Source organism: Chanos chanos, chromosome 10, assembly GCF_902362185.1.
Source record: "Chanos chanos chromosome 10, fChaCha1.1, whole genome shotgun sequence".
Lineage (NCBI taxonomy): Eukaryota > Metazoa > Chordata > Actinopteri > Gonorynchiformes > Chanidae > Chanos > Chanos chanos.
In genome coordinates, this window is record NC_044504.1 from 8,203,424 (window position 1) to 8,440,840 (window position 237,417).

At 41.6% G+C, this 237,417-nt stretch overlaps 21 protein-coding genes across 25 annotated transcripts; 12 read left to right on the forward strand and 9 right to left on the reverse strand.

Moving 5' to 3' along the window:
• The first annotated feature begins 5,939 nt into the window (after window positions 1-5,939).
• col28a2a (collagen, type XXVIII, alpha 2a) lies at window positions 5,940-23,929 on the forward strand. Its single transcript, XM_030786654.1, has 35 exons — window positions 5,940-6,084; window positions 6,931-7,505; window positions 8,750-8,770; window positions 8,905-8,964; window positions 10,183-10,236; window positions 10,559-10,603; window positions 10,786-10,812; window positions 11,037-11,081; window positions 11,219-11,263; window positions 11,680-11,733; window positions 13,618-13,686; window positions 14,104-14,172; window positions 14,482-14,550; window positions 15,577-15,645; window positions 16,484-16,552; window positions 16,769-16,837; window positions 17,238-17,306; window positions 17,432-17,503; window positions 17,596-17,664; window positions 17,936-18,007; window positions 18,330-18,398; window positions 18,583-18,651; window positions 18,770-18,838; window positions 18,949-19,017; window positions 19,299-19,367; window positions 19,697-19,765; window positions 20,042-20,110; window positions 20,349-20,429; window positions 20,549-20,584; window positions 20,681-20,717; window positions 20,825-21,382; window positions 21,650-21,921; window positions 22,931-23,219; window positions 23,632-23,823; window positions 23,922-23,929. The coding sequence occupies exons 1-35, from the start codon at window positions 5,940-5,942 to the stop codon at window positions 23,927-23,929; spliced, it is 3,723 nt and encodes a 1,240-aa protein (XP_030642514.1).
• Window positions 23,930-25,422: 1,493 nt separating this feature from the next.
• Window positions 25,423-28,788, forward strand: bbs5 (Bardet-Biedl syndrome 5). Its single transcript, XM_030787197.1, has 12 exons — window positions 25,423-25,484; window positions 25,757-25,839; window positions 25,984-26,049; window positions 26,231-26,280; window positions 26,423-26,550; window positions 26,770-26,905; window positions 27,077-27,172; window positions 27,299-27,361; window positions 27,606-27,740; window positions 28,221-28,304; window positions 28,557-28,580; window positions 28,687-28,788. Exons 1-12 carry the CDS (start codon window positions 25,423-25,425, stop codon window positions 28,786-28,788), a joined length of 1,029 nt encoding a protein of 342 aa, XP_030643057.1.
• A 1,350-nt stretch (window positions 28,789-30,138) lies between these two features.
• klhl41a (kelch-like family member 41a) lies at window positions 30,139-32,913 on the forward strand. Its single transcript, XM_030787040.1, has 6 exons — window positions 30,139-31,224; window positions 31,358-31,515; window positions 31,617-31,724; window positions 31,834-32,019; window positions 32,403-32,549; window positions 32,802-32,913. The coding sequence occupies exons 1-6, from the start codon at window positions 30,139-30,141 to the stop codon at window positions 32,911-32,913; spliced, it is 1,797 nt and encodes a 598-aa protein (XP_030642900.1).
• A 683-nt stretch (window positions 32,914-33,596) lies between these two features.
• On the reverse strand, window positions 33,597-38,724 carry fastkd1 (FAST kinase domains 1). The gene is made up of 14 exons (XM_030787000.1): window positions 38,384-38,724; window positions 38,028-38,096; window positions 37,795-37,920; window positions 37,273-37,671; window positions 36,965-37,075; window positions 36,747-36,878; window positions 36,043-36,529; window positions 35,737-35,851; window positions 35,523-35,651; window positions 35,202-35,333; window positions 34,765-34,878; window positions 34,384-34,531; window positions 33,964-34,078; window positions 33,597-33,820 (listed from the first exon to the last, which is right to left on the reverse strand). Exons 1-14 carry the CDS (start codon window positions 38,722-38,724, stop codon window positions 33,728-33,730), a joined length of 2,511 nt encoding a protein of 836 aa, XP_030642860.1. The 3' UTR covers window positions 33,597-33,727.
• A 1,586-nt stretch (window positions 38,725-40,310) lies between these two features.
• On the reverse strand, window positions 40,311-43,767 carry cfap210 (cilia and flagella associated protein 210). The gene is made up of 9 exons (XM_030786655.1): window positions 43,707-43,767; window positions 43,362-43,573; window positions 43,055-43,228; window positions 42,556-42,761; window positions 42,161-42,317; window positions 41,732-41,871; window positions 41,258-41,450; window positions 40,838-41,002; window positions 40,311-40,685 (listed from the first exon to the last, which is right to left on the reverse strand). Exons 1-9 carry the CDS (start codon window positions 43,765-43,767, stop codon window positions 40,311-40,313), a joined length of 1,683 nt encoding a protein of 560 aa, XP_030642515.1.
• An 867-nt stretch (window positions 43,768-44,634) lies between these two features.
• Window positions 44,635-49,743, forward strand: phgdh (phosphoglycerate dehydrogenase). Its single transcript, XM_030787279.1, has 12 exons — window positions 44,635-44,775; window positions 45,400-45,551; window positions 45,642-45,707; window positions 45,912-45,966; window positions 46,160-46,258; window positions 46,422-46,554; window positions 46,645-46,793; window positions 47,057-47,209; window positions 47,598-47,736; window positions 48,081-48,208; window positions 49,067-49,292; window positions 49,589-49,743. The coding sequence occupies exons 1-12, from the start codon at window positions 44,638-44,640 to the stop codon at window positions 49,741-49,743; spliced, it is 1,593 nt and encodes a 530-aa protein (XP_030643139.1). The 5' UTR covers window positions 44,635-44,637.
• Window positions 49,744-51,073: 1,330 nt separating this feature from the next.
• On the forward strand, window positions 51,074-53,924 carry klhl23 (kelch-like family member 23). The gene is made up of 3 exons (XM_030787262.1): window positions 51,074-52,298; window positions 52,707-52,859; window positions 53,614-53,924. The coding sequence occupies exons 1-3, from the start codon at window positions 51,074-51,076 to the stop codon at window positions 53,922-53,924; spliced, it is 1,689 nt and encodes a 562-aa protein (XP_030643122.1).
• A 2,766-nt stretch (window positions 53,925-56,690) lies between these two features.
• Window positions 56,691-58,722, reverse strand: mettl5 (methyltransferase 5, N6-adenosine). Its single transcript, XM_030787161.1, has 8 exons — window positions 58,659-58,722; window positions 58,124-58,258; window positions 57,907-58,021; window positions 57,631-57,815; window positions 57,432-57,514; window positions 57,289-57,340; window positions 57,155-57,204; window positions 56,691-56,797 (listed from the first exon to the last, which is right to left on the reverse strand). Exons 2-8 carry the CDS (start codon window positions 58,221-58,223, stop codon window positions 56,756-56,758), a joined length of 627 nt encoding a protein of 208 aa, XP_030643021.1. The 5' UTR covers window positions 58,224-58,258; window positions 58,659-58,722; the 3' UTR covers window positions 56,691-56,755.
• Window positions 58,723-82,099: 23,377 nt separating this feature from the next.
• On the forward strand, window positions 82,100-88,584 carry ihha (Indian hedgehog signaling molecule a). The gene is made up of 3 exons (XM_030786131.1): window positions 82,100-82,399; window positions 84,635-84,896; window positions 87,826-88,584. The coding sequence occupies exons 1-3, from the start codon at window positions 82,100-82,102 to the stop codon at window positions 88,503-88,505; spliced, it is 1,242 nt and encodes a 413-aa protein (XP_030641991.1). The 3' UTR covers window positions 88,506-88,584.
• A 1,835-nt stretch (window positions 88,585-90,419) lies between these two features.
• Window positions 90,420-95,369, reverse strand: slc23a3 (solute carrier family 23 member 3). The gene is made up of 12 exons (XM_030786658.1): window positions 95,256-95,369; window positions 94,846-94,985; window positions 94,401-94,471; window positions 94,237-94,310; window positions 93,763-93,944; window positions 93,114-93,213; window positions 92,761-92,944; window positions 91,943-92,193; window positions 91,534-91,639; window positions 91,238-91,405; window positions 90,749-90,844; window positions 90,420-90,658 (listed from the first exon to the last, which is right to left on the reverse strand). Exons 1-12 carry the CDS (start codon window positions 95,367-95,369, stop codon window positions 90,420-90,422), a joined length of 1,725 nt encoding a protein of 574 aa, XP_030642518.1.
• A 3,161-nt stretch (window positions 95,370-98,530) lies between these two features.
• On the reverse strand, window positions 98,531-109,457 carry bin1a (bridging integrator 1a). Its single transcript, XM_030786662.1, has 18 exons — window positions 109,377-109,457; window positions 105,667-105,747; window positions 105,472-105,526; window positions 104,960-105,054; window positions 104,292-104,387; window positions 104,111-104,203; window positions 103,899-103,991; window positions 103,644-103,729; window positions 102,578-102,653; window positions 102,325-102,380; window positions 101,367-101,439; window positions 100,901-101,026; window positions 100,516-100,611; window positions 100,231-100,254; window positions 99,477-99,638; window positions 98,965-99,027; window positions 98,741-98,842; window positions 98,531-98,632 (listed from the first exon to the last, which is right to left on the reverse strand). The coding sequence occupies exons 1-18, from the start codon at window positions 109,455-109,457 to the stop codon at window positions 98,531-98,533; spliced, it is 1,560 nt and encodes a 519-aa protein (XP_030642522.1).
• Window positions 109,458-125,298: 15,841 nt separating this feature from the next.
• tmem198aa (transmembrane protein 198aa) lies at window positions 125,299-129,091 on the forward strand. Its single transcript, XM_030787159.1, has 4 exons — window positions 125,299-125,458; window positions 126,129-126,704; window positions 128,457-128,698; window positions 128,939-129,091. The coding sequence occupies exons 1-4, from the start codon at window positions 125,299-125,301 to the stop codon at window positions 129,089-129,091; spliced, it is 1,131 nt and encodes a 376-aa protein (XP_030643019.1).
• Window positions 129,092-132,492: 3,401 nt separating this feature from the next.
• On the reverse strand, window positions 132,493-139,692 carry desma (desmin a). 2 transcript variants are annotated; one of them, XM_030785934.1, is made up of 11 exons: window positions 139,127-139,692; window positions 136,833-136,893; window positions 136,588-136,683; window positions 135,197-135,358; window positions 134,815-134,940; window positions 134,362-134,582; window positions 134,016-134,059; window positions 133,639-133,730; window positions 133,283-133,318; window positions 132,972-132,980; window positions 132,493-132,534 (listed from the first exon to the last, which is right to left on the reverse strand). In XM_030785934.1, exons 1-11 carry the CDS (start codon window positions 139,690-139,692, stop codon window positions 132,493-132,495), a joined length of 1,455 nt encoding a protein of 484 aa, XP_030641794.1. The 2 variants fall into 2 exon arrangements, with proteins under 2 accessions (XP_030641794.1, XP_030641795.1); XM_030785935.1 differs by lacking the exons at window positions 132,972-132,980; window positions 133,283-133,318.
• A 6,006-nt stretch (window positions 139,693-145,698) lies between these two features.
• ptprna (protein tyrosine phosphatase receptor type Na) lies at window positions 145,699-170,048 on the forward strand. Its single transcript, XM_030786663.1, has 23 exons — window positions 145,699-145,774; window positions 150,314-150,364; window positions 152,842-152,952; window positions 153,480-153,573; window positions 154,566-154,716; window positions 154,890-155,211; window positions 155,400-155,531; window positions 155,708-155,733; window positions 156,189-156,481; window positions 156,638-156,724; window positions 157,179-157,258; window positions 157,697-157,761; window positions 165,493-165,702; window positions 166,111-166,323; window positions 166,650-166,797; window positions 167,251-167,324; window positions 167,605-167,682; window positions 168,100-168,219; window positions 168,344-168,510; window positions 169,428-169,481; window positions 169,583-169,647; window positions 169,774-169,847; window positions 169,977-170,048. Exons 1-23 carry the CDS (start codon window positions 145,699-145,701, stop codon window positions 170,046-170,048), a joined length of 2,763 nt encoding a protein of 920 aa, XP_030642523.1.
• Window positions 170,049-170,661: 613 nt separating this feature from the next.
• On the reverse strand, window positions 170,662-178,978 carry dnajb2 (DnaJ heat shock protein family (Hsp40) member B2). Of its 3 annotated transcripts, XM_030785718.1 has the most exons (11): window positions 178,700-178,890; window positions 177,753-177,838; window positions 176,861-176,970; window positions 176,688-176,735; window positions 176,426-176,542; window positions 176,074-176,166; window positions 175,806-175,923; window positions 175,263-175,333; window positions 174,867-175,136; window positions 171,944-172,003; window positions 170,662-171,033 (listed from the first exon to the last, which is right to left on the reverse strand). In XM_030785718.1, the coding sequence occupies exons 2-10, from the start codon at window positions 177,815-177,817 to the stop codon at window positions 171,975-171,977; spliced, it is 921 nt and encodes a 306-aa protein (XP_030641578.1). In that variant the 5' UTR covers window positions 177,818-177,838; window positions 178,700-178,890; the 3' UTR covers window positions 170,662-171,033; window positions 171,944-171,974. The 3 variants fall into 3 exon arrangements, with proteins under 3 accessions (XP_030641578.1, XP_030641577.1, XP_030641576.1); XM_030785717.1 differs by lacking the exons at window positions 170,662-171,033; window positions 171,944-172,003 and adding an exon at window positions 178,899-178,978 and having other exon boundaries at window positions 172,856-175,136; window positions 178,700-178,755; XM_030785716.1 differs by lacking the exons at window positions 170,662-171,033; window positions 171,944-172,003 and having other exon boundaries at window positions 172,856-175,136.
• Window positions 178,979-179,926: 948 nt separating this feature from the next.
• LOC115822066 (tubulin alpha chain-like) lies at window positions 179,927-183,397 on the reverse strand. The gene is made up of 4 exons (XM_030785715.1): window positions 183,363-183,397; window positions 181,758-181,980; window positions 181,330-181,478; window positions 179,927-180,951 (listed from the first exon to the last, which is right to left on the reverse strand). Exons 1-4 carry the CDS (start codon window positions 183,363-183,365, stop codon window positions 179,974-179,976), a joined length of 1,353 nt encoding a protein of 450 aa, XP_030641575.1. The 5' UTR covers window positions 183,366-183,397; the 3' UTR covers window positions 179,927-179,973.
• A 1,044-nt stretch (window positions 183,398-184,441) lies between these two features.
• Window positions 184,442-185,996, reverse strand: LOC115822069 (tubulin alpha chain-like). Its single transcript, XM_030785720.1, has 3 exons — window positions 185,861-185,996; window positions 185,552-185,700; window positions 184,442-185,410 (listed from the first exon to the last, which is right to left on the reverse strand). The coding sequence occupies exons 1-3, from the start codon at window positions 185,979-185,981 to the stop codon at window positions 184,442-184,444; spliced, it is 1,239 nt and encodes a 412-aa protein (XP_030641580.1). The 5' UTR covers window positions 185,982-185,996.
• Window positions 185,997-191,760: 5,764 nt separating this feature from the next.
• Window positions 191,761-193,408, forward strand: LOC115822068 (tubulin alpha chain-like). The gene is made up of 3 exons (XM_030785719.1): window positions 191,761-191,956; window positions 192,144-192,292; window positions 192,434-193,408. Exons 1-3 carry the CDS (start codon window positions 191,776-191,778, stop codon window positions 193,406-193,408), a joined length of 1,305 nt encoding a protein of 434 aa, XP_030641579.1. The 5' UTR covers window positions 191,761-191,775.
• A 14,596-nt stretch (window positions 193,409-208,004) lies between these two features.
• On the forward strand, window positions 208,005-210,689 carry mnx2a (motor neuron and pancreas homeobox 2a). Of its 2 annotated transcripts, XM_030787275.1 has the most exons (4): window positions 208,005-208,444; window positions 209,766-209,785; window positions 209,888-210,048; window positions 210,330-210,689. In XM_030787275.1, the coding sequence occupies exons 1-4, from the start codon at window positions 208,005-208,007 to the stop codon at window positions 210,687-210,689; spliced, it is 981 nt and encodes a 326-aa protein (XP_030643135.1). The 2 variants fall into 2 exon arrangements, with proteins under 2 accessions (XP_030643135.1, XP_030643136.1); XM_030787276.1 differs by lacking the exon at window positions 209,766-209,785 and having other exon boundaries at window positions 208,005-208,440.
• Window positions 210,690-211,812: 1,123 nt separating this feature from the next.
• cfap65 (cilia and flagella associated protein 65) lies at window positions 211,813-231,119 on the forward strand. The gene is made up of 31 exons (XM_030786665.1): window positions 211,813-211,839; window positions 213,883-214,061; window positions 214,446-214,548; window positions 214,844-215,010; window positions 215,339-215,538; window positions 215,722-215,846; window positions 215,978-216,200; window positions 216,467-216,735; window positions 217,053-217,250; window positions 217,404-217,775; window positions 218,043-218,180; window positions 218,369-218,608; window positions 218,869-219,093; window positions 219,506-219,652; window positions 220,067-220,232; window positions 220,612-220,740; window positions 221,100-221,313; window positions 221,559-221,687; window positions 222,035-222,211; window positions 222,334-222,400; window positions 222,585-222,695; window positions 225,713-225,904; window positions 226,167-226,325; window positions 226,890-227,033; window positions 227,288-227,404; window positions 227,678-227,821; window positions 228,942-229,168; window positions 229,539-229,664; window positions 229,754-230,059; window positions 230,529-230,663; window positions 230,975-231,119. Exons 1-31 carry the CDS (start codon window positions 211,813-211,815, stop codon window positions 231,117-231,119), a joined length of 5,301 nt encoding a protein of 1,766 aa, XP_030642525.1.
• Window positions 231,120-232,631: 1,512 nt separating this feature from the next.
• On the forward strand, window positions 232,632-237,246 carry LOC115822747 (melanoregulin). The gene is made up of 5 exons (XM_030786666.1): window positions 232,632-232,636; window positions 232,986-233,157; window positions 235,962-236,052; window positions 236,603-236,766; window positions 237,169-237,246. The coding sequence occupies exons 1-5, from the start codon at window positions 232,632-232,634 to the stop codon at window positions 237,244-237,246; spliced, it is 510 nt and encodes a 169-aa protein (XP_030642526.1).
• The last annotated feature ends 171 nt before the right edge of the window (window positions 237,247-237,417 follow it).

The following is a 237,417-nucleotide window of genomic DNA, read 5'->3' on the forward strand; positions in this document are numbered from 1 at the left end:
TTGAATCAGGGGATAGGACAGTTTGACTACAAGGATGTTTCTAAATCATAGACGTAATTTCTTAGTACTCCACTTGGGGGCACTACAGCCAATTTCAGCTCATCAATTCAATCAGCCCAGAGTATTTGAATGAAAGAGACTCAGCAACTATGGTGAGCTTCAGAATCACCAATGCCTTTGAAAATGAGCAAAAAGAGTTTAGAAAACAAACAATGTTATTAGCGACAATGTCTCAATCTAAGTCTATTTCTATAATGTTTAGTAAGGTTGGAGACTACATTTTGGACCATTTCTCCATGCCGAACCTTTCAAAACCCTTTATAAAATTAAGTTTGTGCTTGTAGACTACCTTTTTTAATTCAGACCACAGGTTTTCAGTAAGAAACTTAGATAACATGCATTCCTCTTTTGATTGCAAACATGCTAATTATGCACTTGGCCAAAAAAGTTTAATTTGGTCTCAACGGATGATAGCACACAATTCTACTCAGAATTCTATTTATGTGTGCTCAGATTCAGATGCTTGATTCTGTTGGTTTTTCTCAGTCGGGGCTTTCTTGAGTGACGACTTACATTTGACTGTAGTATATTCAAAGATGTAACTGTAGTCTTCCTCACTGTGCATGGGTGTCATTGTACACTTGCTTCCTCCTGCAGTCACATTGGGCAGCTGTTCTAGATGTTTGAAACTTTTTCGTTATTGCCCTAACAGAGATTATCGGTATGCTTAACTATTTATGTATTGTTTGGACCCATCACCTGAATTATGTAGGTCAAGCACCATCTGTTTCTTTTGATTACACAGTCATTTGATTGTCCTGGCGGTGATGGATGGCAGTGGGATTTTACATGTGGAACTTTGCTCATATTTAACCTCTCTGCAGAATCAGGGCGTGAAGGAAGGTTTACGATACAGTTTAATAAGACTGATGAACTTAAATAAGTAAAACTGCTTCAGAGTTAACTTTGGTTTGTATTTAGTTTAAGAAGCTTTAATGGAGCCAGTAATTTTAACATCTGTATTTTTGTCATACTACATAGAAAGAGCAGAAGTTAAAGTAAAAGGCTCACCTCTTTCTACATATTTGAACATAAAATATAGCCCATTCAGTCGGTTGTTTATGTTACATTTTGGAGAATTTTCTTGCTCTTTTTTCATCAAGGGTGCCAATAATTCTAGGCATGTTTGTTTGAATTACTAAAACAACAACCACATCCTTTGACATTTACCATTTCATTTCATTTCTTATAATTCTGCTAAGAAGTGTGTAGTGTCACGTTTTCCTGGTTATTTGGGGAACTGTTTTTAGTGCTAACAAGTGTTTAAACAAATGATATGTTTCCACAGTTAATAAATTATAGCACTTCTCTGACACTGTGCTGATGTGCAAAAAGGCTGTCGATTAGCTCCGTAATTTTGTGGTCAGTCTCTGGGTAATATATGGGTAGGCCGCCAAAATGACATGGCATTTTCTTGTACAGTGGTTTTCCTGTAGCATAGGCCTCACTTCACGTCTGTATGCGTTCAGCTTATTTTAAGAGCTGATCTAACAGTCACTCAAACAATGTATTTACCTGAAGAAAGTACTTCTGACTTTGCCTGCTCTGTGATTACATTTGTATTTAATCCATTTTTCTGATGGATTTTATTTGAAAAAAATGTAGATTTTGTGAATTTTACATGTCAGTTTGTTGTCTGGGATTTTTGAGAGAACACGTTCTATGTTCACATGAAAAGTTTCTTTTGGTAGCAGCGGAGCAAGCACCCAGTCAACGCTGTTCATCACTGAACTGAAGCCAAGTCAGACTCATATGTATGACAATGTGCAAAATCATTTTTTATCAAATATCTAGAAGTCTTTGGCCTGGATCTTGTATCATTAGCAGTAACTTTCGTTATAACTACGTTGTTGATAATTAAATTTAAAAAACTAAATGTAGCTACATTTATCAATAAATTAAGACAAATTTGTCTTACCAGCATCACTGTTCACTCTAGGCCGCACTGAAACTGGATCAGTGTTGTTTGGCTATAGTGGTTTTATGGGGAGTGTATCATCTAGTACTGTCAGTGGACAGTAGGGTGTTTAGAGCATTTACATACCTTATATGGGCATCTTTAGAACCACTGAGAATTCTTTCAATAATTGAACCTTGAGCTGTAAAGTTGCTTTTGCCAGTTTTATCTTTACATGTCTTGCATAATTTCATTTTGAATAAAGAGGAAATTGTCATTTCTTATACTGTGCAAGTAAAAGAAAGAGAGAGAGAGAATTTTTGTTGGTTTGACATACTCACAGACCTATGACATTAACCACAAATCCATCAGATAGTTCTGCAGACAAGATTGTTCATTTCATTGGTTCTAGTAGAAAAATACATATGCATAAATCACATACATAGGAATCACAGTCGGAGTAACAAATAAAGCACAAACTGTATTATTAGTCTTATTATAAAATATATTAAGTTTACTTTCAAATCATGCTAGCAACAGTACACCACACAGACCACCTAACGTCAAACTGAACAAAACTGAGAACAAACGAATTCTGAATTAAAACCAAATTGAGACGCTCCTTAGATGAAGGATTTTGTCAGACCCTTAGCTAACATGCCAAATTTACTGGCTGTTCTAGAGATTTTAAGATTTTCAACACTTTGATGTGTTTTGATCTCACACAAAAAATATATTTATGTGTCAGTGCTTCGCAATTTATGACCCAGAACTGGCTGTCTTTTGAAATAATACCAAGATCATTCAGTAAAGTGATGAGGGAATGATTACATTGTTTCTTCGCTCTCAGTGAAGCTGCAAAAGCCTTGCTTTAGGAAGACACACGTCAAATGAAAATGACCAAAAAAAAAAAAAAAAACCCTGGAGGAAAAGTGTACGTAAATTGCTTTTTCCTCAGTGATTATCATGTCTTCATAAACAGATTTGTCATTAAGCACAGACCCTTGAGTTCTTTTTATCTTCCTTTTTTTCTCTTTTTTTTGTTCCTTTAACTTCACAGGAATTTTAAACAATTGAAAGTGTATTGTTGTCATGACACATTCCTGATACGTGTCTGTACGTGACTTCAGAGGAAAAGGTATGATCCCGATAGGTTTGGCTTTACTATAGAGACCATACACACTCTTCCTCAAGCACTGAAACACACAAACAACATTTACAAACTGCGTCATGCACCAACACAGTGTGCATCACCCACTGCTAAAAAAAAAAACTACATTGCTAAAAAAAAACCTACTCAAATCTTTCAAACTGCTCAAAGATTTCACTTGTTTTCCATTCTTTATGACTTATCCGTGTGGTCTTCCTCTTGCCTTCTGTGGATAAATGTGAAAGAGGGTTTTTTTTTTTGTATAGATGTTAGTCAGCATGGCATTCCAGAGTGTCAGCAGTGTGGTGATTGGTTTTAGCCTGCAGGTTTGGAGCTTAGAGACACATCACGCAGAGCACAGCTGGAACGGAGCTCACCTGCCCCCCAACCAGTCTGCACAGGACTCAGACCCCTTACACCGTATCAGCACGCAGGGCATGGGTCAGAGATCACCGCCACTTACCGTCAGGAGAAATGAAGAGTCATCTTGGGTCAGTGTGAGTGAATGCTGGACGTGCTGAAGAATTATGGAATGTGATACTGAATATTATGTGTTTTTGGAATTATTATCAGAATGAAAATGTTTTTGTGTGCTTCAGGAGTGAGGAATTTGTATGTACGTGCATATATATACACACGTACACACACACACACACACACACACACATTGTCAGTTCAGAAACGATATTATTTATGACAGACACTTAACCCCCACAACAAGATTCTTGAAAGATTTTGTACATTGAGACACAAATGTTAACACACAAAAACGACTATTTAAATCATAGACTTTAAGATGGCAAGCTCAGTGAAATCATCAAATCATCCACATATTCTGTATCCTGATATGTCTTTACATTTACCAGTAAATTCTCAGTCTCCTGAGTTGGTCCAACTATACTATAGTTAAAGTAAATTTCACAGAACTGTCAAGCTGCTTGTTGCTCTTCACATATTTCTTTGACTCATTACAATAAAATTTAATGTAATGCTTCATAATAAACCAAGGCATCGTATAGTGCATATCATGTGTGCCATATATATTACATTACTGTATTATAGGCTGCAGTAATGAGCAGTATAGTATATATGACGTAGTGGTGTGCATTTGTGTGAAAAATAGCAGTTGTCTGCATTGAGTCAAGTCAAATTTATGACAAAAACTGGTCTTCTTCTATACAGTCTCTGGACAGCTGATGTTGCAGCTGTTTCAAATCCAATAAAGATAAGAATCCAAAAGCCTTGACTATCTGGGTCATGCATATGTAGTGTACGTAGTGTTAAGCCATTCCTTGTGGAGATATTTATTAAATCCAAAGATTGTCTAACACGAGGCTAGTTTTCTACACTAACAGTAATCACATTAAGACTCTCTCTTTTTTTTTTTTTTTTTTAGTCAGAAATCCTAGGTTCACTTAAGTTTCACTGACCTCTGCAGGCTGTGAAACAATGTGTTTCTGCCACAAAAGAGCAGGGCACAAGAGGTCAGTGCCCTAACCTCTGATCTCATGACAACCACTGTAGCGTCCTCTGGTATGTTCTGGAGTTAGACTTTATGACGCTGTAAAGTGCCCGCCCCTTTTCCCTCCTTTTGTTTGATTCGTCTTACACCCAAAGAAAATTTATTATTACATAATAATAACACCCACAGGCGCCTCGCCAGTCAGTTTCTCCATTAAATATTTGACCTCAGAGACACATACGATCATGCTGATGTCAGTGAAGCCTCACTGGAAAGGGAAACGCTGGCATGTAGCAGCACCATGCATTGCTTTGATCAGGGTCACACCCCCATCTCCAGGCCAGCCGATCCGCTGGTTCCTCCCCTGTTTATAAAAGGGGGGAGATGGGCTTTACCTATATGCCCACACAGAGTATGTCTACTGCAGCAGCACACTCAGGGACATAACGGTAGCTCACCTCCACACTTCTCCTTCTCTCACACACAAACACACACGCACAAACACACACGCACATACACACACGGACACACACGGACACCTCGCGGCACAGAGCGGACTGAGAGAGATTATCCGGAGGTTCAACTCACGCAAAAGGCTTCGGAGCCGTAAGTAAGTCTTTGAATTATATGCAATAATCTGAGCTTTTATCAGGAAATATGCATTGGTCGTTTCAGCTGTTGTATTTGCATTGTGACTGTTTATGAGGTTATTAGAAAAATGCAATCCTTCAAAATCTTTAGATCTTTTAGATGTGCTTTAATTACTAGACTCTTAATCACTGCATGTGGTAATTATGACGTTTTAAGTTGGTTGTGTAGACAGTTTATAAAGAAAATGTTTTTCAAAAATCATTGATTTTTTTTTAGCTTTTAGCATGCCACCACACAATGTGGGTGACTGATAATTTACACAAAAGAATAAATATTTTTATATGGTGAAATTAGGCATAACAAACATACCAGAGATCATACTCAATACCATTCTTAAACTTCACAAATTATGTGGGTGAGTGGTTAATTTTAGGTGATAAATCACTACTGTGACTGGTGAATCAATTGACAGTGTATTTCAAGACTTTAAAGATGAAAAATATATAGAAATACATAGATTTTTTATTGGTGTGTTTTTGTTTCGTTGTGTAGAGTGTGATATGCTTTGTGAATACATTGATTAAAAGTGTGTTTGTAGGACGCATCACAAGAGCATTTGGTGATTGTATTCCTTGAAACGAACGTGATATTTGTCAGTTTATTGGTTTCATAGTATGTTTGATGAATCAGTTCATGGAGGCTGAGTTTGGTGAATGAATTAATTGGAGTCACTTCTGATAACTGACTATGAACTGTTCTCCACAGTAAAGGCAGCAGCCATGTCCCTCAGTGTGAGCTGGCTGCTGCTGGCCAGCGTCTTACTGGGTGTCTGGTCTCAGGAGTACTATCAAGAGAGGCCAGGGGGCAAGAGAGCCAGAACCAGAGCCCTCCTTGCCAATAGCGTTCAGAACCATAATAGAAAAGGTAACTGACCTCATCTCTGGCTTTATTCTGTCCTGCAGTGCACAGTAGAACATTTTAGGAGGACTTGCATGGTTTCTGTTGTTCAGTATATGAAATTATACAAATGCTCCTCTCATGGGAGACTATATTCTGTCAGACTACAGCATGTAAAAAAAATGGAAAGTGAAATAAAATTCCAAAAACATGTTGTAAAATGATGTTAGCGGACCTCTAATCATTTGGTCTATGAATCCTTCGAATATGTCCAGATTTTTTCTTGGTGGTGAAGTCCTGAGGCACTTTTTGTCAGCATGACGCTTCACACACAATTAACATGATTTATCTTGATCTCTCTCATTTCTCCCCAAAGCTGATGTGTGGAGTGAAGTTTCTTAAACAGCAAAGGGTTTGCCTATTAGTGATGATAGATATGACATATACCCTTTGAGGCAAATCATATGTAGTCACATGGCGCTTTCGCAAGACACCATTTCTGCTGAAAAGGTTTTCTGAGTCCTTAATACCTACCTGTTTATGTAATTACAGTTCCAGGACATTGTAATCACATCTAATCAAATATAGACATGCAGGAGTATTACAGGAGCTGAAGGAGTTTAAGTCATTGCAACATGTAGTTTCACCAAAATTATTCCATATCTTACTCTATGTGTTTTTTATGAAAAGAAACACATTAAGAAAAAACACTGCAAAGCCAACTATTGTAAAACGTCTGAAGAATTCTTTTGCCTAACATAATGAAATTGCTAGGAGCCTTAAAATCTCTTCAGGGTATGATTTTAAATGAATGAAAAAGGAGAAAAATTTGATTCAGTGACTTTAACTCTTTCTGATCTTATCTAACGGCAGCCATTCTGGATGAGGATTGTGGTCTGGAGCTGGCTTTTCTGCTGGACAGCTCTGAGAGCGCTAAGGACAACCACCAGCAAGAGAAGCAGTTTGTTATGGATGTAGTGGATGGTCTGCAGAACATCCGTCTGGTGTCGGGCAGAAAGCTGAGCTGGAGGGTGGCTCTTCTTCAGTACAGCAGTCACGTGATCATCGAGCAGACCTTTAAAGAGTGGAGGGGCACAGAGAACTTCAAGAGCCGCGTCACGCCCATGGTCTACATCGGTCATGGGACCTACACCACCTACGCCATCACCAACATGACCAAGATCTACATGGAGGAGTCGAATTCAGACAGCCTCAAGATCGCCCTGCTCCTTACCGATGGCGTGTCCCATCCCAGGAACCCAGACGTCTTCTCAGCAACTGCCGATGCCAAGAACCAGGGAGTGAAGTTCTTCACATTGGGCATCACCCGCGCCGCCAATGAACCAGCCAACGTGGCGAAGCTGCGACTGCTGGCCAGTTCACCAGCCTCCCGGTTCCTCCACAACCTCCAGGACATTGATATAGTGGAGAAAATCCTCAGTGAAATAGTGAGTAGTAGCCTCATTGCTCATGCCAAAATGCTTAAGTTGGATACAGTTTAATATCCATTTATGATGTCACCCTTGATGAGGAAGCACCAGGTGTGAGGGGTTAGAGGTGTCTGGTATTTGAGTACATCAGTCCTCTCCCCGCATTCTTACATAGATCTCTTTCCTTTTCTCTTATTATCCACTACAAGTATACAGTTAAATGTGTCAAATCAAAATCAAGAAGATCTCTCCTCAGTAGAATATGGGGGCATTCAGTCCTTTATGACAAATGTTCATGTGGGAAACAAAGAATGTTCGATGAATTTTGATGATGTAGTTAATCATTCAAACAATTCAAATATTTGTTTCACCTTGTTTTCATTACTTTTTTTTAGCTTTTTAACGCCTTACAGAAGATCTGAGATCAGTTTCCCCAGTCTGCTCCTAATCTCATGGGCTATGGTATATGCCCACTCTTTCTCTTAGAATCCCCTGGCTCTTGAAATGATTGATTGCCTGTCCATCAAACTGTCTGTTTTGCAAACAGAAAAAAAAACTCTGCTCTTTTGTGCAGATGTAAAAATGGCTTTTAAGGGGTTTTCTTTTGACTTCTTCTGTCACTATCTAGTAAATGGTATTCTTATGTAATTACAGACAAAAATGCCAACAATCTTCATGTCTAGATTGTATATGTTTCATGCTTTCTTTAGTGTCCTTCAGACTTCAGACTGTGTCTCTCAACACTTGGCCTGTAACGAAAGTAAACAAAACACATTGTGGTTTCTCCTAGAATTCCCTACAGAACAAATGCTTTCCTATACATACATTATACTTTTGTCTGGGGTTTGTGACAAGAGAATGTAAGCATTTCTTTCAGGTAGAAAAACAGAAAATAATTGATGTGAAAATCAGGACTTGGCACGCCGTAAGGAAGCGCATTATCTTGGATCACTGTCATTATTAATGGTGTCTTAAAATCCTCTGAAATGAACTGAACACATAAGCTTTGAACCAGCAATTTAAGGCCACATAAGATCAAAGGGTACAGATAATCTGACTTCCTCAAAGTTTTAGCATTTTTTATCAGAATCTTTTTTAAACAACGTAGTTATGATCTATGATTGAGAGTTGTCGTACTGCTGTGTTTGTCCCCAAACTCTTTCAAAGCAAAAGTCTACTGAAGGTCTTCAGAGTTCATATTTGTGAGATATACATTGTCATTTTCATCAATATCTGTCCATTCTGTCTTTACCTCTCTATAGGCACAGCTGGCTGAAGAGGGGGTATGTACAGTAGTTTGAACTCTTTTCTTTGAACCCGGCATACTGCCATTCAGTCTTTGATTAAGTTATGAGATAACTTCAAAGGAAGATGTTCATTTTGATTTTTTTTTTTCTTCTTCTCTGAATGTTTCAAGTGTCCGTTGGCTCAGAAATGCGCTTGTGAGAAGGGTGAGAGGGGGCCCAGCGGCCCGGCGGTAAGTATTTTCATTCCAAACAATCAACAGCACTTCACTGATTTTTCCAGTCCAGGGGGAGACACAATACTTTAAACAAACGGGCGAAAAAAAAAAAAAAACGTCAGAGCATAGAGAGGGTCTGGTGTCTATGAAGAATTTTTGACTGGAGGAACAGACGAGATTCTGACATTTCAGGTAATTACCTTCTTTGTGAGAGTGGGGATAATTGCTGTCTTTGTTAATATCCTTCAGCGGTCCCTCGGGGCAACGTAAGTTAAAAGGCACAGAGAGAATGCACCAGGAACATTTTTCATTCCACATGCGGAAAACCCACACAGGTTCTGAGTATAATCGCCTGCTAGCTCTCTCTGTTTAAACTTTGGATCTCTTATTGCAATTCTGTTGCCCTTGTGACTGTGTAAGTTACAAATTTCTACCACACAAGATCCCATGGAGACACCAGTGGAGTGTCTTTTCAAAAACCTCCAGTCCCTGTAAAATTGGCCTTTGTTCCCATCATAAATTACAACACCCGTGTCCCTGCCCCCTCTGCTCAGAGAGATGGAGACCTGGTGGGCTTTCAGTTTCAAACGAGGTGTCTCTGCATTCTTAACCAGAAGGCAGCCCCTCAGTGCCTGATTCTCAGTAGTGCGCTGACCTCAGACAGAGAGATAGTCAGTTAGACAAACAGAGTTCAGGTCTCTGCCCAGGTGCTTCCTCTGTCCATGGATTCTGTGCATTCTTAAGGCCATAACTTCAAGGCTCTCATAATTGCTCACATTAGTCTGATGGCCACAAACGAGTGCCACAGTTTAAGTGCCAAGAGCCACACTGTGTCCAGGTGCTGGCGAGTCTCCTGACCTTAGCTCACAGGTCGGACTCAGAGAGAGGGGAGTGACTCTGGTCTTCTGGAGAACAAGTCCATTCAGATCCTCCTCATTCAGGCACAGAGACATACACACACACACACACACACACACACACGCTTCATTGACCTCAGTTACGCCTACCTTCCTGTCGGGAACGCCCTTCTTCACTTTCACCTTTAGGACTTCACCATGTCATTGATCCTTGGGTGCCAGAATCTCTGCTCAAGCCTTTAGCAAGCATGAGGTCACTGAGTTTTACGCCAAACAAACAAGCTCAAGAAACAGAATATGTTAGATTTCACTATAGTACCCTCCCACAACCCTCCCTTTCATATGGGGTTCTTTGTGTCTCCTTTTACCTCTTTAGGGGAAGAAAGGTCGCCCAGGTGAGGATGGGGCCCCCGGCCCGAAAGGACAAAAGGTCTGTAGTCTGTCATTATTATTGTCCTGTAACCCTCCACCTGCCATGTTTGTGTGTTTATGTGTGTGTGTGTGTGTGTGTGTGTGTGTGTGTGTCTGCTTGTAAATGTTGAATTAACAGGTAAAGGCATTCTTTAAGCACTGAGAGTTCATATGGTGTTATTTTTAGTTTCTCTTTTTTGAAGTGCACAGACCCTGTGGATTAAATTAGAATTTAACAAAGGTTTACCTCCACAAGAGATTTAACACATCCAGTAGAACAATATATTTTATAAATCTTTTTCTGTAATTAATGACCGATTTTTTCCCCTCTCTCTCTGCAGGGTGAGAGCGGCCTGGCTGGACTTCCAGGTCGTGAAGGTGGAGAGGTCAGTGATTTTGAGGGAAAAAAAAACAAACGAACAAGATGAATTAAAAAATAACTCTGAAATCTTTCCAGGAAGATGAAATCCTAGTCGGAGCATTACGATATAAATTTCAAAGTGCTTCAGACATACACATACATGAATAACCAACAAGTACACTCATCTGTTTTTCCTATTCCATACAGGGAAAACCTGGCTATAAAGGAGAGAAGGTAATGTTCAAGTTTATTTAGAGCCCAGTATCACGATTTCAAGTCTCAAAGAGCTTTACATGGCCACAAAAAAAAACGAAACAGGATGTCTTTATTATGTATTTATCACACATTTATACAGAAGTCATTAAAAATCTGCATGTGTAAATCATACAGTTTTGAACTGAAATGTATTTAAGCCACATAACCACAGATTTTGGTCTTTTGTCTCTGTGTCACTGTAGGGTGAGAGGGGAGACTGTGGTACACCTGGAATTAAAGGAGACAGGGTAAGCCTGTTTTATCTCCTCGTGATGCTCTGTCTCTTAATGACCAAACATTAAATCAGATGGCTCAGGCAGGTCTTAAACTGGAAAACACAGTGTTCCTCCTTCTGTGACACTGCTATATCATTATCCGTTCGCAGGGACCAGAGGGGCCAGTCGGAACAAGAGGAGTCAGAGGTTTGCAGGTGAGTAAAACTCAAAGATATTTACAGTGTTGCAGTTGTAGCTCATTACCTCCGATATATCTTACCCTTCCAAACTTCACTTTGATGGAAAGCAGTTGTATGTGTTATTTGGCTAAAGTTTATGAACATTAGAACCAAATAAAGGTGTTGTGACCCTTAGTTTAGAGGCCAGAATTAAACCACAGAATGAATTAAACTACATTGAAACTAATTCATTTATAATTAACCCTAAGGTGATGAGCAGTGCTATGGCTCCCATCAACAGTTTTGGACTTTAGCGTACAGGGTTTGCCCCAATCGATCTTAGAAATAAACAGAATGAGCCTGCTCACTGAGTGTATGTAAACTGTGCAGTTTATATGCTGAGGTGTGTGTTTTCAGTGCATATCTGTTTTGTTTGTTGTCTTTCGTCACAGGGTCTGCCTGGGCCACATGGTGACGTGGGACCAGAGGGTCCTCAGGGAAAGAAGGCCAGTATAACGTCCACACTTTTACAGCATCTCCGTCTCGCACACCGAAACACGCGGGAAAAATGTTCACACTTTCTCGGTATTTAAGGGGATCCGTAGGACAGCCCTCACACGTGTGGATGAGGCATACAGGGTTACGTTTTAATAAATACCCGTAGAGAAGACTGGCTCCCTGCCAGATGCTCTCGCTCCATTATTTTAATAGCAGGAAGTATTCGTAGTAGATTTCACAGCCCGGCAGGCACAGATTCTTACGCCACACACACACACACACACACACACACACACACACACACACACACACACACAAACACACACACACACACACGCACAAACACACACACATACACTCTCTGCCCTCTGCCTACAGCACTATCCGTCTGTTTCACAGCCCTGCAAAAAGAACCGCTGCTACCCTTAAACACAGCAATAACCCGTTCCCCGAAACAAACCCCCACATTCTCGCTCTCATATAAAGAAACACAGGTGGCAGGAACAAAGAGATACTATACTGTCAAAATTAGCAGCATTTGAAAAAGTTATGGAATGAGTTAGAGGCAAAGAGTTGAAATGTCAAATTTGTAAGCGTTAAGCATGACCGAGTTAGACAAGCATGTAAGTGATAAATTATATTCTCACAACAGTTGATGTTGAAATTTGCTACTTATCCTCACACATTTTCTCCCGCAGGCTGTACAGTACAAAGCAAGCTAAAACTGGCTCACACAGTTGTCCTAAATTTACACAGGAAAAACCAGGGAAAGAGAACTGATATATTAGAGACAGCAAAAACAAAACAAAACAAAACAGAAGCGCAAAAAAACTAACAAAAAACCCACAGAAAATATCAGTACTAGAAGCTTAACTCACAGCACCACCACACTGACTGGATAGTGAAATAACTGACTGAATAACTCACTGACTGACCAACTAACCAACCAATTAACTGACTGACTGACCAACTGACTGAAGAGAGGTACCGGGACCGTTGCTGGCAAACACATAGCTTTTACATTTTAAGAACCTCTAGTATTCTGTGTTATTACTGAAATACTGGTTTAGAAATGTATGCAATTTATGCATCTTTTCGAGTCCTGTTTGTGTAAAGTCATGTAATTCATACTATCACTGTCTCTAAGGTATTTAATTCTGCCATCAAAGCAGCAGAACAGATTTTGATTGGTTTGAGGCACTGTTTTTGCTGTACATTATCTTGCTGGCGGACATGTCTAAACTTGTACAAAAATATCAAAATCAAATTCTTTGCCACCCTGCAGATAGCCCAAACAATAGCTGAATGATTTACAACGCAAATATGAATAATTACACACCTGAGAGTTCCTGTTCCTCATATGAGCAGAATTCCTCCAGTATCCCAAGGGGACATGAAATATTTAAAACATTTGAAAGTGGATATTTGCCTCTCGGAGATGAAGACTGAATTTTGACAACTGAGACGTTGATGTTAAAGCTTTTATTTATTGAAACTGGGTCAAAGCAAATGTGTGAAACAGAAGAGAACTTTGTGCAGTAGTGGTGGTTGTAATATTAACAACAACTACAACAACAACAACTACAACAACAACAAAATAAAAAATACTACTATTAATAATAATGATAACAACAAATGTCATCTTCATCTTCATCATCATCATGTATGCCATAATCAGTCACCAGATATTTCACTTAAAAATATTTTATAATTTGATTTGTTTTTGATTTGGTTATCTTCTAAATTTTTATTATTAGATCTCAGATGTTTTCTCATCCCAAACCCATCATACTTCAACAGATTGCTTGCATGCTTTATCAGGGCCTAGATAAACTGTTCTACAATGTGGTATTATAATCTTAATTTTGGTTTGGTTTATTGTTTTTCCACAGGGGGAGCGTGGCCCACCTGGCCCACCCGGAATTCAGGGCGAAAATGGAATTGGACTTCCTGGGCCAAAGGTCAGTTCTGTCCAGTCAGCTTTGTGACATTAACCCCTCCCACTCCTGGTTTGATATCAGATTTTTTTTTTGGCTCCGTGAATCTTTCCTGCTGTCTCTTGCTGACCCTTTCTTACAAGGCCCACCTTTCTTTCTCTCCTTCCCTTTTATTCTCTACATTATAGTAATCCACCCAATCTAATTCCCAGTGCTATATCTCTGGTCTATTGTCCTCTTTATCGCTGAGTGTGTCTTTGTCAATGTCTTCATTGGCTCCCTCACCTGTAGTCATAGGCCTATGTTGTCTATAAATCATCTTGGTAACAATAACACCTTTAATAAGAGCTGTACCTTAGACTGAACCAGATCAAATGTCAAAGACATATCACTGACGGGACGTCACATGTCCACTCTCTCTCTAATGTCGCCACGCTGCAGGGAGATATGGGATTTCAGGGCAGACCTGGCCCCCCTGGGCCTCAAGGCATTGGCGAACCAGGACCCCCTGTGAGTATACACATTACCAAATCTTGATTGACCCTTAACTGAACTCAGTACCAAGAAATGTATATATATTTTTATTAATTTTATTGTGAATCATTGAATTCATTTTATGGTGATTTAAATGTTATAGGATTTTTAGCTCTAGGTCAGTAGCCTGCTTACAGTGCCTGAAGCATAAAGCTTATGAATTATTACTTTCATTATTTCCACTGTAATAAGCTAACCTGATATTGAAAACAGTCTGAGATTGTGGTTGAAGCTGAATAAGTCATATGGTGTCACCCACTATCACTTAAAGTGTTCTTATTTCAGGGGCCTCAAGGGCCACAAGGTGTACAAGGAGAGAAAGGCCCGCAGGGGGAGGGCTTTCCTGGACCAAAGGTAAGAGAACCTGTCGCCAAAAAGTCACCATCAACATGCTGACGTAGAATTAGGTTGCTTTGCAGGTTTCAAATCTCCAGGTTTGTTCTTATCTGATATCTCATCTGATACTGTTTGTTTTCTACAAACAGATCTGGTGTAGGCTAGGTGTTGCCTTTGTCAATCTGGTGTTCTGTCGTTTTCATGGGCATTGTTTTTAGGGGAAAACACAGACGTATTCATGTATTTTTGATGGTCTGTTTTAGAAAATACATTTTACCGGGATATAAGACATTATTATAATGATGTGACACATTCTATTTTCCAAGTAGTTTATACCTCCAGGCATGTAGTGGAAACAGTTGTGTTCTCCATGTTGTAACAGGTCAGTTAAACATATACAGGAGAATCACAATCTACCCATTAGTCTCTCTGACAACTTATCTTTATCTTCAATACATCTTCCCCAAATTACCTCACACGAGCTCTTATCCTATTTAGTCAATACACTTTGGCAGCTTTACAGAAATGAAAAATCGTCATAACAGAAAACACCGTGTGTCCCTATGCCCCCTGAGCATCTGTGAGGGATCATCCCTCTGAGAAAACTCTCCATCATTCCCAGAAAAAAGGGGTCAGCTCAGTTCTATAGAGGGAGGTCAGCACCCCTAGGAAATGTATGCCCCCATGTGGAGCGTGTGTGTGTGTTTCATTATGAACAACTGTTGCCGGGGCAGCAAATATTCCTTTATGCAAATACTCTTGATGCTATAAATTAAAAAAACAGAAACGGTATGGATAAAAACATAGTAATTGCCTATGAGTTCCATAGAATGATTCTAGTCTGTCATTACATGTGCTTATCACAAAGACATGGAGAAACCAGGTGTTCCCCCTACCCTGTAATGAGTATGGATTCTCTTCAGTAATGAGGCAGAATAATAGCAGTGTCGTCGTGAACCGGTCTGAGTGCTCCACAGTAGCTGGAGGAGGAGAACATTTCAGTGGCAGGAGAAGGGGTGATGACTTTGCTCTTTGTTCGTGCAGGGGGACCGGGGTCTGGAGGGGCCGAGGGGACCCAGAGGACAGCCGGGTGCCGGAATTAAAGGAGAAAAGGTGGGCCGTAAATACGTCAGCCAATGAATGGCGCTCAAACGAACATGCCATCACCCACACACAAAGAGACTAACCAGGCACATAAAGATGCCTGAATGTGCTTTTCTAAGCAGTAATTACACCAAGGAGCCTCCTCAGGAAGGCAGCAGCACCGAGACTCAGGGTTGTGCTGTGAAGGTTACGGCAGCTCTGGTTACTGTGGGAAAATGTTACGGTTAGCTGGGAAAGGCCTCTTGCCCTTCACCTAATCATCATTCTGTCACAACCCTCTTTGATAAAGACCATTTTAGTTCTTCTGTCACCCCCTCTTCAGACAATCCTGTGTCTCAAACAGACTTGAAGTAATTTGTGTGCTACATGTGACAGTTGCTAGGGTGTAATGGCTAGAGGTTTGTAATTGTAAGAGGGTTTTGAAAATCTAATCAGGATGTATCAAGAGAGAATGTAAACAGGGTGTATAAAACAGGGACACATCATTTGTCTATGAAAATACTTGGAGTCCCTCAAAACTATTCACTTACATAAACGAAGCAGCATACACCCAAATGATACCTACTTAACATATTGCAGCACAGTTTAGTTTCTATGTCAGTGCTTAGCGTTACACTTCACATCCATGTTATGTATAATAACGAGTTGGTAATTACACATGCTAATATAGAAATGTGACATAGTAGCTACAACACACCACTGCAGTTAATGTAGTAATGAAGAGTTACTGTTGACTCGTATATTACATGTTAAATATATGGCTTGAATGGTTTGTGTGTGCTTTGGATTAGTGATGTTACTGCAGGAGGTCAGATTGAGTCTGATCCTGGGTGTGTGGTGTTTTTAGGGGGAGCTTGGGCCACCTGGTTTACCTGGGCCAATTGGACTGCCTGGAGTGGGCATTCAGGGTGAGAAGGTAAGGTCATGACTACTCATCCACAAACTCTCAGGTGCCAGAAAAAGCTAGTCTATCACGTACAAACAAAGATATTTCCAAAGCACTGAGAGGGGCTGAACATATGCCCAGGTTCACAAACGTGAACACACACAAATGCACACGCACTCACACGCACACACCAACAGTCACACCCAATATATCACAGAGGTGTAATTCTCCCATCCCTGATTACAGGGTGTAGAGGGTCCAAGAGGGCCTCCAGGAAGTAGAGGGGCACCAGGAGAGGGCTTACCGGGGCCCAAGGTTGGTACCTCTCACCTTACGCACGGAAAGACATTCTGTACCCTTATAAACCATAGTCACAGACAAATTTAGACATGATGATAGAGCTCTTCTCAGATTTTCTAACTGTAGCGACAGTCATTTCTCATCATCCTTCTTATTTACCAACATCATATTTTCACAGAGAGTGAAGACTAACATGGACAAAGACACTTGTGCTTGTTTAGGCAAACTGATCTTTTGTCAGAAGAACCAAGTTTAGCTTTCCTAATATTTTTGTGAAACACTCTGACGGAACTGAGGTGTCAGTGAAACTCTTCTCAAGAAACCAAAGTGTGGAAACAGCCTACTTCCTTACACTAGTGCACTACAAATACTACATTTCCTTGCATGTCATGTCATGGATGATTTATTGTTCCAGGGTGACCAAGGATTACCAGGAGAGATGGGCGGCCCGGGAGAAAGAGGCATTGGTGAACCTGGACCAAAGGTATACTCTTCATCAAAGCAGTCTATTTTCATTTTTATGAAGTTTAAATCAAATTCAGTTTGTTGTAAGGACATCGACTTTTTTTTTTTATTAAAATCTACCTCTGTGGTCCTCTTTATGTTTAGGGAGAGCCTGGTGCAGCTGGCCTGGGTGGTTTACCTGGCCTTCCTGGAGAAGATGGGGCTCCGGGACAAAAGGTACCTCCAACTTTTGGAGGATCAAGTTGAGAGCATGACAGGAGTGTCAGTGGAGAGAGTGTTTGTGTCTCATTCGTCTCTGTTTGTCAAAGGGTGAACCGGGTGTGCCTGGTTTTCGGGGTCCTGAAGGAGCAGCAGGCATTGGCACACAAGGAGAGAAGGTATCAGCACACACTTTTACGTCCAAATCTTCTCTCTGTCAAACTCTGATTACATTTACTTTACAGCCACGGCAGTAACTCAGCTTTACCTTCTGCATTGCTGCATCTCCCCACATTGTGTATACAGCTGTACACAGACAGCATAATGTTCCTGAAAAGTCTTTGCGTTTTCTGACTTTGCATTTTCATTCAGTAAACTGGTATAAGAGACACTGGGCAGTTCATGTGTTTGGAAGCAGACATGATGATTTTTTTTTTTAATTCCTGAAAGGGGGACCAGGGTCAGAGAGGTATTAGGGGACTACCTGGACCCCCTGGGATTACTGGGCCATCAGGAGCAAAGGTGAGAATCTCTTCAGAAACACTCTGTAATGTAAGAAGTTACATAACAGTTAAGAAACCAGCTGGCTGCATCATTAAACCTGGTTCAGTTTCACCACCATCAACACATACTTTGTGTATTAAAACAAAATAAATTCTTCACACTGACATAATGATGTGCTCTCTCAAGGTCACAGTCAAATCTATGATCCAACACAATTACTGATTAATCATTATTTATAACCATAAATACAAAACTGTCAAGATGTTTGGCTCTCCAACGCTGCGGTTTGGCTGATGGAGGCAGTGTTTATAGTGATTACTCTAATAGTGGTTTTTCGTAGGGAGAACCTGGCACTCCGGGTCGACTGGGCATGCCAGGAATGCCAGGACGTGCTATAGCAGGACCAAAGGTAACAAATGCATCTCAGTGCCTTTGTGATTCATAACACAGGTCCTGGCAAGCCATGATGTATAGTTGGCTTATCGCCAAGAAAAAAGGTTTTACAATCACCAAGGTCAGCACAATACTTACATATTTATATGCTGAAATGGTTGCAGGAGTTGTAGTTGCATTAACTCATTTCTCTCCCTCAGGGGGATTTAGGGCCTCCTGGCCCACCTGGACCAATAGGAGAGACAGGTTATGGACTACCAGGCCCAAAGGTGAGTACCGTGGTATTTAAACGACAAAAAATGAAAGAGAAAGAGAGAGAGACAGAAAGAGAGAGAGAGAGAGAGAGAGAGAGAGCTTTGTGTGACATGCTCTTATTTTTTGTGCCAGGGTGACCGTGGTAACCCAGGCCCTTCTGGTCTTCCAGGGGTCAAAGGTGAAGGTTTCCCTGGTCCTGTGGTGGGTAGCCATTGTCAAATTGATCATGACACCTATATCTTTGAATCAGCACACAGACAAACAACCTCGTTCACAACATCACCTATAAGTTTTTCATTTGTTTTCTCTAGGGTCCTCCTGGATTACCAGGTCTTCCTGGAGAACCAGGCCCTGAAGGTATTGGCTTTCCTGGACCAAAGGTATTGTGACAACCATAACCAAATGGGAAACTTTTTGTAGTCTCTCTATCTATTCTAGTGCTGCTGTTAGGTTCTGCTGATGTACCATTCTGCCTCATCATCAAGTGAAGTCTTCTGTACCATCTAATCCTCCTATGGAGTTAGCATCAGTGTAACAAGAAGGTTCTGGAGATAGACAATTCCCTGAAACTTTGTCATTTACAATGTCTGAAGTTCATGTAATAACAATGTTTGTGTGTGTGTGTGTGTGTGTGTGTGTGTGTGTGATTTGCCTCTTTAAGGGGGACATTGGCTTTAGGGGGTTACCAGGTTTACCAGGCCCACCAGGCGAAGGGCTACAAGGACCACCGGTAGGTCCAAAAAGCGTCCTTTATGGAAACTTTATTACAAATTTTTGAATATTTTTTTGTGGCTAGATATACAAACAAGCACTGTCATGACTGCCTTTCTGGGCTAGCTCACACAATCAGTGCAATTTTCATTCATTTGTACCAATATAACTTAGCAGCGGATTTGAACATTGCTTCGTGCATGCGGTGTGCAGGCACCTCCTGCCCTTTCAAGTCTCCCATCAGTGGGGGAATGCAAGATTCATTATGGCTCTCCTACCCATTGTCATGGCATCTGAGATCATGCTGTGAGTTTTCCCATCGTTAATATTGCTCTCACGCTGTTCTAGGGGAATGTGGGCAGACCAGGGCCTCCGGGACCCACTGGGCCTCCAGGGGAAGGTATACAGGGCCCCAAGGTTAGTAAATCAATATCTTCATAATGGGACTAGACCTGCCACAACCTGTGGATCCTTCACTGTTTATCAGCTCTCAGGTTATTAAGTGTGACTGTGTCAAGTGGGAATAGCACTGATTGGCTCTGAAGTGTCTAAATGCACTCAATAACAGACCATTTGTGTTAATGTCAAAGCCTATTGGCAGCATTACATGTTTGAATAAAACAATGAACGTTTTAAAACTACTGATGGATGGATGAAGAAGGCAAAGGTTGTTTTGTCCTCCGATCGATACAGGGTGACCAGGGAGCTCAAGGCATGACAGGACCAAGAGGCCCAGCAGGTGAAGGGTTACCTGGTGCCAAGGTAAGAAGATCAAATTTGTGTGCCAATGCGTTTCGTGATTAAAAAACGTGACTCACTGTTGTTAAACTGACAGACTGATGACCTGAGTGCTGCTAAAGTTATAAACCTGCCTCCAATTCTAGGGCTTATCATTTCAGTTTATTTAAATGATTTACTTATTATGGAAGACCCTCTCTGCTTAGATGGAAACATGACTGAAAGGTACATTGATACCCCTCTCTCTTTCTCTCTGTCACAGGGTGACCGTGGATTACAGGGCGAGAGAGGGATGAAGGGAGTAAAAGGTGACCTGGGCGACCCAGGGGTGCCTGGACAACCTGTGAGTTTATAAATGACTCTTAAAAAAACAGGCGATATTTTACAAACTTTAAACATTTACAATATTTGCATATTTTAAAACTAAGAGCAAGATCTAATAGGTTTTTTTTCATGCATTAGGGAAGACCAGGAACAAAGGGGGAAGCAGGGCTCACTGTAAGTTCTTGATCTGAGCATTTGGAATCTAGTACCCTTCAGTAAATCGAATGGTAAATGAATATAATATAATGTTTATGCTGTAATTGTTTTCAGAGGGAGGACATCATTAAGCTGATCAAGGAGATCTGTGGTGAGTTTCAGCATTTGACAGATGAGCTAAAAAAAAAAAAGTGAAAGTTGGAATAATGTCTTTGGCAAAATCACGCAACGCAATCACACATATTTAATGTGTTTCAGGATGTGGGATTAAGTGCAAGGAGAGGCCGATGGAACTGGTGTTTGTCATCGACAGTTCTGAGAGCGTCGGACCAGAGAACTTTGAGATCATTAAAGACTTTGTCACGGCGCTGGTGGACCGAGTCACCGTGGGCCGGAACGCCACCCGAATCGGACTGGTCCTGTACAGCCTGGATGTTTCCCTGGAGTTCAACCTGGCTCGTTACATGACCAAACAGGATGTCAAACAGGCTATCAGGAAGATGCCATACATGGGTGAGGGTACGTACACTGGCACTGCCATTCGCAAAGCCACCCAGGAGGCTTTCTACAGCTCCCGTAACGGCGTCAGGAAGGTGGCCATCGTCATCACGGATGGACAGGCAGATAAACGGGAACCGGTGAAGCTGGACATCGCTGTTCGGGAGGCTCATGCTGCCAACATTGAGATGTATGCCCTGGGCATCGTCAACACCTCTGATCCCACCCAGGCTGAGTTTCTGCGTGAACTCAACCTGATTGCCTCAGATCCTGACAGTGAACACATGTACCTCATCGACGACTTCAACACTCTACCAGGTCAGTTAAAAAAAAAAACACATAAATTTACAGTACAGATTTTAAAACAATAGTTTACGTCTTCAAAACAAGATCCGTGTAAATATTTAGGGCCTTGATCTTTGGCAACGAAGGTCCACGAACAATGAAAAGCATTGTTTAAAAGGAATGGAAATCTTGTAACTTATGTCATTTGGAAACAGAACAAAACCTTTAAGTATGTTTTCTCGAACACAGTTCAAGCCCTGCACAGGTAAAGATATAGAATATCTGTTTTTTTTCCCTCAGCTCTTGAGTCTCAACTTGTGAATCAGTTCTGTGAGGATGAGAATGGAGCCCTGATCTACAATCGGATCACCAATGGCTATGGAACCAACGGTTATGGCAACAACGGCTATGATAACAATGGCCATGGGGAAGTTCTCTATGGCAACAATGGCTATGGAAACAACTATCAGGAGGAAATTCTGGACAGGACGTCTACCAGCAGTCAGAGTCACATTCGCGGCCGCGGAGACAGCTTCCCTCTGCCTATTAACCCAGGACCTCTCCGCACTGAGGTCTGTACTGACACATTGTGTAATATGAGAGAGTGAGATCTCTCTCTCTCTCTCTCTCTCTCTCTCTCTCTCTCTCTCTCTCTCTCTCTCTCTATATATATATATATATATATATATATATATATATATACTGTATACAGTTTCTTACACCTCTTTATTGGAATCTTTGGTTATTCTTCACGTGCAAAAGCCTCTAGTTCATTGATGTTTAACAACTTCTGTGCTGCATCTGCCTTCTGTAAAATCCCACCAAATATTTCCAATGGGATTCAAATCCAGGGACTGAGAAGGACAGTCCAGGATCTATTTCTCAACCAAGTTTTGATTGACTTGGAGGTGTGCTTGGGATCACTGTCTTGCTGGAAAGTCCAATGATAACTCAGGTGCAATTTCCCAACAGAAGGCGTCACGTTCCTCTTTAAAATGGCCTGGTATCTTTGGAATTCATGATGCCAGTTACGCAGTCAAGATTGCCAGTTCCTGCAGCTGAAAAACATCCCCACATCACCAGTGATTCACCTCCATGCTTGACCATGGTGGTGATATTCTTCTGTTCATAAGCCTGGCCTTTCTCACCCAGACATACCACTCGTCCATGTGTCCAGACAGTTCCAGTTTAATTTCATCACTCCATAGAACTGTCTCCCAAAACTCTGCAGTCCTATCCAAATTCCACTTGGCATGTTCTAGTTGACCTATGATGGTCAAGAGTGGGCTGTGTCTAGGAGTCCGGCCATGACATCCTTGTTTAGTCAGTACTTGTCTTGTAGTTGCCACTGAAGCACTTGACATCAGGTCATCTTGTATGTGTATTGCAGTACTAAGGGTTTTTTATTAGTTGTCCTGATTAAGTTGCTAATGGCTCTTGGTGAAATGTTGGGCTTTCTCATTTTCTCGTTTGAGAAAACTTTAAATGGTAGATCCTTACAATCTTTGGGAGGGTTGAATATTTCCAGTTGCAACTGTACGTGTGTACATTTTTCATGATGACTCTTCTGATGTTTACTAGGTTGAAGAAGAGGAGGACTATGATGAAGGAGAGGATTTGGACATCAGGACTCATGTAAGGAATCCTAACACTGTGGTCGTAGTGAACAAGAGCAGTGTACTGCCACAGCCCATAAATCCATCTGGAGGAACCTCACACTCAAGCGGCTCCTCATTGTCTTCCCTGCTCACATCTTCATCATCATCATCATCATCATCATCATCAACAACAACATCATTGTCATCATCAGGATCAGCATCATCTTCCTCCGTGCACATTGATCCTGAACCAGATCCTGTTGTCACTGGAGGTATTCAAATATTTAAATTCAATTTTTCAAAGATTCTAGATTCAGCTCCATGCCACACATTGTGCTGAACCCCAGGCTTCCTTTTTTTTTGAGCAAAAGTGCACTGAAATGTGTAAATGGCACCGAATAGTTTTGAATTTCGGTATGTTTCACCTGTTTCAAGTGTCACATATAAAGGGAAACATAAGATATGGAAAAATAAGGAAAATACTGAGGTTTAATTACTTCGGGTGAGCATAAACCACAGAGTCATACCAGCTAAACTGTGGACAAGACTTGTTGCGCAATCTACTGTGTCTTTTAAACACTGCTTACGTCTTTTTACCCAATTATTCAGTTATTCTGACGTACAGAAGGCTCAGTTTAACATGCTTTTTAGGTCCCTGAATTTGCCTCTGTTCTGCTCTGTTAGAATCTCTGTTGCGTGATCCACGTTGTGCCTTGAGTCTGGATCAGGGCCCATGCAGAGAATACGTCATCCGTTGGTACTATGACAAACAGGCAAACGCCTGTGCACAGTTCTGGTACGGAGGCTGTAAGGGCAATGATAACCGCTTTGAGGATGAGGCTGAATGCAAGAAGACATGTGTCCTCTCCAGCACAGGTAAATAACTCATCACTCTGGCATCGTTCATTTGAAAGCTCTGTATGAGATGCTTTTGTTTGATTTTTTTACATGCCTCTTTTCTCTGTGTCCTGCAGTTATTTAAAGAATCGTGATTGCCTTCAGAAAAATCAAAGGACCAGCTAAAGTGGACTGTACAGATGAGCTGCACTGTTTGGATGTCAGGAGAAACTGTCTCAAGTACAAGAGTTAGAGGAAGAAGACCCCCCCCCCCCCATTATGACATCAAAATCTTTGACAGCATTTTTATTGGTGCCAGTATAAACATGTATTAGATGATGTGAAATCTCTTTCATTCCTTAAAATATACATCCACAAGTCCACAGGAGTAAAAGTCCTTGAAATTCATGGGGCTGAAGCCTGAAAATGTTCTAAGTGTGAAGTCAACATTGTTTTTCTCTAGAATTTAATGTAAAGGTTCTTGGTGCCATGGTGCTTATGTATAAAACATGGTTCAGTACTGAATCACATCTTTTGAGTTTTATCTTACCTTCGTATCGATGGACTGAATCTGTGTATCATTTTTACATGGTGCTGTGCTTGAAATCACTGACATTATTTGTATTTTAAGTTTTTCAGCGTGTTTTAATACTGTCTAAACCAACTCTGCAACACAATCTGATTTCACAGAGGCTGCCTGAGAGACAACAATAGGATTAGAATATTTCTTAGGATATTTTAGAGAATGTTAGTTTTTAACTGTTGATGTGAGATTCATTAATTCATTGCAGCTTAACAGTTAACTGTTGATGTGAGATTCATTAATTCATTGCAGCTTAACAGGTGTAGTGGTTAGTGCGTTTTGACGAACACTGCGAGTTCGTGAAAAACCTCTTTACGATTAATTACTTGATAAAAGCTGTTACAGTTCTCTTATGACTGCAGTCTGTCATATTGCATTGACTACTCGTAAAAATTATTTGCTTTGTTAGACCTTGAGCAAATCTGGCAACTATATTGCAAGTTTTTTTAACTTACGAATCACCCTCATACACTAATTATCTCTATTTAGATCTCATTTTTCAATCACCTTTTCAAGCAATCAGTTTAGCCGTTAAATGTGTCTTATGCAACAATTTGTGAACGACTCTTTTTGTACTTTTATAAATAAAATGTTTGGAGATAAAGATCTCTGTTGTCACATCGACGTTGTCATCTCCTTGTGGTTCAGCGACGCTCGACTTTACCCACTTGTTAATCATCTGCCGTTTGGACTCAATCCACCCGATCCAAGCCTGCTCTTGATTAGCTTTTGTCTGATAGAGGAATAATATCTCAGAGACTAGATATGAGCTAAGCGAGAAAATTGCTCCCAGCTCCGTCTACATCTCGGTCTACTGAAATTGTTGCTCTGATGATGAATGAATCTACGTCAGAGCTCGTGCAAGCATGAAGTTTGTCCCTTAATGCTTTCCATAGAACGTCGTGTTACCGAGGTGATGTAGAGACGCGATTTCAGTCGCTGAAATGAATAGCTATTTTAATCTTCTTATCTCGGTGGATGAGACCTGGTGGTGAAATAAGCAGTCAGTTAGTCAATTTGTTAAACATTGTTGAGTTTGAATAACATCGGCTAATATGGCGTCTGTACTGGACGCTCTTTGGGAGGACAGAGATGTTCGATTCGATATAACGCAGCAGTAAGTTGTTCACATCCAAGGCTCTGAACGTAACGTATCAGCAAGGCTAACTGGTGCCCTGTTGCTAACTTCACATATATAACTTATCAGTAGTAAGACAGAGCAACGTCTTTGTTGCTGTTACTTAAAATCAGTCCACACTCTACAAAAGAACACAAAAACCAAGCTAGCCAAATATTCGTATTAAGCGAATTAACACGGAACGTCACGTTTATGAATCCTTGCTGTTGGCTTGCTCCCTGACTAATTTGACTAATGTTATGGCTCTTTAGGCAGATGAAAACAAGACCTGGAGAGGTTCTTATCGATTGTCTTGATTCCATCGAAGACACGAAAGGGAACAACGGTGACAGAGGTGACTCTCTTTGTCTCTTTGTACTATCAGTTGTTAAATGCCATGGTTGTTTAGAATTCGTCTCTATAGTTAGCTACCTTTTTGTCAAACTCGGATAAGGATCAGTGATGATTTAGTTCAGTTTTACATGTGCACACTTTACAGGGAGACTTTTAGTGACCAATCTAAGGATCATCTGGCATTCCCTTGCTTTGCCCAGAGTCAACTTGTGTAAGTATGATCTTGTTATTTAATTAAAGCAAATCAAGGACTGCTTACAACGCTTAATTGGTGGTATATCGCCCTCTCTTGGATGAAATAAATAGGTTCACGTTGTAACTATCTCAGAATTTACTCGTTATGTTACGAGTAAATGTTACGTTATTTTACTCAATCTTGGTTCCATTTTCAGCCGTGGGATACAATACCATTATTAACATCACTACAAGGACCGCCAATTCTGTAAGTCACGCCCCCCCCCCCCCCCCTTTCTCTCTCTCCCTCCCTCCCCTTCATTTTTTCATTTCATAGGTTCTCATTTTATAACAATTGTTTCACCAGTCTTCAACATGGTCAATTCTTTTTCTTTTTCTTTCTCTTTCAGAAACTGAGAGGCCAAACTGAGGCTTTGTACATCTTGACCAAATCTAACAACACAAGATTTGAGTTCATTTTTACCAATGTGGTACCAGGCAGTCCACGACTCTTTACATCTGTTATTGCTGTTCACAGGTACTTTTCTCTTCAACACTGTCCAACTTATCATGGAATTTACTTTTTTTAAAATTTGTTTTATTGTCGTTATTGCAATCATTTCCGTTCTGATGACTGTTAGCTACATTACACAGTAATTACAGTAACAATCTCTCAGTAGTTTTGCTGTGTAGTTTCCACTGAGATGTAGTAACTGGATCTGCAGTAAAACTTGTCTGACAATACCTTTTCCTGCAGGGCATATGAAACCTCAAAAATGTATAGAGATCTAAAGTTGAGAGGAGCTTTGATTCAAAATAAGCAGTTAAGACTTCTGCCTCAGGAGCAAGTTTATGACAGAATCAATGGAGTTTGGAATTTATCCAGTGATCAGGTATTAAGGTTTGGTTCATTACATATGTCTGCGAGAAAATGTGTTGAGTGATGAAAATTGAATTTTGCCACAGTAACTGCATGCTGCTCATAGAGAGAATAATGGGGTTTTTTTGTTTTGTTTTTTTTAAACTCTGAGATATATTTTAATGGATGTGATCTTGTCTTTCAGGGCAACCTGGGTACCTTCTTTATCACTAACGTGAGAATTGTGTGGCATGCCAACATGAATGAGAGTTTTAATGTCAGCATTCCTTACCTACAGATTGTGAGTGATCTATACAAATTTGAAGTTCCTCTTAACACGCCAATACTGAACGTTTTTGTTTTGGGAAAAGCAACGTCTCTATATCTCCATATTCAATATGTGGTCTCTTTTCTCTCCTCTCCAAAGCGTTCCATCAGAATAAGAGACTCCAAGTTTGGACTTGCACTGGTGATAGAGAGTTCCCAACAAGTATGTCTAATCAAGACCCCCCCCCCCTTTCAATGTTTCTTTTTTTTTTCATAGTCTTTGAAATTTTTAAAAAAATGTGTTGTTGTGAGAATTTTACTTTTCCATCTTCCACTTTCCTTTTCCACACGTCAAGTACTCAGAGTTCTCTTTACACAGATGTGAAAGACAGACTCATATTCACACAATCATCTCATATTCACACAATCATGTGTCATACTGTTCTGCTGTGTTATTTGTACCTCAGACAGGGGGATATGTGCTTGGCTTTAAGATTGACCCCATGGAAAAACTACAGGATGCTGTGAAAGAGATTAATTCCCTGCACAAAGTTTACTCTGCCAATCCCATATTCGGAGTAGACTATGAGATGGAGGAAAAGGTAAGCCTCGCTACTTTAAATTAAACTTGTTTGTACAGGCTCGTCTTATAGACAATGACGTTTCAAACATCGTTCAGGTCTCCTGAGTTATTTTGTTTGCCAATGTCCCTTTTCTTTAAATTAACTCATTAACATATAGTGAGTTAAAATTCACAACCAGAGTGGCTTGAAGATGCGTCCAATCCATAGTATTAGAGGCGACATTTTTGTAAACATATAGGGTTTTGAAGAAGGTATAAAAATATACAGACAGTACCTCTATGGGCAGAATACTTGCTGACAAAATCTTGATGACTTTAATCATCAAACAGATTGATTTAAGGGAGGAAAAAAAAAACAAAACAAGCAGAATCGTCCCGATCAGCTTCTCCTGAAACCGCTATTTTATGGCTTCTTTATCTAAGATTAAATCTTTTAAACACCGTAGACAGCGGAGTGTGTGTTCTCTGAGGAACCTGTCGCTGTTTTATGTTATTCCAGCCTCAGCCTCTGGAGGAGCTGACGGTGGAACAGCCCCCTGATGACGTGGAGATCGAACCGGACGAACAGACCGACGCCTTCACCGTGAGTACACTCCCTAACTCTGCCCTCACTCTCCCGCTCCAGAGAACTGTCTGCAGCCTCTCAAAATAGCAGGCCGCCTAAGCTGTGTTCTTACCAACGGCAAACTGTGTTGCCTGGTTTCAAACATGTTTGTCTAAATGTGTTTTTTGTCATTTGACCGTAGCACATCAATTGTTTTACATAACAGGGCAAAAATGACATATGTTTGACCTTTGTGTTCTAATCTTTCTTTCTTTGTACTCTCCCATCAAGGCTTACTATGCAGATAGCAATAAGGTAAAGTGATTATTAGTTTATTGCATTTCTGAATACACTATAAAATCGTACCTTCAAATAAATGACATTCCCTAAAACTACTCGATTCTTCCATTTTCTTTTAAAGCAACAAGACCGGGAACCAGTGTTCTCTGATGAGCTGGGTTTGGCCATTGAGAAACTGAAGGATGGTTTTACGCTCCAGGGACTTTGGGAGGTTATGGGCTGAGTTCACCCTCAGAAAATGAGAATTTATCTGGAATTACACATCAGATATGTATTAGAACGCTGCTGAAAAAAATAGTAACTTTGAAAGTTTTAATGTTGGAAAGAATATCAGCATACATCATTGTCCTTCAAACCTTACTGTGGGTCATTTCAGTGTAAACGGGACCAGATAATAGTTCGTATTTATAAATAATGAGAATCCTTGTATTTATTTATACTGATATATAAAAGAGTAGTTTCAAATGTTTATACATAATCTTTGATTGTAATGTAATGAATGTACATTAGTGGCTTGTATCAGTTGGTAATGTTTACTTTATTGAAAGATGTATTTGTATATTCAGCAACTGCATGTTTGAATATTGTGTTCAGAACATCTCAGCCGGCAAGCAAATATTGCTATAAAGTGATAATTATTTGACACAAATATCAAGCACCTGCCTTTTTCTTTTTGAGTGTCAGTGTGTTTTAAAGCCGGTGGTTTACATAAGAGGGGGAATTTGAGTCATTTGTTTGGTTTAGGGACTTGCTGCCTCTGACAGAGATCATGAGGCTATTTACAACTGGGTGCACAGATCTGAAAGCTTTTGCAGATGGCTCTGGTGGACTCTTTGCCACCTGTTCTAGCAGCAACTGTTTGTTGACCCTGGAAGTTGGGAAGGTCAGTGTGTAAGAAGGTAACCCCCATTTAAATATAAAACTTCCAGGGAGATGAGTAGTATTTGAGTGTCTTAGATTTTGTAGTTAAGTGGGTCATTCATAGAAAAATTGATCTGTCTGTAGATGAATGATTACTTAGCAGGTTTTAGTCGCAAAACACTATTGAGAGGCATGACGTACAACTTCCCCGACATGTTATGTTCATTCTTCTTGTTCTCTCTGACACACACAAACAGATTTTCACCTTCTAAACTGATCTAACTCACTTTGATATTTTTGTGAAATTACTCAAGTAGCTTTATAAGGAAAATGCAGAGTCACGATCAGGAATACATTTAAATAAAATCAGATGAGTAATATCACTAAATCTACTGACGGAAGTGGATCATGTTATAGTCTATGGAAAAATGTGCGTAGGTTGTGATACAGCCCCCTTTGGCTGATCTCACACAATACCTCGCACAGTTGTGTCTTTCAGTCTGAGACAGCTGCACACCATGAGTCTGTATTCTCATTTAGCCAACCTGGATTCTTTCAGCCTGTGCCGGGGAGCTAAATTTAGAGGGATAAGGTTAAATTTCAGGGGTTTGTGTATGGGCTGTGTATGTAACTCAGGACTCATTCAACTGAGACAGAACGCAGAGAGGAACCAGAGAGGCAGTATCCTCGTCACAACAACACTTCCTCTAGGATGGAACCCACTGGTATGAAGGAAGACCTGCGGCTCTTCCAGAGCACCCTGTTACAGGACGGCCTGAAGGAACTTCTGAAGGAGAACAAGTTTGTGGACTGTACCCTGAAAGTCGGGGACAGGAGTTTGCCCTGCCATAGGCTCATAATGGCAGCGTGCAGCCCGTACTTCAGAGAGCTGTACTTCTCCGAAGATGGTACGGAAATCAACGTCAACAAGGAGGTGGTTCTGGAGAACGTGGATCCCGTTGTCATGGACATGATTGTGAATTACCTTTACTCGGCAGAGATCGACATCACAGACGAGAACGTGCAGGACATCCTAGCCGTGGCCAACCGTTTTCAGATACCATCCGTGTTCACCGTGTGTGTGAACTACCTGCAGAAGAAGCTCTCCATGGGGAACTGCCTAGCTGTCTTCAGAATGGGACTGGTGTTGAACTGCCCGAGACTGGCCATGGCGGCGCGAGACTTCATCGCAGAACGTTTCGAGACCCTGGTCAAGGACGAGGACTTCCTCGAACTTGCTCCCCATGAGTTCTTCGCCATCATCGGAGGTGACGCTCTAAACGTGGAGAAAGAGGAGACCGTGTTCGAGCTGCTGATGAAGTGGATCAGGAAGGACAAGGAGAACCGGGTTAAGATGTTAGGCGAGGCTTTCAACTTCATCCGTTTCCGTCTACTTCCAGAAAAGTACTTTAAGGAGAAAGTTGAAAAGGACGACATAATCAAATCCGACCCTGAAATCGTAAAGAAGATTAAGGTCATTAAGGAGGCTTTTGCGGGGAAATTGCCTGAGAATAAGGACAAAGGCGAGGGGGGTGAGGAGGACAAAGGGTTGCCTGGTTATCTGAATGACAACCGCAGACTGGGTATGTACGGCAGGGACCTGATCCTGATGATAAACGACGCGGCAGCCGTAGCCTACGACGCGAATGAAAATGAGTGCTTCTTGGCTGCGATGGCGGAACAGATACCGCGTAACCACGTCAGCATCGCATCCAAGAAAAATCAACTCTACGTCCTGGGTGGTCTGTTTATTGATGAGGAGGAGAAAGAAACACCGTTACAGTGTTACTTTTATCAGGTAAAGGAGCAAAACACCTAATGGCAGTTATTTTAAAATGGGAAAGAACAAGGTACATAGCTCTGAGACATTTACAAATACTTAACTGGTCTCAGTCTTTTATATACCCTAATGGAAGGCTCTTCTATTCCAGTTGGACAATCTTGGTGCTGATTGGTTAGCCCTGCCACCCATGCCGTCTCCTCGATGTCTGTTTGCCATGGGAGAGTTTGAAAATCTCCTGTTTGCTGTTGCTGGGAAAGATCTGCAGACCAATGAGTCTCTTGACTCAGTAATGTGTTATGATACTGAGTAGGTATTAGTGAGTAAAGAGACACAAAGTGCAACGTGACATATTTTGATCTCTATAATCATTGAAAGTAAATAACTTTTTTCTTTCTTTTAATCATCAGAAAGATGAAATGGAACGAGACCAAAAAGCTACCCCTGAGGATCCATGGTCATTGTGTGATCTCACAGAATGGTTTAGTGTACTGTATTGGAGGAAAAACAGATGAAAAGTAAGGTTGAATGCAAACGTCAAAGCAACCCATGTTATGTCAAACTCATGATCCATGATGCAGCTGTTGACTGTCTGTGGTGGAATGTTTTTGTCTGTCAATGTAACAGTAAAACCATCAACAAGATGTTTGCATACAACCATAAGAAGTCAGAGTGGAAGGAGCTGGCAGCCATGAAAACACCAAGGTCTATGTTTGGGGCAGTTGTTCACAAAGGAAAGATTATAGTGACTGGAGGCGTGAATGAGGGTGGTCTTTTAGCCAGCTGTGAGAGCTACGACTTTGGAACAAACAAGTATGTACTGTCTAGTTGTGTTCATGTTTGCCATGTAACATTCTGGAAAAAACTTGTTTGTATGTCTCAAAAAGTATCTGTTTTAGAAATTAATAGTATGTAGACCTGAGAAGCATGTCCCATTTCATGGTTGTATTACTGCACCTGAACATACAATACCCGGAAAATTCACATTTTTTGAGATTTTTGTGATTAGAGAAGGAAAGCATATAAGAGTATACATTTACGTGAATTAAGTATTAAATATTTTATTTTATTCCAAACAAGTGATCAGTATAAGAAAATGAGAGATTCAAGTTGGCTTTGCTACCATTTCAAACCTTACTGTTATTTAACACAATGAGGCAAAATGAGGGGTCTTATCTATTTTTGCTCTCCTCCAGGTGGGAACCTTTTCCCGAGTTTGCGCAGGAGAGGAGCTCAGTAAACCTGGTCAGCACTGGTGGAGTTCTGTATGCTGTAGGAGGCTTCACTATGGTTGAGAATGAAAACAAGGAGTGTGTACCCTCTGAGGTCACAGACGTCTGGCAGTAAGTCATCCTCCTTATCACTTGTCTTTTGTCTGTGAACTGTCATTTAAAGCCAGAATTAATGTTTTTTTTTCTTCTGAAAAATATCAAATCAGTTATCCAGTCAAGGGAAAGATGTGAATACAAATAATTTGGTCTTTCATTTGCCCTGTCCTTAATTTCTGTAGGAATCTAAGAGTTAGACTGAGCACTCATACTGTGGTTATTTGGGCGCTAATGGATATCTGATCTGTGTGTGTGTGTGTGTGGCAGGTATGAAGAGGATAAGAAACAGTGGTGCGGGATGTTAAGGGAGTTGCGCTACGCTGCCGGGGCCTCCTGCGTCTCCATGAGACTGAACGCTGCCAAAATGCCCAAACTCTAAACACAGAACTCCACAGTGCTTGGCCCACACACACACACTATTTCCACTTAGATCTATTTATTCTTTCCAATTAGCCTTCCTGCGCAAACGCTGCAATGACACCACCATGTGAGCGTAAAGACTGAACCCTCAGTAATACTGGTCCACTCTGTGAGAAGAGAACAAAAAAAAAAAAAACCCCTGCTCAATTCAAAACACACAAATTTGATTTCAGTCACCTATATGTTGACTTTTTCTGTTGTTTACTTGTTTTTTTTTTTTTACAAAATAAATGTGTGATCCGTACAAGCTTTTTTTAAAACTCACTCCCACTCACTATCTGAGCCACTTTCCCTAATTAGGGTTGCAGGGGGTGTTGGAGCCTATCCCAGCATTCATTGGGTGAAAGGCAGGGAAACACCCTGAAGAGGTCGCCAGTCCATCGAAGGGTTTTTTTTTTAAACTTTGATTGTATAAATAAGTTTTATTATTCTGTCTAGGAGAGCCTGAGAATACACAGGGAGCTTCTGCGACTCCCTGGATTCAAAGCATTCACTCATCTTTAATACAAACTTTCTATGTAACATTAAAAAGCTGCACAAGTATAAAAAATATGACATGATTCATTGAAATGTAGGCATTGTTGATGTGGATTAAACTCAGCATTCAATCTGTCACAGAGTCTCAAAGGAACACTTAGAATTATCAATCCGTCTTCAGTGAAAGTCCAGTTCTCTTCAAGTCCAAGTCTCCCTTTATACCGATAGATGTCTCTGTGAAATGCTTTTCAGTTTGTAGTCCTGAGTGTCTCCACTGAGAGTTTAAAACACAAGCTTCAAGGCAATTCTGTAAATATCTTCTTTCTTAAATATTCCTTCCAAGCATCAGGGGTGGAGAGCTCCATAGAATTCCATTCAAAATGGGGAATCTGTCGGATTAAAAACAGTAAAATTCAATTGCTCAACAGCAAACTGGTAATAATACACTTATGTGTTGTGTTTGTATGATGTATATTAATTCATATTGTATCGATGATGCTGATTCATATTTTCAGAGGAAAAGATATCTGACCTGAACAACATGATATCCCAACATTTCCAAATGCCTTTTTCTCATCATGGTTTCTCCTTTCATGTGTCTGGAATTCTTACAGAAGGATTTGGAATCAAGGAAGTCCAAGGCAATACTGCACAGAGTACAGAAAAGAGATTCAAATAGTTAAGAACTGGACAAACTCTGTGTTAACATTGGACAAATGGGTATGAAGCAAACAAAATTACCACACAGCGGCTTTTGAAGATTGGTTAACATTGTCATTTGTTGTTCTAATGCGTCACATTACGACTGAAGAACTGGAAGATTAATGTTTGAGTGTTGAGAGGTTGTTGACTTAGCTTAAGGCAAATGAGTTTAAGGTAGAGAACCACTGAATGTAATATGGACAAATGTGTATAGGTAGAGAGTAGTTGAATGTGATTTGTGCTGCGGTACCGTAGAGCTCCAGGGGCCAGTTTTGTCCCCTCTCTCCCAGAGGAACCAGAGGGACCAGACTCCCAGCGCACTTCTTCGCTGACCCCAAGCTGGTTCGTCTCACTGTATGGCACCGGCCGCCCGTGTCTGTCCAGGACACACTCAAAATCTGAGGGGAAAAAAAGGTCACACACATACTGTGAATCAGAAAACACACACACACACACACACACAAACTTGACAAAAATTTTTTTAAAATAAACACATAATCCAAATGGCTTTCATTAAAAGGTTAGCTCAAATTGTAAATAAATGAGGAAATAGGGTTATGTAGCTTAAAGTGAAACAATGCACACATATGTAACAATTCTCCACCAACAGAAATGTTGGCGCCAGACTCACCCACTGTGTAAAAATAAGGTGTAGTCACTGCCACTCGGGCACAGTTAATTCCTCCCAGAACCTCTCCGAGCATCCTGTGGATCTGCTGCTGGATTGGGCTCACTGAGGTGTTTCCTGGAAAGCAGCGACGGACGGACGAGAACGACAAACTTAGCATCTCCGGCCGTCTTTTTTACGCTAATGCTAATTCGCTATAAGTGAGATTTGCTCAGGCACATTTAAAAAAATTTTGAAGCACGTACCAAACAACAGGGCAAGGACTGATATAAAAGACATGGAGTAATGATACTTGAACGAAGCATTAAAAAATGACAACCGGAAAGTTATTGAAGATAACAAGTAGTCTATTATTGTCAATGCTAAATGTTAAAGGCAAATTAATTTAACTAAACAAGTACTATTTACTGAAAAAAATCACATGAATTCAGAGTGCTGACCTCTCTTCTGGAGCTGTTGACAGTAACGCTCATGAAACCAAGGCACCTGGAACTCAGGACATTCCAGACACACAGCCCGATTCAACTCCATCAGACGCAGGCGCACGCGCATGTTCAGTGCATCTGGTAGGGCTGAAGGTAAAAAATAAAATTAACAAAACAAATAAAGAAAAAAAAACCCAAAAAAACTTCAAAGTGCATAACACTTCCCATAAAAAATATTGGATAAGGCTTGTAGGTTCCATTTAAATGTAATGCATTTCTGGAAGAGAAGAATGGAAGACAAATTCTTGACAAGCTCGCTCTTTTACTCCAACATACTCTCCAACTGTGCATCCAGCTTGGCCAGGAAGTCTACGCTGAAAATCTCCCGAATCACTTCTTCGGGAAAGCAGTCAGCCACGGCTAAGGCGTAGGCCAGGAGGACCAGCAGATGAGGGTCAAATGAGCCTGAGGCCATAGAGAAGACACGTGTTACGGTCGATTCTGATTAAAGTTGACCGAAACGGTTAAATACCTGATAATCAGTACTTACTAACGAATGGTGTGAGATGTTGAACGCATACGTCAAACAACTCATCGACTCTCACCGTGTCGTAGTTTAATATAGCAAAAGGCAACAGGGTGGCATAAGTAGCAGAGTAATGAACCTATGAGAGACAAACACACAAATCAAACTGACACACTGTTTGACTAATGCCTGTATATGTCTGACAAAAGTCTATACAATAATCACGGGTAACAGGTGTTAACAGCGGACAGAATATTCATCTCAGAAAAAATATAGGCTGCGTAGCTTGTGTGAGAGGAGACACGATACGCCCAAAGAAATATATTTTACCTTGTCTATGTTTTCTATGGTCACATTAGCCATGTGGTCAAGCAGTGGTTTGCAGAGGTAGTTGGTCCTGGTAAGGAACAGCGCTAGTTCCGGAACATTGGTCCATGATACCTGATCTACAAGCCTCTGAAGCGTAACCATGGTTTCCTCCAAGAGAATCTCCTCAAACCACTCTCCCGAGATGTATTTCAGCTCCTCCAGAACCATGTCCAGGCGGTCGGCTTTGTGCAAGCGCTCCTGGGCGCAGTGGTTGAGGGTCTGGAGCAGGCGCACGTATTTGCTGGGAGTGTTGTGTCGGTAGGACGGGTCGCTGCGGATCCACTTGGCTATAGCTACGGTGAAGGTGCTGAGGTCGTTGAGGTTACACTGAGGCAAGACGGCGTTGACGCGTGAAAGCACGACCTCGTCCAGCCTCGGAGACGGCAGCATGGAGAGGACGCGGGTCAGCATGGTCACCTCGTATGGAAAAACACTGTCCTGTAGGTAACTAAGGGAGATGGGGGGTGGGCAATAAGTATTTGAAAAGAGGTAATGAGGGGCTCTGAACTGGTGGGAGGCTTGCAAAAAAAAAAAAAAAAAAATATTCAGGTGAATCGAGGTAAATTCCTAATTTTGCTTATGAATAATTTCCAGTTCATGTTATTTTAACCAATACTAAATAAAAAGCACCGAGATTTTGAGAACGGACAGGGCATTATACCCACCGTAACAGAATAATCCTTATTCTGGAGAAGATCTCTGAGTTCTGACAGTGAAGGAGAATTAAAGCCTGGGTGATCCTGGCAATCTCAACAGACCTGAAGACTTCCAGATTCTTGTACAGCACAGAGGAAATTCTGTTGAATGAGTACAATCAGATCACTTCACCCATATAGCTTTACATGTGTGCAAATGTACATATAGGAAAAATAACCATCAGTACTTATTGATCAGCTGAAGGTTCCGACACTGAATCTCCTCCAGGGTCTCTACCACTGCCAAGGCCTGCTGGGCATTCAGCTCATCAGCCAGTAGTAACGCTGTATTCTCTAACCTGAAAGACCAATCAGCTTTCAAAATGAATGTGTTGTTTCTGAAGCTGTGCAAACACTCACAGCAATGTGGTAGGGCTATTACAAATTACAGACGGTATATTATATTTCTAAGTCTTAGTCTCTTGCAAAGTACAAATGCTGATGATTGGTTGTTGTAACAAAACATAATTCCAGATTTAATCCATGACCACTGTACCCCTCTCTAGTAGCCTGCCCAGCCATAGGTCCAAGGGCAGCAAAGAGCTTAGTGAAGGACACTGGGTCAGTGCTGGTGTCCACCAGCTCCATCAGCCTCTGTTTGGCAGCCAAACGGAAATCACAGTTATTGAACTGGAGCGACTGGTACAATCCCAGGACGATGCTGATGTTCTCAGCGTCCATGTGGGGAACGTTCCGGAGAAGGACTTGGTTGCATTTCTCCAGCAAGGGCCGATGGTTGCATTTGATGTTGCGGAGGAACTGGACCACTCTTCTGGGATTGTTAAACTGGGAGGTATCCATAGAGTCCAAAAGAACATCTGCTTTTGCAATCAGTGCATCCCGTAAGTGAGGGGAGACCAAAGGAGAAACGCTGATCATCAGCGTAGACAGCACCCTGTTGGATTTAAATAAGTTATGAAGCACACTCATTAGGTCACAGGCACAGATGTAAATTTGTTGATATAAGCAGATGCATTGACAGAGCTTTATCATTAAAAAAAAAGCCAGTAGCTGTTACCTGATATCGTCGATGGAATCCAGGTTCTGATTTATTATCTCTGTGATGTGACCCATAATTGGACTGTACTGCAGGTACTGGTCACTCAGGCAGATAGCAAACTTCGATAAGGCTGTCATCTGAAATCTATTAATTATGAGAAGCATTGCTCCATATTAGGGGCACAATATCACTATGTACGTTAACACTACATTACCAAAAATAGAATCATGAAAAAAAAAATATACATTTACCTGTCTAGTCGGTTCCAAGCTTCTATCACCAACTGCTGGACTAGAGAATCATGGGGTTCCACATTAAGCCTTCAAAAGACAGAATGATTGCAAATGCGAAAGACAGAAGAGATTTACTTCAACCTACAGTTCTTTTGTAGAATCTACATTGCCAGTTTGTACCTCCTATAGGTCCATATAGCAGTTTGGAAACAAGTTGATATACTTAACTGATATTGCAATCATCATTAACATGATCAAGTAAAACAAAATTACCATCAAAATCCTGATACCTATCCAAGAATTTTAGATCTGTTAAAAAGACTAAGACAGAGGGATCAATTCAATGGTAGAGTCAAATATCTAGCCTTTGATACCTCAGTACATTGTACAGCGTGTCCACCACTGTAACATCATCCATGAGGCTAATCTTGTTCTCTGCCAGGACACGGAGCGTCAGGAACTGCGGGTGACCACGGACGTAGTCGATAGCCCTCAGCATCTGAGGTTTTTCCTTCTGAAACTGCCAGAGCAGACCCATGGCGCAGCCCACATGCTGTACAGCCAACTTGGCCTTGTTCTTCCCAACCACGTCGAAAATGTGCTCCTCAGTGCTGCAGACCTGGAGCTGCTGGAGAACCTGGTCCTGGAACACGAGGCTGCTACGATGGAACAGTCGGCCAGGACAGCAGCTTCTCAGGGTGCGCAGGTGGAGCATGGCTTAGTACAGGTAGAGTCACAAGATGGGTGCAGACCTCCACATGTCCGTATAACCAGATATAAGGAGCCAGTCAGAAGTAGGAAATACAGGTAAGAGATGCTCCAGAACGCACAAGCTCTATGGCACTGTAGAGGAGGCACATCTGTTCGGAGAAATCATATTAGACTTAGTAAACACAGCTTGGAGTATGGGCGGTGGAGCCAGTTTTTTGTACGACTTCTTTGTGAGGAAACAAGCGTTGTGCTGTTGTGGATGCAATACAGACCATCTACTCTTGTGCTAATCAACAGCTAAAAAAGGCAGTGTTGTCAAACCTACTACGGCTACCTCTGGCTACTTTAAAAACTACTGTTAGCTTAATTCAATAAGCTAAGTCATATAATAAGACCTCATCTGGTTTTGTAGCTCAGCTCCCATTAAGATGAAACAAAATAGTGATACACATGTGAAGCAGCAGGATAGGGCAAGTCCATCTAGTCATTGTGTCCTAGGTGTCACGAGAACTAAAAGACTAATCGTAGGACGTCAAGCGAAAAGTGTTACAGTACCTCTGATATTATGTCATTAAGCACCAAATATAAACTCGAATACACCTGCTGTCAAGGTGCGGTGACATTCTAAAGCTCTGCTACAAAGACTATTACAAAAGCATGTTCGACCTACGTTGGCGCTGTGCTCACGTGGGAAAAATAGTTATAACCGAATGCACTTGTTTTGTACTCTTGCAGAGCGTTTAACTGAAAGACATGCTTTCTCCTTATTTGAGAATAAAATATGTAATTCAAATGCTCACTGACATTGTGACAAATTCAAAATTTTCAAAGAAGAATCATTGCTAACTTGACTTGTTTCGCTCCTTCTTCTGCTTTGCAACTACACATTTTTTCCGACCGTTGCACATTGTCGCCCCCTACTGAAGAGGAGTGTAATGGAGAACAAAGGTTCGGATTCCCACAACTGTAATTACTAGAACATCTCAAGGCAAGACGTCGGACACTATGCATTGACAGTGTACGTTTTCAAATGTCGAACATCAAAACCTGAAGGTGACTCTTGGTATGGAATGAGGAAAGTTAAATCATAAATCATACAATTTTATTAAGAGTGTTGTGTGATTGAATATTCTAAACAGTGTAGAACACATGAAGTTTAAGACAGCTTTGGTATCTGTATGCTGATGTATAATCAAACTCATGCTCTTCCTAATCAGAGGCTCTTAAACACTGCTTCCTATAAATGTCTTGTTGGTTGATTTCCCTACAACCTCAAAGTGAGAGTCAGAAGAGAAAGAATCGGGTCTCATTTAAACATCTCAAAAAATTTAAGGATTCTTAACTGCTGAGCAAAAAAATATTGTCTGTTTAGACATAATAATACAGCAATGTGTGATGATATGTAAATCTTTTGAATGAAACTGAATAAACATTTCCAACAGTACATGATAATATATTTAGACAAACACTTTAAAAGTCAAAGGGTACATAAAAGTGGGATACTCTTTGCCATAATACCAAAGCATGATCCAAACTGATGCAAATTTACTCTCTTAAATGTGACTTTTAATAGCATAGAGCATTATTCCTTTATTTTGCAGGAGATCCTGATGACCAGTTAAACCCTAGTCTTTTTTTAGACTTTTGAATGTCAGCAGTCTCATTCAGTTCCTTTATACTCTGAGTGGTACCACCAATGTAACTGGGCATTTGAACGCCAGATTCATCCTGAACCAGGTAACTTGGTCTCACGCCGCCAAAAACGGGGCCGAGACCCCCGCCTATTCCCATTCGGGCCGCCTTTCGTAAGGGGAAGGTGTTTCTTCCTGCCCGTGCGGCTGCGTCGATCAGATGTTTGGCGTATTCCTGGAACTGATTCATGTCTTCGATAACAAGCTGAGCGTTCTTCGCCTCAAACTCCTGATGTTCTTTATGGACACGTTGAGTACGGGCTTGTTTTTCAGCCTGGTTCCAAAAAGCATTTCAAAGGCAAGGATAACACTTCTTACCGTGTGAAAATGAAAATGTGATCATTACTATGAATGTGTAAACAGTATGAACTTGTTGAACTGGTGAGACATTTGGCAGGTAAAGTTACAGATCAAAACACATCTCACCATTTGATGAATGTACATGTCTTGCAGTACTTTCCCCATCTCTCTCATTTTTTGAGCTTTTTGCTGCTGTTTTTCCAGGAACACCCGATCAGCCTCTTTCTTGCTGAGAAGCATCTCCAGAGACTTCTGTTTCTCCTCTTGTTCCTTTTGCTTCCGTTGTTCATCCTAAAATCAGTTGAAAAAGATGGGCTGTTTTCTCAAAGCTGTTATTACATAAAGTAACAAAATACAAACAACAAACTTTCTCAATAAATGTTTGTAAAAAAAAACATAGGTCAGAGTGATACAATTCAGATCATGACTGATTAAGAAACACATAACAATACAGTAAACACTTTTAATCACTTTCAATCTTTGTGCTTTGGATGACACACAGAATAGACAGCTACAAAAATGCACATGGTATAACTATAACTATACCGTAGCTTTTCTGTGATCAGTAATGGACTTCAGCATTTCTGCTTGTTTCTTGTCTTCCTGCTGTTGTTTTCGCGCTAGTCTGGCGTCACGTTCAGCCACTGCGCGGGCGATGAGCTCCTCCTCGTTGGAGGCCTGCTCCTGTTGCTGCCCAGCCAGCTTATCAGTGATGGCCTCCCTGTGCTTTTGCACCTCCCTTACAGAGAGAGACAGAGACAGAAACTTAAAGTACCCAGTAATGCTGGGGACTATGACCAAAGTGTCGAGGCAAAAGGGACAGATAACAACTTCGAAAACACTAGACACTCCCATGTACTTTACCTACATCTTAACACTCCAAAGAATCCTGAGGTGCAGTTGAACGGGCAGTTTAGGAGATGTAATTTGTGTCTCTTTACTTACGGATGAGTATCGTTTCATTCAGGTGTGTTGCATATTTAAAAATGTGCCGTGTGACAGACTGAAGATCAGAGTCACCTGAAGATTTCTGCCTCTTTTTCCTTCCTAAGCTTCATCATTTTATCTTTCGCTTGCACAAAGAGCCTCCGCCTCTCTTCCTCCACCTCTTGCTTTTGGGCCTCGATCGCTCTAATTATGTCTCTGTTGGCAAGATGTTCCTTCAAAACAAAATTCACAAATGTGGTTTGATTATTCTTCAGCAAAAAATGTTAGCAGACAACCGTAGACTACTTAAAAACTGAGCCTCTAACAGACACAGAAAATATAGTAGCATTGAATTTATTGCATTCTCCGTACACTTTTGGCCAACTTTGTGCAATCTCATGTCTGCTTAAAGAAAATGGACCTTGGTTTTTCCTTTTTAATGATGCAGTTCTCGGATGCATTCCTCACAGATACAATCATATGAAGATGGACCAGTGGTTTTACTCCGTGCTGTTGTCTTACACTGTGAGCCCTCATCATGTTCCTCTTCTCCTCCTGCCTCCTCTGCTCCCGCATGGATTGCTCCAACAGGTGAAGCTCCCTGAGTCGCTTCAGTTCCTCTGCCTCTTTCGCCTCTTCCATCTTCTCCCGCTCTGTTGCCAGCTGGTGTTCTTTAATCCTACAAAAAAGACAGAAATTAATCACACCTTTACATCACCAAAGGGTTCCTCAAAATACTGTCATTTTAGCATTTAATAAAGCTCATTCAGGAATGAATTTAAGAAATGTTATGGAATAGGAGGAACCTTAGGAGGTCATGCTAGATCAGTAAAATTTCAATTCAGTCTAAGGAAATGTCTAATTAACAGACTGATAAACTGACAGACTAAGCTTATGGTGATTTCGTTGATTCTCACTGTTGTTTTAGACTTTCACTGAGAGCCTCACGCTCCTTTCTCCTCTGCAGAGCCTTCTCCTGCTCCTGCTTCAGGCTTTCCTCCTCCTTATGTGCAAGTGTTTCCATTATTTCTTTATCCACATCTTTACTGGCTTTTTTAATCTTCTGTTTGAGCTCAATTTGAGCCTCCCTTTCCTTCAGAACCTCTGTCAACAGCAAAGCACTCTGGGAATAGAAAAAGAAAGAACATATATGCCAGTTTCAGTACTAAATTGCATATAAAGTTAGGCAATTTCATTTGTTCAAATTGTCCTTTTATCTAAAAAGATTTGCTAAAAGATGGGTTAGGCGTGAGTTAATGTTTAGAGTAAGGCTTAGAATTAAGCTTTGCTTTTGATCAATCCGCTTTCAAAGCAGCTTTATAGTTTTGCATTTAGTAAACCACCACACTCCTGGACAGAGTAATTTTCCATAAAGTACTGTGTTTTTGCCAGAAGAAAAAAAAAAAAAACACACACATTGAATCCTTTCACTATATCAGTCTGGTAGTACAGTTGAGCCCTGGCTTTCTCAATGGCTTTTTTTCTCCTCTGCTCCTGGTATTCGGCCTCTTCAATGTCAATTTGTTTCCTCTGCTCCTCCTCAATCTCCTCCCGAATTTTCTTGGCCTTCAGCTTTCTTTGTCTTTGTCCCTATGACGTGAGAGAGGAACAGAATAACTAAAATATAAGACATTACGTATTCGAGTATTTTGTAACGAGGCGAAACTAAGGGGAAAACATTAGGGCTCACCCATTAAAAACGCAAAAGTCAGTCTTAACTTACAGCTATAGTATTGGACCAGTTTTTCACCACTTCTTTGGAGCGCAAGTGTAAGGCTTCTCGTCGCTTTGACGCCTCAATGAGACTCTCGTTGTACTGATTTACTTTTTTCAAGTTATCTTGAATACGAAGCCATTCTGCTCTTGGTAAAACCGTCACTTGTCGAAGGTCTGGCAGCTGAATTGGCTGAGATGATTCTTCTACTGTTTTCATCACTAAACGCCCATGCATTTGGGTTACGGAAATTTATTTTCTTAGTTAATATTAGACACAGAGATGTCACGGGACTATGTAAAATATATTTGCTTGAGACAAACATGCACTATGTCGTGTCTTCTACCAACTTACCTTCTTTGCTGGAGCCTTTCCGACGACCATACTGCACAACAGATAGCGAAGCAGTCGACATGGTTAATCTTCACACTCTACTGATTATATTAATTGTCTTAACATATTTATTCAAGTCGGCCCCAAACCAAACGTCGGTGAAATTCAAAGCGTTACACAGATCCTCAATGCGCTGTGTTGCGTCGCTTAGCGACGACTACTTTTTTTTTTTTTTTTTTTTGGTAACCCCAGGCAACGTCTCACAGGGTGAATGAGAGGAATACTTGTTGGGCATTACTGAAGGGCAATGCTTAGCTGCATAGCCTGTTGTGGCACTTCAAAATACATTGTGCTCTGTGAGACGGACGAACTTAGCACTATTAATACATACATTAATAGTAATATGTTCAGTGTTTTAGTACACTTTGTCAAAAAAAGTTTGCATTTATTTTCAGATTCTTTGATAAGACTACCACAAAGAATTTAGAAAAATTTAAGGGGGCGGTGTGTGAAGGTACTCAAAGTCACGTATAATTGTAGAATGGTTGTTGCATGGCCTTTCATTATTGAAAAGAGGTCGTGTCATGTGATTTCTTATTTGTGTCAGGTGCTTTGAGTGCCAAAAATTACGTCTGCAAAATAATTGTCTTCACGTTCATTCCACTTGCTTGCCGTGACACTGTACGGAAGATTAATCAGCTATACCCAAGAAAATATTCTAAATAAAATGAAAACATCTTAGAACTTATCCTCTGCAGTTTTTCTGGTTTGTCGGGTTTCAAGTCTCTGCAACCCAAAAAGCTGGCCAAGGCCAAGGAGGGAGGAGCTCTCCGTGTTCCAATGGACCTCCCATTTTATTGGTTGAACTGAGATGTTCATTCAAAGCTAGCAACATAGAATCGTTTCACAAACCAGTCAGATAAGGCAAGTTGCTTGAGGAAAGATTAGTAAAATGGCCCCAATAGAGATCAGACACATTTTAATCAGTGAGAATGTGGACCCATGTTGTAAGAAGATTTTGCAAGAAAATGGCATTAAAGTCACGGAAAAACAGAATATGAGTAAAGATGAGTTAACCGCTGAAATTAAGGTAAGTTTCAGTTAACTTTCTGTTGTCATATAAAAGTTTGCCCCTAAAATTTGTTACTGTTGCTTAGTATTTTTTTAGTCTCTAAAGTGTCACTGAAACGGTGCAGTTGTCTCACCTAATATAAAGTATCACAGGTAAGATGTAAAGTCAGTCTGATTAATTTGATCACCACAAGTTTTCTTATTAAATCTTTTTAAAACATCACGCTATATTACGCTGTCGTCCGATAAACGTATAACAATGCATGAAAGCACGATTTGTAGATTGTGCAAAACGGCTGTTCTGTGGATTGCATCGACTTGCCAGCACTCGCATCAGTCTGATGCAATATCACACTATTTTACCGGGCAGAGCGACTTATGGCGCACGTTGCCAAAAGAAGACTTATCACACGTAGCGAACTTTTATCACTTTCTGTGCAATTTCGTGGGTAAGCAGTGTTGCAGAAGATGGAATAACTGCTCGGTTAACATTAATGCATCAATTGATAAATAGTTTTAACTGAACGCCTTTTTGTCTTCCTTGATTGCTAACGTTGTGCGGTCTTAGATTTGATTAGCCAAACAGGACAACTGAAATGACAGACCACATTACCGCTAACGTAATCATATCACTTATTTTAAGGAGTATGACGGTTTGGTGGTTCGTTCGGCAACGAAAGTGACTGCTGACGTAATCAATGCAGCGAGTAACCTGAAGATCATCGGACGGGCCGGCACTGGGGTCGACAATGTGAACGTGGACGCGGCGACAAAGAGGGGCATTATTGTCATGAAGTAAAACAAAGTCTCTCCTCTTGTTCTCATTTCTCACACAACTTATGCCAACCACTTTCTCTTACCCTGTCACTTCGTTTCATTCAACAGCACTCCAAGCGGCAACACCATCAGCGCAGCTGAGTTGACCTGCACTCTGATCATGAGTTTATCGAGGTAAGCAGGTCACGCTGCATCAGGGTGAATAGTCATGACATGTCACTAGGTCATCTGTGTATCACTCTAGTCTGTGTATTTGTGTAGAGTCTGTCAGCCCACAGAATCTGTTTGTTTTCAGTTTGTTTGTTTCTTTATTTTTTTTTTTTAGTAGTAGTCATGCTTAAAAAAAAGAAAGAAATATTCAAACCTGTCTGTTCACAGACATGTGCCACAAGCTGTTATGTCAATGAAAGCAGGAAACTGGGATCGTAAAAAGGTATGTACATGGGCTTTTTTGCATGTGTGTGAGAAACAGAGCATAGGGGGGTGGGGGGTTGGTATGACAAGCAGTCACTGCTGCTTTGTGTCCTCTGCTCAGTCAGCTATGGATAATCATGTCTGATGACTGAATGTGTTATGTCACCGCCCCTTGAGAGGACCAGCTAAGTGTTTTGTCAATGATTTTACAGTTCATGGGTGCAGAGCTGTATGGAAAAACTCTCGGTATTGTTGGGCTTGGAAGAATAGGAAAAGAAGTGGCCACAAGAATGCAGTCTTTTGGCATGAGAGTAAGATTGTCTGATCCATTGGATTTACTGATATAGACTGTGTTCGTAATGTATGGGATGTTTGAAATCAATATAATGTTAAAAAAAATACAAGGTTAATACAAGGTTTGATATTGATATTCTAAGGAAGTATGTCTGTATTTTTCACAAAATTGTCAAACAGACCATTGGCTATGACCCCATCACACCACCGGAGGTTTCTGCCTCCTGGGGGGTGGAGCAGATGTCTCTGGAGGACCTCTGGCCTCAGTGTGATTACATCACAGTCCATACCCCACTAATGCCCTCAACGACAGGTCAGTCGCATGTCATAGTTTTTAACAGTGACACGGTTTTAGATTGATTGAGTGCCTCTAGCTGTGAAATGACGGTGTTGTCCCGTTCAGGACTGCTGAATGATGCGTCTTTTGCCAAGTGTAAGAGAGGAGTGAAGGTGATAAACTGTGCTCGCGGAGGGATCATTGATGAAGCAGCTCTGCTGAGGGCCCTGGAGACTGGTCAGTGTGGAGGTGCTGGTCTGGATGTATTTGTGGAGGTGAGAACCATTAATAATCTAACCTTCCAAACAGTGGGTTTCCAGCGCCCTCTACTATCACAAGCGTCATAGATCCCTTATAAGATCTTGTAAGATCTTATAAATCATTGTAGCTGCCGTGCTGCAGCACCCAACGTGTTCACTCTTTCAATGATAGTAGATCATTTCTTCATATGATTGTATTCTTCTCATGTCCCGAGAGACACTGACTGACTGACTGACTGACTGTCTGTGTGTATCCTGTACATGTGTTGTGAATTTAGGAACCTCCAAAAGATCGCGCTCTGGTCAACCACCCAAACGTGATCAGCTGCCCCCATCTTGGGGCCAGCACTAAGGAGGCTCAGGCTCGCTGTGGGCAGGACATCGCCCAGCAGATTGTGGACATGGTGAAGGGCAAGGCCCTGGTGGGAGCTGTGAGTATCAGATCTGTGCTTCTCTGTACTGTGTACATCTCATGTAATTGAAAGTTGTGAAAATGTCTGCAACCGATAAGTAAGCGTGTGTGTGTGTGTGTGTGTATATATATATATATATATATATATATTGTCTCTTGTGACTAGAGTGTCTGAAATCCTTTTCTTCAGAGTTGCCCTCAAACAATTTTGATTTTTGTTTTAGCGCCTGCCAGTCTGGTCTCTATCATCTTAATTCCCTGTTCTCTGTTTGTTTGTTTTGTATGAATAGTGAAGTTTGTCACTGTCAATAGATATTCCAAGCATGCTTCTCTGGAAAACAGATTCAGTCACAGTTCTCCATTAAAACGATCTGTAGTGTTTACCATCTCTCTTTGTCTGTAAACAGGTAAATGCCCAGGTTTTGGCCAGCACATTCTCACCAGAGTCACACCAGTGGATCAAACTGGGAGAATCCCTTGGAAGTGTCTTAAAGGCCTGCACCTCCTCTAAAGAACCTTACAGTGGAGTCCAGATTACTACCCTTGGTAGGAATGTCAAACTTGAAATTAACTATGATTTTTCTTTTAAAGACCACTCATGATTTAACATTTATAGATCAGAAGAGTTTATCATTGTTTTCTGGGCTAAACCGTTCAACAAATCAGAACAGTGTACACCTGCGGTGATGGAACTGCATATTGTCATGTGTATATAGATGTACCACTATCTAATTGTTTTGTGTGTTGTTAATCTCAGGGCAGTGGTTCTTAAGTCCTGTCACCCATAACCCAAGTTTGTCTCATTTTTTTATGACTGGAAATAAATACCATCAAGTTGCACTTTGTTAAGATGAAATGTTAAAACCAGACCGGTTTTGTTTTATTTCAAGGAGAGTGTCTGAAGAAATCAACAGGATTCCTGAGTTCAGCAGTGCTGGTTGGGCTCCTGACAGATGGTGCTAAGACTGGCCCTAACCTGGTGAACGCTCTGACCTTGGCACAAGAAACTGGCATCTCTGTAAGTCCCATACCAGCCTTAGGTGTTTGCGTGTGCGCGCGTGTGTGTATGTATGCGCCAGGGTTTCTGTTAGGATTTTTTATTGCCGGTCCAGTGTCCGGAAAGAATTTATTTTACCGGACAAATTTGAAACTCACTGGTCACGTTTCAATAACAGTCTATGTTACAAATGCAAACATAATGTACACCCAGGTTGACAAAAGAATGACAATAACCTCAAATCAGTTTGACTATTTAATGAACCGTAACGATTAAGCAAAACGAACAGTAACGATTGAGCAAAACATCAACATTAGCCACTTAAATGTAGGCTATTATGAAACATCTGTAGCCTGTTTAAAAAGAAAATGGTATCAAATGTAGCCTGTAGACTACGAGGTGACATTTTATTTTCTCCTTTTTTTCATTGCGGCAAAGTCCTCTGCGGCTGACTTGAAATCAAATGTGTCCAGTTTGTTTCTGCACCTTGCAATGCGCACAAGCTGTGTCACTCTCTCCTCCTCCAGATCACATTGCAGCGCCATCATAATTTAATTTTTGTCAATACACAAATGTCCTGTTTAGAGAGAGCTTTTGTTATAGCTATGTTTTGTATGAGCATCATTACCAGACATTTTGACTGGCAAGTTTTTTAATTAATTGTAATTTATTACATTTTTCCAGGCAAAAAAACGGTAATTACCGGCTAACAGAAACCCAGGTGTGCACGTATTTGGTGTACGTGCATGCGTGTTATCAATGTCAGAACAATGAATACAACTACGAGCTGTTTTGGTCATGGGTCAGAATGGAAGTAAATGAAGAGATTAATGTGAAACACTGACAGTTACAGTGTTTACTTGTGCCTTTTACAACCAGGTAACCAGAAACCACAGTGATGGGGGTGAGGGGCTGAACCATGCAGCTTGTGTGGTGGAAATCTCTGTGAACGGGAGTCGATACAAGGCTGCTGGTGCGGTGCAGGCAGACGCGCCTGTCCTGATGGAGCTGAACGGCAGTGTGTTCAGACAGCCTGTTTCTCTTTCTGGGAATCTTCTGTTCTTCAAAGCCAGTGCCAACCCTCAGCTTCTGCCCTCTGTCACCGGTCAGTTCTTAAAATGTGTTGAATTATGTTGTTGCTTGTAAGTCTGAATTAAGACGCCATTAAAGAGCGAAGGTATATGTAAAGGTAACAGTCATAGGAGGTTTTTCAAGTCAGTTGTTTGGAAAGATGGATAAACTGTTTTTAACAAGGAGACTTATCAGTTGCTCCCAATACATGTTTAATTCTTGTCTATGGTATATCAAAAATATAGCTATTCCAAGACTGGCAGTATCAAAAAGAAGAAGTCAACTTGTGTTGAGTTAACCATTAATCGCTTTGCCTGATTTCTTCCTCAGGTGTTCTGGCAGCAGCTGGTGTGGAAATGGAGTCATTCAGTGCCTCTGCTGCTCGCGGTGGTGACCAGTGGTACTGCGTGGGAATGTCCTCTCTACTAAGCGACCTTGGCTCTTTGAAGTCTGTAGTGAAGGAGGCAGCGCAGATCTCTGTTTAAATATTAGTGGTGTTGTCGTGCTCCAGAAGCAGTGAAGTAGCATTCCAAAATCTAAAAGTTTAACTTTGACTGGAAACAATCATAACTGATCTGTTCAGTAATGTCTTGTAACTGCTAACATTTAGCCTAAACTCACTCTCAGAGACGTTAGTACGTGTATAGTGGAAATGACATTAATTCAGTAATGAAGTTTTGAACTAAAACACTGATTTATGTTGTGAAAGTTTGTATGTGTTGAATTAAACAGTTTTGACAATCAGGATCGTGCTTTTTGGCCCTGAATTGACTACTTCTCTGTTTATTTTTTTGAAGTGTACTCTCTGTCTCTATGGAAACCATTAGTTATTTCTGTGCCTTAATGTACCCAGAGCATCTGGGAATGATACTGTGCCAAACTTTTATTACTGTTTAGAATACAGTCCTCTGAGACGTTAGATTTAAATGGTAGTTGGGAGTGGATTAATTCTTGGTGTGTGTGTGTCCCTGGTACAGTCTCACGTTGGATAGAATATTATGCAACGGGTTTAATCCTTATTAAGATTAGACCTAAACTAGGCGAGGTAACTGGGGAAACTACCAATAGGAAAATACACTTAACGTGATCTTGTGCTATTTTTGCCACTTGTTCGTTTTCGTTCATTTTCAGACTAACTTTGGGATGCTTTGGTTAGTGGTCCGTTCATTAGTGCTGTTGTCTACGAGCCTGTGTTGAATCAACAGCGCCGAGTGACAGGCGAGCGCCTCTCTCAGTATACACAGATACCAAAATAGGACCTCGGCACTCTCGTGCTCTTGGCTAAATCGGGGGGGACCATATGTTGAAGTCCGAAGTGTTGCAAGCGGGACCGTTTTCTTACAGATCAAATATTTCAAGTGGTGACCCTAGAAATTAAAGTTGGCTCGAACGGCCAGTTTATAGACCAGGTAAGTGTGCTGACAGTTTCTTCAGATATTCTTTTTTGTATAGGTCAAAGACACGTCAAAAGTCTCGGAGAATTCCACTGATATTTTGTGGACCCCAGTAAGTGTGTTGTGTAGCCGCTGTTCGACATTTACAACATGTTCATGACGCTCACTTGGTGCTACTGAACATATAATGTCAATCTTTTACAACAGTTATTTGTTTTGCTCTACGACCCTAATTACATGAAACTAAGAATAACGTGTTATAAACGATGAGTGAGTCGTTCTCTCCACAGAATCTCACTTAATGCATTTTATGAATATTCAATCATAGTGTGCAGTATGATGATTTTTTTTTTTTTTTTTTTTTTTTGCAGTTTAAAGTGCTGAAGGCTTAGGATTAATTAAGTTTGTATCTGGAGCCAAAATGTCATCTAAAGGTCATGAGAGTTATACCTACGAGTTCTGTGACACCACCCATCCATCTGAAGTCATAGGTGCTCTTCATGACTTCTATACCAGTGGTCTTTTCACTGACATTACTCTGCAGTGCTCCACAGGGCAGGTCTTCCACTGTCACAAAGCTGTACTGTCAGCCCGCAGTTCATACTTCAAAATCATGTTCACTCTGGATATGAGGGAGCGTTCTAATGACCTCATAAACCTGGCCGGTATAGAGGAAGATATCTTAAATGCTTTGGTAAACTACGTATACACCTCCAGGTTGACAGTTACCCAGACCAACGTGGAAAGCTTGCTGGAGGCCGCAGACTTGCTCCAATTTTGCTCTGTCAAAAAGGCTTGCGAGAAATTTCTGATCCGGCTCTTAGATATCGATAACTGCCTAGGTATGCACGCTTTTGCCGAACTGCACACCTGCCCAGAGCTGGAACGCGACGCACGGAGAATGATCCTCAGCAGGTTTGAGGAACTCATCCCACATGACGAGTTTCTAGCGCTCGACCTCAAAACTCTCACTTCCATCCTGTCTGCTCACAACCTCAATACGTGGAGAGACGACGTGCTGCTGGAGGCTGTGGTCAGGTGGGTTACCGATGACATAGCTGTTCGGCTAGACCACGTTCAGGATCTGCTCCGTTGCATCCAGCTGGAGGTGGACGAAATGTATCTGGGAACCACTTTACAGGTGTACAGAGAGAGCTCACGGTGCAGTGAAAACAAACTGCGTTCTCTTATAATACATTCTTTAAAATCCGACAACAAGGAGCTCTCCCTTAGCTGCAAAAGGTCCACTTCCAGCATGTATGTCATTGGTGGGTATTATTGGCACCCATTGTCTGAAGTTCACATATGGGACCCTGTCTCTGACACGTGGACTCAAGGGAAAGACATGCCTGATTATGCCAGAGAGAGCTACAGTGTCTCTCTGCTTGGACCTAATGTCTATGTAACTGGAGGTTACAAATCACAGACCGTGGAAGCCTTAGACACAGTGTGGATTTATAATACTGACCAGGATGAGTGGACAGAAGGTTGCCCCATGCTCACTGCCAGGTACTACCACTGTTCAGTGGCCTTAAATGGGTGCATATATGTCATAGGCGGGTACAGAGGGGGTGCCCCAGCTCGTGAAACAGAATTCTACGACCCTCTAAAAGAGGAATGGTTTCCTATCGCTGATTTGATACAAGGTATGAAAAATTCAGCCAGTAGCAATTTCTATACCACTTATAAACAATATTTAGTTATAATATTTATATAATAATTAATTATTTTATCCACTGTGAATCTCAAGCAAGAAATCCGGTTTTGTCAGTATCTCTGTGTTGTTATACTGTATAGAGGTGCTGCTGAGATAAACCCATGTTGTGTTGCTGACAGAAAAATGATTGGTTTTGGGAAAAGTGTCTAAAGCTGTTCCCAAACTGTTAACCTAAGACAGTACAAATCCTGCATCGGCAGTGTTAAGCTGGACTTAACCTCATGCCGTAAATGGCTGTGTGAAAGCATGCATGCAATCCGTCCACCAAGACTGCACTATGGCACCATTTATTTACTGTTTTATTCGATTTATGACTTCAGTTTCCTCTCCGTCAAAGGTGTGGGGAATGCAACTGCGTGTGTCTTAAATGATAAAATCTATCTGATCGGAGGGCATTATGGCTACAGAGGGACCTGCACCTATGAGAAAATCCAGACCTACAGGGCAGATCTGAATGAGTGGAGCATCACAACAGTGAGTCCTCATCCGGGTAGGACACTTCAGCTTTTCATTAAATCAGAGCTTATTTATATTGCAATATAATACTTATGTTGAAATCTTGCTTTTCTACACAGGAATGTGATATAAATGTAGTGAAGGGGCAGAGACCCGTTATTTTGGCGATCGTGGTTAAAGGAAGACATCTCACTGACTCTGAATGACAGTTGATTTTCGTGATATTTAGTATGAGGGGGATGTTTGGTATGAGCTTCAGTGACAAAGGCTGTTGAATTTGCTGATGTTTTGTGAGGAGCAGTGGTGTGATGTTGCTAGGGGAGTCTATGCAGAAGACATCTTCAACTGGAGTTTAATGAGATTAAAAAAACGCACACCTCTTGACCATAATAACTGTGTAAAGGTTCAGTTCTGAATCCTTTAACTGCAAATATCAATCAATGGTGTGAGCTTACAGTTTCATCAAGTACAGTCAAAAACGTCACAGAGGGATAGGTTGGAGTGCACAAGCTCCTTATAATGCCTAAAAATGCACATGAATGAATAAATGAAGGCAGCTGTCTACTGAGCAGTGCAAAAGTCATTCAGCCTTAAAGTGGTGTGATCCATCTACCATAGCTGTTTCAGTTCAGACTAAAACTGCTCAGTCCCAAATGGTTTTTTTGGCACCTACTCATGTGTGCATGTATGTATGTATTTATATTTGTCATTTCTTCACATAAATTCACAACACAGACTAATAACTAATATAAAATGTCTGACTGTGTTGAAATGTTATGTTTTCTTAGAGTACGGCCTTTGTTCTGTTGCACTGAACAACAAACTATACCTGGTGGGAGGACAGACGACCATCACAGACTGCTACGACCCCGAGAGGGATGAATGGACGCAGATGAGCGTGATGAAGGAGAGAAGAATGGAGTGCAGTGCCGTGGTAATACACGGCTGCATCTACGTGGCTGGAGGTTACTCTTATTCCAAGGGAACGTATCTGCAGAGCGTTGAGCGGTATGACCCCGAGTCGGACTCGTGGGAGATCGCGGGGAATCTTCCCACTGCGACTAGATCCCACGGATGCGTTTGTGTCCAGAGTGTGTAGGCAAGCCTGAACCCGAAGAGCCGCACACCTGGAGCGTGGCGTTCCAGTTCTGTGCTCTGTTCCCGCTGCTGTTCCCTCAGGACTCTGATGAACTGAATCAGATGTGCTTGTGTTAAGACGGCCTGCATCTCTCCGGGCAGGGCTCTCCTGCACGGTCAGGCCCGTAGGAGATGCTGAGCCGCGGATAGAAATGAAGACCTGTGGAAAGTGGCTTCACTCTTTTCACCTGGGCTGTAGCGTACAGTCACTCTGCTGTGCTCCCGAATTAGACAGGGACTTTCCACATTCTCCTGTAGAGAGCAGGGTGCAAGCCATTTAATCCTATTTAAATACCATTCAAGAGTAGGATAATTAAAGAGATACTGTATCTAATTTGTGCAATATTAGCCACTCATTGCCTATGCCTTTGGTGTGTGTGTGTGTGTTGAACCTTGAGTCTTGTGTGAGAGAGTAAGGACATGACTGCCTGATGTTTGTTTCAGTTGAACTGTATGCCTCAGCTGACATCCTCGATGAGTCAGTTAGACGATTTTTTCCTATGCATTTTTTAAAAACAACTACTTTATATTGAAAAACAGAGATTATTATGTTTATTTTACCCTGCTTTGTTATTTAAATTATTTATAATAATTTTCAACATTTTAACATTTTTAAAAATATATATACCCAAAATCTCCTCTTGATCTAAAAGCTGATGGATGTCTAACATTTGAAGTGAACTGTGAAGAATGAGTGAAGTGGGCGTTTTTTTTGCACAAATAAAAAATGATAGAGAATGCAATGTGAGTTTCAGCTTCAGTTTCAGAACCATTGGATAGAAAAGTCTATGGGAATTTTATTCTCAATTTTCATGTGATATGTACTTTACCAAGAATAAGTCTTTACAGGTAAAGTTACTTCAACCAGAATTCATTATATGTTCAATACACTGTACAAAACTAAAGCAGCAATGTCAGAGATGACTCATCTCATTAACTTCAGTCATGGCCTGGTCTGAGATTTTATTATTCAGGGATCTTTATTTATCCAGGTAAAGTCTCTTTGAGAATAAAAATCTCTTTTGTAAGAAAGACCTGGCCAAGAGGGCAGCATGAAAGACAAACATCAAAGTTACATTCAATCACAGTAAAAGACAAAAGACTCATAAAAACTAAAGCTGTGCTTTAAATAAAAGTAAAACCACAGAGACATAAAACTAGAACCATAGAGTCATTGACTTAAAAAGGGACAAAACCTACATACGTAAAACAAAACTGAACCGTACATAAAAAGGTAAACTTATGAAACTAAAACCATAAGGTTACTGTAATAAAACAGTAAAGAAGCACTGACAAACAGTTCTATTACAGGCCCTTGATAAATGACGTGAATTCATCTACCGAGATTAACCGTCAGTTTTAAATCATTTTGTAATGTGTTCCATGTGGAAGGGGTACAGTACTGAAAAGCTTTTTTTTTGCCCAGCTTCATTAGCACTCGGGGATCTGACATCGGTAAAATATCCTGTGAACTGAAATCATAATGACCAAATTTCCTAAACAGATCAGTGCGAAGGTAAGAAGGAAGCAGCCCGAGAATGGATTTGTTATTGAAGCTGAGTCAGTAGGCACTGTGCCAACACATACTCTTAGAGGACCAATCAGCTCTGGCACACAGTGGACAATGGTGCATGAGCAATCTACAACAAGTAATAAAGCGTGAAGTGCAGTGATAGGGGGCCAAGCTTACTTGAGCGTTGGGCAGATATTCGTGTAAAGCGGATTGCCACAATCAAGAAGAGGCAAGAAGGCCGACAGCAAGTATTTTCGAGAATGAAAGGAAAAGCACAGTTTATTCCTAAAATAAAATCCTAGCTTAAACTAGCTTTATTTGAAACTGTTTCAGTTTGTTTGTTTTGCAAAGATACAACAGTAGGAAGACTTGAATGTTAACGTTACCGCCACTTTGGAGATGTTTAAGAAAAAAGCTTAAGACACCCACCCAACATGTAGAGATTATATTACTCTTCTTTGACCACTACTCACTGCATTTTACTGGCTTCTGGTGGCAGCCCGCAACCAGTTTAACACGCCTGTGCTGGCTTACCAGGCCACAAGAGGCTCTGTCCCATCCTATGTTCAGTGTCTGATCACTCCATACACTCCAACCAGATTTCTCTGCTCAACCTCCTCCGTGCAGCTGGTGGTCCCCTCACTTCGGGAACCTGGCCACGTCTTTTTTCTGCCCTTCTTTCCGCGGTGGTGGAATGACCTTCTTCACCCAATCAGAACTGCAGAATTACTTGCCATCTTCCGGGAGACTTCAAACCCACCTTTTCAGAATCCACCTGTCCTCTGATGTGTGACCCCTCTTTTATGTCATGTTTTTATATTTTATGTTATTCAATGTAAAAAAAAAAACAACCAAACAACAACAATAACAAAAACCTTCTGCACTAACCTTGTCTCTGTGCTGTAGGTTTCTGTTTGCAGATTTCTGTTTTATCCTTGCAGGATATACAGGAACATGACACTGAAAATAATTAATTTGCATTCCTACAGTGATCTTTGCAATATTTACTGTACAGGCTCAGGAAAACCTTGATAAAATGATCTGTCTAAACTGGGGAAAATTATTGCTCCTCTTTGCTGGATTTTGTTTTACCCTACAAGTCATCGTAAACTGATGAGGTCAGACACATCTGGGAGAAGCATGTTTAACAGTTGAGTGAGCATGAGTCAAACAGAAAACATTTAAAAAATAATAATAACAGAGAAAAAAATCCAGTCCCTCCTAAAAAATGTATTTTATAAGACACAAACACATCAATACAGAACATACAAATCTAGGTTTCACGTCGGGGAGAATCGAATGAAGTCCACTTGAATATCCACCTGTAGGAGAGGATAGATCCTTCATTACAGAGAAACAGAACAGATAATACACATGTACTTTATATATTTTTCAAAAACCAAATTGGAAATGTTACAGTGTTCAGTGCATGATACAGTGACACAGTTCTGAAATATCAGATGTATTCTGTGTTACTACATTAGTTATTGTATGTAATATTATAGGAATAGGGATCAAGGTCAGTTGATTGGATCATCATTCTCTATTTATTTTATGTGACTACATTAGGAATATGCAGCATAAATGTAAAATAAAGTTATGTAATAATAAATGTTAATAATGATTAAATAATTGAAATGTAGTCTCCATGGTGAATGAAACATGTCCTTTATTCTTACCGATTTCTTTTTATGGAACTTGTATGATGCTGGCAGATCATACCTTAACTCTGTAAGAGAAGGAGAAAGCAAGATGCAAGTCATGTACCACCTAAACAGGTACAATGTCACGCTCAAAGCTTCTGAATGGTTACCTGCAATTACTTCCATTTTCACCTTCCAGTCATTTGCTTTCTTCTGTATGTGCTGCAGAGAAAAAGAGTTTGGTCAGGAGCTTCATGAGTAAATTTTTACAGGAGACTAGACTAGTGAAAACGGCGGATGACGGACAACTTACTTCCCGGGTGGATGTTTTATGCAGAGAATAGACTGCGGTGGTTGCCATACTTAATGCTGTCTTCAGAAACTCCATGTCAATGCCTTCAAATACAAGACACGACAGTGAAAAAATGTTCGGGGAAATAGATACTTCGTTTGCTACTTAACTCTACATTATTTTTTTTTTTCTATATTCAAATTCTGTTACATGCCCTCACCTTGGTTGCGTTTGGTGCCAAAAGGGGGGTTCATGATGACCGTGTCGAATTTCTTTGCAAAGGCTGATTCCCTGAGAGAGCATACATCACACTGAACCACGTCAATATTTGTGAGTTCAAATTCTTCCTTGTTCCTTTGGAATATTTCCAATGCATCATCGTCAATGTCGAATCCAACACACAGTCTAGAGGGTTCAAAACTGGTATTAAAAACTTGGAGCAATACATACATTAATCATTATGAACATTACAAAAAAATCCTAAATCCACTCTCACCCTGCGTCAAGAACAGCTGCTCCGATGCTAAGAACCCCACAACCACAACCTAAGTCTGCAACCACTTTGTCTTTGATGTCATCAAAAGTATTGTGAATTGTGTACAGCATACAAGCTGAAAAAAGGCATACAACAGATGTCGTTATGTGATAGAGTCCACAGACACATAAAGATGCAGGGTTATCTTAATCAGTCGGAAATGTCAGTAGTTCCACACCTGCTATATGTGGGCTGGTGGGGTATTGCTCTAAGAGAACTTTGGGATCCTCAAACACGTCTACTTGTTGCAGACAGCTCTCAAGATCCTTCAGTTTCATCACTGGTCCTTGTTATTTAACAGGTCCTCATTTATCTGGAGTTTTAGATATTTAAGGGAGAAACATTTCATCAACGTCAGAAACAATGAGCAGTGACTGAGTTTTGGACGAAACAAAAACAAATACGGGTGTCGTTCTTGAATTTAGGGAGCGTGTTGCACAGAACACAAGAGTAATGTACAAAAGTAATTTGCCGTTTTGTCTGAACAGTAAAAAGAAACGATCTAGTAAAGGAAATGCGTGGTACTGCATTTGGAGCGATCAGGCGCGATTGCACGGCTCATTTTCGAGCCGGGAACATTTTTGACATTGTTAAAAGTCTTCTTCTAGGAGGCAAGCGGATTTCAAACATTTTCTCCGTGTGGGTGTGGATACTGGTTGTGTCTTCGGTAAGTAAATAACAGTGAACAAATAATTCTCCAACCCAATACTTACGTACAACAATGTGCAGACAACTGTACACACGATGGCAGTGGCATGTTGTTTCTCCCAACAGTCGGTCACTTCCGGGTTGCACTTTTGTGGAATACGTCAAAATACAAGTCCTTACATTTTAGCGCTTTCAGAAACCACATGACATTACGCATTTTTGAATGAACAGTTGTGCAAATCATTACAGATATGTCTACTGAGTTTTGATTAAGTCGTTTAATTATATTTTTCTTCAATTATATTGCTGTTCTTTATCTAAGATGTTTTATGTTAATCTAAATAATCTATATGTTAATCTAAATATATTTAGATTAACATAAAACATCCTGGATAAAGGATGATAGAATAATGAAAGAAAAAAAGAAAAATGTAACGTGTAAAATATCAGCGATATACATATTTCTACTCTTACACATATGTTTCTTTTCTGTGCCCTTCTTTCTGATGGCTAGTGGCATTATCACCTCAACCATTTCTTAAATGTCACTTGTGCAGCTGTAGAGAATCAGACACCATCTGAGGAATTCAGACTACACAAACAGATACCATACATACTTTTAGATTAAGTTTCTGTTATGGTCATTTGATCTGGTTTAAAAAACCATTTGATTTCGCAAAAACAAATTATTTTACAAGACCTTTCTGTTGTATGAACTGTGTCATTTTATTTTTTTTTATGTTTTCTGCACTTAAAGATTTATACACGATCTATCTCTACTCTTTAAAAAGGGCATTTCAAATTGCTAATTTTCTGGTTTCTCTATTAATTAGATGCAACGTTTTTTCTTTTTCTCTTTTGCTCTTTTTCTTTCTTTTTGTTTTTAAACTGCAGTGTGAGACCTTCGCCTCATGCTTTAATTGTTTTTTTGTTTTTTAATATTCTCCCTCGTTTATTTCTCTTTGCTAAATTGATCAGAGTTGGAATGAACTCCCCTACCCTCTTCGCCCCTTTCTTCTTTTTTTTTTTTTCCTCCCCGCTTGTTTCTGAGCGGGCGACGCTAACCGCAAACAACATCAGAACATGTGAATGTAAAGCTGAATGGTGTGTGTGCCAGCTGCCTTAATGGTTCAACAAGGCAGTTTTATTTCCCGTTATGTGGGCGTAGTAGGGGGTGCTCCTTTAATGTACATGGTTTAAGAGATGGGTGGAGCAGTATTCAGTAAGGAAGCGTTTTATAGCTTAAATGGTTATGGAGATTGAGTGAGAGAGATGGAGAGATGTGGTTTGGGTTGCTGTGGTCAGGAAACCTAAAGACTGTAGTCTGACCAGCGCCACAGAAACAACATAGTTCCCATTCTTCCTGGAAACCTCAGGCTGGTGATGCCAACCACACTCACTGCCTGGTTAAGGAGCCTTCCTCTCCAAGCCGACTGAAGGCCGCAGTTGGTTTGTGTGCTGTCGTAACTGTGGAATGTCATTCATTTCAGAATAGTGTGTTGCAATTTTTAATCCCATATTGTTTTCCCCCTATCAGACACAATCCTTTGTATGCACGTGTGACTATGCACCTTGCCTTTCTCTTTCTCACTCACTCTCTCTCTCTCTCTCCCTGTCTTTCTTATCCTCTCTTTCTCTCTCTCCCTCTTTAACTCTCTTCCCACCAACCCCTGTGGTGTATAATTATACACATTTATCTGGAGACCCATTCTTAGAGGTTTTCTCAATGAAGACTATTTTGTATTTGCAGTGCCATTCTTCACAAACAGAGGCCAGTACAACACAACACAACACCACGGCTCAGCTGCACACGCGTTATACTGTCCAGTATAGCACAACTGTCCTGTGTTTCCAAGTGAGCTGGCCCGGCCTGCGCTGCCTGGTGTTTTTCCTGGCGGTGTCTTCCAGCCTCATGGCAGCCATGATGAGAGAATGAGAATGGACAGTGGTCAGAACAACACTCACTGTCAAACTCGTTTAGTGAAATGTCATTCCCCCCCTTTTCTCTTCTTTAGTTTGCTCTCACAGCTCCCCAATTCAGATGTTTCTGTTGAAATCCTCTGATATTTTCTGCTTGCCTAGCATTCTGTGTTGTGTTTGCTTTGGTTTATCATCGAAGTGAGTTCAGTGTTCTGTTTTTATTTTTAATCTTCCTAAAAGGTGTTTTTGTCAGATGGGTAAACGAACGACAAATATCTAGCGAGTATACTGAATTTGAATTACTTATTCAAAGTGCAGAGCTCTAATTCATTTCTCTTTATTTTGCAACAAAATGTATAAAAAAGAAAAAAAAAAAACAACCTACGAGGAGCTTTTCTCAGGTTAGCATTATCAGTCAGACATCATCTCACTCTTTCTAAAAAGCCATCCGATAAGAGATCTGATTTTTGGAACTTTTGAGTTTTCTATCAGCAGACCAGAAAAGAAGAGAGAGAGAGAGAGAGAGAGAGAGAAAGAGAGCGAGAGAGAGAGAGAGAGAGAGATGTGTGAATGAAAGGCAGAGTCCGAGCGCCAGGGTGACGCAGTCAGCCGCAAGAGAGGACTTATAAAATGTGAATCATCTTGCACCCTGTTTTTAACCAAACCATGAAAATGCTGGAATGAGAGGGCACTTAATTTAGACTCCTCTTTTTTAACTTTCCTGTGGCTGGCAGTTCATGCATGGCAGCATAGTGGATTTCGGGGGTGAAGGCAATGGGAACGACTGGGCAAAGGCGTGGGGGTGCGGGGCGGGGTGGGGGGTGTATTTTACCCAGTTCACAGCTCTATGGAGCATGCGGACCATCAGCTTACACACATAACTCCCATCCTCGGTCATCTGGCACCAGCAACGATAGAGACAAGAATGAGAAAAGGTGAAGAACGCAGAAGGTACAGCAGGTATTGAGAAGAGAGGAATGAAAAGAGAATCAAGAGGAGAAGAATGGATGTAAAATAGACAGGACAAGAGGCAAGTGAACAAATGAGGAGAGTAGGGTTTGTTCATAGTGGTACACCCTGTCACGAGGTGCTAGATTTATGGTCAATGAATAGTTTCATTTGAACAAAACCACCGGAATCAGAAAAGAGACTCCCCTGTTTCCACGGACATAACCCTCCGTTACAGAATGACAGACTGTGAACTTAGCTGAACTTAAACACAGTGGCATTGGACACGAGTAGATTGTTATATAACTGTGAGATAAAAATTGTCTAGGTTCAGACTGGTTGTCTGTCTTCCCAGACTTAATGGTGAGACATTAGGGTCTCTGGTGTCTGGTGAATTTGGAGCTTAGTATTGCTTTGAAGAGGGGCAGCAGAGAGTGGAGCCATGTCCTCTTATATCTTATCGTACCTGGCATACATACACCACAGTATGGCTATCTGTCCTTTGCAGAAAAGATAGTGTATTCAGTTTCATTTGAATCAGTGTGATGAATCACCTGAAATCATGTTGATCAACTGAAAATGACCTGACACACTAAAGATTTTCTTCAAGTCATAAATGGAATACAAGTTCATTTCCTCACATCATCTTTTGAAAATGAACGTTTTAACGTTTTGTAGAGGAGAAACAGAATGAAAGAAGAGGTGTAGATAAGTGCTAAATTTATACATTCAGATAGATGAGCAGTGCTGTCTCTGCATTCTGATGCTGAAATATCTGAACAGCCAGGACATCCAGTGTATTAGTTAGTCGTTGCATTGTGTTTAATAGCATTAATGAGAATACAAGGGCACCAACACTGGGCCACTACCAGTGCAAAACTTGTCTGTTCTCTCACTGTCTTTCCCTGTCTTTCCGATGTCTTTCCAATGGGAGGTTGTTGACAAATTAAGACGTGTCATTTCAATTTAAAGTTTGCTCCATTCCATGTCCACATAGTAGTACACACACGCACGCACACACACACACATACACACGCACACAGAAACACAGAAACACACACACTCTCAATGTATAATAAGCAGTGTCCTGACTGTGTGGTTTGTGTTTCCCTCATGTGCAATCGTGGAGAAGCCACATAAAAGGGCCTCGGTATTAAAGGACAAGTCTTGGTTGGGAGGGATTCTGTCATGCAACAAGAGAGTGTTTTTCACTTGTTTCTCTCCTTTCTGGAAGAAAACAGCTTCAGCTGTATTAGGCAGGGCAACCGCACTCTGCTCCGTCTTCTACGGCTCCCACCACCGGAATGCCAAAGGGAAAGAGGGACAGAGACAGGCTTTGGACTGGGCAATACTTCCAATTATGGGCAAATTACAAGCGGACATCTTTTTCAAATTATTGTAAAACAAAAACACCTGTTAGACCCATGTAAGGTAATAAAATACCTAGAATATGTCATCTAACGTATACTACGTGAGTGTGCTCTGTCCAGAAAATTGGACTTGGAACAAACATTATTATTATAGATATATATATTTTTATTATTAAAATTTTATAGTTAAACAAATAAGATAAATAATTATGCCGATATGAAATCAGTGCAGTATTCATATGTTCACAGATTCTCTTATTTTCACATGCTCTTTTGATGAATGACAAACATACAGCTACAGGAAATTAGTGGAGCCACTTACACGCCTATTTGATGATATAAATAAATGAATAAAATGAGTGATAACTAAAGTGTTTTCATCAAATCATTGTCACATTATGTAAGTGTTCCCCATTCTCCTTTAACTGTCTTATTCAGCAAACTCTTTTCTGATCTCCTTACTTGATCCATCCACCCCTCCATCCATCCATCCATCCATCCATCCATCCACCCATCCATCCACCCATCCATCCGTCCATCCGTCCGTCTAATGGGCCATCCATCCAACCACCACCTGTCGCATATGTCGGTCAGACAGGAGAACAAGACAGAAGTGGATGTAGAGAAGAAGAGGCCATTATTACAGAGGATCCCAGAATAGACATCTGTTTATTACAAGCTGGTCCAGTGGTGGTGGTGAGTAAATTACAGAGAGCCTTTCTCACACATAAAAAAGGTCGCATTGCCCAAACCAACAACCTCAATAAAGGCTGGATTAGAAAATCTTTAGCTGCCCCCCTCCCCTCCCCGCTTTTTGAAAAATGTAACTTTTTTTTTTTTTTTCCCCCCTTCTCTGGAGTTTTGTTTTATGTCTTGTAGCAGCAGACTGTATGGTGGCTTCTCTCTCAAGCCTGTGGTTGGGAAATACGCTCACTTGTGGCTCTTTGGGATGCCACTCCTCAGGCTGACATCTGTGGAGAGAAAGATGTTGAAAGAGAGAGGGCTATACCATGAGCATAGCTGCTAATCCACAGTTCAGAGGCTCCTGCTCCTGTCATGTGTTGAGTTAAAAGACAAAAACAGGATGCTGATCCTCGCTGGCACGGCGTGCAGACAGATTCACCAGATCCTCAGATCTTTCAGATCTCAGCATGAGCCTGTGGTCTTGTTGAGGCCTAGCGCACGATATCAAATACGAGTAAGGAGATTACAATGGTTAGGGTGGTGTCACTTTGACTGGAAGAAGTAGCAAAAAAAAAGTCTTTGGACTCATTACCGAAGTGTGTACTCAGCTTTTGTTGTTGCGCACCAGAGCTTCGCTGAGTGATTAAAGTCGTTTATTTGTTTGAAAGTCCTCTCGTTTAAGACTCAAAGTCTTTTTAGTCAAAAGATTGATGGAGAGCGTGTTGTAAAACCTATGGCGTCACAAACAGGATTGATTTTAATACCGAATAGACGGATGATTTTAGATGTCTTTGATCTGACATTTTAAGGGGAAAAAAAACGTTTAAAATCACACTTTTGACTGTAATGCAGTAAGCTACATCCCTGCGTTACTACAGCCTTGATCACACACACTTTTTAAATATTGACTACAATAAGAACGCGTCTGACGATAAACCAACATGTTTATCATATTCTAATGAGTGGGCATACGCATGGCACGCATGTGGTGACATGAAGACATCTCTGACGTGACTTTGATCACATTTGTCAACATTTGCTTGGACATTTCTGAAAGCTGATCTCTCGCCTTGACCATGTACCTGGCAGCCTTTGTGACAACCTCTGTGTGGTTTCGTGTGTTTGGACAGACAGAGGGGAGGAACAGCAGCGGTGGTTCTGGGTGTTATGGACCACTCCCTACATGCTGCTAATTGATGTAATCACAGCAGTAATGAGCTCTGGCGGTTTCACCGGGTGTGATTACAGGTCGTCATCTCCCGGAGGAAATGAAGGGCTTGGGGAGGAGAGGAATTTTTTCTCTGATATGGGTGTTGCTGTACTTTTTACGGGATGTGTGTGTGAGGAGTGTGCCGTTGTTTTGACGCTGGCAGTTCTGACGGGTGTCAGACTGCGCTTGTTCGGAAGTAAACAACTCGCTCTGTCGTCTGAAGTCTGCCCTTGACTTTATTTTCTTTTCCCCCTTCCAGCTTTCATGTTTACTCCAATCTGGATTTTAGTCCTCACCGATTTCCAAGAAAATGTGTTTCTTGTGCCTTGTAACAGTTCTGTATATCCGTGCACTGGTGTCATGGCTAATGGCAGCGCCTCCTGTATATAACGCAACTTAGCAATGTAATGCTAACTTCTGGTGAACAAAACGTCTGCTAATTAAGACAGTTTCTAGACTGAAAGCTAACACTGTACTTAACAGGATCATAAAGATGTTGCTGTTGCCCAGGTATATGCAATGAGTAAATTATTCCTAAGAACCGGACAGTCACCAGACAAAAATATTACCTGGATTTCAGTTTGGCTCTGTCATGAGGTGTATCTTGTGTCATTTCACTGTCCTGCCTTTTTTGGGGGGGAAAAATAGGGAATCATTCCTGGGGTAATGATGACAGCCTCACCATCGTCTTTGCGGACCTTTGCGTAAACACCTTGCTACATTTAGCACTTCTTTTTGACCAATGTTTTTATTTATGGATGCTTAAATTAAATGAACCATTCACCATCAAAGTCAAGTGGGGGAGTGTTTCGGAGAATAATTTTCCCCAAACGAAAAACAGAAAAAAGAAGTCTTATATTCAAAGTGTTTGCCATGGTTAGCTTGTCCTCTGGTGAAACAGATACAGCTAAGTCCACTCTCTCCCCCACACCACCCTCCCAGTCTAAACCCCAAACCTCTCTCTGTTCCCCTCTTCCCTGCAGCTGGAGGACGTACTGACACGACATGCAGTTTTGGGTGAGAGGACAGGGGCATATTCAAGAGTGTGCTGAGCAGTAGCAGAAGGCTTCAGACTTTTAGACTCAAAGACACAGGGCAGATCTGTTTCCAACAATATGTCTCCCACACACATCCGCATCCATTCTGATAGTTCACAACATTTCAGACTCTTGAACGGATTGCAAGTTAAGAGAAGGAGAAGGAAGAATTAACCATATGATTGGAGCTGAGAGAGAGAGAGAGAGAGAGGCCAGGCTATAAGATATTGTATTATACTGATATAGAGCAGAGACTTAAAACAATGATGCAATATTCTAGTGTTCTAGCTTAAAAGCATAAATTTTGATCCCCAAGTTGCGCTGTGATACTTTTTATTATGTTGATTTTTGTGGGTTTTATTTTTGGAATATAAGAATAAATATATGAGTACAATGTTTTATATGCAGAATAAAGCTGAATTTGGGCGGTAACTAAACTGCCTTGTTCATATTTATCGTGCACATGAATAGATTCTGATGACACGGTATCCTGTTTTAATGTCCACTCTGACACCAGTAAACACCTCTGTCCCCAACTGTCAATATTGACCCATAAGTAATTATAACTTATTCAGTGCCACCAACCTCCAATGTGTTTACCATAAACAAGTGGACATTTTAACTTTTTGTTTTGCTACATGAGAAGGACATCCTCCTCTTTAATTCTTTAATTATTCTTAAAGTCTACTTTCACCAGCCAGTAATATTAACTCTAAAAACATCCCTGACCCCTGCTGTGTTTTCCTGCGCAGAATAAAAATGTTCAGCAATTTACATTTCAGTAGTGAAACATATAGCAATTACGTGTTTTCAGAAATTCCATTCACTTATTTTCTGTGGATATCTAAGCAGAGTAGAAATAAGCAAATAATTGTTTCCAGTATAATGACATGAAATGACTTGTCTTTGGTTCAGTGTCTGTGAGGATTACAGTGAAGTATTGAACTGTGTGCAGTGTGGTTAAAGCCTGTTCTCTATGCTGGACTGTCAATCAATGGAGAAAAAAGCAGTTAAATCTTTCTGTTAGCCATATATGTAATTACAGCTTGCCAAAATGTTACTAAATATGCCCTCGCTGGGTTTCTGGTTTTGTTTTTTCCTCCTCTTTCGCCTTTTGAAGGAGTTCTAATTGGTGGAGACAGTGTGTCAGGATTAGAGGCTGAGAGTCTTAAAACCCAACACCCCCCGTGACCACAGACACCCCCCCTCCCCCTCTGCATCGTGGAGCATTACTGGAGGCTTTGTGAGGGACATGCGAGATGTGTGCGCACTCTGTCTCTGCCCCCCCCCTCCCCCCCCTCCCCCCCCCTCCTTCTCAGCACCTATCGTCTGGGTCATAGCTACACCAAAACACCCCACCGACCCCAAAGCTTGGTCTAAATATACCGCTGAATACAGTGGAGTTTATGAGAGATGCTGCAGTTTCAGAAATCTATTTCGCCGGACTGCAGCGGGACAGAGCCTGACGCCAGCACCGCCAATTACCTCCAAGTTTACAGACATGGTCTCCCGTACGAAATAACGAGGGGAAATATTGAAATATCTTGGTTCAGCTCAATGTGTGTATTCAGGAGTGAATGCTGTAAGTACGAAGTGACATCTCTGAAGTAAACTTGTGTGAGATGTTGAGTACCAGATTCCCAAGTAAAGCAGGATGGTAAAGCTCACAGAAGGTAACGTGAGATTGTCTTCTGACTTAGTTTCATAACAGTGCTATGGATACAATTTTGTGTGTGTGTGTGTGTGTGTTCAAAAATGAATTGCTTATCTCAGTCTGAGCATGGGGAAAAATATCCTTAAGCGATACATAGTGTCCCTCCAGGAGATTAAGTTCCTTCCTGTGTCCTGTTTGGGATACAATGTAGAAAAAAAAAAAACCTAAATGAAAACTCGCTGCAAATATGTGTTCAACTACATCTTTTGACATTTTTTTTCATCGCGTAACAGGATTTTGGACAAAGCTCCTAGTTTGACATGATATTGAGAAGGTTTTGGGACAGGTGTATGGCTGCAATCAATCAGCCTCTTTCAGCACCTCCTCTCTGTACCCCTTTGGGCACACCAGCCGGCCCAGAGCAGGTCCAGACGCTCTGCTGGGTAGATTTTTCTGCCCTCCTCTGCTCTGCTGGTGGTGCCCGACAGGCCTCTTCACACTCAGGTCCAGCAACGCGGCTAAGCAAACAGAACGTAGTAAAAAAAACACACAGTACAGCTGGTAACCGGCCAAGATCAGGACAACACTTCGCCAGCCGTGCAAACGACGAATAGATCTTCTGAGCAGATATTGCAATGCAACATAGAAACTGAGCTGATGGTGATTTGTGGAAACCGAGGAATGCATCTGAGCGTGCAGTACTTACGGGAAACTCCTAAGTCGCAATAGCCCTGACATGGAAGCTGTTTATTAAGGTTTTGACTGTCACTGAGCAACACAAATCAAGTAAAAGATAAAGAGAGAGAAAGGAGGGGGGAAGTGAGAGAGGGAGAGAGAAAAGGAGAGATTTCCTGCCTTGTCCTTCACTGTCTTTCCTCAAAAAAAAAAAAAAAAGAAAGAAAACATTTTCTTGGAATGAGACAATGTGGCATTGAACTTTGCTCTCATTTCCTGTGTGACCAGCCTCACGTTTCCATGTGCCCTCTCCATTAGTAAACGTTCTTAACCTCTTACCATTTGTTTGGTTCTGTGTTCAGCGATATTCAATGAAACAATACGTGTAATCGGAATAATCTTTGGGAGTTTCGAGACTGCAATTGTTTTCTTGACTCGATAAACGTATGAACAATAAAGCATGTTCAATTCCAGACTGTAAATATCGCTGCGCCTGGGCCCAGGGTTAGACTCCATGGCTGACCCCCGCTGAGATGGTGGAGCCTCTGTTTTTTCTTGGTGTGGACTAACGAAACACCCACACTTGGTATTTAGAGAAATCGTAGCTTAGCACACGTTGGTATATTATGGAGTTTGAGATAACTCTGGGGGCATTTTAAGCAGTGTTCTAACTCTGAATATTACCACTTATTCACGTAAACCCGGTTGTCTCCTCAACACTAACCTAATCCTTCACCTAGTGTCAAATACTATCTTTCAGATTTGTGCAGCAGTGAAAAGTTTTCTTTTTGCTATTGTTTATGCGCCTACGCTTGGCTCGATGTTCCAGTATTAGCTGTGACAATGCTAACAGTCTATACAGTGATATAGATGACCTTATTGTGATCTGCTTTTCTAAAATAAGGACTTAAAGCAAAACATTAGCAAGGCTGTGGGTAGACTTCTACTGCTGATGAAATTGCAAAAGTACACTACATTCACATGTAAATCTCTCTCGTTGGCATGTTTAAATTAATGTCATAAATGATAAATGTGTTATATTTTCTGCATTACATAAGATAACAATATCAAATACACTTACATGATAGGATTTCTTTGTTTGAAATGAACAATGTATCCAAATACAGTTTGCAAGTGAAGCCGTCACCTGTTTTAACAGTGCAAGTTATTGTCAGCCTGTGAAATATTGAGAAGTGATAAGAAATCACGTTGTTCCACATTCTTCTGGAAGCATGGGCAAAGTATTTTTCCATAAAGAGAGACAATTCACATGGACTGAAAAGTTATCAAGGGCTGTAAAAAAAACACACACCTCAGAGAAAATCTCTGTGGTCCTAACAACGTTGAATAACTCTCTCTCTCTCTCTATCTGTGTGTATGTGTATGTGTGCGTGCGTGAGTATGTGCCTGTGCGTGTGTGTGTGTGTGCATTTATATGTGTGTAATGTGTGTGTGTGTGTGTGTGTGTGTGTGTGCGTGTGCAAGTGAGTATGTGCGTGTGTATTGTGTGTGAGTGTGTGTACACGCGTGCCTTTGTGAGAGCATTGAAATGAGGGCAGTGCCGGATTTCATTGTGTTGTGTCCTTTTTTTTTTTTTCATTGGCAGTGTTGCAACAGTGTCCAGTGAACCTAAGGCAGAGTAGAGATCAGAGACTGAACACAGAGAAAGGCCAGCAAGCCAACTCAACCACTCAATCTGTTTTCCTGTTTAACTGCTCTCTCTCTCACTCTCTCTCTCTCTCTCTCTCTCTCTCTCTCTCTCTCTCTCTCTCTCTCTCTCTCTCTCTCTCTCTCTCTCTCTCTCACTCTCTCTCTCTCTCTGTCTCTGTCTGTCTGTCTGTCTCTCTCAGGTGAAACATTGACAGACACTCTGGTAAATGAATGTTGGGCTGTTTTGTCATGCAGTCCTGAGAGGGTTATCAGCCTGCGTAGAGGCAGTGAACACTCTGAGATTTAGTTACAATGTCAATGACCTTCTTCCACCTCACTCTCTTATATACCTTTAGATCATTGACACTAGGCCTGTTTTTTTTCTTCACATGAGCTTATCAAAAAAAAAAAAAAATCTGTTTACAACTAGTGCTTTACGGAACTGGTTTTATTCTACGTAGACAACAATTTGTTTGCTCGGTTATCGCACTTCTGAAATGATCTTTCAAAACGTTGGTTCTAACTCTGATAACATATGTCTCTCTCGCCTGTATGGAGAATATAGGCTATGGGGTATAATAGAATATATGAATGTTAATAATGAGTTAATATGCCACGTGCCACTAGTACACACAGCTGACCCTGATTCTGTGTAGAGTTCTCCACAGCTGGGTAGCTGGGTTGCATGGCTGTCCAGATCTCTTTCTCCCAGCTGGGCCTAAAAAACCCGCAAAGACCCAGTCTTGGTCCAGCTCTCTCTGGGACCTGAACCTAAAAATATCATTAGTAGAAAAATACAAGGATTATATAAATGCCTCATGAATAAAAATATATAAAAGTAAGAGCATAATGAATTTATTGATATTTGCCTTTTTGGAGTCTGCTCCTTCAGGGAGTGGTAGCTCTTGCGCTTGTTTTAAGTGGTGTTCTGGGATGTGGGAATGTGCACTGCTGGTTTGAGCCCTGAGCCTTCTCTGGCAGAACTCTGGCATTCCCTCACATAACATCCCCAATCAGTCCCAGTCCCATTCACTCCTACCTTTCATTTCCAGAACTTTCCACAACACTGACTTAGGTTAAACATTCAATTTTTTCTATTTTCCAGCCTCTCTCTCTCTCTCTCTCTCTCTCTCTCATTCACACACTTCTCCCTGATGCTGATCTTTGCTTGCTCAATTCAGTTCAGTTCAGTTCAGTTCAACTGAATTCACTTCACTTTACTTCACTTCACTTCAATTCAATTCAATTCAATTCAGTTCAGTTCAGTTCAGTTCAGTTCAGTTTAGTTCAGTTCAATTCAATTCAATTCAATTCAATTCAATTCAGTTCAGTTCAGTTCAGTTCAGTTCAAATCAATTCAATTCAATTCAATTCAGTTCAGTTCAGCTTAACTGGCATGAATGCATGTTAAGCAATATTACCAAAGCATGTAATATAATAAATATAGATGAAAAAGGAGACATGTAAAAAAAAAACAGGGAAAAATCATAAAGAAACAACAAGCCCCCTGCTTCCTTTCAAAAAAACCCTGAAAGAATATAAAAACAACAAAAAAATGTAAAACAGACAAATCTCCCTCTCTTTTCACGATGTTAATTTTCTAAAAGGAAAGGGAGTGTAGTCTGAAAGACACAAGATATGCTGATTAAAGCTCAAAAGACAATAGAAGTGGTCAAAATTATTGCCACTGATTAGGAAATGAATCTCGTGTTATTACGATGAGAGTGTTATTGTTGGAATGACTGTCCGCTGATGATCATAAGACTCTTGTTTTGGTTTCAGTGCATCTGGACGTTTGACTCCTGATTGCACTTGTCTGCTTCAAATCGCCATTGATGACAAAATCCTGTGGAGGTGGAGCAGTTTGCATAAAATAACACAACAGCTGCACGGCATCTCAACGCCTGGGAGTTTCCAATTATTACTTCCTTGAGATGTTAATCTTTTTGAGAACATGAAGCCTGTTCAATGAGTCTCTTTCATTTTCCTTCCTACTCTTGAGTTTGAATTTGTATTGTGAGTCAGCACTGAGGCCTCCACCCTGTACCCTTCACAGTAGGGCAAATGATTAGCAATATTATTAGATTTGTTAAGATAAACTTTTTTTTTTTTTTTTCACAGGATTTTTTTCTTTTTATCTATTGATGGATAATGCGAGCCTACATTATATGTAACTTAACCAATCAATTTAATTTCTGTCGTTCCCTTTTTGGGGTTTCACACTCTATTCTGTTTGGTCTGTATTGTATTGTATTGTATTATACACCATGTGCAAAAGGTCAAGGCAACTGTGTGTGTACTGTACTGCATGGGGCGGGAAGAGTTGGAACATCTGGGTATTTCTTTCCCTTGTGAATTCATGTGTAGGCATGGATGCAAAAAAAAAAAAAAAAAAAGGGAAAAAAAATATATCCATTTAAATATTTGGAAAATTATGGGTTATTTGAAAGTACACTCAGCACTGGAGTGTTTCATTCTTCTAGAACGTGCACTCAGATTACATCATCCCTTTCAATTTTATCATTACTTTTCATTACATTACGTTTGAGCGAGTGATTTATTGAAAGAACTTGGGAAAAAAACCCCCCCAAAAAACACACATTCGAATGTGTTGGCTCACAGTGAATGAGTATCAGAGGCCGGCCGTTCTTTGAAGAAAATTGCTTTCTGTGTATAGCGTAGGTTCACTCTGTTTTAGGGCGAAAGGGTTTCCATCTGAGGGCTGGTGTGTGAGCCTGCATTCATTGCAGTGAGATATTTTTATCCACTATGGAGACAGATATGCTTGACTGTGGTACAGGTGAGTTTGCCAGAGTTTCGATGTAATATTCTCCAGCTCTGTGAATCTCTCTCTCTCTCTCTCTCTCTCTCTCTCTCTCTCTCTCTCTCTCTCAGGGGTGGTGATGTGTTCAGATATTATATTTGAGTTTAAGAAGTAACCATAAAGGAATGACTGCACTAGTAAAAGTGCAAGTCACCCATTATAAAAAAAAGTATCAGTAGAGCATCAGGCTTTTAATGTATGCAGGTTTTCAAAAGTACAATATGAAAAAACATAGACCTACTGGAATTAATAAACCATGAGAATTTGCATGTTTTTACTCATCAGCTTAATATTACTGCCAAACTGTTGTTTATTTTACCACTTAATATTTTAATTGTGAGTGATGGCAAAACAAGAGGAAGTGACTGATGAATGTACACGGCGTTGAAGGTCAACCACTAACTTCTAGCTCTCTCAGCGTATTTTAGACATACCTAGTTTATCTTTTGAAGATCTGCATTCATATTCCTGCTATACTGGTTCACAGCAATCTGGCTTTAGCTACACCATTTTGACGTTTGCCAACTTACTCGCACTTCTAACTATGAGTATATGCCAGGGAAAGTACTGTAGCTGGGCCTATGAGCTAGACCAGGGCTATTCCATTCAACTTGGCCCGATTTCAAAACCGGGCCTTGTTCACGAGCCAGACATTTTTGGTTTTCGTCTTCAAATTTTTCTTTTCAGTGTAGACAAAAACATATTTTCTTAGCTTCACTGCAGCTAATGGCTTGCTGACAGGTAAGTGACAACTTTATTTAGGTAGTAAGATGTTCTTGAGGCTGTAAAGCATCGATGCTTTAAATACACTGCAAATAGTGGTAAGAAGGAAAACCAAACAAAACAAAACCAAACCAAACAAAACAAAACAAAAAAAAAGAGTGGCACATGACTGACCATGCAAAATCGAAACAAGTATCGACAGATGTCAGTAACGGAGTAAAATATGTATAGTTTCTTTACAGATGTAGAAAGTGAAAGTTCCACAGGTTGCTGATACTCGGTATACAAATCCCCCCATACACTACAGTAATTTTTACCATACACTAAAGTACTTTTACCTCATCGCTTACCACGCCTGCATTCTCTCTCTGCATGCTGGTCAATGAGTGACTCTGTGAGCCTTATTTAAGATTAAAATACCCAAGGACAGGCGCTACATAGTCAAGATTGTGACACACACACACACACACATACACACACACACACAAAAAACACATGGCCATCATTACTGATTATGTATTGCATGCTACTTCTGTAAGTTTATTTCAAGCACACCAAGTACAGTGGCACTTACAGTTTTGTACTTTAGTAACACTTGATTGATCCCTTTTAGTGTGAGTCAAGTTAACTTGAGACATATATTTAATTTCAAGTAAGAAGACCTCAAAGTATCGTTGTAATGAACTTTCCTATACAAAACGCTTTGATACAACTGAAAGTGTTATCAGCATATCCTCAGCATTTGATGATATCATACGCAAACTTATTTGATGCATTTACATCTGTTCCTTTATTTATTGCTTTTATCTGAAACACAGACACACCTCTGGACCGTCTTTGGGGTAAAGCACCGTGTTCAGAGCCCACAGGCAGAACACCATCATGTCCAAAACTCAACCTAAAAACCCAGTGGTTACTGAACTGATTCCCTCTCCGCCACGCCACGACTTCCACTGAAAAGAGAGAAAGTGAGTACGATTAGGTGATATATACATTTACAATGCAATGCAAGTACATCAGATGTAGAATACATAGAATATGTACGCTAGATAAAAGAGCAGAAAGCCCTACCAGAATATTTTGAAGCACTTGGGTTGCAATTGAAACAGATTCAGCACAGGTGTTGCCAATTCACTTTCATGATTCTACCATCAGAAAGAAAAACAAACAACATTGTGTTATGTGAGAATCCAAAGAACCATAAGACCTTTAGCAGATATTTTAGAAAGGTCAGATAGTGCTTAAATTACCAATGCTTCTTCAGCCACAGAATCAGGAAAGTAAATCAATGTGTCAGGGTAAACAGTGTCATACAATAAACAAGGAAAAACTCATGGAAAGACAAACAGTGGTTTCGACCCATTAACAGTGGTGGACAGACACTTAACGAGATAGCTGTTAAAAGACACATGACACAAACAAGTGATGGCAGAATGCTAAAAAAAAAAAAAACAACACAAAATGATGTACAGCACAGGTCCATCTTCACCTCTGTGAGCCAGTCTCAATCAAAAACACCCTGTCCTGAGCTCCCCGGTTCTGATTTATCAGCACTTTCTTTGTACGGCGTAAATACATTATGACCATATTATTTTCATATTAAGAATTAGCTAATTAGCACGTGTACTCTTTAGGTATTACAATTTGCATTTCAGACGTTCAAATTCTTAGACTTGTTACAGCTTGAATCAGAGTCTACTAGGTGCAGCAACAGTTTTTATCAGTTCAGAGAGCTACTGCCTAAACACAACATTTTACACTGATCCACACTACCACTCTATCATGTAGACTACATGTAACAAGTTTGAGCATTGTTGTACCTGGTGGAAACGTTTAATACTTAGAAAATATTGAATATCTCCAAGTCCTAAAGAGCAATCCTTTAATCAAACACAAGTATTTTGTATTTAACTTTTTAATTTCTTGATATTAAGGCTTGTTAATAGGGAAGCACTAGTTCTGATTTTTAGGGTAGGCCCTCACTTTGGAAAGCGCTCATAACTAAGGCCATTGCACAACAGGACATGGCTTGTTGTACCAAGCACAGATTCTGGACTTCTGGGCAGTGGAGGAAAGTAATATAGTTTGATGAGACTCCTTTTCCTCTTTTTCCTACGTCTGGACGGGTTTATGTTTGGAGAAAGCCAAAGGAAGCGTTTAACCCAGACTGCCTGTTCCCTACTGTTAAAAATGACGGTGAATCCATAATGGTGTGGGTAGCCATCTCATGGGAGTCACTGGGTCTGATTATTGCCCTGTGTAGTAGAATTACTGCCAAGGGATACAAAACCATTTTAAGCATTTCAGGTGCACCCTACCGTGCAAATACTGTTTCCTAAGGATGTTCCCATATTTGAAGACGAGAACACCCCCCCTACACACTGCTCAAGAGTCATTCCATGAACAACAAGATGAAGCCAAACACTTTCCATGGTCACCCCAATCATTAGATCTAAACGGTGTTGAACTTTCATGGAAAGTTCTGGAACATAGATTGTGGAGTTGACCTTTATCTTCCAAAGAGGTTCAGGGTTTCCTTTTGAGAGGACATTCAAGATTCCACCAGCAACAGCTCAAAACCATACTCCAAAGATTAATGCCTCAAAGGGAGCGCAACTCCTTATTAGATAATGAATATTCACATGTCATATTGTGTTTCCATTACTTTGTCTGTCCTTTGTAATTAATGCTTAACGGAACCAAATCGAGAATTTTGCTTACCGCAAACAAGGCATTCTTTATTTAAACCATTAATACAAAAAGCTACACTCAAGCACACTTCAGTAAATTTCTTTGTCATAAAGACTCAATTATCAACCAATTTGCAGCAGTCTCTTTCTCTAATGACACTGTCATCAAAGCAGTGAGGGCATTCAGCAGACATGCTGTGGACTGCAGTCCATCCATCTTTAGCTGTCACCGCAACTGTCTATTCTGTTAATAACTGTCTTATGGTACGTGACCAAACCAGCGCCAGACTGACTGGAGGTAGGCAGAGAGCGACGGAGATGGAGACACAGAGAGAGAGAGAGAGACAGACAGAGAGAGAGAGAGAGAGAGAGAGAGAGAGAGAGAAAGAGAAAGAGAGAAAGCGGACCGATGAGAGCCTCCTCCCTCCATCTCTAGCTCATGTCAGTTCGGTGCCACTGAAGCGTGGGGTGCACTAGCGCACACTTTCCACTTGCTGGTCCCCAGTTCTGGGTGCAGGGCCTGTAATTAGGGCTGTGGGAAGGCCAGCTGCCTTTGAAGCCTGCAGCAGTACCACAGCAGCACCACAGCTCTTCACCACAGCCTGAGGGACTGCGGATTCCCGCAGAGCAGCACCAGACAGGCCAGAGAACAGCGACACGCACGACCCCATTCTCTCTCTCTCGCTCTCTCTCTCTCTCTCTCTCCCTCCCTCTTTCTTCATCTTCCTCTTTACCTCTCTCTGGAAGTCTTCTACATCCCAGAGCTTCCTCTTTGACCCTTTATTTCCTTCATTATCACTCAATCTAAACATCTCTCTCTCTCTCTCTCTCTCTCTCTCTCTTTTTTGCTCTTTCTTTATCGGTCTGGACGATTCACATCCGTTTTTACTGGATTTACAAACAAAATAACCCTTCTCCACCTCATCTGTTACTTCTCTATTGCTAGTTTTCAGGCTTGACAGACACATGTTGAAAGGGGATCCTTTTCATTCAGTTCAAGAAGAACTTAAAATGAGTTCTCCTCTCCACTTCATGATCTGCTACCTCCGCTGCTGCGGTGTTCTCCACTGCTAATACCTCGAAATGCTTCCCACATCTTCAGGGTTTTGCTGTAAATTAGAAGAGCAACAGGTGTCTTGTTCCTTTCCTGGCATAACTTTGCAAACAACCCGTTTAAAGCTGTGACAGATTTCTCACTGTGTCCTCAAAGTCTTAGTAGCAACTGTCAAACTTGTCAATACAAAACGTTCATTCTTCTCTCAGTCCTTTGCTCGTTCCCTCTCCACCCCTCTCTCCTCTCTGCAGAAAAGAAAAATCTCCTCTAAAACTGTTTGTTGTTTGTTTTGTGTCTTTATGTCAACACTGGGAACGTCCGTGTTGACGTTTATCTCGGTTTTTAGTAGTTTAATCACTTTGTCACAGCCTATTTAAAGGACTTGGGCTGTTTTCCAGCACCCAGCTGGCAGGGCCAGCGGTGGTGTAGTAAAATATAAATATAATAAGAACGTTTTGGAGCTGGTGAGTCCATTCTGAGCAGTGAAACATCACCACGGCAACCGCAGCTGTGGCATGCGTGCAAGAAAAAAAAAGAGAGAGAGAGAGACAGAGAGAGAGAGAGAGAGAGAGAGAAGAAGAAGAAAAGTCCATGATTCTGAAGGCTGAGTGCTACACAGTAGAAGCAATAAACAGCCCAGGCGCTGTACACTCTGTGCTCTGTCCTTTACCTTAAACACCATCATTTCCCAGAACATCTTCCATCCCTGGCTTTCTCACACACAAAAACGAGCTTCCTCATCATTGTCCTCATCTTCTGAGGTAATCCGGTCACTGTCTTGACCTTAAATAAAAGGGTGTAATTTGGAAGTACGTGGGAAGGCTTCAGTACTTGCTCATATGGTCCACCAATGGCTCGGCTAAAAATGCACTCTGGGAGAAAACAGGACTTTACCTGTACGTTCAGTGTTGAATGTATCTCTCAGACAACAGAAAAGGCCATTTCTCTATAACTCTTTTTGACATAATCGTATTTCTCGTGATGTCATCATAAATTTTAACGAAAACAAACACACGGTGCTCATGTAATGCTATTCATCTGTTAATCCTGAGTCTATATATAACAGGCAGAAAAGGTCAAGGAGGTGTGTGAGGTTTCTGAGGTGAGGAGGAGGAGGAGGAGGAGGAGGAGGAGGTGAGGTGGGGGGAGTGGGGGATGAGTAAGAGGAGAGGTAAAGGAGAGAGAGAGAGAGAGAGAGAGAGAGAGAGGGAAAAAAGAAAGAGAGGGGGCAGGTCATGAAGGCTGCCATTTATGCAATGGAGTTATTCAGAGCTCCAGCCTTTAGGCCTCAATTACAGCCGTTTGGCAGGAGGACGCGCGTGGAAAGACGCGGCTGCGGCAAGTGCGCTCCACGCAGTCCGACCCTACGTCTGTCCCCTGGGCAGCGCTTTGTTTTTTTAGCAGGCGGCTAGCTCGGGACGCTTTTAGCCTCTGCTTTTATACACTTTTGATATTATTTTTGCCTCTGCTCTCTCCAACAGGACTTGCCTAGATCGTTCTTTGCCAGGCTGCTCGCTGGAGGACCAGGAAAGTGGTCAGTTATTGACACTTCATCGCTCAGCGCATGTGAACGGAGCTTGGATGAGAACCTCTTGTCTCTGTTCCAAAGGAAATGTGAGAACTCCATTGGATCAGAAGATTTAGCATTGACCTGCATAGGAGCACAGAGCATAGAGTGAATTTAGGATGAACTGCGTTTCCAACCTGCCTTCAGTATGTGTTCAAAGCAGCAAGATACACACACATACACACACACACACACACACACACACACACACACACACGTAAAGTCGCACATAAACACCCGTACAAACACACTTAAGACTAGCCAAGTACAAATGTCTTGGGAAAACACATGCACTGTGCCTTTAGTTCATGTTAAAAGTAATAACAAACACACACACACACACACAAACAGACTGATAAACACACATGAGACAAGCCTAGTTGATAGGGTTCAGTAAAACAGTGGGACCTAGTGACAAAGTCTTGCTGGTCTTATCACTCAGTCTAGGGGCATAGCCTCTCTTCCCACAGGTTGTAATGGACAGCAGGAAGTGGTAAGACGCATGCTACTATTACCTTGAGCAATGTAAAGAGCAGCTCCATCACCAGTCCCACCACATCCCACAAGAACGCTGTTTCCCAGTATGAAAACAACTAAAAACAGAGTTGTTTACCACCTAATAGCAGAGAAACACCAAATCTACCATGTTCTCTTGCTCTCTGTTTCTCTCTCCCTCATTCTCTCTCTCTCTCTCTCTCTCTCTTTCCCTCTCTCTCTGTGGCCCTCCCTCCACTCCCCCCAGCACACTCTTTGTTGGTTAGTCCGTGGGTAGCCCTGGTGCCCATGTGAAGATCCGGCCAGGCCGACGCGCTCACCCCACTGTCAGCAGATGAAAGAGACTCTGGCTGGCATTATTTGAAAGGCACCCATCTCCTTCTGTTAAGGTCTGGTGTCCTCTTATTTCACAAGGCAAATTAATAACTCTGCTAGATCAATGGGCCTGGGCTGCCGTCTGAACACATGCCATAACTTGGGAGAGGAGAGGAGAAGAGAGGAGAGGAGCAGAGGAGAGGAGAGGAGAAGAGGAGAGGAGAAGAGGAGAGGAGCAGAGGAGAGGAGAGGAGAGGAGAGGAGAGGAGAGGAACCTACTGACCTGCTCTAAAGAATATGCTTCTATTTTTGCTAGTTGACAAGATGTGACCACTTCTGAGATATTGTTAACAAACAGGCTCAGTAGACCTCCTTGCATAGAGCTACACATCTGTGTCTCTGTGACATTTAAAGATGTTCAGGCAATGGAAATCAAGACCACCTTTACATCCCGTCCACATGCACAACAGACTTTTGCTAACCTGTGAACCCCCACTGAGTATGCAGTAAGAGGTTTTAATCTCATTGAACCAATCAGAGGAGATAAGGCAGGTGTAAACAGCCAATTAATAAGCTACATTAGATTTCCATATGTATTGCTGTTTTGTGGTCATCAGCAGAGAGAGAGAGAGAGAGAGAGAGAGAGAGAGGAAGAACAGAGTGATACATCAGAAGAGTTGTAGGAAATGACAAATATCTGTGAAATGAACTTGGGGACTACTTTTATCCCTTCACAAGTAAGTGAACAGCATTAACAGGAAAAGCAGTGAATGATAGTTTGTGCTATGTGTAACATGTTAAAGAGAGATGGAACCAGCTGCAAGGAAAATTTCATTGGGGGTTGAATCAGGGAGTGAACGAGAGAGCAAGTGAATGAGCAAAACAGCATGTGGAAGAGTGGCCAGGAAGACAGAGGCCTTCAGCTTTCTTGGTGAATTTCTCTTTCTTTACCGCTCTGTTCTAAATGTGGGAACGTAAAGCCGACCAGAACTAAAATACTTTATTATTTACATAAACAAATAATAAAAAAGTAAATCAACACGAACCCTCTATATGTCTTTAAAATTTGCTTTTGAAATGGACAAGAAACCACAAAGATTTTTCTTCCGGCAAATATTTGCAGAGCTAATTTGGAAAAGTTTGGCCATATAAAAAAAAAAAAAAGACAAATTAGGGGGAGGCAGAGGGTAGGGGCAAATGAACGGTGAATGTGTGTGTGTGTGTGTGTGTGTGTGACAGATATGCGTATTCTTCAGGGCCTCAGAAGCCGCTCTGTGAACCACAGAGAAACACACTCTACCATCTGTCTATACACGACATTCCCTCACACGAATGCAAAATATAGCAGCAGCAGCGGCAGTCTCCGTGGATCCCATTTCTAATTTTACTCTATCATTTTCTATACCTGTTCCATCCAGGATAGTCGCACAGACTCAGGAGAATTCCAGCCTGGTCTGCGAGAGCTCCACTTGAGCGTTTCAGTCCATAGCACGATGCATTTTCATGTGTCCTACATGCATATGTCCCCCATGGTCTAAAAGGTAAGTAGAGTGCATAGTGCAAGGACCCGTACTTTGGTCAGACCTGGATAAGACTCGTGCTTTGCGTCAATGTAAAACTCAAAATGTGAAGGTCCTCCCGAATCATTCTCCCTCAGCTTCCTTAGCACAATTATCAGACTGGCACGGCCAAACTGCACATTTCCTTTAAAGTGTGTGTAATTCAAGCACTGGTAATAAACCTGTCATTGAAAAAAATACATAAACATACATATAATACATAAAGCAATAGTTTATACATGAATCAAAAATATAGAGGAAAAAAATTAGCTTTCAGTTGATGATATAATACATGAGTGTTTAGTCAAGTAAGGATTTTCATGCGTTGTTTTGTTTCAGAACAATCTACAGGAGTGTGTGTGTGCGCGCGCGCGCCTGTGTTTGGTGAAGGAGGGGGGGGGGGGGGGGGGGGTGTTCGCGTAAGTTCGAGGCGAGTCCAGACTAGTCCTCTACGTGAAAGTCTATGAATGAAAGCTCCCTGAGTCCCTACTGCTCGCTTCAGAGATGAGTGTCCGTTCCGTCACAGGCGCACTGCGGCGGCGACAGGGGGAGAACCGGTGGGTGCACGACGCACCCAGTGTGACCCGCAGGGAGGAGTGGCAGGCAGGCAGGGCAGGACTGGCAGGGTGCGGTCTCCTTTCGGATCTCTTCAATTTCCCATTCAAGTGGAGAACTTGCGCCAAAGGGTCTCATTCAAAGAACAACCGCGGAAGCACAAACTGCCACGAGGATACTCTGTGACAGCCGGCTGTCATTCGGCGCCCGCTTTCCACACTGTCGTTCTGTAGAGCTGTTAGATAAATAAATGGACTTGCCCTTTCGCGCTCATTGCTGCGTCTTTCCACACAGACTGAAGTTTCGCGGTGCATGGGCACTGTACACTTGGTACCACTGGATTGTGGCGGTTTACCTTGCTTTAGATGTAAGACCTCGCGTTGACAGAGCTCGCATTTACGTATCAAGGATGACTCGGATAAAGGGGGTAAAATATTAAAGGTTTTGTCCTCCACCCCCCATCCAATACCCCGTGGGGGGATTAAGGAGCTACAGGGGGAGGGGGTAGCCTAAAACTGATCGGCGACTTGTGCCCCTTTACCACTCCGTATTGGAGTGCCCGCAGTTTGCGGTGTTATGCAGCTCTCCGTGGCTTTGGGGTTTCTGGTAGGCTGCGTCCTGATTTTCGCACCTGTTAACGAGGGCTGTGGACCGGGGAGGGGATATGGCAAAAGGCGGCCGCCAAAGAAACTGACACCACTCGCTTACAAGCAGTTTAGCCCAAATGTAGCCGAGAAAACTTTGGGAGCCAGCGGGAGACCAGAGGGCAAAATAACCAGGAATTCTGATCGATTTAAAGAACTGACACCGAACTACAACCCCGACATAATCTTCAAGGATGAGGAGAACACAGGTGCTGATCGACTCATGACACAGGTAAAACGCACTAGATTGAATAAACCAGCGCAAGAGAATTCAATTATCTGCCCATTAGGAAACATTCAGCGGTTGTGATTCGATTACAGACGCATTAGGTCTGTTACTCGTCAGCATTCATGCCATTATTCGCCCTTTGCTCACTGTTTAAACCTTTACGCAGCGTCGTTATCGACCACATGCTCTTAGCTCAGTAGCTGAAGAACTGATTGCTGACCATGCTTGTTTTATGAAGAATACTTGGTCATGTTACGTGTTTTTTTTAACACAAACTGTAATTGTTTAAGAAAAATGCAAAACTAGAACAGGTTATGTCAAACACACCACACAGACTCCCAAGTTTCGGTAGAACATATATCGAATCACTTGAAAATGTTTTGCATAAACTGGACTACCTCAACTGGTTACGCAATAAGGTAACCAGGTGTGCTTTAGTGATGCACGAATGGGGTGAAATTGTTTGTGTCATTCTGATTTTCACAAATGGAAAACAAGATGAAATGATTTATAGCCTGGTGTTTTTTGCTTTTGACAAGGTTCAACATTTTACCCTCGTATTTTAAACTCACATTTCTCTTAACTGTTGAACTGTTCGGGGTAGAGAAATCATTATTTGCTAAAAAAAAAAAAAAAATTACTTATGACTTGCAAACCGTTACGGTTATAAAATGCACGTGGCATCCATTAGCCATTCCATAAACATTCCAATTTACTATAACTTTTGTCTTTACCCATTCCTCTTTCATTTAACCGATGGGTTTTGGCTTAAGGCGAACGATGGTGTATTTGGAGAAGTTAGAAGTGTGTTAGGTTTGTCCTAATGTGAATTATTACGAGGCCTGTCCACTTTATAGAAACATAACATGGAAATCAACATATGTGAAATTTTAAATTTGACCATTGTTTAATTAAGTAATGAACTCAAAATTAATTAGTCATCCTCTCATATCAGTTATGATGCTTTCAAATCTTTATACAGTGTTCATAAACAGTTTACAAGGGTTTTATGACGGGGACATGCTGTTTTTCATTTTTTTTTTTCCTTTTTTTATTTTTAAAGACTGTCTTTTGGGAAGAAAGGTTTGAAAAGTTTAGCGTGTTTTGAGAAAGGCTATACTTTCTTGTCTCCTTGTGGGAAATCTAAAATTGGTCAAAGTGAGGTTTAGATGGAGGTTTAAGTTAATTACCCTGTGAGTGAAGGTGAATCACTCTTTAAAACTCAGACAAATTCTGTGACTCATCCACATGGAATACCTGTGGCAAAATGAAAAATAGAACAGTGTGTAGTTTTAAACCGACCAAAGCAACACGTTGGACCTTTTTGCCAGAATGCGTAGTTTGCAGTTCATCTAAAACTTCTGAGAGGAAGGACAAAATCACATTTTTAAAAAGAATGTAGAATGTTGAAAAAAAAAAACTTATTTCACTTCATATTGACAGAACATACATAATTTCAACATTTCAGAAGTCATAAAATATAATTAAAAACACAACTTCCTTAATATGACATAAAACTTTGTACATCTGTATTTACAGATGCAGCAGTTGACATATATCGATGAGGAAATATTACTAGATTTTAGGTTTATTGTGCTCAGTAGATTATATTGCATCTTCTACAGACTCAGAGAAAAGAGCTTTTAATTTTTTAAAGAGAATTTCTGTAAGGAAAAAAGAATAAAAAATTCCTTGATGTATTTTTGAAACACCTGTCATGAACTCCGATCATCCTTGACAATGAAGATTAGCCCTTAATGATCCTATACTGTTTGCACATGCTGTCTATTGTCTTCTTTTATAGTTCTGTTTTGGTCCTATTATATAAGTTCTTCAATTCTTTCTTTTCCTTTCACTTTAGTCTCCAGTATATCTCATAAATGTTACATACACCTCCTCCTATAACATCAGTATCCCTGCTTTAAATTAATCTTTTGACTGTTCTGTGTGGAGAAGGACACAGTTCCAGTGCAAAGAATATCTGTGATGAGTGTTCAGAATCTTAATATCTCAGGTCACATTCCACTGATGAAACATTATGTTGTTTCATGATGGTAGCAGGTGAATTACGCCCATAGGGTGGTTGTCGTTGCGTTTGAATGCTTTAAGCTCTCTCTCTCTTTGTGCTGTGAGTTGTTGTGTAGAGCATCATATTCATTCTTTCTTACATGTCACCATGTGTCTGCATCCTGACTCTTTGACCCTGGTCCTGTGCCATGCTCCGTGTTTCCATGGCAGCGCTGCAAGGACAAGCTGAACTCTCTGGCCATCTCGGTGATGAACATGTGGTCGGGGGTGAAGCTGCGCGTGACGGAGGGTTGGGACGAAGACGGGCACCACTCAGAGGACTCTCTGCACTATGAGGGGAGAGCGGTCGACATCACCACGTCCGACCGCGACCGTAACAAGTACGGCATGCTGGCCCGCCTGGCTGTGGAGGCCGGATTTGACTGGGTCTACTATGAGTCCAAGGCCCACGTCCACTGCAGTGTGAAGTCAGGTAGGTCTCGGCAGCAGGAGGAAGGGTGTCGTTGGAGTGCTGGTAGTCTAAACAAGGTGGCAGACGCGCGGTCCAGACGGCCCTCTGAACGTTTTGGCGTACCCTTTGAAGCAGTCCGCTCTGAGTTAGCTGTTACAGTAACATGGAGGAAAAAAAAAAAGTCTGTTTATTTTGGTTAGATCCAAAACGTCCAGTTAGTGTTCCCTTCAAAGCTGACTCAGACATCTGATCCTTGTATGGTGGTTGCCACTGTCTCTCTGTTTTTGCGCTGTAACAGTTCTCAGATCTTGTATTGGTTTTGCATTTTCAGTTCAACTTTGTCCCCAAAACTTCGTCCATAGTCTTCATGTAAATGCAATCGAAATGATACCAGCGCACGCTTAAACTGTACATTTTTGTGCCGTATGAGCACAGTTGAGCATTGGTAAGCCTTCTGATTTACACATCTGAACAGACCGGTGTAGACAGACTGCAAGGGTAATTTTAATCCAGGTGTTACATCATTGCCCAGCCCTTCATGTCTAAGTGTGTTTAAGCGTGTGTGTGAGTGTGTTTGTTTGTGTTTGTATGTGTGGGTGTGTGTTTGTTTGTGTGTGCATGTTTGTTTGTATTTGTTTGTGTGTCTGTGTGTGTATGTGTGTGTGTGTGTGTGTGTGTGTGTGTGTGTGTGGTCAGCGTTCATTAGCAGAGGTGATCTAAGTGCTAGACCCTGGCTACTGAATAATGAGGAGGTAACAGACCACATCATTACTCTGCAGACACCTGTCTCGTCTGCTGTCTACAGGGATCAAATTAAAGGCAAGACACTGAGGAGGGGAAAGTAGATTGAGTCTGGTCTGGGATTTTCTGTCGTCTCACTTGAATCAGACCTGAATTATCAGTAGGGACTTGTTGCTTCTAGTCAGTTTGAATTTACTTGATACATTTGTTTGACTGGAGAGGAAATTTTAGTGTATTATCATGGATATAAGAAACCTTACATTTTCGGTATTTGTTGAACGTTTGCAGAAATGCAGAAGTATTGTTGTTGCTTTAAAATGTCAATGTGGGTCACTGCTTTCAGCTGCAGATTTTTGGATTTAGGATAAAAAACAGATTTTTACATTACATAACAGACTTCTAATTTCTTTCAGTTCATGTTCACACACACACACACACAGACACACACACGCACACACACACACACACACACTCTCACACACAAATACACGCGCACGCGCTCGCGCATAAACACTCATGCACCACCACATACGACATGTTAGCGCCGCTTTAATGATTTTTTTTAGCGCAGTGCTTGACTTCCTCAGTCCTGCTGATCTGGGTCACTCACTCCTCTTGCATGGCAGGAATTGCGCCACCGCTTAGGAATGGGACTTCTGTGTGGACGTTTGTGAAGCACTTTTGTTATCAGCCTGATAGAGAATACAAACACAGTCAAGACCCGTTGTCTGAGGCTGCTCTGTCAAAGTCCTCTTTGGGTGTGTTCACAGCAGAATAAACTGCAGTGGGTTCATTGCAAGAGAGTGCTTTTTTCCATCACGTTTCCAGAAGTCAGAGAAACTACCGGAATCGTTATGAATATCCGACACTAACTACTTATTAACTTCAAATGAGATGTTTCACATAGTTTGTTTTGATTGAAGTTTTTTTTTTCTCTTTTATTGAAGTAAATGTTTCTCCAAGACATTTTTTAACCTGGTTGCATGTAATGCTCTGTCTGGCGTAGAGAGAGGCTTTGACTAGATGTGTATTTACTTCTCTGTCTTGCTCAGGTACTCACCCCCTTATCTTTTTGTTTTCTGTCTTATTCACTTGCCACAGCTATATTTTAGCCATATAATTAATGAACCTTTTAGTACAGAAGCACAGAAATATGATGGAAGAGCCATATTCCACACAGTATGAAAATATGGGCATGCGCATGTGCAACAAAAGCACAGTGCGGTAAAGTGCTATGGTAGAAACAGATCAAAACATTAAACATCTTCTAGAATTGACTTGACTACATTGTGTTGACATAGTACTAGAGAGAATGAAACCATGTGCCTTACTATGTGTACCTGATGGTAAGAGACTGTAGGTGTGTCCAAGGTACAAAGAGAGCAGAACAGTGAAGGGGAGAGAGAGAGAGAGAGAGAGGCAGAACAGAGTCTTTGAGAAGTAGAGCAGGTTTCTAAAGTACTCTGTGATGATTAACTTAGCTCTTTGTTTTCCAGATGGTAATTCCGTTGTTCTCTCTGTCAGATCTCTTATCAGAGGCTGTCTTATCACCTGGCCTTGGTACTTACCATTCCCAAATATTTGTGCTAACCTCACCCCTGGAGACTTGAGACTCATATTCCAGTCTCTTGGTGTGACCTCACTCACTTCTGTTGACAAGAGGATGGGGAGGAGAAAGATTTAATCATGTGGTTATTTATTAGCTTTTATTGCATTTTTACATGTTGACCAAAGTCGAGTGAAAAGAGAAAACTAATTAGCTTGAAGAATGGCATTTGAAATGTTTGCTTGCACAGACCTACCCATTTGGCCACTGTGTTTTTTTTTTTAGGCTGACGGGGTGTTTTATGTGTTTACTAAGCACGGGATTTTACTTGTTTGTTTGTGTGTGTGTGTGTGTGTGTGTGTGTGTGTGAGCTTGTGTGTGTGCATGTGTATTTATGTGTGTATGCGTGTGTGAGAGTGTGAATGTGTGTATGTGTACGTGTGTGTGTGTGTGTGTGTGTGAGCTAATGGAGTTTTAATGGACTGAGACGTTAACTGATCAAAAGCATCTATCAAAACTATGTGACCCATATGCGTTTAACTATTCTTTAACGGAGAAGAACTTGACTTGCCCACTGCCTCAACCATTCTATTAATGTCAGTGTCCACCCACTGGTCAGAGGACTAAACTCTCTCTCTCTCTCTTTCTCTCCCTCTCTCTCAGAGCACTCTGTTGCAGCAAAGACAGGCGGTTGCTTTCCTGGTGGAGCTCTGGTCACTCTGGAGGATGGGAGCAGGAAGGCCCTGCGAGACATCCAGCTGGGCAACAAAGTTCTGGCCTCTTCGGAGAGCGACGGAAGCGGCGAGCTCATCTACAGTGAGGTCATCGCCTTTCTGGACCGAGACCCCGTCACCCTGAAACAGTTTTACTCCATAGGAACAGAAGAGGGGTCGGTCCTTACCCTCACAGCCGCCCACCTTGTGTTTGTGACGGAGGGGAACTGCTCAGGGGGAGTGGAGGGTGGCAGGGTGAGGACAGTATTCGCCAGCGAGGTGCAACCGGGCCAGTGTGTGGTATCAGGGAAGGAACCGGGCCGAGAGGGGCGCCTGTCTCGTGTCTCCTGGGTCCAGATCCAGGAGGACAGGGGAGTTTTTGCCCCGCTGACCCTTCACGGCACCGTTGTGGTCAACGACGTTCTCACGTCCTGCTACGCGGTAGTGGATCAGCACTCCCTGGCCCACTGGGCCTTTGCCCCGCTCCGACTTTTGTACCGCTGGACTGGGCCCGACTCGGACCGCGCGGACGGACTACACTGGTACTCTTCGCTGCTGTACTGGATCGGAACACTTATACTGGACCCGACACACTTTCATCCCTGGGGCATGATGGGTAATGACAGATGAGAGTTAGAAACGGAGAGACCAAATTTTGGTCAAAAGCAAAAAAAGTGATTGCACATGAGTCAAAAGAAGAGAAGGAAATGGCAAGAGGAAAGAAATGAAGTGATGGATCAAACAGAGAGGAGAGCACACATGGGAAAAGAGAGAGAGAGAGAGAAAGAGAAAGAGAGAGAAGCAGAAAATGGTATGGAGAAACAAGACTTTGAGACAAAGAGACTAGTGGAGAATTCCTGAGATGAAAAAAAAAACAAACCAAAACTTCAGACTCTCAGACCTGAAATTCCCACATCAGACATCTGAAAACAGCACAGTTATTCTGAGAACCTGCTTCCAACCAAGGATTAAGTACCCTTGATAAATACCAAAACCTTTTTAGAAAAGAAAAACCTTTACAAAAAAAAAAAAAACTATTTTAAAAGGATTTTTGACTTCACAGGACTGAAGCAGTCCTCTGTTGCCTACACTGGAACTTGTACAGGAACACGCACATGTCATGTCCACACACAAGCTCTTACACACATGTGCACAAAAACTTGTTCTCATTGAGCTTATAGGATAATAATGAGTAAAGTACTGTCTATTTTACACATTCATTCACACTCAGGTAAGAGACGACAGACAAAACAAAGGATGAGTGTGTGCAAAGAGAGAGGAAGAGAGGAGGAGAGGAAAGAGAGAGAGAGAGAGAGAGAGAGGAAGAGAGACAGAGAGAAGAAAGAGAGAACATGACATAAAACATATACCAGAGCTAACAGGGAAAATAAGGTTAGGTTTCTAAAATCTAACCATAGTCCCTTAAAAGAATTTTTGCTTAACTCTTTATCATTTAGGCAATCAAAGAAATCTCTTTTTTTTTTCCGCGGAAGGCCAGGAGACAGTGGACCTTCCGCCGTTCAGGTTGTTCGCCCGTTCAGAGTTAGCGTCGTCCGACGCGGCGACGCGTTCGTGCCGTCAAATTTGCCGTTAGATAGATGGAAATGTTTTTTCATAACGTTGTCTTTAAGTATTTATTGGCTATATTGTACACTGTGTCCATGCGTAGTGGAATACCCGACTGGTGCATGACACAGTAAAGCATATGAAGGGTTTGTATGAAGTAACAAAAACACATTGATGCATAGTAAGCACATTTTTTTTACGTTTATTGATCCATCATTAAAGTGTACTCATGTAGATCATATGTTAAGACATATGTATGCTATATGTGTGCCTTATGCTGTTCTACTTCATATACACTTTGACTTATTTACCTATTTTGTGGCATTATTTACTTTTTACAAAAAAAAAAAGATGTTAAAAATTATATAATATTTGTAAAACTATTTAAAGATCTATTTTTCAAAATTAAACATGATAGAAAACCATGTCTGCCTTTATCTTATGTTGTGGACAAAACCCCTCCCCCCCCACACACACACACACACACCACACACAATCACACACACACACACACGCTGATTTTCTTTTTATATCCCTGTTATAAACAGACTGTTTTTCATTGGTAATGACAGCAATAAATTCTCAGCAGTGAAATATCCATTTCAATATTTGCAGCTGTTTGCAACAGATACAGTATAGATCATACTAACAGGCATTCCATAGTTGGCTATTAATAAATAGGAAATAAAATAGTAATGTAAGCTATTCACAGTCAAAACCATTGTGACTCATTATTCAGTTCAGTACCAAGTATCCATACTCTGTTTGTCGAGTTAAAACTTTGGAACTCTCTTCGACCGACAGTTTTTCTTAGGTAGATAGATTAGAGGTAGGAATGAGGCACAGGGCATCTTAAGGGTAGGATTAACTTCTGGATTATTGCTTGGACTTTTAAGGTTTCAGTGGAACTGCACTTAAACAAAAAAACAAAAAGTGCTACATACTAAAGTGATGATATCCTCACCAAAGGACGTCATTCTACACAGACAGTAAACTGGATATTTCCTGTGGTGTAGCTACCACTTCCTGTCCCTCTGGTTTCCTACAAGCGCAGAAAGGGATGACTCGGAGCCCAGGCAAGTTAAGGAACTTCTTAACGAGGTACGGGGGTTCATAAACCGCCTCCAGCGTATGACTCTGCCCCTGCTGCCTGTTAGCCAGTGACCATACCTCCTTTGTGTTTTCGTTTCTGTCCAGACCCCTCTCCATGAGAGACCCTGGGAGGGAGAGTACATTGGTTGGGATCAGTGTGGTAAAGGTGTTCTTCATCTGACATTGTTATGTGAAAGGCTGTGACTCTGTTTTACCTGAGACTGTGTGATCGAGAACAAACGCCAGCAGGCCCACCAAGAAAATGGGCAAAGTCATGAAAGACTGGAGAATGACATCAATGCTGGGTACACCTACACATGAAGCATAAACAACACACACACACACACACACACACGCACACACACACACGCACACACATACACACACACGCACACACACATGCATGCACACGTGAATGAGAATATGCATGCGCATGCGCGCACTCACACACACACACACACACACACACACACACACATACACACAGGTACGCACACACGCACACACACACACACACACACACACACACACACGTGAATGAGTATATGCATGCGCATGCGCACCCACAAACACACACACACACACACATACACACACACACACACACACACAAGTAAACAGTATGTATTATCAATAAAGACTTAATTTAACTGAATTATGTCTGACTGGGTGTTAGAATGATTGACACACTGATAATATCCTACCAGTGGAGATTAAACCAGCCTGCAACCTGCACCAGCGAGGCAGCACTAGAGCCATAAACACAGTGAAGCCAATGTTAAAAATGTTCCGTCCTGAATCCATGTGTGTGTACTGGAAATAAGTGATGCCCGTTCCCACGGCAACGGTATAAGTCACACTGAGCACAGCACCTGAGGGCACACACATTGCGCAGGTACGCTGAATCAAAACTCTGTAATATCTGACAGGTATCTTAAAAAAAGAAAACGGTTTCATTTAGACATTCAGTAGAAGACGTGGTAGTGTGACACAGGGGTACCGTGAATAGCCAGAGGGATGCAGGTCAGGAGATGAGCCAGTTTTGGGGACACACCCACAATCAATAACAGAGCACCAGCCACCTGCACGGTGCTTCGAGAGCCACACTGCGAGACACAGGATTGAGAGAGTCAGAACAATCTGTGTAAAGGGATGAGATGAACTGAGCTAAGAAGGGTGGATTAAAAACAGTGAGAGAGAAGGAGAGGACCTGTATACACTCTAGAGCAGGGGCCACTGTGTCTAGCTTATATATTGGTTCTTTACAGATAAACTCACTCAAGTGGGTTTTTGTTCCCTAATATAAATTTTGATGAAGGATTCAGACAGAAAGGCCAGCAGAAAAGAAGGCCCCATCAAAAGTCTGGGAGACTAAGCACAGTTTAGAAACAGCACAGCAAGCACAGTACCTGACTGAGTCCTAAAGAGCAGGCATTAGCTACACTGCTACAGACTCCCACTGGTGCCCCCATCAGGCCAGCTAGGACACTGCCCAGGCCCTCAGCACAAAGCCCCCGGTTAGTGGCAGCAGCAGGGGGTGGTGGTGAGTCCAGAAGTCGAGCAGTCAGCATATATACACACTGGGAGCTGATTGAGACAGAGAGAGCAGCAGCCACGCCGGCTGCAATAGCTGGACCAGACAGCAGGGGGAGCCCTGAACCTAAGCATACAGCACACAGACATAACATAAACATGCATAAATATACAGTACATAGAAATAACATAAACAAACATAAACCTACAGTATATAGACATGGCATAAATATACATAGACATAAACATAAAAATACATAAACATACAGTATATAGACATAACGTAAACATACATAAACATGAACATATATAAGCATACAGCACATAGACACAAAATAAACATACATAAGCATGAACACAAATAACCATACAGTAAATAGACATGACATAAACATATACAGTATAAACATAAACATATATAAACATACAGTACAAATAGCATAGCTCATTTCAGAATTACTCAAGAATGACCAACATTTCAGTTGATTTAAACAACAAACCGTCAGCACTTGGCCTTTCCTGCCAAGATGTACTGTAAAACACAAAACCAAGGCCCAACAAAGAAACAAAATCCAATTTGACAGAACCTAAATGTGTTTAATATCAAAACTAATCCCTTGTCGACAATTTAAAGACATTCCCATGTTCTTACTACGGTTTCATAAACGTGTATGCAGGGTCAGTCAGTCAGTACCTGAGAGAGGGAAGCTGAACCATGCAGATGGAGCGATAACATTTGTGTCGTTCAAGACAAGTGTAGGGGTGGTGTTAGAAACTTTCATCCCAGGATGCAGCTCATAGAGTGGGTAAAAATAAATGTGACCCCAGTGCTCCAGGCTAGCGCACAAACCCCACACAAGCGACACAGACAGCAAAACCTACAAACAAACACATACACACGAAGAGAGAGAGAGAGAGAGAGAGAGAGAGAGAGAGAGAGAGAGAGCAATTAGCCAAAAACATTCTGGAGCCAACAGCACCCTTAATGATGTGCTGGTAACAGTCAGCAGGCAGTGGTATGTCCTGTCCTGGACTTTCTTTACTCACAGAGAGCATCCTGCAGACTGGGTACACTGGGAGCCTCAGGCACGCTGGGATAACACAGGAACGCAGATGCTGAGAGAAGAATACCAAGAGAACCACAGTCCTGTCAAGAAGAACACAAAAACAGTGTGTGTGTGTATATGTGTGTGTGTTTGTGTGTGTGTGTGTGTGTGTGTGTGTGTGTGTGTATGTGTGTGTGTGTGTGTGTGTGTGTGTGTCCGTGCACATGTTTGTGTGTGAGTGTGTGTGTGCACGCGTTTGTGTTACACTTTCCATTAGATTGCCCATAGTATGCAGTGTAATGTCATAAACAACTAAGCCGTATGACTGTAGTTACTGAGTAATTGTCTCCTGTTTTCAATATAGTTACAGTACAACCAAGAAGGCCTACAGTACATGCAACTTATGCCTGTGTGCTACCACATGACAGTGCATAGTGCAAAAAGACAGACATGATCACTTTAATGAGAAACAAAAAAAAGAGAGACAGAGAGGTAGTTGAGGGGGAGGGAGTGTGAAAGAAAATGAAACAGAAACAGGTGAAAAGGTTCAGATCAGACCTTAGAGTTGAAAGAGAAAGCAGGAGAAGAAGGGGGGGGGGGTGTAGACAGGGTGAATAGAGAAAAAAAACACTGTATTCTGTCACACTCACAGCATAGCAAAGCCCCAGTGGTAGGAGCAGAGGATGGCTGCTTCTCTGTAGACGGAGAACCCCAGCATACAGAGCACAGGAGCAATCACCATAGGCCCAAAACCTCTCTGCACAGCACCACCTATGCCTGTCAGGCCCACAGCCAACTGCACCAGGCCTGCAACTACCACCATGCCCTGTAGCTACGCACACAAAGAGACAAAGAGTATGTGTGTGTGTGTGTGTGTGCGTGAGAGAGAGAGAGAGACAGACAGACAGAAAGACAGACAGACAGAGAGAGGAAGACTTTTAGTTACATTTTGTTTTTACCTGTGTGACACACTTACACTGATTAACCTGGGTTCCATAAACCACTATTTACTGTTTGAGATTAACAGTCAGAGCTATGCTTCAAAATAAAAATCATGGGGAGCACTGTGTGCTCAGTGAGAGGGGTGGTCTGGGTTCAGCACCACGGACAGCACTGCTGAGTACCTCTCTCAATGGGTAGCCGCGGATCACAGATTCCCGGGTTTCCTCACAGTGCCCCCTGCAGGTCACGTTATTCTCTGCAGGACATTACAAGCAGAATTGTAAGAACCCACAGTGTGGTACCAGTGGAAAAAATGGTATTGTGCTTTAGAGCTGGGAAAACTCACCTGTTCGGACAAAGAGTAGAGCCATTGCAGGGATCATAAACTCCACAGAAGGGGCCTGAATCAAGGGTAAACTGTGAAGACAAGGTGGTGTAACTTAAATACAGTATAAGCCTAGTCTGATTCATTAGAGTGGATCAGTGTGTGTGTGTGTGTGTGTGTGTGTGTGTGTGCGCGCGCACATTTTGAATGTATTGGAAAGAGGAAGGAAGGGAGAGAAAACACAGTGAATGTTTGTGAAAGAGAGGAAGAGCATAGTTGTGTATAAAAAATTGTAAATGAATAAATATAATTCATGTCAAAGAGTGCATGAAACTCCAACGTGCCCTGTCAGATTGTTTGGAGTGATACAGTTCACAATCACAAAGCCATAAACCAAGTTATATCACGTGATGTTTCCAGGAAAGACAGTTAAAGAGACATTGTGAAGTCTAACGCAGGATCTCACCGTGTGCCCAGGCAGCTCTGCAGGAGTGTGGATAACCCAGAGTAAAAGAAAACAGGCGTCAATACTTTCTCCATCTCCTCTCTCTCCTGTAACACACCACCTACCACCAAGACCTGCATCGAAGACTGCACCAGCACGTGCTGCCCATACAAACACACACACACACACACACACACACACAGACAAGCAGAGAGAGAAGGAGGATGGTGGAGAGGTTTGAAGAGCAGTTTTATTCTTATTTTACATAATGAACTGAAGGTGACTTTCCTAAGTCTAAATTGGATTCCTGCCACGCCGGCTTTCAGGAATTTTTAAGTCCTCCATAAAGTCACGCGGAGGAGAGAATGCCTCGTTCCAAAGCCTTTAAATCACCACATCAACTGACACAGTGTGAAACGTGTTGAGTTTACCTGGAAAGCCAGAGCCAAAACCATCAAGCAGGGAGGACTCCTGTTGACCCTGAAACCGGGAGACGTCACGGCCTCCCCGGGGTCCTCGGGATTAGACTGACCACACGCAAACATCCTTTTACATCCACCCATCTTTCCCTCTGTCTCCTTCTTCTTCGTTTCTCACCGTCCTCTTCTACCCGGTTGTTAGATGGAGCGGCGTGTGCTGACACGGCTGCAGCCATTCATTGAGCTGCACACACGTCTCCACACCACCTATCAGCCTTTGACCCCCAGGTTACGAAACGCTTTGGAGTTTGTCATTAGCTGTGTTTCTCTTTTAATCATTATCTTAACGATCACTCACAATAACAATGAAACATTGCGTAACCTCAGGGAGTTCAGAAGCCGACCTGAGACCTTACTGTAAGCTTTGCAGGTTGTCATTTCATGTCTACAGATATATTAAAGCGAAGCCTTAATATTTTTAACTTCTATATCGTCACAGTGTAGGTCTGACAGTTGACCTCCAAATCCCAGATTTCCTTTGGTGTGAGACAGATTTTCAGGTGTTTGAAAAGGTGTATACTTAAAGATAACAAAGTGTGCCCTTACCAACATCTTATTTTGGATCAATTTTTTTTTGACTGAAACAGAGACTTTTAAGATAGAGGAGAAACAGCATTAATAGTGAATAAAGGGACTCATCAACATCGAGATTAAGTCTATGTTTATTTCCATTGGCTTGGACAGCTGTGTACAAGGCATTACAACAGATACACTCATGGCTTATAGAGGATTAAAGTGGGGGAAACTCTTCTCAACTCACATCAACACAGAATGAAAGTTGAATCTACACAAACACACAGTATATGGATCTAAAGCATGCCTTTGTCACATTCACACACTTTCACTGATATAGATATGTCCACAGTGTATCAATGCATCTTCACTGACATTGTGATAATGAGGCGGTCACAACCACAAAAGCACCAGTACAACAACGGCGGCCAAATATACTACAATATGCCAAAGTACATATATTGGAGGGGGGCGGGGAGTTTCTGTCTTGTTACGTATATCTGTATGTGATCCAAACACAGCCCAGATGCCACAGACATGTTTGGGGGAGGGTGGGGTGGGATGGGGTGGGGGGGGCTTAGTTTAGTATTGACAGCTTAGGTAACTCAAATATGTACCTTAAACAGCACAAATTGATGTTGTTTTCAGCAAAGGATACAAGGTCAAGCATGCACACATACACACAAACACACACACACGCACACACACACACACACACACACACAAAGCTGGTGAAATCTAATACACATCTCATCATTCAAGAACAGACATAAACAGAGCCCAAAATCTGAGTGAGGAGATAAAATACACGTTTCATCTTTTTGGATCATACAGAACATGAATGGAGAAACTGTGCTAAACCTTATCTATTGTATATCTCTTGTAAGCATGTTAAAAGTGTACAGACCTGGCAAAGCTAGGCTAATACACGACAAAAGCCTTTCTTCTATCGTCAAGGGACTTACAGAAGTGACACAGAAGCGTTTGTGACGGTATAAGAACGAACTGCACTGGGTTAGCCCTCAGTCAAAGAGCCGTAACCACATGGCACACTGTTTTTGAGGAATTTTTAAATAGCCAGTTATACTGCTTTTTGTCACTGAATGTACAAAAATAAGCTATAAAAAACAGCAAATATCACTGACTTCATATGCATATTCTGGACTGTTGTTAAAAGTTGCACCGTAGGGTAACAGAGCTCACAGGTTTTTTTTTTTTCAAAGCATCAAAATGATTGAGGAGAAATACAGTGCAGGATGACACACAGTTTTGGAAAGACGTTATTGCATATTGCACCTCTCGGGAAAAAAAAAAAAAAAGACAACGTTAACTGCCTTTGCGACGTTATTTTGAAATCTCGCCACAGACACAATTGAGACCGTCTCCACTGGGTGCACGAACTCTGAGGAGGAACATTAAGAGAGAATCAGGCCAAACTGTGAGGTACGCAAACTAAAACCAGTTAAATCCACCGAAAACAGTTCGACATACTCCCAGCTACATCACGAGAGAAAACCACATTTTTCCTATCCACGCAGGACAGCTTGGCATTGTAACTCAAAAAGATGGTCATAAACTGGCCATTTTCTCACTACCCCTGAGCAGCAAGAATTCTGAAGTGAACTGAAGTGCGTAAAACGACCTATACGCTAAAACAAGGACGGTTTCGTTGGCTACGCGTATTACGGAAGGTGGAAACTAATTTCGCTTTATTTCTTCCCTGCAGAATTACACCCAGAGAACAACAACAACAAAAGAAAAACCACGCTCTGACGTCCGGTGAGCGGTTACAGGTTTGTGAGCAGTAGTCTCGACGGTACTATGCGTGTCTCTCTTCACTGCTGTGATGAACACACATGAGGAAAGATTTATAGAATTCAGTGAATATCAAACATCACTGAATGACAACCATGTTAAATTGCATTACACACTGATTGTAGCTCCGACAAAATATCAATTGTTAGTTGGCAGGTAATTATTCAACGCATGCAATTTTTTCTCATCTCTACTGTTCAAACATCAAATGAGGAGGATGCTCTATTTACTGTTATATCTCTGACTGTAATGATTGGCCTAATATTTTTCAGAAACTGAATGTGTAGATTCTCTTATCCCATAATGCAGAGAGACGTGTTATGAATATGTTTGATTAGAGGAATCTCAGTGAGGGGAAAAGTTACTGTAAGGTTCCTGTCCTGCTGTGTCTTAATGTCCAGTCTGAGAGAGACACTTCTCTCTTTCAAGTCCACAAAACGCGTTTACTGGTGCCGCACTTACACACAGACACGCTCCCCTCTTCACTCTGAGGACGACTCCAATACTGTAAACATACATCAGTTGATAACTGCAAAACACCACTGCCTAATTCCAGGTTTCATCATTTAACAGCACATACAGTGTGTGCAAGGCCTCAGGCCTGGGTCAGATACGTATTTAACACATTTCAACAAACAGGCTTGGCCTGTCGCCGTGACAACTTCTGTGTGACTTCAGAGCCGAGTCAAGTAATGCACTACCCGGGAAACCTAATTCAATGCCATTAGGGATTGTCATCTTTTGCTGCCTGCTTCATCCATTCTGAGTTTAGATTAAGTGAACAAGACGATCATACAGTGTTGGAGCCTGGTCATTTAAATACTTTAAATACTGATTTGACCCCGGTCTGTCGGGTCTGGCCGGTGGAGAGGGTGAGGAATTGGGCTCTGTGGTTCTGATCACATCTTCTGAGTGAAATTCTCGGGAAACACTCCTTTGGTTCCCAGCTCCTTGCTCTGGACCCAGTCCGCCTGCTTTATCCCCATCAGCCAGCCTTCGTCCTGCCACAAAACAATCACAAAACACGCAAAATGACTCTCTCTCCCGTCTCCGTTGGCAACCGTACACAGACGCTCGCAGGTAAACCGGGTCGAGTGTTTGGGGCTAACCTGCTCCTCAGGGTTATCGTAGGTCATAACTAGCACGACGTCTCCGGCTTTCATCTCCAGCTCGTCTGAATCGTTTGCAGTATAATCATGCATTGCCATCACCTGCAGAGAGTAAAATCAAGCACATTAAACAGACAAGAGCAGAGGTTTACACAATCAAAAACTGAAGGAAAGCTGTACAGAGCACAGAAATTTGCTTTGAAAAGGAATTACGTTATACTTACTTTGTAAAGGAAGCCTGGGGGCATCTCCACTGGCTCTGGACTCTCATTGGCCGGCTCAGCTGTCTGTTTTGACCATGGGGAGAGTCCAAGGTCAATAAATATAATAAGGAGACAAAACCAATCCTATGCAGTGGGCTTCAATTACATATAGTCTATAGTCTATGCAACTTGGCACAGATAAACAATCATACAGTAGTGGCGAATTGGGGGGTGTAAGTCACGGAGAAACACTCACAGTAGTAGGTCCTTCCACAGCAGAAGCTTTTTCTGTAGACTGAGAGACGAAAAGAGACAGACAGACAGAAAAGAAGGGGAGAGAAAAATGCAAGAGGCAGACACAGAGTCAATCTCTACGTCAAAAGAACCCATGCTCAATCCCCCACACCTCCTGAATTCTCCCACAATGCAATGCAAAGCCAAGCGCTTGAATGCTGCATTCACAGGATGGTGCCCCTGGGTTCAGAGGTCAGTCTCAACCTCTCACAGCCATTCAGGGCGTGAGAAAACTGTACCTGTGCCCCACCATCATCATCGCCCCAGCTCTGCTGGGTACCATCGTCGCCCCAGCCTCTTTGGGCACTCTTGATAGGATCATCGTCCCAGCCGGTTTGAGCCGATTGGCTACCATCGTCATCCCACTGCTGGGGCTCCTCTGGTGCAGGAGTTTCCTCTGGCTACGGGGTGCAGGGATCAGTAAGCAAGGGCAGGGAGGTGGACAGGGGGCAGCAAGGGGGTAATGCAAGGGGCATTCAGGAGACAGATTGGGTAGTATAACCAGGATCCGTTCAGAGGGGCCAGCAGAGAAGGAACGATAAACTGTGTAAGGTACATGTGTAAATCTATGTTTGCCAACAAGTTGCTGAGAGAAGAGCTTGGGGTTTTGAGCTTTGAAAGCTCTTGAACAGTTTATGACATCAAGCTAAAAACTAAGATGTTGCCAGCACAGGCTAATGTAAGGATATTACTAGTACACAGCTGGGGAAAATCTTATTTTTGTCCATAACGATCCAAAAAAAGGGGCAATGCAGAGGCGAGTTAGCTCAACACAGTTGTCTAGAGTCACAATCCGTCAGAATACAGTGACTCCACTGAAGTACTATCTTACGATCTTCCACAGGTAAGCAAACAGCTAGTGCACTTGGATTCTGATATCAAGAAAGAACCCTGGGTGTTTGAGTTACCCAGACGATGGGCTCATCCTTAACTACCACGTCTGATACTCGAAGTTAAATCCCATAAAAGCATAATGAACAGTATTTTCCTTACCTCCCACGAGTCCCAGGTGGCTGCCTGTAATGCAGAGAGAGAGAACAGATTAATAAAGGCACCACACGGCTGGTTCAGGGGTTTTTTACAACTGTCGCAGGATTTTCATCGTTCGAAAAATTTTTGATCATCCACTGTTTTCTTCTGTTGACAAATCCACCTATCTGACAGATGACTCGTCTGGGTATTAACAGTAGCATGTTCTCTATGTGTACAGTGGACTTAAACATAATGGACTAAACATTTTTTTTCAGTCGGTTTGTTATGGCCAGAACAGAGGCTGACCTGGGCGGCAGGGGTGGTGGCTGAGCCAGCTGGACTGGACACTGGCAGGGAGTCTATGTCCATGTCTAAGAGGTTTGCAGTAGCTGGAGCATCGTACTGTGGCAGGGACAAAGACATAGGCAATGATAAACAATCATCAATACGTCTGAGCGTCTGACACTGGAATCTAACTTCACCAGTTCACCTGACTTGTGTTGGAATGTTTTTTGATAATTCGACCACTGTGTCACATAATCCAGTGACAGCTGAGACTATGACTGAACTGGTACGGTTATTTTGTAAAATCCAGAGCACTTCACTGAGGGTCATGACTCGAGCAGCAGTGAGAAGGAGGAGCTGGTGTGAGAAGAGAGAAGTGCAACGTTGTCTGTGCATGGCGTCTGACCTGTGTTGGAGAGGTGACACTTATGCCCGGTGTAGCAGCAGCTTCATCAAACAGGTTAATGATATTTTCCTGCTTCAGGTCTTTGGATGGAGTGACCTTGGGTGGAGGAGGAACGGCTGGTTTTAACTGTACACACACACACACACACACACACACATCAGTAAGTTAGTACGTGGCCTGCATCAATACATGATAAAATATGATAAGATATTATCCTTCAAAAAGCTCCAAACTGTTCAATAACAGCACTGGAACATCAATAAATGCTGTTTTCAAATGCAAGTGTTTGTCCTGGATGCCCACAGTTCTACTGAGGAAAATAAGTGAAAGGATTTTATCTTTAAACCAAAAAAAAAAGTACCTTTACATATATAGAGAACAATATAACAGCATGGGGGTTTGAGCTGGTACTACACAATCTCAGTGACTGAATGAAAACCCAGAGTGTCTATGTCCATCACATTACCTTAGATGGGGATTTGGGGATTGCTGGAGGTCCCCCAGGACTGAGGGTGTGATTGGCTCTCTCCTGTGAGTCACTGGAACACACAAAGGACAAACACTGACCTTGGTCCTGACCTTTCACTAACCCAGACATGACCAGACACACTCATGCCGTCTGGGTCTGATCAAGCTCTGCAGGTCCCCCTTAGCAGGCAGGTCCGTATTATGTACCAGAGACTAGATTCAAATCATCACACATCAAACCCAGCAGGCCTTTGCAGGGAAGAATATCAGCAAACACGGCAGTCATCATGCCCAGAGACTTCAGACACAGTTCAGCGTATACTCAATCTGACATGCAAGTTATACAGCAAAACCGCAAGAAATGTGGACGTCTCAAACAAACATTTTTCTCTGCAGAGTAATAACACATTTAATATAGCGCAAACAGAGTGTAAAGACAAGGCTAAGAAACAGTGAAAGACAATGGATAGAACGGTGCCGTCTCAGACATGACATAGCACTGCATATTCTGCAGTGGTAGAAAGAGACAGACACAAGCTTCAGTCAGAGGGCTTAAACACACACACACACACACACACACACACTAACACACACGCACACACGCATGCACACACACGCACATGCACACACACACACAATCACACATACACACACACACTCTCTCTAACACTCCAACATACACACATAAACACACACACCAGAGCCATAGCACTGTTACCTCCTCAGGGGACCTGATGCAAGCCTCAATGCCCCGTTACCTGTTTTTCTGTGAGAGTGGTGATGGTTCATTTATTCTAGAATATTCTCTTACGTTACAGACCACAGAGAATACACAGACAGTTCTGTATGATGTCACTTCCTCGGCTATTTGCACAGTAGAGGCAACAGCACACTGTTATGGGTTAATAAAGACAAGGTTAAGGGAACACTGGCACAGAATGCTAACTACAACTCACCTGGACATATCTTGTCCCTCCAGTTTAACCAGAACATCGTACAGGTTTTGATTCAGCTATGAGACAGAGACAGAGACAGAGAGAGAGAGGGGGGGGCAGGGTATAAGATATTGAATTACACTGATATTGAACAGATCTCTACTTACTTAGATATTAAACATCAGACGTATTACACATTTTAATAATGTATTCATAATTAATCAGTGATAACAAAAGTTACACTTTTAATGAGTATTCAGAGAGGGAATGTCACCTTGCCCATCTCTCTGTGAAATTTCTCCTCCAGACCTGACACACTCTGGAACGTGTTGACATAGAAACCAACACGACTGGCATAGAGAAGAGAAGAGAAGAGAAGAGAAGAGAAGAGAAGAGAAGAGAAGAGAAGAGAAGAGAAGAGAAGAGTTATAGCGATGTGCTGTCACTTCTCCATCTGTTTATATGTGCAGGCTGAAGGTAAGTTGGGTGTTGTTTATATGTGCAGGCTAAAGGTAAGTTGGGTGCTGTTTATATGTGCAGGCTGAAGGTAAACTGGGTGCTGTTTATATGTGCAGGCTGAAGGTAAGTTGGGTGCTGTTTATATGTGCAGGCTGAAGGTAAGTTGGGTGTTGTTTATATGTGCAGGCTAAAGGTAAGTTGGGTGCTGTTTATATGTGCAGGCTGAAGGTAAGTTGGGTGTTGTTTATATGTGCAGGCTGAAGGTAAACTGGGTGCTGTTTATATGTGCAGGCTGAAGGTAAGTTGGGTGCTGTTTATATGTGCAGGCTGAAGGTAAACTGGGTGCTGTTTATATGTGCAGGCTGAAGGTAAACTGGGTGTTGTTTATATGTGCAGGCTGAAGGTAAGTCGGGTGCTGTTTATATGTGCAGGCTGAAGGTAAGTTGGGTGCTGTTCATATGTGCAGGCTAAAGGTAAGTTGGGTGCTGTTTATATGTGCAGGCTAAAGGTAAACTGGGTGCTGTTTATATGTGCAGGCTGAAGGTAAGTTGGGTGCTGTTTATATGTGCAGGCTAAAGGTAAACTGGGTGCTGTTTATATGTGCAGGCTGAAGGTAAGTTGGGTGCTGTTTATATGTGCAGGCTGAAGGTAAGTTGGGTGCTGTTCATATGTGCAGGCTAAAGGTAAGTTGGGTGCTGTTTATATGTGCAGGCTGAAGGTAAACTGGGTGCTGTTTATATGTGCAGGCTAAAGGTAAGTTGGGTGCTGTTTATATGTGCAGGCTAAAGGTAAGTTGGGTGCTGTTTATATGTGCAGGCTAAAGGTAAACTGGGTGCTGTTTATATGTGCAGGCTGAAGGTAAGTTGGGTGTGTTGACTCACCTGTTCCACAGTGAGGGCAGCTCCTCCTGAAGGTCAACATTTATCTCTTCAAAGACCTTCTGGGCTCTCTCCAGTTCCTCCTCTGCCTACGCACGCACACACACACACAAACACACACACAGATACAGAGAGAAAGAGAGAGAGAGAGAGAGAGAGAGTGAGAGGGGAGAGAGAGAGAGTTAGAAAAACAGCTGGTCGTAAAGACAGGGTTATGTAAATTTTTGTGGGGGTAGGAGAAACAGGAGATTTGGTCACCTGACTTCTAGAGAGGTTTGTCTGGGCGACATTATGTGCAGACAAAATCCCCTGAGCCCATCCCGGAGTGGCTCTCTCCAACAGCGACGCTGGCTGATGATACAACAAAGCCACCATAAAGACATTTGTACAGCACACACCTACTTTTCAAGGTTTAATAACATGCCTCTGGGCGTATATTGCGTGCTTAGTGATTGGTCAGAGATGATAACCCCCACCTTCTTCTTGCTTTTTTGTATGGATGCAAAGGTGTGTCTAGCACTGTCGAAGTCCACCAGCTTCCGATCTCGCTTCGCAATACGGGCCTGTACACAACATTATATTTCATATTGACTCAACCATCACTCTGTTATCACAAATACACTGCATATATATATGTAAAAAATCTGCTACCTTAATATCAGGAAACTGCCCCAGGTATGTGTCCATGGATATTAAAGCATGATCCACTAATTTCTGATGGAAGTCAGTCCACAGAAGATCACTGTCCTGCAACACACAAACACAAAAAAAATGACTAAAGTAGATGAAACACACGGAGAACACCGCTATCCACAAAAGCCTACTTATTCACTATGTTTCTCTCTAAAGCCACAAATTCAACCTCACTTAAGTCTAGAGTTTGATCTACAACATGTAATATCTGTAAAATTAAGTGAAAATGTTAAGCTTCAAATTTTTTAGCTACTCCTACAGCTATATGGTTTGGGTCTTTCCAAACAATCCAGGATTTACCTCACACTTGCTTCCCAAAGCCACTAATGCCTCTCTAACTTTGCCTTCAGAGAGAGAGGGAAGACAGAGAGGGAGAGGAAAAACGAACAGGCAAAAAAAGAACAATGGACGAATGAGACACACAGTGAATGCAGACCAGTGTGAACAAAAAGGACATGAACATCTCTTCAGCAAAGACACGCAAAACGGTAAAAGAAACAAGAGATGGAGAAACACTGGGGGAGGTGTGTTGCTGCAGCTATCCTACACAAGAACTACTCTGTTACTGATATCAGAACGGCGATGATGACGATGACGATGATGATGACGACAATGATGGTAATGACCTCTGTAACGGAGTCGACTTCATCCTTGCCGTACCACTCCGGCTCATACATGTCAACCAGGCAATCCTGCAAGCGTTTGGAGGACTCAGCCATCGCTGTGGGAAAAAGCCAGAGACTAGCGTCAACAATAGAGCCAGACAAAGCAGCCATTTATCACAGTGGTCTCCTCTAAACTGTCCACTTAGACTGTAGTCCGCTAAATCACGGTTCAATTACTCTAAAGAAAAATGTGTGTGTGTTTGTGTGTGTGTGTGTGCCAATCCATAACAAATACAGATATCCACTAAGTAATGCCTGATACACAGCTAGAATTTCAAAATCTGTGTGTGCCATTTGTTGCTTTGTCAAGGGTGGCCAGATTAGAAAGTCAGATCACAATGTGGGCTCATATATAAGTATCACTCATGCACACGAATGACAGAAGCTGTAATCAGTAATTGTCTTTAAAGTAAATACCATGACCAGAGATGCTGAAGACAGCAGGAGTTAGTTCAGCACTGAGTGTGTCTTACCTTTCACGGCAGCCAGATACGCGCGCAGATCCTTCTGCAGTTTAGTGCCCTCTGCCTGCCAGGCAAAAACACAACAAAGCAGAACAAAGTCTCAGATACGAGAGAGAAAAGAAAAAAAAACACAGAACGCTTAAAGAAACGTGTCAAGATTACAAGAGAGGAAGAGCAAAGTGTATACGAGGAAAGATTCCTTACCAGCTGTTTGTTGAAATTGATCACTCCTTCCTCAAACGCAAGATCCTTTGTCTCATCTGCTTTACCAAGCTTCTGCAAAACCTACATGACGCACACATAAATACAAATACTGCATGTTAGTATATACATCAAATAACATACAACATCACTTGTTATTTGTCTAGGCTTCTGTAACAACGCAATCTCCCTTTGGGATCAATAACGCTCTTGTCTTTCTATCTACCAAACTGCTAGAGGGAAAACTGTTTTAGATGACATGTTGTGAAAAAGGAAAAAATTCTTATTACTCACAAAAGTGGGACAAACAGCATTTTTTTCAAAGTTTACTCCAACACACATACTGTGAATTTCGAATTTTTTACTCAGCAAATTACATTTTTTTTCCGTGGATTACAGAGAACTGTTAGGGGTCAGCAAATACATTTGTAAACAGAGATGTTTTTCTAATATTCCTGAAGTAGAAAAAAAAATATCCAAGACCATAATGATGACAGCTTTTGCACAGAAACATCAAATGAATGGAGGTTGAGCTGTTTAGGTTCCCTGTTACTTCGCTGAGAACGAGAGTGACAATCATGTAGCCTATCTCTGCTGAAGAAGATCAAAGACTATTTGAACACAGGCAGATGACAATTTCTGAGAATGTTGTAAAATTTTCCAAGGGCAGCCCTCAGACAGTCACCGGCCCACCATAAATCTCACCGATTCAGAGAACCTTTCACTGTCTGACCTAACGTTCATAAACCATTTCATATCGTGACGTCTCTCCTCCCCCGGGCCCTGAGGACTCCCTCACTGCCGGACCATGAGGAGAGGATATATGTGTCTTACACGGGACGTAGGCACACTGCAGAGGGACCAATGCCAACTGTTCCATTACTACAAGGGTAAGGAAGCAAAAGTAATTTCACCGTTAAAAAAAAAAAAAAAAAAAAAAAAAAAGGATGGCCAGCCATTGTTAAACTTATCTTAGTCTACTGACCTTGGCTGACAAGATTTCTCCAGAACGAAACTCTGTGTCCATGCACTGAATAAACAAGGTTATGCAAAAAGACACTGTTCTATTTTTTCTTACAGCCACGCAGAACACTGAAAGGAATGTAATTTGCATAGTGATCTTGATGGAAGTTTATATAGCTCATCCCGAGATTTGACTTTTTCAAGTTTAGGCCTGAATCAACACTGTAAATGACACAGATGCTATTATGTCACAAGCACACAGACTTTTCTACCCTATGAGCTCATGATAAGCATGCAGAGAGAGATGCCAACAGCGTGTCCTGAGCCTGACTTCTGCAGAATACTGTGTGTCACGCCGGCTCCTTCCACTGCAATCTTAGCATGCCTGCTGAGTCAGTGACCGTGTGAGAAAAAAGGCAGCTATTACCTAGCACAAACTGCTTTTACCGAAAGATGACTTTTAAATCGATTGCTTAGGTCAATGTAAATCTGCGCCTATAGGAAACTGAATACACGGGGATGGCTATGAGGAGGGCTATTCATAACTTAATTAAAAAGCCACACGTCAAAGTGCCAATGCGGTACCCAGGTAAAAACATCTGACCAACTTCTTCAGTTGCTTAACCTGCATCACAAACTGTTCATGATGCATTCTAACATCTCACATCGATATAACTAGATTAAGAACTCTTACGTGATGCTAATGAATCAGTCTGACATGTCCAGTCCGGCAGTCTGGGCCATTCTTTACTCTAAGAGTGTCAGTTACCCCTGCGTCAATCTCAGCACTACCCATACTACACACTACCTCCTGAACCAATCAGTGATTTGAGACAATTGCTTTTAGTAATGAACAGTAAAATAAAAAGGAAAGAAAACTAACTATACACAAATACATGCATATTACATGACACTGAAGTCTTGTGGTTTATCAATAGCTAGCATTAGATATCCTGCAGTACAGTACAGGCTATGAAATGTCTTGTAGTTCACTGACCTGTTCAATATTTGATATACACTATGCTGTAATAAGCTATCTATAACCTCTGATAAAGCAGACATTAGTGGATGTGTCATTATGTCTTGGGAAAGTGTTGCCTTTGTGATCTATAGCCCAATCTGTGTCTTGAAGTGTAGTCTTGGTCATTTCTTGGTATGTTTCAGTTAAACAACTTTCTGTTTCACTTAGGTTGGGATTCTGAGCTGACCAGTGAAATCTCAATTCTAAGCGTAACTAAAACTTGCTATGTCACCAAATGTATCTCACACACGCCTCGTATAAAGGGCTCCTCAACGCATGGAAGGGTTGTGTGAAGTTAATGTAATAACATTCAGAACAGGAGTACACATCTACAAACAATAATGATCTGTCACCATGTCAGTCACACTCAGAGATAATGTATAAAAACATTGAGGTTACAGTGGGGTTACAGCTCCTTAAATTTGAAATCAATACTGTATCAAGATGACTTTTTTTTTTACATGAAGGCTACATACCAGTGTTGGAAGTGGAACTCAATGGTCATATTTTGATTAATAGGTTTATTTAATTTTTTTGTTGTTGTTGTTTTTTGTTTTCATGGTACTGCTACAGTGCTCCATTTGGACAGCTATGATTAAGTAGTTAGTGAAGCCAGCTATTTATGGTTAACTACTAGTGTATCTTTCATATTTTCGTCGTGTTGTTAATTTTACATGCTGTTACTGAATGCAAACACTACATTGTTTACCCAAATAACGTAGGAGATACTCTGAAGCAGCAGTTTACCCTTAATGCTGATACTTGAAGTTTAAGTGACACTGCTCTAATGCTTATTTGTTGACGTTCATACATATTTTTGCTGTTGTTTGTTTGTGTGGTTTTGTTTTGTCTTTTTGGGGTTTTCTTGATAAAAAAACATGCTAAATGGGATTCTGCTTTTGCCCTGGTACTGTATCAGGTATCCAGAATTTCACTGATATTGGCAGTAGTGGGATGAGGGGGGATGCCATCCCCCTTGTTAGCAAAATGACCAAAATGCATCCCCCTTGTTGACCTGCCATCCCCTGTATACTCTATAGAGTAGTGTCAGTGACCACTGGACCATCCCCCTATTAAAAAAATAACAAATTACCCACTGGATATTGGTATCGACTGCCAAAATTCCGGTATCGTGACATCCCTAGTGAGAAGCCGCTGTAGTAGCCTACATTAAGATGCTCATCTACTACAGTCAAATGAATGCTCGCGAAGAAACGCTTCCCTGTTGCTATTAAAACTGGACAGGTCTCAGTAAGAGACAGGGCAGGCTTATTTCTTATTCAGTAAGCACAGGCCGTGCTTATCACTGGGTCTCCAACGTACAGACGAAAGATTACAGTACCGTTCGGAGATAGCTGGTATTCAGGCATAAAATGCGTGACAAGGGAAAGGACCGTTACCACATTATGGTGCTTAAATTTTATTACAGCTTGTAATTCAGCGGTCCAATGTGCATTTTTTTTCTTGAATAGGCTACCATCATAACACCATCAATTCCAAAAGCACGTCTGTTTTCTTTTTTATTTAGTAGTGAGAAACATCGGCGAAGAATAAAATTCAACAGCAAAGGCTAGAGCATTGTGACAGCGTAATCCTTCGACCATCATGGTTCGCTTGATGACTAACGTCAATAACAATTTCATTCTCCAGTATTACGGAAACGCGCCGCCACAGTAACCAAACGGCTAGGCTTCTTTGAAAGGTCAAACATTAATATGGATTCTCTTACCTTTTCCTGCGCCCTGGTTAATTTTTTCTGCACATTGCTTGCGAGTTTCCCCGCAGTGACCCCTTTCCCTAACTCAGCCATTTTGTCCAGCTTTTCACTGTAAATGCCGAAACTGGAAAGCGACACTCATCTATTAAACACAATTACATACAAATTTACAGGGGACTCTAGGGTGGGGGCTTTGAATATTTTCTTTGCCTTATTCTTTTAAAGACACCCACGGAATAAGGCGCATCTGCCCCGACGCACGCAGAATTCCCCAATAGATGGATGCGCGTTCACAGCCTCAAAGACAGCGACGTCTTAAAGTGACCCTACACAAAAACAGCGTGTACCCGGACCCACGGTAAAAGCACGAGGCTATCAAACGTTTCACCAGGAATACAGTCGCATAATTTTGAGTTCTCCGGAAGACGTAAAATTTTCTAAACAGTTTTTATTGTGCTCTCATAATCAGAGAGGGTTTCTTTTGAGATTCACGGACCCCTGATCTGTCCTCTTTGCTGGACAAAGATGGAAATTTTCATATATCTCTCGTTTAAATTGGTTCAGGCATAATAAAATAGCAACGACAGTGACGTTGAGGTGACACTTCACCTCAATTGCGAATATTTCATCATTCACAGCACAAATAATTTAAGACCTAGACACAACAAAAATAACGTTTAAAAATATCTAGATTAAATATATTAAATATATTCACAACTATGTATATAAATGTACATAAAATATATTCTTTAAAACTGTATTTCTGTGCCACACATTGGTCATGATGACATACGTGGTGTTGGCATAAGCAGACCCCAATGTTCACCCATTCTGTACATCAAAGGGAGATCAGATGGTCATTGCCCAACACTCGTCCACCAATCTGACATTAATAAGGGGTGCAGGGTCCAGCAGGCCTTGGGGTTTGGCCTCAGTCTCAGCAGTTTGGGGTTCAGAGAAATTTGGAAAGAAAGAAAGAAAGAAAGAAAGAAAGAAAGAAAGAAAGAAAGAAAGAAAGAAAGAAAGAAAGAAAGAAAGAGCGAGAGAAAGCTGTATGGAAAACCATAGCTCCACTGATAGTAGAAGCACATGCACATGTAGAACAAACTCCTGGGGCATTTAGCGTTAGATCCAACCCATGTTTGAGACTCAGTGTCTCAGAATTAAGAGACCTGCAGCTCCAGTAAACTCAGAAATCAGGCAAATCGCACATATAGGCTATTTTTACTATTCATAGTCATGGTATTACACAAGGCTCAATTCTAATTTACTGTTTCTAGCATTAGACTACCATTCAGAGGCATTCTGAACTGAAGCCTTCTTTTTTAAAAACACATTTCACGAATGCTGCAAGTTCTGCTTTGGAGAATGGATTATAACCTGTACCTGTTTGGAATATTATGGCCTTTACACATTTGCACATATTTAAGTCAAACTTTAAGGGGTGGTAATTTGATAAAACATTCACGTATAGATTCCATATGTTCGTCTCATATTATGTCCAGTACCAGTTCTATCAATAGTCATCAATGGCTTAAGCATGAGTCAGAATGCATTTAGATGAGTCCTGTGTGTTCAGAGCTGTGCCATCTGTAGATGGTTTTACCGAGGGTATAATTAAACTAATGAGGCTCCAGAAATAGACTGATGATGCCATGAGAGAAATCCTTTGAATCAAGTGTTTGGAATTTCAGAAGAAGAGAGCAGAATTCAGTGAGATCAAAGCATCACAGGAATAAGATACAAAGATGCATTTTTGCATTATTATGAAGTCATCATAATGGAGAGTCTTTAGAACCGTGACGCTAAACTCAAACGTGAGCCGGAGACTATATTTTGATTGATTGTTCATGACATGAGTTTTAGGTTCAGAGATACACTATAAAACAGAACAAATATCGTTGATTATTTATTATAAATAGCACTTACATGTTCATACATGCTGGTGTTTGGGGATTTCTCATGAAATTTCACCATTCTTGTTCTTGTCTAAGATTGCTATAAAATTCTTGTGTTCACCATCTACTAATGAGTGTACTGTAATCTGTCCAGTGTATTCCTGCCGAACCATTATCATCTGTAAAATATTTTAGAAAGATCATTGATGAGCCTCTTGTATGTATATTATTCAAAATTTGTTTAAATTACTGAATCATTGGAGATGCTCCTCAATAACCCCATCACACTGAGCTAAAGTCTGAATGCACTTTGACAATGATCACTTTTAAGAAAAGTAAACATATTCAGAGGCATCCACAGAGTTTTGTTACAGTTCTCATTCGGTCATTCACGTATGCCACCTCTGATTTAACATTTGACTGGCAACGTTTCAACCATGCTTAAACAACAGCTAAAACAACAGAAACAAAACCAGCAACACTCAAATGACCCTCATTCAGAAAGCAAACCATAACAGTGATATATATATAGATTATTTCTACTATCATTACTGAAATAGGCAGCTGTTTCTATAGTGTTCACTCAAGCTGACAAGACCTCATAAGGAATCCCAGCAGACGTGTTAGACATAAAGAGAGCACTGTTAGGCTCACAGATAGGGTCAATGTGTTCTCTTAAGAAGCCTTTAGGAGATTTGCGAGAGCATAAATGATTGTTTTGAACAGCTCAGACCACTGTTTTTCACAGGAAAGTCAGAGATGCATAGGCTTTCTTCCTGGTTGATTAGACTTTGTTTTAACTTGGGTTTTGTTGGCTGCTTATAATGTCATTTGAATGAATGCCTTGTATCATCAAATAGTATGTTTGGTGCCTGCACACTGCCTGTGATTCAAAGAGGAAGAGAAGAACAAGCCATTTTGGTATAGAGTCTAACTCATATCACATCTCACTATTAGTAAATGTGTGTTTCCTCTGATTAAAATGTTCATATAGAGTGTGTACATAGTGTATGAGACAAAATAGTGTTATTGTATTTTAAGCCAAAGGAAGAATCATGCTATGATGAAGCAAAAAGTAACATTGACATAACATTAACATAAAGTGCATTCCAATCGTGTTTCATTTTTATAGTTGACCAGAGTATTTTCTGATTAATATGACTTATTAAGTTCAGTTGCACTCAGAGCATCTCACCACATGGGGGCAGTAGCATTCTTCATTGTACTTCTGCACCAGCAGCACAAACAAAACTTTGAGTTGTTATAGAGATAAATATTAACTACTCCTTGTTTTCCAAAAAATACAACAAAAATGTATATCTTCTGCTTTACACAAATAACAAAAGGAAAACAGAAACGTACTGTTTAGAGGCACAGAAGTTCAATTTTCTTTACTTGTAATATATGACTTAAGGTAAATCCATTGCTTTTGTTGTTGACTACACTTACTGTCTTGGTCACACTGGGATCACTTATTTCAGCTCTAATTTCACCAGTGTTTTATTGTCTTATTCTGTTTCTTCTTCTGTTCACATGGCTTAAGCGCATCTCACTTGCACGCTCTCTCTCTCTCTTTCTCTCTCTCTCTCTCTCTCTCTCTCTCTCTCTCCTTTATCTGACTCTCCCTCTTTCTGCATGGCTTGTCCCTTGTCTCCTGTATATAGCACATCTCAGTCTTGCTGGGTGAATGTATGAGTAACATGTGAGTCCCTCAGGGAGAATTGTCAGGGTCTAGTACTGATTTACCATTCTGTCAGAGGACAATTGACAAGTTTATTTATCTTTTCGATTGTTTTGCAGTGTCATGTGCCTTAATTCACAGATTGCCTGTCCAGCTACGTAGAGAAATCATAATAAATACGAGGATAATTACCATTAAATAATTATGTTTTTATATGCACAGATGTATCTTTATTAGAGTCTTTTGATTTCATTCTTGGTAAGTTTAAATCCCTTATCTTACCCATCTATCCTTGTGCCAAAAGTGATTTAATTCAGCTAATCAAACACTAATGAATTCAACTGCTGCCCATGGGTGCTACTCCACAGATGTTTGAGACATTCCGTTTTAATGAACACATTTAATCTTTTGATTTAGCAGTTCAGTTTTACAGAAACATAATGACTCTTGATCTTCATTAACAAACTATTCCTTCTTTGTCCTGGTAGTTTTTTGTTTTTTTTTAATTTTTAAACCAATGCCTTACAGGACTGGATGTTATGTGAGGAACCGTGATTCCCTTTATGGAGCCGTAAACGAACATGATGAAGGAAAGCACACGCTTTTAAAACAAGACGTTGTTTAAAAATGTGTAAAAGGAGAATACTGGAGCACCACAGCACAGTTCACACTGCACCATGTACCATACAGATTCTCAAAGCAGCTAGTCTCTGACAGATTTTTAAATATGTTCTGGCAAGGAACACAACGTAACAAGAGCTTTGTAACTGCTGACCTCTGAAGACTACAGGACACACACCAGAGGCATCAAGAGATACACTACACTAGATCCACGCGTGCAGCTCTTGATGTCTTTGTGCTTTTGTGTATTTCTTTCCACGGATGATTTTCGTTTTTGTATTTGCTTTGCTGCATTCATCAGATCCTCTCATGCAGAGCGACTCGCATAAATGTGCATACATCTAATTGGTATAATGTGAAAGAACATAAGTGCAAGATACCACAGGTACAGAGAATTTACACAAAACATGACAGTAACACATGCGACAGGATGAATGTAATGTGAGTGATATCTTTATAGTGTTATTTAGCAAGATGTAATGAGTCTATACAATCAAGCAGTCATACAATACTGATAAACAATGAGGGAAACACACAGTATGTGAGAGTGTGTGACAAGCATAAGCCTGGAAAAAGGTTCTGTATTATAAATGTGAGATATGATTGTCAGTCTGTCCTTGAGTTGAGTGCCTATCAACTGAATAACATTGTAAGTCCCTATCTGTCTCAGTTTCCACTACATGTGCAATGAAAATATAAATATGTTAAACAAATGATATATCTCCAGAAAAGAGATAATTTACTCTTGATATTAACACTCCTCTGTTTCAGTGCTACACAGCTCTGTAGGCATGTCTCTTACCCAATATTTTTCATACATTCATGACACCAAATTTTGAATTCACTCTAGCTATGTCGATAACAAGGGAAAGATCTGGTGCATATGTGTGTGTGTGTGTGTGTGCATGTGTGGTTGAGCTCTCGATCTATTATGTTGATTGGATGTCTGCAAGAGGACATGAACATTGGACAAGTAGGGTCATTTTATAGTAAAGGTCTCTTTTTTCTATTTTAAAGGGGGTTTTAGAGCTATTACTGTCATTGCTGGAACAAAATGTGTCTAAGTAGATTTTAGAGGGAGAGAGAGAGAGAGAGAGAGAGAGAGAGAGAAACTGAGACAGAGAGAGAGACAGAGACAGATAGTGTGCTGGGAAAACAGCTGGTTACAAAGAGGGGGTTATGTAAATATTTGTGGATGTAGAAGAAATAAAAGATTTAGTTACCTGATTTCTAGACAGGTTTGTCTAGTACAAAAAGTGTCAGAATAGAGAGATATTGGAGGGAGGGGTGTACATGGAGTTATACCTGTATATATTTTACCCCATGTTATCTTAATTAGCAATCTAAAACCAGCTGGATGCATAGTGTGAAACTTTGGATACAATGTGATACCGTCTCTACAAAAATGATAAGAACATAATACATAGGGTGGATATGGAAATCCAGAAAAGCAAAATCAAGACAAGCAGTGGCTGAGATTTTGAAATGTCGGTTTAAGTTTGTGCAGTTTTTTAAAATCAATTAATGCTTTCTGTTCACGTATGTAAAGCAATATTGACCTATACCTAATTTAATGTTGGACTAAAAATAATCACGTAGCAAATCATGAATGGAATACCCCGCCCCCCTCATAATGATGTGCAATTTGCTCTCCTGCCTTTCTGCGCCGCCCCGTTCTTCTGTCGCAAATGGTACACTCCAAACAAAGCCTCGCAGGCTGGAACTGGCGAGCGTCTCAGGATTCTCCAGGATTCTCCTGAAAATATGGGACTGTAGCCACCTCTACTAGGTTGTTATTTGGCAACGACTTACATTTCATCCTGTACTAACAACAGTTTTTGGTGGCAGAAGTGCTTGCTGGACAAATCATGGAGAAGGGCCAACTGATGTGTTCTCGGACGTATTTCTATAAGTGCTAAGTGTTGCGTGTTTGATAAGAGGGAAGAAAGCGAAAACACCACCTGCCACTACTCTCGTTTCCTTTTGTCAGCAACAAAAGAGCTTGGATTTAGTCGAGGTGTTTCAAGCAGCTGAGCAGAACTAACGACTGAGGATGTTTATCATAATTGCCATAATCGAAGAAGAGAGTTATCCTTCAATGGAAATAAAAACTCCTGAATGCTGATTGGTAAACAGGGTAAGTTACTGTAATGTCAAACATTATGTATTATGCTGACCAGAGGAATTCGTTGTTTTCAGTGTGTAAGAGCATTTGTGAGAAATTGTTGCAGGATTCAGTGATTCGCTCGGAATTTCGTTCTCAGCAGAGCGTTGTTGTGAATGGGTGTAATGGCTTTTCAGTTTACTGTCACTCTGCACTTGCATTGGTCAAAAGTATGAACGGTCCTGTAACAGTTACTGTTTTGATTTTCTTATCGTGGTTTCAATGGTCATCCATCAGTTACACGGCAGTTGCTCACGTTTTAGACGAGATATGCGCTGGAAACATAAAGCGCCTAGATCCTATTGTTCCTACCCATTGTGTACTCTCTGTTCTTTTGTTTCTGCACGCTGTAACCAGTGTTGGCTGCTTCAAATCAGTGGTGTCAGCATAGTACTACTGTGTTTTATCGCAATTACAGTAGTAGATAGTGAGTATGCGTAGATATCTAACAACCAGTGTGGTTAAATTTCTCATCAAATCACTGTGGTTGTAGGTTTGACAAACAAGTGTGCAGAACGAAACCCACGCGAGTCCCCAAAATGCGCTCCATAGCTGTTGAATACATCACGTGTTCAGAATAACAGCGTTCACCCATTGTCTGATAACATGGGGATCATCGTTTGAAGCTGTTCTGGTCAGCTCAAGTAAAAAAAAAAAAAGAAGGAACGAAACATACTTCGTTAGAATTCAAGTTGCTTTTGTTCAGCAAAACGCGTAACTAATCTCATTTCGTACCATTACGGTTTTCCACTTGAAAGACGACAGCAGCTCTTTGTTTTGGTGACATTTAAGTCCATAAGGTTCAAAGACTCCTCATAGAGGAAAGCGTTTGCGCGAAACTAAATCATGTTTAATCCCAAGAAAGAAAGAACACAGATCTCCAAAACGATTGTTTTCAATAGCTTTTTTTATTTGTGTGTGCTGGATGTTATCAGTTGTTGGGTGGGGAGGGAGTGTCTGTTGCCAATGATGATAATAGTGAAGGTTAACAAACAGGGTTTTCAGTAACTGAAAAATGACCTCATAGTCCAGAAACAACCAATTAACTCTCACTCGTCTTATTCTGGCTCCGAGAATTTGGATGATTCATCTTCCAAATTCATTTTTGACTCTGCACCTTGACAACGTATTACAGATAAAATGATGATAAACATTGAAATTACGAGCGACAGCAGAGGGTAGTCCTACCATCACAGACAGGGCTGCGCAGTTCTTACTGAAGGGTCTTGGTCACAGGACTGCATGCATACCAGTGCCCACCTGAGGAATGTTTACAGTACTCAGAAAGGGCAGAGAGCAGATATTGTCTTAAGAAAGGTGTGTGTGTGTGTGAAAAGACATTATTAAAACTAGTGCACCGTTACTAATGAATGTCAGTCATCTCACATCTACTCTCTAAGTGGCTGGAAAATATGGGACATGGAATGTGGAAAACTGTCCTAAGTAGAAGGTAGTTATATGTGGGCTGAATTTGATGTCACTGAAGCATGAAATGCTTTTGTTGCTATTTGTTTTGTTTGTTTGATCCAGTTTAGTACAGTTTGAACATGGAGTACTCGATGTTGAGAACAAGAGCAAAACCAGAGCTACTCCCATGTGCGGATCTGTGATTCATTAGTTTATTCCCAAAAGTTCACAGTCTCTGTAAATCTTCCTGAATGTCGTCACACTCATAACAGTATGATTTAATAATCAAGTCCTTGAAAAGCACACTATGTCCATCTATGTTATGGCAGAAAAAAAATTGTTTAAGATTCAGTGTTAGTGGTAACAAAACAGCTTTTAGAAAAATCAAAAGGCTTTTATCCTGACAGAATTTATTGACCATCACTAATGTGCTCCAGGAAATTATGTAGTGAAGAAGTGGCCAACATCCTTTCTGCAGTCGACAGGCGCCTGGTCTTACTGGCAGACAGAGCCATACATTAAAAAGCTTACATAGCCAATATGCTTTTATTCCACGGTTTCAACTGTAGTGAGAGGTCTTGTGAAGCAGACTATGTATGCATGGCATGTCTTATCCCATTTTATTTGTTTAAAATTGCTTTTATGCCATGATTTTTTTCCAGTTCTGTTACACAGGAACACCACCTGTGTGACCCGTTTTTTCTTTCAGGGTTACTCACGAACACCAGTTCAGTTAATCGGGGTCTTGATCATCTGTTCGCAAATTGACTCCCTATATAATTGTACACAGTCCTGATAACTATATGAAGTGCCCATGGAGAGCACTAAGAAACCGTCTCCTCCTACAATCCTTCCACAGTCTGCCATACACTAACCCAGCCATAAAAACCATTGTGCTTTAATTCAGAGCAGAGAGTGTATCACTGAGACAATGGGTCTGTGGAGTTGTGTGGATGGTGTACTGCTGAAAAATGATCATAAGAGCAAAATTGTGCACAATGCAGTTTCTGTGTTGTGTAACGATGAGGGTAGTTATGTTACGTAATAATGTGCACAGTGTGTCAGCAGCAGTATTCTAGGCTTGTCAAATTCAGTTATACAGTGGTGGACTAAACAGTTTAGTATTTAAATGTAGTGGGGGTGGGGGCTGAACATGCCAGATATTAGAGAGAAAGGTGAAGAGTGAGGAAGAGAGGAGCGGGGAGGTGGTCGGATGGAAAGAGAGAGAGAGAGAGAGAGAGAGAGAGAGACTGTGAGGAGACAGAGAGGTGTGGTGCGTAACGGAGTGTGAGAGGAAATGTATAGGGTTTGGAGGAGAGGAGGGAGTGGAGTAAAGATTGGGAAAGCATGAAAGTGGGAAATAGAACAGAGAAGTGAGAGAGATAAAAAGAGAAAGAGGCTGAAAGAGACAGAGGTAAAAAAGGCAGACAGAGAGAATGAATAAGAGTGTCTGTGTGTGTGTGTGAGAGAGAGAAAGAATGTGTGTATGTGTGTGTGTGTGAGAGAGAGAGAGAGAATGAATGTGTGTGTGTGTGTGAGAGAGAGAGAGAGAGAGAGAGAAAGAGAGAGAGAGAGATTGTGTGTGTGTGTGTAAGGGGGGGGGGGGGGGGAGAGAAAGTCGATGCTAAGCTCATTAATCTACTTCGCTGCCGTCCTTCCCCCTAACTATAGATAATAGATGCAGATGCTCTAACACCATGGAGACACAGAGACAAATAGAGACAGAAAAAGAGATTTAAATATTCTAATATAATAAATGTTCAATGAACACAAAATGGACCTTGGGTTTTTTCGGCAACTTTCATTTCCTGTAGCTGTGAACACACAGAATTGCAAAGCAACAGTGGGGAAAAAAAACCCCAGAACAGCCAGCAGCTGACACATAACCAATATATTGTTTTGTGCTAGAGCTAAAATCTTTACAGTTTTGTGAGGAAACTTAATCTCATTGAGTGTTTTCTTCAACAATGCTCTGTGTTATGTAACAGAGGCACACTCATTGGTCTAGAGGCCTCTATAAATGTGAGGGATTGGATGCCTGAGTATCTGACTCATGAGACATCCAGCGATCCTCAGAGTCATACATGTCCTTGGTGCCACATGTGAAGACTGACGGATGGATCTGGCTGAGTAACTATAATACAGTATGATGCTAAAGAAATTCAATGGCTTATGGAGGCCTGCAGGGTCACAGGAAGCTACAGTTATGATTTATTTCAAATGTTGTGAAAGCATTTAACACCTCTGGACGTCACAGATGAAGTGAAGTATAATAGATATGTGCTTTCGAGTTTGTAAAGTAACTTTCGAAATCAAAAAATTTTTTTTTGTTCAACTCAACTGAAATCCAGCGCCCAACGTTATTTGTTATCAAGTAATTTAGGGCATGTCTCAACACAGAGAGAGAATCCCGAGAAGTGTCTTTTAAACAAACAAACAAACAAACAAAACAACCAACCAAAAAAAACCCTTCAGTTTTGCTAAACTCTACACTGCCTGCAGACCGTAACGCTGGCTTGTATTCCTAGCGCTGTAACTCAGTTGAGGAGTATGTACCTAATCTGTGGAAAGCCTATTTGGGATCCTGTCAACCTGTCAGTACTGACCGGGCTTTCTTTGGAGCTCGATCAGCTCAAGGGCTGTCTCCAGCTGTTCCTCATTACGGTTTGGCAAACAGTGAATTAAGTGTGTTTGTACAGTGTTAGCGCTTAGCATCATCATTGGACGTCCGCAACCGCGGACATTAATACAATTGCACTGACCTACCGCTGGTAACTGACGAGACCACGTCCTGTAGTTGTGGTTTATGATCTGAGATTCTGAAGACGGAAATACACTGCATCCTTGAAATCCATTAAGAAGTCAGCATAACTGGTCCGTTAGTTTAACGTTAAAGCTTAAACACATTGTTTTGTTCTGTTATCGGTGAGCTGCGGAAACCCTGTGAAAGCCATGGTTTGAAACTGCAACACTGACTCCAAGGTGTTTTATTGGTGACGCTTGAAAGCCCTGATAAACAGTGTCAGAGATAGTGAATGCATGTCTGCCAGTCTGTTATTCATTTCTTCACCGTGTGGATCATGCAGATAGTGATGGGAATTTACTATAATAGTTGTTGTGATCTGTTGAAAAGTGGCACAAATTAGTAGGGGTGTGTGTGTGTGTGTGTGTGTGTGTGTGTGTGTGTGTGCGCGCGCACGTTTTCAGCTCTCAGACAATTTAAGCAAGGTTTGCAGACAGTGAAGAGCGTAAAAACTTATGCATTCAGGTTCAAGCATGTGTAAGGAGGGACTTCACACACAAGTGTTACTCATGAATTAAGAACATGGGCAATAGAAAACACTCGACATTGATATTGTTGTGCAGCAAACATCAGCTACTACAAAATATTTAGGATTTGAACACCCCCCCCTCTCCCCCCATCACGTTTCTTCTTTTCTTTCTCTGTGTCATTGGGTTGCCATTCTTGGCGTTCTGGGAGTTGTCTATGCTAGTTAGTCAGTGTAGGTTCCTCTGTCCAGTCTTCCCCATGTTACAGTCGTTTCTGCTTCAGTGAACGTCAGAGGTTCTGCTCAGAGTCAGGCCAAGAATAGCTCAATAGAGGCTCTGTATCCTCAGCCAAGGCAGGCTGAGAAATCGCCAAACCGTTTGATTTGGATTCACAGTTTATGACAGAGGTCAGTCTGCCCTTTAAATAATCTTCACTTGATGCTTGTGAAGAAAAATTGAGAGTTGAGGCCCCGCCACCCTCACCCCCCTCTCTCAAACACACACACACGCACAAAGAAAAAACCCTCCCACATTCCCCCGTCCTGACCAACAGTGTATGTATGTGATTATGAAACTAGGAGAAAGGATGGGGAGAAAAATGCTTGATTAAAGGGTTGACGGGTCATTCCTATATTATAGCTGTATTGTCACACAAAGAAATCACTTTGAATTTGTTGCTATTCACTGTTCACTGTGTGCTCCAATAATGCCTTCAGAGGAATTTTAGAAAGAATATAGTGATAATATCTTTTTAAGCTAAAATATGAGGCACTGCACCCTCCCACTAAACTGTGTTTTGACTTGAATGAAATCTTAAGTGAAACTGTCGAGCAGATGTCACCTCTCCATCATTACCTGCTTTCCCTCTCATCTTCACTTTAATCATCGTCTTCTCTCATCTCTTCCCACAGTTAATCTACCACTGCGCCTGTGAAAGTCTACAGGATTTAAATGAAAGTTTAAACCCAGATTCATTTGGGTAAATGCCAGAACTATCTATTAGAGCTATCTAGTGCCGCACACTTTCATTCTCTAATCTCATTTCCCTGACGGTGTAAGATGGTGAATTCAGATCTTGGGTAGCAATTAATAAGCAATTAATAAATGTTGTTATTCACACCCTGATAACATAGTGATAAGTCATTAATTTATGCCATGTTTGTCATAATGATCATTCATACTGTCGCATTTAATGTGTTCCAGGTGGTTGATGAGGTGAGAACACACACACACACACACATACAAACACTGAGCAGACTTTGGGGACGTTGCCCAGAAAGAGTGGGTGTAGTGTGTGAGCAGACTGTTGTAATAGAGACCAGATGATCTCCGTGGAGTGACAGATATCTGTGCTTCCTCACACCTTACATTTATATTTATCCATGCTAAGCGCTGAGTGCTGAATCTGAATATGTCAAACTCAAAACACCAAATGCCTCTTAAAACCCATTGCAATAGACCATTGATGTGCTGTCACACACACACACGTGCGCATGCGCGCACACACACACACACACACACACACACATACACACACACATGTTTTGCAGCACTGATCTCATCCAGGTCGAGAGGAGGAGAGTTTGTACAGGGCTAATGGACTTTAGAGCTGGAGCCCTCAACAAGATTATGGGGTTTACTGCAGCCTGGGCTTTCGCTTCCTGCACTGTGTTCTTTATCACCCTTCACTACTCAGGTCTCTCTGCTAGGCAAGCCAGTGCACCAAGGTTTCCTCTGTCCATCCATCCGTCCATCGCCTCCACATCCGTCCATCATTCCTCTCTTTCGTACCCTTGACATCCTGAACTTCACACCAAGAATGGTGGGATACAGAAACAGAGGCTTTTAAAAAAGGATATTTTTTGGTTTTTCTCTCAGCTAGCACCTGTGTGTTGGGCCATGCACCTGCTGTTCTAGATGGTTCTGCGTTCCATATCCCCGTACACCGCGGGTAGAATCACTGCAGTTCTGTAAATGAAGAACTGAGCGAATGAACAAAATGAAATTTCATGGTGTGACAGGTGTGAAAGGTAGATGAAAAGGTTATGAAACAGAGGAGTCTTTTTCTTTTTCAGCACAAAAAAATTTACCACCTCCAGAGGTTGGAGAAACAGTAGATGTCTCAGGGCAGAATATTACTGTGATGAAATAGACAATGAGCAGTTTAAGACAGTAGTAAACCTTTTATGCTGTACTGTTTTGTCTGTATCTGTCTCTGTCTGTCTGTGTTTGTGTATTTAAAGTGATGTGTGTGTGTGTGTGTGTGTGTGTGTGTGAGTGAGATCAACTCTGGCTCTGGCAGTAAATGTACCATGTTGCGCCCCTTGGTGTTCCTAATCTATATTTAGCAATGTACAATGTATACCATTAGTTACAATGCATTTTCCTCAGCTGGTCTGTTTAACCCAAATGGCTATCCATGCATTCAAACCTATATTATGTGAACCAGGAAGCTGACCTCTGTATATCAGAAAGAGCAGACAGAACACATACAACACACTCAGACCCCTGGGACTGCAACGTCTTCTGTCTTCTGTTTTAGGTAGACATGTGTTTTCGCTTGCACACACACACACACACACACACACACACACACTGGTCTGTGCCCTCATTTTGCTGACATTCTCTCTGTGGGCCTCCCAACGCTCTTGGTGAAATATTTATGTTTAGCTGCTCGCTCAATAGAGCCCGTTGTGCTGGATCATGACCGACATCTCCTACTGTAACAGATGAGGAGTGAACTGAACTCATAAGCACTATCAAGGGAGAGAAGAGACTGCCCAAGATCCCTTTGGAGAAGTAGAAGACATGATGAATTGCTTGTAATTCAAATAGATTCTTGTAGGAGTGTTTGTTGTAATAGGAACTGGATCTGGACATGATGTGGTAACATGACCTCACTCCACACATACAGCAGTATGACAATACAGATGAGGCCATCTTCCTCTCTCTCTCTCTCTCTCTCTCTCTCTCTCTCTCTCTCTCTCTCTCTCTCTCTCTCTCTCTCTCTCTCTCTCTCTTTCTCTTTCTCTCTTTCTCTCTCTCTCTCTCTCTCTCTCTCTCTATCTCCCTCTCTCTTTCTCTCTCTCTCTTTTTCTGTCAGTGTTATTAGTGAAGGGCTCCCGTGTGACAATAAACTGTGTGCAGTCCAGTCTTTTTTGATGACTTTTAAGTGTTGTCTTTAAGCCTTGAGTGGAAAGAATAGGTTGATGAGATGAGAAGAATTAGTTAAACTAATCAGAATTACTTATAAAAAGTCAGCCCCCCCCCCCCTCTCGCATGCTCTCTCTCTCTCTCTCTCTCTCTCTCTCTCTCTCTCTCTCTCACATGGTGTTGTGACTTATTGTTTACGTCTCGTATTCTGTAGGGGAGGGGCTCCTGGGGAAGGAGAGAAATACTGGGCAGACTGAAACCTTGATTGGTTCTCAGGCTGTTGCTATGGTGTTGAACCTTTTTCTTATTTGCCAAGTACTTAATGGCATGAAGTATTCCAAAATCTCTTAGTTGTTATGACAACAGACAGGAAACGAAAGATTATTGTGTACAAGGTGTTCATTTTTATTTAGTGATTTCTCAAAGGACATGCTCTTGTTCTGGTCAGCCTTTTCCAACAAAATAATAGCAGCTTTGTTCAAAATCGCGTTCACAATTTGATCCTCCTGACACAATTCCCAAACATCTCACTGCCTCTAAACAGACAAGTTCGTTTTCTATTCATATATTTTGTTATTTTTTTGTTTTGTTTTGTTTTTTGTGAATATCTGACTTGTTTAACATGATTAGCATTGTACTGGTTGCTAAATGAGCTCTACGCCAATTAGCGATGGTTATTAATGGTTAGACAGCAAAAAAAATGTAAGAGGCTTTTGTGCTGACTTTTGGATTAGACTGGAGTCAAAGGAACAGGTTAAAATGAGCTGTTGGCCCACTGCACCAGTCTGTTTGTTTTCGTCAAACAAGATCTCTGGAAATATAGCTTTTTTTTTCTCTCTCTCTCTTTTTTTTCTTTTTTTTTTGGTAACTGGCTCATAACTGGATGAGCTGTAATCGAGAGATTTCCGGAAAGGGATGCAGAGCGGTAGGGTTCGGTTTACTAAAGGACACTGACGTTTTATAATATCTCTCTCCTCCTTAGGCCCTAATTGTTTGGCTGTGTGTCAGGCTATGAGCTCATCAGAGCTAGTGTTATGGTTTACACTGTATACGTTCTCCTAAAAAAACCAAAATGTAATGCACTTCATTTAATGCACTCAAAAACCATTAGATCATGCTGATATCCTCGAGCCTTTTTCAGCATGCACTCCAACAACACCACAGCGTTTCCTCTGGCTCAGCGCTGAAGAATCCTTTGAACATTGGTTCCCTGGTCTATTGATGTTTGGTCGTGTGGATTGAACGACACATGTTTTTGAACCACGCGTGCATTACTGAGATTGAATTACGTTGAACAGGTCGTAATAGAAAAGCAGTGAGAAAAATGGCAGATTGGAGGTTGAAAAGGGTTTATTTTCACTTCATGTCAGTTCAGGGTGATGTGTGCTCATATTTATAACTGTAAGCTCAAATTTAGGTTCCTCTTTGTTTTACATGCCTCTGGTAACTGTTTTGAGTCCAGTCATTTGCCAGGCATAATTTATTACTATAATACAGTAACTAATTGTGCGCTGTTGGCCGTGTGTAACTGACTATTACAAAGCTGTGCCGTGATTATGTTTGGATATGCATTAGCATGCATATTTACATACATATTAAACACCATATTAATCTTTTCTTCTGCTTTCAGACGGATCTTTCTGGATGGGAAACTCACCCTAATTGGCTCGTGTCCCATCTCATCTTATCCCTCCCCCTAAAACCAGACCACACCCTCTTCCAGCCCGTTACGCTGTCGCCATGACAACGATCCTGGCATTTAGGCGGGGACTGCCCTCGGGGGAGGGGCTTCCAGAGCAGCCCCTCAGCTGTGAGAAGGAGATAGTGCGACGCTATGAGGTTGTTCACTCTGTCATCTGCTCAATGTGTTGCCTCTTCGGGATCATCTACTGCTTCTTTGGTAGGTCACAGAGGCAGGGAATCCTGGGATTTCAGGGGCTTCTTGAAAGCTAGGTTGTGGGTTGTAACGCTGCATTAAATCTTCCTGCAAAAGCAAATGCTGAGTCTTCTCTGAGGAGGAGTGAAAGTGATATTTACAGAGCAAACATAAGCCTGAGATAACGTGAACGATGAGTACTCCCAAGGGTTTCTGGGAATATTTTTGTCCTTGATTAGTCATGCTGAGCATATCCATACCAGTTTCAGTTCTGACAAATGGCAGTATGTCTATCTCTCTCTCTCTCTCACTCTCTCTCTCTCTCTCTCTCTCTCCCTCTCTGTTTTACCCACAAACACACTCACACACGTATATACACAAACTGCCTTTGTTTACTGCTGGGTGTCAGACATTACAGTTTAGCTGTCAGACACAGGTAGGTCAGACAGTGAGAGAGAATTATGTTTCTGGAGGTATTTTCCATAAACATTGTCCATTAGTTTTAGACAAAGAAATATTTCACACTCTCTCTAAACTGTCTCTTGTCTTTTTCACCCATCCTTCCTTTTCTTTATCAACTTTCTTTTAAAACACTGACTATCTTCCTTTGTTTTTCCATTTGACCTTTCATTTTTGCCCCCATTCCCTTCTGCCCCCCTGCCCCCTGGCCCCCCCCCCTTTTTTTTCTCTCCAGGTTATCGCTGCTTCAAGGCCGTGATGTTCCTGACGGGTCTGATGTTCGGCTCGGTCATCATCTTCATGTTGTGCCATAAAGAGCGTGTCCTGGACACCCAGCTGAGCGTGGAGGCCAGCGTCGGGATCGGCCTGGGCATCGGTACCCTCTGCGGACTCGTCACCATGCTAGTGCGCAGCGTGGGGCTCTTCATGGTGGGTCTTCTCTTGGGGCTGTTGGTGGCCCTGGCGTCCTTGGTGGTCCTGGAAGAGTTCTACCATCCGCGGACGGTCTGGCTGCCCCTGGGGGTTCTGCTGGGTTCTGGGATGCTGTTCGCGGTCCTCACCCTTCAGTGGCAGCGTTGTTTTACCACCATCTCCACCGCCGTCTTCGGCTCCGCCATCATAACCGTCACCGTGGACTACTTTGTGGAGCTGTTGGCGCTCGTGCACTACATTTCCGAACGTGTGACGGTGAAACCGCCGAGACCCGTGTGTTGGTTCACCTGGGCGGTCATGGGAGTTTGGCCCACGCTTGCCGTCCTGGGCGTGCTCATTCAATGGAAGGTGACATCTGAGGGTTATTCCCACACAGAGGGTGAGTTCAACTCAAATTGCATTTCTGTGTAACAGACAAGAGTTTTCAATGATTCTTAATGACTAGATGTGATGGGTGTTCCCGTCATATCTAATCATTAGCTGATTTGTCTAATCAACTCAGGACTTTAGCCAGACACGCTAAGTGATTATTTAGAAAGATTTATAACATGTTATGCTTAACTGACTGTTCTTAGTTTAATGCATCTCACAATGGACACAATGTCACAAAGCAGCTTAACCGAATAAGGGCCTGGAAACTCCCAGAGAACGAACACACCAGTGACAAGACAGATGTGGGGAAAAAAAACTGTGAATACGCAAAGCTCAGAAGTGCTCTTCATCTTTCTCTGACTCCATTAAAACATCACAAGTCTCCATTGAAACTGCACATCATATGAATCCTTCTGTAGCCCCTAACAAATCATCTAGTCACTACTTTTTAGAGGAGTCTGTGAGGATCAAACAAGCAAGTCAGACCGAACAGTTTGCAAAACAAACATCTTACAGAAAGAGATGTGTATAGCCTTTATGGGAGAGGGGTGTTTTGTGGCCAGGTTTGTCTTATACAAGTTCACACAAATTTAGTGCAAGTGGTTATTCTGAGAATTGTATGTTTGTTGTTTTTTTTGTTATTTAACATTTGCTTACGCAGCATCGTGTCTGTGTGCTTCATTTCCCTGATTGAATCAGCCTCAGGCTCATTAAAAGTTTCTCCCATTTGGCAAATGTTGTTTTGGTGGGGGGGGGGGGGGGGTGACGATCAGAGGTCAGAAGCACCATTCTATTTCTGTGTGTCCTATTTAATGGCTCCCTTTGAAGCTGGTCCAACATAGAGCCTACTGGCTAAGTCTGGCTAAGAAAATGTGCTGATGTATCCAGGGACGATTTTGTCGAAGATTTGAGCAGAGTCCTGGAGAGCCTCTTCAGTTGACGTCGGATTAGCACGCGAGAGTGATATATATATATAACACAGTGAAAAGGCTTCTATGTAGAGAATCAGGGCTACACTGATATGCACCTGCTCTGGCGGGAGCGGAGCGTCGCTAAAAATCTGTTGGGTGCGTTCAAGACGGCTTTTCTTATCGCGGCCAATCAAAACAAACCTCCCCATCCAAACCAAATCAAAGCATGTGCTTCGAAACAGAGGAAGGAAAATAAACAGGAGTCTTTGGCTGGACTGGTACTGGTTGGCATGGCGATGTTTAATGAGCAGGGGGCCCTGTTTTTGGGGGTGGGGTGAGGTTTTGGGGCCCTGATGGTGACGGGGTTGATGGAGGAGGAGGAGGAGGAGATGGAGGAATGGAAGTGAAAGATCATTATGTGAATTCCCTGACAGATGGAGCCTCTGTACTCTTTTGGCACAACAGAGTGCCATGAAGGACAGAAATAATCCCGCTGTAGCCACCAGAGACAAAGAACAGGATGAGGAATTAGTCATGAGGTGCAGGAAAATGTGTCAAAACATTCAACGGTTTGTTTGCCGTCGTAGCGCTGGAGCGGAATGATAAATCTGAAGCCCTTTCGACAGAAAGTTTTTTTGTCTTGTTTTCTCATGACTACGCAAAGAGCGCTGGAGATTGTATGAATGACTAAGTGTATTTTCATCCGTTTCTGAAATGTGACTTGAATAAATGCATGTGGTAATGAATATGTATCTTGTGTATAATAGTGTATGAATCTCTCTCTCTGTTTTTCACTCTTTCCCTCTCTCTCTCTCTCTCTACCTTCCTATCTCTCCCTGTAAATACAGTATTTATAAGTCACCAGCAGAGACGGGTGCAGCTGATGCGTATTCGTCAGAAGGAGGAGAGGAGAGAGTGCAGAAAAAAGAAGAAGAAAAAGACCAAGCAACCCCAGCAGCAGCAGCAGCAGCAGTACCACCATCCTCCTCCCCACCCCACTGACCCGCCCTCCAAACCCCTACACCCCGAGCCCACCTACCGCAGGAAACCCAACACCGTTCGCCGCTTTGACGGGGATGTGCTCTCTCCTGTAAGGCTCACTGTTTCAGAGTGCTGCTTGTCCCTTCGTTTTATCATTTATCATTACGATGTCTGTTACTGAGTCTCTTAAGTTCCCATTTTCTGCCTATTTGTCCTCTCTTCTGTGTTTCCAAAAAGAGGTTAATCAGTTTAACTCTCTGTCTGTCTGTCTCTCTCTCTCTTTCTCTCTTTGTCTCTCTCTCTCTCTCTCTCTCTCCTCCTTTGTCCTCTCTCTCGTTTTCTCCGTCAGAGCTACATCCAACATTTTCGGGACAGACAGGTGGATAGGCGGGGTTATTCCCACGGCAGGTTGATTAGTGGCTCTCACACGGTGGACCTGGACTATGACTGTGGCTCTCAGGTGCCCCTGACTGCTGCTGCAGGGCCAGCTGTGCGTGTTTGACTGCCCCCTACTGCCCTGGGACAGGACTACCTTCCCCAGTCGCTAAAACTTTCCTCTCTCAGTTGCGGTCTTGAGCCCAGGGTCCGTTTCCCGTCAGGATCTCTAGAGGAGATGGCTTCTTCTTGAAGGACTAAACCCTTTTTACTTTCTGCATGCTCTTACAGTCTGACTGTGCAATGGCAGGGCTCCGTTATGTCTTTGTACATTCTCAAAGGTAGTTTGGTTCTAAAAATGCACTTCAATACATGACGTGGAACAAGACCAACAGATTCAAATGATTGCTTTAGATGAAGATTATGTGTGTTTGTGTGGCCTGTTGAGAAAGTTTGGTGTAAAATTAGTGAACTTTTAATGACAGCATCCATTTGACATGGTGCATGTTATTCACTTGTTATGCATATTCACTGAATGAGCTGGGATGCAATGAGGTTTGACAATGTTTAGTTCAATCTATGTAAACCCTCCTGTCCTTCTGCCAAAAAGACACTCTGTTTAGCTAAGAGTTAGACATTTAAATCCTATTTCTGAAGAACTTTGGACAGGCTTTATGAAAGCATAACTTTGTTTACAGTGGGGGATGAGGAAGTTCGTGCTTTCTCCCAGTCCTCTAGACCTACAGCAAGCAGGTTTACTCTGTTCTCTCTTAGGTCAGGATCCTGGAAGAGACCGACTCCCTGAGAGCCGTACAAAAATCGATATTAAGAAGTTACGGAAACAAATATTTCCACGGTTGTTTTAATTCCCATGGCCTTAATCTGCTCTGGTTTCACAGTGGGTACATACTCTCACAAAAATCTTTGGGGCTGTAGGTGTAGTCCACTAAAGTTACAGATGTTGCGAAGATTAAAATTTTAGTATGACTATAAAAGTGTCCTTGTCTGTTGAGAGTGTGTTTGGAGGACTGGAGATTAATCAGAATTTTGAGAATCATACTCCAGTGTGTGTGTGTGTGTGTGTGTGTGTGTGTGTGCGCGTGTGTGTGTGTGCGTGCACGTGAGAGCGTGTGTGTGCACTGGGATAGAAGTATTCGGTTATTTTTCTGAAACAGCATGCGTGCGTGTATAATCTTGCCCAATCAAGGTTTACAGAAAAAATAACCAGGAAAGGAACTCCTCTTTTCTCCTCATAAGCTCGGGAACATTGTTGTACCTTCATATACTCCGGGTATACTGATAACAGAGGAGAATGCAGTCTGTGTTTGATAAAGCAGGGAAATGTTGTCCATGGCTCACACAAAAAAAAAACAAACAGGGGAATGCAGTGTCTTCTCCTGCTGAAAACCCCCCCCGAAAAGGGCTTAAGAGCTCACACTGAAGTTTATTGTTTACTATGTGTCTTTAATATGATCACCAATCCCCACTGTATATTCTGTAAATTTCTGAATGTTATACATTATGTCCTACATACTGAAATGTATTATTGCTAGTGTTTGTTTTGTTATGTTTTTTTTTATTGGTTTCCACTCCATTACAACATGTGAGACTGCAGATGAAATTTTATTTAGTGCCCTTGTGTGATTTAGGCCTATTTATTTCTAATTTATTTCAGGACAAATTAATTTGCACTTCTTTTAAAATGACTTTTTTTTTTCTTTTGTTTTTGTTTTCTTTGGCTTGGGTTCCCCTGCGACCTGCAATATGTTTGCACATGCAGGAGCCCAAAGTGATGAATAGAACATCTGAGCCACATGTATTATTATTATTATTATTATTATTATTATTATTATTATTATTATTATTATTATTATAGCTGTTGTTATTGTTATTATTACTGTAAACTATTGTTGTTATTGCTGATGTCGTCGTTGTTGTATGCTCATCATCATAAAGCATGTCTTTGTACAGTTCTGCATATGATAAACGTTGTGCTTTTAAAGCCTGTCTTTCTGCTGCCTCTGCTGTTGTCTTTGTGAGTGCATTTCATTCTAAAAATATGAAAGAGGCAGTAAATTACGTGTGGGTAGTGGGTATGAAATGCGAGGTAGTTGGCATACATGTCTGGAAACACACGCACGCGCACACCCACACACACCGGCACACGCATACACACACAAACACACACACACACACACACACACACTGATCAGTGTGAGACAGCTACCCCAGGGCAGACATCAGCTGGGAGAGAAAAACAGGTTTTAGATTTATTTTCCATAGCGCTGTGTGTCCTTTATAAATGTTTGCTCTCTCTGCAGGGCCACAATCATTTTTCCAGAGATGGAAAAAACTGAGCGCATTGCAATGCCAGAAAACAGCTTTGCTCAATTATTAAACTTCTAGGGTGGGTACTCATTAATAAGAAATTGGAATAAAAAATTGCGGAAATTTGCAACACTCACACAAACACACAATTTGCAGTCAGTTAGTGAGGTATGACATTTTGACCCCCTCTCCTGTATATGTAAGCTTGCTGTGTGTGTATGTAGCCCCTGTGGTCATTTAGATAATGAGTTTTATTAGAGGATGGTGTTTATACTCAGGTTAAGAATGCGTCCAGGTTCCCAATTACAGGCTTATGTTTGACACGTCGCCTCTAATCGGTCCAGACTCCCCAGGGAGGAGAGGCAGACTGCTGTTGCTCAGGGCATGATCAGGGGACCCGTTGACGAGGACAGTGAATGAGTGAGCTCAAGTCAAATATAGAAAACCCTGCAGGAAAGACACATGATAGGAGTGTATTCAGCAGCGGGCCTCCTTTGTGTGTGTGTGTGTGTGTGTGTGTGTGTGTGTGTGTGTAGAGGTTCTGAGAAGAGAAGGTCAGAGTGACGGAGGCACGATGCACATATGCTGCGGCAGTGGCCTGGGGGTCCGGCAGTTGGGTGCTAATCTAGGCCAGAATATGACTCTTTTCTCTGCCTTGTCTCTCACTGATATTACACAGACCTAACTGGATGAAACAAGACCCTCTGAGATCTCTGTGTGTATTGTGTTACTATTGATTTATCAGTAGAAGGGCATTATCAGTCATGTCTGTGGCACTTATCTTGCCTTGTATAGATTTCAGTGAGATAAAATTCACAACATTATGTATTTATGAGGACAGTTTTTAATTTTTTTTTATTTGTGGTCTTAATAATGGTTAATGCTACAAATGTAGAGAGACCCACCCACACACAAACATGTACACATTTCAGATATTCAACTGCAACATTCAGAAATTTCCCTCAACAGTGAGTGTCAAAAATCTTTTTGCATTTAAAATCTTTCTCTTTCCTTCTCTTTTCATCCATCTTGTGTTTGAGCTCTGTCCGGCTGCTTGTGTCGTTTCATCAGTGAACAAGTGCATATAAAAAAAAAACCCCGAAAGCCCAAAAAACCTGGACTGAATCATCCAGTTTTAGCTTTAATTATTGGCTTGTTTGTTTATTTGTTTGATTTTTGCTATGGTTTTACTTGTGTGTTTTACATGATGTCCTGCTGATGCTGTGTGGATTCACTGACAACCTATAGGAAAGAAAGAAAGAAAGAAAAGAATAAATGAGTGACCGAGGTTAGAGTATTACTCGGGTGTGGACAGAGTTTTTTCATAAAAGAGTATTTTATGAATGTGTAAGAGATGAAAAGTAAGTGGGCAGGCACAGCTGGCAGTGGATGGTGAACACTGTGTAGGGAACAGGCCTAAGGTAGGCTGTGTGTGTGTGTGAGTGTGTGTATGTCCAGCACAGTAATGTACTCTGTTCATCAGCTGGAGCCAAAATGCTCCTCTGACAAGGTTAAGGAAAAATAGTCCTATCCCTTAGGCTACATGCAATGAGGATCTGTCATACAATGTGTCATAAGATTCTCCCTCACAGAGTCAGAGTTCACTCCATAGAAAACGGATGTGTATTCTGCACAGTGAAAGATTCATTCTGACTCAGAAACTCCCCAAGGGCAAACACAAGTTGTGCCTAAACATTGCCCCTTGGGCAGTTCAGTATCTCCTAATGATTTAGACTCGGACTGTGACTGGGAGAGCAGGTGATAGATAAGAACTCAGAGCTGAGTGAACCTAACAGTGACAGCAGAGTTAGAGGAGTGGTCCTTGTTGTGACAGAAGAGCATAGAATCTGAGCCGTGATTGCCCAATAAATGAGGCGTGGATTGTGATTGGATGAGGAAAGCAGAGTGAGCTGTGATTGGCAGATGAGGGAAGCCTGATTTGTAATTGGTTATGTAAGAGTGCATGCTAATAGAACTTCATTGAACTTACACACTGGGCAGTAACACCCTCCCTAGTTGATCTAGTCTAGACCAGGATGAGGAGGTGAGGAAAGAATGTGATGATGACGATTGGATAAATGTTTTCAAGGTATTAAATGATTATTGAACGATGAAAGAGAGTCGAAGATATGTGTAGACAGATGTGACAGTTAATCAAATAATTAGGGAGTAAGATTTGATAATGGTGTGTGCGTGAGTGTGTGTGTGTGTGTGCGCGTAGCTGTGCGCGCCTGTGTGGCAGTTGTAAAAATGTATGTATCCTTGTGTGAGCATACAGTATGAATGCGAGTATGTGTTTATATGTCTGTGTGTTTATGTGTGTGTGTTTGTGTATGTATTCTCTACCTCTCCATCACGAGTCTCAATTGTCTTGATCAGGACTGTTTTCTTGGAGTGGACTTCAGATGCACGCTGATGCTGTTGCTCTGGGCTGGTCTCTGTGGAAACACACACATATAAATCACCATTTAACAAAGCAGACATGGCAAAGATCTCCCTGTACCCACGCCAACAAAGCTCACATGTAACAGAAACAGGTCTTATCTGAAAGACAATATCACTGCTCCCCCTAGTGGTAACACAGTAGAATGTCCTAACCAGAATTTCATGTTTCAGTTTTGTGAGTCTACATATCATGCAAACTTTGGCAGTGAACCTCACTGTATATCCCCTGTCTACAGTCTCACTAGCTGTTTTTTTTTGGTAAAAGTTGCTAGACTCACCTCTGAAACTCATGGAGGAGAATGCCTGAGCTGGTAGAGAAATCCTGCAAAAAGAGAGAGAGCATAAATTTACTTCACTTCTTATTCAAACTTCATTTTCAAAACCAGGCACCAAAATTCAGTTAACAACACATAACCGAATTTTCCCTTAACACTTCCTGGCCAGGCTTAGGTAAACGTTCCCACGAGCCAAATGCCACTTTTAATCTAAAAGACTTCATTCTTTTACGCAAAACCTTCCCGTCGCTTTGATGAACTGAATCAGATGTGTTTGGATCAAAGGGCTGCACAGGCTTCAGCCCCCAGCCGTAAGGTTGTTTACCCCCATCTCTGTTGCCTGTCTTACCTGCTCTCCTCTCCTTCCAAAAGTTTCCTGTAGGTGGCAATCTCCACGTCCAAAGCCATCTTGATATTAAGCAGTTCCTGGTACTCGCGCAGGTGTCTGGCCATCTCATCCTTCATTTTGGCAATTTCGTCTTCCAGACGAGAGATGGTGTCTTGGAATCCGCCCGCTTCACGACCCATCCTCTCCTCCATCTCTCTCATCTGCCTCATCAGAGACTCGTTCTGCAGATGGAAAAAGAGAGAGGGAGAGACAAAAAAAAAAATAAGATTGAAAGTAGCAGAGAGTTAAGAGAAGAGAGATCAGTTGGTAAAGAGGGAGGGAGAGAGAGAAAAATGTAGACAGAGGTGTGAGAGCAGACAACGCTGTGCCAAAGCAAAGAGGACGTAGAGAAAAATACAACAACAAGAACAACAACAAAACAAGTAGAAACCGAACGAGCGAATGATTACTCACAGTGCCCTTGAGCGAATCAATCTCGCAGGTGTAGGATTGGATCTGGTGACGGTACTCCATGCTCTCCTGTTTGGCTTGTCTCAAAGCGTCGTTATTCTTACTCACCGCCTGGTTCAGATCTGACACCTGGGGGGTGAGAAAAAAAGAAACGATTAATATCTTGTATAAACACGCCTCCCTCCAACACGATAATAAATATGCATAATATACATTCATCAAAACCACAGACGTCCACACCGCTGTCGGGGGATTTTTTTTGTTTCTTTCACTTTTTGAAAGCGTAACATTAAAAAGAAAGGGGTGGCGGGGCGGGTTGAATGCGTAGGCTGATTTACGGTCCCCTAAACAAATACTGATCCGTAAATCTGAAAAACACTCGTACCTTAGACTTGTACCATTCCTCAGCCTCTGCGATGTTTTTGGCAGCAATGGCCTCGTACTGCGTGCGGATGTCCCTCAGGGCGGAGGTCAGATCGGGTTTAGACATGTCCATCTGGACCTGCACCTGAGTCTCCTGCATCTGAGCCTGCAGCTCGCGGATCTCCTGCGGACAGCCGGAGGAGAGAGGGGGGGGGGGGGGGGGGGGGGGGGGATCGGCAGCATTAGTTTATCGGGTTGAAACTTTCTCTTTCTATTTGGTTTTGTTGTTGTTATGTGGTGCATAATCCCAGGCTGTAGGAAGTGACTCTGTAATCCCTATTAAATTAGTGTAACAACAGAAACAATGCATTAGGGCAAGACCGTTTTTTTTTGTTTGTTTTTTTTTTTTGAAAAACAAAGATCAGTCAAAGGCATCTTAATTTTGTGCAAAGAAATTTATGTTAAAAAAAACTGCTGGACCTGCTTAAACTCAATGCTAATCAATTATTTCGTGGTAAAATCATTATTCTCTATATTTTCTCTATACATGGTCTGAGGTTGATGTGCCACCCTGAGAATTTGTGTGACGTGTCCTTGAACAAACATGGCACTATCCTGCTTTGTTAAATGCCTGTCTGCTCTCAAAATCTACCGACTGAGAGTTCATCTTGTAAATTTATCTTGTAATTCTCATGTCTATAATATGCCAGGGTCCAAAAGTAGCACAATAGTGCAATAGCGGTACTGAACTGATCATTTCAGTTATTTGACTTGCGAGGGAGAGAGAGAGAGAGAGAGAGAGAGAGAGAGAGAGATGTACAAATAGCTGAGATTAAGTCTCAGCAGGTCGTAAAGTCCTATTTGTGTCTAATCATTCAGATCTTTCACAACAGAGCTTCATTGTATTTCCTTTTTGAAATGTGAGTCTTTGAGCTTGTGTAGGACTGCTCTCACAGCTGCAAGCCCGTCTCTCTCTCTCTCTCTCTCTCTCAGGGTATAATTATAGAGTTGCATCTGTTTGATAGCGTTACTCTGTCCCTTCCCTGTCAACCCCAGCTGACACACTGGAGTCATCACACCAGCATTTCAAACTCAAATGTCAGGAAGAGCAGAGAGAGAGAGAGAGAGAGAGAGAGAGAGAGAGTGAGATAGAGAGAGAGAGAGAGAGAGAGTAAAGAAAGAGAGCGAGCATGAAAGAAAATCACTTCATGACATTTGTGTATGGGTGTGTGAACTTGTGTTCCGAGGATTCTAAGGGAAATAACATACTGAGGTTTCTTTTTAAACCAGTCACGCCAAATCCACGTCAGTCAAGCTGAACATTCTACCAACTCCCATTTAAGGTTTCCCAGCTGCCTTTGTGACGTCACAATCCTCCCTCATTCCATTGACTTCTGATTGGTGAACACTCACCTCCTCATGGATCTTCTTGAGGAAGGCGATCTCCTCCTGAAGTCCCTCAATACGCCTCTCCAGATCCAGACGGGCCAGGGTGGCTGCATCTACATCCTAACGGACACACGCAAATATACACACCCACATATCAGGGACTCTCAATTATACATGGGTTGCATACATGCCTTTTAATATTTTTTTTTAGCAGAGTAGAAGATAAACAGTGCCATGAGGAAAAAATTTGAGTAGGTGATGGGACTCACAGCTCTGAAAGCAGAGAGGTTATTCTCAGCTTCCTCTTTCTGGTGGATCTCCTCTTGAAGTCTGGTGGGACAGAGAGAGAGAGAGAGAGAAAAGATAAACTTAGTTTGGCCTTTATGAAATGTAATAGACTACATTTTTGCACACTGAGTTTGTTTAAAAGCGCCAAAACGGATGTTTGGTACTGTATGGGAATCACCTTACGATTTTACAAACTTGTCTTTCTAGAAGCTTCTCTCGTAGACATAAAGTCTAGACAGAGCTAGTCAGCCTGTTACCTAACAGGTCATAGGAAAGAGAGGGTGGAAGATATGCAAGAGAAGATGAGATAAAGTGCCCAGCAGGCAGGAGAAGACTCAGTGAATATATGCCAGCTGCGTTCTTGCCATAGCTTTGATCATTAACTTTTGTTTAAATGTCCCTGATGCCACTGGGACAACTATCTAACCAACGACATGCACTTCAAGTTTCAAGTGTATGCCATTTACTTTGGCTGCCACAATGATATTTCTATCACAGACGCTGGACTCATGCCATGAATTGCTGGAGATAGATCCATTCATCCACTCTTACAGCCACTGAGTGGCTTTCTAACATCCTAACAGATGGAACACGGATACACAGATGTAGTGCCTTCCATTGATCTTGTGTGTCATGTTTGTTTAATTCTATTTTTACTGTGCGTAAGTCTTTCATTTCTCTCCAGGTAAAATGTTTGAAGGCCCCGTCTTTTGTTTAAACACCGTTTAGAAAATTCCGTTCATGACGTAATGCCTGTATATAGCAACATCTATGAGCAGTCTCATACTGCTTGCCATTTATCAGTTTTGTTAACGTTGGACAGTTACAGCCTAATGGGTTTAGTCTCCTAAGAGCCGTAGACACTCGCCCACACACACACTTACACACACACAGACTCACACACACACACACACACAGATAAGAGGTATTTTAGGACATGAGAATGCAGTCCAACACTGGGGGTTATATTTGGAGAGTTGTAAGAATAGCGCTCCGGTCTGGGAGCAGGGTAACATGACTCCAGATCCTCTCCCTCACAGCTGGGGGGTCTGTTCTCCAACCAAGTACCTTCTAGTCATCGTCTGATATATTTCAGTACTAACTCCACAACCACACCCAGCATGCAGTCAGTGCTAACCGAGTTTTAAAGTATCCTGTGTTACATTCAGTGACATAGTGTCCTGATTCCAGCGTGGTAAATGGCGCAGATCCAATGTAGAGACCATGTTTCTCATTATTACACTGTTAGCAAATCTATAGAGCATACACTATTGCCAAATCTTTTTAAGCGTTGCCTTCAAATCCAGTTGAGCTGAAACTAAAGCACCTCCAGACCTGTTTATTCATGAGTAATGAGTACCATTAAAGGTAACTATTAATGGTAATTAAAATAGTGGTTACGCAGTAGTTACGGAAGTATTCGTACCTTCACGGAACATTCTAGTGAGACACACAACCTTACCCTTCATTCATTCTTTCCTCGTTACGTCACAAATCAAACATCTTGACTACACGTATTACCATATATGCTAATAAATATGTCATGTCTCTATCTGCATATATCAAGTTTAAGCTTAACAGACTCAACAATGACTCATTATTTGCTTTGTAAAGAGAGCAACATAAAGAGACTGGTTGGAATGCTTCATTATTTTTCTGCTTTAATTTGATATGTTAGATCTTTTTCTGGGCCAGTAAGGTAATATGGCTTAGCTGTCAACAGTCACTCTCCTGTTCCACTGGAATCTGACCATGTGTGCTGCAGATATGTCAAAAATGCATCCAACCCATTATATAACACAGACAATCATTTTCCTTTCGTGGCTACACATCACACAGACAATTGACCTTGAGTTGACAAGGTAAAAATACCCTTGTGCATCGAGATGTCATGGTTAATAGATGCAAATTTGAAATGTTTGTTCAAGGCTAAAGTACGTGCAACGGAAAAAAAACACATGAGTTATAAAAGGATTGAAGGTGGTTTGTTCCCGTGCTTGTCTCTGTGTCATATTTAATAGAAGACAGGTTACGTAACCAATGTCATGACACTCTCACAAATGTAAATATAATTGTTTCGTGGAGAGACACATAAATGGAGTTATGAACACTGGGATGTGAATAAATGGCTCTGAAAAGCACTTCTTCTTTCTCCTTGTCCCAGATGGACCTCTAAACTTATGTTTGACGTGTGTCAGACACTCAGACATAGAAAGACTAGAGGTTTCTGCACCGCGCCCTTGCCCTTTGCTGCCCTTCTTATGTTCTTTCTCACCTGAGTTTGAGTTTCTGCAAATCGTCAGCCAAGTTGTCCCTCTCCACCTCCACCCGAGCCCTCTGATTGGTCAGCGCGTCCACCTGTCTGCGCAGCTCCCTCATCTCTTCCTCGTACATCTCGGCGATGCGGGTGGGCTCCCTGCCGCGCAGGCGTTCGATCTCCACCATCAGCGTCTGGTTCTGTTGCTCCAAGAAACGAACTTTCTCGATGTAGTTGGCGAATCGGTCGTTGAGGTGCTGCAGCTCGGCCTTCTCGTTGGTACGGGTGTTCAGGAAGTCCTGGTTCATGGCGTCGGCCAAGCTGAAGTCCAGTTTCTCACCCATGCCGGCATAGGAGCGCACCATGGGAGCGCCGAAGCTGGAAGAGGAACGAAATTTGGAGTAGTGGGGAGAGGAGGACGACTTCGACATCTCGTAGACCCGTGCGGACATACGGGAAGAGCCGGAGGAACCGGAGTGACCGGAGAACAGGGAATGGGCCATGGAGGAACCCAGCCCTGATCCAAATGTGCGACGGTAGGAGGAGGCCGTCTCGGCTGAAGAGGAGTAGGTCTTGGTGCTCATGGCGGGTGTCGGGGGGGTTTCGGTAGGCTAGGCTGACAAAGGTTGGAAGCCTTAGATGAAATGAGGGCTTGTCGTCCGAGACCGTTGCTATATGTAGATCGCCCGCCCCCGGACTCATGTCCCACCCCCCACTCATTAACTCACTGGGTCATTTCCCCACCCTCTCTCTCCTTTCACCCAGTCAGCTGTCATGGGGTCTAGTTTCCAGTATGTAGGGGCACTACATGCTGAAAACTGGGTGCTGGGGAGGGTTAGGGTACAGTGACGAGGGGCACTTATTGGAGACGAGTCTGGTCTGTCCTAGAAACAGGATATACACTGACAAAGAAACAGGGCCTTGATGCCTTGATGTTAAATCAACCATTAAATGCAACACCACATGAGCAGGTTTTATTAAGCTTTCAAAAACTGTATCAGCACTTCAAGTGCTGGTAAATATGTCTTTTGGGAAATCAAGGTTAGTATTGTGGAAGAAGACATTTTTCACTCTGACGCAATAAGACATTTTAATCGGCTGTGTCAGATGTGGGTCGGGGTGATGACAAGGTGCAGTTCGTATTCTCTCACACACACACACACACACTTCTGATCCAGTGAGTGTGTGACACGGCTAGGTCTTATCACTCTTTGCATTCAATGACTCAGACTGCTGTGTTTTTGACTGGTAGTCTGGCGTGTGTGTGTGTGTGTGTGTGTGTAGAGACAGGATAACACTGACATGGAACAGAAGCCACAGAGTGGTTAATCAGCACTTGGGTTTATCTCGGCCCCTGTGCCTGCTCTTAAAAACAAATCAGGGAGGAGAAGTCTGTTTTTTTTTTTTTTACAGAGACTGTGTTACAGCTGCTCCATAACATTCCATAATAATACACATGCAAAAACATTCTCTAATAAATATACAGATAGGTGTTCAGGTGTTTTCCCAAATACTTGAGTTAAGTAATCACTAAGTGTTTTTGATTTTTTTTTGTGCAGACACTTCCCTGAAATGTTAGTTTTGACAAGTTTTCACAATGTTCACCAAGACAAACTATGAAAATATGAAATGTAAAATATGAAAATATGACTGGCTTACGGCATGAAATTGACATAGGTCAAGAAAATCCCATTTAAAATATAAAGTGCCGTCTAAATTCGTTAACGGACGACGTATTGCGAAATGGTGTCAGAGAGATGGAAAGGTGAACCGTTATGACTGTCAGTCTGCTCATTAAACCCTCCGGTTCCCACTCAGAGATTGACGCGCATGTTGAAACACTTGAAGACGGTGCAGTGTAAACCGAAGCAGTTCTTCAGTGGCTGCTTTCTTAGATCTGTGTAATGTTAGACTTTTTAAGATTTCAAAGAGCTGTGTAATCACTCATTAACTCGCCCGTTCATGAATATCAGCTCTTGAATATTCATAAATTATCAGACACTCTATTCCGAGCCGGTTGAGTAATCAGGATGTCGGGAATCTGTATCATCGTTGTTAAAAAAAAAAAAGTATGAACCGAAATAAGAACTCGCTCACTCTCCAACCTCCGCTTTCCTAGTCTCAGCTATCTATATCCTCCAAACACACACAGACAAACACAAGCATGCATACACATGCACGCGCGCGCGCACACACACACACAAACGGCCTGAAGCCCTGTATCTCTTGTCTTATGCAGTGGCTGAGAGACCAGTCAAACTCCACAGCTGCTGGTGTCATTGTTATTTATAGAGTTCCAGTCTGAACTCTGTCACCAGCGCACTGGCCTAAGGCTTTCTCCGCAAGAGACCGAGCCTGACAGGCGCAAGAACTAAACAACTTCCAAACCTCAGTCCACCTCCATTGTACTATATAGCAAGGAACCGGCTCCCCTTCTGCTCCTTTCCTATTTCTGAAGGTTCATGAATAGCAGTGGGATTTTGTTGCGTCCCCGTAGACTAAGGTGGAACTCAAGCAATGCGATTTTTAGAATTCTATTTTCCTTCACAAGTTAACGCTGCCCGCCTTGGGACCCGTTAAAATGACACAGCGATGATAGATTAGTTTTTAGGACATGAGAACTCAGTGAACTGTTGCTGCATTGCCACCAAAATTCAATTTAACTTACTGAAAATTGGTACCTTTGTACGCTATGTAGTTACAACAGAGCAGCCTGTCATTTCAGTATCAACCAAGGTTGACTTTACAGGAAGATTTATGTTCAAGTGAGTCAGCAGCAAGTGAGAAAAAAAAAATGCCTGACTCAACAGTTTCTCTTACCAGGGTAAAATTACTCAGATCAAAAACGGTTGTGAGCAGATGCAATCATGCTCTTGGCTTAGTTCATTGTTTTAAGCCAGTAATGTAGAGCTCGGATCTGATACTTAGATTTCATAGGCTTTTGGCTTTGACTCTAACTTGGTCTCTACTGCTCCCTTATACAACAAAATATATGTGCAATATATTTTGTACCATGTCTGGACATTGTGGTTTAACTTGTGTCATCCTGGTTTCTCGTGCCTTTCTAGTTGGCTCTTCTGTTTTGTTTGTTTGTTTCTTTTTTCTTTTATTTTTTTGATCTGTAACCTCCCACATACATAAGATATATGTAAAAATGAGTGTGAGAGTGTGCCAACAGGACAGTTGACCATGTGTGGGTGCTGATTTGAGCTAATTGCTTCATCACAGTAATCTGAGACAGTGTGTTTCTGATTTAGAACAAAGATAGGATCATGATGCTATGACCGAACTCAACATCGAAGGCAACAGATTGTTCCGTTTCGGTGAAACAAACAGAAGCTTTGTCTCTCAGCGTAGTGGCTACATTGTCTTGTCTGACAACACTGTTCTCTCCTTCACTTATAATGTCTGTTTCCGTAGACTGAGAGACTGCAGTAGTCTATACAGGGATATCCAGTTTGCCCCCACAGTGAATGTGTATCTACCCAGAGTTGCTCAATGCGCAGAACCACAGGGTACTGTGCCATTGTTGTAGACTGTCTGACTGATGTGATTCTATGTCTAAGGAGGCTGTCCTGGGGCAGACCCTTCAAGTGTAGGAGAGAAAACTACCGTGTCAAATGTAAATGAACCTCTAATCGATTTACCGCTGTGTGTTTTCTTTAAATGAACCATTAAAGTTGATGCAGTGTTGATTTGAAGCAGGTGGAGACGCAGTCTTTAAAAGTAACTATTCTCATCATCTGGGAATGTTTTAAACAGAATCCCAAAATAGCTCAAAGCTCACTGTCACACACATGCTGCCACCTCACAAATGTAAAAATATAATTTGTTTAACACACATTAACAGATCAAATTTAGCTGTGAGGAAACCACCCCCATGACAACTGGACACAATGTAACCGATTAAAAATGAATTATTACATGGTCCAGTCACAGAGGGCCTGTGGTTGCCGGGTAACTCCAAACAGACCCTGCAGCAACAAGCTACGCTGATGCAAGTGTGTGTTAATGAGCATTGCCTCTGTGTATGCCTATCTACAGGCACTGAATGATCTAGAAGTATCCACAATGTTCTCTCCTGGACCGTTGAGTAACTTATGAGTCTCTTTCTTCTGAGAGTAAAAACTCTAGTCCCTCGTAAAAGGAGAGCTTTGCAGCAATGACATCACAGCTATTTCTCCTCACTCAATTCCACAGAGGGTAAAGTATAAGAAATTTTCAAAAATGTCACTGTGTCCTTTCTCCTCTCTCTCTCTCTCTCTCTCTCTCTCTCTCTCATTGTGACAACTGCTATAGGTCCTTAGACTGCAGGCCCAGTTGGGCAGTGCAATGTGGGAATGTGCAGCAGGTGGGAGTCGCAGGAACAGTAAAAATGACATGCTGGGAGGAGTTATGTTGACGAGATCTTGAATCTGTATGTGGAACAAGCAAGAGGTGCGACTTTCGGGATGCAATGCACAGTGTCAGTGTGTGGCAATGCCAGAGTGACTCCACGGCGCTATGGGGGAGGTGTAGTGTGAGAGTGCCAACAGCCTGTGCCCAAATGCCATGACATGTGACACGAAGTGCAAGAGAGGTTTATGGGAAATCGTGGGAGGTACCCCGGGGATCATTTTTCAAAAAACTCCCAGCGGCTGCCTGGGCAACGCACCAAACACACATACACAGATTCCATCGAGGTGAGAGCTCGACGTGAGCGTGACGAATGTGAGTGTTTGTGTGTGTCGGTCAGGGAAAGAGAGTGGAGCGTGTGAGACAGAGAGAGAGAGAGAGAGAGAGGGAGAGGGAGAGAGAGAGAGAGAGAGAGAGAGAGAGATAGAGAGAGAGAGGAAAAGGGAGAGAGAGAGAAACAGAGCAACAAGGGCTCATGCTCAAGAGTTCAGGCTCAGTGAAAATTTCTCTGTGTCATGTCACAGAATGGTGACATTTATAGCTTTGAGAGGGTTTGTATGGTAGCCACCCTTTATATTTACACTGTCTATGTATAGAGAGCTGAAAACTGATCATCTGAAAGGATAAAGGGTAAACCATCTTATGTGACTTCATCTGTTTACCTGTGGGTTTTAACCTCTTTTTGAGCTCTTATAAGAATGTGTCGTGTAATTTCATGTTTGGTCTGTTCGTTCAGATATTTTATGTAGAATGTAGTTATTATGCATGTCGAAAATATAACACTATAAAATGCAAATTTTAATTTTTTTTTTTTTACTCTATATCAAAGCGACGAGAATATTAAATGTGGTTTAAGGACCTTTCGGTCCTCCTTGTGTTGCGATGGGACCTGCATTGCCACTCTGGTTTCCATGGGAACCACACTGCTTGCACTGACCACATTTGGACTGTAGGTGTCTCAGTCGCCTATGTTTTTCAATAGGTCTGTCCGTCATCTTTGACAATCCTTACCTATTTACATGTCTGTCATGCTGTTTTCTTCACATCGCTCAATATGAAACTTATTCAGAAAGCTCTTGCAAGTTAGCCATTAATATCCCGTTTTTATTTCTATGTATTGACACGTGTACAAAATGCCCTTTTACGCTCTTTTTCACGTTGTGGAGTGATGACTGACAAACAGCCTGTTTTTGTATGATATGAAATAGAATTGTCGAATCACAGTACATGTCGTTCTCTTTTGCCTGAAGTGTAACCACTTGTTCTTGTTCCTTCAAAGACCGACGATATGGTTACCGTTTGCTGAACTGAATTTAAATGTAAATAGATATAGATACAGGTATAGGCATAGATATATAGATGTGTGTATGTATTTCAGAGGATAAAATTCACACTGCTACTGAAATAACCACGGGAACACAATTGCTCAGAGGTATGAAATAAGATGACATGTCTGAAGAGGGGTGAAAGGAACATATGACAGACAATGGTCACTTTGTCCTCCCGAAGAAAATGCCCTTATATTCAACCTGTCTGCTCCATTTTCGTTCCATTGTAGCCCCATGGAGAGGACAGTCTAAGCCGTCTTTTGATTTGTACTAGATAGACATTGCAGCATAATTATATAAAGACATGTGAGAATTTACTTTTAATGGTGATTCTATCAACAGCTCATGTTTGCTTTGATCTGAATTTCCTAATCCGAGATAGAAACCGCTAGAGGCCCCGCACACCAGCTGAATTTTCCCTTTAATGTAGATGCAGGTCATTTGCAGGCTCACAGCCGTTATGTGTTGATAGCATAAACACCATACAGGTATAACGATGTTTCTCACTCGCTTCTCTGACGTTGTATGCCGTCCTCCACCATGCAAACGTCTTGACAGATGTCTTGAGCATGCTATGACGTAACTGCGGGTCCCCGTCACGTTGGTGTGAAGACAGAGCGCAGTGAGTGATTCCCGGTCCTGATCCGCACCAGGAATTCCTTGCTTTCGTGAATATTTCCGTATGTTTTTGATTTGCTTTAAACGATCGCTCACAGTGAATCTACGTTCACCGAGGTGATCGCCACTTGTGCTAATACATTTTAGCACCGTTTAAACGGCACGTTCAATCAAAATGAGGATTTGAAGTGTAGTTAACGGGACGTGACCAAATTGATTTAGCTGAATTTTGTCTTCTGGATTGCAAATATGATGCATCCGAGACTATGGAGAGCCCTGTTTTTGATGAGCGTCTTGTACCAGCTGGGGATGGCAGGCAAATACGGTGAGTAGATATCGCGTGTTGGAGGGAGGTGGCTGCGGAAAGTAGTCTTAAGAAAAAAAAATCCTGATAAGAGAACGCGTAGTTCCATCGTTTTCTGATATAACTAATAATGTTACAGGCTGTTGAGTAAATCATAGTTCACTACATTACATGTTTTTCACAGGCCTGTATGGAATTAGTTGTGGTTTGTCTTTACTAAATCATATGGAGTACCTCCACCTTTCAGCGGGACGTGTTCTGTCCTCAGATAACGAATTTCTGTCGATATGAGTATTCATTGCAGTAGGATAAGCATAGTCTTAATCACATAGGCAGAGATCCGTGCTCAGATGAAAAAAGGGATAGGTTAGATGAAACGGTTTATTGAAAAGCAGCTATCCTGTACGATTTAGAGTCACACGACTGATCTAATTTTAATCGCTGTCCTGACCCAAAATCGGAGCTTTCTCAGAATAGATGCTACAACCTATTTGGCTGAACGTGACAAACACTTGCTCATAAGTATACTTTAGCTTCAAGTAACAGACATGCTACTGATCAAAGTGCAAAGTGTATTGTGTTACAGATTATTCAACTAGTGGTAATAGGTGGCTGCCTAAACGTACGCAGTAAGCGTGCAGTTAAGAACAGTACTTCAGAACCATGGAGAGCAACTCCAAAGTCGTGTTTTTTTTTCAGCTCAGTTTTTTAACCGTGTCTAATCATGTTTTTCGTCGTGTGTCAGTCCCTGGTGTTCATTCCTTTCTTCTCTTCCTTCCGCTGTGCTCTCCCCCTCTCCATCATTCGTTTAATCTTATTCAGTTAACAATGAGAATTCCATTTACGAGGACAGTGTTCTCTCCATAGTAACCGCACACAGCTCCTCAGCTCTTTAGTCTGGGTATTACGTTAGCGAATAATGACTTCAAATAATAATACATTCTCTCCTCTGGCTCCCAGTAAAATAGTGCAACTGTGTTTATGTGTCTTAGAGTCTTTGATCTCTCTCTCTCTCTCTCTCTCTCTCTTTCTCTGCCCCCCCCCCCCCCCCCCGCTACTGCTGTTAATATTTTGAAATGTGTACTTTAATGGAAGGGTGAGTCACTCTATCATCTTTGTACTCTTTATAAAGGGTTTGATAGTCGTGTATTGTGCTGTCTTTGTATTTGTGGCTGCTACCCTAATTCTCAATGATACACAATGTCTCATCTCAAGCCAGCATTGTAATTGTTCTCACTGTACTCTGTAATCACGGTGTACTCTGTCCTGAGAGAGATTTGTGATGCATCTAGACAAGAATACAATGTCTGCCAAACAAAGAATGCCAATGAGGATTTGCCCTTTGACCTCTTCCATGGTTTTTGTCTTCTTTTGAATCTGACTGACACCCTTACATCTCCATCTGCCAGTACACCTCTCTTTCTCTCTCTCTCTCTCTCCCTCTCTCTCTCCATTTGTGTTTTTTGACATGGTGCTCTCTTGATCTCGTGAAGAGTCCATGGTGACTCACTGCTTACATTACTGATGTCCATCACAGCAGTGCAGGTACATGAAAAGTGAGGCTGGTGTACAGGAGTCGTGCTCTGGCCAATGGAAGGAGGAGGGGTGCATGGCTTCTTTAGTGCTTACCGCTTAACTCAATCAAACTGCCATTTGACAGTTATTATTGCACGGAAATGTTTGATGGGCAGTTTGCCACTGTACCTAATTGGGGTTTAAGCACTTATGGCAAGCGCCATATCAGGTTGCTTACATGTTGGTTTGGAGCGTGATGGTTTTTGTCAGCTGGAAAAGAAACTTTCAACCCTTTTCCACTTCCCAGAAATTCCACATTATGTGGCCTATTCCACTATCAACAAACTTGGTTCAAATACACAACTATCCTAAAGGACCTTGATTGGGTAAATCAGGTGTGCTGGTAAGTGGGAGAGAACAAATATTAGCTATGAATGAGTCTATTGATTGTTTGCTTCAAGAATCACTGCACTGAGGATTTGAGTTTCTGCCTGGAGGGTGTACTGTTGGTTTGGATGAATGAGATATTTTGTCGTGGGATGCTAGTTTGAAGTGAGGTTGTGCCTACTGGACTAGATTGTAGAGTTTTTTTATGATTCATGAATGTTATCGTCTTCGATTGTAACAGGGAAATCAAAGATGTGTTTTTTCCATTATGGTTAAAATTTGACTCTAAGGCTGAATGTTAGTTACATTTGATCATGTTTTTCAAAGCTTTACATATGATGACAATTTTTACCAAAATCATTTGATTGACATCGCATTGATGCATGTGTGACCATTCTGGCCCCAGGCTGGTTTAAAACACCTCAGGTCTGGGAATCAAACAACCCAAACAGAGAGCTAAATATTCAAACCACCAGACTGACTCTTTTAAGGTGCATCAAGAGAGAAGTACTGTCTTTAACTGGCTTACCTCCTCTGTACACCACCCTCTAAACAGAATTCCTTACTCTAAACAGAATTCCTTACACCAGTGTAACCATTCTGCCTTGAACTGTCCTCAAACATAAGAACATGGGACTGAGAGTCAGGTATTCTGTCTGCCATCTCACTCAAAAAAAAACCCCCATATATATATATTTGTTTGTGTGAATAAAATTTGTGGGGAAAAAAAACATTTATTGTTTCACATTTGAAGCTTTAGCAGAGCTAAATTCCTGAGTACCAAGCTGAGTATCATAATTCCTGTCTAATAGTTTCTGCCACTCAAGTGTAATAAATGTTTTAAGAACCACAAAATATCGTTACACCATTAAAAGCCCTTGTGGAATGCCAGTTTTACCTCAGACTCAAACTCAAGCTTGATTCGGTGAGATAAGGAACGGAGGAGAAATGCTATAAGTGACAGTTCATAAGAGAAGAACTGAAAGAGTTGTTCTGTAGTAGGAGAATGCGCTGAAGTGAAGAAGTGAAGGGTGAAGTGCTGATAACTTCTCTAAATGAGTAGCTGCACTGTCAAATGTAAGTAGTTCTACATAGTGTTATAACTGAGAGTTCCACAGTATTAGTGTGCAGTCATGCGGCAATGGAGGCAAGACTGGGATAGAATTCTGGAGAATGTGGTTCCTTGGTTTTTTATGTTGCAGAAGCTCAGAAAACATTCACATTTATCGGATGTCACGATGTTAACAGAAAGCTGTCGGAGCTGCTGTATTTGGAGACACGAATACACCCCCTCACTCACACACACAACACACACACATGCACACACACACACACACACACATCAAACACATCACCTCTTTTTTGCTTTTGCTTGGCGCCCTCCCCTGTGTTTCCTCAAATCCGCGGTACCACCTGTTTGCAGAGGTTGGCGTGTGATTGACAGCTCTCTTTGCATCCTATTTATATTTGCTCTAAATAATTCTGTTGAGAGCTCTCGCCAGGGGTTTAGTGAGATCACCCCTTCATCTGCCTACTCCACTGCTGGGGAAGAGCTGTGACAAATTGCACATCCAAATAACTGTCTTTGTAACAGAACGGTGCATGCCCTTGTACCAAAGGGGGAAAGAGAGATTCGACAAGGACGTTTAACTATAATGGATCGCTGTGCATTGCGCAATTTTGGTCGGGTGCCATTTTCACTTGGCAAAGTTGCACTGAAGAGAGATCTTTAAAGGAATTTCATTTTATCCTTTTCCTATGGCGTTCATAAGAGGATGGCCTGTGTCTCCAGTGTGATTTACAATCAAACTGATGAGTCATACCAGTCAAAGATGTATGTATCGATTTAAAGTTCTGGAATTCTGAGAATTTGTGTTATAGCGGTTTGTAATGTGCAGATGTGTGTTCTCTCTTTGACTCCTTCTTGTTTGATTTGGGTTTTTTTTTTTCTTTTTTTGGGGCCAGTTCAGGTTTTAGTCTCTCCCCGGCGTTATCTCTCTGGCCAGACTCTTTATCAGTGTTTGCCGTGCTGTGGTCCAATAGCTGCTGGGGTGACCAGCCCAGAATTTCCCACACTGTCATCGGCTCAGTGGTCTCTCTGTCCAGCCCACTGCCCTGGTGTTTAACCAGCTGTTTCAAAGACACACACCCACGCAAAGACACACACAGGAGCATGCGGTGTTCACACACACGCTTGCCCACCTATACCCCCCCGCCCCCGCCCCTCCACCCAACCACCCCCTCTACACACACACACACACACACATAAACACACACACACACACACACACACACACACACACACACACACACGCACAGGTACACACACACGTACACATGTGCTCACTATTCAAAGCATACTGTGCTGGATGTTTCTGATGTGAACCGGTGTGTGAAATGTGTTGAGAAATTGAGGAGACGGATTTGAGCAGAGTATGTGTTTACCGCTTGCTCACTGATGCGGCGACGAATATGTTTGTTTGTATAGGAGAGGTCACTCAAACATCCTCTTCCAACCAGCCAAGTTACTAATACTGTATATATACACATTACTCATGCTTCTTTCTCTATATACACATCATGAATCATTCCCAGGATGACTGCTGAAGGTCTATTATAACATACCTTTCTCTCTCTCTCTCTCTCTCTCTCTTTCAGGTTGTCTCTTTGAGAAGAGGCTATGTTCCAGAGAACAGGTCTGCATGGATGGTGAGTGTCTTGAAAGTTACAAATGGGAGAAGGTTATGAACTCTTTATTATATAAACGTTATGTGATTCTTTAAAAGAAAAAAAGGCCCTGTAGGCTTGCTCTGGGTAAGTCCCGCTGAGGGTCAGGTCCTGGTGCTCTCTCTGCCCTGATTGGGCATTTCCGGCTCATAATCATTTCATCAGTCCTCCTGTATCCCAGCTTCCTGCCCTGTGTGAATAAATCCATCCAGCACACAACAGACATTCTGCTGAATAATTTACACCTTCATTTTCATCCGCAAGAACCGTCAGCCTAGTGTGCGCGTTTGTGTGTGTGTGTGTGTGTGTGTGTGTGTGTGTGTGTGTGTGTGTGTGTGCGCGCGTGCGTGCGCGTGTGCGCGCGTGCGTGCGCATGTGTTTGTGTGTGCGTTTGCGTGTTTGCGTGAGTGTGTGTGTGTGTGTGTGTGTGTGTGTGTGTGTGTGTCTGTGTGTCTGTGTGTCTGTGTGGGTATCTCCAGCATGTTTATTCCTGCTTTTTCATGTAAGTTAAGGCGTGTCAGAAGAGACTTTTGGGCTTGTGCACTGTCTGATGAGGCATAGATAATATTTCAAATATTATTCTTTTCTCTTTTAGTGAAGTTCACTGTCCTCCTTTAATCCATTACCAAATCCAGATTTTTTTCCCTCTAACATTCCGGTCATTGTGTGTGTGTGTGTGTGTGTATTATGGGTCAGGAGTGTCCCCCCATGAATATATTAACAAAGACACAGACCGCTGCCTTGCTCTCACCTGCTCTCTTCTCTGCTCATCCCTCACAAAAGCCCCTCCTCGCTGTCTCCCTGGCAACCGTGACATCATCTCACTGATGGCAGCCGGGTGCACGCCCCCACAATCGTTCCTCCTCAGAAAAGGATGAGTCATTACCACACTCTTACGCACTGACTCCCGCATACGCACACATAAAATCATACACAGTCTCTCTCTCTATCTCTTCCCTCACACACACACACACACACACACACACACACACACACACACACACACACACACAAACACACACATAGACGACTGAAGACATACGCATACAGCAACAGCCTTGTTGTTTGCGTAAATCCTTTTAATATTTGGCTTTGTGTGTGTATTTTCTGGGTATTGATAGGACATGAATGGCCAAGGTTTCCAGCTATATTTGTAAATAAATAATAACTGCAGGGACTTGCTAATGGTTTTTATTTTCAGTCAAAAACAGGCAGCCTCCTGTCCAGTGCCTGTCACCCAGAAACTAGGGGGCAGGTTCTATGGACAGAGCTCCATTAGATATGCACAGTGTCACACTCAGACTGATGGAGCAGGGCTTTGTAAAATGGAAACTTATTTTTGCAGTCTCTCTCTCTCTCTCTCTCTCTCTCTCTCTCTCTCTCTTTCTGTCTCTCTCACACACACACACCCTGTCTCTCTCTCTTCCTCTGTTTCTACGAAATCTAATCACACTCATGAAAAATAATCCTTCATGATTTTACCTCATACATACTCAGCGAAACTAATATTAAATATATTCAAAATTAAAAACTGTATAAAGTGTCGAGCGTCACAATTTTCAAACAGATGCGATATCAGCAGTTTCAGAATGGTACCGGTTAATCCTCATCTATTCAGAGCGCACAACAAATGAGTTTACATCTCCCTTTGTGTCTGATGTGTTTTCGCCAGTTTCTGCATTGACGTTTGCAGTGCATTGCTATTAGCGGCATATTAGACGTCGGTCACTTTTCATCCCAGCCAAGCCGAACTGCCCTCTGTGCAGCCTCGTTGTTTTCTGCCTGTCCTATAAATAGGCGTGAGTCAGACCTTTTGGGCAGATTTGGTCCAGGATGGAGAAAGTGGGCTGAGTCCATGTCGGGAGCACGCAGGCTCATGCAGATCAATGCAGTCAGGCTTTATTTATTTATTTATTTTTATATATTAAAGCTATTTTATTTCTTCTGTTTTTACCAGAGATGAGTCAGTCCTCTGCATGTGGGTGGGTTTGAGTGTTTCTGATTTGGTTGTTAAAACTCTTCAATGTATGCAGCGTTCTGGTGAAGTTAGGAGTTCTCAGAAAATGGGGTGTTTTGTGTGTTATGATAAATGTGGATGCTTAGATGTGTGTTTGCGTGTGTCATCTCGGGACATTGTCATTCACAGACAATATCTTGTCTCTCTCAATGACCAGACTTCTGTGTTTTTGACTGGAAGCGCATGAATGTGGCATATGTGTCTGTGTGTGTCTGTGTGTGTCTGTGTGTGTGTGTGTATGTTTGTGTATGTATTGGGAGGGGGGGTGGTTGGTGGTATATTTGTTAACATCTGAGTGCATCAAAGAGAAAGTGTGTGTGTGTGTGTGTGTGTGTGTGTGTGTTTGAGTATGTTCTTTTAACATTGTTCCTTGCTGGTTGTCACATTAGGAGTTATCTGAACTCTGTGTGTGTGTGTGTGTGTGTGTGTGTGTGTGTAACAGACAGGTTGTTTGGGCAGTGTCAGAGCTCTAGGCAGGAGCAGGTTCAGTACCAGGTGTCTGTACCTGTTCTGCAGAGACTACAGGAAGTGCTCAAACACCTCATGATGCAGGGTGAGTCTACACATGTCTCACTTCAAAGTAACACACACTCAAACACGACACTTAAACACGGAATGCGCAGTCGAGAAACAAACACAGATGTTGTTTTTTTTTTTGTTCTTGTTGTTTTTCTTTCAGGATTGCTTAAATTATTTTCATACTTACAAATCTTAAGTGAACTGAGTACTTTCATGTGTTTTGTGCTTTCGTCATTCAAAATTTCATTCATTGAAATGACCTCAGTCGTAAAGCTATGGCTTGAGATATATATATGACTAATTCATAAACACTTATTACTCCCTAATGACTGGGAGAGGTACTACAGCTTTATTAAGTGGAGTTTATGTGAAATCAATTACACTTGCAAAGTAAAATTAATCATGCCCTGGATATACCTCCTTTAAAGCTGTTCCTACACATTGCAATGCATTGACATCTGGACATTAATTATAGAGATTTCCTCTTTATAGTTCCTCAGGGTGCTGAATATCATTGTCCCTCTGTCGTGTGTGTGTGTGTGTGTGTGTGTGTGTGTGCAGGTTTCTCTTGGCAGGATGACATCACCCAGCACATTGTTGCTAAAGAGCTGAGTCGTGTTCCTCACACTCGTGTCCATAGGACACAGACAGTTCAGTGAGTATCACAGACACCACTGTAAACATCATTGCAGCACGAAGACAACACAGTGTTTAACAACAGATCAGTAATTATTACTCACAGATACACATTGCTCAGTAAATTTAACACACACCATTTCCACCTCCAGAAATATAAAAAAAAAAAAAACATTTTAACAACACAAAGACAACCCAATAATTATCGCTCACAGACACACACTGCTCAGTATCACACACACCACCCTAAATATTAAGAACCAGTTTGACAGATCAATAATTATCCCTCACAGGCACACACTGTTCAGTGAGTATTACAGACAGCACAGGTATTTCAGTATCACTCACAAAGGTGAAATATAAAAAATGTCACAGATCTAGACAAGACAGAACACATCTATGAAAGCTTTGAAAAGCTATGATATTTCAGAAACAAATCCAAACAAATACTAGTGGGATGATATAATAAAAAATATATTTATATAAATAGGTCAAGATGACTTCTCACTCACTCACTCACTCACTCACTCACTCACTCACTCACTCGTTTTCAAAGCTGCTTATCCTAACTGAGGGGTGTGCTGGAGCCTTCCCAGTGTTCACTGGGCGTAAGGCGGGGAAATACCCTGGACAGGTTGCCAGTCCATCGCAGGGCATCGAGATGACTTGACATATAGAAAAAGAAAATATATCTGGCATCATTAATTCACAATTCATGAACTGATCTAGAATCTACAATATAGCTCTAGAAAAGTTTAAAAGTAAGAAATGACATCCTGATATATTTCCTTTAAAGTTATTCATAATGCTTTCAATCCTAACTGAGATAAAGACCAATCTCACAAGGAACATTAGTATATTTATTTGCATGATGCAAGAAATTCATGTTTGTGAGGACTCCATTTTTGTAGGGAAAACAGTTCAACATCAGTAACAATCACTAGTCCTCACGGATACATGCACGGATACAAACTAATGTGTTTTTTTTATTTTTCTTCACTGCTTGCTCAGATCCAGTCAGCCCTCTTCCAAACAGGCCTACCCAAATTCCAAGTCTGAGTCCAACCTAGCACAGAATTATGTGGATTACATGATTCTAGATCCTTCTCAGTCATCCATGCGCATGCAGACCATACCGTTGGATCCCTACACCTATCACCAGGTAAGACGGAGAGCAGACACGCAAGAGTACATTTACACACAGGTAAACACGTACAGAAAACCTGTCTCTGCTTCACTTTAAATGGGCATGTACAACTGGCATGTTCACACTCACAATATAATCTTTTTCCTTTTTTTTTTCTTTTTTTTTTTTTGTCTCAGCATGGATATCAGGACGATCTGGAGCGCTCTCTCCTCACTCACGGCGCGTACGCCCGCCCCCCCTCGCGGACGGGAGCGTCTCAGAGAGACAGGGACAGAGACAGAGACCGGCAGCTGCTGCAGGAGGCGGAGGCGATGTCTCTGTACCTCTCCTCTGCACAGCCTTCCTTTCGCCACCGGGGGGCAGCAGCCCTCCCCGCCGCACCCTACTATGAGGACCTGGACTTCACTTTAGACTACAGGGAAGACTACGCCCCTCACCAGCGTCCGACTGGACGCCAGCGTCAGAATAAAAAAGTACCACAGGACCACAGTACCCTGAATGGAATGGATGGTGAGTAGACTACTGGGGTTACGACAATTTTCCACAGCAAGCATGTATAAACCATAATTACACATAATTAATCTTCAATAGAACATATTGGGATGCTGTTTTATGTAGCCTGTCACATTTCTTTTTGTCAGGATTGGTGCTATGATTTTCCCCCCGCCTGACTGTGTCTGTATTTGTGCTGATCTCAGAGATTACTCTGGCCAGGTTGGTCGCCCTGTTGGATGGATTTGGGGTGGACCCGCGAGATTTGAGTCCTCAGCAGCTCCAGAAGCTCTCTCTTCTACTGCAGCTGCTTCAGGCAGAGCAAGAACAGACTCCGGGTAGGACCACTGAACATATGGACCTGTACATGCGCGTACATGTACATGCACGCACTCTCACACACACACACACACACACACACACACACACGCACGCACGCACACACTTACTTTTCAAGGCTACATCTTCAAGGCTGTACCTTAATGCTTTTTTTGTTTTGTTTTGTTTTTTTCAGCTCCAGGCACAGTCTCTCTGAAGGAGGTATGTTTACATGCCTGGTTGTGATGCATCGCACAGCAAAATGGTTACACATGATTCATATTTTTATCTAAATTATGTTTGGAAAGTAATGGGTTAAAAGTTTTCATAGTTGTCAGATTTTGTCAGTAAACAGTTATTTAAATTATAGTTTAAATAAACTAGCATATGAAAGTTGCTTGGGATTTTAAATGCACAATTTTTTATATATATGCCGAACGGGAGGAAAAAGCACTTTAGTCAGATTGACTCCCAGCTTAGATGATTGACCAATGAAAAACAACAACTATGACAACAGAAACTATGACAACAGCAACTATGACAACAGGAATAATTATAGTTCTGATCATTATTCATGACACTGACACCCTCGTCTCATACTGAGTCAGCTCTTCAAAATCCTTTATCCAGAAGCTTCTGACGTGACAAATGTCTGGTCTCTTGTCTCTCCTGCGCAGGTGGAACTGGTGGAGAGCAGTGACACTGTGACTCAACACACCGCCAAAACCCCGTCGCCTGCATCCACCTTAACCTCCACCGCAGAGCCCCGGCCGGCCCCTACGCCCGCACGAACCCCGGCCGTCCCCGCGTCCGCACCCAGAGGGGAAAGCGGGGCCATACAGAAGCCCACGGCGTCTGTCGGGGACACGCAGGTTAAAGTAAAAAACCTCGGCGTTCTAAATCCAGAGACCAAGGCTGAAGACGGGACGCATGTCCGTGAGGAGTACGGCTACATTGTGACCAATCAGAGGTATGGTCCTTCACCCCCCCCCCCCCCCCCCCCCCGCCCAGTCTCATTAACGTTTCACAAAACAAACAGTGTACCCAACTTGTCAAAGCAGAGAGGTGGAGTCTTGTCATATGATACATTTGATATTAAGGTGTGCAAGTGTGTGTGTTTCCCCAGCCCCCTGAGTTTGTATGATGGGGTGAAACTTCTAGAGACACTGGCAGAACGAATCCATCTTACAACCAGCAGCTTCATCAACATCAGGTACTGTCTCCCTCAATCTGTGTGTGTGCGCGTGTGTTCATGTGTGCATGTGTGTGTGTGTACGTGCGTGCGTGCCTGTGTGTGTGTGATTATATCCTAATGTATTATTATAAAAGATGATTCGTTTATTATTATTTAATCTTGAAATATCACCACAGTCATAAGCTATCCCAAAATTTGAGTCTTATCGCTTACTCCCAGAAAAAATGACAACCCATTTTACCTGACTTTGCAAACTCACTGTAGTGTTTCATCATTGAAATCTCTCAGTGTACAAATCTGCAACCTCATGTATGATTTAACATAATTCAACAACAAACTAATTAATGTAAATCTCTAATCTAACCTACTATACCTACAAATTATAGCTTAACCTGTAACCTCTTCTATCAGCTAACCACTGCTTTGTTTTTGTTGTTGTTTTTGTGGCTTTTGTGCTAATGTTTATTTATAGTGTTGTGGGCCCTGCTCTGACATTCCGCATTCGTCAGAACTCTCTGAATCTGAGTGCAGAGGATGTCGCCAGTAAAGCTGGTGTGTATGACTGAGCTCCATTTTAAACCACTCTGAGGCTGTTAGAGAAAACTGAAGAAACCTGTGACAGATATAGAGATGGAGACAGAGAGAGAGAGAGAGAGAGAGAGTTAGAGAGTGTGCTGTTGCTGCAAAATATTTCATTAAATTACATTTTGTCCAATGTTCATCTTTTCAAAGTTCAGTTTTACAGTGAGTGGGGAATGTGTATTGATTTGATATAGGATCCTTGCAGACTGTACAGTGTGTAAGGTCAAAAGGAAAGATCTTTTACAGTAAAAGAGAGCGAGACAGAGAGAGAGAGAGAGAGAGAGAGAGAGATCATGTTTTTCTCACTGAGATACAGTATGCCATATCTGAAAAAGGACTAAAAAAAGTGTAATTTTCATTAGAAAGGATCATGTTTCCTTTGAAAACTTTTTCCATTTTTCTCTGCAGTGGCTGAGAAAAGTTTCCTCGAGAGTGAGACGGGTCTGAAGATCATTCAGACAGGAGTTGGTGAGGTAAGACACACACGCACACACACACACACACACACACACACACACACACACACACACACACTCGCTCACTCACTCACAAACACACATGCGCATTCACCCCCCCCCCCCCCCCCCCACATACACACACACACACTTGCTCACTCTCTCACTCACTCACACACAATTAAACTCACATACTTTGTGAGACACCTTTATGGATTGGCCATTATGCTAATTGGTCAACATAATGAACTGGTCACACTAAGTTAATCAGGTCCTGTCTGGTCACTCTATACTGGTACCCTCCTATAGGTCTGCATTCACTCCTCAGCAGAAACCCAGAGCATGGCACAAACTCTACCAGAATTCTCTCTGCTCCTCTCACATTTCAGTAACACAGTGTCATCATGTTCTTTGTCTTTGTCTGTTTATCGGTCGTCATTGTCGCTTTTTAAATCGAAACGTCAAAGTAATTATAAAAATGAAGATTTACAGAGGGAAAAAAAAAATCCCATTTCAGGTTGACTCTTAGAACACCCCCCCCCCCCCCCCCCCCCCATTTCCAGCTGTCTCCACTGTACCGTTTTCCCGCCTGAAATTCTCTCTCTCTCTCTCTTTCCCCTGCTGTTTCTCATTCCTGTCTCTCACTCTTTCTTTTTTCTCTTCTCGTCCCTGGCCATTCTCCTCTCTGCCATTCTCTGGCCCCCACTCTTTTTTGTTACCTCTCTTTTTGACCCCTCCCCTTCCCTCTCTTCCTAGCTCCCCCCTCTCACTCCAGTGGCCTTTGTACTCTCTGTGCATATTCAAGCACTCGCCTCTGTCCCTCGCTTTCTCTCTTTTCACCCGCTACAGCTGTGGCGGACCCTTGAATACAGAATAATGTCCTTTGTTAGATCCTGCTGCTCATAATTTTAATTATTCTTCCATGTTCCATTGTACGCCGTGACACTCTTCTTTGCTTTGAGATGTGAAGTGAGTGTGTATACGTGCATATGCGTGTGTATGTGTGTCCGTCTGCGTGTTGTGCACACACACACGCAGTCTGTCGGTCTGTCCTTCTTCTGTTTCTTTGGGGGTTTTTTTTTCTCTTTGCCGCCTCAGTAATAAGACCTGGTTGCACCTGCCTCATTTTTGTCTTTCCATTACGAAGAATAAATCCCCAGTGCCCCCACCCTCTCTCTCTCTCTCTCTCCCTCTCTCTCTCTCTCTCTCTCTCTCTCTCCTGTGCCTTCCTTTCTTACTGTCTATCTATCTCTCCTCCCCTCTGCTCATTTGTCTTCATTAATCAGTCCATTTATTTATGGTGTGGTGTTGTGGTGATCTGCTGTTTAAGTCCATACAAACAGGACTGTGTGGCCCTCCGTGGACTCCTGCTGACTTTATCCTGCAATCTTGTTAATTGCGATATTTGCTCAGCAAAGCTTACTCTCTCTCTTGCAGACACACACACACGCACACACCTACGCACACACACACACGTGGACACTCACGCACACACGCACACACACACACACACACACGCACACACACACTCAAACACATGAATAAATATTCATCAGGGGTTAAATAAATTGCTGTATTTTGCATCATTGTAAGAAAAAGCAGCCTGTGTTATTTTTGAAATCTGAAGCGGATTTATGCGTTTTGCAGAAACATTGAGTTTTCTGTGATGTAGACGTTTATTAGTATTATACCAGGAGGGCTCATTCTGCTTTGTTCTAATGGGTGCGACAATGAGGTTTTTTTGTTTGTTTGTTTTTTTATCTCTGCCTCTATTTCCAGACTCAGATCAAATTAATTTCTCTTCAAAAAAAATTAAGTGCACTATCATACACCTTTTTAAATTTTTGGTTTTCTGAGTCAAAGATAGTTTTTGATCAATTTTGGCCTACAGTTGTTTGCTGGATGGAAAAGAAATAAATAAACCGTCGTAGTTCTGCACCTTTACATGGAGGATCACTTTCTATAAGATAATCACCACGTGTACCTTTACTAACACGGGATGGGACGTGGAGCAGATGTTTATCACTGCCCCTTCCAGTCCAAACCATTTTGTGCACCCTGATATTTCTATATAGTCCAATCGTTGTACCCCCTCTAGTTCCTTTCGCTTTGGCCTTTTTTTCTCCCACGGACGGTCTATCCAGGGCATCTATACCGCCCCCCGCCTCCATTTCATCATCAGCAACATGCGGAGCTGTCGCTACGGCAACGCCGTTTGATGTGACAAGTGGCGGCGTTCGTTGAATGGGGTTTGGAGGAGCGGGGCCCTAATACGAGCCCGGAACGGCTCCGGGAGGCACATTTTTCTTCCCTCGCCTTTCCTGTCCATTTCCACTCATTACCTCATTTGGCTCCTCAGTTTCTTTCACTAATCCTACATTTTCCCTTTTTCATCGCCTCGTCAGTGATAAATCTAAGCGGTGAAACATTCTTTTGAGAGATATAGCTTGCTACAAGTTGCATTTTGGCTTTGACGGAGAGTTTGCAAACGTCTGATCCAGTCATGCATTGAGGACAGTGAAGAAGGTCTTTCCGCGGTCAGTCTTCTCTTGAAACTCGTGCGGCGGTTGCGTGGGATAAACTGGGATTCAGATAATCCGAAAGATGAGCCTGGGTGAGTTGTGTTCCTGAATTTCCGGTGTTTGGAGAGTATGTGAAACGGCTTTTTTCCACATATTATAAAATTTAAATCTTTTTTTATTCCTGTATTTCGCTAACTTTAAAATGTCAGTTGTTGGGAATAAGGTAATATTTCAACACTTGGTTATCACAGAATCTCGACAACAGTAACAGAAATTCAGAAATTGTGACGTTGTAAAATAATTTAGATAGTGACTGATCGCAATGTCAGGCTAGGCCACTCAAATGATAAGAGCTCTTTGAACAAATAACCTGTCCAAACAACTAATCTGAGACTCTAGTTCACTCTCTAATTTGATTTAGTTTAAAAAACTATAATTTATATATAAATATATCATACTTTGTGTGTGTGTGTGTGTGTGTGTGTGTGTGTGTGGGAGAGGGAGAGAGAGAGTGAGAGAGCATGTAATGTGGTGTAACATATATTTTTTGTGAATTTAAAGAATTCCACTCCTTAGACTATTCTAAATAAGACATTTTAGTTGAACTCCGTTAAAGCTCAATTTGACTACAGTTATGTTTTTTGTCAGTGATCCCTGTTGACCCTAAAGGTCAGAAAATTACATGAACATAAATCAACCATTTTAAGATCTTGTTCTGCAAAAACGTTTCACTTATATTTCGCAAACATCACAACACAGTTTTCTGCTGCCAGTTAAACAGTTTTGAGAGAGCAGTTCTCTAGTTAACTGTGGAACATTTATAATTCACTGATCATTTATAATTACAGATGTTTGTATTGCGGAATCTGTGAGTTAACTTAAGCCAGAGTGACTTTCTTCCTATCACACCGTGTTCTCTTTTAAATCGATTTACATACTGAAGCAATAACTGATTAAATTAAAAATTGAATGTTTGAGGCTTTTAGTAGTCATGGTTTTTTATTTCAATTACATAGTAATTTTGTTTCATTCATGCACTAGGACGATGAAACAATTTTTTATTTATCTATTTATTTATTTATTTATTTTTTTACAAAAATCTCATTGCTGTTAGCATGTCACTTAAAAGAGTAATGATTTTCTTTACATTGAGCAGCTAGAGCTGGTAAAGATTAATATCACTGCTTGGTATGCTGGATGAAACAGTTTACCTAGGATCTGTAACGACTGTATTCATTAGATAAACTAAAATGAATAACAACAGATATTAGGAGATCACACTACTTCTGCATTAGCAGCCAATGAAAAGATGATAAAATAGCCTAGTCCGTGTGTGTGTGTGTGTGTGTGTATGTGTGTGTGTATGTGTGTGTATGTGTGTGAGAGAGAGAGAGTTTTTGCTTGAGTGTGTGTGTATATGTGTTTGTGTGTTCGGACATCTTAGGTTAAACAGTCTGTGTGGCGGAGCATTTCTGTCCCCTCTCAAATGGTGACGTCAGGTGGAGTGGTTTCCATGGTAACAGGGGTCAGATTGGTCTTGATGGTGATTGAGGTGATGTCACATGTTTGTTGCCTTCACAGGTTTACGCTATTTCTCTGAATTCTCATTGTATTAATTCTCCAGTGAATTCACAGAAGTTTCGTTCATGTTTCATTGTTACGGCTTCATTTCGGATAATCATTCAGCTGAGCCACCCACACGATATTCAGTATATTTTTTCTTACTACAGATTTGCTTCAAGGTTGAATGTACTGACATAAAGATGTCCAGTAGGTCAGGTTCTGCTCAGAAAAGTATTAGCTCATAGTGTTGTCTAAGTTCACTGAGATAATGGTATAAATTCTGTGGCACTGATTGAGTTTTGATGAAGTTCTTAGTCATAGATATTTCTTAACTAAGGCTTAGTTTCAGTGATAGCCCCATTCTTCCATCTGTTAGGATGTACAATGTGGAGTTCTGTGTCATCTTAAACTCTTAACCCACAAGACACACACACACACACACACACACACACACACTCACAGATTTATATGTGCATGCATACACACACACATATGCACACTAAGACATTCATGCACAAACACAAACATATATGCATACAAACATGCTAGCGAGGCAATTCTCTAGCAAAATTGGTGTTTGCTGAGGGGTATGTGTTGGACACACTCAGTCAGGGATCCCCCTCACTTCTGTGTAAGAGGTTAGAGGTCAGTAGGAAAGGTCAGGGGGGGGTTGTGGGGGGATAGGGTAGGGGTCCTGGGACACTGAATTTAATTCTCTCCCTCAGAGAGGAACAGATGTTATCCCTAATCTCCTTAAATTAGTCAATTACAGCAGGGCTCCGGGTCTGTCATACACGTTAGGGAGTTGGAATATGGAATCTCTCCTTTCTCCTTTTACCATCCATGTTTTATGTGTGTGTGTGTGTGAGTGTGTGTGTATGTGTGTGTGTGTGTGGCGAAATCTTGCACAATGATCATCTCTCAGTGTATTTTTTTTTGTTTCTCTCTAAGGAGTCTCTACCCTTCTCTGCTGCTCCAAATTTTTCTTGTTGTTCCATTCACACACTGGGCTCCTCATCCTCCGAACCACTCTCTCTCTCTCTCTCTCCCTCTCTCTCTCTCTCTCTCTCTCTCTCTCTCCTCGCTGAACCCTCCCTACCCTCTATGTCAGTCCGATCAGCCCTCTTGAACCTTGGGGGGCCTTTGTCCTCCTGTCCAAAACCAGCTCTTTTTTCCTTCTCATTCCCCTGCCTATTCTAAGAGGCTGTCACTCACCCTTTCGGGGCCCCACTGGAGTAGCAGGTGAGACCCCCCCCCCCCCCCCCCCCATCACCACCACTACCCCACCCACGGCCCCCCTCCTCACATTGTCCTAAAGTCCAGTCACACGCTGCCCACCCCCTTCTAGAACATTCTTGTGGCCTTTGAGGAGAAAAGGGGTGAGAGCTGGAGTGGGAAAAAGAGGGAATGAGAGAGACCCAGGGAGGCTGTGGAACAGGAGAGGAATGGGACGAGAGAATAGAGGGACAGGATGTGAAGTGGGGAGAGAGAGAGAGAGAGCGAGAGAGAGAGAGAGTGAGAGAGAGAGCGATAAGGAAAAATGGTCAGATGTGTAATGAGTTTGGGGAAGGATAATAAGGGAGGGAGAGTGCCGTGACCTCTGCAGACAGACTGAAGGATGCTTTCCCGCTCTCAGCCACCCTTAAGCTCCACACTATTGAGAAACTGCAGGACATGCCACAGTTCCCTCATTCCTGGCTGTACCACATTTGAATATCCTTTTTCTATTGAGCTGTTCTAGGCTTGTACTCCACTGTTGTATTGCTTAGTCTGGAACGATTCGTTGGACTCCAAAACCAGAATGTTTCATCTGAATTAGTTCAACGTGGACTGTTACAAAAGGAAAATATGGGTTTGGTTCTAACATTAGTTTTAAATATCTTTTTGGGCGCATACGATAGGATGCTTGCAAAGTTCAACGTCCAGGCTGTACTCAGGAGTATGATATTGGATATATGAATTTACAGATGCTAACTTTTCCATTTTTCACTATTGAATATCTTATACTAAAATATTATATATTATTAAATATCTGTTCATATTTTTTTTAAGCATAATGTTTTTTGGTTGCATATGAAGGACCTGCAGATATGATGTTAGATTTTGTGGCAAATATTTTTAATAGTTTAATAGTTATGTTCAAAAACAATTCTTTTTCATTATTATTACTTTACCTTATTTCTATTTTTTGCTTTTATATAATTACTGAAGGATATCACAAGAAATTGGTGAAAAATCTCCCTTTATCTTTAAAAATAAAATAATTATCACAAATTTTTCTTCATTAAAATGGAAAATCCATTGATATTTAATGGATGGTGGTTTAAAGTTTCAAAGATGTGTTTAGTTTATTTCAGGATTGAAATCTCCAAGTGCCATAAAAGTTAATAGTGTTCTGTTTGAATAACCAGGAGACCACACTTAAATATTTCAGCTCTGGGTCAAATGAGGAAATGGTCCAAACACAGTATGAGGTATAGGCCCTTCTCTATAGGAAAGAGACTGCTGCTGAAATATGCTTCTAGCCTCACCATTTTATGGGTCTTCTCTCACGCGCATATTTATTTTATGTTTAGCTGGTGTTAGCAGAGAAGTCTTCCTAAGCTTTTTTTTTCATCTCTCCTCTCCTCTCCTCTCCTCTCCTCTCCTCTCCTCTCCTCTCCTCTCCTCTCCTCTCCTCTCCTCTCCTCGCCTCTCCTCTCCTCTCCTCTCCCCTGGACAGCCACAGATTACACTGAGCATTCTGCTGTTGCCATGGTATCAGCAGGGCCTGTTCTCCCCTGCTGAGGCTCCCAGACGCCATGGCAACATCAACAGGCAGGGGTTGGGACTCAGGGGCTGAGGGTGAGGAGGAGGAATGCATAACATGAGTAACTAACATACTCTCTCTCTCTCTCTCTCTCTCTCTCTCTCTCTCTCTCATTCTCTTTCCAAGTGATTGAGTGACAGGTTGAGAGAGAGAGTGTGAGAGAGGAGTCATTAACCCCTAGAACTGAGTGGAGGGACCTCCTTAATTGTTTACTTGCTGGTAATTATGCTGAGGGGGGCAGGGCAGGGCGAGCAGTGACTCTCACTAATTATTTTGGTGTGTAGAGGAGGGGTGTCGCGTGGCGGCGTGTGTTACTGAGTGTGGTTGCCTGGGTAATTAGTAGCTGATGATGGCACTGACATCCAGCTTGTTTACACAAACAGAGAGAGAGACAAAAGAGAAAAAGAGAGATAGAGAAAGAGAGTAGGGTGGTTGGGTGGGCGGACTCTTGCCAGAGAGACCACACAAACACATCATGCACAATGCCCTCCACGCTTCACCTGTTTCACACACACACACACACACACACACACTCTCAAATTCAGCCCCATGTCTTCTCGCAGCTTTAATATGTGGAGTATTACCTGGTGACAAGTAGTTTATATGTTATATTGTTATTTGAATGTTTATATTACTGTAAAGTCTCACCTCTGTTCTCCATCTCTCTGATGCTCAAAGTTTTCTTCCATTGGTTCACAGTCCCATGAAAAGCTGAAAGCACCGACCCCCTATTCAACGGACTTATTTTACAAATCCCTCTTTATTGAACTGAAGAAATAACCTCCCGCCATTTCTCTCATTCTCTCTCTCTCTCTCTCTCTCTCTCTTGCCCTCTCTTTCTCTCCCCCTGTGCAGAGGAGCGAGAGGCGAGGGTTGCCCCAGGCGACGCGAATAGGAGAGGGCTCCCGTGGGGTTGTCCTGACGATGGTTGCCATGGTATGTGTCGGGGCGGTTCTGTTGGTGGCGCTGGCCATCGCCTGCTTACGTCATCACGCCCGGCAGTTGACCGCGGGGAAACTGGGGCTGGGGCCGGAGGGCGGGGCAGAGACTCACTTTGATTATCAGGTATGAGACAGACATAGAACCAAACGTACCATAAGACTGCACTGAGCAATGATTACTGAGCACTGCCTTAGTGCCACTGTGATACACAGTACTCATTTTAATAATATGATACAGTGGTTCTCAAGAATACACTCCTCAGAGAGCCCCTATGCACACTTCAATAAGGTTTCATAAGTCATTCCTGATTCAGAATGAATATTTTATAAGTAATAATGAAAGACAGCACTGAGAAGTGTTTCGAAACATTTTTCTGATATTCATGTAACATTGAATACACTCTGCTTGTATGTGTACAATATTATCTGTATGTCTTTAACGTGTGCTCTGTAAGGACTTTGTTGTTTCTGTGCACTTTTAATTTGCAATGATAATAAACTGTTGGATTCTGTGTATGTGTGGCTGTGTTAGGAATTGTGCAGACAGCACATGGCAGCAAAATCGTCCTTTAGCCGTCCGGAGCCAGGCGGTCGGAGGGGTACGGATACATCGAGGGTCAGCAGTGTGTCGTCCCAGTTCAGTGACGGACCCCAACACAGCCCAAGCTCTCACAGCAGCACACCGTCCTGGAGCGAAGAACCAGCCCAGTCTAACATGGACATCTCTACTGGACATATGATACTGGTAAACACACGTAAATCACATACGCACACACGCATGCACACACACATATAGACACACGCACGCATACATACACACGCACACATACACATACACATACACATACACACACACACAATCACACACAATCACTCTCACACACACACACAAACACCTATATACACATGCACACACGCATGCACACATACTCACACACACATACACACACACATACACAGAGCAATGCACTCCATGGTGTGTCCATACCAGTCCATAACATGGTGTGTGTGTGTGTGTGTGTGTGTGTGTGTGACTGACTGGGTGATTGGTGTTGGTTTTGTTGTGTGTAGGCCTATATGGAGGATCATTTGAAGAATAAGGATCGTTTACTGAGGGAGTGGGAAGCGTTGTGTGCGTACCAGGCTGAACCCAGCACAGTCACTCTGGCTCACAATGAAAAAAACATGGAGAAGAACCGCTACCCCGATTTTGTGCCCTGTAAGATACTTACACTTACACTTCTAAGTTAACGTCAGTGGTAAAGTTGATTTTCCAGTGTATAGCTGTTGACATGTTAAAGTGCATGTATTCTCATCCAGAGATCTGTTCTCCTCTTTTTTTGGGCACATTCGATTTGTCTTAGACGCAAGACATCACTTCAGTGCTGAGTTCAGAATATTATCTAGTATGCATTTGGAATTACTCAGGTGATTTAATTTCTTTAAAAACATTGTGATATAGCAGAACCACATCAAATGTGCCGCCCCCCCCACCCCCCCCAATAAAAACCAATATATGAAAATTGCTGAATCTCGGTGACACGGCAGTACAGATGTACGTTTTTTTTTTTTTTTAATCTGCTGTGATCCTTTCTTGGGCTTTGTTTCTTTCATTGCTGTGGTATTTCTCTGACTCCTAATCTCTATGTCTCTCTCTCTCGTCCTGTCTCAGATGACCATGCCCGGGTGAAGCTGAAGGCAGAGAACAACCCCTCACACGAGGACTACATCAATGCCAGCACTATAGTGAGACCCCACACATTCAGGATTATCATCTGTTATAATCTCACACCATCCTCAAAATTATTACATCACGTCGCATGATAATGCTAAAGACATGGCATACATATTTACAGAGAAAGAGTATATGTCTGTGTGTGTGCATGTGTGTGTGTGAGAGAGAGAAAGAGAGAGAGAGAGAGAGAAGTTGTCGATTTCTCTCTTTCTCTCTCTGTACACACACACACACACACACACAAGTATGTATGTCTAAAGTTTCTGAGTGTTTTCTGTCTTTGTTATCTAGATTGACCATGATCCTCGGATGCCTGCCTACATTGCCACACAAGGCCCCCTCGCTCATACGATCCCTGACTTCTGGCAGGTCAGTGACACCTGGGCTTGTGCTGTTAATTCACACCCTTAAACTGTGTGTTTGAGAGCAAACAAATGTTACATCACTGAATGCTATGCAAGGTCAAATATCTATCACTTTTATCACTATTACTTAAGTGATCTATTATCACTTAATCTTGTTCAGTATGAAAGGCTGAAAAGCTTTTTATAGAGTAACAGAACTTTTCTGTTTACCAAAAGATGTGTCAGGTGTGTACTTCTCACAGACTCATTCTCACTATGTGTGTGCACATGTGTGTGTGTATTTGTGTGTTTGTGTGTGTTTGTGTGTGTGTGTGTGTGTGTGTGTGTGTGTGTGTATGTATGTATGTGCGTGCGTGCGTGTATGTGCATCTGTGTCTGTGTGTGTGTGTGTGTGTGTGTGTGTGTGTGCACTGTATTATAGATGGTGTGGGAAAATGGCTGTACGGTCATAGTGATGATGACAGCCCTGGTGGAGGATGGGGAGCAGCAGTGTGAACGCTACTGGCCCGATGAAGGATCTTCCCTCTACAACATCTATGAGGTGAAGGGGCCTTCTCTTTCCAACAGTATATATGAGTGTGTATATGTGTGTGTATGAGTGTCTGTGAGTGTGCATGCACACACTGAGAAAGTTTCTCGGTATTCTTGGTATTCTGTGTCCTCAGGTGAACCTGGTCTCAGAGCACATCTGGTGTAAAGACTTCCTAGTGCGTAGTTTTTATGTGAAGAACGTCCAGACCCAGGAGACCCGCACTCTGACCCAGTTTCACCTGCTCAGCTGGCCGGCCCAGGGCATTCCCACGTCCACGCGCCCCCTGCTGGACTTCCGCAGGTATTACACCAGGAAAATACACATTGGCATAGTCCATCTGTTTTTCTCACATACTTGTGAATCCACATGTGCACACACACACAACACACAATGTTCCGTGTTTTCTCTCAAAATAAATCTCAGTTCTAGTCAGATCCTACTGTTTATTAACACCTGCTTTTGGCTTCAAAACCTTCAGTACTGATGTGTTAATTATTCTGGTTTGCTCTGAATACAGCGGTGCTGTTTGATGTTCTCTTTGTTTTTCTGGGTAAATCAACAAAATCATTAAACCTGGAGAAGTGATTAGATTTTACCGTCGTTTTTTTAAAAGGTCACCTTTTCATTTTACTTATCTTTTATCTTTCTCAGATGGGTTTGCCTCTGCCCATTTCTCTATGTCTCCTCCTCTCCCCTAATTTCTCTCTCTCTCCCTCTCTCTCCTTCACTCTCTCTCTCTCTCTCTCCTTCACTCTCTCTGGTGGGTGATGGTAAGGTGAAGGTGGCTCTGGATTGAACACATCTCCCTGTGTCATTTTCGTGATTTGCAGCTCGTAGTTTGGCTCCAGTTGCATAGTCACAAAAATGATCATTGGTAGGTGTGAATGCTGCAGGAGCGAGGTCGGCTGGATTCTTCCTAACCTACTCATCTTCCTCACACTGCCTCTTATTCACTTCTCGATAATTCTGGGCAGCCATGATGCATATCCCGTCTTTCTCTCTTTCTCACAATCCATTTTTGTTCATTAGTTTGAGGAAAATGTAAATGTAGACATGTGGGGATTCAAACTTAATTAACATATCTGCTAAAGATACACTGTGATCTTTTTTTTCCTCCCAACCGTTCCTCCCCACATTTCTCTCTCTCTCTCTCTTTCTTTCTCTTTCTTTGTTTTCTTGTTTTTCCAAACTTCCCTGTTATGTTTGTGTTTATACAGGAAGGTAAATAAGTGCTACCGTGGTCGGTCTTGCCCAATCATCGTACACTGCAGGTAAACACCTGTCATACCAACTTTCACCTCTAGAGGGCCAGAAATGCACCCAGTTTTATTCCTCAACTTGTTCATAATTGTGAATTTTCTGTCATAAACAGTGATGGCACTGGTAGAACTGGCACCTACATCCTCATTGACATGGTCCTTAACCGTATGGCAAAAGGTGAGCTGGAAACATGCTTCAAAAGATCTAAGAAATGAATAAATATATAAAACATGCATGTTGCAGAATCAGAGTATTCTTGCTGAGTGTGAGTATAAATCCCTCTGTGTGTGTGTGTGTGTTTAGGAGTAAAAGAGATCGACATTGCGGCTACACTGGAGCATATTCGGGACCAGAGAGCACATATGGTGCGCACTAAGGTACGTCCCTCACCAGAACAATCACATCAGTAACATTAAACTTTACACATCTTTGTGTGTGTGAGAGAGTATAGCCGACTGTGATTTGAAGCATGCGCATGTATAAATCTTCCCGGCGTTTGTCCTCAGGACCAGTTTGAGTTTGCCCTGACAGCCGTGGCAGAGGAGGTGAATGCCATCCTGAAAGCCCTTCCCCAGTGATCCCTGCTGGTAGCTGCCACACGCGGTCTATGCCCATTCACACGCAAACACACACATATTCACAGAAGTGAGATGAAAGGCGCTAAGTTAGAGAGAATGTAAAGAGTGGGGCTGGGGAGTGTTTTAACTGCATCACTCACTAAATTCACTTGCTGCAACTACATCCCACTGTGTTCACTGTCTTATTCCGTGTCGTGTTACTTTTTAAATGTAAAAAAAAAAAAATAAGAGTGATTTTATTGTAAATAATGAACTTGAAATCTATTATTCATTTATTCCTGTAGCAAATGTGTAGAAAACTATCCAAAAAAAAATTATAATTTTTAATCTTGTTCTGAATTAAACGTGAAGTGTTGCAACAGCAAGAGGTCTCTTTCTGTCTCTCTCTCTCTCTCTCTCTCTCTCTCTCTCTCTCTCTCCTCTCTTTTTTTAACCTTTGTCTTACTGAGTTAACGTTGAACAATTACATGTGTCATATAAAGATGAGCGTCTGGCGACAGCTAGTTGTGATCTGCTACAAAACCAAAACAACATCACACAGAATTTCAGCATTTAAATAAACACATAAAAAGCATCTGAGGAAATATTCCATATTTATGATGATTTTTCGTGAAAATTGTCAGTTATTTTATCAGATCAATTTTACCATACACATTCAGCATAATGAAACAGTTTCAAACATGATCTGAATTGCTTTCCATCATAAGACACTTGAATGTGGTAGTGATATGCTAATAACTTAACTGAGATGCTATCTGAAAAATGAGGTCCTACAAAAAAAAGTCCAGTCTTTCATTATGTTATGTACTCACACACACACCCACACCCACACACACACACGCACACACTCTCATACGTACTTAGTGTACACAGTGACCTTTTGGTGAGATTCTTTTTTTTTTTTTTTTCCAAATAAAACTTTGAAAATTCTGAGCAGCAGGTAAGCCGACGTGAGAGAGAGAACAGAGCGCCCGGGAGTTTTCACCTGTTCAGGGTAAACGGATGGAGGGAAGTGTTAGAGCCCTAACAGAAAAATCTGTCAATCTCTCACTTTTTTCTTTTTCATACACACTAGTTACACTGTCTGTAACACACTAGTTACAGACAGTGACTAAAATCCTTAAAACTGTGCAGCACAATCTAGTAGAAAACCTAGTCCCACTTCATATTAAGCATCTATATTAATAAATGTATTTACATCTACAATTCAAAAGTAACTAACACACTATGGTCTAAATTATTATAGATAAAATTATTACACTATTATATTAATTGTTACAATATAGCGTAAGAATGACTTAAACCTACATACTCATACTAATTATAAGTGCAATGTGACGACTAGTATACAGTTATATTGGCCTAATGACGATATATGTGTAATTGCAGCGATTACATTAGATTATACAGATTATGTTACAGAGTATTAGAGATGCTATATATCAAGTGGAACCAAACACACTTAAACAGCTAAAACAGAAATCTAATTGTGTAATTGTGAAACTGTGTGTACAAGCATTCCTTCCTCCAGGGTATGTTTTCTCTTTGTATCGTAAAAAGGAGCCTTAAATTATACATGGCAGTGACGTCATCAAGAAAGTCACAGAACTTGAGAAGCTGGTGGAACATGAGAATCCATAGAATGTTCAGAGACATCAGCCGTAGCTGTGCCATCTGCCTGGAAACCTTTAGGGGGTTTTCAGCTGATATGCCCCTTAGATGGCACAAATGAGTTGTGCATCTGCTTTGGGTGGGGCATAGCTGTCGTACTGCGGTGCTACAGGAGCAGGTTGTGGGGTGATTGGAGTAGAGAGCACAGTAAATGGTGATGTTAGAAGCGGGTGGGGGGGTGGAGGGGGGTGAGGATGCTAGGGGGTGTTAAGTCTGAGCTTTACCTCACCAAAGGGCAGGGTGCACAGTGACCAGTCAGCCCGTAAAAGCCTGGAAGTCTGAGTCTGAAACAGCAGAGAGAATGACATAGATGAACCAACTGGAGAAACCACTAACACACACACACACGCACACATATTCAAACACAAATCACATGCAGATGAAGAGGAAATAAAGCATTTGTATGTGCTGGCTAAACAAGATTAAAAAAAAAAAGAAAAAAGAAAACGGAGACAAACTGGGGGAAAGAGAGAAGTGAAAAGACTTAGATGTTGAAAAAGAAAGGTCAAAAAAGGAAGATTTGTATTCATTTTAGAGGAGTTTGAAGATGATTACGATAAACTGCTAAATTAGCATTTCTGTAACAGCTACAGCAAGAATCTGAGCATTCCAGACATTAATGCTTAGGTTATACGAGTCACAATTTCTTATGAGAGAGAGGGAGGGAGGGAGAGATAAAGAGAAAGAACAAATATATCCCATTAAGTAACATTCATTCATTCATTCACTCATTCATTCTCTAAGCCGCTTATCCTAATTCGGGTCACGGGGGGTGCTGGAGCCTATCCCAGTGCTCACTGGGCGAAAGGCGGGGAAACACCCTGGACAGGTCGCCAGTCCACCGCAGCATAAAGTACCATCAATACACTAATAAAACTGCTAAATCTCTGAAGCGTTTTACCCAGTCTCATAGCTAGTTCCGGTCAACCGGTGGTGAAAGTTGCGAAATATTGGCCCCACGGTGTCACACCACCAAACAGAGAGTAAGATCTGCATCCCGTTCAAACCATCAAACCAAACTGAAGTCAAACCATTTCTTCAGTGTTGAAACGTTTGCCGATAACAAAAAAAAAAAAAATCAACCATAACAAGAACAACCCAGCATTTTCTAAAGAATACCGCATTAACTCAACTAATTTGTTTCCAGCTTTTATTGTCCTTCCTATTAGTGTTAACAATTGCAAACAAACAATAAACAATTAAAACAGGCAAATGTAAAAAAATAAAAAGAAGAAAACATGTATAACATAGGAAATTTGAAGCACCCACTTGTCACCAGCCTTTAGTCCTCTATACTGACATGCATTTACGTGCATGTGTTCATTTGTCAATAGAGGAAGGATGGTGCAGACATATCAACTACATTGATCTGGGGCGAAATCGATTAACAATGCATAATCAATGCATGCTTCACTCATTAAAATAAAAAAAAAAAACTTCAACTTGGTTTTAGTTTCTTTTGATAGAAAGGGCTGCTACAAACTTTAATTATGATATAAATGTTAAACTGTCTATGGCATAAACATTCAGTCATTACTGTGCTCAGAGTAAAACTGGCACATTCGATATGTAATTCTCAACACTGATCACTTCTCAATCCTCCCAGAATATAAGACATTCCGAACACTGTTTAATTCCTAACTCGTACATTTTGTCCTTTTTTTTTTTTTTTAGAAATAAATTCAACTTTTCAACACTGCTGATCAGTCATTAATTGTACATTCATCACTTTTGAAAAAACAGCTATGAAAATATTTGTTCAGCTGAGCTGAGCTGCATCCCATAATTGAAATATCAAGGTTAAAATATTGCTTCAAGTTTAACTTAAACATTAGTGTCTGCAATCTTTAATGGCACATCTCCTACTGTAGAAATGCTGAAAAACGCTTATTTTAGTGTTGTTTGGAGAAATTCCTCAGTGCCTGAAAATTCCACCCTAAACATTCCTCAAATACGTACGAAAGAATTCCACACGGCAGCAGAAGAGGGGCCGACGCGTCAGTCCAACAGAGAGTCTAAATTCTCTTCTTAGAGACACTAGACAGACATGCTGCTTCAGACCACATGTCATTGTGCCTTCTATTCAGTGAAAAACCATGTATGACATCATCATTACTCAGTCAAATATTGTCCTTACAGTGGTTCAACAGCAATTTTGCTTCAATTCGCTATTAACTGGAATAAGTCCTCCACAACAAAGATAATCTTTTTGGCTTAGTGTATTGACTAGTCTGCAGAAAACTAACTTCCCGTCATTCAAACTGAAAATATAAAAGTTACATTAGACCAAGTGCAAACCATTTAGTTCAGGGTATTCTTGAGTCTGAAGCTGAGGAGTCGAATTAGCAAGATAAGCTACAGACGCTCTGAACCTGAGCTTGAGTACTGAAGCGACAGCGTCACAGACGAATGGATGACTAAGGCGTGGCACGTGTAAACTGCACTGTTTCATGCATCCTCTGTAAAACGTCCTTTTGAATGGTTAACATTCACGACTTGGCACTGGACTTCTGAAGCATCGCGAGGGTTTTGAGTAAGCAATTCGTTTACTATCCAAAGTACACAGTTGACACTTAAGCGATGATTCCTGTAAACACTACAGAGTAACACAGTGACACAGTGAAGGCCCTGTATTGCAGCAGGACATGCTTTGGGCCAGAGAGACAGGGCACTATCAGTCAAGGCACTGCACAAACTTGACAAGGCAGCTTTTTTTTTTTTTATATAAACATAACATCATCAGCTTGACTCAAGAGTAAAATTGAGGGAAAAAAAAAAAGAACAATTAAAGTCGCAACTCTTTTGGGCTCCGCCCTCATACCGCCCAAAGGCAAAACGCTGTACCACCACGCGCGCAAACACACACACGCTAACACACCACGCAACGACACTTTCTCCTCTTTTTCACCGTGCTCTTCTTGTTTGCTTCATTCTCTGCATCTTCTACTACAACAGGCCCTTGGCTACAATTCTGCTCTGTCCCCACCGGCCCTCTCTCCGTCCCTCTGTCTTTCCGCGGAGAAGGCTGCGTGCTTTGCGTCGCGTTCCCCGTACTGCTCTGCTCTACTTTGTGCTGCTGTACGTTAACCTTCCATTTCTTTTCGCCATCCTTTCCCCTGATATGTGTCACCCTTACACCCCCGGCACCTGAGAACACGTCCTGGGCAGAGGCCGCTTTCTGCTGCGCTTCCAACTCCGACAGGCTGTAGGCTAGCGCCATCTGCAGGTCCTCGTCGTCGCTGTCGTTCGCCTCGGAGTGGAAGAAAGGGGCGGAGCTAAAGGAGCGTTGGGTGGAGTTGCGGGTACCGGAAGGGTCAGCGTGGGTTGCTCTGGGATGCGAGATCTGAGGTTGGGAGGACTGGGACGACTGTTCTCTGCGACTCAGTTCCAGTGCGAGCGCCATTTCATCCTCCACACCTGCGAAAAAAAACCCAAAACAGCCCAGTTCAGACCTGTCACATTTCTGTAATCTTGAGGTACAGTTCAATTCAGCGTAACTGTATGTAATGAGTAGACCTTGTTCATGATTCAGCAAAAAGTTACCATTAATGAGGACAGTCTTCAGGACCCCATCCTCCTCAATCTCTGTTCTTTCCTGACCATTCTCTCTGATCCTGTCAGAAACAAAAGATCCTAAGTCAGCAGCAGGGTGACAAGAATAAAGGCTGCAAAATCCTTATCACAATGTTGTGTTTCAAAAGAGAAAATCTTAACTGGACAATAAACACTGATACAGTCACAAGCATTTGGGTGATACCAGCTTTCTCTAAGAGTTTACAATGATGATAAGGCGACGCACTAAAGTATGTGTAACTCAGTTAGTGTCTGTATTTGAGCGCGAATAAATGGAATGTAACGGAATTGCTTATTGATGGTACTTATTTGTACTTAACTGTTTCTTACAGCAGTCTGTCAATAACAATAACAATGATTATGTGAAAGTGTGAGCAGTCAAACAGTAACTGGAGTTACACTATACCAAAACTGCCTGTTTGAACAGAAACTGTTTGCTAATTAGACTGAAATGGGAGAAAATAAAACATAATCTAAACTGGAATGACATTCGACAGAGAAATGTAAACTGACTTTCTGGTGGTTGTGCTTTTCCCGTTGACAACGCGCGTGGAGGTGGAGACAGATTTGAAGTTTCCTCCGCCCATGTTTTCCATTCCTCCCAGAGAGGAGGAGAAGGATGTGAAATCCACTAAAGGATTAGAGAGAAGAGCATGTTATTTAAAGAACTTGATGAATACCCAACTAGATGGAATAGCTGTCTCTGCTGAGTATAAATCTACTTAGAAAGACGTAATAAAAGACAATTTTGGTGAGGGAATTTTGGACTAAAGAATTTTACCTCCAGCTGATGGGAATGAAAAAAATCGACCAGGGCCCAGTCTGGAGGAGGAGCCACGGAGCCCACTATGCATACCTCCAAACGGGAAGTCATCTGAAGACAGAGAAACAAACAGAGAAATTGAGAAAGAGAGAGAGAGAGAGAGAGAGAGAGAGTGTAAGTGCTAATAGTAGCACATTCATGAATACTGGGATGGAAACAAAGGGATGAAGGCTAGAGAATGTGTGATAAACGTCTGAGAACTGGGGGTGTGGAGGAAGATCTGACACAGAGCACAGTTACAGCACTCTGAGAATGGGGCAGGGTCGGCTTACTGATAAAACCTTTGAATGAATGACTCTTATGAACTGACCAAAGAAACTGGCAAAAGGATCCTCGCCCCCAAAGAACTCCCGAAAGACTTCATCTGGGCTGCGGAATGTGAATGTGAATCCTGGGAAATCTCCGGAACTCGAAGAGCCATCAAATCCTGACGGGATGCAACGACAGAAAGAAATAAGTGGTTAACATAATAAAAAAAAAAAGGACTTATCCAAGTTATTCACTCAGGTGATAAACAAAAAGCAATGCAGATTCAGTCAACGACAAACTAAAAGCTAAGAAAAGTTACTCACCGGACACGCCTGATTTCCCATAGGAGTCGTACGCCTCTCTTTTGTTTCCTTGGAGACAAAAAAGATACAACAGGACACTGTCAAAGTCATAAAGAAGGTCTGGTAGAGGAGTGGAATGGTGAAGATGCTGTGTTATGATCCAATCCTGCTCAAGTATGAGAATGTGATCTTACTGTCAGACAGGACTTCATACGCCTCAGCTATTTCCTTAAATTTCTTCTCTGCCTCTTCTTTGTTGTCAGGGTTCTTGTCTGGGTGCCATCGTAACGCCTGTTTTCTGTAGCTGCAGAGACATTTGAATCCCACACACAGATTTAAGTAGAGCTACGCTGATACCTAGTAAACATAATAGCAAAGCTACACCGCACACCCGGTCAGGTCAGGGAAAGTTAATAGTACTTCTGCCAATTGATACAAGCTGTGCAACTCAAAACTTCCTATCTGATACATCAAAATAATAGGAACAGAAAAATTTAAAATCTACCCGACAAAATAAGTTAACAAAGATAAGACCATTTGACATGCTCTCTAGTACCAAGCTTCTGCTGACCTGTTAAGAGTAAGGAACATAATCATCTAAATGTAGAACAGTGCTTAACTGCAGTAGGACTCATAACACATTCACACCACATTGAAGAAAAAGTACAGAAAGACCAGAAGGAAGAGGAAATGTCAAGCAGACAGCAGTGCACAAGAGTTTGGACAACATTACGGCAGAGAAACTTAATACCAGTCCAGGAGACAACACTGGCCAGTGTGCCTGAACACTGCTGAGTCATGAATGTTAAAGCAGATTTAGCCCAGTCATTCTACTGCTGTACCTTTTAAAAATGGCCTTTCTTTATACAACCATGGCTTAATATTTTTCTCTTGGTATCTTTCTTTGAATTTTGCTCCTCACAGTGGAATCTGCATGTCAGAGAAATTCTTGTTCATGATATGTGGGTACACAGACGTGTAATAAACAAGATAGGGTAACTGGGGGAAATAGGATAATAATAATAATAATAATAATAATAATAATAATAATAAGTTCTACAGGGGCAGGGGTGAAAATATACTTACGCTTTTTTAATGTCATCAGGAGTGGCATTTCGTGACACTCCTAGAATGTCATAATAATCCACCATGACTGTCCCTGTTCTCAGCACCTGCCCAGAAAACAACAGAATAAGAAGAGCATTTTCTCAGTTTCCCTAATTTTGCCTAGTGTTTTATTTATTTATTTATTTATTTATTTACTTTCTTTCTTTCTTTCTTTTTTTTTTTTTTTTTTTTTTTTGCTTTTATTCTACAGTTTCACTGCTCTTGAACTTCCCTCCAAAACACAATCCCAGCATGATAATAACAGTGTTGTGACTATCATATGCCACAAAACATCTTTTCAGACTCAACGTTAAGGACAAAGTCGTTAAGCTGACATGGTCTACGTAAAATGTATAATGGCTACGCGTCTTCTGTCTTGTTTCGAAGAAATGTGAATAAGGCACCCTCGATATTTCGTGAACTTTTGTTTGCCCGAGACGCATGCATGACGTCACCAAATAAGTATAAATTGTACTACTGCACATACTTCATTCATGCTTCACCCTTGATTCCATTTAAGCTAGCTGATCTATGCGTTTGACATGCTAGTGACACTAGCGCTGATGCAGACACCCATTGCTTACTGGACAGGGTGAGTTGGCTTAATTCACCGAATATAGCTCACGGTATTCCCCTCGTGCCTGGCGTTACGCCTACCCATGGCTCGAGCTCTCTGGAAGCCGGACACAATGTGGTGTTATTTCCAGCTCAAACTTTTCGATTTGTTTGGGCCATACGGCAAGTGACAGCTGCCGTGCTTACCCACCTGCTGTCATCGTGTTGTTTTAGAGTCGAACAATTTAGCATGAACCCAAGTTCTGCTTTATTATGCTCTCTGTTCTCTGTAATGGTGTTTCATTAACGCTATGTTATAGCACCGGTTTGTACGTGTGCATTCATATCTCATGGCGACAGAGTGTGCTTACCTTTTTTAGAAGTGTCCACTGCGGAGGAACACTAGTGACTCTCCTCGTCTGCTCTGCTGTAAATAGAGATGTATTATTTCAGTAAAGTCGCTGGAATGCGTTTCGTAACAGCCTATCCAGAAAAGCAGATGTACAGCCAAGAGGGTACTCGACGCTCTTTTCTCTTTGTATACAGTGGACGTAGAAGTCAACCAGTTACCGAGGATCTACATTGGCCCTCTGCGTTTCATTACTTCGATGGGCTTGACTCCACTTCTATATCTGCGTCTCCCTCGTCCTTCTCCGCCGCCCTACGTCATAATCAGCTGAGACAGAACGTACAGGAAAAAAAATAGAACGTCTAGAACATGCCAGTGTTTTGCAACGTCACTAGCTCCGCCTTGTTCTCTCGTTACAGCCGTAGACCTTGCAACAAGTGGTAGGACAAACATAAGTAATGTCAGTGACACTACTTGAATGTTTAGATTTCGTTATATACCTCAGGTGGGGAACGGTTGAATCACGACTTATGGCTTGCAATTTTGGCTGGAGTCTTAAACGTATATGTTTTTCTTCTCAACATAACATGAACAGAAACTGAAAGCCAAATAAATAAATAAATATGTTCTTTTATGTTCTTCTAGCTCCATGCAAAAATCAGCTATTTAATGAGGGTGAAAACCACAATGTGTTGTCTTTCATTTAAAGCCACTGCAGCAAGTGTTTAATCTATAATGTCAACTGATTTATGTGTTCAAATATTTAAACCCCTCAGTATTTTAACTGAATGTGTATACTATCGTTGTTACAATGCATTTCTTTTTCACTCTCAAAATGGATGTTCACCACTGCAATTTACTGTTCACAAAGACTTCATTCTGGTTTCTATATCAAAGAGACCAGAGTACAACAAGACTCTGAAGGGGGAGACATATGGTGATAAGAAATAAAGTGAAATTTCAAGGGAAATGAGTACATTGCTATGTTTAACCTTTGCTGCCTAAAGTAAACGAGATTGAACAAACTTTCTCTCATGAGACAGATCTTTTTTTTTTTTGGTTGATTCCTGTTCTTCAGTACACATTATATGAAACTGTATCCCCAGACACAAGATTCTCCAAAAAAAAAAAAAGAAAAAGAAATGAACAACCACAAAAAATGATCTACGACATTTTTATTCAAACTTAGTCATAGAAAAGGAATGCAAGGAACGTTGGAACATTTGGTTTGCAAATGTCAGAACCAGAATGCATTCTTTACTGCCGTGCAGAATAGCAGATCGCTATTCTACTTCTTTAATACTCTTCTCCTTCTTCGTCCTCCTCTCCCATGCTGTCTGTGCCAACCTCTTCATAATCCTTCTCCAAAGCTGCCATGTCCTCTCTGGCCTCAGAGAACTCTCCCTCCTCCATACCCTCTCCCACATACCAGTGGACAAAGGCCCTCTTGGCGTACATCAGGTCAAACTTGTGGTCCAGACGAGCCCAGGCTTCGGCGATGGCTGTGGTGTTGCTCAGCATGCACACAGCTCTCTGGACCTTGGCCAGGTCTCCTCCAGGGACCACTGTTGGGGGCTGGTAGTTGATGCCCACCTTAAAGCCAGTAGGACACCAGTCCACAAACTGGATGGTACGTTTGGTCTTGATGGTAGCAATGGCGGTGTTGACGTCTTTGGGCACCACGTCACCACGGTACAGGAGACAGCAGGCCATGTATTTACCGTGACGAGGATCACACTTCACCATCTGATTGGTGGGCTCGAAGCAAGCGTTGGTGATGTCAGCAACAGACAGCTGCTCATGGTAGGCCTTCTCAGCAGAGATGACTGGAGCGTATGTGGCCAGAGGGAAGTGGATGCGAGGGTAGGGCACCAGGTTGGTCTGAAACTCTGTCAGATCCACATTCAGGGCTCCATCGAATCTCAGAGAGGCAGTGATGGATGAGACTATCTGGCCAATCAGCCTGTTTAGGTTGGTGTAAGTGGGTCTTTCAATATCCAGGTTTTTGCGACAGATATCATAAATGGCTTCATTGTCCACCATGAAAGCACAGTCAGAGTGCTCCAGGGTGGTGTGTGTGGTCAGGATGGAGTTGTAGGGCTCCACAACAGCTGTAGACACTTGTGGAGCTGGGTAGATGGCAAACTCAAGTTTGGACTTCTTGCCGTAGTCAACAGAGAGACGCTCCATCAGCAGGGAGGTGAACCCGGAGCCAGTGCCTCCACCAAAGCTGTGGAAGATGAGAAAACCCTGGAGGCCTGTACATTGGTCAGCCTTTGGAGGGAAGGAAACATTAGGGACATTATAAAGACTACAATCAAGCAAACATACTCAAACAAACATGGATTTTCATTTTAGCAAAGATATCTACTCAGAGCTTATGTTCCACTTTGAGTGTCAGTGAATAAACAATTCACAAGTTGTTCTTGAGTCAAACGTAGCATTTTGTAGTCATTTCTATAGGGTTTCTTCCCTGGTTTATTTAAAACACGCTTGGATTTGATCATCATAGGACGCAAATAACAGTATCAGTTGTTTTATGGTGTCATAGCACAGACAACTCAATTCATATTTTTTATTCTTGGACTGATAAGGACCGAGGGTTGCATTCTAACTTTACGTAACACCCAAATGAAGAGCTAAAGATTTCACCAGTTTGCGAGTCCGGTCCAGCACTAAGTCAATGATCTCTTTGCCGATGGTGTAGTGCCCACGGGCATAGTTATTGGCAGCATCCTCTTTTCCGGTGATGAGCTGCTCAGGGTGGAACAGCTGCCGATATGTTCCTGTACGGACCTCATCTGAGGGGAAGATACAAACTTACTAAAGGGCTCCTCATTTACAATGTAAATCTGCATTTATTTCGGCCAGTATTCAAATAGCCTGATTTGTTCGAAAAGGTACATATCAGTTTTTGATTAGTTCAAAAGGAACTTTCAGAGAGACCGTCATGTAAACCACTTTGGTTACAAAATCGATTTAAAGATGAATGGCTACTTTTAGAATCTGACATTTTTGTAAAAATATAATTTATTTTTTAAGTTTAAAAAAAAAAAATCTAATTATATATAGCCCCTTACCAATAACAGTTGGCTCCAGATCTACAAAGATAGCCCTTGGAACGTGTTTCCCAGCTCCTGTCTCACTGAAGAATGTGTTGAAGGAATCGTCTCCTCCACCGATGGTCTTATCGCTCGGCATCTGTCCATCCGGCTGGATCCCATGTTCCAGGCAATACAATTCCCAGCATGCATTGCCCATCTGGGAGCCTGCTTGCCCAACGTGCATAGAGATACACTCGCGCTGTATGGACATAAGATGGGGTAATGGACACATGATATCCCAGTCTATCCAGTCATCAAATACTGCCAAATATTATGACTTTTATTGGTTTAGAATGGACTTTACATTGGTTCATATGTATGAGTATCTTTGTCACTTTATATTTCCAAAACCTATAACATGACCAATGATCAAATCATTCAGAATAATATGTTCAATCTTTGACTGCATAAAAATGTTGCTACTTTTAAAGAGTTAAGATAATGTGGCTTTCACTACCCTTAATAAATGAAATGACTTTTGAAATAAAAGGTCAGTCCATTACAAGTGGATACATTTCAGATAGATTTTGTATTTGGCCCCACACAGACTGAGTAATGGAATTAAGAAGTGATTCTTTCACTGCCAACATAAAGATTCCAACATTACCCAGCATGATATAGTTTCAGTTTAAAAATCAATATTTGTTCTGTCACAGTACATTTGAGTGAAGTTGACCACAACTGGACTTAATTCAAAAACCCTCTCTTTTAATCATTTGTTTCTTGTTTTGTCTCTGAGACCTTGTTTTATTTGCCATTTGCTTTTATGAATGTCTATGAGAGCGTAGTGTTTCCATAGGCTGGCTCATCAGGGTTCTGTATTGTAAAGGAAGTAGCCCAGTTCCCTAGAGGGGATGTTACACCCCACCCCCCTCTACTCTCTGTCCTACTCAGTCACACGTCTGCTTTTGTGTAACAGGCAGAGATGTCTCGTCAGAACAGATCTATCCATTCTTCTCCTCTTCAGCAGTCCTCTGTCGATCATGAGCTCATTCATCAACTATGAATGTGTCTCTACGTTATCATAAAGTGGCTTTTCATTTTTTCCCCCCCTCATAGATGACTACACTGCTTTCTATCCCCAACCCCCCTCCCCCCCTGTAGTATTCAGTATGAATAGAAATTGCAGAAGCATGTAGTGCTAATGAACAGTCCATCGAGAAATGAAGAAGTGACCACTGCAAATCCTGCTGAAATCTGTGCGAGTGTCTGGGATTTGACTTTGAAAGGCCTAAGCCACATCCTGTTCCCGAGGAGAGGCACGCTATGTGTCTCGAATCCCAGTTCAAAGCAAAATTCTCCACGGATGTCTAAACTCTGCATACTTCACACAGTGCACTACTCTAATAGCATTTCTAAATGTTCAGGTTTTCATATGCTCCAGTACAAAAATTCGAAAAAAGCAGAACATTTATAGAAAATATAAAAAGAAAAATCAAACAAGAAACTATCACATGCTCATGTTCTGTTTCCTGTCTCTCAAAACACTCGGATACTAAAGAAGTAGGCTTTGTGTCTCATTTTTAAGGAAAAAAAATGCAAAAAGAACAAAAATAGGACTTAATCTACTTCAGCACTCACCATCTTGACAGATTTTCCTTCTGGCCGACTTGAAGATTCGGAAAAAAGAAGGCAGTGGTAGAGAAGAGAGTGAGAGGTGGGGTTTTTATAGCAAGGGAGGAGAGGAGTGGAGAGCAGGAAGCTGGTTGGCCTGTGGGTGTAGGACAGAATTAAATAGGAGGGCCGGCCTTCTACTTTGTCTCTCTTGGGAATTTTGGGGTTATGAGTCATAAAACAACATCTGGACATTTGACTCTGAAGCTGGCAGTCTCCTTAGGCGTATTTAAAGGATTTTTACTTGTTATATAGGGGTTGTATCTATTGCCTCAATGGAGCTTTTTTTTTTTTTTTTTTTTTGCAATCTACATGTAAGGACCCCCCCCCCCCCCACCACCACCCCCCGAAAGGTTGCTTGTATATCACAGAACACTTGAGATGGACTCATTAAGAATGGTAATTGTTTTGAGGGATTCTAATTAAACACAGTACATTTTGTAAGAATGACAAAAACAAATACGAAACATACCCATTTGGTGTCAGTTTAATATCAGTGTTAGAGTGTTGGTGAGGTTGTAAACAGCATGCAGTGCTCCTAGCATTATATATGAACTTAAACAAAGCTCTACTGTGTGGAAATGGAGACAAGCCAAAGCAGGTGGTCTTTGGTTACACTCATTCCAATATACAGAGAGAGGAACGGGATCACATTAAATAATGGACTGTTTTGTTCTAAGACCTGAGGGTTGTTACACAGCATAGGAATTCCTCTGACAGAATAAAACACAAAACACATTGTATTCTAGAGCTAATACATTTCTTCAGCAGAAAATAATGCTTGTTGTGTTTTGTCTTTGCGCACACAGAAGAAACCGAGAAGTATATTTGATCATATCCTACTTATCGACGCAATGAAGGTCTATCATATTCATCTTCTCCTGTGGGATTTTCTCTTTTTGTTAATTTGTCTGTTTTGGTCCTTATTTTAAATGATACAAAAAATACTGACTTGAAGGGTGAAATAAAACTGAAAAGAGAACATGAAATTTTCCAGAAAGTAACCTACAAAGATTACCGTTTGATAGTCTGAAAAAATAACATTGTCAAAATTCATCATCCTCCTCTTCCACGTTGTCTGTGCCAACCTCTTCATAGTCCTTCTCCAAAGCTGCCATGTCCTCTCTGGCCTCAGAGAACTCTCCCTCCTCCATACCCTCTCCCACATACCAGTGGACAAAGGCCCTCTTGGCGTACATCAGGTCAAACTTGTGGTCCAGACGAGCCCAGGCTTCGGCGATGGCTGTGGTGTTGCTCAGCATGCACACAGCTCTCTGGACCTTGGCCAGGTCTCCTCCAGGGACCACTGTTGGGGGCTGGTAGTTGATGCCCACCTTAAAGCCAGTGGGACACCAGTCCACAAACTGGATGGTACGTTTGGTCTTGACAGCAGCAATGGCGGTGTTGACGTCTTTGGGCACCACGTCACCGCGGTACAGGAGACAGCAGGCCATGTATTTACCGTGACGAGGATCACACTTCACCATCTGATTGGCCGGTTCGAAGCAAGCGTTGGTGATGTCAGCAACAGACAGCTGCTCATGGTAGGCCTTCTCAGCAGAGATGACTGGAGCGTATGTGGCCAGAGGAAAGTGGATGCGAGGGTAGGGCACCAGGTTGGTCTGAAACTCTGTCAGATCCACATTCAGAGCTCCATCGAATCTCAAAGAGGCAGTGATGGATGAGACTATCTGACTGATGAGCCTGTTAAGGTTGGTGTAGGATGGACGTTCGATGTCTAGGTTTCTACGACAGATGTCATAAATGGCTTCATTGTCCACCATGAAAGCACAGTCAGAGTGCTCCAGGGTGGTGTGTGTGGTCAGGATGGAGTTGTAGGGCTCCACCACAGCTGTGGACACTTGTGGAGCTGGGTAGATGGCAAACTCAAGTTTGGACTTCTTGCCGTAGTCAACAGAGAGACGCTCCATCAGCAGGGAGGTGAACCCGGAGCCAGTGCCTCCACCAAAGCTGTGGAACACCAGGAAGCCTTGAAGACCAGTGCACTGGTCAGTCTGTTACAAAAAGCACAGATATTTAGAATTACATTATAGAACCAGTGTGTAATGCGTGAATAGTCATAAAACAAACCATTAATGTAATCAATTGCAATTAATTAATCTTTTTAGAGGGCAACATCATCTTCGCCTCCGCACCAGTTTACGAATCCGGTCCAGGACTGAATCAATGATCTCTTTGCCGATGGTGTAGTGCCCACGGGCATAGTTATTGGCAGCGTCCTCTTTTCCGGTGATGAGCTGCTCAGGGTGGAACAGCTGACGATAAGCTCCTGTACGGACCTCATCTGAGTGTGAAAATAAAAATATTCTGAGCCGTTAACACACAAATATTTGGTAGCACCATACTTTGGGTGTGTAATGCAATACTATGATAATGCAAGTTGTTAACAAGCATTATTCAGTTTAATATGTCTTTATCTATTCCATTATTTAAAACATTCTTACCAATAACAGTTGGCTCCAGATCTACAAAAATTGCCCTTGGAACATGTTTTCCAGTTCTTGTCTCGCTGAAGAATGTGTTGAAGGAATCATCTATTCCTGCAATGATCTTATCACTGGACATCTGCCCATCTGGCTGGATCCCATGCTCCAAGCAATACAATTCCCAGCATGCATTGCCAATCTGGGCACCAGCTTGCCCAACATGAACAGAAATGCACTCGCGCTACAGAAAGAGGGAGAAAAATAAGGTTTCATTACATGTTTTCTCAGCATTTTGTAGTCCAGTGGCCCCAAACAGATGATTATGATTTGCACAATTTACGTACAAGTTACATACTTTTATTGTGTAAACAGAAGATTTATGTCTTCCAGTTGGATAAATCCTTGGCTTGTTATGTTAAGTATAAGTGTACTGACAATTTTTTATTGCTGTAAGCAATTTTCGGCCATCTGCCCCACAATGCAGTACCCCATTCGTTAGCAAAAGGAACTTTGTTGTGAGGGGAAACTTCGTCATGTCAATGAAAACACTTAATGAATGTAATGAAATCATTGCAGTAAACCTATACTGACTGCACTCAACATTTTAACTACTGAACATTCTCACCGTTCTTTAAATATATCATTAAATCTAGAAAAACCATGGAGCTTTTCTTACCATTTTGTGTCCTCTCCTCAGACCGACGTTGAGGGTTCGGGAAGAAGCTAAGAATGGCGCAGATAGATTCGACACTCACATTTATGGGCGGCCAGTCTCAGAGCAGCAGCACTGTGTGTAATGATAGAAGTGAAAGAAGGTGATACCATCTGAGATGGAAAGCACAATAAGAAAATGAGGTTAGCACCTCCTATGCTCAGGGGAGTAGAGCTTATTGTTAGCTTGCAATATATTACCCTGAATGACTTGCACTGTATCACACATGCTAAGGCAAAAAAAATGCAACTCCTTATGTATACTCTAAAGCAATCAGTATAAATAATTATTTTGGAACTGGGAAACATTTAACTTCATTTACATCTGTGTGTTTTTTTGAGTTGTGAACATATATGTGACCTACTTTTATGAATTAGATTTGCACTGTGTTTTTGCTAGCATGAGTGGAATGGAATGTGATACATTCTCGTATGACCTGAATAAGCTTGAGTTGCAGGTGATTGAAAAGTTGTAACAAAATAGTTTCTCAGATTGACTCATAAAGGGAATTGTGAAAGAAATGACCAAACCTTAATTTTACCTTTGTGTGGTTCATTGGTCATTTGCAGACTGCTTAGTTCACATCCTCTCCTCTGTAACCTGAGTCAATTAGCTGTTATTCATTTGGGAGAAGTCAGGAAAACTCAACAATGGTGTTTATTCAACCAGGAAAACATTTACCACATATAGTGCACAGAACCCAGTGTAACATAAAGAAACAATACCCTGATTGATGCGACACAATGTTTAATGTACAGCGTATTTGTGCTGGGCATAAATCAAATGGTAAACTATACAGCGATGTTCTCAGAGATTTACACTCCATTTTGACATTTTTTTTATGTGTGTTGCCCTTACCTGATACTTCCAAATGTCACAGGCATTGTAAATGAAGGGTGGAGGAGAAAATTGTAGGGACCAGCTCACGACTCTTACCTCAACTAACCTATAATGTCGGATTATTTAACTGAGTGCATCACTGACAACGTATAAACCCTGATATATGAGAGAGAGAGAGAGAGAGAGAGAGAGAGAGAGAGAAAGTATATAACATATTACAGTATGGGAACATAATATCCATGTAAAACCACCACATATATTTGACATAATTCTGCTGTGGCAGTAAGTGGTTCGGGCCATTCACTCTTACCTGTTTTGGGCTGTGTATTCTTGTCTGGTTTCTCTTGTCATCCAGAACTCATACAGAACAAACTGACTGCACTTCATTGTACGTTCTGCAGGACTCGTGACGAAGTCAGAAGAGTACCTCTCCACCAGATGAAGTTTGTCCATAATATCTATCATCTAACATCTATTGCACCATGAATTTACTTAAATAAGACAACATTTATTATTATGTATTCATTATACAGATTTGTGATCCGACACTCTGTGAACATATCTGACCTGGGAAAGACATCTCACATGTAATGAGAAGAGAGAATTACCGAGATGAAACATCCTCTGTTCCATTTCACACAAGTGAAACATCCTTTCAAGGCAAGCCAGTTTTACTGCAAGACTGGCAGAGGTATATATCCTGACAGCTGCTAGACTCAAAGCGAATTGTCTTAAGTCATGTGTGGTTTCTGTCCAAGGCAAAGAAACAATGAGCAAGTGAAATGCCCACCTTCATCTGCTTTCTGACCAAGTGGTCAATACAGTTTTTTTTCCACTTGAGAAAATAATAACAGTATTTTACAATACTGGACAGATTATTCCAGAAGCCCTTATAAACTTCCCCTGTAAAAACAAATGGTGAAGCTGTCAGGGTGGTTTGGGAGCTAAGTGGAATGCAGGTCAGTTAATTATTCTTTTCTTAACTCATGTCTTATGTTCACTGACTTACCTTTTTGTGTTTATCCTTCTTTTGTCTGGATGAATTTGCAATCATGTCTATTCAGTGCCATAGTATTCAAAAGACTTTGTGAACATGTATGTACATCTTTCAAAAAGATGGAAAAAAGGGGAGGGGGGTATGTTCTTTGTCAGTGACATGTATGTCTATGATGATAGATGATTAAACTAACAGACCAATTAACCTCCTGCTTGTCTCTTTGTTTCTGGTCAGGTTATGACCACTTGTGTCCTTATGAATAACAAAGTGGACCAGATTTTTATGTTTATAAGCTTTACATTTATATTCCACACACACACACACACAAACACACACACACACACACACACACACACACCTCTGCCATATATATATATATATATATATATATATATATATATATATATATATATATATATGTGTGTGTGTGTGTGTGTGTGTGTGTGTAAAAAGTGCTCTGCACTTTAATCCACACCACACATACCAAATTAAATAAGGAAACAAGGAGGTATTCCCCACTCTTTCTTCATTCATACATTTACTAACTTTATAAGGAATGATTACAGGCTATAGACGAAAAAATAGATTTGTCGTAAAAGAAAGAAACAGCCAGCTGTCATCAGATATACTTACACATATACATTGCAATTACTGCAAGAATCGTCATGCACTATTCGTATACGGGTTTGCAATCGCCAAGACATTAAACGTTACAGGTGAGTCACTCAGATTTGTTTTTTCTTTTTTAAACGACTCGACTCATCTGTAGTTGGAGTCATTCGGGCAGCAGGGGGCGTTCACCGCCTTATGTTCACTCGAGACCGTCCCTTAACGTAACAGAGAATTTGGAAACAACGTAACGAAACAGACAATCTAAAGCAAAAATGAGTGTTTTAACAGAAGCTGTGAGAATGGCAGCAAAGATAAGACAGAATGTGTCTTTTGTTTTGAGTCACACCCACTTAGCCGTTTTCACTTAATGGTTTGTTTTGACCAGATACGCTCATATATCCGCCTGTGTTCGAGTTAAACTGGGTAATTTTCCATTCCGCCAGCGGGGGACGACTGCGGACTTTTAGACTTTCATCCTCTTTGCCAACCTTGAGAGATGGGTTTGGGCTTCATGCACTCTCGAAATTGCTTAATTATTATTATATTCATGTTTGCAAATCTGAAAAATCTGGAAATCTGAAGAGCTGAAATCCATGGTTTTAAGTTTGTATAAAAACTTTGTTTTGAGTTAGTTTGAAACATATATAAATAATAAAAATAGAAATACAGTTGAGAGATTATATGATTTTATATACTTATTGAATACGTTTATAGTGCCGTGCTGTTAAAGTGAGACTTTTCCGTACGAAGATAAAGGTTAACAGTTAACACAAATTACAATATGATATAGCTGGACGATTTACTAAGTTTTCCTGTCATTGAGGTAGCACTCCGTACTATCCTCTCCCAAAATATGTAAAGAGGAATGACTGGTTAAGGCCACGCCCCTCGGAGAACATAAATAGATCATCGGCTAAGATTGAGTATGACTGTCTCCCGGAGATCCACATCAACGGACGCCGAGAGGAGTTTTTAGGCAGCACAGGACCAACACGCCCTATCAGTAAACTTTTTCTTTTTTGCGCTTGAGAGCAAATTACCTTTCTACTACCAAGATGGTAAGATTATTTTGTCCCCTGATTGTGTCAGTATTTTTATGTGTATATTAAATGTCGTACTGAATCCAATTTGATAACATTAAACCACTGTCAATTTAATTAAATACAATTATGGTTTACTGACGAGAGAAGCGCCTCCTTGCTCTAAGTAATATTGTGTTACCACTCAAGTGGTGGCGCTGTTTAATTGCCTTTGGTGACTGCAGTTTTAGAACAAAATTAACAAAGAATTGTTTTAAGTGATTTGTAAGTGTCAGTGTTTTTAAAGTAGCATACTGAATATGAAAGATTAAGAAAGATGAACAGTAGAGTCTTAAGTCATGGTTTTACAGGGTGTGGTCAGGTATGTCTTGACTTGACATTGGGTAGGGATTCATGACTAGTCATCTGCCACTTCACTGAGAAATTAACGGTGACTCAGTAACAGTGTCATGAAACCTGCCAGTGTGTTCCTCCGTTACTATTACCATGGCCTATCTACATTCTTTTACATGTATGCTGCGTACTGTTACAGCTGCGTACCGTGTATACCACATTTATTATGTGGTAACTTTGATTCATTTTGAATAAATAAATTACACTAATCAGTGCAACAGGCCTGTGCAGTCACTCGACTCACATATACTCACTGAGGTTAGTTGAATGGCATGTTTAGTCTGGTATTAAATGTGTGGCCCGGTGGGAGAAATCTTAGGAACCGTCTCCAGAAATAGTTGCCTGTTGACCGGTTTAGTGGACCCCAAGTGATCACCGATCCTTTGGAAGACTTACTCCATGTGACACAGTAAGGGTCAGTGGTGCCTGCAGGAAGTAAAAATAGTTCTTATTCTGTGGTGTAGGTTACCCTACACTGATCTGGGGTTGCACTTGTGGTTAATTGTGGAAGCTGAAATTGGAGTTGGACAGCCAGCTAATATTTTCAGATCAAAATACTCTACCACTTTATCTGGGACATAACCAAGTCACATCCATCCATGCCCCACAAATTACATGACTGAGCAATATGTTCAAATCACTGAAAACCAGGCACTGTGTTGATTTTTTTTTTTTAATTATTACTTAAACTGTGTTGAATGTTTTGACAAAATTAAAATGTTGGTGTTTACTGGCAACTACTGTCAGAGGGTAACTATATGTCCTTCAAAATGTATGGTGAAGAAAGTGTTGACATTGCTATTTTGGCATGTCGTCACTCTTGTTTTCTGTTTTTGAGCTGTTTGTTTTGGTTCAGCGCTGGGCCCGGATCTCCTGTCACACCTGCCTTAGCATTTGTTTGTTGGCAGTATATCAGTTGTAACCTGAGGGTCTGTGCAGGGACAGTTTAGCATGACACACAGAGGATCTTGACCAGAATGTGGCTGAAGCCAGTCTTATTAGCTCTGGCAATGATCTCCTCGCTGCCTCCAATCTCTCTCTTACCCCGCAGACTCCATGAGGAATCTAAATGGTTAACTCGCAGTGTACTCAACTGAGTTATCAAACACCTACGTTCAACTACACACAAACTAGTGTGCATTAGCTATACATAATAACATGCTTTTTGGAGTGTTGTATAAACATATCCATACTTATTGTCCTCTCGAGTGCACAATGCACAATTAAAATGCTAGCACAAAATAAATAAGACCCAAAACAGCGCGATAACTTTCTTTTTCTCTCTGTCTCGTTGAAGCGTGAGTGTATTTCCGTGCACGTCGGCCAAGCTGGTGTGCAGATGGGAAATACCTGCTGGGAGCTGTACTGCCTTGAACATGGCATTCAGCCAGATGGGCAGATGCCCAGCACTGCACCTGTGGGTGGGCACGACGACTCCTTCACTACCTTCTTTAGTGAGACTGGAGCTGGCAAATATGTTCCCCGTGCTATCTTTGTTGACCTAGAGCCCTCTGTTATCGGTACGTACACAAAAGATATCATTAGATGGTAATGGAAAAGCAAGTAACACACTCTCAAGTTCAATATGCACAATATGTACCACGGAGTGTCTTACAAAGAAAAATATGTCTTTGCAGTAATAAAGATTATAAGAGTCACAGCGTTGAGGGAAGGATATGTAATAATATTTTTTCTGTTGTTTCACAGATGAGGTCCGTACAGGACCTTATCGTCAGCTGTTCCACCCTGAGCAGCTCATCACCGGAAAAGAGGATGCTGCCAATAACTACGCCCGTGGGCACTACACCATCGGCAAGGAGATCATTGATTCAGTCCTGGACCGGATTCGTAAACTGGTGCGGAAGCGAAGATGATGTTGCCCTCTAAAAAGATTAATTAATTGCAATTGATTACATTAATGGTTTGTTTTATGACTATTCACGCATTACACACTGGTTCTATAATGTAATTCTAAATATCTGTGCTTTTTGTAACAGACTGACCAGTGCACTGGTCTCCAAGGCTTCTTGGTGTTCCACAGCTTTGGTGGAGGCACTGGCTCCGGGTTCACCTCCCTGCTGATGGAGCGTCTCTCTGTTGACTACGGCAAGAAGTCCAAACTTGAGTTTGCCATCTACCCAGCTCCACAAGTGTCCACAGCTGTGGTGGAGCCCTACAACTCCATCCTGACCACACACACCACCCTGGAGCACTCTGACTGTGCTTTCATGGTGGACAATGAAGCCATTTATGATATCTGTCGTAGAAACCTAGACATCGAACGTCCATCCTACACCAACCTCAACAGGCTCATCAGTCAGATAGTCTCATCCATCACTGCCTCTCTGAGATTCGATGGAGCTCTGAATGTGGATCTGACAGAGTTTCAGACCAACCTGGTGCCCTACCCTCGCATCCACTTCCCTCTGGCCACATACGCTCCAGTCATCTCTGCTGAGAAGGCCTACCATGAGCAGCTGTCTGTTGCTGACATCACCAACGCTTGCTTCGAACCGGCCAATCAGATGGTGAAGTGTGATCCTCGTCACGGTAAATACATGGCCTGCTGTCTCCTGTACCGCGGTGACGTGGTGCCCAAAGACGTCAACACTGCCATTGCTGCCATCAAGACCAAACGTACCATCCAGTTTGTGGACTGGTGTCCCACTGGCTTTAAGGTGGGCATCAACTACCAGCCCCCAACAGTGGTCCCTGGAGGAGACCTGGCCAAGGTCCAGAGAGCTGTGTGCATGCTGAGCAACACCACAGCCATTGCCGAAGCCTGGGCTCGTCTGGACCACAAGTTTGACCTGATGTACGCCAAGAGGGCCTTTGTCCACTGGTATGTGGGAGAGGGTATGGAGGAGGGAGAGTTCTCTGAGGCCAGAGAGGACATGGCAGCTCTGGAGAAGGATTATGAAGAGGTTGGGATAGACTCGTTTGATGAAGATGAAGAGTATGAAGAATATTAGGATGATCATTTGGATGTTAATAGTCCATATACACTGTCATATACTGTCTGTACATACAGAGTATATACTGTCTATGCTCATTTGTATTTTGTCTGTGTTTTTCCAAATAAATCTCCCTCTTCTCTGATACACACATTTCAAACATTTGGAGTTGACCTCTGTTTCTTGCTTCTGCTGTCAGTCATGATGGATTCAACATTGAACTTACCTTTTATACATCTTCTATAACTTATGGCGTTAGGACAAGTTTATATCGCTGACAGTTAAAACAAATCTTGAAGAAACAAAGGTTTCTAACTTCACACATTCCATTTACAAACAAATATGTCATACAGAATAGTCAAGTTGAACTCATGAGCTTATACTGTCAGCTTTTTATCAGGTCTGTTAACGCCTCTCACGTAACAGAGCAATTAACTGTGACACACTGTTTGGTAAAGCATGTAAAGAGATCAGAAACTTATAAATTAGGGATATTTTTAAAGACATATTAAAATGCTATTATGCTTCGGATATACAATTATAAGTTTCAATAATTTAATTTTTAAAAATTAATCAAGGGTAAAATGGTTAGTAGATTGAACAAACATTACTGCGATAAGACTGTGCCACAATTATTAATCTATATACAATAATTGCTTTGTCACAACAAAGCAACATCGAGGCAACACCCTTTAATGCTGATGTACATCGTGGATGTGCATTCAGTGTCTCCTTATTTCTGTTTGAGACAAAGAAAAATAAAAGTATGACTTCATATCTTTTATATATCAAATATAAAACATGCTGTGATATGTATAGAGTTCATGCTATAATACATGCACATTATTATATACATGACGTTGTGTTGATTTCTTATTGAATCCTCAAAGAACAAATTCTTTAAAAGAATATTCAAGAATAACACATGTCCGTAACTTTTAAATATATTTCATCAGCTTTTTAAGGCTTGAGAAGAACTACATTTCCAAGAATGGGGGCAGAGCTGTTTTTAACTTTAATAAACTGAAAGCGCTTCCTGTTGTTCAAATTCAGATTCTAGTTCATCACGTTGTGGGGTATTCAATCCGAATTGAAACTCATCAACTGAACTGGTTTCAAACTGGTTTTTCAGAGAAGTGCAAGGATTACTGTGTGCAGAGTACCTCAAAGTCATTTGCCATGTTTTCTGTTGCATTGTTTTGCTCTTGCCACTACATGGCGCTATCGTCCAAAAGATAGGAAGGTCACAGACGTATTCAGAGGAGCTCAGACTTTACGCACGAAAATCAGAGAGAATGGCATGCAAGAGAGAGCTAAATCACTTTGCAATAGAGTAAACGATATGATGGCTTTTTGGTTAACAGGCGAGCACTGCGATCGAGACGAAACATAAATCTAACGTTACAGTCAAAGTTCCGCGTATTGTGCAGGCCAAACTGTGCAAAAGACTGCGGCTTCTCAGTAAACAGTTGTAACTAAATGTATAGTAGAGAGAAATTTCACAAGAAACAGGCGATCATGCACAGTATAAAGCCATCCTCGTCGGGGACCACACAGCAATAAACTAAAATCTTCATTTTCATTCAGTAAATCGAAGTCGTTTTTTGTCGCAAATTACGCCACAAGTTTTCCGTAAGCCTTTCCGTAGGCCAACTTCATTAAATTTCGTTCAGAGCTTGCAACGTTTTGACAGCTTAAATTGTTTGAATGAGAACTGTTCACATAGCGGGTGTGTGTGTGAACATCATATCGCTTACAAGCCTCTACGAAGAACCAAGCTATAATCTTCACATTTTTATACTGATCTAAGCTGTTGTAGGAGGACCAAATATCAGATCAATAGTCAGTCTGTTCACATTTTACAAAAAACTTTTGTATAAATTCTAACTCGAGAGACTGTGATATCGTTCAAAATCCTCATTAGACGGTTGGGCTTAGGCATGTTCCAGGCAAAGGGCACTAAGAAAGAAACAATCACTGAAAACCTCGTTGATCTCTAGATTTACAATTGTCAAGGTCAGCAAGATCAAAGTGACGTCGTATCTCAGTCGTCGTCCTAATCAATCTCCATGGCGACCTTAACCCCACCCCCACAACACACAAACACACACACATTCACATTCACACTGTAGTTATCATAAAACCCTAAACACACAAATACGCTTGCTCTGACCGGCAAACGTTGTAGAATGAATAACCCTTCAGCATTTTTAGTCCAGCCGCACTCCTAGAGTCAGTCCTCAGCACTTTCAAAGCATTAGACTGTATACGACATTCAGCACAAAGCTTTAGGCTGTATGCAGCATCGCTATATTTATTTACAACACAGTGATTCTGGTGGTTTATTGTATTCTGTTAACCAATACATAACAATAAAGATTAAAAAAGATATTATTTTTTTGCATGTGCATTTCTTGAGGTGTTTTTGTGCCCTCCAGTCATCATTATTTTTTTTTGTGAGCTTTATTGATTTTTTTTTTCTGCCCTTTGCTGTCTTGGCAATGAATCAATTAGTAGCTTATTTAATTATCGCGACATTAAGGGTGAGTGTTGAGCGCCTTTGATTGTGTGGCGTTGCCAGGTTGTCACAGAGGAGTATTAGTCGCAAAAAGACGACATCCATACGTGTCAGCAGGCCACTGAAGTCTGAATCTTAGACCCAGGAAACCTGTGCTCAAAATTGTTGTCTACATGAACTGAGAGGATGTTTAACATAACAGATGGTACCTGAGTGCTAACAGTATTAAGGTGTATTTAAAGATGCCAGAACTGTATTCTATTTTCAAAAGTACTTCGGACAAATGTTTACCATCTGGTTGCTATCGGAGGAGGGGCGACATAAACAAACCTCTAAATCTCCCATAAGGGATACTATGATATTATATGAATGTCTTTCTTACAGAGTTTTAGTGTGTTATCCTCATTGAAACATTTTTATTTACCCTCTCATGTGTATATACAGACCAACTAAAAGATTTTCCCCGTGCTTAGAAAGCCAAGGACCACTCTTCTCGGTCTGGAAGTTAATCAAGCGCGGGCTATGTGATACGTCCAAATGTTCCTCAGGGGAACCACTAAAACAAAAAGACTGTGAAATACTGACTGGAGATTGCCAATAGCCCATGGCTGTTAGTTGATTATATTGATCTGATTGATTTCTTACAGCTTTTCAGTCATTTCATCTGACGAGGTGAGCACTCTCTGTATAAACGGACTGAACCAAGGGCAGTCATATATACATCTTACTCAGTGATTAGATGAAAGTGCACCCAACTTTTAAGTAAGGATTTTTTGGGGATAAATCAATACTTTTTTATTCCCCGTTGGATCAATGCACATACATAGTCACTGATATAATCAGTTAGCTCACAGCTTTTTTTTGTGGCAGTATCGAACTGACCAAAAAGAAGAACGGCTCTCAGCTTCGGGTTTAATTTCCAGAGATAAATAGCCAAGAACACGTTACCTCTGTCAAAATCCACTCACTGACTCCACGTTAACATAGGAGGGGAAATATTGCATCTATATTTAAACTATCTAGAATCTGATACAAATTATTACAAGTTAAATAAACTAAAACACACACACACAAACGAACACACAATCAAGGACAGTAATAACTTTTCTCTGGCACATTAAGGAAAGGTTTGATGGTGTCTAATTGGTTGATCGGGATTTCATTTATGGCTGATTAAGAGAGCAGGGTCTGATGGGACTGTGCAGTGCTGTTGTGGTGAACAGGCCGACAGAGGGACTGGGGCAGCCTGAGAGAATTAGCTGATTAAAAGAGACAGTGAGCTAGCGAGGAGGAACGCAGAACAGAGCTGTGATTAATGTCTGCTAGTGGGTGGTGGAGTGTTTGTGTACTGTGTCACTTGTCAGGAAGAGAGAGTGAAATGTCTTCATCAATTTGTAGCCATTATCATGTCAATAGGCAAAGAAGGAGGGAGGGAGGGAGAGGGCTGAACTTCTGTCTCTACATCTGTATGGGCTAGCGCCTCAAATAATCACTCTCTCTCTCTCACACACACACACACACACATATACACGGAGACACACACCCTCCCTTCTGCGTCCCTCTTACCGTAAACTTGTTTAATTTAGCTGAAATAGTGAGCTGACAGGGCCTTCATGTTGATTAAACAGGCGGTGGGGATGTACACTGTCACTGTCAGTTCGGCAGGACATTGCTGCATAATGTCATTTGATTCATTATGATCAAAAACGTCTTCAGCAAGTTGCGTAACCCCTTATCCGAGGCCAACGGGAAGCTCTGTGTGATGCGATGGGACGATGATTGGCTTTTGATTTGTCCTTGTATTCGTTTGACCTTGTTGGAAAATTCTGGCTGCAGGCCGGTTTCCAACCCTAACTGTCTTAAAATTGCTTTGCATTGCTGAATTTTGAAACGTTATCTTCAGTGATGCCCTTTTCTTTCCGCTGCAGTGACTAATTATTTCAAGTGATCAACAAACACTGTCAACTGTAGGACTGCTTTGAAACTGTGCTACTCTTAAGAATGCCCACGCTTTGATGACTAAAACTTTCAGTGCAGTCAGTCGGATAAGATCTTTGGGGGGGGGAAAACCTTGCTGTTTTGCCTTTCATGTGAGTCATCTAATGCAGTGGTTCTCAACCCCAGTCCTGAGGGCCCCCTGACCTACATGTCTTTGTTTAATTAATAAACTCTTCATTATCGCAGTTAATTGAGCTAATCAAAGGCTTGATGATTAATTGATCAGTGGAATCAGGTGCGTCAGTCCTGAGCTCAGGGGAGTTAAAACAAAGACGTGTGGGACGGGGGGGGCCCGGGACCGAAGCTGAGAACCACTGCTCCAAAGAAAGCAAAAAATCAAGCTTTAAATAAGCACTTTTTTGTTCTGATAATGTCAGTTGAAATCCCAAGCAATTTATTCCCCGCCTTTTTTTTTAATTTCTCTGTAAACAGTTCAAATAGCAACTGTTTTTTTTTTTCACTTTGTCACAGTCTCAGTTCAAGGGCAGGTGAGATGTCAGCTTAAACGATCAATATTTTAGTTTCTCTCTCTCTCTCTCTCTCTCTCTCTGGTGTTCTTGGCTGTGTTTGTTGCAGCTGTACTTCTACCTGTGGGAAAGAGAGATAGCAAGAGTGCTTCTCACATCATTACAGCCACATTTATAGGATTCAGCTGCAGGTGTCTTATCAGGAAATGTGACTCATTGGTGGAAAGTTTGTCAAGCAGGCTGAGTGCACACAAACTTTGTCTCTTAGATGTTACAGGTGCACACTGTCCCTGGACACTGATGCGTAAGGAGTTAAGTCAATTTTTTTTTTTTTTTTTGCCTGGTGCCAAAACGGTTCAGTTTAAGCGCAGCAGGCCTGGTAGTGCTTAGTGCTTAGTGTTTTTGTCTCCTCACAATCTCTCTGTGTTAAGCGTTCTGTTTGTTTCACAGGTGTGTAAGCATTTAGCAGTGCTGGGACGGATGACAAGCAGGTCTTTGATGGTGATCCATTGAGGATAAACAAACCCTCTCAACATTACAACACAAGAGCCATTGAAACTTTTAGTGGAACCTGAGGTGCTCATGGCACTGCACCAATACTAACAGTTTTAGTAAACACTCACATAGAGAGAAAATGTTTGTTAATATATTTCTGAGAGGATTTTTGTTTTGTACCGTACTGAGATCTCCGGTCATTAAATCCATCATATGTGAGGTCATTGTGAGGTTTAATTGTATGGCTATGAGTGAACAAACGCAAAGAATTGAAAGGAAATTAATCCTCGTTCAAACAGTGCAGTATTGTGAATAGAAGGAGTGAAGTGTATCCTGATCTCACTCGCAAATGAATGAAAGGGCCTCTTTCTTTGACGTCTGCCGTTATCGGTTTTGTCCATGACGGGGTTTTGAGATTTTCTGCGCTATCACATGTGTGATTAGGTTGCATTTTGATGTCATTACTTTTATTAGAGGTCACTGACATTATGCAAAAGCACTCAAGACTTCATTACTGTTACAGTGATGATATTGGCAGAGTGGAGCTACTCTGAGATTGCATCATCTTAGATAAAAGATAAAATTATCTTGCGCTCCAGGAACATGGAAAAGACATGTCAAACAATATAAAAAAAAGACCAAACTATTACAATGCTTTCTTCTCCATGACGTTCCATGGTAGCAAATTCAGTTGAGACTGCTTCAAAATGCAACAGTTCCAGTTAGACCACATTAACCCTCATTAACCTTCAAGTATGTTAACCCTCTTTTGATTACAGATTATTGCTTCCAGATTATTGCTCCCTAATATTCAAGTTATCTCCATATAATCCTCCACACCTGCTTTGCCCAAGAGGTGCAGGTTACCTAGCAGTTCTTAGACTTGTAGGAAATGAAGCAAGCATAAGAACAGTGAATTACAAAGTTTCCTAAGCGTGGAAAAAGCTTTCCAACATGTGCTCGGGATTCAGACGCCCTTTTAGCCTTTCAGGCTAGGCTAAAAACATGCTTGTTTAGTCACGCCTACTGGTAAGTTTCCTAAAGCTGGACATTCCTCACTTGTTAATCCAATAGTCTGCTGTTTTGCAACCTTGCATTGCACTCATATCTTAAGTTCTATGTATGTTAGACACAGAGGGATCCCTATACTTGAAAATGTTCTGTATGTCTGCTAATGCCACTCCTTTTCTCTCTCTACCTGCTGGAAGAGCACATGCCCCTGCCAAAGTCCCTCTTAGCCCTGCATGCCTGTCTTCCTATCAGGCTTCCTTCTTGCCTGCCAGACGCCATTTCCTTCTCTTCCTGCCCGACTCTGTCCCTGATTAAACTCCTGTTGTTAGGTCCTAACTTTAATATCTCAGATGAAGTCTGACACTTATCTCTGAACTTACAGAAGGACTACCCTAAGATGTATTGCATTTTTTTTCTAGATATTTCTGTCTCATTACCACCTAAGACAAAATAACTACTGTCACCCTGTACAGTAACAGCCTGAAACCAGTCACAGGAGAACGGGTTTTTCCTTTTAGGTTTTGGTCTCTCTCAAGATTTCTTCCACTGTGGTTGCCCTTAGACTTGGGGATCTCAGGCTTAGCATTCCATAAACCTGCTTCGTGACAGTATTAATTGTAAAAAAAAAAAAAAAAGCTGTACAACTGCAGTTGAATTTAACTGAGTAAAATTCACCACGTTCCTCTGACAGAGTACTAAATGTCTCTGCGAGGCATTGTGTAGTTGGGGTATGAAGAGTTTGAGTGTAGTGTCACCAAATGCGTTAGCTAACGGGACACTGCTATGGTTATTGGTCTAATTTGACAGAGTGGCACGTTCCCTGTGGACCTCTACAGTATTCAGGGTTTCTGTGGGCTGTTAATTCATTCTAGCTGTTTATTGCTGATTACTTCCAGGCCATACCTTACTCTCTAACTGGCCCCTCCTACCTCAGTGTCTCCCTGAGGTCAGTAAACCAGGAGATAATAGAGAAATGTCCAAAGTATAATTGCATTTCTGCCTGATGGACCTGAAATCTCCAGTTCAAAACCACAGAGTGACATCTGTTGATTTCGGCATGAAAAGGAAATTGCAGTCTACATTTGTTTAAGGGACCATCATTCTCCCCTCCCCACTCCCCAAACTCCTAAACCCACTTGCCACCACTATGTCCCCTGGTCCTGTAAAACAATAATGAAATGTTGAACTTCAGTCAGTCGATGCATACCTCTCACTGTACACTCGTACAGAGATACTGATATTTGACAAGTGTTTAAAGTGACTGGTTAATAAAACCCTTCATATGCGTATAATCCAGTGTAAATGTTGTCCATGTTTGAGAATAAACTGAAAGAACAGTGGGATTATGCAGTCCTGTGTTTTATGTGTATGTTTATATGTGTGCGTACGTGTCAGCAGATGAAGAAAACGCCCACTGCCTGAGTGACCTTCCCAGATTTGACTCCAGTATGGGCCAAACCAGTTGTATCCATTCCTCAGTAAATCATCCGTCTTAATCAAAGTACAGACCTCCTCCGCTCACACTGTGGTGGGACCAACCTGTCTCCGCCGCACAATGCACCTAATGGAACTATTTATTCCCATAATGCTGCATTGTCCCAACTGCTTTAGGGCTATCAAGGGACACTGATGGGAGGAGTGGACCAGAGAGAGAGAGGGAGAGAGAGAGAGAGAGATTGAGTAGAACAAGTGACAGAAGGGGAGGGCAGAGAGGGGGTGCGGGTTTCTAATTAGCGAATGAAATTTCATGTTCGGCTCGGGACGACAGATAAATCAGCCAATGTCAGCTCCACCCACTAAACTTTAAGAAGCCCGTGACAGAATGGTCAATTATAGGATTGCTAATTCCCCCGTTAGCTCGCTCCGCTCGGTCCAGCCTCGTCCAACTTGACGGAGAGGGTCCATTTCCTAAATAAGCTCCGCGCCTAAGTGTCATGTCGCAAAGATGTAGCTATGCAAGAGCGCCAGTGGACAAATGAGTGTTTCAACATGTTTGGAATGACAAAAAACACTCCTACCGCCAGTCCTTTTTCACCTGCCACACTATGTGAATGTAATTAAGGAATTCTGTGCTTGTGATCAAGGGCAGTCACTGTTTTAAACATTTATACGAGAACGACTGCGTTTCAAATCTTGATAAGAGGAAGACGCAAGCCAGTGTTTCGATTTAAAAAAAAAATCCAATCGGTTCTGGCCGATATGTGTTGTCATTGAAAAATATTACAGAATAAGGTCACAGCAGTGGGGAAATACTAAATCAGTCAAGGCACAAATTTGTTTTTGGATGAGTGTGTTGTGTCTTGGCTCAGAGACCCTTATTTTCCCCTTGCCCCTGACTTCAGCGTCATAGATCAATTCCAACCGGGTCATTTAAATACACCTGACAGCCCCATTTAGACGGAGAGGCACTCAGAAAATTGCCATAGATTTGCAAAGCAAATATTAAATTTTAATGACAACCTCCCACCTGACAAGCACACATGTTGTTTAAAGTGAATGCCATTATCTCACTGAATATTTTAATGAATTACTGATGAAAGAGGAAGGCCTTATAATTTATGATTGGCATTTTCACAACATAAAAGCAAAGGCAATAATCAGAACAGAATGGAAGAGTTTGAGGCGTTCCATTTATTTGAAACAACCTGATAAACATCCAAAGCCATCAAGCGTTGGGAGAATTGAGATGCAACTATTGTATTGCACTGTTGAAAGTTTTGAATTCTTTTATATAAGGAGAGAGGAGTGGAGGAGAGAAGAGGAATTTGTAGTTTTTGGAGACAGTTGTAATGAATCACTGATATTAATCTCTCTGAGCCCTCTGTGAAGACCCACCTGATTAAAAACACAAACTCGATTGGTGGGAGGGGCAGCTCATTAGACACCGGGGGCAGGTGGCATGGGTCAAACAAGCAGGGCTAATTGAGCTGTCATATTTAATGTTTTCTCCTCCGCGGTGGAGATGGACACACACCCACACAAACAGGCACACGCACACATGCATATATAAAAATGATGGCTTACCAATCAAAAACAAGGATGAATTCTTGAGCAGAAGACGGAGATACTGTTCAGGATAAACAGCTTGTCTGATTAGATGTGGAACCAAATATGTCACACACACACACACACACACACACAGATACAGAAGCACACACACACACACACACACATTTGATCAGAGAGGTCACATTGAACACTCTACACCTATATCTGTTATTTGTTACTTCTTATGCCGATTTCAGTCATCTTTGTTGTAGATTTACCTTATGTAACACTATTTTTGCAAATGCTCATGGGACGTTTAAAAAGTCATGAACAAAACATAATACATTGGAGGATGGGGAGCGCCTGGACTTCTTTTCAAATTCTGCTATCACACTGTGTCATTAAAAAGTTTACATAAAATATCTTTTAATAATCCTACATGCTACAGTAACATTAGCACTCCTGAAGTGGTTGTCCATATTTCAAGAGAACAGGCATGGGCGTGTACAGAAATTTTGCATCTTAAGTTTGGTTGATTTTTTTTTTTTCCTCTCTGTATGTCTCACGGAATCCTCTGTTGAAACTCTACATTTCGTTCATCCATCTGTGCAGCTCTACCACCCACGATGCCCTGCACTCTCAGCTCTTGGCGTGAGTGTCCGACCAGGGCCGTGGAGTCTCCTGGAGTAGCAGATGTTTGTGACAGCACTCTGGTGCTAATTACCCACTCAACAGCTCGTCTTTGTGTCGTGTGTAGTAGGTACACGTGCGTGTGTTGACACTCTGCTGTCCTTTAACACAGTGAGTGACTTGGTGGAGGAGGTGGAGGTGGGTGTGGGGGGGGGGCCTGTAGTAATTATCCGGTGACACACCCCTCCTGCCTCCAGCATTGTCATAAAGTGTCTCACTGGCAGCCATCATTAATCAATCCATTCAGACTGAGCTCAAACGTGCTGACCTCTCACGCCCAGCCCTGCTCGCCGAGGAAGTCCTCAGTTCCCTCCACTTAGACACAAAGGCGCAAACACGCCACAATAGGAGAGACAAGTTATGAATAAAAATTAGAATAAGAGCATAGCTGTCGGGGGAGCTGCTTGGGGATGGGGTGGGGGGGTGGGGGGGGTCACTGTCGAGATTTGAGAGCTGTTTTCTTTTGTTAAATATCGGAGTTGTGTGTTTTGGCCGTGGAATCACTAAGATGGGAGGTGCAGTTAGTAGAACAGTAGTAGTTCTACACGCAGTAGGATTTCTACATGCAGATTGCTAGCTTTCCCTGATTAGTAACTTGCAATAATGTTTTAGATTGGGTGTATGATATGCTAGGGTGAAGGCTGACAAGCAGGGGTCAGACGGGCATGGCAAGGCCTGGCGTATCACTGAGCCACATTTGTGTATGAATGGTGATCTCTTGAATGGAGCTTTTACAGTCTCTGGAATGTGTTCACTTGTGTTTCTTTAGGACAGCCAGCACCCGAGCAGCCTGTTAGCAACAGTGTGTACAGACATCTTCATAGCTCTTATTTCAGAACTCAACTTCTCGTATTACAAAGGGTTGTATGTAATCTGGATTACTTTTTTTTTTCTAGAGGGCTTTTTCCTTGATTTTAAAGGTGTAAATGTGTTTCCTGTTGTCTTTGTTTTTGCTGTCTTCATTAAGGCATTCCAAAGTCTGCCACAATTATATGAATTTGCTCCAAGCCTTTAACTTAAATTTATGTTGCGGGTTAGTGAACTATCTCAATCTACTAATGGCGGTCTAAAAAACATGAGACATTCAAAACAACTTAGTCCTTTTCCTGATTTCCAAAAGCCATGGGCACTACAAAAGATAACAGACACCTGACTGGCTTGGTGAAAATAATTATATCTTATGAAGGGTGACATAAACTGTTTATTGCATGTGATATCAGCTTAGGTTTACACAATAGGGCCCTTGTTCTGAGAGAGAGAAACGGCTTACCGTTGGCAGTAAACGATCATTTAACAGTCATAAACGGCTCTCTCCCTTTCTCCCGCGCCCTCTCACTCTCTCACACACACATAGATTAGTGAAATGAGAGTTTTGTCGTCTCCATAGTGAAAATGAACAGTGAAATCTGAGTTGAGGAACAAAGGACTTCAGAAGAACCGTCGCACTGGCTGTGATAATTATTTTTATTATACTGCTAGATGTTGTGCTCATGACTTCCAGCATTATGATTAAAGTATCTGCTTTGACAGTCATAGTTCTGATTATTAAAAAAGAGAAGAAAAAGAAAAATGCCCTCCTACATCTTGCATTATCCAAAGACTAATTAAAACAGGAAATAGTGGAATATCCTCAGAACGATGATGAGAGGTAATGGCTTACAGTATCTGAAACAAAGCCGTTCATGTTTGTGTGTTACAAAACACCGGGCTAAACGCACCCTCTAAAACAGGCTCCTAAAAAAAGGCTAAGCATGCTCTCTAAGAAGAAACATTAATAGCTGATGTACACTTTCTGCTAAATGTCTCTGAGAAATGATCAGTCATAAACTCCTGTGACACCACTATGCTACAACTACCATTAGGGACAATAAGAGTGAAACTGAGGTTTAATACTCTCAGTGCTGGTTAATGAATGACAAGGGTAAGCCTAATAAATGACCTTTATCTCTATAATGAATTGAGATTAATTACGTTTCCAAGGTCACCTTTTCGAACGAGGCTGTCTAACTATCTCTTTACCGGTGTGAGAATATGTCCAGTTAACACCGAAATAATCGTTTTTCGTTGTAAAATGTCCACTTAATTCAGGGTACAAAAATGCGCATCAGGTGACGTTACAAATTAAGGGGTACTTGTGCTTTACTTGGTTACTGAATGCACTGACAACCTCGGAGTCTTTCCTTGTTTTTATTAATAAACTTCACACCCCGCACCCAAAACGTTTATGATCCTAAAACGTGTCGGTGAATTCAGTCTTCTCAATATTGATGCTGCATCCTGTTTTTATTCATGATAATGACAGCTTTCTTATCAGCCGTGAACAAACCTTGATACAGCCCGAAGGTGAATTAACTGCAGTGCATGACAAGGATTAGTGGAAAAACAAGCCAACCAAACGTCTGTCAAACATGGTTTCACCTAAACCTTCTGATAATGATGGGAAATTAGATCGGCAATATCATAAAGTCTTTCATGTTCTTTGAATGTAAGGGGCACTAAAGTTTATTGTTTTGAACGAAGTTGATAAGCTTCTTCTCTGTAATGAATGTTTGATCACATTACAATATCATCAGCATTATGCATCTGCACTGGAAAATTATGAGAGTTTTAACGCATCTAAATTGTTACTAATAAAAAGTAAGTGTGTGCTTGTGATAAGGAAAAGAGGTAATCTGTGGTCATGCAAACTCAAAACACTGGCCTGTGTGAGAAACTTCCAGCTTGTCCTCACCTGGGCACTGACAGAGTGGGTAAAAGGTGAACCCTCATACCCGTTTAAAGTTAGAAAGCGCTGTTTTTCAGCGTAGGTAGCCGTCCGGAAGCAATGTGATCTATGGTAGGCCTACACTAAAATAAGGAAAACGTTGCCTATAAGCCTATAAACTGTTGACGAATGAGTTTGGCTCAGCCATTTCGGCTTTGAACAATTTGATTTTTTAAAAGATTCTTGTCATTGCGCTCTCCGTGGTCGCTACGCTTGCCTGTGGTCTTCTGTTAAAGTTTATGCAACCGAAAACGAAAATGTTAGGTTCTCCTAAATATTCGTTCCCTCTCTTACAATTTTTCCATTCATGTCAGGCACAGACCTCATTATCTATTCAGAATAGTTTTCAGTTGTAGGAAACAGGTCTACTGTAATTTTGATTGGAACATAAGGTTGATTTAGGGCTAAATAGTTACAGGTCTTTGTCATCCTTTTGATAGATTATAGAGCCCAAGCTATCGCCAGGTCTGATACACGGTGCTTTTGAGTAACAGTAATAAAAGAGTGTATAATCAACATGTTTAAAAGTTTATAATTTCGCGCAACAGCCTCCGTTTCCCACTTCATTTAGATTAATGGCTCGGGACGGTTGACCCACTCAAGGTGTACAACCCACATTTTGTTTTCTTTAAATGTGCAATATTACGATGCATGTAAATGAGAATAGCTATCTGACTTTGGGAGGAAACGTTTATCAGTTTTGACATATCGAACGTCTCCTTTCTTGTACATTTTAAGAAGAAGCTTGACTGGTAATTTATTCTTAAGTGCCACATTTTGTTTTCCCGTTTGTCGAAATTTTACTACATTGTAACGACCATAGTGCCATTGTTGTATTAGATAGGCTGTATTCAAAGAGGCAACTTGGGATGAATGTGAAATACATTTATATTACAAAATTCTAATATTTTGATTTCTAAGAAATTATTTGGACCTATGCCGGTATCGGATGCTCCTTTTAGATGACGTTTTATTTTAAACAATTATTTTAAAAGTTTAGAAATGAATGTTCACCTACAGGCCTGCGACTCGGTGATGTGTGTCAAATGAAAATCTATCTTATTATTCTAACTGCGATTTATGTTTGGGACTGAGGTGTGGGGCATTATTTACATACGAAAAATGATATATGTGGCACCTAACAGTAGCCTGTGGTATATGACGCAAAAAGCGCTTTTGAGAAGTTCTAAATGCGTGAGTAATTAGTTAATTAAAGAGCTCTTTGGAGTTCTGAACTCAAAGTTTATATGAACCAATCAGACTCTGGTTAGGAGGCATGACGCAAGAACGCGAGCGTGGCAAAATGTTTAAGTCCGCAAGTACACACACCCTTAAGCAAAGCCTTTCAGATTCGGGGCTGTCCAATGTGTGAAGAACAACGGTGTCTGTCCAAATAAGAGTTGCGGCATTAAAAACCTCAAGATTTACATCCGTTGAGGAACCAGGATGGATCAAGAGTACCCACAGCAGGCAAAATGAAACTGTCTCTTCTTTTGTTTTAAAGATTCATATTTGAACGACTTGTTTGAAACACAGAATTGTTTATTTCTTGATCGATGATACGGAATGAGATAAAAAGAAATTCATAAAAGGCGTAGACTTCAAAGCAAGTGTTAGTGTCTGCCAAACGTATAATATTTGTGTACTTTTAAAAGAATTTTTTTCATTAGATCGTTTTCGTCAATGGATAGATCCAAGAACTTTCGTATCGATGCCTTACTGGCAGAAGAATCGCACCGGATTAATCGGGACAGTTCAACAGTTTTGTGCAGTGACAGCACAGAGTGTAAACCTGTGTCCTGCCGAAGATCTGAAAACTCTTCTCCTCGCGGTACTCAGGGTACAATTCAGTTTCAGACAGGACTCATACCCAAACCGGGTTTGCTGAACATTCCTCACCCCGGACTAACCTCCCTGTCTCAGAGCTCAGTCAGTGGAATGTATCCCGCACCCATGTACACTTTCACCACCTTAGGAGCGCCGCATCCCGCATTTACATACTCCGGCTTCGCGCAGTCGTACCCTGAACACCTGAAGGCCGCTGCTATGGCAGGATCCCTCCCGCTGGAGCAGTGGTTGCGGGCTGGAATCATGATGCCTCGCCTTGCGGAATACAATGGTAAGTGGTCTTTAGAGATCCTCGCAATACTAACGACGAACAGTTAACTTAAGTGACCCTCGTTATCACAATAACAACGCGCATCTCCAAAGTAATACAGTCTATTTTAAGCAATTTTCCGCTGTGGATATCCGTCATCTTTGATAGGGGTTGAAAGAATGGGAATATGAATAATAGTCTACATCTTCTGCACTTCCACTAATTGACCTACAGTTTCCCATTATTATTATTATTATTATTATTATTATTATTATTGTTACTGTTGTTGTTGTTGTCGTTACAAACGTATCGTTCTATCCTAAATCTCTTGTCTGGATTTATAAACATGGTAATTGGAACTATTGGCTAAAAATTAGAGATATAAATCCGTAGAGCACTTGTAAGCCTAGTCCAAACCGTTTGACCATGCTAAAAATATTTCATATCTCTGTGTTCCACAATCGAGGACTTTATGTACAGTTTGATATAACATGACTTCCACATGCAACGGCTGGCTATGCTGGCCGCAGCTGAGTACATGGATTTATTTCAAACAAATTTAAATCGAATCACATCGCAGTAAAAACACGGAAATGGTTTTACTATTTTGATCAACAGTATCTTTTGTTTTTAGCTTTTTAAAAGTTACCACTGCAGGCCGAAAGAGAAAGCATACCATGTCTGTATACGATACTTTAATCGATTCATTTAGTTATTAATCTCTCAAAACAGTTTGCTTTTCATTATCATCAGTGTATCCTGCAGCACAGGTTATCAGAGTGCACTGTTTCCCCATTCATGTAGCCTACGTACAATAAACACAGATTTTTTTTATTACGTGTATCACTCATTTCAGTAGCTTACTCATTTTTCATACATTTAGAATGCCTAACAATCTGTCATTCTCTTCCATAAACTCCACGGCGTATTCTATAATTTCAAAAATGGAGAGAATTGGTCTATATGAACGAATGATGGAGCCATCATATTAAAAAAATCCCTTACCTACAATGACAATCATCTTTATGAACCATATATTTCTGTTATAACTGAATCAGTATTTACTGCTAACGGAACTATAATGCAAGCATTTTATTTTTAGCCCTTTCATATTGTCATAAACGAAAGCTCTATTAAAATTGTCTTTGCCAGATGGAAAACAATAAAGAAACACTTAAAGTGGTCTGTACTTCATCAATAAAGTTTTCTGGTAGCATTTATTGAATTTTCATTAAGTTAATAGCGCTCTCAGGTGTTTTATAGTCTCGCTAAAGCAATATTTCTGGCCCCTCTCATCAACAATAAACTCAAGAGAAGCTGTTATCATTATCATTGAGGGATTGAAGATGGGGGAGGGTGTGTGTGTGTTAGTGTGAGACAAATACATTATTACACAAGATGATACTCTTAGTCATTCTCCATCTCTTTGCGTCCTTTCTAGTCTGACTTCTTCTTATTATCCTCTCAGGTGCGACACAGCCAGGCCTTATGGGTAAATGTCGAAGGCCACGCACAGCGTTCACCAGTCAGCAGCTCCTGGAGCTGGAGAACCAGTTCAAGCTGAATAAGTACTTGTCCCGCCCAAAGCGCTTCGAGGTTGCCACTTCACTGATGCTGACAGAGACACAGGTGAGCTGACTGAGAAGATAAAATGGGAGAGATGGCATGCTAAACAAAAGAGTGTCAAGTTAAACACAACATTAATTTGGAGTTGAGGGAATAAGCTCCTTAAATTAATATGTTACAGTTAAGCATCTAAGCTGTATCTCCAAGAAAGATAAGTCTGTTGAAGAGTAGACAGTGCCCTTAAAATAAACAGGGAGGGTGACTGGATTTCATAGTTTAGCAATGTTGATCTTCCCACAAATCAGTGCGATATGAATTGAAATGTTTTGCTAAACATGGCGCAGGTGAAAATCTGGTTCCAGAACCGGAGGATGAAGTGGAAACGCAGCCGTAAGGCCAAAGAACAGGCAGCCCAGCAGGAGGCGGAGAACATTAAGGCAGGGAAGAGAACCGGAAAGCCCAGCGATGCCCGACGCTCCAGTGCACAAGATGAAGACGAGGACCTGGAGGCAGAGGAGGAGGAGGAAGAGGAGGAGGAGGAGGAAGAGGAGTTGAAAACAAACTTAAACAGAGGAATTGGTTTTTCCCACTCCTCAGACTTTCTGCAGCACAGCTCAGAGCTCAGCTACAGCTCCCATGGCTCCTACTCAGATGATGACCTGGAAGAGATCGGTGGGGATATGAAGCTTGGGGTAGGATTATGAGGTACAAGATTTTAGCCATGTGGTCCTGGTGAAATTGCCTCATATTTTCCTGCCCCTGTTTTAGAGCGACTGCTTACAGCAACTACAGGCTTGGATATTTTCCAGTGTGTCTTTGCAGAGACTGAAACCACTGCATTGCCTTATAGTCGTAAGATTCCCGAGGTTTCCAAAACTCCTGTAAACCGTCAGCTTAAAGACCTGACATCGTTCTCAGTGTAATCCTCGTGTAGATGTTTATTTAGCAAGTTTAGAATGCACTGAGGAATTTGAGAGTATTATTCACTCAATTAACTCACTCAAAAGATGTCAAACCAAATAGTCAGGTGGACATTTTGGCCAATAGTAAGTGTCTGTGCCACAAAACTACAAAACCACCCTTATTTGTACTGAATACCAAACATTGATGTTTGTACCTAAATATTTATTTGTTGAAATTTAATCAAAATGAGACAAGGTGTAGTTATGTAAATGGATGCACAGAACATTAGGAAACGGAAAAAGAGGAAAATTAAGGATTATATTTGGCCAGCATTTTGGCTGAACTGACTAGATCGTGGAGAAATAATTGAATCCTCTGCAAGTTCTGTAGAAGACTGCTTTGTAAACAGTGCATTATTTGTCCAGCTTGTCTTTTGTGTTATTGTACTTGTTGTCATTCATGTTATTTAACTAATATAGAATATATCTAATTTATTTGCCTGAAAACACACAGCAATTATTGTGTAGACTTTAAATGTACTGGTTTAATAGATGGACATAAAAGTAAAAATAAATAATTCTGAAGAAAAACAAAGACACTTAAACCAACTGCTGTTGTCCGCTCTTCATTTCTTTTCACCCTCTAACACATATCTCTTGGTAGCTGCATGCATATACTTCTGCATTAGTAAATGTGTTTATTGTATTTGTTGGCAGATAGAGCCGTCCAGAACTGCAGGTCTTGGCACTGTAAATGGGTGCAACATCACTCAGGCAAATGATATTTCCAGTCTTTTAATCATCCCTCTCTCCTCTCCTTTTTAACCTCCACCTGACGCAGATGGTGATTAAAGCATGAGGGAATCTGAAGTGCATTACATTAAAAAAAAAAAAAGAAAAAAAGTAGAGCTAGTTATTTATGATCATGGCTCTCAAATATGAATTACTCCAGGCAGGTTTACTGATAGTCAAATAATTAAGTTAATGAAGGAGAAGTAAAATAATCAACTCCTTATGGTGATGTCAGAAACCCATTTAATTTGTGAAAAATATATTGGCTCAATGACCAAAAGTGGAACTTTAGTAGGGAACAGTCTTAGGGCAGTGATTAACTAAGAGAGGCTGATGAATGCACACCATCTCATTTATAAGTCTGACTGAAACATATTTATAAGGTGATTAAAAAGGCTACATTACGGTGCAACGTTGCACCGAGGGAAGAAAACGGGAGTGAAAAACGCTACGCTAGACTACTTTGTAGACGGTCTTTTTTATACTTCCAGCCTTAATTGTCTCAGGTCAGTTTTAGTGCGTCATACCAGCTGTCGTCTGGTCTTACGTGTATTCACTTCACATCACACAGTCATAACTTAAGACTGTTGTTAGAATGAAACAACGAACTTCCAGTCGTGGTGATAAATCAGTTCTGAAAGAAAGGATGTCATAATGAAAGTACTTCATGCACCGAGGAGGTTCTAAAACGGCACGGACTGGAACGAAATCTTGCAGAGAGGGGGATTGACTATACCGAGTTTACAGTAAACCGAGATGGAGTACTTAAAAGTCCCAAAAAAAGTTCAACGTGCAGATCCTGAGACCTAACAAAGAGATGGACAACCTCTCGGTTTTATAGTTAGATTATGTAAAATGTTTCATCTGCCTCGCGTAATTAGATAGATATATTGGTCGAATTTTTCTCCTCTGTAAATGACATTCTACTGACGATTGTTACATGTCCCTCCGCTCTCTCCGTCGTTGCTATGGAGAAGTTGTAACTACAACTCATGTCACTGACACTTCATGAATGTCTAAATATGTATTACGATACAAAACCACACAACTTGCGTTAGGGGACTAAATAAATGTTCTTCTGAGAGTGTACTCTGTGGTAGCACAACTGAATGAGGTAAGTCTCCATGACGTACATCCATTGCAAGCATTTAGTTCGTGCACGTAAAAGTTAGCTTGTTAGCTAATCTAGATAAATGACTATGTTCATCCGTCACCTCGGTTACAATGAACCTTGTCAGTGAAATCAGATGTTTAATTCATGTTGACCCATTTTAAATGCGTACAGTCTGGTAACATGCTTTTAAATTATATATTGAAATGTGGTGCCTCTTTAGATTTTACAAATGATGTCTTCAAATAAATTGTTCAAATAAATATTAATAAATTAACTGACTATCTCTTTGGCCTTCATTTGGTCGTATATTGATATGGCTACTAATGTTATCAGCTGTTATCGCTGAACCTCCACAGCTAATAACTGATAAATTATAGAGTTTTTTTTGCATCTCAAAATCGGTTTAACCTTATACAGTTTTCAAATTTAAGCCCCCGATAAATGATTACATTAGGTTACACTCTAGGTTTAATAATCAATGCAGAGATTAAAGCTATTTAAATAGCCTAGCACATGTACTTAGCCTCTGTATTTCATTCTTTTCTTTAATTTAAATGCATTTTCTTATTTTCTTTGTTGTTCAGATGCACTTCTGCTATGGAGTAGTCAATGATTATGATGTGTTTTTAAAATGAGTGTATTTGTTTATCATTACCTCACTTGATCGAACTTTTGTCACCCGTTTGTTACAGTCGTAATGTTGGCTGGTATTCAACGGAACCCTTTAGTTTCAAACCATCACAGGACAACCACACAAGGCATACATGGAAAGGTATAACATGTGTCGATGTTGTCTTGAGCTGCTGGTGTTGTCTTGGGCTCATAGCGGAATACTATACAGAACTGTGCAGTATTTCGCAATGACATGAAATAATTATACGTCTTGGTACTCTGCTGGTCATGACAGGGTATCCTGTCATCTCTTGAATGCCTTTTCCTTGACGCTCAGTCTAGATGTGGATGAATGAACTTGTCTGCTCTTTTAATTTGCTGCCCTCTGGTGGTCAAATAATAGTCCTCATACTGTTAAAAACTGAACCTGTTGAGGGAGAATGTTATTTGTACTTTTTTTGTTGCTGTATACAACAGGGTCCTTCTCTACAGAGATCAAATGAGCTGATAAACAGAGGCCTGTCCCAGCGAAGCTGCTTCTTAGGTGTCGAGACACAAGCTGTGCTAGTCTGGGAGAAGTGGGAACTGGGCAAAGAATACACTAAAACCCTCCAGCTAAACAATGTGCACAGTAAATTGCTGAAGCTACGCTTCAGGTAAGCAGAGGCTATTGAATGTTTCACTGCTGTGACAGAGCAAACTCAGGGAATATAGAGCCAATCAGAAACTAGTGCCACTCTTTCATCTGAGAATTACCCATTTCGTTCAGATAGTCATTAAGCTTAATGGGGCTAAAACAGTCTGTTAGCTTTGGACCTCTCCCATGTTCTCCACTCCAGTAGTTCTTTTTCACTGTGTGGAAAGTGCTTGAGAATATCTAAATGCAGACACAAAATTTAGATATACTGACAAATGAGTTTAACTGAACAAACCCAGATACCACTCATGTTGTTTCTATGTGATGTGTATACAGATCTGATGTGATGACATTTTTATTGTGGAAGAAAGTGAAAATTGATGTGTCGTTTTGGTTCTTTCAGACCTCCCAAGTCCAAATTCTTCACCACACCGTACCCTCAGACCATCAGCCTGAGTCCTGGGCTGTCTTTTTCCCTCCCTGTCACTTTCCGCCCTCTTGAAAAGGTGTGTCTTCAAACAGCATCATTCCCTCAGTCATAACTTTACCAATCACAAGTTCAAACTTTCTTTGGTATTGTAAGCTCCTAAGCCTGCTCACTACACAGTTTTATAAGCTGCTTAGGACAAAAGCATCCGCAAAATGACGAAATGTAAGTTAGGAGGCCGCATATTCCTAAATGTCAAAGGAGCTTAAAGTGGTTTTGTACAGTGTAAAATACATTGAAACATATTTAAACCACTAACCACTACAGTATATGTTTTTTTTTGTTGTTGTTGTTCCTCTGTGTTACCTGAGCAGTGTGAGTATGTGGACAGCATTGAGTTCCAGGGTAAAGAGGGTTCGTTCCAGGTGTCCCTACAGGCCGCTGTCCCTCAGCACATGCTGGAGCTGCCTGAGTCTGTGCTGCTGCCCCCGTGCGCCGTCCACCACTCTTCCCAGACCACTTTCCTCTTCCGCAATGCCAGGCAAGTCCAGGACCAGGAGAGAAAGACCAGCGATAAAGTACATTACAGCAAAAAATACACGCATTTGAAAAAGATCTCGAAATTAAAAAATAAAAAAGAAGAAGAACTGTAAGAAAAGGTATAAAATGGGCACTTTTAGTTTGACTTCATAACATGAAGTTTGTAAGTAAGCTTATGGTGGTAGTTCAATTGAATAACCTAGTAAATTTCAAGCCAAAAATTGGAACACTTAAAGGTTTGTTTCATGGTGTACTTTTCAAAATGTGTATTAAACAGTACAGACGTCATTGTCCAGTACAGGCATCTAACAGTTTTGTCCTTTTCTCAGTAAGCTGCGGACAGGCTTCAGATGGGAACTGGCCTCTCCCTTCCAGCTGAGTCCTGACTGTGGGGTGTTGGAGCCAGGAGAAGAGCGCCGTCTCACTGTGCTTTTCCACCCACAGGGGGCGCTGGTGTACCAGAGGGAGGCGCGCTGTCTTTTTGGTGATGAAGGAGAGAGTAGCTGTACACTGCTCGTGCGTGGACTGTGTGAGTGGGTTTACTCGGCAAGCATGGGCACTGTTTTGTTTGCGGAAGAATTTCAAACACACCAAGACTCATTTCTTTTGATTAGATAAATTCAGAGTGACAGAATGGTCTGCGGTAAAGTTCTTTTTAAACGGGGGAGTATAAGGAAGAATCCTCACTCGTTTTCTGTACTTATTTCCTCAGCTAAGTACCCTCTCCTGCAGATCAGGTCCCAGGAGCAAGATCAACACAGTGGACTACTGGACTTTGGCAGTGTGGCGGTGGGGGCGACTGTAGAAAGTCACTTTGAAATATATAATTCTTCCTCAGTGAGTCCCCATGCATACTCCCCTCACACAGTAGATTTCTTCAGCTAAGAGCCTTTCATATTCTGTGTAACACTACATTTAGTGTTTTCTCTCTCTCTCTCTCTCTCTCTCTCTCTCTTTCTCTCCCCCAGGTGAGTGCTCATTTTACTCTTTCCTGGTTGCGGCGGTCAGCTCTGCTGGACCGCGTGTTTCGTTGTGAGGTGCGTGAGGGTCTTCTTGCCCCTCAGTCGGCTTTAAAAGTGCCTGTGTGTTTCTCTCCCTGCTGTGTGGACACCAGCAGTGTAGACTATCTTAGTCTTGCCTGCCCTGGAGCTGTTAGCAAAAACCTGCTCAAAGTCACAGGCACCTGCTTTGGTGAGTGACCCTCAGAGAATACACAGCAAACAGCACTAAAAATCATAATACCAATATTAGATGTCCTCTGTACTTTTAAAGCTAACATTTGATAGAACTTATTGAAGCTGTAGTCTTGGACTACCGAGGGAGCTATCTTTCTTTTTTTGGAGCTAGAATCCATTACAAACATTTGTAATTTGTCTTTGTTCTTTAGACTTGACTGATTTTACCGGGTTACAGTGATATATGTTACCTGTGAATATTGTCTCATCTGACCTCTGCAGGTCCTTCAGTGTCCCTGAGCTCCCCCATGTTGAATTTTGGTTGTGTGGAGGAGGGAGGAGAGGCCTCATGCACGGTACAGATCACTAACTCCTCCACAGTGCCTGCATACTACCAGTTTGACACAGACACCAATGGCCACAGCGTCTTTACCATAGACCAACCCTGTGGTACATTGGCAGCCAATAGCAACCTCACCCTCTGCGTTTGTTTCCGCCCCCATCACCCCATTGCTCACCACAGGAGAGTGGCCTGCCTGGTCCTCCACAGGGTACGTTAGATACACTGCCTTCCAGCCCATATCAGGTGAACACTAACATGTCCCGATTGCTAGAGGCAAGCCACATATGCTTGTGATGCAAAGAGACAAGCACCCAAGCTAAAGTCATCGTTTAGCCACTGAAAAACTCTTCCACTGTCCATCGTTTCTGTCTTGTTTCAGCATTCTAAATCTAACAAGGCGCAATATTTATATCTATTTCAAGTTTAAAAAAAAAGATATATATAGAATTGTTTATATTTTTTAAGATTTTGAATAGTCTGGTTTTGGGAATCACAGTTAAAGGTCTTTTTTAATTTCTTGTAAAGGAGCCTCTTTTTCTGGATTTGATTGGCACCTGTCACTCAGAGCAACAGAAGCCAAGCATCTTGAGTCCTAGACACTTGCATATGTACAGAAAGCACCTGCAGCGTGGGCTCACCTCATACCCACCCGACCTGCTCAGTGACATGCTGGCAGAAAACAAACTCCGATTGGATGAAGACGAAACGCTTCTGTTACAAGAGGTGTGTGTTCGTGTATGTGCTTGGTAGCATTTGTGTGTGTGTGTGTATGTGTGTGTGTATGAGTGACTGATTTATAAAGGGGGCAAGAGAAGAGTGAATGTGTTCTTAGCCATCTGATGTTATTTTGACATAATTTGCTTTTTTCCTCTTTAGGTTTCCTCAGAGAATTCAGACGTGTTCCAGTCTTTAGCAGACAGAAAACCAGAAGAGGAGTATTACCACAGTAATGGTGTAGACTGCAGAGGTAAAGAATCCCAGAGCTCACCTTTTTCCCATGTCACCGTTCAGCCCACTGAACTACTCTTCTACAGTGAGCCAGCATCCCAGTATGTGTATGTCACCAATCACACCAAAGGCAAACTCAGTCTGCTCTGGACCTCTGCCGAAAACTCACCTTTCTCTGTCTCCCCCTCCACCTGCGAGCACCTGGGCCCACTGAAAACCACAACTTTCAGAGTCACCTACAACCCCAAGGAACACAACACGTTTCACGCTGCCCAACTGGAGTGCTTCGCCCTGTACACGGTATAAGCTTACAAGTTTCCAGTTAAGGTGTTTGTAGCTTTGTAAGGTTTTTTTTTGAAAAAAATTATGTATTACAGCATGAAGGAACTACAATAGGACTAAAACCGGGGGTCGGGTCTAGAGAATGAACCAATGACCTAAAAGAAACTACCATATAACTTTATCGATCAGTCTGTCTATCTGTCTATCGGTTCTAGACAGAGAAATAGATAGATAGATTTCCATTACTGATAACAATGTAGCTTTAATCTGTCTTCTTTTTTTCAGCTACTCCGTGATCATTGTTACACAGAGGATCAGACACTCTGTCCATCCTGGTGCATCAGAGTTAGAGTGAGTGGTCACTCTTTCCAGCCTGGGAAAGAGCACTTCATCCCGCGCCTCTGTGTCCAGCAGCCCCGAGTGGTGAGTCAGGCCTGCCACATCTCTACTGAGAAACAACTTGTAACAAAAAAAAAAAAAGAAAAAGAAAGGGCCAAAATGGCTGTAGTTGTTTCACATTTTAATGATATTTCAAATTTTCTGCAGATTTGACTGATTTTTTTTTTTTTTTCACTTTTTGTCCCCATCTCTTGGTGTTCATCTGTTTCTAGTTATTTCCTGCGCTAAATCAGGTGGCGTACCGGAATGTCCTACTGCAGAACACAGGAGACCTGCCCCTCATTTTTAAACTGGATCCAAAGGAATGTCCTTCTGTCTGTGTGCTGCCATCTAGTGGCATGATCCTGCCTGGCAGTCACCAGATCTTAATGCTAAGGTCGCTCCCTGCTGAGGATCACCCTGTGAATCTACCACTGAGGCTGCAGCTAAATGGCCTCCCAAATCACATACAGGTATCAGACACACTGCCCCAAACACACACATATTACACAATTACAAAAATCATAAAGTACATGTAATATACAACAATAAAGACATCATGAAAGAAAATGTTTAAATCCCTTATTATACCAACAAAGCAAATGTTAACATATTGATATTTTTATTTGTGTTAATATTGTTGTAACAATACATTTCTTGTGAGTTTTAAAGTTTTTAAGAATATTTGCGTATGTGCGTTCGTGTTGCTATGTGTCTGGGTGTGTGTTTTCAGGAGCTGAGTGTTGTATCTAGAGTGGAGAGGGCACATGTTGCTATTGAAGGGGATGGGGAGGTTTATTTTCAGCCCACAGCGGTGGGCGGCTGTTCCCAGCGTTCCCTGTGGGTGCGAAACATGAGCTCCTTCCCTCTGCAGTTCCAGTGGAAGGTCTGGAGTCCCGACGCGCGGGTCCTGTCAGTGCAGCCAAACTCAGGCCCGCTGCTACCTGGGGAATCCAAAGTGAGGGCGAGGCTACTCTGTGTCTTTTTGCTTCTGTCTCATCGTTTTCTATGGATCTACGAACATTTATTAACCATCTGCGTACATGTCTTCTCACATTTTCATATGCTGTTCTTGACTGCAAAAATCTTTCTCATGCCTAAAACTCATGCTGCCAAACACTTGTGGGAAACAGGATCACAGAAGTATTTTTACTGTTTTTTCACCATTTCGCCCTTGAACAATGAACTATATCCCAAATTCTTCCTGTTCCCATGAACCGTAAGTCTCCTTTGCTCGGTAGAAAGGGGAGGTTTTGCTGCTTGTTTCAGGTCAAGTGTATGGTGGTAAAAAGGAGCAGTGTATAAGCCTGGTATGCGGGGTTTCTGCTCATTATTCTCAACGCTTTTTGTTCTGGTCGGTTGTCTCTCAGATGCAGACGTGGTCTTTCAGCCCTGCAGAGGAGAAGTTATACAACATGAAGGCCAGTTTGTCTTTCTGGCCCAGACACTCAGAGGCCTGTAAGAGATCTCGAATCACTGTGAAGGCACTGGGAATGGCTGCCAAAGGCAACATAGAGGTGTGTTTTATTGTATTTTCTGTCTGTGTGTACATGCATGTGTGTGTATGTGTGTGTGTGTGTGTGCATGCGTGCGTGTGTGTGTGCTTGTGCACATGTATGTGTCTATGTTGTTGGTCTCTGGGCTGTTTGCTCTCTCAGGCTGAGCGGTCTGTATTGGAGCTGTGTGTGTATATGTGTGTGTGTATATATGTGTCAGTGCATGTGTGTGTGTGTATGTGTGTATGATGTTGATCTCTGGGCTGTTTGCTCTCCCAGGCTGTGCGGTCTGTATTGGAACTGTGCGCGTGTGTGTGTGTGTGTATGTGTGTATGATGTTGATCTCTGGGCTGTTTGCTCTCCCAGGCTGAGTGGTCTGTATTGGAAATGTGTGTGTATGTGTGTTGTTGATCTCTGAGCTCTTTGCTCTCCCAGGCTGAGTGGTCTGTATTGGAGCTGGGGGACCTGTTGGTGGGAGGCTCTAAGACCTTTGAGATTCCTCTGTTTAACAGAGGCTCCTGTCCAGCCTGCTTCTCCCTGACCGTGCACCAGAGTATTGTTTGCCCAGACTCCCCTGAGACCGTCTATGTAGACCCTCTTGGTAAGGAAACAGAGCCAATGTCTCCAGAGATGCCATATCTCAACAACTGCTTTTCCATATATCCTTCAGTCAGGGCTCAGGGCTTTTAACTCACAGTCTAAGCCAGATTCACAAAACATTCAGTGTAAGAAAAGTCTCTTTACAGTATGCGTACTGTAGAAGTGAAGAGACATGGGTTTTGTATGAGTGAGGGAGTTTGCCAATGGTGAATGCTTTATTTAACAGTCGATTGATAGTTTCTGTGTCAATATCTAGGTTTTTTCTTCCTTTGAGTCTTAGCCTGGCTCTAAATCGGGCTTGCTGCTTGATATATATGCGTAGTGCTGCTCCTGTGGAGACTGACACAGTGGGTTGGGTTTGCATGTTTGTTGCATTTCAGCCATGGAGTTAGACGTGTTGTCAGGCACCATCCCATCCTGCTCCCGATTGCTGATCCGATCCACGGTACAGCCGGCTCGACGAGTCCATTACTGCTGGACTATCAGCTACCAGACTGTCAATGCCTCAGGTACACCACACGCACAATTAAAGTCTACATAGTCTGAAAGTCATTTGCTTATTTAATTATTGATTATGACGTTGTCCTGACATATGCTGGTGTCTCATGGTCTTTGCCTATCTAATACCCTTTTACCTCTGTAATTAAAGAATAACAAATAATGTGTTTATGTATATAGACAAATTCTGCCCATGTGGTCTTTCCTGTCTCTCTCTCTCTCTCTCTCTCTCTCTCTCTCTCTCTATCTATCTGTGTCTATCTATCTATCTATCTATCTATCTATCTATCTATCTATCTATCTATCTATCTATCTATCTATCTATCTATCTATCTATTTGTCTGTCTCTGTCTCATTCTCGTGCGGTCAGGCTGTGCTGTGGGCAACCCTGAGAGTCTGTGCAGGGTGCAGGGGGAGGGTGTGTACCCCTGTATGGGGGTCACTGATGCCTGTGGCTGTGGCAGTGTGGAGGGATTGAGTAAACTGCAGCTCTGGAGCCTCTTCTCTCTGGACACCCTCAACGCCCATCTCCGCCGAGACCCCTCCCCGAACGAGCTCACCTACAGGGTACCAACCAGACACAGGTGACGCACTTAAACTAGCACTGAACAAACCAAGCACAGGTCATCTGGTTTACCCAGGAGTGGCCATATTTCTTCTTCTGAAAAGACCACAGCGGTATCTTATCCCACTGTAAAAGCCAGTTATCACCGTTTATTTATAATGTACACACAAACACATTTTATCGCTAAATGAAACCAGTGATCCGAAGGGCTGAATTTGGATTAAATGAGTTGTGTCTGTCTGTGACTGGATACACCCTCTGCAGTTTGCGCCGTTGCCCACCCGTCTTCACCTCAGACATGGTTGATTTTAACTTCAGTGCCGCATCCCTGGGTTCCGACCCCTCCAGTGTTTTACTGATGTTTGAAAACACTGCCAACATCCCGGTCCAGTGGTAAGTACTGTTGGCAGTCTGGCTTGCCTGTTTTTTTTTTTTTTGTTTTTTTTTTTCGATCCGTTGAGCTGCTCGTCTGAGAGCTTGTCTATCAAATCATTTGTCTGTTTCCGCGTCTCTTTGAATGCTATTCTGTCTGTCTGTCACAGCTCTGCACTGTCTGCTATTGTCTTGCTGATCTGCTGAAACGAAACTTGACTAGAAACTCAGAAAAAATCTGTTCATACACTGTTCATACATTTAGAATAAGATCCATACAAATTGCTTGACGTATCCTTTAGGATTCATTCACGTAGAGATAACAAAGAGGTCAAAGCTGTCTCTGACCCTCCCGTTTGGGCCAACAGGTCTTTTCTGTACCCAGAGGACCAGCAGATAGAGCTGGAGTACTGGGCAGAGAGTGGAGACTTCACCCCCACCGAGCTCCATCAGATGAAGGTTCGAGACAACAGGCTGTTTTCCATCTCACCTCGCTCTGGAAAGCTCCTACCAGGCCAGCAGAGGGCAGTGCAGTTCACGTACAGGTCAAACGTGTTCTCAAATACTGATAGGCCATGAACATAGCACACAATCAATCAATTTGGGCCTCAAAAATAAATGAATAAATCAGTAAGACTAATGAATAATAATATTTCTCTTTCCATAGACATGACTTCACTGGGACTAATCGTCTGCCAGTCCTGCTGAAGCTCTCTTATGGAAGAGAAATACTGGTGAGACCAAGAGGATCTTTTTTATTACAATGCCCTGAACTCTGAATTTAGTGATACCATACTAGAGGTATAGGGGTTTCACTGATGCATTCTTCATTTCAACTGATAAACTGAATTAAGTGTAATATAGTGATTAGATCAATGATATAATTATTGACTTTCACTCATCTTTCTGTGTTACAAGCTGAATTTTCTTGGTATAACGGTGGAGAGAGACAGAAGCTACATTTATTTTGCATCCACCAAACACACATTTAGCCCTGTGGCTATTGGAGGATTCAGTCCCCCTAAACAGGTAAGCTTCACCTGCTCTCGCTGGAGTCTTGCTCACAGCTAACTCCTCTGACAGTCAGTGTCCTGTGTGCATGCAGATTCATTAAAGTAATACATGTCATAATACAAATTTATAACAGTAATACATGTCATAATAAAGATGTATGACAGTAATATGTCATAATAAAGATTTATGATAGGAATATGTGTCATAATACAAATTTATAACAGTAATACATGTCATAATAAACATTTATGATAGTAACACATGTGATAAAACAGATTTATAACAGCTATTCATGTCATAGTGAAGATTTATTACAATAATCCATGTCATAGTACAAATGTCTGACAGTAATACACGTCATAGTAAATATTTATGACAATAGAATGGGTTACAGTGGAGATTTATGACAGTAATACATGTCATAGTAAAGATTTATGACAGTAATACATGTCATAATACGGATTTATGACAGTAATGTGTCTTAATTCAGATTCATGACAGTAATACATGTCACAATAAAGATTTATGACAGTAATATGTGTCATAGTAAAGGTTTATGACAGTATTACTGGTCACAATAAAGATTTATGACAGTAATATGTGTCATAGTAAAGGTTTATGACAGTAACACATGTCATAATATAAATTTATGACTAATAGCGGTCATAGTAAAGATCTATGGCAGTAGTACATGTCATAATACATATTTATGGCAGTGATATCTGTAAAAATACAGCACTATGACAGTAATACGTATCATAATACAAATTTATCACAGTAATATGTGTGACAGTACAGATTTATGACAGTAACACACATCATAGTAAAGATTTATGACAGCACAATGTTTCATACTAAATTTTTATGACAGTAATTTGTGTCATAATACAGAGTTATGATAGTAATACATTTCATAATAAAGATTTATGACAGTAACACATGTCATACTACAGCTTTATGTCAGCTATACATTTCACAGTAAAGCTTTATGACAGTAACACATGTCATGTTAAAGATTAATGACAGTAATTCCTGTCATAATATAGATTCATGTCAGTAATACATGTCACAGTAAACATTTATATAAGTAATGTGTCACAACACAGGTTTATGACAGTAATACGTGTCACAATGCAAATGTTTGGCAGTAATGTGTCGTAATTCAAATTTATGACAGTAATTCATGTCATAATACAGATTTGTGACAATAATACATGTCATAGTAAAGATTTATTATAGTAATGCATGTCATTGTACAGATATATGACAGTGATATATGTCATAATACAGATTTTTGTTAGTAATATAGATCATAGTAAACATTCATGTCAATAATACATGTCATAATACAAATTTATGACAGTAATATGTGTTATAGTACAGATTTATGTCAGTAATACATGTCATAATAATGATTTATGGCAGTAATGCCTGTCATAATAAGGGTATATGACATTTGTTCATGTCATAATACAGATTTATGACAGCAATACATGTCATAATTCAGATTTATGACAGTAATACATGTCATAATAGAAATCTATGACTGTAATATTTGTCATTGTACAGATTTCTGACAGTAATACACATCATAGTAAAGATTTATGACAGCACAATGTTTCATACTAAATTTTTATGACAGTAATTTGTGTCATAATACAGAGTTATGATAGTAATACATTTCATAATAAAGATTTATGACAGTAACACATGTGATAATACAGATTTATGACAGCTATACATGTCTTAGTGAAGATTTATGACAGCTATACATGTCTTAGTGAAGATTTATAACAGCTATACATGTCTTAGTGAAGATTTATAACAGCTATACATGTCTTAGTGAAGATTTATGACAGCTATACATGTCATAGTGAAGATTTATGACAGCTATACATGTCATAGTGAAGATTTATGACAGCATTACATGTCATAGTGAAGATTTATGACAGCTATACACATCATAGTGAAGATTTATGACAGCTATACATGTCATAGTGAAGATTTATGACAGCTTTACATGTCATAGTAAAGATTTATGACAGCTATACATGTCACAGTGAAGATTTATGACAGCATTACATGTCATAGTGAAGATTTATAACAGGTATACATGTCTTAGTGAAGATTTCTGACAGTAATCCATGTCATAGAACAAATTTCTGACAATAGAATGCGTTATAGTGAAGAGTTCTGACAGTAATACATGTTATAGTGAAGATTTTTGACAGTGATGTGTGTCATAGTAAAAATTTATTACAGTAATGAGTGTCATAGTAAAGATTTATGACAGTAGTACGTCATAGTACAGATCTATGAGAGAAATGCATGTTAAAGTAAACTGAGAAAAGCAACATATCGCATAGAAAAGATCTGTGAATCTATATGTGTATAGTATCAGGCTCTAATCTTCTGTACTACACTGATGACAGTGGACTAGCATTTAGGGAAAATGTATACACTGTTGAAAGACTCATTTAAGGAGAATATGTGCACTGTTGAAAGACTAATTTAAGGAGAATGTGTGCACTGTTGAAAGACTCATTTAAGGAGAATATGTGCACTGTTGAAAGACTCATTTAAGGAGAATGTGTGCACTGTTGAAAGATTCATTTAAGGAAAATGTGTGCACTGTTGAAAGACTCATTTAAGGAAAATGTGTGCACTGTTGAACTGGTTACAATATAGTCCCTGTTTCTGGACTTTGTGAACATTTTGATGCAGTAACATCAGCTGGTGTTAAACGTATTCGGACAATCTATTCTTCATTTCTTTTTTTCTTCCACACTACAAAGTTGTAGGGGGGACTATTGTTAGGCAAGGCAAACATTTATTAAATTTACTATTTTTTTTTTTTTATTAATTGATGCTTTTTGTGAAATACCAGGTGAACAAGACGCATCAGTAAGCCTCTACAATCTTTTTACACTCAAGAGTGAAACTGGTTGATTGAATCAGAGCTGGAGAGCCTTCGTGAATGATTTCCAGCTTTCATGATGTATACTATGATGCAGCTGGGTTTGTTCCTGTAGGTTTACGAACTCTATAACGGAGGTGCTCTCCCAGTGACATACCACGTGGATACATCTCCTCTGGAGCAGCTGATGGAGGAAAACTTTAACCACCCTGTGTTGCAGTGCCTTACCCCAGATGGGGAAGTGCAACCTGGGTGCACTGCACAGCTGGAGTGGGTCTTGTCACCTTTGGAGGCGAAAACTTACAGTGTTAGTCTTTCTCTCTCTCTCTCTCTCTCTCTCTCTCTCTCTCTCACACACACACACACACACACATGTATCTGACAATGGTTTTATCTGAAACTCTTTCTTCTGTAATCCCTTACATCTAGCAAAATTTCAGAGTGACTGTGAATAGCTTACAGCTAACAAAACATTATGGAGATTAACAGTGTAATCAGGATAAGCGGTTTAGATAATGAATGAATGAATGAATGAACAGTGTGTGTTGCAATTGATGACACGTTTACAGGTGGACATCCCGATTCACGTGGTTGGTGGTGACTGTACTCTGGTGACATTTGAGGGCTGTGGAGTCCATGACCGTGGTCTCGGAAGGTCAAAACCAGTCCAGCTGCACACTCACCATCTCTCAGTGCCCCACACTCAGCGTGTGCCCTTTCCTGGACAGGTGAGAAACTCTTCTTAAAAACATTCATTATGCAGTAGTCTGAGCTGGTCTTGCGGTTTGAACTTTTTTTCTCGTATTCCATCCTTCTATACTCAACCCATACCTACTGCTGCCACAGCTCTAATGTTCCAGTGCACTACTTATTACTCTATGATGTGTAAACCTATGCCTGTACTGCCCCATGCACACTGACTCTTTTTATGATGTAGATTTCCTTCTCCGTGACCGGTACCAACTAGCACTTAATTAGGACACTTGACCCGTGATAGTTTACATCATAGGGCTTTTTGACTCACTTGAAGGTCACTCTCTTATTTTCCTTTAACTTTCTGGCATGTGTGTCTGGTCTGATACTGAACTTAGCAGTGGCTCCTACATGCTTGGTTTGTACTCTGCCTGTCTTGGAAGTCGCTTTGGATGAAACTGAAATGTAAATGTGTGTGTGTGTGTGTGCGCGCACGCGTGCGTGCGTGTGTATGTGTGTACGGGTGTGTGTGTGTGCGTGTGTGCATGCATGCGTGCGTGCGTGTACATGTGTGTGCGCGTGTGTGTATGTATGTGTAGATGGGGTTTCTGTCTGAGGAGATGGTGTCTTTTGGTGATGTTCCTGTCTGGACACGGAGCACTCGCATTCTGTTTCTCAGTAACGTCTCACACACCGATAGAATCCTGTACACGTGGAGGCTGACTGACCAAAGCTGCCAGCAGGTGATTGTGTGTGTGCTTATGTATCTTTACAGCATGTTTAATTCCTGATTTGCTGATACATGTGATAATTGTTCTATAACAATATGTAGCCTCACATATTTAATATATTTTTTGTCATATTACATTTCCATATCACATTATTAGCTTGTCTGAATACTCCAGAGTAAAATGTATGAACATGTGTGGGAGTGTGTGAGTGTGTGCATGTATGTGTGCATGTATGTGTGTGTAACTCCATGACTGTGCATTTGCAGGCGGTAAAGATCCATCCTGTCAGTGGGACTCTAATGGCAGGAGAGAGTGCTCTCTGTATCATAACTCTGCAAACCTCCGGCACCCCCACCTTTTACCAGTTAGACCTCGTCTGTGAGGTGAATTTCATACAATCACACAAACACCCACTTTCTCACTCATTTGCTCACTCACTCACTCATTCGCTCGCCCACTCACTCATTCACTCACTCGCTCACTCACTCAAGTTCTCACTCACTCGCTAATATTGCTAAAAATAAGCAAAAATATTGAAGCGGACACAGCAGTAATACGTGCAGACCTGTGTGCTCATGTATTGGAACCTAAACAAAGACACAGTGTGTGTCAGTCTAGTACATACATAAACAGACATGTCTGATGGCTTTGTCCAGGTGACTGCTGAGAAGGAGTTAATCAGGTACCATGCAGACCTGCAGCAGTGGCAGGACAACGCAGAGAGACAGAAGCATGAGTTCACTCTGACCGAGAAAGACGTGACACACACTATCCGCAGCCAGCAGGACAAGAGAGCCCAGGTTACACACACATACACACACACACAAATCTCTTATCTCCATCTTCAATAGAGTGTGATAAGGTTACGCTCCTAAATTATTCACTGTTTCTTTTCTCTCTTTCTTTTTTAATTGGAGCAGGAAGAATTTCCCTCCCAACGACAGACTTGTTCTGCTAACAGAAGTTCTAAGGTAAGACAGAAAAATTGTATTAACTTCCATACTTTTTTTATTTCAGCTAATACAGTAAAGTTCAAACTAAGAAATTAGCAAATTTAAAAAAAAAGAATACTATGATATATGGACAACACGGTGGCACGGTGGGTAGCGCTGTCGCCTCACAGCAAGAGGATCCTGGGTTTGATTCCTGGCCGGGTGGCCAGGGTCCTCTCCGTGTGGAGTTTGCATTCTCCCCGTGTCTGTGTGGGTTTTCTCTATGAGCTCCGGTTTCCTCCCTCCCATAGTCCAAAGACATGCAGGTCAGGCGAATTGGATACCCCTAGGTGTGAATGTGTTTGTCTGTGTGTCTGCCCTGCGTTGGACTGGTGACCTGTCCAAGGTTTTCCCCCACCATTCGTCCAATGAATGCTGGGATAGGCTCCAGCACCCCTGTGACCCAAATTAGGATAAGCGGCTTAGAAATAAATGAGTATTACAATATATAAATTAATATTTGTTTCCACAAGAAACTTTAATGTCTATGTTCCTTACCATGTCACTGTGTCCGTTTTATACACAAACTGAAAGAGAACATTGATGCTTTAGGTGAAAAAGAGTCAAAGGTCTACTGGTAGGTCAAAAAAGTCCAAAAATGACTTGTTTTCAAATCAGTTGTTCAAAAATGGTTTTGTTTCTGGAAAAAAAACAACTTTTAAATGTTAATTTTGTGGCAGTTATTTTCGCTCTAAAGATTTAGGTTTTATTTTTATTATGTGAAAATAAGGTTTTATTACATGGTGAATTAAAAAAAAAATCTATTACATCATGGATACTTTTAGTCATTTTCCATTTGAAATAACTTTCAGAAACTTCTACAATTAGCTGCACTCCCTAAATGTAAATGTGTGCTTTTTCTGATATATGTAGTTCACACTCTTTGCTTCTCACTCTCTCTCTCTCTCTCTCTCTCTCTCTCTCTCAGAACCTGCCTCCCATCCATAGAAGCAGCAGCAGTGCTGTAGCTGGAGGACCATACGGGAGGTCCAGTAAGACAGAGAGGAGCACTCTCCGTCAGACAGACCAGGCCAGGAGAGCACCTCAACCTCCCCGTCCTGCCCTGCTTCATCTGGGAGTCACAGCCAGTTCCCACTCCCTACTGGAGTACCAGACTCACTTCCCCGCTCTGTTTAAAAGTCACTACGTTAGCAGGTACGAATACACATACTTTCACACCAAGCTTTGGCATCCGTCTGGGCTTGAGATTTTAAATCTTCCTGTCTTCATGGTTCATACTGTAAATCATATTAAGCACTGGGTCAAGAGGATATAAGTGGTAGAATTACAATGATGTTTATACACGCCTTGGGAATGTGCTAAAACTGTGATGCTTAAAGATACAGTTGGCAGGTCTTCAGAGTTTGAAATGATTGCTTGTGTGTGTGTGTGTGTGTGTGTGTATGTGTACGTGTGTGTGTGTGTGTGTGTGTGTGTGTGTGTATGTGTGTGTGTGTGTGTGTGTAAAAATTCCAAAGAGCCTTATTGGTGTGCTCTCTGTAAGAGGTTTTAAATGACTTTTCAGGTGTCACAAGCCTGAAACCATCCGGTCTGGATCAAGTGACAGCCAACAGGATTCTACAGTCCTTCCATCACTCAGCCATGGCCCAGTGAGAGACATCATAACCGGTGTACTCGCCTCCGTTCTCGGGTAACCTCCTCACTACACATTCCCCCCGGTGTTCCTTTTCCACCTGTGTTATCACTCTCTGTCACAGCGCCTCATTATTCTTTTCCCAGGAGCCTCCTGGATGAGCCTCAGTTCCGACAGTCTCTGGTCAACTGCGTGAACGAACCTGTGCCCTATTTCTCTCAGCTGGGGCAAGTCCAAACCAGCCCCTCCACCGCTGTCCCTCCATCTGATGAGACCTCCTCTCCTAGAACAGGAACAGTATCTTCTAGCCCAGTACCAGATCAGCGGCATAGGGACGGTCGTCACAGTGTGTTTCAGTCAGAAGCCGATGTAAACGGTGTATGTGAACCAGACATACAGCAGAGGGAACTGCAACAAGAGCAAATGCTAAACATACAGGAGACCATTCGCAGGTGAGCACGGACAGAGTCTGTGGAAGTACTGAGCTGTACAAAAATCACGTGTTTGTATATGTAGTTAGTATACTACTAATGCAACACACAAGAGGCTACGTGATAAAAACTTAATCAGATTTATCAGTTCATCTCTTCTCTCTGTCACTTATCCACAAGTGCCTTCTTTTACAGCCAAAAAAATTCACCCCTGTAAGACAAGCTAAGAATCATAGAGATTTGTGATGTTTGGTATGCACAGAATAGAGATATGTTAGGAGATTGTAGTCTTAAACATAGTGAAATCAATATATGTATATTTCTCTATATATACAAATTTCTATACATATATTCCTCAACATTTTTTCTTAGAAACTGAAATATCTGTGCCTAGATTGCTATGTGGGTGAGAGAGGCAGTCCTAAACATGTGAGTAGTTGATCTTTGAAGTAAAGATTGTTCTCAGGGTATTTCTGGTGATGTAATACAGGTCAGCTGAGTTTGGGGAACTGGTGGAGGACATTCTGCTGAACACGCTGCAGAACCTGATGATGGAGGCTTTCCTGGGGGAGCTGGACCTGACCGCCAAGCCGCGGATCATCGCTCTACCGCCCATCTCGCCGAGGTCACCGACCGCTCAGTACAGACCACGTACACACCACATACAGATCTATTTACACACACTCACCACACGCCAAACACACGCCATACTAACTTAATGACACACTACCACACGTCATACAATACATATCTTCACCATATACAATGTGTCCTTAACTACATACGCAGCGCAAACTCACCAACTCACAGGCCCACCACGCCACATTCAATACATGTACTCACTACACGCACACCACATACACTGTATCCTCCTTTATCCACATACAAAACCACATATAACTGTGTATATTTAGCTTGTTCATTATTCTTATGCAGGAGAAACAGCTGTGGCTCCCGGAGGCCTTCCAGGGGACACACCAAATCTGAGAGAAGCAGAGAAGTTCAGGGGCGGTGGGGGGCCCACAGGGCACCCTACATGCCTCTCTCTGCACTGCTGTCCAAACTGTGGACTCACAGCTGAAATCCAGGCCTTTTCTGCTCTCTACACACCATGACTGTTTTCGTAAACATTATATTCTTAAATAAACATGTGGAAAAATCACACACGAGTTGTAAGAGGTCTTAAGAAATGTAATGTCCAAAGAGTTCATCTTTAAACCTGCACTCGTTACCATAAGAAAACCTGACTTCACAACTACATAACCCCATTTCTTTTAGAGTCAGCTAAAGGCCAGAGAGTCTTTAGAGAGCCTTAAAGAGACTTAAAGAAGTATAAGTATAAGTATAAGGAGTTGACAGATTGCCATGTTATTTACACGGTTTGTCTGTGTGCTGAGCTAAAGAATCCTACAAATTTAAAAGTAATGCAGTTACTAACTGGGCATATGGGTTCAATTCATGCATCTCAATACTGACTGCCCTGACAGGACGTTCTGGGACATTGTGAGACGTGTTTTCACGCACAAGCTCTCTCAGGCACTCGTCACTCTACCTCTGCGAGTCATGAAAATAACTCTCGATTAGCTAGTGGTCGCGGTGAATCTTCTCTCTTACCTTTCTCCTGACAATGGGCTGTGTGTCTTGGCACATACACGCTGTCCAGTCACATGAGTAAACTGCCTCATTTTCTAGTTAAGGGCACGGCCTGTGGGAAACAGCAGCAGTAGCAGTGAGGGAGAGAGAGAGAGAGAGAGAGAGAGAGAGAGTGTGTCTCAGCACCATCAGTCTGTGTCAAAAATAAATGTAAGGGTTAGCGTAAGTGTCGGTGTTGGTTTTTTGCGTGAGAGCGAAGTCTCTGGAAACTGAATGAAGATGCCTATTGTGCTCTAAACCATTAACTGCAAGCGCCTAGGAAAATATCGGGGTTGGTTTTTTTTCTTTCTTTCTTTTTCTTTTTGGACACGTTTCGTCAAATGGGTGCACTTTGTTGCTGCCGCTGTTACCCTCATCAAGAGAAAGAGGAGAAGAATATTTTATTACAGTAAGATTACAAAAATGATCCATTTTTAACATTTTATTTCGAAATTAGTCATTTTATCATTATGTTATGGTTATTATGAATTTTACATGTTTAGACTGCATTTTAAATTGTTCTTATTGTTATTGCAGACATCAGGAAAAAGAAGAAAGAAATGCTGTATTTTGGTAAGTAAAAAAAAAAAAAAAGCAATAATACTAGTTACACTCAAGTCCATGGTTATGAATTTATAAATAATACAAGAAAAATAAATTTGACCAGTCCTTCATGCTCTATGTCTGTGTCAAGACTGAAAAGTTTGTATTTGTGTTGGTTTGACGGAATCTCAATGATGACCAGAGGAAATATTGCTGACTCGTGTGGCTTTTCTCTAGACCAGCACTCAAACCACTCAGTTTAATTTTGAGTCATAGAAAGCCCTTGGTTTCATTTAGACATACTATTTATATTTACTATTTATAAGATAAATGTGAATTTAATGTACCGACCCAAATTATGTTGAATACATTGTATGAATACATTGCCATCAAAGTAATCTAAGATAAATCCAGAATAATGTGGTGGGTTGTAAATGAGCTCACCTGCATACGGTTTTATGCTGAACATCATATCCAAGAATACCTTGAGCTTGTTCCACTGACCCTTTAGGCAGCTTTTGCCCCCTGAGTGTTTTTTTTTTTAACACTTTCATACACTTTTTCATATTGAACCTGTGTGTACATAGTCCATATCCAGTGATATGAGTGGTTTGTGTATTATTATAGTATTATGATGATGTCTGCGTCTTGAAATGGCTTTTTCTTTTGTAAAATGCTTTAGTTTTGATGACCTATCCTAAACAACCTGAGAGCATTGCTCTGGTATGTGGCTCTGAGTTGGGGCATCAACTAACTGAGTGTCCTCCAGCAGGACCAGTGATTCCAGTGACAGTGAGACAGCACTGGCATGCCCGTCCGGAGGAGAGCACGAGACACAGACGTGGGCCAGCCAGCACGCCTCCAGTTCCTTTACAGAGGGAGAGTCAGACGAAGAGCTCCAAGCCTTCATCAGGATGAGAGACCAGGCTGACAAGGCCACGGAGGTGAGCAGGAAATCAGGACACAGACACACATATTCATAGGGGAGATACTTCAATCAGGCAAAGAGATGTTTTATCAATGTACATTAGCCCTGAACTCAAACCATAATTCATAACGCATGTCTGATAGCCGACGTGCTGTATGGATTACCACTTGAACACAGAGGTAAGCTATGAAATTTGACAGATGCTGTAAGGAAACGTCTTATGAGCACTGGTCTCGTGGCTGCTAATGGTGTAGAGAGGACCACCTCTCCAGCAAAATGAATCTGTTACACAGATGTTGTTGAAATAGAGTAAATTTTCCCCGAAAAATTAATCCAGTTTCGTTAGGACAGGAGGACAGACACACACACACACACACAGCTGTCTCCTAAGTGGGCTAAGGAACCAGTTCTGTCCGGCTATGCTATGAACGTTTACCCCGACCTCAGTCACTGCTAAGTTCAGCTTAATGTAATCATTCAATCAACCATGCTGCTCTCACTTAATTCATAAGGAGTTTGCCTGAGAGCTTAGTTTATTCCTACCCGTTTATGAGGCTCCGATACATCCGCTGGAACCAACTTTGCGCTCACGCTGTCATATGGGTTATACATATTTACATATATAATGTCTGAGTTGTGTGTTGGACACAGGAATGCAAATAATTACCGTTTTACTGGGACTAAACTAATTAGGAATTGTCTTGTTGTTTAGTTTTGTATGGATTCATGGCTTTTTGAAATGGTTCATGTTGGATTTCAGCTGTCTTCAAAGAGCAGAGTGTGTTTAGCTGTGGCCAGAGATGAGTGAGGGCTGTTTGCTCGTTTTGGGAATACAGGGAACAGAATTAAAAAAAAAAAAATGCTAATTTAATTTCTGCAATTAAAAATAAAATGCATGTTGAAGGGCCTTTGTGTTGTTTCTCTTGCTCTATAGTGAAATTCAGGTAAATGTGTCATCTTTTACAGGCTGTAATGAAGTTTTCTTTCCTTGGGTATATAATTAACGGCATATGAGAGAAAACGCATTTTGACTGTATCTGTCTGTTAGAATCAGGACCCCAGCCTGCAGTTGTCTACATATAAGTTTACTTTACTCCTCACAAAAAATTCTAAATTACATCTAAACTTATTGTGAGGGTTAGTAATCTGGCCATTAAAACCTCTTTCAGAGCAAAGAAACATAAGAAAGGCTCCATGACCAGAATATTTGTGTGGAATGTTTTTTGAAATTGTAAAAAAAACAGGTTGGCCTGTCTTTCAGAAAAATCCAATGCAAAAAATCATAAAAACATGTGTCACAGGGTGGAAAGGGGATGTGAGCCAAGTAGCCATTTCAACCCTAGAATGGGCACTGTATTTCACCGGCCAGGCTACACACAGACACGCCAGGGGTGTTTGGGGCAGCAGGAACAGTGCGAGGGGTGCTGAGGTCGAGCTGCTCTGTGCAGGGATGGTCTGGTAAAAACCCAGAACTGTGGGTTGACCACCAGCTAAAGAAGGTGCAGGCAGCATCGCCAACACTGAGATGCATGGGCCAGGAAGTGAACCCTGTTCTCCTGTTTAGAAGGTCTCTAACATCTCTGATGTACCCAGCTGGCAGCAATTGCCTCCTGCAGTGACTCAGTAACAGTTCAGGGAACTAAACTGTTGGCCTCCGCACTCTCCCTTCTGATCCACTTGGCTGCGGGCGGTCGTTTCTCCTGGTGGAGACGGGGAGACAGGGAAGAGGTGTTCGCCTGGAGCTTGTCGCAGCATTCTCTCCCGACCCCTCTCCCCAGACTTCTACTTTCCCGCAAACACACTCGTCAGTGAGTGCCCGGCCATGCCTGCTTGCTGTTTTCCACCGGATGCTTGCTCTCCACGTGTCTTTTGTTGTTAACTTGGCACAGCACTGATCTTTCAAAGGCTCAACCGTCACAGTAGTTAAAATCATACAGCACGTTCAGTAGAAACTTTGTCTTATGGGTCTGCTGCTGCTAGTGTCTGATATGCACCTCTGGGCCTATACAGTGCCTCTGTCCCCTTCATGAAATTCTTTAAGCGTTTCTACAGATTTATCTGTGTAATATACAGCCCAGCTTTACAGAAGGTGTTTGTCTTTTGGCAGCTGAGTTCCAAATCTCAGAAGATATTTCTTTCCCTCGTCTGTTTTCCTTTGTCTGTGTCAGAAAGGCTTCCAGGCCAAAAAATGTGCGCTGGTGTTTTGGATTTGCTAGAGTCATATTTAGATTTGACAATGAGGTACCAGCTTCTGGAACCCGATGCAAAATTATAGAAAATGAGTCACACGCACCATTCTGTCCTGTGCATATTTAAGTCATTGAACAGGACATAGAGAGCATGTGTTTCATTGTTCAGGTATTCTCTTGGTCAGATCTACAGTAACTCAATATGACTCATAAGGCAAACTTCAGTGTATCTGAAAATCTCACACTGTCTCATGCTATCCATTGTACCGTCTATCTATCTATCTCTAACTCACTCTCTCTTTTCTTGGATATGTCTGCTGGTGTTGGATTACCACAGTGGAAAGCGTGCTGAGTTAAAGTCCATCCAGATGTATTTTAATGGCAAAGAGATTCTTTGTTTTAGGTCTCTTCCTGAGGGAAAAGAGGAGCAGCTCTTGATTTTGTGTGTGTGTGTGTGTGTGTGTGTGTGTGTGTGTTTGCGTGTGTGTGTGTGTGTGCGCGTGCGTGCGTGTGTGTGTGTATGCGTGTCTGTTTGTGTGTGTGTGTGTGTGTGTGTGTGTATGTGCGTGCGTGTGTGCGTGTGTTTGTGTGTGTGTGTGTGTGCGTGCGCGCCCGCGCGTGTGTGTGTTAGGAGTGGGAGAAGCTGAACTATGACATTCACTCGTTGCGGTGTACTCGGAGAGAGGTGTGCACACGCTGGAAGAAGATTCTGTTGCAGTTGGGTGAGGTGGTTTCCCTCTGTTCCGTTCTGTTCTGGTTCTCTTCAAGGCCTGTCAGTCACTTTCTCTCAGCAGACCTCCACAGAGCTCTTATATACTTTTTACATACTATGACTTAATTTGGTAGGATAAATTTTGTTAAGAGTCTGTTGAAATACCCCATGTGTGTAACCATCCGTAGCACTGTTTCAGATGTCTCTTCAATAGTGACAACTCTTATTATGACTGATATTTTGAGCATCTTGTTCACTGCACATTATAATTCAGACTTGATATGGAACCTTCTGTTTCACCTCTTGTTTTCCTCTGTCCTCTTTCTCTCCCTCCCCTGTTTGAGTCCATTAAACCAGTCACTTTACATAAAGTCTTCTTCTATACCTTTTTCTACCGCCATTCTGCTGTTTTGTTTCCAGACGCTCTTGTGATTACGCCACCGTCGAAACAAACATAGCCAAACTAGACACAACACAACACAATAAGTTTAAGTGATCTCTAAGGGCTGATAGATAGATGTCTGTGAATCTTGTTTATGTGTTTGTGATTGTTGCTCAAGGTTACCAGAAGGAGGTGGATTCTCTGTTGAGGGTGAATAAACAGACAGTCCTAGGTGACTGGGAGAACGCGGAGAGGGCCAGGGAGCTGATGGAGATCCTGTGTGAGGACTCTGGCCTGTTTCCCAGAGGAGTGAGCCCTAATGAGAGATACTTCTTCATCATGGTAAACTCCTCTTCCTCACCCTTCTGCTCCTTCTTATCACAGGGATAATATGGGATAATACGTACCATAATTCAGCCTAATGCGTTTCAGCCTTAAACTTGACTAAAGGAAGCGTGGCATTGACTGCAGGGCAATCAAACACTAATTGCCTTCATATGTAAATGTGTACAACTTTTCCCTCCGTCATTAGTGGGCTATCTGTTTTTAAGTGTACGCCGAATATCTTTATAGATGCGATTATATTCTTGAGGAACTTCACGGATATGAATGAAGTTGAGTCAGGATTACCTTTCTTGCACTGACTTGTATATCCATACATTGTTTCACATATGACTGAGGCTCAAATAATCATCATCCTACCACTGCAGTTAAGTATTTTTTGTGTGTGTGTGTGTCTGGCAGGATCGCTTGGTTTCTCTGGACAGCGCAGACGATTTTGTCCGACTGGCGAAGGAGAAATATCCCAAGACAGAGCCATAAACAGAGCCCTTACTACAGGCTCAGACAGCCACGGAAACCCTGTGTGTGTGTTAAAAAGAAAAAATAGAGAGAGTGTGTGTGTGTGTGTGTGTGTGTGTGTGTGTGAGTGTGTGTATGAGCATGTGTGTGTGTGTGTGTGTGTGTGTGTGTGTGTATGAGCATGTGTGTGTG

Bases quoted from the DNA above. Each gene is read 5' to 3' on its own strand.
- col28a2a (XM_030786654.1), top strand. From the start codon at position 5,940: ATGTCCCTCAGTGTGAGCTGGCTGCTGCTGGCCAGCGTCTTACTGGGT. The intron at 13,687-14,103 runs GTCAGTTCTGTC...GCCACGCTGCAG, and splicing joins TTGGACTTCCTGGGCCAAAG to GGAGATATGGGATTTCAGGG. The intron at 18,008-18,329 runs GTGAGAATCTCT...GGTTTTTCGTAG, and splicing joins CTGGGCCATCAGGAGCAAAG to GGAGAACCTGGCACTCCGGG.
- bbs5 (XM_030787197.1), top strand. From the start codon at position 25,423: ATGGCGTCTGTACTGGACGCTCTTTGGGAGGACAGAGATGTTCGATTC. The intron at 26,906-27,076 runs GTATTAAGGTTT...CTTGTCTTTCAG, and splicing joins GGAATTTATCCAGTGATCAG to GGCAACCTGGGTACCTTCTT. The intron at 28,581-28,686 runs GTAAAGTGATTA...TTTCTTTTAAAG, and splicing joins ACTATGCAGATAGCAATAAG to CAACAAGACCGGGAACCAGT.
- klhl41a (XM_030787040.1), top strand. From the start codon at position 30,139: ATGGAACCCACTGGTATGAAGGAAGACCTGCGGCTCTTCCAGAGCACC. The intron at 31,516-31,616 runs GTAGGTATTAGT...TTTAATCATCAG, and splicing joins GTAATGTGTTATGATACTGA to AAAGATGAAATGGAACGAGA. The intron at 32,020-32,402 runs GTATGTACTGTC...GCTCTCCTCCAG, and splicing joins TACGACTTTGGAACAAACAA to GTGGGAACCTTTTCCCGAGT.
- fastkd1 (XM_030787000.1), bottom strand. From the start codon at position 38,724: ATGCTCCACCTGCGCACCCTGAGAAGCTGCTGTCCTGGCCGACTGTTC. The intron at 35,652-35,736 runs GTAAGTACTGAT...CTATGGCCTCAG, and splicing joins ACATCTCACACCATTCGTTA to GCTCATTTGACCCTCATCTG. The intron at 33,821-33,963 runs GTCAGATATCTT...TTAATCCGACAG, and splicing joins TGGGATATCATGTTGTTCAG to ATTCCCCATTTTGAATGGAA.
- cfap210 (XM_030786655.1), bottom strand. From the start codon at position 43,767: ATGTCGACTGCTTCGCTATCTGTTGTGCAGTATGGTCGTCGGAAAGGC. The intron at 41,003-41,257 runs GTATAGTTATAG...AACTGATTTTAG, and splicing joins CTGATCACAGAAAAGCTACG to GATGAACAACGGAAGCAAAA. The intron at 40,686-40,837 runs GTGAGATGTGTT...TTTTGGAACCAG, and splicing joins ACATGTACATTCATCAAATG to GCTGAAAAACAAGCCCGTAC.
- phgdh (XM_030787279.1), top strand. From the start codon at position 44,638: ATGGCCCCAATAGAGATCAGACACATTTTAATCAGTGAGAATGTGGAC. The intron at 47,737-48,080 runs GTAGGAATGTCA...TTTTATTTCAAG, and splicing joins AGTCCAGATTACTACCCTTG to GAGAGTGTCTGAAGAAATCA. The intron at 48,209-49,066 runs GTAAGTCCCATA...TTTTACAACCAG, and splicing joins CACAAGAAACTGGCATCTCT to GTAACCAGAAACCACAGTGA.
- klhl23 (XM_030787262.1), top strand. From the start codon at position 51,074: ATGTCATCTAAAGGTCATGAGAGTTATACCTACGAGTTCTGTGACACC. The intron at 52,299-52,706 runs GTATGAAAAATT...TCTCCGTCAAAG, and splicing joins TATCGCTGATTTGATACAAG to GTGTGGGGAATGCAACTGCG. The intron at 52,860-53,613 runs GTAGGACACTTC...ATGTTTTCTTAG, and splicing joins AACAGTGAGTCCTCATCCGG to AGTACGGCCTTTGTTCTGTT.
- mettl5 (XM_030787161.1), bottom strand. From the start codon at position 58,223: ATGAAACTGAAGGATCTTGAGAGCTGTCTGCAACAAGTAGACGTGTTT. The intron at 57,341-57,431 runs GTAAGTTGTCCG...TTTTCTCTGCAG, and splicing joins ATAAAACATCCACCCGGGAA to CACATACAGAAGAAAGCAAA. The intron at 56,798-57,154 runs GTAAGAATAAAG...CCTCTCCTACAG, and splicing joins AGTTCCATAAAAAGAAATCG to GTGGATATTCAAGTGGACTT.
- ihha (XM_030786131.1), top strand. From the start codon at position 82,100: ATGCAGCTCTCCGTGGCTTTGGGGTTTCTGGTAGGCTGCGTCCTGATT. The intron at 82,400-84,634 runs GTAAAACGCACT...TTTCCATGGCAG, and splicing joins CTGATCGACTCATGACACAG to CGCTGCAAGGACAAGCTGAA. The intron at 84,897-87,825 runs GTAGGTCTCGGC...CCTCTCTCTCAG, and splicing joins CCACTGCAGTGTGAAGTCAG to AGCACTCTGTTGCAGCAAAG.
- slc23a3 (XM_030786658.1), bottom strand. From the start codon at position 95,369: ATGTTTGCGTGTGGTCAGTCTAATCCCGAGGACCCCGGGGAGGCCGTG. The intron at 93,214-93,762 runs GTGAGTGTGACA...TCTTCTTGACAG, and splicing joins CACTGGGGCTTTGCTATGCT to GACTGTGGTTCTCTTGGTAT. The intron at 90,845-91,237 runs GTAGGATATTAT...CTTCATGTGTAG, and splicing joins GGCTGGTTTAATCTCCACTG to GTGTACCCAGCATTGATGTC.
- bin1a (XM_030786662.1), bottom strand. From the start codon at position 109,457: ATGGCTGAGTTAGGGAAAGGGGTCACTGCGGGGAAACTCGCAAGCAAT. The intron at 105,748-109,376 runs GTAAGAGAATCC...TGCGTCATGTAG, and splicing joins TAACCAGGGCGCAGGAAAAG to GTTTTGCAGAAGCTTGGTAA. The intron at 101,440-102,324 runs GTGAGTTGTAGT...TGTGTGTTCCAG, and splicing joins GAGGGACAAGATATGTCCAG to TGACTCACAGGAGAGAGCCA.
- tmem198aa (XM_030787159.1), top strand. From the start codon at position 125,299: ATGACAACGATCCTGGCATTTAGGCGGGGACTGCCCTCGGGGGAGGGG. The intron at 126,705-128,456 runs GTGAGTTCAACT...CTGTAAATACAG, and splicing joins GGGTTATTCCCACACAGAGG to TATTTATAAGTCACCAGCAG. The intron at 128,699-128,938 runs GTAAGGCTCACT...TTTCTCCGTCAG, and splicing joins ACGGGGATGTGCTCTCTCCT to AGCTACATCCAACATTTTCG.
- desma (XM_030785934.1), bottom strand. From the start codon at position 139,692: ATGAGCACCAAGACCTACTCCTCTTCAGCCGAGACGGCCTCCTCCTAC. The intron at 134,060-134,361 runs GTAAGACAGGCA...CTCTTTTTGCAG, and splicing joins TTGGAAGGAGAGGAGAGCAG to GATTTCTCTACCAGCTCAGG. The intron at 133,731-134,015 runs GTGAGTCTAGCA...GTGTTTCCACAG, and splicing joins CTCCTCCATGAGTTTCAGAG to AGACCAGCCCAGAGCAACAG.
- ptprna (XM_030786663.1), top strand. From the start codon at position 145,699: ATGATGCATCCGAGACTATGGAGAGCCCTGTTTTTGATGAGCGTCTTG. The intron at 166,324-166,649 runs GTAAACACACGT...TGTTGTGTGTAG, and splicing joins CTACTGGACATATGATACTG to GCCTATATGGAGGATCATTT. The intron at 168,511-169,427 runs GTATTACACCAG...GTGTTTATACAG, and splicing joins CCCCTGCTGGACTTCCGCAG to GAAGGTAAATAAGTGCTACC.
- dnajb2 (XM_030785717.1), bottom strand. From the start codon at position 177,817: ATGGTGGATTATTATGACATTCTAGGAGTGTCACGAAATGCCACTCCT. The intron at 176,971-177,752 runs GTAAGTATATTT...ATGTCTCTGCAG, and splicing joins CCTGATGACATTAAAAAAGC to CTACAGAAAACAGGCGTTAC. The intron at 176,543-176,687 runs GTGAGTAACTTT...GCATCCCGTCAG, and splicing joins TGGGAAATCAGGCGTGTCCG to GATTTGATGGCTCTTCGAGT.
- LOC115822066 (XM_030785715.1), bottom strand. The intron at 181,479-181,757 runs GTAAGGGGCTAT...TCTTCCCCTCAG, and splicing joins TCTGGAGCCAACTGTTATTG to ATGAGGTCCGTACAGGAACA. The intron at 180,952-181,329 runs GTGAAATCTTTA...TTCCCTCCAAAG, and splicing joins TGGACCGGACTCGCAAACTG to GCTGACCAATGTACAGGCCT.
- LOC115822069 (XM_030785720.1), bottom strand. From the start codon at position 185,981: ATGTCCAGTGATAAGATCATTGCAGGAATAGATGATTCCTTCAACACA. The intron at 185,701-185,860 runs GTAAGAATGTTT...TTTCACACTCAG, and splicing joins TCTGGAGCCAACTGTTATTG to ATGAGGTCCGTACAGGAGCT. The intron at 185,411-185,551 runs GTGCGGAGGCGA...TTTTTGTAACAG, and splicing joins TGGACCGGATTCGTAAACTG to ACTGACCAGTGCACTGGTCT.
- LOC115822068 (XM_030785719.1), top strand. From the start codon at position 191,776: ATGGGAAATACCTGCTGGGAGCTGTACTGCCTTGAACATGGCATTCAG. The intron at 191,957-192,143 runs GTACGTACACAA...GTTGTTTCACAG, and splicing joins CCTAGAGCCCTCTGTTATCG to ATGAGGTCCGTACAGGACCT. The intron at 192,293-192,433 runs GTGCGGAAGCGA...TTTTTGTAACAG, and splicing joins TGGACCGGATTCGTAAACTG to ACTGACCAGTGCACTGGTCT.
- mnx2a (XM_030787275.1), top strand. From the start codon at position 208,005: ATGGATAGATCCAAGAACTTTCGTATCGATGCCTTACTGGCAGAAGAA. The intron at 208,445-209,765 runs GTGGTCTTTAGA...GAGGGATTGAAG, and splicing joins CTTGCGGAATACAATGGTAA to ATGGGGGAGGGTGTGTGTGT. The intron at 210,049-210,329 runs GTGAGCTGACTG...AACATGGCGCAG, and splicing joins TGATGCTGACAGAGACACAG to GTGAAAATCTGGTTCCAGAA.
- cfap65 (XM_030786665.1), top strand. From the start codon at position 211,813: ATGGCTCTCAAATATGAATTACTCCAG. The intron at 217,251-217,403 runs GTGTGTGTTCGT...TTTCCTCTTTAG, and splicing joins AAACGCTTCTGTTACAAGAG to GTTTCCTCAGAGAATTCAGA. The intron at 230,664-230,974 runs GTCACCGACCGC...ATTCTTATGCAG, and splicing joins CTACCGCCCATCTCGCCGAG to GAGAAACAGCTGTGGCTCCC.
- LOC115822747 (XM_030786666.1), top strand. The intron at 233,158-235,961 runs GTGAGCAGGAAA...TGTGTGTGTTAG, and splicing joins AGGCTGACAAGGCCACGGAG to GAGTGGGAGAAGCTGAACTA. The intron at 236,767-237,168 runs GTAAACTCCTCT...TGTGTCTGGCAG, and splicing joins AGAGATACTTCTTCATCATG to GATCGCTTGGTTTCTCTGGA.